At 37.0% G+C, this 288358-nt stretch overlaps 3 protein-coding genes and 3 long non-coding RNA genes across 16 annotated transcripts; 4 read left to right on the top strand and 2 right to left on the bottom strand.

The window, feature by feature from the left end:
- Positions 1-8404: 8404 nt before the first annotated feature.
- Positions 8405-18702, top strand: HNRNPA3 (heterogeneous nuclear ribonucleoprotein A3). 4 transcript variants are annotated; one of them, XM_045559445.1, is made up of 11 exons: positions 8405-8545; positions 10419-10541; positions 10633-10779; positions 10867-11077; positions 11389-11478; positions 11562-11657; positions 11742-11822; positions 12323-12463; positions 13447-13569; positions 13660-13727; positions 16516-18702. In XM_045559445.1, exons 1-10 carry the CDS (start codon positions 8474-8476, stop codon positions 13710-13712), a joined length of 1137 nt encoding a protein of 378 aa, XP_045415401.1. In that variant the 5' UTR covers positions 8405-8473; the 3' UTR covers positions 13713-13727; positions 16516-18702. The 4 variants fall into 4 exon arrangements, with proteins under 4 accessions (XP_045415401.1, XP_045415403.1, XP_045415402.1 ...); XM_045559447.1 differs by lacking the exon at positions 16516-18702 and adding an exon at positions 13820-14190 and having other exon boundaries at positions 8405-8479; XM_045559446.1 differs by lacking the exon at positions 16516-18702 and adding an exon at positions 13820-14190 and having other exon boundaries at positions 12323-12460.
- Positions 18703-24007: 5305 nt separating this feature from the next.
- Positions 24008-56169, bottom strand: NFE2L2 (NFE2 like bZIP transcription factor 2). 6 transcript variants are annotated; one of them, XM_045559437.1, is made up of 5 exons: positions 55583-56169; positions 27999-28265; positions 27262-27351; positions 26083-26271; positions 24008-25701 (listed from the first exon to the last, which is right to left on the bottom strand). In XM_045559437.1, exons 1-5 carry the CDS (start codon positions 55625-55627, stop codon positions 24487-24489), a joined length of 1806 nt encoding a protein of 601 aa, XP_045415393.1. In that variant the 5' UTR covers positions 55628-56169; the 3' UTR covers positions 24008-24486. The 6 variants fall into 6 exon arrangements, with proteins under 6 accessions (XP_045415393.1, XP_045415398.1, XP_045415396.1 ...); XM_045559442.1 differs by lacking the exon at positions 55583-56169 and adding an exon at positions 54460-54489; XM_045559440.1 differs by lacking the exon at positions 55583-56169 and adding an exon at positions 54275-54297.
- Positions 29817-34125, top strand: LOC123643744. Its single transcript, XR_006736914.1, has 2 exons — positions 29817-29846; positions 32262-34125. It is a non-coding gene; the product is annotated as an uncharacterized LOC123643744 (long non-coding RNA).
- Positions 56170-65630: 9461 nt separating the features above from the next.
- LOC123643745 lies at positions 65631-73219 on the top strand. The gene is made up of 2 exons (XR_006736915.1): positions 65631-65745; positions 72911-73219. It is a non-coding gene; the product is annotated as an uncharacterized LOC123643745 (long non-coding RNA).
- Positions 73220-121803: 48584 nt separating this feature from the next.
- On the bottom strand, positions 121804-166549 carry LOC123643696. Of its 2 annotated transcripts, none has more exons than XR_006736882.1 (4): positions 166469-166549; positions 147371-147476; positions 132898-133051; positions 121804-121916 (listed from the first exon to the last, which is right to left on the bottom strand). It is a non-coding gene; the product is annotated as an uncharacterized LOC123643696 (long non-coding RNA). The 2 variants fall into 2 exon arrangements; XR_006736881.1 differs by lacking the exon at positions 166469-166549 and adding an exon at positions 148125-148283.
- On the top strand, positions 166545-285465 carry AGPS (alkylglycerone phosphate synthase). Of its 2 annotated transcripts, XM_045559351.1 has the most exons (20): positions 166545-166932; positions 180531-180620; positions 183079-183169; positions 185505-185625; positions 185722-185796; positions 190473-190544; positions 192120-192199; positions 196742-196822; positions 206620-206745; positions 210696-210804; positions 225756-225883; positions 234895-234946; positions 239762-239838; positions 241694-241806; positions 247453-247522; positions 250471-250532; positions 254855-254944; positions 262733-262832; positions 264298-264355; positions 279776-285465. In XM_045559351.1, exons 1-20 carry the CDS (start codon positions 166607-166609, stop codon positions 279895-279897), a joined length of 2043 nt encoding a protein of 680 aa, XP_045415307.1. In that variant the 5' UTR covers positions 166545-166606; the 3' UTR covers positions 279898-285465. The 2 variants fall into 2 exon arrangements, with proteins under 2 accessions (XP_045415307.1, XP_045415309.1); XM_045559353.1 differs by lacking the exons at positions 210696-210804; positions 225756-225883.
- Positions 285466-288358: the final 2893 nt, after the last annotated feature.

Here is a 288358-nt window from a genome sequence, read left to right as displayed (position 1 = left end):
CATAATTAAAATAATAAAAATTGAAGAAAGCTGGGATAGAAACTGAAAAGAATCTGGTTTTACTTGTATACTTAATAAACAGTGTTTAAGATAATATAACTACATCTTTAGTAGACCATGGTAGTATTTGGACTGAACAGAGTTCACAGTTGATAATCGTAAGCTTGAAGTAAACACACAGCATATGCTAGTTAGTGTGTGCAAAAATAAGCTACAGGATGTAACAAGGCCAGAAATGTATTATCATTGTAAATTCAACATGGTTAATCCTACCAAATGGAGATTGTTGCCTGCCTCTTTCAAAAAGAAAAAAAAAAGATATTCAGAGTTCTATCTACTTTGTCTCTCTTACTACATAAGATTTCTTACTAGTGATCCAGTGATCCTGCTTTGGTCTCAGATGTTTGCTAGCAAGAACAATGTGAATTGTACTTTGTTTTTTACTTGCAGTTTTGTGACTGTCATAATTGCTGTAAGGGACTAACCAAAAGCATAGATCTGTCACATAAACAACAGAATAACACTGCTGGATTTAATATTGCTCAACGGTAAAAATAATTCATTAACTCAGTCTTTACCCCATTTGTGTCTGTCATTTCCTATAAATTTAAGGTTATTTTCATTGTATGAACTGATAACACAACTGAAAGCCAGGCATATTTATTCATCTATTACCTTTTGAAAGAATTATAGATAATCACCATCTACATCATGCTACACCTATATCTACAAAGAATTAATAAATTCCTATTTTCTGAGCCTAAGTAGAGTCCTTATAGTTCCATTTTTTTCAGCCACTTTCTCCACTTTGTTCTGAGTCATAATAATAATGTTCATACATAACAGCTAACTTTTTTGAGTTTTAAAGTTTTTAATTTTTAAGTTTTGAGTTTTTAATTAATATAATTAATTTAATCTTTATAAGAACCTTATAAAAACTTCATGAAAAACCAAATAGAACCACTAGTTAGAAATCTGACATAAGAGAGATACAATATACAAGTCTGTAGGGACAAAGTAGATAGAATGCCAAATGTCTTTTTTTTTTTAAGGTTGGGACAAACAATTTCATTTGGTAGGACCAACCATGTTGAGTTTTACAATGATCATATATTTCCAGTCTTGTTTATATCGTGCAGTCATATAGTATGATGGAGGTACTAGTAGTATCTCTTTTCATATATAGTGACTAAGTAACTTGTTCCAAGTTACAGAGGTATCAAGGGATAGTGCTAGGGTTCAAATCTGGGCAGTCTGGCTCCCAAATCCTTGCTGTAAACCACTGTTATGTAGCTCCTGTGCCCATGTGGCATAAATTAAAGGCCAGAGCAAAGTAGAGTCCTCTGTAAAACTGAGGGCATCAGAGTTGTGCATATCTACAAGTACACACCTTTACCTGCTGCTACTCACCGGAGCCACATCCTTCAGCAGGTGACAGGTCCAGGTCCCTTATTAGAGGATCTGGTTAAGGCCTTTTCTGACTCCCCTTAGCTCTACCTTCTGGGTCTTCAGGCAATGTGATGAAGAGAGATATCCATCACAGCTCCTTTCTCTTTTGGGACTCATTTTCTGAAGGAAAAAGCCCATTTCCTATGTAGTCTATGGTACAGATAGGACAGGACTAGTCTTAGCGACATTATAGGATGGAGAACATTTCTTTGTTACTTTCTCAGCCAGCAAAAGCCATTTCTCAGCCTCTTGATTGTACTCAGAAACTAACCTCCTATTGACACTCGATACCTCACATTGAGCTGCCTTTGGGCCGTCCAGACCCCCTCACTGTGACCTTCCACACAGTACTGCCCTCTATCTTCAGTCTCATTCTCCAAATTGCCTTTCTTTCTATGGAAGAAAGTGCTAGTTATTTTGTATGTCCCACCTTCCATAACAATAGAGCACCCATTTGCTGGCTACCTTGTAGTTAGTTATGGCCATGTGACTAAGTTTTGCCCAATGGGATACAAACACATTGATGGGGTTCAGGACACACTACCCCCAAATATAGCACCATGGCATTTGAGAAAAAAGCAGAAAGGTCTCTCTCACCATTTCCTGTCCTTCTTCCCTGAAGTAGGCCATAGGATCCTCTTTGAGAGGTGCCCTCCAATATTCAGAGAAAAGGAAACACGCTTATCGCTAAAGACACAGAGACACAGAGAAGAACCTGAATGAACAGGCCTAACTAAGTTCCCCCCAGATTCTCACCACTAGATCATACTTTGTCTAATCATAATTCTACAATTATTCACCTCTTTATCAAACCTAAGCATTAAAAAACCCACCAGTTTACCTGTTTCTTTTGTCTTCATTTCCTTCTGAGGTCTATGTCACATAACACTTACATTGAATAAATGTGTATGCTTTTCTCTTGTTGATCAATCTTTTGTTATAGAAGCCTCAGCCATGAACCTAACAACAGGTGAGGAAAGAAATATTTTCTCCCCTACAATATATTGTATGTATAATTTACTGGAAATGTCCTTAAAGGAAGATGATGTACCCTTCCTTCCCCCTTCCTCTTTCCTGCTGGCTGGAATGTTGATTTAATTTCTGGTATGAAACACAGCAGATAGCAAGATAGAAGGAGCCTAAGTCTCTAACACCATGGAATGCCACATCAGACTCAGACTGACAACCTCATAGACTAAAATGACTTCTGGAATATGACAAAGAAAAACTCCTACCTTGTTTAAGCTACTATTATCTGGATATTTTTGTTACTTGCAAGCAAACTTAACCTAACTATTCTCCCCTTTCTACTATGGATCAGCAAAACTTGTGAGTTTGCTAATATAAACAGAAGAATATACTCTCTTTACCACAAAACTTTATGAGCTGGTCCCTCCTGATTCAGACAGAGATATATTAAAGGGGGAGAAGGAATTTTGAAAAATCCTCTCTTACAATAAAAACTCAGCTTGCAAGGCTACTGACGTGCATAATCCTATTTTGCTTTCAGAAGCTGAATATCATGTAGGTGATTCTTTTCGTGCTATTTCCATACCCCAGTTCTGCTAGCCCAGACAGCACCTCTGCCAGCTAGAGCAAAGATTGTGTTTTGAGAAAAGCAAAAGAGTCACAAAAATGGTTTTCAAAATATTATCTCATTACAATTACCTGAAGGAAAAGAGTTAAGTCTCATTCCTTTGCATTCTTTTTTTTTTTTTTTTTTTCTTTTTTTGAGACAGAGTCTCACGCTGTTGCCTGGGCTAGAGTGCCATGGCATCAGCCTAGCTCAAAGCAACCTCAAACTCCTGGGCTCAAGCAATCCTTCTGCCTCAGCCTCCTGAGTAGCTGGGACTACAGGCATGCACCACAATGCCTGGCTAATTTTTTCTATATATATTTTTAGTTGGACAGCTAACTTCTTTCTATTTTTAGTAGAGATGGGGTCTCGCTCTTGCTCAGGCTGGTCTCGAACTCCTGACCTTGAGCGATTCTCCCGCCTTAGCCTCCCAGAGTGCCCGGATTACAGGCGTGAGCCACCATGCCCGCCCGGCCGAAATTCTTAATTATTTTTGAACAAGGAGCCCTGCTCTTCGTTTTGCAATAAGCCCCACAAATTATGCAGTAGGTCCTATAGGCACTGAAGGGGACACAAAATACTTCATTCAACAATAAATAAATGAATTGCCTACTACAGAGGCAGGCCCTGTTATAGTCCCTGGAAACACAATAAAAAATGTAGTGAACAAGATAGATACATGATAGGAAATCTCTTTACAAAAGATTGTTACCCTCAAGAATATTAAAATGTAAATACAGCTATGACATTCCACTTCAGCACCTTAGTCCTAGGGCCTATATAATATTGGTCAATTTATTCAACTTACCTAAGCTTTAGGCTATTTATTTAAAAAACAAGAATAATAGAACTTTCCTCCTACCTAAGGTACTTAGGGGAATTAAATGAGATCAGAGACATAAGGTAGTTAGCCCAGTACAAGGTACATGGTAAGTATTCAATAATGTGACTAGGATGAATTTCCAACACCTAGCATTTCCTGGCACATATTAAATAGTAACAGTTCAATAAATGCCTTTGTTAAGTAGGGGGAAAAGGAAATTTCAGATCAGTCTGGCTAGTTAGATATATGTTTGCAAAAGTTAAACAAATGTTTGTTTCATATATACTTAAAGGATTGATTAGGCCAAGAAGAAAATGTAAAAGGATATATGCTAAGTTGTTGACTCTGGTCAAATCTGTATAACAGGATTTGGGTGGGGGGAGCTTTTTATTTTGTCTTGTGTTTCACTTTACATACTTATTTAAAAACTAAGATCTTAGGAAATAAAGCTATTGGCATATTCTGAATATAGCAGCAGATAACAAAGCTTATAGTTTAATTCCTCCCTCCTAAGAATTATCTTCTTCCAGTCCAAAATATTTTCATTCAATCGCCATTCTCTTTCTTTCGGTTCTAACTCTGCCATAATTTGCTTAATCTTGGAAAAATCAACTCCTAACTCTGCAAAACAGCTTTGTTATTGATATAGAAACACACAATCCAGACAGTGCTTCCCAACTGGCCGACCTTGGAATGCCAGTGTGTGTCCTGAATAGCAGTGAGAAACTGACCTTTTCTGTATTGGGACAGTTAAGAGGGGTAGGGCAGCCAGAGCCCTTTGGGCCAGTACATCTTGTCACAAGCAGCCTTATTAGGGTTCCTCAGGCAGCCTGTGCAGAGTGGTCTGGAATGTATGCCAAACAAGCAGCAAGCATGTAACAGTTCTGCCTGCCGTCTGTGCAAAGCCAAATACAAGCCTGCCATGTGGGCAATTACATCCAAAGTACCCCACTACCTATCAAGAACCAGAGACCTTGGAGCCAATGCATGAGAGTCTGTGATCCAGGTGCCCAAGGCGTACAGCACACAGCTTCAGGGGTATTCTGTTAAAGGAGTGACAGAGGAACGTGGGCAGAATGGGGTTTCTGGTGGGCTTAGCTCCATGCAGTGCCCTTAATCTCTGTCTTAACATATAGTGGTTGTTACCATCCCTTTGCAGCCAGTGCCCTTTTAATGGCATCCAGGCTAGCTGTTGACAGTGCATGTTCCAAAACCTAGAGTTTCAATGTGGAAATCTTGATATAAAAATGTATTATTGGGTTTGAAATCCATTTGCATTATCACATGAAATTACAACATTACATTTGTCAATAAAAGAAAAGGAAGAATTGTTAGATTCTTTAAATATAATTACAATGTAAATTTTGAATGGTTGTATAAAATGGTTTTAAATATTTTATCACCCACTTATGTGAATCAAGTCCCTCAATGATAATGACTATTCAGAACATGAGGAGTTCACCATTAAAAAGTCTAGATCAGAAACTGCATAAAGCCATTTCAACCATAAAACCTAATATCAAAATATATTCACAGGAACAAGTTCAAGTCGATCATTAAAAAACATGGGAAATTTTTAAAGTTTTATGCAAATTTAATGTTTAACATCTTTCCTAATACTTTGTAGTTTTATTTTTATCAAAATTATGTACTTTAGAAAATGTTATGAATTTTTTAACCATCATTTAGATGCCTCCAAATCTTTTCTAGTTTACCCCAGTGGGCTGCACAAAAATTATCATTTTCTGTATGTTATGACATGAAAGAAGTTGAGATGCCGTGATATAGATTATGAAGTCTGTCTGCCACCCATCCCCTCACCCCGTTTCCCTCCTCCCAACCCCCCATATGTTCTCTTTCTCTCATTTCAAAGACAGTCAAGGATACAAGTGTAGACAGCAGCCCATGCTCAAGTCTATGTCCTACAAGGTCAAGGACTGGAGCAGGGATGTTATTAATAGTACGAGGTACCGCAAGGCCACAGAGCTAGAGGGTAAACTTAGATAAAAGCATAAAAAGTAGCTAATGTCTAAAAACCACATATAGTCAGGATGAACAACAAATATGAATGAATCCAAAGGGAGGAATCCACATTTTATTGAAAGACAAAAAGATCTGAATGAATAGACTGATGTATCATGTGCCTGGATGGAAGGACTTGGTACCCCATACCATGCTATTTCTCAAATTAACATAAAAATTTGGCTAGGGTGGTGCCTCATGCCTGTAATTCTAGCACTCCGGGAGGCCGAGGCGGGCGGATCGTTTGAGCTCAGGAGTTCGAGACCAGCCTGAGCAAGAGCGAGACCCCGTCTCTACTGAAAAAATAGAAAGAAATTAGCTGGACAACTAAAAATATATAGAAAAAATTAGCTAGGCATGGTGGCACATGCCTGTAGTCCCAGCTACTCGGGAGGCTGAGGCAGGAGGCTTGAGCCTGGGAGTTTGAGGTTGCTGTGAGCTAGGCTGATGCCACAGCATTCTAGCCCAGGCAACAGAGTGAGACTCTGTCTCAAAAATAAATAAATAGATACATAAAATAAATAAATACATTAAATAAATAAATTTAATACAATTCAAAGAAGAAAGAATAAGACCAAAGGTCATTGATTAGAATAACTTGTTTAGAAAACACTTAGACAAACATGCTCCAAAGTGAAGCCAGGTGCTCATTCTTCTTTATCATGCTTGCAAGGTTTCACAGGGTACCTTGGTGTGAATACCATTTTCCTAAAGCCTTTTCTCCCCCCCTAAAGTCTTTAACTTTGTGTTTTTGTATGTGCCCAGAATTGATCAAGTTTGTCAGGACTATTTCATAGTTATGAAATTCACAAAAAATCTTGATATTAACAAGACACTGAGGCTATAAATTTTTCCAATGTCTCAAGTCCGTTTTAGGCTATCAGGAGTACCTGATAAGCAGAATTCATAAATAAAAGTTTGCTTGTGATAATGGAATCAGAGCAACAAGAAGAGGCTAGTTTGAACATTATCTCAACCAAATTACCTTAAGGCCTGGTTAACTGGTTTCTGCCTCACAACAGTACCCTTTCTTCATGTTTCCAAAATTTCCTCCTTGGGCAATGGCAGATAAATATCAACAAATTCTTTATTTTTTTAAAGGCTTAATTCACCTTGTCTTGTATAAAAACCCTAACTAACAAATTCTTAATCTTTGTACTCCCCTTTTCAAACTCCAAGATGACTACTCCCCATTTGTTACCACAAACTTTTTTCAAACAATTTATTAGATAACTGACAAGATTTCTAATCTTTCCAAGAAAGGGCGAGTTCAATTCTAAACGAGTTGGTCGAATGGATTGCTAAATAAAATATAAAGCATTTCCTAGCAGTGAAGGGAGACCTGTCAATTGTGGTTATTTTTATAACTTTCTTTAAATATGGATCCACAGATTATTTATGGCTGTCATGGGTGTTGGACAATCACCCAATGCCATTCCTATTTTCATTTAAAAAACTAAAACTAAAGCTCTGCAAGGTCAAATGATTTTAAATCACTTGACTAGGCCGAGAAAGGATTAGATCTGTAGTTTTTAACTCTGATTCATCCCGTTCATTATACTTCACAACACTATTGGACACAGGTGATCACATTAAAGTAAAAGTCACTCGCGAACAGGCAGCAATTATCTGGCAACCCCGCTTTAAAAAAAAAAAAAATTCTTTTTAGACCAGTCAAGTGCAGTAGCGAGGGGGAAAGTAGTATAACAAGTTCAGTCTGTGAGATAACTCACTACCTTCAGAAAAAGCCGGCGGCCCCGCTTTTCAAAAACACTTATAAGTCACTCAATTCCTTAAATTCTGTCCGCCAAACAGATGTTGCAGCTCTTTCCACACTAACAAGAAAGAAAAGCATTAGAAAATAGTCCCACCGTGTAATATTTATTTCTGGAGATCAGCGAATACCTAATGAACGGACCTCCACCAGTCCTGCCTCAGGTCGTTAAGGGTAACAATTCAGTATGTCAGCCGCGTTTTGAGACCCGTCCAAGGTGCCCATGATTCACATGTGTCGGTGTCGCAGGGATTTCCAGTACGCGCCCTCTCGGGCGCCACAGTCAGACACCGGTCCCTGGCATTTGGAAACGGGAGGTGATCCGAGGGGCCCAGAGGACTTTTTGCAACCTTAAATTACGAGAAAGGAAAGTGTGGTTTTATTTTAAGCACCGGAATGGAATGAATTCGGAAATGGAGACCGAGAGGCCCGCGTGGGGGAGGGGAACAGGCGAGAGAAGAAAGGGAAAAGCCTTTCTCTACGGTGACGCGCGGTCACGAGGCGTTTTCCCGACGTGGGCGCTCACCATTGGTGGAGCCCGAGTTGGCGTCGCGTCAGCCACCCCAGCGCGAACGGCGGGAAGGGCGGCGCTACACTGGAAGTTGGCGAGACGCGCGCGCTCCCGCAGCCTGTCGCGCCTCCGCCCTCCGCCCGCCAACCTGCTCGTCCAGTCCCTGTTCGCGCCCGCTCGGCCCCGCCCCTTTCCCAGCTCGCCCCTCCCCCACCACGCCGGCGGCGCGCGGAAAGCGCGTCACGTGACGGCTGGCCCCGCCTCTTCCTCTCGGTCCCATATTGAACTCGAGTTGGAAGAGGCGAGTCCGGTCTCAAAATGGAGGTAAAACCGCCGCCCGGTCGCCCCCAGCCCGACTCCGGCCGCCGCCGCCGCCGCCGGGGGGAGGAGGTATTAGGGGGAGAGCGGGGGGTTGATGGGTAGTGGCCGGCGTGGGGGGCCTGGCTCGGTGGGAGCGGGGAGGCCGGGTGGACTGGGTTGGCCGTCCCGCGCTCGGCGTTCAGACGGGCGGTGTGGGGGAGGGGGGATCGGGCCTCGGAGGCCTCCTCAGGGGTTTCTCGCCCGTCTCGCCTTCACCTTCGGTTGCCCAGGCGGCCCCTCGGAGGCGCGGCCTGGCTGGCGAGGCCTCGAGAGGGGAGCTGGCCCGCCGGTTGCGCGGCCTCGGAAGCGAGGCCGAGGGCGGCATGGCGGGCCTCGGCGGGAGCGGTTGGGAGGAGGCGGTGGGGGAGGGGAGGGACGAGCAGGCACATCCGGGCGAGCGAGCAGGCGGGCGGCGGCCACATTGACATTGATCCGCTGCCGCGTTACGAAATGGCGCATTGGCCCGCAATGGCCGCCGCCGCGCTCCGCCGCCGGGAGAGAGCCTGGGATTGGAGGGAAGAGGGAGGAGGCGGCCCGGCAGAAAATGCTCCAAATGGCTTCGAAGCCCGGGGCGTTGAAGTTCTGCCGGCGAGTTTTTAGTCCTTTACAGATTTCTTCAGCGACGAGAATTTATTGATTCTCTGGCCTGTTCTTTTTTCCTCAGCATCCAGTTGGAAATACGAGATTTTTCAAAAGTTTGCTGGTTTAAAATGCTTGCTAATTTGTTCTTGCTAAAGTACTTAGAATTATACTTCTCAAATCGCCATGTGGGTGAGGTACTTAGTATTTCAGAATTTGGGTGTAGATGTTAAGTAGGAACTTAAATTTTTTTGATCTGTTTTCCACCTCTTTGGGTCGGCTCTGGTTGTAGTTTTCTGGATTTTTTCTTTAGAGGATTGCAACCACAGCTACTTTGTGGGTTGTCAATCAGATGCCTTTATCCGATACTTGAAAAGATGAGACTAAGTGAATTAATGCTTTAGGCTGTTAATCATTTAACATTTTTTTTCTAGCATGTGACAGTCTCTTCACTTTAAATGCTTTAACATCTCTACTTCTAGAAGACACAGGAAGACATTAGAATGTAAATGTGAGCCCCTTTATCTAAGGACTTTGGATCAGTCAAATCTTAATGCATGCATTAAATGACAATTCGTGTAATTTGTTAAAAAGTTTTTGACTAAAGTGTAAAAGAATTTCAAGGCCGCATCTTAATTTTTTTTTTAAAAAAGTCTCAATTTGTTTTATTGTGCTCCCTTTTCTGGTCAGGCAATATACGCTATACCTAATGTAGGTCCTACTTTCCAAATTGTTGTAACTCTAAAATTGTGTTGGTTTTGTAGCACATAACGAACATTAGTTACAGAAGGCTACTAAGTGGTGGACTTTTGGGGGTGGGGAAGGATGCTTTAACTTAGGACTATTTTAACATTAATTTGCTTGAAACTGGTAACTTTCTCTGAATTTGCGACTTGAAACTTTTCAGTTGTATTTCATCACAGTTTTGTGATTTTAAAATTAAACACTTGCTGGGATGTAGAATGAGAAGACTTGCAGTGGCATGGGTGGAACATTGCTTCTCCAGCACATTAGCAACTTCTGAAATAATCTACACTTTTAGTTGCAGCTTAAAAATGAAAGGATTTTTGATTATGGAGTTGTCTTATACTTCAGTTGTAGCTGAAGTGATGTTGGCATTTGAGAGGCTAGTTATAGGTTTCCTTGGCACCATTTAGTTCATTTAATGTAATATGCGTAGTCAAATTTTTAACTGGACAAAGTGTTACTGTTACAGGAATTTGATGCCGATTTTATTATTTGTAGTAGGTTAAGGCTTGTGGGTCTTTCTTACAGATTCATCCACTATAAGAAATAATTAAAATGTATTGGATCTTTTTCTCAGGGCCATGATCCAAAGGAACCAGAGCAGTTGAGAAAACTGTTTATTGGTGGTCTGAGCTTTGAAACTACAGATGATAGTTTAAGAGAACATTTTGAGAAATGGGGGACACTCACAGATTGTGTGGTAAGTTACTAAGGGAACAAAAAATTTCTTAGGAAGAGGCTGTAGAGGACCTGTGGAAGTGTTTCAGTGCTTTAAAATTTTTATCTTGTAGGTAATGAGAGACCCCCAAACAAAACGTTCTAGGGGCTTTGGTTTTGTGACTTACTCTTGTGTTGAAGAGGTGGATGCGGCAATGTGTGCTCGACCACACAAGGTTGATGGGCGTGTTGTGGAACCAAAGAGAGCTGTTTCTAGAGAGGTATTTTGATTATATGTTGTGTAATATGTGAAACTGTTGGGAAAGTTTGGGGGTATTTTTTTGACCCTTAATGTATTTTATTTGCAGGATTCTGTAAAGCCTGGTGCCCATCTAACAGTGAAGAAAATTTTTGTTGGTGGTATTAAAGAAGATACAGAAGAGTATAATTTGAGAGACTACTTTGAAAAGTATGGCAAGATTGAAACCATAGAAGTTATGGAAGACAGGCAGAGTGGAAAAAAGAGAGGATTTGCTTTTGTAACTTTTGATGATCATGATACTGTTGATAAAATTGTTGGTAAGTAGCAATTGTGAATGAGAAAGCACAGGTGGCTCTCTGTTTTCATCGAAATTTGCTTAATTGCTTGTAATTTTGTGTTGTGCCTAATAGACTATAAAGTGTATAGTCATTTTCATAAAGTGTCTACACCTGTGTAACAAGCATTCAGCTCAAGAAGTAAACATCCCAGAACACTCACTCATCCCCACTCACAGTCACTACCTTGATAACATTTTAAAGAGTTACGTAATGACAAAGGATTTCATTTATATGTGCTTTTCCAAACATAAAATAACTTTTTGTTTGTTTGTTTGATTAAAAAAATTTAGTTCAGAAATACCACACTATTAATGGGCATAATTGTGAAGTGAAAAAGGCCCTTTCTAAACAAGAGATGCAGTCTGCTGGATCGCAAAGAGGTGAGTAGGACCATACACATATACACAATAGATGTGAGTAGTGTTTGTAAAGTTCTTTAAAATCTTCCTTGCCTGTCTTAAAGGTCGGGGAGGTGGATCTGGCAACTTTATGGGTCGTGGAGGAAACTTTGGAGGTGGTGGAGGTAATTTTGGCCGTGGTGGAAACTTTGGTGGAAGAGGTAGGATATTTATCTTATTTCTAAGTACGTGAGTACCTAAAATTAAAGTTGAATATATAATTTTAATTGATATCTTCTTTTCAGGAGGCTATGGTGGTGGAGGTGGTGGCAGCAGAGGTAGTTATGGAGGAGGTGATGGTGGATACAATGGATTTGGAGGTGATGGTAGGTGGTTTTTATTTTCATTGATGTTTGATATTTTGACTGTTTCTTTGCCTTATTGAAAATTAAGTATTTGTTATATTTTTCTAATTTTAGTTAAAGCTTGCATGGCTTCATGGTTAAAGTGTACTTCCAAACTAGTACCATAGACAAGTAGGCCTTTTCTACCCTGAGGATTGAACATTAGCTACTCCTTTTGGGGCAGTAAAGTTTATTGGACTAGCAGTTGAGCTAGAATTAAGTCTGAGACTATTTAGTAAAGTTTTAGAAATGAAAACAATGATTTTTTTCCCCCTTTTGATATTAAGAGATGTTTAAGCGTGTATCTTAATTCTTACTAGCCCAGATTGTTGCTGTTCTATTAACCAGGTATTACCAGGTTCAGAGTATTAAAGTTAACTCATTGGCTTATTTGTCAGTGACTTACATGCTGTAAAAACCCAGAATTCAGTAATTTGATCCTCTGTATATCTATGATTTTGTGTGGTCTGTTTTTTTTTAAGGTGGCAACTATGGCGGCGGTCCTGGTTATAGTAGTAGAGGGGGCTATGGTGGTGGACCAGGATATGGAAACCAAGGTGGTGGATATGGCGGTGGTGGAGGAGGATATGATGGTTACAATGAAGGAGGAAATTTTGGAGGTGGTAAGCTTTCACTTGTTTTATTTAAATGTTAAATACTTCAGTGTTGCTAAGAGTTTCATTATAGATGTTTGAAGATGTTAAAAGTTAGCATTTGATCAAATTTTATCTTCTATAATACTCACGTGGTGGGTAATAAAATTGAATTTTCTTAGCTTTACTGGGTTTTTAGTAAATTGATAAAAATGTACTCATGTAGGTAAAATGGGCATTATCCAGTGTACACATAAAGGATCCGTAATGTATTTATTGCCAGGATTTTACTTAACTCTTAAGCACTACCCCCCCCCCCCCCCCCAGTTTTGTTTTTTGAGACAGTGTCTTGCTCTGTTGCCTGGGCTAGAGTGTGGTAGAGTGATCGTATCTAACTTGCAACCTCAAACTCTCGGGCTCAAGAGAGCCTTCTGTTGGGATTTTTCTGGTTTTGGGTTTGTGTGTGTTTTGAGACAGTGTCTCAACTCTGTCACCCAGGGTGCGGTGGTGTCATAGCTCACTGCAACCTTAAACTGCTTAGGCTCAAGTGGTCCTCCTGCATCAGCCTCCCAGAAAGTAGCTGGGACTACAGATATAAGCTATCACACCTGGCTAATTCTTTCAATGTTTTAAACGTTATACTGCATCAGAATCATAGTGAATGAGACACTGACAATTTTGATGCTGTTAGTGGTAGGAAGGAGGAGGGAACATGTGCATAGGGCATAGCATCTAAATAGACAATACTGATGTTTTAATATTCTGATGTGCTCTTTTGGTCATTGTCTTTTCCTTTTGTTTCTTCCTCTGCTACCTATGCCTTAGGTCTGCTGGGGGACATCTGGGTTAGTGGTGGGGAAGGAGTTTGGCAGCTATAAAATCTTTTTTGCAAAGGGTTGCATATGAGTGTGGTAGAGCATGCTATTATGATTGTGAAAAGATAATAGTTAACATACGTTAAAAGGGGAAAATGATTATTGTATAGGTAAACCACAAAACCTTTGTGATTTCAGGTAACTATGGTGGTGGTGGGAACTATAATGATTTTGGAAATTATAGTGGACAACAGCAATCAAATTATGGACCCATGAAAGGGGGCAGTTTTGGTGGAAGAAGCTCGGGCAGTCCATATGGTGGTAAATAAATTTTTTTTACCGAAATTCTTTAGAGCCTTTTAACTTAAAAACTTCTATATACTTCTTTAAAAATATTGTGTATATTTTTAGGTGGTTATGGATCTGGTGGTGGAAGTGGTGGATATGGTAGCAGAAGGTTCTAAAAACAGCAGAAAAGGGTAGGTATCTTTAAATTTTTATCATGATGATAAAAAATATGTGGAAATGTTCACTGAGTGTAATAATTTTTTTATCCTGTATTATTCAACAGGCTACAGTTCTTAGCAGGAGAGAGAGCGAGGAGTTGTCAGGAAAGCTGCAGGTTACTTTGAGACAGTCGTCCCAAATGCATTAGAGGAACTGTAAAAATCTGCCACAGAAGGAACGATGATCCATAGTCAGAAAAGTTACTGCAGCTTAAACAGGAAACCCTTCTTGTTCAGGACTGTCATAGCCACAGTTTGCAAAAAGTGCAGCTATTGATTAATGCAATGTAGTGTCAATTAGATGTACATTCCTGAGGTCTTTTATCTGTTGTAGCTTTGTCTTTTTCTTTTTCTTTTCATTACATCAGGTATATTGCCCTGTAAATTGTGGTAGTGGTACCAGGAATAAAAAATTAAGGAATTTTTAACTTTTCAATATTTGTGTAGTTCAGTTTTTCTACATTTTAGTACAGAAACTTTAACAAAATGCAGTTTTGAAGGTGTTTCCTTGTGAGTTAACAAGTAAAGAAGATCATTGTCAATTACTATTTTGTATGAATTTTGCTAACGTTAACTGTAAAGAAACACCTGCTGACTTGCAATTTAAGGGGAATCTATTCTCCCCATTTCCAAACCATGATATGAATGGGCGCTGACATGTGGAGAGAGTAGATATTTGTATGTTTGCAATGTGTGTTTTAGATAAATAGGATTGGGTATTTAAATTAGCATATTTGTGAATTTAATAGCATTAAGATTACCATCCAATGAAAATCTCAAAATTCCTATTTGGTTTTTGTGCATTTTCTTCCAAAATGTAATCATATGATTTTAGTGTGTTAGAGTTGCTGAGTCCTAGATGTGTTTAGAACATCTTCATTTTACATTTACCTTGGTCACATTTGAACTGCTGCCATAGTTTTTGGGTATAAAGAATATCTGCTGCCCACTATTTAAATTCTGGGAAGGGGTAGTGGATGTTTTCCCTCTTCCTCCTACTTTAAAGATGGTTCTTAAGAACTTTTCAAAATAGAGGACCACTAAGCCTACTATATCTGAGCAAATTAGTGGGTACTTTTTTTTTCCTTTTTAAAAGCACAAGAGGCCCCATGATATCTTACTTTCCTTGGTTTAATTTTTTTTTTCTATACACACTTTCAGAGCAAGAGAATAAAAATCATGCATTATTAAACCCCTAACTGGCTGGCATGCTTTCTGGTTTGTACCCTATACGTTATGCTGGAGGAAACCAAGAACAGTCTAGGTATAATTGTTCAAAATAACTTACTGCAGCAGAAATGTAGCATAGTTGCTTAGTACAAGCTTCTCACTTCATAAAGACCTGAATTCAAACTTGGGTGATCTGAGTTCCTAAATTCCCAAAGAACACATTGTTATTTCTTGTGTATATTTGAACCTAAATCATGTTGATGTGAGTTAACCAATTTGTTTGGAAGGCCCTGGTTGAGAAATTTTAGATAATGAGGTCATATATATATATATATATATATAAATATAAACCAATGTCTACTGTTTTGCGCCAGCTAGTGCTTACAATTTCATTCGAGCCCTAAGTATGTGCCCTGCTGTTATTCTTTCTTTGGCAGTTGAACGTTGAATTCAAGATTCTTATTTTTGTTTTAAGAAGTACTAAGCAAAACAAGCAATAAAAAGGGGAATGGGGCGTGCTAGTGTTTTGAATATGCTCTCTTGTTGCTCTAATTCTGTGCCTCTGTGCATTAATATTTGGATGCATGCAATGCCAGCATGGAAATTGGTCTTCACACATACTGCAGTTTTCCAGAAACACTCACAAACCAATAAATGTAACAGACATTCCATTTGTTAATGGGCATATATGTGAATAAGCAGTGTAGAAAATAGGCTAATATTAGAAAATGGTTAAGTACTTAAAACAACTTCAAGTGTGGTTATATAAATGGACACTGTCAATGTTCATAACTTAAACCTGGGTACCTGGTCAAAATAATGCTTGGGGAAACATTTTATTAAAATTAAGCTAAATTGTCTCAAGTTCTTTTATTCTTATAATAAAGGTTGAAAGAATGGGGGAGATTAACATTTCCTGTTTTTATGTTTGTGAAATTGTTTGACACAACCTTGACAGTATCCTTTAAGTGGCATATGAGGTTAATTGTACTGTTAACCAACTTTCTGTGTTCTGGAACTAGTTTAATAGTAAAAACATTTTCAGTAAGTTGATGTTTGCAACCTATAAGCAGGTGAAATCTGTGTATGTGACCTGTTTATAAGTTGTATTAGCTTAGCTCTTGTGAACAGTGTGGAAAAGTAAGCCATGAGGAGAGCGATATAACCAGCTTTAAAGGACCTAAGATGTGCTTTTTAAGCACAGTGTGGATCAAAGGAAACTCACTAAGACAGGACTTCAGCAGCCTTTTGAGTATGGACAAGTCAGCATAAATAAAGAATGACAAGGCAGCAGCAAGAGCTTCAACTACAGAGAAGTGAAGGCATAAGATACTATGATGATAGTGAGCAACTTTCCAAAAGCTAGTTAAATCTGCTTATTACAACTGAAATATCGAAGAAAGTCTAGCAGGAAGGAGCTCTTCGCCTTTTGGAACATCAATGAGAGATAGTTGCCACAGTCACTAGGTCTAGCATTTAGACCTGCAAGGAAGGGCAATAAGCATTAGGTAAGGCTTGAATTTGAATTTTTTCACTAATTAAAGAGTAATTTTTTGTAAAGCAAGGTAAGAGTAATCTTTTTGATTTGCAGGTTGAATGAGAACCCTACTTGCCTAAATGAGGAATGTCTTTCCTACCATCTTAAATACGAAGGTTTCTGGCTGGGTAAGGTTTGTAGTTCACAGTAAAACCTGATGACACCATTTATTTCCCTACAAGTCTATATTACATATTTTAAAACGTTGTCCTTCTCTAGTAGGTACATTGGCAAAAATATTCAGGTGAAAACTATCTTGGTACCATGTCCAACACATTTTAAACCTTAGTTTTAAGAATTCCCCTGCAATAGCCATGAGTGTACATCTTGAGTCAGATGTGGCCCCTTCATGTGTACAATTCATTGTTAGTATCTTCAGAGTAAAGTCAATTTTTGGTAAGAGAACGTAGCCTCAACTTTTTTGAAAACAGTTTTTGTAATAAGCATGACTTGTAACAGACTCATTAAGTTGCCAGTTCTAGCACTAGGAATGACACCTTCAAATGAATTTCAAAATTATCAAATGATAAAGATATAAAAATGGTCTTCATTCAAGTGGCCTCATATAAAAGCATACTTGCATATAAATTCAGGGAATTAGTAGGGCAAATAGGATAAATTTTGTTTTGGTTATTGACCAGGAGCACTGAAGGCCTGATTATGTTAGTGCTCGTTTTTAAAAAGATCTTTTCCCAAAGAATGCTCAACTATTCAGATTAGTTGCTGATTATTTTTAAGGGCTGTTTTTGCTGTCCCAAAAGGGCTTATTAAAGGTTGAGGTTAATGTTGATTTACCTTTTTTTTTTTTTAAATACACTTCAGGGGATAGATGCTCAAAATACAAGGTAGTTTCTAAGTTATAAGTAAATCAATTTCTGCATGAACAGGAGTAGTCAGTTTGTCAGACTTTATTCTCCGAAAATGATTGGTTGGCATTTTATCTAAATCAGGACTGAATTTCTATGCATCATCATAGAGTGAACTGTTGAATAAGGTGACAGCCTTTTAATGATAAATTTCCTTGGCAACATGGTTTTTAGTAGAACAAATTTCCTAAGATAGGAAACATTTTTCTTTTTCTAAAGGCATTGTTCTTTCCAGTCTTTCTAATTTTTTTATGAAATAAAATTATTTTACTTAAATGTAGTTTTATTGTCATTTCTGAAAAATACAATGTTCTCTTAAGTTTGTAGCACCAGTAAGGAAATTGTTATGTAAATGGTAAATGCTTGAGGTAGAGACTTTTTTAACTGATGTTAAAACAGTTTGTAGGTTATTGCTTCTAATAACTACATTTCTAAAACTAAATTTTCACACATGTCCTAAAGAATATTTATGTGGTAATAAAGTCCATTTGTTAAGGAAATAATTGAAATAGGCTTGGTTTCAAGAGTTCTGGTATATATTAGTCACAATTCCAAACATGTCTGATAATGACGATATCACTTGGAGTTCCAGTAATGTCACAAAGTAGTGAATAAGCATGCTAATGTGCAGGGGTAATATGAGGTTTGTTAGCCTACCTAAATATTTAAAATCACTTTTAAAACTTCCGTCTGTTTTATCTGGTTTTTAAGACTTCAGAGGTGGTCTGTAATGGGTTCAAATGTTTCATTTGTAGTATAATGAAATGTTTACAGAAAGATAACTTTTTCATTAAAATATTTTTAGAAATGTGTGTGTTGTTTTGTCACTTCACAATGTTCATGTGACTTACACTATCAGTGGATATTTCGGCCTACTTTACCTAGTAAGTAATAAAACATCAGGAAACTTTGAATGAGCCTTTATCAGTTATTTAAAAAGTTGTGGATTTTATTAAATAGAAAACAAAAAACAGCCATGGGAAGTAGGTGTGGAAGAAAATATTTAAGTTTATTGCCACATACTGTTTAAAAGGACTTAGGTCTTGAAGGGCAGAATACTGGGGTGTTTGTGTATGAGGAATCTATTGAGGAGGAAAAGAACAGGATAATTAGGCAAGTGAGTGAAGACAGCTGGGAGAAGTGAAGGGGAATTCCAGACTGAAGTATCTAGAGAGGCAGTGGACTAATTGAATACTGTGAGGAGGGTGAGTTGGGGAAGAGCTTACATGAAATTAAGTGGTCCTAAAACTACACTGTTGCACTTTGTCCCAAACAAAAAGGGTGTGATAAATGTCATGTCTAGCTTGATAAACTTGTGGTGTAGGTCTTTGATAATTTAAATGTATTTTCTTCAATAAAATTATTTTTTATGGTACGTTTGGATTTCTAGCTTTAATATTTCAAGTGAAATGCTTCAAGTTGAAGCAGGTGAGAATTGTTGGTTAGCTGTTACAGGATTGTAACAAATTTTTTGATTCAAACACTGGCTTTTGAACTGGCTTCACACTTCAGCCTCCCAAAGTGCTGGGATTACAGGTGTGAGCCACTACAACTGGCCCTCAAACACTGGTTTTCATAGTATTATCTGGTGGTTTCATATTCTGTGTAGTTAAGTAATCTTAAAGGATAGTCTTATAATTTAAATACTTGGGTCCTGAAATAATTCAGGATGAGTGGACTTTGTTTCTAACAAAATAAGTATATTTTCTAAATATACATTGAAAACACTTATAAACTAAAATATTCAGGAAATGACGCAAAATTTGAATTTTCATGTACCTATCATAGACATTAAGTTTTCTGATGATTATTTTTGTAAAAGTCGGATTCTGTTATATATTGGGTTGATTTAACTTTGAATTGAATATGCTATCAGGAGTAGGTTGGTTAATAAAAGAAAAATAAAATAGAAGGGAATTGAATATGAAATGCTAAGGTTTGGGGAAGTAGGCAAACTGTTTTTGCTCATTTTCAAAGACCTTAACGTCAGGAAATGGCAAGGGTGCACATTGAACTGTATATGCATGTGGTAGAGGTTAAATGGATGGTTGCAAAAGCTAGCTAGGAAGTTAAAATTTACCCATACTATTCAACTTCCAGAATTTATTAGTAAAGAAATAGTAAATGTGGGTGAATAATGTTATATACAAGGGTATTAACAGCTTTAACTTCAAATATATGAAACAGTTAAATATTTCATTACGTAATACTTAAAGGGCTTGTAATATTCACAGAAAAGAATTCTCATGTTAAGCTATGTCTGGAGAGTAAAGTACTAGACAATTTTTTTTGTTTTTTTGAGACAGTTTCACTCTTGCCTGGGCGAGAGTGCCCTGGCGTCAGCCTGGCCCACAGCAACCTCACACTCCTGGGCTCAAGCAATCCTACTGCCTCAGCCTCCCAAGTAGCTGGGACTACAAGTCATGTGCTACCATGCCCGGCTAACTTTTTCTATATATATTTTTAGTTGTCTAGCTAATCTCTATTTTTTTTTAGTAGAGACAGGGTCTCACTCTTGCTCAGGCTGGTCTCGAACTCCTGAGCTAAAAGGATCTGCCCGCCTCGGCCTCCCAGAGAGCTAGCATTACAGGCATGAGCCACTATGCCCAGCCTAGACAGTTTTTTAATGCATTGTATTACTGTATATTCTGTCAACAAATGCTGAGAAAACCTACATTCTTTAAAACATAGTAAAAGAATTCTGATGGGTTCTTTATTTTGAGTTAACCTCAGCTGTGTTCTCTTGGGTTCTCATTTAATAGGTACTAAAAGAAAATGTATTTAGGTTTTTGTTAGTCTGATTCTTATATACCAGGTTTTGCCTGTCAGAAACTTTGATACAGAACTTAGTTTTGTGAGCTCAGACAAGATACTTGTGGGTTAACTTTAATGTTGTCAATGGTAATGCCAGCAGACCCCTTAAAATGTTAGTGATTTCATATGCATGAAACACTACATGAAAAGAGTTTATCAGAGTAAGTTTGTGACTTAAAACATTATGCTTTAAACATTGAGATCTAGTGACTGACTTCTAACTTTGAAGTTGTGATGCATAAATAATAGTGTGACATTTGCAACAGTGGTCTAATTTGCTTTAAACTAGATCGTGAGTACTGTTGAATATAGTAGTTCATTGCTTAGAATATTGAAGGAAGTGTTAAATCTCATTAAATGTTAGTAACTGTCAGAATTCTCAGATCTAAATTTTACCTAAGAACTCCTGTTTATAACCTAATTTCTTTTTTGTAAAGTGGGTATAGCACCCCACCCTTAATCTAGAAATTAAATTCAAAAATGGGCTTAAAGAGTTTAACATAGTACCTGTGTCTCCTGGTCCCTAAAGATAATATTTTTGGTAGTGTGATGGATACTGTCTTAAGGATATACTGAATCATACCTAAAATTTTAATGGGTGATAAGAAAGGAAGTGATGTCGGAGTTGAATGGTTTTTTTCCCCCGAGTTGAGATATTATAGTCTTTAAATTTTTTTTAGTTTTCAAATAGTAATAGCTTCAACTGAAACTGGCCTGATAACTGTCTTCAAAATGGGAATGAGAATTATTGTGCATATGTTCTCAGGCTTCATCACAAATTTTGGAAAGGCAATTACATTTGAGCAGACCCCCTTCCTTCAAAAACAAGTTTGAGAAATCCTGGCAAGAAAATAGGTTTTTTTATGACAATCCATGCAATTAAGATTTCTAATACAGTGTTTGACGTTAATACTTCAATGTAAAAGGCATATGTACACAATTTTAAACTACAGAATTAAACTCAAACTGAGTTCAAATAAGGTTTAACAGGTAGCTAAATTTAATCTGAGGACAGTTATAAGGTTCTTAATTCAAATGCGTATTGAGAAATGAAAAGATGGTTTAATTTTTTGTCATGGATAAGTTAGGATTTGTTATATTTGAAATTGTAAATTTATAATTCTACATAATGCAATATGCTTAGTACTTCAGTGGAGTATTTTTAGGTACTGTAAGGTTCTATGATCAGTTATCTTGCATGAATTGGGCAAAATATTTTGAAGTTTGACTGACTCAAAAGAATGCAGGTAAAATCTGTTCTTGTCTGCCCAGCAGTGCTCTTCCCACTTCTAAGTACTAGCCAATTCCCGGTGTTCCATATGGGGATGCTGCTGAGCTTGGTGTGAACTCTTACTTTAAGACCTGGGAATGTTTTGAGATTGGAAAAGTGGTCTTCTGACAGGATCCTCCATCACTACCACCACCACTGGAGGAATTTCCTGGATAGCATGAGAAAAATACTTGGGACACAGAATCTTCACATTTGAATCCTTGAATCCATTAGACCTTGGAGTTATTTTCAACCCTGAGATTTCTAGTCACCTGAGTCAAAATCGCGTAAGCTAATATAACTGGTTTCTCCTCACTTGTAACTAAAAAGCATCCTAGTACAAGGCTAAAGAAAATTCACAAAACACCTAATCCTTTAGAGTGTTTACTATGAGCTAGGCAGTACTTTTTTTGTGGAGTGACCTGGGTACTAGTATGCTTTACAGATGAGGAAATATGCCTAAAAGTCCTTTGGTTAGTTGCTAGAGGCCATTCTAGGAATTGGCAGCTGCAAGCCCAGGCAGTCTAGATCTAGGGCCAGTGGACCACTATACTGTATTACTCCTAATGAATTGATGTGACTCTTCAGTGAATAATTCATATGTAGTGCTTATTCAAAACAAGGTGAATACCTATCATTTCCCCACTTTAAAAAAGCAAAGCAAAACATGAACAAATGACAAACAGCTGCTTAGATGAATATCATGAACTGATAATTGAATGGTTTATTGAGAAAAATGCAGATTTTCAAAAAATTTTGAGGGCCTTGTTTTTATACTCTCAATTTACGTATCTGATAGATCTAACAGTATGTCCAAAAGCGAACAGACTTTCCACCTGGACCTCCCTCCTGGATCCAGTCTTCACTGTCCCTGCCTGGGCAACTCAGTTCTTAAAGATGTTCGATGCCTTGATTCTCACATCTGTTCTAGTAAGTCCTTTTAGTTTTACCCTGGTGGATAAGCCGTCATAATGCATGAGCCTCCCAATTGGTCTCCCTGTTCCCATCCTTTCCCTCTAGTCTAGACTATTCTCAACACAAAAGTCAGAGGGAACTTTCTTAAGTTGTATCTCTGAGGCATTTTATTTTTATTTATTTATTTAGAGACAGCGTCTCACTCTGTTTCCCAGACTAGAGTGCCGTGGCGTCAGCCCAGCTCACAGCAACCTCAAACTCCTGGGTTCAAACGATCATCCTGCCTCAGCCTCCCGAGTAGCTGGGACTACAGGCATGTGCCACCATGCCTGGCTAATTTTTTCTATATAGATTTTTAGCTGTCCGTATAATTTCTTTTTAATAGAGACGGGGTCTTGTTCTTGCTCAGGCTGGTCTCGAACTCCTGAGCTCAAACAATCCTCCTGCCTCGGCCTCCCAGAGTGCTAGGATTACAGGGGTGAGCCACCGCGCCCGGCCTCTGAGGCATTTTATAACAAGGTGGTGCTCATACATATTTAAAGTTCATATGTATATTTTTTAGCTTGACCTAGTAAATCATTAACTTGTCTTTTTTTTTTTTTTTTACTGGTATATAGAGATCCTTTTGTCTGGGTGACTTAAGACTGTAATTTGTCAATGAACATCTCTTGTTTTTCCTTTATTGGCAGTAGGGCGGTATTAATGCTTCCAATTTTGTCATTTCGGGTTCAAACTCACCTCTGTAATAGCCACCACTGAAGGCAGATTTGAAAAACTTTTACTTAAGGCTCCATGTGCTTCATGGCTTGCAAAATGACAGCCTGCAAATCTTGCAACAGCAATGGCCAGTCCAACTGCTACCACTGTACTGGCCATGGCTCAGGTTCAGTCCCCCCTGCCTCAGATGGGAGGGCAGTTCAGTCACTGGCCTTTACCAGAAAGTGCCGCGGTAACTGCCAGCAGGCACAGACTCCAGAGGGAACTTTTAAAAACCAGTCAGGTGCTACTCTTACCACCACCAGTATCTTCCCACTTAATGTAGGCTCATAAGGCTCTGTGCCATGCCCCAAAGCCTATTCTTCCTGACTTACTCTCCCCCTCCCTTTCTTCAGCCACATTGTCTTTTTTCTTAAACACACCTTTGCCTTTGGATTTGCTGTGTTTTGTCTGCAATGCTCTTAATTATGAAGATGGCTTGCACACTTTCAAATGTTGCCACCTCAATAAGGCTCTTCCTATTTGTAACCTTATTTTAAGTTGTGATGCTTTTTACTGATCTGCCCAATCCTTTTCCTTGTAAGGATATATATAGTATGCTTGCTATCTCCTCTTCATTAGAATACAAGATCCAGGAGGATAGGCATACTGGGTTTTGTCCTTTGTACTTCAAACAATGCCTAGTGCATAGTAGGCAATGTATCTATTGACTTGAATAAACAAATCAATGTTTTCATATCAATATATAACATTTTCTTGGGTTAAGACGTACCTGCTGTTGAAGAAGACATTTCTTCTTGATATATACTTTATTTCTCTATGACCCTGGCCCAGAAATTTAATATAAAATGCTTTTCATATTTTTGAAGAAAACATTCTGAAAATGCAAAACATCTAAACATGTTAAATTTTCTTTGGAAAATACTACTGTGCGAATAAACTCAAAGGAATCCCAAAGAAATAATTTAACAGTCATAATATTCCTTTATTAGTACCAGCTCTTGAAATTGCTTTTTTTTGCCAGAGCTAAGCAATATAAAAGTCATTTTTTGTTCATACAGTATTTATAAAAAAGTACATAGTGGTTAGTTTTGCAACAATTTGCTTTTAGCCAGATGTCATACCATCATGTAAATTCTATGAATGTAACAAATGAGATAAGAACAGTATAAATAAAAAGTTTTTGTAGTATTTACACTTATACAGAAACTAGCCCAAATGGTGTCCTAAGAAATTAAGTTTACAGTTAAAATGAAACTACTGATTCAACATACTGATAGTTTAATGCTTTTTAAAGTTTCATATTATTTTCTATACTAGTTTTGGGTATAATTTTGCATAGAATTACTTATAAAGTATGATATTTCTGCATTTCACAGTAGGAGCTTTTAGTATAACAGCACAAAAGAACACTAGCTCAGAAAAGGTCAAATCCTCCCAAATCTAGTTTTTCTTAACATCTGGCTTCTTACTTTTGGGGACAAGGAATACATTGCCATCTCTTGTTTGCTGCAGGGAATATTCACTAGGAGAGTAAGGTTTTCCATCTTCATCGCGTAGCATGCTGAAGACTTCAAGATATAAGGTGGTGAGTTGTTTTTTCAGTAGATGAAGGCTTTTGTCATTTTCTCCTTTTTCTTTGAGCAGTTTTTCTTTCTCATCTTTTAAATGATCTAAATCTTGCTCTAGTTCTACTATATTTTCCAGTTTTCTTTTTCTGCAATTCTGAGCAGCCACTTTATTCTTACCCCTCCTACGTATATCTCGAATTAATGCTAGTTGAGCTTCATTGCAGTGCTCTTTGGACATCATTTCATTGAAGTCATCAACAGGGAGGTTAATGATTTTTTCTACAGGGAATGGGATATGAAGAGCTTTTGCTCGAAGCTCATCTCTTGTGAGATGAGCCTCCAAGCGGCTTGAATGTTTATCTTTTGTGAATGGAGTTTTCCGATGACCAGGGCTTACAGGCAATTCTTTCTTTCGTGTGTTTTCACACTGAGCATCATGCCCCCAAGATGGTGATAGGGGTTGCACTGTATCCCCAGACGAATGTACTGGCTGTGTTTTAGGACCATTCTGCTTGACACTTCCAGGGGTACTATCTAGCTCTTCCACTTCAGAATCACTGAAGCTAAGCGGTGTGTCTCCATAGATGGATGATTCCACTGAGTGTTCTGGTGATGCCATGCTGGGACTTTTGTTCAGTGAAATGCCAGAGTCAGAATCATTGAATTCTGCTGTGCCTTCAGGGTGGTTTTGGTTGAAAGCTTTACAAAGTGATAGATCAGAAACATCAATGGGCCCACTTAGAAGTTCAGAGAGTGAATGGCTTAAAGTAGCAGATGAGGGCATGCCGTTGCTGATACTGGGCTCTGCTATGAAAGCAGAATAAAATTCATTACCAAAATCTGTGTTTACTGTGGCATTTGAATTTAATGAGTTCACTGTCAACTGGCTGGGGTCTTCTGTGGAAAGGATACTGCTGAAGGAATCCTCAAAATCGTTAAGAAAATGTGGACTGCAATTACCTACTTCTTTTTCCAGTGAGGGGATAGATGAGTAAAAATGATAATTGTTGTCAATTTCTGTCAGTTTGGCTTCTGGACTTGGAACCATAGGAGTCTCAACCAGCTTGTCATTTTCAATATTAAGACACTGCATGGAAAAGAAGTTTATACTATATGAATCAAGTTTCTATTTTTAATAGCTGATAATCCATCTCTGATGGTAAATTCAGGTAAACTCTGCTTACCCCCATTCTCTCCATGCTTTTCTATAATTCAGAGATAATTCCCATTTCCAACAGATATTTATATATTTTCAGAGTTCCTAGATCAAACTTTAGGTTTATAAGTTCTATCCTCAAGATATCCAGCCCATTTAACTAGCATGGATGGCTCTCATGACTAATTTAAAAGCACTCTCAAATCCTTTCTATAAGCTAGTAGCATGTAAATAATAGATAATCAGAATGACTAATTCAGAAGACACTGAATATAAAATAGCATCTTCAGTATTACATTAGATCTTAGTTACCTGTAATTCTGGAATGGATAATAGCTCCTCCCAAACTTGCTCAATGTCCTGCTGCATATTGTCTAAATCAGTGGCTATCTGAGCAACAGACGTTTCAGATGACTGAGTCTGATTACAAGCAATGAAGACTGGGCTCTCAATGTGGCCAGGAATATCAGGAACAAGTGACTGAAATGTAGCAGAAGAAACCTGAAATTGACAAGGCATTTATCTATATGAGTCTGCTACCAACAGTGGATGAATGAGCTCTAGGGCACCATCACACACTTTAAAGTGCAATCACCTGCAGTTCTATATTTCTCTGCTTACTGACCATTATGGCCTCTATTTGTATATAATGAAACAAATCTTTTTTTTCCAACCAACTGACTCTAAATTTACTCTTTACTGACTTAACTGTTTTATCCTACGCATTTGAAGGTAAATAACTTCAAAACGACAACCTTTAGGATTTAATTTATCTATCTAGTATAGTGCTTCAAATTACAACAGATTTATTAAAATTGTTAATTGAACAGGTCTTGTTCATTACCCCCCAAAATTTTTAGATATCTATAATAAATTATTATTTTTTTTTATTTTTAAAAATTTTTGAGACAGAGTCTCACTTTGTTGCCCGGGCTAGAGTGCCGTGGTGTCAGCCTAGCTCACAGCAACCTCAGACTCCTAGGCTCAAGCGATCCTCCTGATTCTCCTGCCTCAGCCTCCCGAGCAGCTGGGACTACAGGCATGCACCACCATGCCCAGCTAATTTTTTCTATATATATTTTTAGTTGTCCATACAATTTCTGTTTTTAGTAGAGACAGGGGTCTCACTCTTACTCAGGCTGGTCTTGAACTCCTAACCTCAAGTGATCCTCCGGCCTCGGCCTCCCAGAGTGCTAAGATTACTGGCATGAGCCACCGTGCCCGGCCTATAATGAATTTTTTATTTCCATGGTTATGCTGATCCATGTTTCTGGCTATGCAATAGTAAAGGGGTTTGATTTTGTATTGTATGAGGGTCCTTTTTTTTTTAATTGTAAAGTTATCTATAGGCTAAGGTTTCCCTGACAAAATATTTCCTTGATAAAAAATTTCCTAAGTTTTTTTTTCCTTTTCTTTTAAATGGAGACACATTAAAGAGACTTATATAGGATATGTTTGATGTAGTTTTGCTGTTAATCAAATGTTTTATACCTCATTGTCATCTACAAATGGGAATGTCTCTGCCAAAAGCTGCATGCAGTCATCGAAGTACAAAGCGTCTGGTTTGGGAATGTGGGCAACCTGGATAAAAGGGAAAGACATAAAGGAAGAAAAAAATTGTTAAATGTTCCATTGCCAAGCTAAAGACTCATTATTTATGTTTGTAAATATTTAAAATCTAGTTAATATTTCTCTTATTTCAGAAATGAATTTGGTGCAGACTCAAACCAGACTACCTGGGTTCAAATCTTAGCTCCCCCAATTTTTTGAGTGATCTGGGAAAATTATTTAACCTTTGAGAGCTTCAACTGCTCATCTGTAGATAAAATGGGGATAATGGTACCTAATCCATAGAGTAGTTATATTGATTGAATCAGTCACTGTATGTTAAGTTAGTGCCTGCCACAGTACCATAGTAATCCCTAGTACTAGTACAAATTCCACTGCCACTACTTCTGTTGCTGCTGTTTGATCCTTACAGGATGTTTCCATAGTTTGCAAAGCTCTTTCATGTAATTTATGTCCTCCCAATCCCTATGATAACTCCAAGGTAAGTAGGTCAGGTATTGAACTCATCAGGAGGCTGAGGTTGGGAAGTAGACTTGACAAGGTAAGTAAAACACATAGTAAAAGCCAAAGCTGCAACTCAAATCTAGATATTTTAATTCCTGGGTCAACATTCCCTTAAACACAACCATACACTTTCCCAAGAACTGAGCACTCTGTACCTGGGAATAGTTGGCAGATCCACTGGTTTCTGACTGGATGTGCTGGGCTGGCTGAATTGGGAGGAATTCACCTGTCTCTTCGTCTAGTTGTAACTGAGCAAAAAAGGCTTTCTCTTGCTCCTTTTGGAGTTGTTCTTGTCTTTCTTTTTCAAGTTTTTTCTGTTTTTCCAGCTCATACTCCTTCCGTCGCTGACTGAAATCAAATACTTCTCGACTTACCCCAAGATCTATATCCTGCCTCCAAAGTATGTCAATCAAATCCATGTCCTGTGTTTAAAACAAAAAGGGAAAGAGAGAGACCACCGTTAAACTGGTTTTTAAATGTCAGATACAACATAAATTAATTCTCTTTATGCCACGGTTCATGGTGGAGAGTGGGGAGATGACAAAATCTGAATGAGAAAACAGATCTAATGTTCTAGAAGAGCACAGTTAATTCCATTCAATGAATCTATTCATTAAGAACAACAAACAACCTACAAACACAGCCATCCATTCTAATCACTTACAACTTGGATCATTAATGATCGGGTGATGGTAGAGGTCACTAAAGGGCAAAGTTACAAATGCTGCACATTAATGTGTTTGAATTAAAAGAAATTCCACAGTTGTTTAATGGAATATAGAAATTAGAGTAAGCACTTCAAGCCATTGGCTTCTTACTAGAAATGGGGTTTGGAAAACATTACTGAATACATGGAATTTTCTTTAAACTTGTTCAGCAAATATCTGGTTTTTAGAGGGACCCCCCCCCCCCAAGTTAAACTATCAATCTAGCAGTTGTGAAATATCACCATTCTTTTTTTCCTTTTTTAACAGACAGACTCTTGCTCTGTCTCCTAGAGTGGAGTACAGTGCAGCATGATCACAGCTTGCTGCAGCCTTGAACTCCTGGGCTCAAGTGATCCTCCTCACTCAGCATCCCAAGTAGTTGAGACTACAGGCACCCACCACCAGGCCTCGCTTATTTTTTAAAAAAACTTTTTGTAGAGATGGGTTCTCACTATATTGCCCAGGCTAGCCTTAAACTCCAGGCTTCCCAAAGTGTTGGGAGAACAGGTGTGAGGTACTGAGCCCAGCCTCACCATTCTTTTGATCTTTCCTACACTAGATTATCTGCTCACCATCATTTGTTGCTATTCTTGTCTCTGTGGCTCACCTATTAAAATAATTTTCTTTTGACCTGAGTTTTAGTTCTTGAGGCATGAACAAGTTGGGAAAGAGAAGGGTTGTCTATTGCCTACCAAAAAGTTAGGAAAGGGATAGAGTACCCACCAGGTTCCTTCCCAAGAAATCATCAATAACCCTCTTTAAAAAAACAAAACAAAAACATCACTCCAGGGAAGGATTGAAGGCATTATGTTTTAAGATATAGGAAGAATCTTACCAGGAGAGAATGGATTTGATTTAGTAAGAGACACATGGGGATAGAATTTATATGACCCAGCTAGGCTTAGGAACCACATCCAGATTTTCCTAACCAAAAATGTGTTGAAAATTATTTTTCTGACTTTTAACTTTAGTTTTTGGAAAAATCTGAACAGGAAATTTAAATCAGTTTTCATTTGACAAATTATCTATACTGAAAAGAAAATGAAATTGAGACTGTGAAAACCAAGACATGGGGGAATGCAAGCAGGGGCCTGAAGGCCAGTGAATACAGTGTGCACAAACATCACATTTGGTAGGGCTAGAGCTCCACTACTTTCAGCCTCCCAAGGACAAACATAACATGGTAGTTTCAGTGAGGAGTCCAGCTACTTTTTACCCAAAAAAGGAGGAGCAGGCCACCCAGCCTGGAGTCAGCACTGGCTGGATGACACAGGCCACCTCTACGCTTGACTAAAGGTTAGTGTTGGAATCTTAAATGTAAAGAAACCCTGCTGCTCATGGGCTCATCATTATTCTAGCCTTGAACAATATATAGTGTAAAACATACAAAGTAGGTATAGTAAAAGCACCTGCAGCTCTCTGAACTTGCTAGGGCATACCTAATTGTTTGAAAGCTAATATGTGTATTAATGGCTTTCTATATGCCAGGCACTGTTCCAAGTACTTTACACACACAAACTAATACTCAAACTTATAAAATGTCTCTATTTTAGAGGTAAGAATACTGATGTTTAGGGAGAAGATATTCTACTATCAAGTGGCTGAACAAGGATACATACTCAGCAGCTCTACTGGGGGTCTGTGCTTTTTTAATCACTAGTCTACACACAAAATCTAATCATTAGCTACTGGTTCCTAAATTGGGTAGGATATAAAAATCTATTGTACTACAGTTGTCCCTTGGTATTTGAGGGGGATTGGTTCCAGGACACCCCCCCCCCCCAAGATACCAACATCTGAGGATGCTCAAGTCCCTGATATAACATGCTAATATAGCTACACTTAGTTTATCTCATCTCTAATACCGTGTAAATGTCATGTAAATAGTTGTCATACTATATTGTTTTTGTTATTTTTCATATTTTTGATCCACCATTGGTTGAATCCACGGATGCAGAACCAGTGGCTTATAGGGTCGACTATGTATACACTTTGCCTTAACATCTTAGTGGTGTGAAGTGGCCAGTTTACATAAGCTGGTGCCACCTGGATCAGTTTCCTGGCCAAGAGCAACAAAATAGCAACCACAGAGCACTCAGTCATACGTAGTTATCTTCTCTGGGGGTTCCCCACTAACATAAGGAGGAGAATAATTTCCATTTTAAAAAGTGATTTGTTTCTATGTTAATGGACATGCTTACCCAAAGGTCATTACGTGAAAGAGAAAGGTCTCAGGTATAGAGAAACCTACCTTAAAATTCTGATTAAGTTGGGCCTTTCTCAGTGAATCTAGATATGGCAGCGTATCCTATCTAGACTTTCTGCAAACTAGAGCTATCTGACCAAGATATTAAGGAAATGTTCAAAATTAAAGGATGATCCTGCAATCTTAACTGAACTCTAGTTTCTCTCTGTAAAATAGGCAGTACTTGTTCCTACCCCCCTCAAGAACTGATGTGCAAAGTGTGTGGAGATCTTTAGAAGGTCAATAAAAGAAAACCAAACACATGTCCCTGCACCTGGGAACCAGTTAGACACATCCCTGCCTAAATTATCCCAGAATACCTGGGCCTGGGGCTTCTCTTGTTAAGAGATCCCAGAATAAAAACTAGTATCTGAGACAGGTGCAATGGCTTACGCCTGTACCTAGCACTCTGGGAGGCCAAGGCAGAAGGACTGCTTGAGGCCAGGAGTTCGAGAATAGCCTGAGCAAGAGCCCAGCTCTACAAAAAAAAAAAAAAGAAAGAAAAATCAACTGGGCATGGTGGTGCACAACCATAGTCCCAGCTACTCAGGAGACTGAGGCAGGAGGATCACTTGAGCCCAGGAGTTTGAGGTTGCAGTGAGCTATGACGACACCACTGCGCTGCTCTGCTCTGGTGAAAGAGTGAGACCCTGTCTTAAAAACAAACAAAAAACACAGTATCTGTTGTGACTTTTTCACACAAGAACGGAAGCAGCACCACAGCAATTTATTTTGCAAACACCTGCTCACAAATCTGACTTCCTAAGTATCCCTAGAACCACCCCCCCAACCATGAACTGGAGGATAATCTCTAATGTAATTCACTCTAAAATTATCAGTGGCAATCATGCCAAGAATTGATATAACTTACTGCTTTTTCCTCCTTTCCCTTCCCACCAATGATAATGTCTGAGAGGTTCTGATGGTTTTAGCTGTACAATGTTTAATTATCCCATCCTACCCAAACATATAGATGTTGGTGGATCAAATGAGACACATAAAAGATATCTCTCTATAAATGTAAAATATGCAATGCAGTGGGTACATACACTTTTACATATACATTTTTCTTTTGAGACAGGTTCTCGCTCTGTCACGTAGACTAGAGTGCAGTGGCACAATCATAGTCCACTGCAGCCTTAAACTCCCGGGCTCAAGCGATCCACCTGTCTCAACCTCCCAAGTAGCTAGGACTACAGGCACATGCCACTACACTTGAGTGATTTTCCTATTTTTTGCAAAGACAGGATCTAAGACCACTATGTTGCTCAGGCTGGTCTTGAAATCCTGGCCTCAAGTGATCCTCTCACCTCTCCTCCCACCTCAGGCCCCTAAAGTGCTAGAATTACAGGGGTGAGCTACCTCCCATTCAATTGCCATTCAGTTCCTGCTGTGACTATCCTTCAATGCACAGCTCTAAAACAATTCAGTATGTTTTTGTTTTTAATTTCTCATAACATGGTCAGAGAGGGACACTTCGATGGATCCTTATGAACAAACAAGAAAAACATGAAGCATTATTTGGATCAGCTCTTGAGCATCCTGTTCTTGTTATCTGATCTGAAACTGCTGGACCATGAGAGACTGGGCAGCTCCTACAGCCCTAGCTTACTGTCTCCAACAGGAATGCCACCAAATGGTGTTTTAAATGGCAATATCTAATAGTTCTTAATCAAGCTGAGGGGCATTTAATGCAATCATAATAGGATCAAAACAGGTTTCAAAGTGTTCTGAGAGGTTTTCCTATGTATTTTAAAGTTTATATTTATGTAGAGTTTATTCTTGCTATGACAGGTCTCTAAAAGAACTGTTTTTTAAAAATAAGAAAGCTTAGTTTTAAACAACTATTTTGGATTCACCAAAACACATTCCGATCAAGATTAGCATGCAGTAACAATGGGTTTCTTGTCATAGCCTTAATATGCCACACTCTGTTATTCAGATTTTCACGTTTCGGAAGGAAAAATCCTGCAGAGATTTGGTATCGTATGAAACATTCAAAGCTTTATGTTGAAAAAGAACAACAGTTCTCAGTCTGTTAACCTAAGACTCGCTGTTGGGGAGGCCTGCAGGCTCAGTGCTGTGTTCTGTGCTAACCTAACAGGCAGCGAGCATTTCCCGTCAGGAGCCGTGTGACCGGGCACATGACTGATTCCACAAACGACCCACTCTCAGCAAAGCTCACACATCATCGAAGAGGAAAAAATAGTCCGGGTGGAGCCCACAACAAACAAGAACATGATACTGGACAGTAGGGAAGGGAAGTACATTAAGGAAGAACTAAAACTGCTCTTCTGCACATAAATGCAAGGCTTTGAGGAAGTGCGCCTGCCTGACCCCTGCAAGTCCCCCTAGGAGGAAGGCCACAGTGCAAAATGTCAGATAAGTAGGGTTTGGGGAGGGAGATGAAAGAGGTGGAGGGTTTGTGTGGCACTTCAACAAGTATTTCCTTACAACTGGTGAAGTTTCCCAAGAGCAACGCAACACGGGCTGTGAGCCTTCACATGGCATGCGGAGCAAACGCTGTCTGCCATTTAGTGTCTGAATTGTTTTGCTGTTGTCCTTCAGTGATTCCTGAGTGTGTTCCAAATTATGTTGCTAGCTTGGCTTAGACAAAAGAAGACAATTTAATAAGAAACAAATGTTGGACACTTCATGTTATATCACCATCTGGCCTAACAGAAATATTCACGTTTAAAATGTATATTTCATCATTTGCCATCTGGGTAATCTGTTACACATTTTATGGGAAATCTGAAGTTGGACAATTAACTCATACCACTTTAAAACAAACATCTTTGTACCAGGATAAACAAAGAATAAAAGCCACCAGCATAGAATCCATGCTAAACATGTCTTTTGCAAGCCAATTTTTAGTGCCTTAAACAAACCAGCATTTATCATGCTCAGATGATCAAAAAAAAATCAGAAAAGGTAAAAGCAAAGATAACATGATCCCTGTCCTAAATTAAAATTATTCAATAAACTGAGACTCTGGAAAAGTATTTGAAATAAAAAATAAAATAATTTCTTTTACACACTCAAATGTATAGATGATACTTGCACTTCTCAACATTTACTCTTTCCCCCTTCCCTCTCCCACCCTCTATTTTGCCCAGAAAGTGACAGAAAGGCGGTGGGAGGTTTCCTTCTAAAGATAAATTTCACCAATAAACTGTTAAAAAGTAAATTGTACATATTATTAACTTTGTAAACAGAAAATGGAAACTGATCCTTGTTTCTAATTTTACAATAAGGTTAAGATGTCTTAAGTTATTTCTTTATAAAACCATGTATTTCCATTAATAATAAATCTTATTTTAAAGTTTACTCCCCTGAGATCTATTCTTCATCCAAATATTGGTTACTAGCATTCAGAATCTAAGTTACACCCGCTTATATTTTTCTTTCATACATTTCATTCTGTATATTATGTCCAGGTGATTGTATTAATTACCTAAAAGCTAAATCTGGTTTAATATATTTTTTTAATTTTTTTTTTTTTTTTTTTTTTTGAGACAGAGTCGCATTCTGTTGCCCGGGCTAGAGTGCCTAGAGTGCTGTGGTGTCAGCCTAGCTCACAGCAACCTCAAACTCCTGGGCTTAAGCGATCCTACTGCCTCAGCCTCCCGAGTAGCTGGGACTACAGGCATGTGCCACCATGCCCGGCTAATTTTTTCTATATATTTTTAGTTGTCCAGATAATGTCTTTCTATTTTTTAGTAGAGATGGTGTCACACTCTTGCTCAGGCTGGTCTCAAACTCCTGACCTTGAGCGATCCTCCCACCTCGGCCTCCCAGAGTGCTAGGATTACAGGCATGAGCCACCACGCCTGGCCTGGTTTAATATTTTTTTCCGTACAAGCTACCCAAATATTTTTGAACAAAACCGGATGGAATATGAATCATATCCTACCGTCTGTATGAATATAAACCAAATTAAGAGCTATAGGAAGCTACAAAAACAATTGAGAGCAGGCTTGAATTTTGAAGAATTGATAAAATTACAACAAAGATCTTCCTGATTTACAAGGTTCTACTTTGCAATCATAATTCCTTACTAAAGTAAATGACACCAAGCAGATGTTTTTTTAAAACATTAAATGCCATGTGAGTTGTATTTAACTCACATTGGCTTTGAGCCCAGAGCCTCGTGAAGCATACTCATACATCTCTTCACCTTGGGAGCCAAGAGAACTATATTTCAAGTTGCATATAACTCACGCACAGAAAACAATAAAAAAATACAAATTTTTCATTAAATTAGAAAGGATCATTTTGTTTTTGAAGTTTCTATTCTGTTTTCATAATTAAACACCATGGCCCTAAGGAAAAACATTTTTTCCAGTGTGGCAGTCAATGTGTTAAAATACATCTTGCTGATGCATTTCTACCTATTTCATAAATATCTATCTATTTACTTCTCTCCCATCTTGCATTACAAGAATACAGGTAATGCAACACCAGTTGTCTCATCAGTGAGAATTCTAAATAAGGCAGATGATAGGGCGTTCTTTACAGTTTTGCCCACATTCAAGTAGGTTTAGTTTTACTGGACTGATGTGCTAACTCTTAATTGTGTTGCTATAATAATTGTAAAGTAGGTGATTAAAAATACAGAATCACAGAATGCTGGCGATGAAAAAGGGGCCTTACAGCAATCTAGGCCAAGTATAAGTGTTGCCAGGTTTATTTCTGTTTAACTACAGCACCATTTAAAAAAATAACTGGCCTGGCGACATGGTGTATACATCAGCAGAGACTTAAAAGGTAGAAATAGTTACCACTACCGCAAGGGTTTCTTCTAGAGAAATCTTATTAAGGATTATTTCCCTACTTTTGAACAACTACAGATCTTTACAGCTTACAAATTCCCAAATACACACTAAGAGGTGAGTTATTCAACAAGTTAAAACGCTAGATCACAAATTTACCATTACCTGGACTATAGAACCATCTTTCTATCATTTTATCTTTCTACTAGAAAGCAGACCAGTTTCTTCAGTCTGTTAAGTTACTATGTACAGACATTTTCATGGCCTGCTTCCTGTTCACAAACAAGTTTCTCAGCAATGACTCAATCTGAGAAATATGATCCAGCCAGTTTACTGGAACTCTCACCCATTATAATTGTCTGTAAACTGCAAAGCATGATGCAAAGATAAAGCAACCTGGTAAGTGAAGAGAGCAAGAACTTGGATGATTTTCTCGAGAGGCACACATGTAGTTAGGTCAAAAAGGGATCAGAAAGGACAGTTAATTTCCAAAACAGGAGGTGATCCCACCTTCTACAAAAAGAACATGGTTCTGACTTTTCCATGAGAGGTTTCATACCTGCGTCCCAAGAGTTATTTTTCGGTTGATTATATTTGAGCAGGATACTGCTGCTAGGCGTGTCAGAGGATTTATGCAAGGATCTTACTACTTTGCTGACGGAATGGCTTGGTTTGACAAGCAAACTTTAGGATATATTTTTCTAATCTTTTCCTCATTTCTGAACAAGCCATGCATGTATTCAGTTCTAAACGCTGTCCTTCACACATGAAAGGACCTTTTCACCTTTTTGATTAGGACTTCTATTAGAATGATCCACCCCTCCCACCCCAATACTGACAACAGAACCTTCAGGAACATTGGATCCAACTCCCTAACCTACTTTACCTAACCTACATGGAATTAACTAGGTGTGAACTAACCAGATGGCTCAGATATCCACCTTGAGGTTAAACAGCTTTGCTGCCCATCCTGGTGCACCCTCTTCCTACAGGGGAGTCCTCCAGGAGGGTGGGCGCACATGCTCCAGCATGGCACACCACAAGGGCTCTCTACAGACACTTTTGCCACTTCTAAACTCGCCAAGATACCCTTTATCCTCTCTCTGGTCTGGCACTTATAAAAAGAAATCAGTTCAATCTTTGGAGTCCTTTTCAGATTTAACTACCTACAATTAGCTAAAAATAAGAATCAGGACAGTTAGTCACCTGGGTTTGGGGGCTGAGTACTAAATGCTGTTTTTTGCTACCAGCCGGAGACCTTGTATGCCCGTGGTGGTGGGTATGAATTTTAGATACATATATTTATACAATGTATTATATTATATAAAGACTATAAAACACTTAGCTTTTTTTTTAAACAACAGAACTTATTAAAACAGACCAAGGGGTCTGTTTTTATAGTGTGGACTTTCTTGAGTATGAAATATTTCTTGATATAGTAAGTTACTAATGGCTAAAACGTCATTCTACCAGAAGGATGGTAGTTTTAAAGGTGGTGGTCAAGACCAACAAGATTAGTATACATACTACCCTAAATGGATCATTAATCCATCTACTGATCTAATACTTATATATGAGACCACCTCTCAGGTGCCAGGAACTGTGCTAGGTGCCAGGGATACAGAGACGAGTAAGAGACAGTCTCTGATCTTAGTTATAAGACAGTGTGATGAGAAGCATGTAGAAACCCAGGCGACATGGAGGAGGTACCACTAAATATGCACAGAAAGATCTCACAGGAGGTGACAACTGCAAGTGTTAAACCTGCTTTCCAAAAGCCTTGCCCAAGTGAGCACTTGAAAGTGACGGAGGTCATGGAGGTGGTGAGAACACAAAAAATAAACACATCTTCACTCTTCTTTATGCATTCTTGGTCTTCCTTCTTGGTGGTGACAACAATTTCCCCCGAGCCCCCACCCCATCCCCCAGGCTCAGATTCTCCAGCTCAAGAGACTCCTCTCACGCAAATAAACTTCCTAGAGGTTTCCACCTCGCATTTCAACTTTTCGGTCAATATGAGTCATCTGTCTCAGCCAAGATGGGAATTACCCTTAATGCCACCTTGTTACGGCATGCTACAACTGCAAGGGACCACAAGAATCACCCAGACGACCCCTTTCATTTTGCAAATAGGGAAACAGGTCTAGAGGGTGAAATAATTTGTGAGAGGTCAGAGGTCAAAGGATTCTAAAACTACCTATGGTCTCCTTTTCTAATTTTACAACTCTTGCCAAGTTGTTTAGTAAAGGGGAAAAGATATATCCTTGCTTCCCTTTAATTTTTTAAATTTATATATATATTTTTTAACCAGGCAGGGAGTGTGGCTGAACTGTTGCTGCCCACCTGCTTAGTATTTTTAAATTAGCACCTCTTGCTCTAGCCTGCTGGCCTCACAGGTATCTAACAGCTTCTATTACAGCTAGTGTTTGAACACTTCATGGTTTAAACAATGCTAATGGGCAGGCTTTCATTTGAGCTTCACAACAGCAGCATGAGGGAGGTGAGCCAGGTATTGTGATCTTCACTTCTAGATCAACGCATTGAGGCTTTGGGGATCAAGCAACCTGCCCCAAATCACACATTCAGCAAGTAGTAGAGCCAGGACTTCCAAGTCTGCCCTCTGGACACTCAGGCCTGCCTGACCCAGATGACTCACAGGCAAATCAGGCCAATTTACTTGCATAGGAGAGTTTAGCATTGAAACCTATCTTCCCATAAAGCCAATATTTACCCCCTACTTTATGCCTTTATGTGTCTTATGGGGTTTTCTTACAATGGTCTAACTAGATTGTAAACTCCTTTAGGGCATGAGAATGGCTTTTAAAAAATACTAATAGATAACACATGTATATGGTATAAAATTTAAAAGTTGCCAAAGTAACCTCCCAGTTACCCTCCTCCAAGGGAACCACTGGTATCAGGGGTTTTTTTTTTTTTTGCGTTTTCTTATGAACATAAGTCAATACACACATATAGACACACAAAATAGCATATAATCATAGCGTTCCACAATTATTTACCTCCATTTAATACATTTTGGAGATGGTTCTGCATCAGGGCATAGAGATGTCTCATTATTTTTAAAGACTGGACAGTATTTCATTATACAGATATCACTTAATATATATTATCTGATAATATAATTATTTAATCAGTCCCCCATTTGACTTTTAAGTTGTTTCTAATCTTTTTGCTATTACAAATAATACTATAATGATATCCTTGGACAGAAATCATTTCATAAACGTGAGGATATCTGTGGGATAAATATTTAGAAGTGGAGTTGCTTGGTCAAAGAGTATGTGTATTTTTAATTATGACAGATACTGCCCAATAGCCCTAACAGAGGTTGTGCCTTTTACACTCCCACCAGCAATGCATGAGGAGTGCCCCACAGCTATGTCCTTCACATCTCGCATCATACTGGCATAGGGGACCCACTCAATAAATACACATTAACCATTTGTACAAGGTCTCCTATATTAATTCCAGAATCATTTCAAAATTGGGACTGTCCCACTATCTTTTAACAATAAAACTGGGGCTAAAGAAAGGAATAACTTCAGCCTCTCAGAAGTGTTGGCCAGCGAACAGCATTTCTTTAAAAAGACCACCAGTGTAAGCCCAGCCAGGCTCCAGCCAAGCTAACCCTGGTCTGTGCCTGGGAAGCTGGCAGCACATTCTACAGAGGCAAGAAAGGGGCAAGAAATGTGGAGGCCGGGGTACCCACAGTTAAGACAGAGATTGGGCAAAGTCTCAATGTAGGAACTCAAGCGTGACAGGCAAAATCAGCAACCTCAGCTTTTCTTATTGATAAGGTAGACTTTCAAAAGAAAAAGCAAATCGAGCCAGGCTGATCCACCTATGGCTCCTTAAAGATCAGGAAAAAGCAATCTTTCTAAACATGTGTCATTCAGGAACAGGTGTTTCTTGGCCATTAAAGTATTTAATACATTTAGAACACTCAGCTTAGGAGGGCTGATGGTGATCTTAAAGGCCACAATCCAATCCCCAGGTTTATAAATGAGGACCCTGAGGCCTGAGATGCTAAATGGGCAACTGGCCCTAGGTCTCATGTAACTGGGTAGAATCCAGAAGCTCATCTGGTCAACCTAACACAACTTAGATTTCAAGCTAGATTTTCCTATTATAATGTCTATTCCTTAAAAACTCATTATATATTAGAAATTACTTGGAAAACAGATCCTTACAAAACTGTTACGTGTTATTCACCCTGTTACAAAATTAAGGGCCCATGAAACTCTGTTATTAGAAAACCACCCAATGTCTGACCTGTACTCTTCTTTAGAGGACTTTCCTTCCCCTGCCAGCAAGCTCGGAATACTGTGTGATTTTCTAAGACTGCTCCCCTGCTGAACACATAGGAATAAGAGCCTCCCAGTTCATCTTCAGGCAGATCATCTCCACTGCCTAGCCCCCAGTGTTACACCTCCTAGAGCAAACGTGGCTCAAAATTAGTGTGGATGCCTGAGTACCCCCCAATCATGGAGCAAAGGTCATGTGCCCACTAAATGCACATTTCTGGCTGACTCATCCAAGGGCTCACCAAGACCTAAGTAGGACCCAAGAAATAGTGCTCTACTCTTTGGAAAGAGAAAGCCCTTGAAGATGCCAACCCTTACAGCTATCATGTTTTACAGGCACAAAACACTTTCACTTCCATCATTACGTCATTTAATTCTCACACTACTCTGTGTGAAGATCAGTGAGATGAAGAAATAAAGATGAAGGTTAAGTATCAAAGATCACACAGCTTATCGGCTGCATTAGTGGCAGACGCAGCACTCCTCCAAATCTGATGAATCATAAATCAAATTGCCGTTTAATAAATCACAATGCCTCCCTTTCCTGCCTCACACTTCTCAAAAAACAAAATAAAATTCTGGTTTGCTCTAACAGTGTTCATTGTAGTTGTTGGTGGGGTCTTCCGTTAAATCGGTTTCTCGCTACACTTGTAAGAAAACAATACCATAAAACAGGCCTAAACTTTTAAATGATCTCAGACAACCTCCACTAAATAATAAACACATGAAGTCAAGCTCTGAGGCTTTTCTTCAAAGACAAAAGCTGTGGGTCTGGTTTAAAATCTCTGGCTTTGGGGAAAACAATTCTTAAAATATGAAAACCAGCTGTATGGAATTTTCCAAAGAAATGCTCACACAAACCGTGGGAATTATTTTTACCTTATTACTATCCCCCATGAACATATTGTTTATACTGCCCAACAAAAATACATGTCAAACACCTAAATGATCACACGTCCACTGGTAGGCATAACACAAAAATTCTTTTTCATTACCACCTAAAATAATTGCTTTTTTTTTTTTTAGAGACAGGGTCTCGCTCTGTTGCAGGGGCTAGAATGCAGTGAGTGGTTTCATCATAGCTCACAGCAACCTCAAACTCCTGAGCTAAAGTGATCCTCCTGCCTCAGCCTCCCCAGTAGCTGGGACTACAGGTACATGCTACCATGTCCGGCTACGTTTTTTTTTTTTTTTCCTGTAGAGACGGGATCTTGCTATTGCCCAGGCTGGTCTCCTGGGCTCAACGGATCCTCCTGCCTCGACCTCCTAAAGTGCTAGGATTACAGGCGTTAGCCACTGCACCCAGCCCAATAATTGCTTTTTAAAGACATTTTCTTCAGCCTGGATCTGGTAGAAGTTTCAGTTCTTTGCAGTTCTGATGTCTACTATGTTTCCAATTCCAAGTAAACCCAGGATCTAAAGCAAAGGCTATAAAGAACACTGGGTCCAGTCACCATCTGGAAATAGGTCACATCATTTTATAGCAACCTTTGGCCTCAGTTTCATCTGCAAAAGGACAGGACTGGGTTAGGTGACCCCCAAGATCCTTTCCTCTAAATGCCTCTGATTCTATGAAGCCCAAAATATTAATGTATGTCTGAAAACTAATTTTGAATTTCAAAAAATGGGCTAATTTTAGCTACTTATAAGATGGTCTAAAGCTGCAGTCCCCAACCCCTGGGCCCCAGACCGGTACCCATCCATGGCCTGTTAGGAACCCAGCCGCACAGCAAGAGGTGAGCTAGCAAAGCTTCATTCATATTTACAGCTGCTCCCCATCACTCATATCACCGCCTGAGCTCCGCCTCCTGTCAGATCAGCGGGCATTAGATTCTCATAGGAGCACAAACCCTACCATAAACTGCGCGTGCAAGGGATCTAGGTTGTGTACTCCTTATGGGAATCTAATGCCTGATGATCTGAGGTGGTGACGCTGGTGCTGGGGAGCGGCTGCAAATACAGATTATTATTAGCAGACAGCTTTGACTACACAATAAATGTAATGCGCTTGAATCATCTGGAAACCACCTCCCCCAACCAATCCAGTAAAAAAATTGTCTTCCATGAAACTGGTCCCTGATGCCAAAAAGGTTTACCTCTGCTGTAAAGTATCCTTGCCTAATATAAATATAACACTAGGGCCGGGCGCAGTGGTTCAAGCCTGTAATCCTAGCACTCTGGGAGGCCGAGGTGGGAAGATCGCTTGAGGTCAGGAGTTTGAGACCAGCCTGAGCAAGAGCGAGACCCCATCTCTACTGAAAATAGGAAGAAATTAGCTGGACAACTAAAAGTATATATAGAAAAAATTAGCCAGGCATGGTGGTGCATGCCGATAGTCCCAGCCACTTGGGAGGCTGAGGCAGGAGGATCCCTTGAGCCCAGGAGTTTGAGGTTGCTGAGAGCTCGGCTGACGCCACAGCACTCTAGCCTGAGCAACAGAGCCAGACTCTCTCAAAAAAAAAAAAAGAAATATAACACTAGGCCGGGCGTGGTGGGTCAGGTCTGTAAATCCCAACACTTTGGGAGGCTGAGATGAAGGATCTTTTGAGACCAGAAGTTTGAGACCAGCCTGGGCAAGGTAGAAAGTCCCTGTCTCTACAAAAAATTAAAAAATTAGCTGGGCGTGGTGGTACGCACCTGTGAGGCTAAGGCAGGAAGATCACTTGAGCCCAAGAGCTCAAGGCTGCAGTGAGCTAGGATCACACCACTGCATTCCAGCCTGGGCAACAGAGCAAGACCCTGTATCTAAAAAAAAAAAAAAGGGGAGGGGAGGGGAGGGGAAGGGAGGGGAGGGGAGGGGAGGGAAGGGAAGGGAAGGGAAGGGAGGAAAGAAGGAAACGAAAAAGAAGAACATGCGAGCCACAAAGGAAATTTTAAATTTTTAGTAGCCTAGCCTCCCTAAAAAAAAAACAGGGGAGTTTAATTTTAACGATATATTTATTTAACCCAATATATCCAAATATATTTTAATCTGTAACCAAAATTTTAAAAATTAGATATTAGAAGTGACACTCTCAACACACCCTACAACAAATCTTTCTCAACATGATGACATCAAATATAATCCTACCAAAACAAGAAAGGTATATTTAACAGAAAACTATTTTATACTACTTCTATTTTTAAATTTAAACCAAAATTCAACAAAATTAGAAATTCAATCCCTCAGTTGCACTAACCACATCTCAAACACTCAGAAGTCAAGAGCTGAAATGTGACCATATTACTGGACAGTGCAGCTCTACAAGAGCCTGCATGAGTCCTCCATGCTCCTGAGGGAAGAATTCTATTGAACCAAACTCTTCTGTTTTACAAATTACTTCCTGAGGACACACTGAATATACTGTGAACATTAATCCTTTCAAACTACACTAGGTAGTATGTATACTATTAGCAATTATTTGTAAAAAGCTACCTGAAAGAACTGAAAGAGCTGATGTGAGTCTGAATTACTAAGAGGGCTCATGATGACTAAGTGGGCCATTTTGATTTTATTCAGCAATGTTATGGTCTAGCCTCCAATTACCATGTTTATTGCAAAGGTTATCTGAAGAATGGATAAAAACAAGGGGCCTTAGGAGATGGCACAATCTGTTTCAACTAAAACTATAAATTAACTTGGAGTTCAGAAATTATATTTCAACTGCTTTCAGGTGCATAACCTTGAAAATGCACAGTACCCACTCTTTTTGCATATTGCCAGACAGCAATCTGGACTTCTTAAAAAAGAAATTATCATTAGTGTATAGATCATACTTCATTCTCTTAAAATCAATACAGGAATCTTTTCCTTAAAGTAAATCTTTTCAACAAACCCACTAAATAATTGTACAGGGACAGTGGTTAGCTGGTAAGCCTTCACATTAAGATTTGAGAATGAAAGATCACAGTGTCAAGATTCTCAGTCCAGATAAAGCCAGGCATGCCACCATCTAAGTAATAACAATCATGGCCACCATCTATCATGCACTTTCTATTAATAATATTCATCCTTGGGTTGTCCTTTATATTTTTAAGGAGCATTCATGTGCTTTTTTTTTTCATATGAAAAACACTTCTTTAAGGGCAGGTATTGTCTTGGCTTCCCATTACGGGAGCAGCTCGGTGAGGCGAGGGGGCAAGGCCTCGGCTACCCTGCACAGCCAGTGCGCGGCAGAGGTCCCCGTTGGCACCACGTGCCTTCCCCAGCCCGCGTGCTCAACACTATTAGCTTTTGTATCCATTATCTTATTCAAATCCCAGTTCCCCGCGTGCGTAGTAGTGTTATCACTGCCATTTTGCAGTAAGGAAACAGAAGCAGAGAGGTGAAGTACTTTTGCCTGAACACCCCCATCTGATAAGTGGTGATAGGGAGAGCCAACTCCGCTTTATCTCACAGAACCAGAACTCTTACCACTCAAATGACACAGGCTCTCACTTCAGAATAACCTAGGCCTCCTCAAGGAGGCTGCACGGTGCAATGGAAAGCAGGCGGGCTGGGGAAGGCACGTGGTGCCAACGGGGACCTCTGCCGCGCACTGGCTGTGCAGGGTAGCCGAGGCCTTGCCCCCTCGCCTCACCGAGCTGCTCCCGTAATGGGAAGCCAAGACAATACCTGCCCTTAAAGAAGTGTTTTTCATATGAAAAAAAAAAGCACATGAATGCTCCTTAAAAATATAAAGGACAACCCAAAGATGAATATTATTAATACATTCAACTCCTGTTGTAGATGTCAAATGACCATGAGAAGCATTTACTTACTTATTAGGCTTCTAGGTCTATATAAAAAAATAGAAAGTGAGGTCTTAACTTGTTTATGTATCAGACATTTGTGTGGTGACAACAAAGGTTAGTAAATGTAAAAAATGTTCAGCATTGTCATCTCCCTCAAGAGTGTTAAAGGTTTTCTTTCCCTCCACCATGCTTTTTTTTTTCCAGCCAAAGTTAGTCAGGGGTAGTTACTACAAAAGAAATATTTTAAAACCACTAAAGAAGGGGTGAGGGGGGATAGGAAGAGGCCAAGGCCACACAGGCTGGCTCAGTTCACGTTTGGATTTAGCCTTCTTCCACTAATGCACTTCTATGCCCCAAACTCCTGTCCACATAACCTGCCTGTGGACACGGGGTTTCTAGGCCCAGAACCCCAGAGTAAGAACTTCTGCAGCAGGTGAGGGAGTGGGTCTGGAAGGGAGTCCTATGAGACGGTTTAACAATCCTCATAAGCACAAGGAACCCAGTGGACAGGCTGCTGGGTTCCCCAGAGGAGCCTGGGTAGCGTGTGGGGCCTCTGCCGTTACAGGGTGCACATAAGGCCCCTGCGCCATCCTGAGGAAGAAAAGAATCCATTCTTAAAGCGAAACAGCAATTTCTGGCTGGGTTTTCCTCTCCTTTCTTTCACCAATGGAATGAACACACTGGTGGATGAGTTTCTGTCAAAACACAGAACAGCAGAGCGTGTAAGCTTGAGGCACAGGCGGTTTCATGGTGGGGCCAACAGAAGAGGAAAATCTACTCCTCTCCCTTAAAAGGAAGGCTTTAAAAATTCTTTTTATTTTTTATTTATTTATTTTTTTTTGAGACAGAGTCTCGCTCTGTTGCCCGGGCTAGAGTGAGTGCCGTGGCGTCAGCCTAGCTCACAGCAACCTCAGACTCCTGGGCTTAAGCGATCCTACTGCCTCAGCCTCCCGAGTAGCTGGGAATACAGGCATGCGCCACCATGCCCGGCTAATTTTTTTGTATATATATTTTTAGTTGGCCAGATAATTTCTTTCTATTTTTAGTAGAGACGGGGTCTCACTCTTTGCTCAGGCTGGTCTTGAACTCCTGACCTCGAGCGATCCACCCGCCTCAGCCTCCCAGAGCTAGGATTACAGGCGTGAGCCACCGCGCCCAGCTAAAAATTCTTTTTAAATGTTTATAGCAAAGGAACAATTTAGAGTGACAATGACAGATCTTCAATATGTATGCTGATGCCAAACCGACAATGGTTACACCCACACCTCGGTAGGAGCCCGCCACCATTTCCCTGCCTCCGACCTGCCCATCTTCCAATTCACCTGCCAGATAACTTCCTGTCCACTCCCAGATCGTGTGCCTTGCCCTTTCCAAAACTTTCCACGGTTTCCAAATGCCCTGTATAAATTTTAGATACCACATATGAGCACCAAAGGCCTTCTGCAGCCACACTCAAGTTAACCTTTTCAGCCCTGTCAACCTAGTACTATGCCATAGTCCAGCTCATGCCTGCACCGTTCCTTGGGCTTCCAGCTGGAGCCTGAACCCCGTGAAATCTATTGGCTTAAAAAAAAAAAGGCCTAGTTATTAATAAAATGCCAGCTCCTCCAGGATGTCCCCTCTGAGCACCCCTGCTGGAAGTCACATTTTCTCATCTGCACTGCCATGGCCCTGTCTATATCACAGACTAGCTTGTATTAAATACCACATTCCTAGAGGGCAGTTAATGGACTCACTCGCACATTTACCGAGCCGCTATTAAGTAAGCACCAAGCATGGTGCTAGACATCAGAGCTACCAAGAAAAGAATAAAATACAGTACTTACCGTACCGGAACTCATACACTAAGGAGAGGAGACAGAGACACTAACGAATTTATACTAACCATGATATGAAACACACCCTCCAATTCAGGTGTACAAAGAGCAAAAGGAATCAACTAGGAGGGGCAATTTGAAAAGTAAATGTCCTCACTGGAGGACATTTGCTGCATTATCTTGGAAGATTAAAACAGCTTTATGCCCTGAAAGCTCTCGCTTTTATTATCTACCCCAGGGTGTGTAGATACCTAATAAATATTTGTGGAATGAATAAGTGTACATTATTTAGGCCAGAATTCAATATTTTCATTGTATATCTAAGGTATCTCGGATTAAAGAGTTCAAATTACATATGTACCAAAGGTATCATGTTTTATATCATTTATGACCCAACTACCAGTCACAGAAAAATTATTTAACTTCATTCCCAGTAACAACATTTCAAAATTATTCTTTGGGTATTCTACTAAAAGTAAAGTATTATATCTTACGAACTATTATTAACACACACCCCTTCAAGTTAATGATAAAACTGATTTTTTTTTAGAGAACAAACATGAAAATATCCATTAAAGAATTTTGCAATCTGGATAATATAATCAATATAATAAGTGTTGATTAAGTGTATTTTCTTAGAGGATACTAGTTATTTCCCTCAGGCTGATGGTTAGAAAAAGGACAAGTGGGCAAACTCACCTTGCCCCATATTCTAGACTTTTTTTTTAAGGCATTAAGCTATTACCATATGATCTCAACCTATTCAGCTATTCTACAGCTTCTTTTACTCTTACCTTAGTACCCAACTTCTTCAAAAAGGACCCAGTAGAAAAGCTAGTAAAGACCCAGAGAAATATGGCATGTGACTTAGTTTATCTTTTTAGGACCAATTCCTTGCAGCTGTGGGCCTGAGAATTGGCAAATACCAGGGGTAACCTTACCGTATCAAATAATACTGCTGAGTTAAGGGATCTGGACATGTTACTCTACCTGAGTAAATAAAAGGTACCTAGACTCTGCCCTTCCTAAAGCTTTCATTACTTTCTATGACCTTTCTCCCATTACCCTCTTGTTGAGAATAAAAGCTCTAAACAGGCTGCCATCTGGAGAGATGGTAGGCTTCCCTACAAGGACCAAGGCAGTAATATTCTGAGATTTCCTGAGAACGAACAGTAATAAATAAATAAATCCTGACCTCATGTTATCTCTGGAAGTCAGCGTACCACAGTTTTCCACTGGGGCTGGCACCCCCTGCTCAGAGCACTTGAAATTGTATGAAGGAGGGGTGGGGGGCTTTCTGGCAGGCACAAGGACGCTAAATATCCTGTAAAGTGGAACAGTCCTCCATTCCGAAAAGCAGTCCATCCCGTGTGCCGACAGCACCCCCTCTGGCAATCACTGGATGAGCTCCTTGAGTACGGACACTGTTTTATTAATCTTTGTAAAAGAGTCCTTCATTCTTTGGCAGCTAACAAAATGCCCGTAGTCATTAGACAAGGAAAAAAGAAAGAAGGGAGGGAAGGAGAAAAACAGGCAAGGGAAAATACAGATGATGGACATTCAGAATTCCTGTTCTGCCACCTGCGAGTGGTGCGGCCCTGGCCAAATGACTTAACCTCTTTGAATAGGTTTCCTCAGCCATAAAATGGAGAGAATACTCCCATCTCCATAGATTTATCGTCAAGATCAAGTAAGAGGTCTGGTATAGTACTAGCTGGTTTTCAGTGAATGTTAATTTCTTTTCCCTTTTCTTCTCCATGAAATTGCGAATTTTGTCTGTATTCAGATGTTGTGTTACACCAAAGGCTGGTTCTCTTTACAACATAGGAAGTGACTTGGTAACATGAACTGAAATGAAAGACTAATTGTTTCCTCAGTCTCCCTTATTATCTTCGCCAGCACACAATCACTGAAGCTTTATAGCACAATTGTACTGTTATCAGGTGCACTTTGGAAACCTGCAGCACAGGCCGAGTGGCCTATCCCTGGAGCCTTTCGAGAGGACATTACTGGAGCTGGTCCTTGCAAGCTCTGCCTGGCAACCCTGAGTGAGAAGGCCATTATGAGCACGGAAGTGTGCACTCTCCTCTGGGCCTGTTCCCACCCTGTGTGAAAGGTGGGTACAAAGGGCAGGGGCTAAGCCAGCTTTAGAAGGCCCCGCACCTCACCGTCAAATCTCTCAAGTGGGACAGCAGTGCCGCAGCACGTATACACACAGAGCATGCCAACGGTTTCCAAATATGTAAACCAGAAAGCCATTCAGGTAAGCACAGTAGCCACTGTGGTCAGGATATAAACTTGGACTTTTATCAGGCAGATACAGAGAACCAAAAAATGAAGTTGCTAAAAGTTGCCTTGAGATTTAAAACTTTTGTTTTTAATAGAGGAAGCCAAGGCCCGGGGATGCAGAGCTCGGAGCTTCCTCAGAGAGACAGGCAGTTTCTGTCCTGGCCTCCAGGCTCTCTCACACCCATCTGGGGTTCTGAGCATTCTATCCTCGCTGCCTTTTCTATGTGCTATTCCCAAATAATCTAGATTGCAGGTTATCATGGCCCAGATTCCTAAAAAAACATGGAACAATTCTACTCACCCACTTGGGGAAAGCCCTTTGATAACAAAGTTATCATGCAAATCTTCCCAAAGGATTCAAAAAGATCAAGTTATATTCACTGAAATTCGAACATTCACTGGGCATCTTGAAACACAGTTCCCAGATCTCAGTGTTAATCATAAGGCTGTGAAGGGCAGTGATCAAACATAAAAACATTTCCTTTCATGTTTTAAATAAGATGTCCTAACCAGATTTTCTAAATCACTATGTAGATACCAGTGGGTACCAAGCACTGAGGTAGGACCCCTAGGGCACTGGCTCTCAAACCTGACTGCACATTGGAGTCTCTTCAGACGCTTTAAAATATAGTGATGCTTGGGCCCTGCCCCCAGAGAGTTTGATTTCATGAGGGATGCAGCCTGGACATCAGCATTTTAAATGCTGATTGTGAGTCTAATATACAACAAAGTTTGAGAACCACTGCTGTAGGAAACAAAAAGAAATAGAAAAAGTAGGAACAACTCAAATGGTCATCAACTGATGAGTAGATAAATGTGGTATATCCACGCAATGGAATTGTATCCAGTCATAAAAAAGAATGAAGTACCCATACGTGTTACAACATGGTTGAACCTCAAAAACGTGCTAAGTGAAAGAAGCCAGTCACAAAAGGACATACACTGTGTAATTTCATTTATATTAAATGTCCAGAATAGGCAAATCCATAGATACAGAAAATAACTGAGTGGTTACCAAGGGCTAAGGGAGCTGGGGGGAACTGACTGCTAATGAGTATGGGGTCTCTTTTGGGGGTGATGAAAACTGATTGGGGGTGATGGCTGCATAACTCTATGAATACACTTAACCACTGAATTGGTTTAACTGGGTGAACTGCATCTCACTTAAAAATATACACATATCTATAAATTGAATGCCCAGCTCCTAAGGAGCTTACAATTTAGCTGTAGAGACAAAAACATAGATATACACAGGTAAGACAAGTATCAAAAAAGATTTTAAAAGGCCATTAAAGAGAATTGACTAAGTCATACAGAAAATAAAACTTATAAACTCAGAAGAAGGCATCAAAGCCAAAGTGATCAGTATTTTTCTTTTCTTATCCCATCATTTTTCTTTTCTGATCTGAAAAAGCTATAGAGTTTGGATCTTGTCAGTGAGCTGCATACTATAGGCCCCAAAGTCTCAATTCCAAGCTTAGGAAAAAGGAATGGCTATTTAGTATTGCTAAAGAATTTTTTAAAAATTCTTCAGAATACAGGCTGGTGATGAATTGTAATAACTCTCAAGAGTCATTTATCAACAGAGTCTTTGAAAAATGACTTGGTTCTTTAAATCCTACTTATGTCCTGGATTTGTCTTAAAGGTAACCACAGTTTGGGCCAAATAAACTTACATGCTCTCATACATGAAAAGACTGTCTTGTTTTGGTTTCTGGAAGAGGGGTTAGTGTAAGAATGTTAAGTTTGGGAACGTAAATATTACACATGTGAACGTATTTTTGCTTTCATTTACAAAAAACATACCATTATCAATTGATGAAGACTTGGCCTGTACCTTAGCCCTCTTAATAAATGTTCGTTGGCCTTATTTAAAAAGCATGTGGCTCCAGAATCAAGGACCAAAGGGGGGAGGGGAGAAATAAAAGTAATAAAAAGCAGGTGACAGTGAAATTTCAGTAACTCCTAGAAATCAAAACTCCTAGATTATCAAAATATAAACTCTAGTCTCCATTTATAGTAAACATTTTTATAGTCATAGATGAAAACAAGCAAGTTAAATGTTACATCTAGTAAACCTGTCCTTCGCTACTCTAGTGTGCAACAAATTTCAGTCAATTTTCAGAAGTGGCTGCCCCAGGCATTTAAAGACCCTGGGATTTACTCAGATCAACTTTTAGGCAAATCATCTGCAGTGTGAACTAAAATAAAATCTTAAGGCTTACCCCCCACTGGCTGACTGAATGGACCCCCTCCTGGCCAAAGGAATCTCCTAAAACTAAATTGCCTGCCAGAAGGAGGGAGATCAGACATGCCTCAACATGCCCTCCTCCCTTCTTGGGGACATCCTTCTTTTGTAACTCATTAACAGGCCTAAGGGTATGCAAGACAAACCTGCAGGTCCTCAATTTACACAACAAGTATGTATCTGGTGGCAACAAAGCTTCCTATCTTTAGCCAATTACAAGTCAGAGAATCTTTAAACCCACCTATAACCTGTAAGCCCCCACCCCCTTTGAGATGGCCCACCTTTTCGGGCCAAACCAATGTATGCCTCCCACATATTGATTTATGATTTTACCTGTAACCTCTGTCTCCCTGAAACGTATAAAACCAAATTGTAACCCAGCCACAGCAAGTCCACTTGCTCAAGGCTTCTTGGGCATGGCTCTGGGTCATGATCCTCAAATTTGGCTCGGAATAAATCTCTTCAAAATTATTTTACAGAGTTTGGCTTTTTTCCCTTTAATAACAGGATGCTGGCCGGGAGGGGTGGCTCACGCCTGTAATTCTAGCACTCTGGGAGGCCGAGGCGGGTGGATCGCTCAAGGTCAGGAGTTTGAGACCAGCCTGAGTAAGAGTGAGACCCCCGTCTCTACTAAAAATAGAAAGAAATTATCTGGCCAACTAAAATATATATAGAAAAAATTAGCTGGGCATGGTGGTGCATGCCTGTAGTCCCAGCTACTCGGGAGGCTGAGGCAGTAGGATCGCTTGAGCCCAGGAGTTTGAGGTTGCTGTGAGCTAGGCTGACTAGCCCCGGCAACAGAGCGAGACTCTGTCTCAAAAAAAAAAAAAAAAAAAAAAAAAACAGGATGCTAAAAGTCCTGCAGCGTACTTAATTCAGACAAATATAACAATAATTCTGAAAACAATTTGTTTAACAATAAGTACTAAGAAATAAAGTATTTAATTTTGAAATGTACTATTCTGAAAACCCCAACTAAGCTTCAACTAGATAGGCAAGCCCTTATGCTTGCTTCAATTCATAAGTGCCAAACCAGGGGATTAGTGTTTAATTTGGGCCAACAGGTTTCTTCTAGCTGTTTTCAACTCAAATTCTCCCCATTCTACCTACTTTCTTTCAACCTGGTTTAACCCTGTCTGCCACACTCTTCACCATATCCTCATCATTACCAAACATTTTTAATCACTACTTCAAAATATAAAAAGAGCCCATGGAACAGGAGAATGTACCAACTAACAAGGTAAGCAAAGGCAAAGACTCTATCTAGTAGCTATGAAATTTAATTAAGAAAAAAGGAAAACGGTCCCTGAAAAACGTGAGGCAGTATCCTGGGCACTGCTGAAATCCCTGGAGTTTTAAAAACTATTGTTATGTTAAGAAACAGTCCTGCCTCTCTAAACCCACTTAGGCTTCCGTGTCTTCCTTAAAAGGACCATAGGGGGTAATTCCATTGTTAGGTTGCATTTACCCTCCCCATATTTAACAAGGTCCACCTCTCCCCTCACATACAGTTATTATAATAAATATATTGCTAAGTAGAAATGGTACAGACACTAATCTTTTAAATTCCTGCCTCTTCTTCCTCTAATTTTCCCCAATTCATCCACTTTTAAATAAAAGTCTGAGCTTTTCTTCCTGTTTAAAGTTTAGTCTTGGTCCAGTTTGGAAGTGGTGATTAGGAGCCCCCAGGGGTCAGACTACCTAGGCTTGAATACAACCTCAGCCACTCAACAGTTGGGTCTCCTTAGCAGGACTCTTGGCTTCTTTCTATGCCTCTCTGCTAACCTGGAAAAGGGAGATGATAGCATTTCCTGTGAGGTTACTATGAACTAATGCACGTGAAGCAATTATATTGCCTGGTACTCAGAGAAGTGCCCAATAACCTATCTATTATATTATCATCTTAATGCCAAATTCTTCCCACATATTAAGAAGTTAACCCAGGTTCAAGGAAAAATTAAAGAAGAAATATTATTTATGCAAAACCCCTTTTAAATGTTGTCAGCCAGGACAGAGAAAATTCCCAGAAAAAAATGTGCTTATAGTCCATAGGGTTCCTTTCCTCATGCAGCTTTAAGTGTAAAAATAAATATCAAGAAAAATGACGTATTTGGCTTTCAACTCTTCCTTGTACTCCTAAAGACAGTGTTTTCAAAGCATCGTTTATAAGCACCCAAGTTAAAAAGATTTCAAAATGGCCCAGGTTATTTTTAATGCAGAAAGACTGATGTGAGTTGTGCATTTATCCTCTTACATGCTGCTTCCACAATCTCTCAAGAGATTTTTTTCACCTATCCAAAAAGTCAAGTTGTTCTTTGCTTACTGTTCATTCAGGAGATGAAGCCTGTCCTATTTTTCTTCGTGTTTGACTTTTAAAAATAATCTGTCTAGTCCAAGATCAACTTTATCCCTCATCTACAAAAATACTTTTATCTCTCCAACACACACCGGAAAAGAGTAATGGATAGTCCCTTCCATCTAACGGAGATACACACTCTAAGGCTCTCCTACCAGCCTGTTTATCAACACATCCTGTGCACAGATGATGAAAAACCGTATCCTCATACCACTTCACACCTGGAGAGTTTCTTTGACAAAAGGTCAAGAACACTTTTGATTCTGTTCAAATCTTTCTGGACTATAAACAATGATTTAATAGGAATCATAGACATGAAATTTATTCTAAATTTTACTTGTTTTTCTTTCATAGTTTTCAAATATGCAAACTGATGACTGATTAAAAGGTGGAAAAGCTGATATTTTTATCAATTGAAAAATTCACACGTAAAGCTGTATGTATGTTTTACATACTTTTGTATATGGAATGTTATGTTACACAGTAAAGAAAAAAAATCAAAAATAATAGAGGGCTCTAGACTACAATTCTTGAAATTAGGAAAACTAAAGTTCATTTGCATCATATATCCTTTGGTCAAACAAGCATTCTTATAGATAACTCCTGAACAGCAGCTAGATCAGAAAGTACAATTTACTTTTCTTCATAGTAGTGGGAACCAGGAGAATACAATCCCAATCATTAATGGGTAAAGTTCAAGACAAACGAATTTAAAGGAAAAAAAACAAAATTAATACACTGTCAATAACTTAAAACTGTACATCAGATCTTTGGTAGCCTAAAACTTTAAGCATAAACATATTTACTATACCTATAAAGTTACACATTTCCTTGAACCAAATATTCTTGTCCTAAAAACGCCATTACAGAAAAAATTACAAATATAAATATCTACTCCTCTAAACGTTCCTACAAAGCATGAAAAGAAACTTGTTTTCACTTTAATAACAACTTACAAGCAAAGTTATCATGAAACCTGTGTCCCACTCTCGGCTCTTGCAAAAGAGGCATGCTAAGAAACTGAGGCAAATTCTCAACACAGAAAAGTTAAGTACCCAAGGGAGAAATAATAGCTGAAAGCAAAAAATTTAGTAACAGACTAAAAGCGATAGAAATTCTAATCTACACTCCCAAGTCTTACCCTTGACAGCACAGAACAGAATATCCTGTCTTACACATTTTGGAAAGGCAACTCTGAAATGCTAAATCCAAAGACAAAGCCGCCCTGGGGAAAATAACAATTGCGCAACAGATCAACAGCTCCAACATGTCCCTTGGCCCCAGCGCGGCGAGGTTTGCACGCTATAAAGCAGGAAAGGGCCCACCGAGGGCCGCCGAGACAGCCAACCGGCCACTGTCGCGGAGGCCGAGGCCACGCACGCGGCGTGCGCCAGCAGGAAGCACCCCGCCCGGAACTAGAAGTCCGCTAGCCTCGCCCGCACTTCCCGCCGCGTTGCTAGGGGCCAATCCCGCTCCCCGAGCCCGAACCTCTAACCCGGCCCGAGGAAGCGCGCGGGACCCGGGCAGGCCGCCGCACGTCGGGGCATTCGAGGGCGCTGGGCACTTCATGACCTCCTCCCTCCGCCCCGGAGGCTGGGCTTTCTATAAAACCCATGGCTGCCAAAGAGTGTTCGGAGTGTCTGATGACTTCGCAAAGTAGCACCCACAGACGGCCCCCCACGGCCCGCGCCCACGGAAGTCTTGGGGCGGGGGTCGGGTGCAGCGGCAGAGAAGGGGTTGCGGGTCCCAGCCCAGAGGAGACCTCAGCTCCCCCAAGAACGGCCCCGTGACTAGGCACATTTTTGCCAGCTCCGAGGCGGGGGAGCAGCGCAATCCGGCAAGGGCTGGGCCGCGCCGGCTCAGACCCACAGCGTCCGCCCCCTCCTGCCCAGCCGCCTGTGGGGCGGCTCAAACTCCGGGGTTCCCGCCTCCCTGCTCTGGGAGCCGGGGACGCGCCTAAGAGACGTCCCTTCGCCCCACGCGCGCGGGCGAAGTCCCCAAACCCCGACCCAGCCGCCCTCGGGCTCGTGGTCGGTCTGACCAACTGGCCATGTCCCCACTCCCCTGGCTGCCCCTTGGGTCCCCGCCGCCCCTCCCCGCCCAACCCTAGCGCAAGCGCAGCGGCTCCAGCGCGCGGCCGCTGCGGTCCTGGCTCCGGCCAGACGGCAGAAGCGGGCTTCGGCTGTCCCTCCCGGGCGGCGGTTCCTTCGCTCCCCTGTCCCCGTCCTGACACCACCGCAGGACTCCGAAGGCCCGGGCAGCACCTGCTGGGACTGCAGTCCCGGCGGCGGCAGCTCCAAGTCCATCATGCTGAGGTGGGGACCGTGTGTTGGACTCCTCGACGGCAGTCCTGCCCTGGCTGCCGAGGCGCGGCGCGGACAGGGAGGCACTGGTGGCGGTGGCACCGGATCCTCCGGGCTCCCCGGCACTCGCTGCTCGGCAACCCAGCCGGAGTCGCCGCCGGGCTCTGGCCTGCTCCGCCTCCCGCCCCATAGGGCGGGGCAAGAGCCTGGGCCTTCCTTCCCCCGCCGGCCGCGCGGGCCGAGCTGCCGAAAATCCCCCACCCCCGCCGCGGCTGACGCAAGAAGCTTGCGGCCTGGGGGCGGGATGGGGCAGCTGGCTGGGGTCCCAGCGGGTGGGGCGCCGAGAGGTGGTCCCCTTTAGCTCCCCGGGCCCCGTGCTCAGTTTACCCTGTCCGGCAAGTAAGGGCAGCGCCTCTCGCCCGAGAGATTAAGAGTTACTGGGGAAGGTCGCTCGAGTTCGGGCGCTTTGTAACAGTTTGAACAGTTGGAGCAAACACACCCGGAGACCCGGCAAAGGCGTCGGTATCAGAGCTGCGCCTCCCAGGTTTGAAGTTGCAGAACTTTGCTCCGCTTTATCGCACCCGACCGCCCAAGAGTGGCGCCAACCTGGGGGTGGCGGGGGCGGGAGCTAAAGGTTTGGACCCAGGCCCTGCGCACCGCCAACGGCCCACTCTCCCTCGGTCCTTTCCGGGGCTGGGGCCAGTGGGCCTTGCCCAGGGGAGATGCGGCCCGTGCTGGGAGCTCGTGCGCGCTCTTCCCGAACGCCCTCCACTTACTCCCACGTGCTCGCACTCCCGCTTGGCTCAGATCGCCAAGGGCAAACGGAGAAGTCTGTTAGGGTCCGAGAGTGGTCAGTATTGCACACCAAGAGCTGAGTGAAAACGGGAACCCCGAGAGCTTTCTCTTCCTACCAAAGTACACAGACCACGCCACAGGTGGCGTCCTTCAGTGATGCAGTGTGTAATACTACAACAGGCTATAATCTTTACAGATTTCCTTTTCACGTACTCAAAATATAGTAAAAAAAAAAAGTTATAAAATGTTTTGTGTAGTATGGGCTCGTTTTGTAAAAATATGTGACTAGAAAAAAAATTGAATGGTCACTCATATTAATAGCTGTACAGTCATGAACGATTTTTATCTTTGTTACTTTAAGAATGCTTTAAATCTTCAATGAATGTGTACTATTTTATATTAAAAACAATTATTTAAAAATTAATCATTGCCCACAGAAAACTTCAAGTATTAATATTTGAAACCAGGAATATTGTGAATGCTTACAAGATTTAAAAGAGGAAAGATAAATGTGTTTGTTTTTTCTCTCACACATTTACAATCTAACTCTTTAACAAGACTGGTTTTCATTTTCTAGCTTCTCGGAATTATTCAAAACCAGGTGAAGTATTAATAGATAGTACCGGCAGTGGTTTGTTTCATTCAAAAACTTCTCACACACACAAAGCCTTACAGTAGCAGAGCAACGCCCAAAAAACTGCAAAGAACTTACTTTCTCTTGGTTGCGTAATTTGACACTCCCAAGATTTAAGTGTAAATTTATATGTTCAAATATTCTTTGAGATAAGTGAAGCCTAAATGAATTACTTGTAATTGAAGCAGGCTTCTTGGACTCTTCTTAAATCCTTTCAGCTGTTAAGTGAAAACCCTGCAACATTATCTGCACGATGAAAACAAGGTAGGGAGAAATTGTTTACAAATAACCTGGCATGAAAGATGCAGAGACATAATAAGGAAATGACATTTCTGCATGGAAGAAGACAAGAGTATATTGTTAACAAGTCAAGTTACTTATTAAAACTACTACATCAGAAAAAGTAGCCAAAGAACTCAGTAGGTAAGGAGATACCATAGTCATATATGACATGGTTATTGCTCTCCAGGAGTTTATAATGCATTTGGTATTTCCTTGTTAAGCAACAGAATTTCCATTGGGTTTAGACTGAATGTAATAACCTTTTCTTTTACAAAACTGCAATTTGCTGGGTGTATGTTATTTCAGGCACCTGCAGAGTACATATTTTCAAAGGGAGGGGAGCAATACGATAAGAGTCTGAACATGTATAACAAAAACAAACACTAAGGAAAAGCTGTCTGGCATTGAACAGTGATTATTCAGTACAAGGAAAGGAAACCTCATTCTCAGACTACCCATTTCAAGGAGATGCCCAGTCTGCAAAATGTGACTGTCTTCCTGTGAGAGCCGGAGCCCTTGCTTTGCCCTTTAAACTTGAACATCATGCTATGGAAGCACAGATACTGCATGTTGAGAAGCTCCAGAGGAGCAGGGAAGAGGAGGTGCTGGTTTTTCTCTCCTGTCCTAGTGTTATGGGAGCCCTTTTTACTGCCAGCCTTTCCTAGCTACTTTTTTATTTCCCCCTGCCCCGCCCCCATTGGTTTCACATTCTATTGACCCTTGTTCATTTTCCTTGATGTCCGAATTCTTTGCTGTCTTTGGAGACAACCCTCCATACATGCTTGAGATGTGTTAGAATTGTGATACCATGCTCTAGAGTTCTCATAAAAAATAAACATCATCAAGTAAGCCTTCCAAGTGCATAAAGTTTTGATAATGGTGATGCACTGACCCATTTGTTCCACCTTCTTTGTGCTCTAATATGCCAAGTTGCAAGGCCCAAGAAAGTACCGACTGTTTCAAAATCCTCCATCTCTTTGTGGCTTCTTCCTCTTATCATCACTTCCCCTCAACTTCACTCTGTGTTGGAGCCAGAAAATATTCAGACTGTTCAAGAATTATAGTTGAAATTCTACTTTGTCCAACATATCGGATAGCAAGTTTCCAAAGGGGGCACCCAGTGAACCACCCTCCTTGAGGCAGTTGAGTAGTCCCTCCACACTGAATCAAGGCTGGCCCTGCAACTTGCTTTAACTTATAGAAGGAGGCCAAAAGTGACACTACGCCAGGTCTCATCCTAGGTCTGAAAAAGGCCTGACAGCTTTTAATGTTATACCTTGGAAGTCAGCCATCATATAAGAACTCTGACTACCCAGATGGAAAGAGAGGCCGTGAGGAGCAGTCATGGAGGATAAAACTCATTGGAGAGAGAGGCTATGTGAACCAAAGCACCAGACATGTGAGTGAAGAAACCATCTTGGATCTTCCAGCCCATCTAGTAATTCCCCCAGAGAAATCCATCTCCAGCTACTATCTGATTGCAACCACATATAAGAGACTCCAAGCAAGACCAGCAGAAGTATGCCTGTCTGAGCCTAGTCAACCCAAAGAATGGTGAGAAATTATAATAAATAGTTTTCAGTCACTAAATTTTGGGGTGGATTTTTTTTCACAGCAATAGATAACCAAAACAGCACGTGATATATTTACTATCAAAGACAAGGTTTCTTCTGGCTGCTTTTTGTTTGTTAACCATCACTGGGGGGCACAGATAGCAATGATCTTTGTGATTTAATAGAGTCTCAGACCCTCAGAAGGGAACTGACTTCCCTGGGAATAAGGAAAAGTATCTTTCTCATGATATATATACTTATTGCTACATGCAAAGTAAAAGACCTCATCACACCATGCATCAGTTTCATATCATTAAATAGACGATGGTAAGATAGTCTCCTTATCAAAATGCACTTCAGGAACACAGACATTTCATCAATGAAGTAGAAGGAGGTCTAAATGCATACAGAGGTTCTGACCTTGACATGACCTCATTTATACAAGTTATATAAGATACTTATTGAGAATGTGCTGAGGGAATTAAAACTTGAGGAGCAACCTGCTCAGTGGATAAACTGAACTCCAGCAGTATTCAAAATAATTGGTGTATTAATTTCAAAACACACCCATACCCTTGGTTCCTTGGTGTGTACGCCTCACTACACAAACTGCTGGTACAAAGAGCTGTATATCAGCAAAGCCAGTTTTAGTTCATGTTGTTTCCTGCTCATAATAAAAACAGTGCCCTGCAGGAACAGCAATGCAGTGAGTAAAGAGAAAAAACAGACCTTTTAAAGAGTCCTTTTGAATTACATGTGTTGATACCTATATAAATAAATATGCATAGAAAAAAAGTGAATGCATATACTTAAAAATATTAATCATAAGTATTCTGATTAGTTGGAGACCAATGATTTTATTTTTATTATTTTCCCCTGTTTGTATTTTCCTAAATAAACACACATTACTTTTAAGATAAGAAAAAAGGTGAGGGTGAGGTATAGAAGTGAGAAAAGAACACTTGCTTTTCTCCCAAACCACTGGGTTTATTTTATTTTCAAATTGAATTTTAACCACAAGCTTTCCAAATCTTTCCATTCTTTATTCACTTGAGTGAATCCTGGAGAATTCGACCACATCTTTAAGTATGGTTGTAGTAAGGGTCTAAAGATCTTTTTCTCTTTCCATTTACTGCTATATTCCCAAAGTTTCACTCAGCAGGATAGGAGTTCCCACACAAAGATGAAATTTTAAGAGTAGAGACTAAAAACTACAGTTTCCAAGTGATATGCAAAGTTGTTCACATATAACATTGCTGAGTGGGGAAAATAAACAAAATACAGAAAAACACTATGCCTAGAGCTAGGTCTTCAAGGCTGGTTCCCAAATACAAATAATGGGGGTAGAATATCAGATACTTTCATTTTCATCTTTGTGTTTTTCTGTATTTTCAAATCTTTACAGAAAGCATTTTTGTAATTAGGGGATAAAAACAAACTGTTTTCATTTGGGCAAACAAAAAGCAGAGTGGAATGAATGGAAGAGCAGAGCATTCTCCTAAACAGGCCTTGCATACAAAATCTGTAACATTCTTGGAGACTAGAAAATAAAAAAAAGATTTGCCAAGATATTTGTCTTCTGACATTTTCTATTCCATGGACTCTCATTTTGCCCTTTGAGTAACATTAGAATTAAAAGAAACCTTAGATATCTTCTGGCCCAGAGATGGAAAGTAAGTTTCACTTTGATTGACAATTCTGATCAATTGATAGTAGCTGCCTACAATGCTTTGCTGAGAGGTATTCAGAAACAGCTTCCCAATTTGGTAGAAAAAGTTCAGTGATTGATTAACAATGTCTGCCATGGGCACGGAATTATGAGAATGGTGGCACATTTCAGGTATTTCTCCCTCCCTGATCTAGTACAACCTTCTACTTTTACATTTGAGGAAATGGAGGAGTGAAGTGGTTATCAATGATCACAGAGCTAATTATTGGCAGAAAAAGGAACAGAATAACATTTCCTGACTTCTGGTATTATGTTCTTCATGTACAACAAATTGACTTGGACTTTTTAAAGCAAATCTAGTACTAGGCCAGACCTAAAGGGTAAAGTATAAATTTTATTTACATTATTAACTAGCACATTATTTTTGAAGGGGGTTAATAATCCAGTTTATTAATGATAATAATTATTGCATATACCTTATAAGTATTCCCTACAAATCAGGGAGATGTGATTAGGCCCAATATTATAAATCAGAGGTGAAAAAACAATTAAGTGATTTGCTCAGAGCTCAAGAAAATTATCTGAAAATGGCTGGTTCCAAAGCCTAAGCTTAGTCCACTCTAGGTCAGGTCTCTGTAGAATCTCTTGGCTTGTGCTGTATTTACTGAGAGTACTCACAGCAAAACTCCCTTAAGATTACATTTTTCCACATTCTGGCTAATTAATTCCCCAAGGACAGAATGATAAAGTATTTTTCACTAGAGAGAAAACTTGCAAACAAATATGAGAACAGGATTTCCACATTTAAGAATTTCAATGTGAAGGGTAGGGAGAATGTTAATAGGCACTTTGCAACCCTAACCTCTCCACCTAATGGCAGGTTTTTCTATTTTTGTGTTTTAATGTAAAGATCTAAGAGCAATGTATAAAATATACTGATAAAACTATAAGCTATTGCAACCCTTGCAGTTCTTTCAATAAGTTAAAGTCCTCTAGTTGTATGCTTCTGAAAAGCCTAACATGTAGGTAACTGTAATGTCAGTTTAGAACTAGCCCTCCTGGTAAGATTCAGGTAAATGTTCATCACATTTTCTCTCTTCTGATGAAAGATGTAATATTTCAGTCTTTGGAGTTCATAAACCTTCAAAAGTTTGTGATGGTAAATGTATGAATTCACTTGCCTTTTTTCTCAGCTAACATTTAATATATACTTACTGTGTATCATAATGCTAATTTTTAGATTTATTTCTTGATAACATTAGTGATATGAATGGCAACAATAACAAAATAAAAACAACAAATATTTATTGAGTGCTCTCAGAAAACCAAAAACATAGGTACGTTATTACCCAGTTTAGAAATGAGGAAACTGACTGGAGAGGCTAGATAATTTTATCTATGGTCAAGCATTTAGTAAGTAGCTAAACAAGTCACTGACTTTAAAGTTTTGGTTTTTTTGGTATTTTTTTTTTTTTTTTTTGCTTTTTGTAGACACGAGGTCTTGCTATGTTGCTCAGGCTGGTCTCAAACTGCTGGCCTCAGCCATCCTCTGACCTCAGCCTCCCGAAGTGCTGCGATTATAATAAGCATGCGCCACCATGCCCAGCATGACTTTAAAGTTCTTTTTTTTTTGAGACAGAGTCTCGCTCTTCTGCCCCAGCTAGAGTGCCTTGGCGTCAGCCTAGCTCACAGCAACCTCAAACTCCTGGGCTTAAGCAATCCTCCTGCCTCAGCCTCCTGAGTAGCTGGGACTACAGGCATGCACCACCATGCCCGGCTAATTTTTTCTATATATGTTTTTAGTTGTCCAGATAATTTCCTTCTATTTTTTTAGTAGAGACGGGCTCAGGCTGGTCTCGAACTTCTGATCTCGAGAATCCTCCCACCTCAGCCTCCCAGAGTGCTAGGATTACAGGCGTGAGCCACCGCGCCCGGCCGACTTTAAAGTTCTTAAGCATGAAGATATGCTGCCTCCCATAGATGTTTCAAAAAATTGCAAGAGTTAATGAGGGAATTCATATAGAAATGTTTTCTGAAATGTTTTGCCGAAAAAAATCCCAAAAATTTAAAAAACAACAGTTGAATACTCAGTGAGGGGCACCACAGGGGAGTTTGAGGGAAGACTAAGTTGAGTTAAACATGGATTCTATCCTTAAGATCCTTATAGTCTTGTAATTAAATGTTGCAATTACCCATAGCACTGGAGTAACTAATGCTGCAGAAGAGGCAGGCTAATTGATCTGCCCAACCTAATGGCAGAGAGTCAGTGTTTTCTCCTTTTACTTTATGCAAAATTGATGTTTTTTTAAAAAAAACAGCTTTAATGGGATATAATTGAAATAGAATTAGTAACAGACACATAAAGTATACAATTTGGTAGGTACACATACACACACACACACACACACACACACACACTCCCCATGAAGCCATCACCACAATCGTGATAATGAACATATTCATCATTTCCAAAAGTTTGCTTGTGCCTCAAATTTTTTTTTGTTGAGATGGGGTCTCTGTCACCCAGACTGGAGTGCAGTGGCTCAATCATAGCTCACTGTAACCTCAAATTCTTGGTTGTACCTCAGTTTTAATCCTGCTTCTCCCTGCTCCACTTTCCATCCCCAGGCAACCACTGCTGTATTATTTCTACTGTAACTATGAATTAGTTTGAATATTCTATAATATCTATCATAAATGGAATCATATAATCTTTTTCACCTGACTTCTTTGACTCAGCATAATTGAAATTCATCTGTCTTGTATATATGAATAGTTAATTCCTTTTTATTATTTAGTAGTATTCCATTGTGTGGATATACTACATTTTGTTTATCCATTCACATGTTGATAGACATTGGGTTGTTTCTATTTTTTAGCTGTTACAAATAAAGCTGCTGAACACTCATGTACAAGTCTTTGTATAAACAAACATTTCATTTCTCTTGGGTAAATACCTGGAAATAGAATGGCTGGGTCATATGGCTGCAGTATGCTTAACTTTATAAGAATCTTCCAGCCCTTTACCTAAGTTAGTTGTACCATTTTACATTCCCACCAGCAATATATTACAGTTTAAGTTCCTCCCTGACTTTGCCAAGACTACCTGGTACACACACACACACACACACACACACACACAATTGTGGTTTTAATTTGCATTTCCCTAATGACTAAACATGTTGATTATCTTTTCATGGCACAATGGTTTTAATGTGTAATGTAATATTTTCCATATTGACTGAGAGAAGGGACATCTCTACAACATACTTTTACTGTTAGAAACTGTGTTGTTACATAATCAAAGAGGAGTTATAGTAAGACAATATCATTAACTATTGATAAAATGACATAAAAATCCAGAAAATATAAAATATGCACCTTAATGTGAATTTGAGTTCTTAAAAAAAGAAACTACAAAATACTAAGTTTTTACTTTCAACTGGTACCTCAGAATTTCTTCTGCTACCATGCACTGATGAACCTACTCATGTTTCCTGAAGCAACAATTATTACCTGTTTTTCTTCCTTGACTGTTCTCCCTTTAAAATCCTATTTGTGGCTGGGTGAGGTGGCTTACGCCTATAATCCTAGCACTCTGGGAGGCCGAGGCGGGTGGATCATTTGAGCTCAGGAGTTCGAGACCAGCCTGAGCAAGAGTGACATCCCGTCTCTACTAAAAATAGAAAGAAATTAACTGGACAACTAAAAATATATATAGAAAAAATTAGCCGGGCATGGTGGCACATGCCTGTAGTCCCAACTGCTCGGGAGACTGAGGATGAAGGATCACTTGAGCCCAGGAGTTTGAGGTTGCTGTGAGCTTGGCTGACGCCATGGCACTCTAGCCCAGGAAACAGAGTAAGACTCTATCTCAACAACAACAAAAAACAAATAAAATAAAATAAAATAAAAAATAAATAAAAATAAAATCCTATTTGTTACCATAAACAATTTTAATCAAATTCATTAAAATAATCTATTTACTACCTTGACAAGGTCACTGTAGTTTTTTGGTTTTTTGTTTTTTAAGGCCCTAAACACTGAGTAGACAGATGTCTTGTGACAATACTGATTCATAAGATACAGGAAGATTTTTTTGTACACTATAGACTTCTCCATAAAGGAACATTATGGAGACATTTCTTGCTAAAGCTTGCCCAATCTAGCTGCCTGGGGAGGTAAGTACTATATTAGCAGCGGGAGATATGTATTTTCAGTTGCCCACTCCAGTTGGAAGGTCTGATAATACCAACATTTGATCTCCTTATAATCAACTCAATTTAATTAAAATAGCATTGTGTGTACTGTGTGAAGAGCTCCATGTGAAACTTGAGTTTATTGAGCACTATATGTACAAAGCTCTACTTTCAGACACCTTGTGCATGTCTTTACTAATACTCACAATAACCATTTTACAGGTGATAAAGCTGAGTTCAGTCTAATTCAGTAATTTGGCCAAAGTCACATAGCTCCATGATTCAGTAACTTGGCCAAGGTTCCACAGCAAAGCTCATATGAAATCCTAGGTTTAGCTCTTTCCAAAACCTTTGCTCTTTTTACTGGGGCAGGCTAGGCCCCAAGATACTTTCCGGTACTTTGTGAATAATTAAACATTGTAGGGATCATGATCCATACTATAATTTTTGCCATGGACCTCAGTTAATTGTATGACATAATTTGAAGGCTGAAGCATAATTTTATGCTATTGGGATTATAATAAAGCTAAATAAACTATGCCATAATTTTCCTGTTGGAATTCAATTTAAGATTTCTACATATTTGTTGTTCTTTCTCAATTGCTGCTTACTAACCCTCTACTATCAATCCAAGTCTGTAAATACATTAAAAAAAACAACAATTCTGTGTCTGATTGCTAGGGGGTCATGGGTGAATTTGAAGAATATCACTCTAAGGAACACAATTCAAATTTTATAGTCCTGATTCCATGGTCCAAGGTTTTCAACCTAACTGCCAATCAGTGCCAGATTCAGTCATGTACTTTACCCAAATTATCTCTTTTACTCTTTTACTACAGATCACCTTTGTAATTTCAAACATTTGTACCCTGCTCTGAGCAAGCTCTGCATTGATCATTCACTATTAAGTGAATGTCTTGCTCCTCAGAAGGCTTAAATGGAAGAATGTATTAGGAGAGTCACACCAATGTGGTTAAAAGAAGGAAGATCAGGTACCTTTTTAAAAATATAATATAATATAAAGATATTATAGTATCTTTAAAGATATAATAGACTTGATATGGATAGTCAAAAGATGTAGAGCCAAGCAGTTTTTACAAAAGATAAGGCTATAGGAAGGTTTAAGGCTAAAAGATAAAGAAATATAATAGGAAAAAGCTGTAACTTCACTTACACATTGATCATTTCAATGTAGAGTATTGTATTGTAGTATTGATATCTATAGATATCAATATTGTATCTATGTATCAATATTGTACCCAGTATTGTATCTATAGAAATATATTGTGTTTACAGATATAGTTTTCTTTCTTCTAAGAAATTCTTTGTGAAGCAGCTGAGATTTTAACAAATGTCAAGCATGTATTTTTAAAGTAATAATGCGAATTACAATTTCTGTAGCTCATATTTTGATAAATCCTGCTGGGTACTATGGTGCAGAGAGTATAAGTGCTAGAGACTGACAAATCTGGGTTTAATTACTCACTGTGTGATTCTGGTAAAGTTGTTTAATTTCATTGACAATAGTTTTCTAGTCCGTAAAATGAGGGTTGTTTTGAGGCTAACTGGCATAATGTATTTAAAGTTACTTTTGAAGATGAAGAACAGTTAAATCCTCTGAAATGATCACCTGAAAACAAACAATGACGACGTGGAAAAACATTGACATAACAATAGACCACTGCTAATCCATAAATATAAAAGATTTAGTTCTTTTTAGAAATGCATGATATTTGGCAAAATGAAAGGAAGTATTGGTCTGAATTTGAGAGACCTAAAGATTCTTCAACATAAAAATAAAGGAATTGGCTTAGACTTAAGTTTCTCAAGAGCCAGACACTGTTATTCATCTTCATAGACTTACTACTTTTTATTTTACCTGGTATGCAGAGATATTTGGTAAATATTTGTTAATTGAATGAATGATTGCGTGAGTAAATTTGTTGATTTCTAAGGTTTCTTCCAACATCAACACACTGTTTTTATAATAAAGTGAAGGGAAAGAAAGTGTGTTGTATAAACACTGTTTTGTGGTGCTGTATTAGGGCACATGTATTAAAATATCAACTGCTAGTTTAGCAAGAGTCCATTCTTAGTGTTCTTTGAAATTCTTTATGCTTGTAACTTAGGAGCTCATACTGGCTGAATTCTGTGGTCTACTAACTACTGCCAAGAATTTGTAGTTTTCGTAAGCACTGTAATTTGCCAAAATGTTAAGCTCTTAATGTCAAATCTATGTAATACTTAATCCATTAGAGTTAATGGCCTCTACTGTTCACTTTTTTTTTTTTTTTTTTAGACAGGGTCTTGCTCTGTTGCCCAGGCTAGAGTTCAGTGGCATGGTCATAGCTCACTCCTGGGCTCAAGCCATCCTCCTGCCTCAGCCTCCCAAGTAGCTAGGACTACAGGCAAGTGCTACCGTTACCAGCTAATTTTTCCATTTTTGTAGAAACAGGGTTTTGCTCTTGCTGAGGCTGGTCTTGAACTCCTGAGCTCAGTCAATCCTTCTGCCTCGGCCTCCCCAAGTGCTAGGATAAAAGGCATGAGCCAGGCCGGGCGTAGTGGCTCACGCCTGTAATCCTAGCACTCTGGGAGACCGAGGTGGGAGGATCGTTCGATGTCAGGAGTTCGAGACCAGCCTGAGCAAGAGCGAGACCCTGTCTCTACTAAAAATAGAAAGAAATTATATGGATAGCTAAAAATATATATAGAAAAAATTAGCCGGGCGTGGTGGCACATGCCTGTAGTCCCAGCTACTCGGGAGGCTGAGGCAGAAGGATCTCTTGAGCCCAGGAGTTTGAGGTTGCTGTGAGCTAGGCTGATGTCACGGCACTCATTCTAGCCCAGGCAACAGAGTGAGACTCTGTCTAAAAAAAAAAAAAAGGCATGAACCACCATGCTCGGCCCTCTACTGTTCACTTTTAAATTGCTACCTAATTCAGATTTATTTTCTAACTTCCAATTTTCATTACAACTGAACTCAGGTGTGATTGGCTGTGCTATGTAAGCCCAGCGGCTCACTGTGAGCCCACAGATAGAGGTCAACATTTATCTCAACTGCTTATCTTTGGCCTAAGTGGATGTGGCAGTGCCAGAACAACATAATTACAGGGACCCAGAAAACAGTGCTTTCTTTGCCTAATAATTTTTTTTAAAAAGGTTTCCTATCTGCTTCTTAATGAATGACTAAATCCCTTAAAATATATAGCAGTCTGTTTGCACTGGTTTTCTCTGAGTGGTAGGCTTAGGGGTAAGATAACATTACTTCCTACCTTATATATTTCTATATTGTTTTATTTCTTAACAAGCACTTTATTTAATATTTGAATAAGTAATACATAATCATGATACGAACATTTTAAAAATATAAAAGGTAAAAAGTCAATCTCCCTACCCTATTTTCTATTCACTACATCTTACTTTTTTACCCCCTAATCCATTGTCACTAGGTTCTTGGAACTGTTTCAGAGTTGGTTTATGTATTTACAAGCAAATATTAACATATATTTTACTTTTTCATTTTTCACACAAAAGGTGGTAAACAGTGCATACTGCTCTACACCTTGTATTTTTGATTAAAAATATCTTGGAGATTTTTCCATATCAATATAGTACACAGTACATCCTGATTCTCTTTTTATGCATTTCTTTCTTTTTTGTGGCCACATAATATTCCATTACATGGATGTGTCAGGGTTTATTTGACTTGTTTCATATTGATGAACACTGGGTTATTCCCAATCTTGCTATTGCAAGTTATGATGCAATGAATAACCTTGACCTAGGTCATTTTAAAAATGATTTTCAATAATTTTATTTATTTATTTATTTATTTATTTATGAGACAGAGTCTTGCTCTGTCACCAGGGCTAGAGTGCTGTGGTGTCAGCCTAGCTCACAGCAACCTCCAACTTCTGGGCTCAAGTGATCCTCCTGCCTCAGCCTCCTGAGTAGCTGGGACTACGGGGGAGCACCACCATGCCCAGCTAATTTTTTCTATTTTTAGTAGAGACAGCGTCTCGCTATTGCTCAGGCTGGTTTTGAATTCCTGAGCTCAAGCAATCCTCCTGCCTTGGCCTCCCAGAGTGCTAGGATTACAAGCATGAGCCACCGCACCAATAATTTTCTTTTTCTATTTTCTTTTTTTTTTTTTGAAACAGAGTCTCACTTTGTTGCCCGGGCTAGAGTGCTGTGGCGTCAGCCTACCTCACAGCAACCTCAAACTCCTGGGCTCAAGCAATCCTCCTGCCTCAGCCCCCCGAGTAGCTGGGACTACAGGCATGCACCACCATGCCCAGCTAATTTTTTCTACATATATTTTTAGTTGTCCATATAATTTCTTTCTATTATTTTAGTAGAGACGGGGTATCGCTTTTGCTCAGGCTGGTCTCAAGCTCCTGACCTTAAGCGATCCTCCCGCCTTGGCCTCCCAGAGTGCTAGGATTACAGGTGTGAGCCACTGCACCCAGCTAAATAATTTTCTTTTTAATCAACAATTAATTATACATGTTTGTAGGGTACAATGTTATGATTATGTTATGATATATGTATACATTGTAGAATGATTAAATCAATCCATTAGGTCATTTTATGTGTCAAGCGTATTCACAGGATAAATTCACTTAAAAGGGATTGTTGGGTCAAGGATATTTTACTGAATTGTCTTATTGTTTATAATAATTTTTCAGTTGAGTCTCTTGGGTTTAAATTCATACAGTCATATTACCTGCAAATAGTGAAAGTATTTTCCTTACTTTACCATTTTTATACTTAAAGTTTTTGTAATGTCAAATTGTGATTGCTAGTATCTTCAGTAAAATTTTAAATAGTAGTGAGCACCCCTGTCTTATTCCTAACTTTAGTGTGACTGCCTCTAGCATTTCCCCCCCCCAAGCAGAATGCTGGCTGGATATACTTTACTATGTTAAAGAAGTTTTCATCTGTTTCTATTTCATTAAGTGTATTTTATCAGGTTGTTGAAACCATAAACATTTTAATAAACACCACCAACAATAAAGCCACTCTTCTGACCTTTCTGTCTTCCCACCTTCCAATTTCTTGCTGATGTCTGCCAAAGGCTGCTCCTAACCAGAATCTAGAGGGGAAGGGTGTCGCTAATGGTTCAGGTCATTTTCCTAGAGCACAGAGGAGGGTAGAGAAGAAGGCAAGAGGGTAGATCTGGAAGAGCAGACAAGGTATATCCAGTATAGAAGCTAATAGCAGATAACAAAACAGCCTCTTTTTTATTAGACAAAAACAAAAAGATTATTACAGGTGGCAAAAGCAATTTTCCTGAAGCTAGTAACATTACCTTTGTTTATAAAAAAAGTGAAAGAAAAGTGTGGGGTTTTAGTCTTAGGCATTTTGACATGGAAAGCTGCTGGTACTAATCTTTCTAGATCTAATGTTAGCAGGCCCATGAATTGCATTTCCTGTTCTTAAACACACACTCAGCATTGAGCCCCTTGAATGTAATTTCCCCTACATCTATGACCTTATTTTAAAAATCTTGCCACCTCTTCCTGAAACCTAAAAATAATGTTCTAGTGTGGTGGGTATCAGATGGGTCAACTGTCAGCACCAGAACCAGACATCGTATCTTCTGGGAAGGATCTAGCAGGACATGCCCATTTTACTGGCCCCTTGGCCTGTTCTGTTCAGGCTTGCCTCAGATGCCCCCAGGCATTAGCAGGCCTGGCTCTGAGGGCAGTAGTTTCACCTGACTCTATCCTACGATGCCCTCTCTGATGGGCTGGTTGCCTTCTGCCAGACATTTGGAAACTGTTCCAAACTCCAAAGCAGTTCTGCTCCTCTACTGCACAGACTGCAGATTTGGAAGACATCACGGGTCACAGACAGAGTTGCCAGATAAAATACAGGACCACCAGTTAAATCTGAATTTCAGATAAGGAATACTTTTTGGCATAAGTATATCCCAAATACTGCATGGGACATACTTAGTATAAGTAAAAATTATTTGGTGTTTATGTGAAATTCAAATCCAACTGGGCATCCTGTATTTTCCTTTGCTAAATTTGGCAACCCTCGTCACAGAGCTCTTCCCAAAATAATCCTCCACTATGCTTCCTGCCACTACCCGTCCTCCCAACTCCATAGTTCCTCTATAAGAATTATGAAAGTGTTAAGGTAGCCTACAAGGGGTATTAACTATATAGGTCATGGTTAAGATTCTCTTCTGAGGCCTTCACCTCTGACGTTAACCCCCATTAGCAAAGATTAGTTTACTAGATCAGTAAATTTGTCATTTGGGCATTAAGGACATTTTCAGTGGTATTGAAAACAAGGGTGGATCATGAAAAATTTAGATTCTAGCAGATGTGTGTAGGGGTAGGGATGGAGGTGGAGGTGTTTGGAGGTATCTTAAAGCAATGCATGCAGGAAAGAGAATATTGAAGAGAAGGTATACTATCTGACAGTTTTGCCTGACTGAGATCCTTGCATCTTTCCTTCCTTGCCTCCTCCTTTCCTTCCCTTTTTTATTCGACACATATCCACCCCCAGGAGGGGGCATGAGCAAGAGGCTGGATTGCAGCTGAACAGAAAGCAGGAGGCACTGTGGAGAAAACAACTGACAAGCAACCAAGGGCTGGGGGCAAAATAGCCTGGGAGGAGAAGTAAAACCAAAAAAAAATTTAAAAATTAGGTGCTTGACATTTAAGGAAAAAAGTCCAAAGTTAACCAAGGATGACTGCTTATTGCAAGATTCAAAACCCCTGAATGACAAAACTTCTGAAAAAGGAAATGATGGTAGCACGGGACACCCTGCTGATCTGTCTCCCCGCCGGAGTACTTCTCCATTCCCAACCTTCATGCAGCCCCACATAGCAGAGGCAAACACACCCTCCCTGAAGGCTTTGTGAACCACAGGTCTGTGCCTGACACCATGACCCTGTCTCTATGAAGTGCATGAACCAGACCACAGCCTTATTTTCTTAGACTGAAGACTCAATGTAACCAGTTTTCCTAAATTCTGTGGCCCAAGAGGCTAAGAGTTCTGTCAGTCATGAGGCAGACACAGTCTGGCTGCTGTCACGTGGTATCCAAGACCATGCCTAGATACAGACCATTCAGAGGAGCTAGACTTGGTAACCCATGTTTGTGTTCATTTCCCCACCTGGCATTTTTGAGCTGTACCAAGCAGCCTTGGGTCCTCGCTGCAAGGGCCTGCTCAAGCCTGAGAAGCAAAAGAGTTTTGGGGTCCCAGTGGAGCAGGGTGGTCAATTCATTCCAGTTTGTCTGTGACCTTCCAGGTTTGAATACTGAAAGTCCCACACCCCAGGGAATCCCACAGTCCCAGGCAAACCGGGATGATTTGTCATCCTAAAATCAAGACACCTAGGCTTTGGCTCCTAAATATCAGTTTCCTCATCTGTAAAATGCTGGGATTGGTCAATGCAGCTTCTAATGTCACTGCCGCATCTAATAGTCTATGATTCACCCTCACGCTCCTGACCTTACCCATCTGCAACCCAAGTCCCAAAGAAAATTCACTTGATCCAAGGCCCAAGTTTGAGTAATCTGATAAATCAGTGTGTTAACAGGTGAGGATGAGAGGGTTCACAGTTGAATCTTAATGATGGCTGTGAGAGGAAGGCATGAAGCTGTAGCTGAGTACCTCTAATGAAGGCAATTTCAGCTGGGCAGAGAAACATGTGACCCTCTGCCATCCAAGAGGAAGATATTTTTAGGCAGGCAGGTTTTAAGGCAGCCAGCCTGAGAGAGTTGGTTTGATGAGCTGGGTTCAGCTGCACAGCAGGAACAAGCCACAGGCAGGGGAGTCTTGTCTGACTTGAGCCAACTTTCACACTACGACCTGAATAAAATCAGCAGTTGAAACTAGAGACTAGAGAAGAAAGGAAGTAGTCTACTGATAGCACTATTTTTTAAAAAATGCATTTGCTTTGAGCCTGAGTCTGTCATTTGAAATAGAGATACCCAGTTATCATTCTGGGTAGCTGAGAGTTCACACTCTGGAGTCACCACCTACTAACTCTGTGATATGGGGTAAGTAGCGTGTTGAGTTATATGCATTGGCTGATATTTGACCTTTTTTGATCTACAAAAATAGGAATTCCACATGGTTCACCAAATAACTTACTCTCTCTTTTCCTTGTTTTCCTCGTGTGTGAAATGCAGATAGCCACCAACCTTTCAAGGACAGCGAGGACCAAATGAAAGAAGACACAGAAGGAGGTTAGAACAGTGCCTGGCTCGCAGTTCGTGCTCAGTGATGTCGGCTATGCTGCCACTACCGTCGGGACTGATGAAGAAGCATGCAGGGCCATTAGACTCCCTCTGCTGGACCTAGAGGTCCCAGACTCTTCCAGGGACTTGGGACATGGACAAACCAAGGTGAATCAGTCCCCTTAGCTGAACTGCAGAATTTCATTCTAATCCCAGGATGAGAAAAGGAAAATAGGTTCGTATCATGGATTTTTCAAGTCATTTTGAGACTGAATGTTTGTTTTTCCTCCCAACCCAATCAATTCCAAAACAGCGCAAAGGGCTTTTATGATGGGGTTTTGCTCTGACAACATAGAGCCCTAGCTTTAGTCTTACATCTGTTTGTAGCAACCACACGAGGTGACCATCTTAGTCAATTTAATTTATATTTATATACACATACACATACATTGTGAAGCACATATGAAACAAATGAGATAGCGTCATTATTTTCAGAATACAAAAAAGTTACACTGAATTTTTTCTCTCAATAACCGGAAGCAATAAAAAGGAGACATAAAACATTTGCTGCAGTATTATCGTAATTAACTAAAATTTATTAAATTAAGTAAACTCACTTGAGCTTTTTATAGCTCAAGGATTTTAGGAAATAGCTTCCTTACACATAATGAGGAAGTGCATCTTTAGGTCTCTTTATATTTTTCTTCCCTATAACACTCCTATGTTTTGTCTTTTCTCTTCAGGTTTCTTCCCTTGAGCTAAATCAATCTGTTCATGAAAAAACAGAACACTACAATCCTTAAGTAAAATGATAGCTGGGGGAACCGCTGGACTCCAAGGCCAGCACTTCCCCACTGTGCAGATCCCACAGATATGATGTCAGAAATCTGAAGAAGAAAAGAAAATAACACTGAACCTGGTTTGGTTTAAACTCTCTTAAGCAGGCCTCTTTCAAATGTGAGAAAGTTCAGCTCTCAACATGTATTAACAAAAGGTGTTTACAACAGAATGCCTGGTTGTGCCTAATAATGGCTTTGCTCTTTGAATTAATTCCTTCCCGGTGACAAAGGCTGAGCTTTTGAACTTCTGGGTATGGTTAGGCAGGGCATTTTTGCTTGGCTTGGCTCTCTTAAATGAGTAGAAAAGGCTTGGTTGGGCACCTGGCATTTTGTGGCCAGTAATTATACTACGATTGTTACTGTGCATTACCGAAACTTCATTTTTTGACCAAAAGCCAACTGTACTCTTTAAAACAAACATCTTTTGAAAGTCTAGTGTGCTTTGAAATGATTTTAAAATCCATCTGTAAATAGGATTTGGCACAAGTCAATTTGTTAAAGATAATGTTTTACTTTAACGTAGTAGCCCTCTGCCTGCCACTTGGTCTGAGTCTCTTCGGCTCTTACAAGCAGTGTATGTATAATCTTTCCACTTAAGCCGTCTTAATGCTTCCTTTCCCGTCATGGTGTGGCTGTACTGTACATGACATCCCTCCCCCTCCAGGGGACAGATTTACTCTAGGGTATGTGCTCATAACTGAGTCAGGGTGAGTGATAAACACTTAAATAGCCAGAGGAAAAAATCTTTTTTTCCACATTTAGAAGACTAGTAAATTATCTATGGGCAGGCTTTCCCAGCTGTGGGTCTTCTGAGACAACCAGGTCCTCAATTCTTAACTGAAAACTTGATCAAGCCATCAGGGGTGGAGCCATAGGGTTGAAGTGGGTGGGCGGGGATAGTACATTTAAAGACCCGTCAGCCTAACCTGCTAGTTCTCAAATACAAGAACTCCCACCAAGGCCTCCTCCCCTCACTGTTAGTTTCAGAACAATAACACAGATACTCACCTCACAAGGACCTGGTGAAGTTAAATGTGATACACATGTGATTGAGGAATGGGTTTTTTTTCTTGGTATTTCCCTACCCACTCCTCCCTGCCTCAAGCAGGGAGGCCCTGAAGGGCAGGATCTGTTGCAATGCCTGAAGGTGGGAAAATGATGTGACAGGATAAACAGCAAGACAAGAACAACAAAACTTCTGTGAGTTGTGTTTTGTGTTACACAAACTCTTAGAGGACCAGGCACAGTGGCTCACTCAGCTTTCTGGGAGGCTGAGGTGGGAGGATCACTTGAGGTCAGGAGTTCAAGACCAGCCTGAGCAAGAGTGAGACCCCATCTCTACTAAAAATAGAAAAAATTAGCCGGGCGTGGTGGTGGTCGCCTGTAGTCCCAGCTACTCGGGAGGCTGAGACAGGAGGATTGCTTGAGCCCAGGAATTTGAGGTTGCAGTGAGCTGGGCTGACACCATGGCACTCTATCCAGGGCAACAAAGCTGTCACAAAAAAAAAAAAAAGGAAACTGAAACCCCCCTCTTCATTCCCCGTCTTAAAAAAAATACTCTCAGAAGACTTAAGAGGATTTGAAGCACAGCCCAAGTATTTGGAAGAAAAAGGTTTGAGGAGAGTGGGGCTTATTTGGAAGAAAAAGGTTTGAGGAGAGTGGGGCTTCTTTGGAAGACTAGAAATACTCCCCTCTGCTAGGTGGGAGGAAAAGTAAATGAAAAGTAAGAGGGCAAAGGCATGGGTAGGTCCTTCCCTACCACCCTATCCCTCTACCTCAGGGAGGCAGCAAGCCTGGGGAGAAGAATGGCTGTGTGGTGTGGGCCTACAGAACTTCCCAAACCCTGGAGTGGCCCCAAAGTAGCAGGGAGCTGCTGGATATGATGGGCTATATAAACAGGAAGGAGGTACCGATGTGTATCAGTAAAAGAAGATCAGAAGGAACTGTGGACATCTTGGTTGGTATCCCCTCGAAGAGCTGACTCAAGGAACAAATGGATTTCCCAATACCTTGGCACTAACTAACCACCCTCATCTTACCTCAAACGTAGACACATCTTTATAGGCGGAGAAATACCAAAATGATGGAAGTCATTGCTGACACTTTTCAACACAGAGTGGGGGCTTGAAATATAAATTAGGTTGATTACTAGAGGAATAAAGATGGATTTCTAGCATACCTGAGGTTGTACACTGAGATATGTGCATCCAGTTTGAGCTTTTGGGGAAGACAGTATGGTGTAGTGGAGAGACCACTAATCTGAGAGTGAGAGAAGAAAAGCTCTGTCATTTACTATTCTGGGTTTCAGGGTCTTCATCCATCAAATGTGGGTAATAAAATCTCTCCTGACAACTCCTAGTCCTGCTGTGAAGAATGGGATGCTGTATGTGGATGTCACAAAATATAGTGCGAGGCAATAAGGCAGCCTACATAGTATCAAATGCAAAGCGTAATCAGAAGAAGAATAATAGATAATAATTCCAATATGTAGGAACCTGTAGGAAAACTGACTAGGTACTCGCCAATTTCATTTTCTCTTCTTGGCACACCAAAATACATTTCCCAGCCTCCCTTGCAGTTAAAATAGGGCCATGCAATTGAACTCTGGCTAATGGGATTTGGTAGAAGTAATGAACAGTGCTTGCAGACCTAGCCATAAATCCTGCTGTGTGGTCTTATACACACTCCCTTCTCCCTCTGTGGCAACTGTTGAGGCCAAATGTTGAAGATGATGGCATTTTAAGATGAAAGGAGCCTGAATCCTTAAGTTACCACTTAGAGGAGTTGCCCAGGAGAGCCCCTTACCTATGCTGGATTGTGATGCACGATATAAACTTTTATTTGGGGGGTTTTATGTTAATGCAGCCTATGTAGCCTATGCTAACTAACACCATGCTATAATAATAAGTTAATAATAGAATATATATTAATGCACATCAGGTACACATACGTATATATGAGATGTCCAAGGAATGGTTCAATCAATTCCTTTTATATTACAAAGAACATAAAAGTTTAATTTGTGCTTTTCTTGGGCAAAGATGTCACAAGTGCAAGTTTGTGTCTGGCTTGCTCAGTGGAAGCACGTTCACTTAAAAAGCTGGGGGAAATTTCTCACCTGGAGTGGACAGACATCCAGGCCCTCTGCACTAGTTCACCTCAGTGGCTGAGGTTTTACTTCATGTGATCTGCTGCATCAGTCTCAGCTGGGAGACAGCTGCATCCCTCCTCATCTCAAACTCTCCATGGACACTCAACATTCTTAACAGGGAGGACCCATGAGATGCTCTCGGATCCAGGCAATGCGGGAAACCTGTTCTGTAGGGAGCACAGCTGTTACAGAACATCTCAAAGCAGTAGGTTTTGCATGTTTGCTTATTGCTATGTCCATTCCCCAAACAGTTCAAACATGCACATATTTGCTGCTTAACTTCTGCTAAAGCCATCAGAGAAATTGATTCTATTGACTGCTCAGAGACCAAACCCTCCCTGCAGCCCTAGAGGCTGTCCAATCGCAGACGGCAGGACAGTGCTTTCCCTAGAAACCACACTCTCTTCGTCTAGGGCTGGTAAGAGAGCCTAGTTATCTTCGAGGTCTTGGGCTTCAAATTACCTCTGTTGCATGCACGGTCACCACCCCTCTCTGGATAAGGCTTTATTCTAACACCTTTAGACCAGTGAGAAGGATCCCAGGGAAGTGCTGGGTACTTTATTCCTCCACTTAACAAAGACTACCCTCCTTTGGACTAGTCAGTTGGCTTTGATCCACCACAGAGAATCCTGCCCAGTGGGCAGGCAGACTCTGGCCAATGGTCATACAGGCCAAGGGAGGAACCATGAATACAGTGGGAAATCTGTCAGCACAACTGAGCGAAATCTGAAAGCTCCCTTCCTACTGAAGGCTGCTAAGTGCCGCTGTAGCGTTAGCTTCAAATAAGTGGTACTGACCTTCAGAAAAAGAAAGCATTAATATACTTTCCAGCCAGAGATAGTAGCTCATGCCTGTAATCCTAGCACTTTGGGAGGCCAAGGCAGGAGGATTGCTTGAGCCCAGGAGTTTGAGGTTGCAGTGAGCTATGATTGCATAACTGCATTCCAGCCTGGGCAACAGAGTAAGAACTTGTCTTAAAAATAAATAAATAAATATATATGTATAAATACACACATAAACTTTCTATAGGTGTTGTTGCACTGAAAATTGGTAACCTGAAGAATAAAGATACTTTAAACTGTTTTTAGTTGTTGCTTCCTAAAATAAAGGCTTTTAAAATCATAAAACTAATATGTGCTTATTATAGTAAATTTGCAAAGTACAGGAAGGTGTATACAATGGTTTAAAAACACTTAGCTTCTGCCTTGTGACAGAGTTACCTAAGTACATGTTTATCTACCCTTTATATTATATGTTTCTTGAGGGAAGAAATCATAGCATTTCTTCACTTTTATGCCTCACAATGCCCAGCACAAACATTATTTGAGAATGAATGTAATGACATTCAGTGAATTTAGGAAAGTTGTTCTTACTACCTTTGTGGACCAGACTCTCTAAGGTTGAAGCAAAATAAAAAAATATACCTTCATCTTGTACCATCCTGGAATAAATAATAGTGCCAAAAAAAAAAAAAATCCAAAAAAAAAAAAAAAAAACCCCTAAAAACCTCACACTCAGGTAGAGTGAAGCATAAGACTTATGGACTCTGAAGTCACACAGACGTGGTCTGGAATCCATCTTTGATCATCACTAGCAGCGTGTCCACAGGCAAGTTGTTTAAACATTCCGAGTCTCTGGTTTGACAGGGGCTCTGTTCTGAATTACCCTACTCCTGGACCTATGCTGATGGAGTGATTGCTACCTGACGAGTTGATAATTGCCCTAATAGGGCGACCAACCATCCAGTCTGCCTGGAACTGTACCAATTTTAGCATTGAAATTCCCATGCCTCAGGAAACTCCTCTATCTCAGGCTAACTTGGTCACCCTTCAGAAAAGTTGGACACATCACGTACTGGCTTTTAACACTTCTGTGTAGAAGCAAAACACAACATTTCTGCTTGTTTCAGTGACCCAAACAAGTCACATGGCTACAGAGAACTCCAAGGAGTGGGGAAGTGCCATCCTACAATGTCCTAGGGAGGGCACCTGGAAATATTTGGTCACCAGCTCTAAGGACCACTGCACCTGCTCTCCCCTTCCTGCCTCCATCTGGCTTTATAGTCTAGTCTCCCTCAGGTGACATTCAGCTCTAGCACCTGATCCTAGCACATTTCTTATCAATAGACTTTCATTCCCCATGCGCTACTTAACAGCATTGGCAGTAAGTTGGGCAGTGGGCACCAAAGACAGAATCAGCTTCTCTCTCAGTGATATCCATTCATTTACTGATTGATTAGTAGATTCATTTATTAGACAAATTCTGATTGAACCTCTATTATGCCGGAGATGTACTATGTGACATGATGTGACCTTCAGTACAAAATATATAAATCCAGGAAAGAGTGAGCTGATAATATTAAGGTTTTACTACATCATTTATAGATCTCATTTCCTCTATTAAATTTTTTGTGGACAACTTGGTATTTTCTCTCCTGCCTCTTTACAACACTCACCAAAGACTGAATTTATAGGCTTAAAGTAGGTAATATTATTATGCTAAAGTGATCAAACTAATAAGCTCATATGTGCTTAGCCAAAGAGCATTGCCCACCTATGCTTCCTGGTTTAGGTGCTGGTTTTGGAAAATGGCACAGGACTTAAATGGGAAGTTGTGATGTCCTCACATACTTGCTAGTACCTGCAGCTTGACTTTATGCCGTAAGTGTGGGGAGGAAATGGGGAAATGTAGGCCAAGGGATACAAAGTAGTAAATGTGCAGGATGAACAAGTCTAGAGATCTAATGTACCTCCTGAGGACTATAGTTAATAAATTTATATTGTATTAGGGATTTTTATTAACTAAGTAGATTTTAGCTGCTCTCCTTGCAACACATGAAAATAGTAGTTATGTGAGATGATAGATACATTAATTTGCTTCACTATTTTACTATCCATATGTATCCCATAACATCATGTAAATCTCAAATATACACAATTTACTTATTTTAAAAATAAAGATAAAAATATTTTTTGAAAAGATAATAAACATTTATGATTTAAAATAGAGAGAGATGAGAAATAATTTTACTTCCCCTGGATGATCTCCAGTCCTGCAGCTCTGCTCATGAGACCACCACTAGTTCCAGTTTCTTGTGTATACCGCCAGGGATATTTGTTGTGGATAGCAGCTGCAAGTGATGTGTGTGTGTGTGTTTGTGTCTGTCTGTCTGTCTCCATCTCTTTTAAAAAAAGTATTAATAATAGCATGCTATATACAACATTTTGCAATGTTTAAAAAATATATACGTAGTTTTGCAATCTATTTTTTTTTCACTTTAAGAATATATCTTGGTTAGGCACAGTGGCTCATGTAATCCTAGCACTTTGGGAGCCCAAGGCAGGAGGATTACTTGAGATCAGGAGTTTGAGACCAGCCTGGGCAACATAGTGAGACCCTGTCTCTACAAAAAATAGGAAAATTATCCAGATGTGGTAGCACATGCCCCCAAGCTACTCAGGAGGCTGAGGCAGGAAGATTACTTGAACCCAGAAGTTTGAGGTTGCAGTAAGCTATGATTGAGCCACTGCACTCTAGCCCGGGCAATAGAGCAAGACCCTCTCCCCCAGGCCCCCAAAACCCCCAAAACCCCAACTGTAAGAATATATCTTGAGGATAGTTTTATATGAATATATTTAAATCTGCATTATTCTTTTTTATGAGTCTGCATTACCCTATTGCAATGATATAGCATAAACTATTTAACCAGTCTCCTACAGATAGATGATTATCATTTGTTTCTTTTGTCATTATAACCAATTCAAACAGCAAAGTCAAACAGAACTATCAGAAAAATTCATTAAGGTGAAATTGCTGGATGAAAGATTATATCCAATTTTCATTTTGACCCAAACTGCCAAACTCCCTGGTAATTTCCAAGAGGCCATATATATAACATAGCAAGGGTTCTCCTGCCAGACTGCTTGGGTTTGACTATTGGCTTAGCCACTTACTAGTTGTATAACCTGGGGTAAATTACTCAACAATGCTGTGCCTCAGTTTCCTCATCCATAAAATAGGGGAGAATAGCAGTTGTTTCTTCATAGGGTTATTATGAGGTTTAAATGAGAGAATACATGTGAAACAGTATAACACCTGAAACAACACAATTCCTGGGTAACTCTCACACAAAACAGAACACCAAAAGTCAAAACAAGACAAGTAGAATCCCTGAGACAATGGTGGGTGACTCAGATTATCCCATCTTGGTTTGGGCCTCTGTTTCCACATAGTACTTCTGCATGTTGTTTCCAACTGAGGCTACATATGTAGGATGCACGGATGGGGCCTGTGTATGTGCAGGGCATGGTATGTCTAAGGGGTCTGGCCATTTCACTAGGATCAGTGTGACTTCCCTGAGGGTCAGGCCCTTGCCTTTGCTTGCTTGTCATAATAACTAACACAGAGTTAAGTATGGGGCTCCAACACTAGAGCCTCCAAAGGAGTCACGTTCTAGGAGTGAAATTTAATTGGTCTACTTGTGGAGATCAGTGCTGAAAGGAGTTAAGTGACTTGCCTAAGATTACACAAAAGGAAATGATGGAAGTGGAATTAGAATAGGAGAAAGCATTGTCTTTCCATTGTGCAAAACTGTCTCCAGCTATCTCTCTGTAAGTGACTAAAGAAATGGGGTTGGCCATGTAAAGAAATGACAGCAATGACAATGATGATGCCTATGACAACAGCCAGCTAAATAGCATCTATTGAACACGATGGACCAGGCACTGTGTTAATCTACACTGGAGCTTTAGTAAAGCACCTAACTCACACATCTAAGTCAAGTCTTGATTTGTAAAATGGTGTTTTAAAGCTAGAGGTATAATTAAATCTGTATAAACCAATATAGTCACCCCAAACTCAGACCCATTTGAGGCCAAAGGCACCTCCACCTAGTATTTAGAAATTCCATTTTATATGGATTTACTTAATTCTCACAACAACCCTATGGTTGAGTTTACTACTGGTAGTACCAGGTGCTCTTCTAAGCACTTTATAGTTCTCATTTCATTGTCACAACAGTCAGTCCCTTGAGGTAGGTACTAATATTATCTCCATTTTACGGGTAATGAACTGAGGGACAGAGAGGTTAGCTAATTTATGAAAACCTAGCAAGTAGCAGATTTACAGTTTTAACCTGGATGTTCTGGTCATTTTTCCTTTGTTTATTTTTTAGATTTCAGGATCAAGAGGTTGAATTAATTTTGAATTAATCATACTCCTCAGTCTATGGTACCCTCTCCTCATCATTCTCTTCAAGGCCCCTTTCTTGATCAATTGAGATCTATCTATCTCATTTTATTTGTCTCTCTTCCCATTCTCCTCCTTCTCCCCAGAAGCAACCATTCTATTGTACTTAATTTAACAGGCCGGGTGCGGTGGCTCACCCCTGTATTCCTAGCATTCTGGGAGGCCGAGGCGGGAGGATCACTCGAGGTCAGGAGTTCGAGACCAGCCTGAGCAAGAGCGAGACCCCGTCTCTATTAAAAATAGAAAGAAATTACATGGACAACTAAAAATATATATAGAAAAAATTAGCCGGGCATGGTGGCACATGCCTGTAGTCCCAGCGACTTGAGAGGCTGAGGCAGAAGGATTGCTTAAGTCCAGGAGTTTGAGGTTGCTGTGAGTTAGGCTGATACCACGGCACTCTAGCCTGGGCAAAAAGAGTGAGACTCTGTCTCCAAAAAAAAGAAAATTTAATGTGTGTCTTTTTGTTTGTGTGAGTTACACAACCTGTATTGCAGCACGGGTTGTGTTGCTAGTTGTGTGTAGTTTCTTATCCACTTTTCCAAGGACAGCAAATGTATGTGACCTTCACCATTATGCAAGACTGCTGCTGCTATAGCCTTCCCTAAAATGCTTGAATTATTATACTACTCTCTCTGTTGATGAGCACGGAGCCAGCAAGTGAGTCTGAGAACATGGAGATCATGGAGTCTTGGTTCAATTTCTAACTAACAGGTTGATTAATATGGTTACAACAGGTCTTGAAAGGGCAGCAGGATAAAAGGATAAGCTAGAGACCAATGGAAGTCTAAGGGTTGGTTGCTGATCTGACGCCCCCTCCCCAACCTCCTTCAGCTCCCTAATCCCAGGTCACCCCAAATAGTAATAATAACAAGCTACATAAACATGATGAGCTTGCCATAAATCATAGCTTTAGGACAAGTCCCCTAGCCTCTTCCAACCAGATCAGCACCCCAAGCCTTTTCAGAGGACTGAGTTAATCTGCACTGGAGCTTTAGTAAAGGACCTAACTCACACATCTATGTCAATTCCTGATGGTTAAAACAGTGTTCTAAAGCCAGAGGCATAATTAAATCTGTATAAGCCAATATGGTCACCCCAAACTTAGACCCATTTGAGGCCAAAGGCACCTCCACCTAGTATTTAGAAATTCCACACCATACCCACTGCCACTCTGACCAGCCCCATTCCTCCCCCTCTTCCCCATCTCACTCAACTCTCTTTCCTGCCATCAGGCCTATTATAGGTTAAATTGTGTCCCGCCCCACGCACCCCACTCCCTACCAAAGAGATACGTTGAGGTCCTAACTCTCAGTATCTCAGAATGTCCCTTTATTGGGAAATAGTGTCATTGCAGATGTAATTAGTAAAGATAAGGTCATATTGGAATAGGATGGCCCTTATCCAGCATGACTGGTGTTTATTTAAGAAGAGGGCCGTGTGAAGATACAGAGACAGAGGGAGAACATCACCTGAAGATAGAGACACAGACTGGAGTGATGTTTCTCTAAACCAAGAAACACCAATGATTGCCAGCCATTGCCAGAAGCTAGGAAAGAGGCATGGAACAGTTTTTCCCTTAGAGACCTCAGAAGGAACCAACCCTGGCAATACCTTGACTTTGGACTTCAAGCTTCTAGAACTGTGAGAGCACAAATTTCTGTTATTTTAAGCCACCTTATTTGTGATACTTTGTTATGGCAGCTTGGGAAACAAACAGAAGGCTTGACAGCCCTTTCTGAGCCTGGGTTCCATGGAGAGATATGTAGCAAAGGCTTTGATCAGCATCCTGGTTCCATCACCCTTGTCCCATGCAGCCAGTCTTACCGATCCCAACCCTGGGTAGGACACACCATCTAACTTCTCTGTTCCTGTCCCCAGGCTATCAAAGTGATAGTAAAAATAGATGAATTGGTTATGCTGCAAAGTCATTGTCTCCAACCACAACTTGACCTTCTCTGAGCCTAAGTATCATAGAGATTCTCACCTGGTGGGATGAGAAGAGCTCATGGTTTGAAATAAAAACTTTCTTTTTACTTCATTTGAAATTTATTTAATTTCTAAAAACATTAGAGGATGATAGGGACTTTTTATGTTTTGCATAGGAGTGTAAAGGTGGACCACATTTTCCTTTGTGCAGTGTCACTTGACTGAGGTTAATAAGTAGGAAAACTTGAATTTGAATCCAGGTCTGCCTGACTCCAGAAACTGGTCTCCATGCTGTTCCACACCAGCTTCTTGGCTCCTCACTCCAAGGGCCATTTAGTTGCCAAATATGTTTTTTTCCTCATTTTTTGTTTTCACATCCTCTGTAGCACTGGTAACTAGGGACTTCCTCCTCTTTCTTGAAATTGTTTCTTTCTTCTGCATTGCTGCTTTTCTGGGCCTGTCCTCTCTTTGACTGTTTCCCCTCTTGCTCTACTTCCTTCTCTCTTTCCCTAGTATGGGTGTACCCCCAGGTCATCCTAGGCCATCTTTTGACCCTATCTTTGCTCTCTCTTGGTCATTTAATCCAATCTCCTGTCATCTATTGATATAATCTTGCAGGGCATCTGAAAATCTTTCTGGCCCTGAGCTTTTCTCTGAACGTCTGCATTTCTAGCTGCCTCCTAGACATCACTGCCTGATTGTCTCACTACTTTAAACTCAATGTGATGTCAAATAAACTCATCAGCTTCCTCCTGCTAGACCTGCTGGCTCCTTACTTTTATCTTCTCATCCACTGAAGTGAGAGATTCCTCCCTTTGTCTTGTTTTCCACCTGCAATCCATGTCAAGTTCAGTCAGTTCTAACCACCCCAATGTCTCCTGTCTCTTCTCTCCATTCCCACCACCACCTTTACCTTCATCACTCTCACCATCTAAATGGATCCGTACAGTGCTAGGCATCTGATGGAAACTCAGCAAATAGCATCTATTGTTATTACACCCATCTCTCCTCCTTCTAATGTATGTCATACCTTGTTGCCAACCCAGTTCTAAAAGCATGGTTGTGAGCATACCACTTTCCCGCTTAGAAACCTTCAGTGGCTTCCTACTGCCCAAAGTATAAAGTCCAAACTCATTGCCTGATATAAATCCTGTACATAACCCCCACCTATCTTTACAGTTTAATTTTTCACCATTCACTTCCCTTCATGTGCCCTTCACACAAGCTAAGTTGAACTACTATTTCTGTTAGAAACACTCCAGACTCTCTCACCTCCTTTCCCACTACCTTTGTTTATAGTTCATCTTCGTGGAGTATCCTCCTTTCTCCCTTCTTGGCACATCCAAATCCTACTTATTCTTTAAAGCTAGTTCCAATGACACTTTTTTTTTTTTATTATTTCTTTTTTTCTTTCTTTCTTTTTTATTACAGAAGCATGCACACAACTGATCAATGACACTTTCATAAAGCCATGAATGAATGCTCTGTCCTGCCTGCCTAACTAGGAGTTATTGCTCCAGCCTCTGAGTTCTCACAGCCTCTCTTAAGACGCCTAACATTTCTTTTGTGTATTAAAGTTATTTGTATTAATAATAGACACCCTTTGTTAAAATCTTAACGTATTATCTTATTTAATCCTCCTAACGATTCTATGAAGTATACTATTTTCCCCATTTTGCAGGTTAGGAAACTGAGGCATGAGAGGTTAAGTAACTTCCCCAAGGGCGCATAAGTGGTGGAGTCAGGATTCAAATGAAGGAGCAGTCTGCTCCCTGAGCCCACACTTCTAACCACCACTATCGGAGAGCACTATTGTGATTTACTAGATTGGAAGTTCCTGGATGGCAAAGACCCTTGTATGTTCCCTCTTTGCATTTCTCCAAATCCCAAATGCAATTTATGGCACTTTAAAGACATTCAGTGAAAAGAGGCACAGACGTGGTCAAAGGTTCCCTTTCTCTGATCAGTAGATAGGTAAATTAATGACTATTATATGGTATTTGATGCAAATACTGCAGTTCCATTTCCCCACTGCTTCTTTTCCCTTTTTCTTTCTTTTTTGCCCCTTTTCAGCCCTCAGCCTGTGGAGCAGAAAGGGTGGAGGGGCCTCTTTCTACTCTAAGGAGACTTCAGAGGAGTCCCCCGGGCCATAGACTCCTGGGCTGTGCACAAGCTGTGGCCCTCTCCAGCTGGCAACTGCTCTACAGTTTGCAACCTCAGGTTTAGCCAAAGAATGAACCTCCTGAAACAAACCCAGAGGGATGGGACCTTTCATTATCTCCAGATGGGATTGTGCAGCCTTGGAAGCTGTTGAAATAATTCTGTTGTGCCTGGATCACACTTCTGTTATCTTCCAAAAAGAAAGAAAGTTCCTTTTACTGAGAAGTGAACTCTTCTCCCCAAATTGAAAGACAGACAACTTACAAATAGACAACTTAATGAATAGACTCAAAGAGCTGGAGAAAGAAGAACAGACTGACCCCAAACCCAGCAGAAGGAGAGAAATTATTAAGATCAAATCAGAATTAAATGAAAAGGACAACAAAAATACTATAAGGGAAATTAATAAAACAAAAAGTTGGTTCTTTGAAAAGATAAATAAAATAGACACACCACTGGCTAGACTAACCAAGAGCAGAAAAGAAAAATCTTTAATAACTTCCATCAGGAACATGAAAGGAGAAATCACAACCGAAGCCACAGAGATACATGACATTGTCTATGAATATTACAAAAATCTTTATGCACACAAATTGGAAAATGAGGAGGAAATGGACAAATTTTTAGAAACACACAGCCTTCCCAAGCTCAATCAGGAAGAAATAGAATTCCTGAATAGACCAATATCAAGAACTGAAATTGAAACAGCAATAAAAAACCTTCCCAAAAAGAAAAGCCCTGGTCCAGATGGGTTCACACCTGAATTTTACCATACATACAAAGATGAACTGGTGCCCATCCTACATAAACTATTCTTCAATATTGAGAAGGATGGAATTCTCCCCAACACATTCTACCAAGCCAATATAACATTGATACCAAAACCAGGAAAGGATGCAACAAAAAAAGAAAACTACAGACCAATTTCTCTCATGAACGTAGATGCAAAAATTCTCAATAAAATCCTAGCAAATCGTATCCAAGTGCTTATTAAAAAAATAATTCATCACGACCAAGTAGGCTTCATCCCAGAGATGCAGGGGTGGTTCAACATACGAAAATCTATAAATGTAATTAACCACATAAATAGAAGCAAAAATAAAGACCATATGATCCTCTCAATAAATGCAGAAAAAGCATTTGACAAAATTCAACACCCTTTTATGATAAAAACACTTAACAACATAGGCATAAATGGGACCTACCTAAAAATGATACTAGCCATATATGACAAACCCACAGCCAACATCATACTGAACGGGGAAAAATTGAAACCATTCCCATTCAGAACTGGAACCAGACAAGGCTGCCCACTGTCCCCATTACTTTTCAACATAGTATTGGAAGTCCTTGCGAGAGCTATCAGACAAGAGAGCAGAATCAAGGGTGTCCAAATGGGGACAGAAGAGATCAAACTCTCACTCTTCGCTGATGACATGATGTTGTATCTGGAAAACCCCAAGGACTCAACCAAGAGACTCCTGGAATTAACGAATTCAGTAAAGTCTCAGGTTACAAAGTCAATACACACAAATCAGAGGCATTCATATATGCCAATACCATTCAATCAGAGAACCAAATTAAGGACTCAATACCTTTCAAAATAGCAACAAAGAAAATAAAATATCTAGCAATATATTTAACTAAAGAGGTAAAGGACCTCTATAAAGAGAACTACGAAACACTAAGGAAGGAAATTGCAGAACACGTAAATAAGTGGAAATCCATACCATGCTCATGGATTGGAAGAATTAACATCGTTAAAATGTCTATACTACCCAAAGTAATCTATAGATTCAATGCAATTCCTATTAAATTACCAACATCATTTTTCACAGATTTAGAAAAAATAATTATACACTTTGTATGGAATCAGAGAAGACCCCGTATAGCAAAAGCAATCTTAAGCAATAAAACAAAATGGGAGGTATTGATTTGCCAGACTTCAAACTATACTACAAAGCTGTGGTTCTTAAAACTGCTTGGTATTGGCACAAGGGCAGGGACACAGACCAGTGGAACAGAACAGAAAACCCAAATATAAAACCATCCTCATATAACCATCTAATCTTTGACAAAATCGACAAAAACATACTCTGGGGACAAGAGTCCCTATTCAATAAATGGTGCTGGGAAAACTGGATAGTCACATGTAGAAGACTGAAACAGGACCCACAGATTTCACCTCTCACAAAAATCAAATCACAGTGGATAACAGATTTAAACCTTAAATGGGAAACGATTAGAATTCTAGAAGAAAATGTAGGAAAGACTCTTACAGACATTGGTCTAGGCAAAGAATTTATGAAGAAAACCCCTAAGGCAATTGCAGCAACAACAAAAATAAACGAATGGGACCTGATTAAATTAAAAAGCTTCTGCACAGCCAAAGAAACAGTCATGAAAATAAACAGACAGCCTACAGAATGGGAAAAAATTTTCACATACTACACATCAGATAAAAGACTGATAACAAGAATCTATTTAGAACTCAGGAAAATCAGCAAGAAAAAATCAAACAATCCTATCAAAAAATGGGCAAATGACATGAATAGAAATTTTTCAAAAGAAGACATAAGAATGGCTAAAAAACGTATGAAAAAATGCTCAACATCCCTAATCATCAGGGAAATGCAAATCAAAACCACAATGAGATACCACTTAACTCCGGTGAGAATGCCCTTTATCAAAAAATCCCAAAACAACACATGTTGGCGTGGATGCGGAGAGACAGGAACACTCATACACTGCTGGTGGGAATGCAAACTAGTGCAACCCCTATGGAAAGCAATATGGAGATACCTTAAACAGATTCAAGTAGACCTACCATTTGATCCAGCAATCCCATTATTGGGCATATACCCAGAAGAACAAAAGTCATTCTTTAACAAAGACACCTGTACCCGAATGTTTATAGCAGCACAATTCACAATTGCAAAGATGTGGAAACAACCCAAGTGCCCCTCAATCCACGAATGGATTAGTAAACTGTGGTATATGTATACCATGGAGTACTACTCAGCTATAAGAAATAACGATGATACGACATCTCTTTGGTTCTCCTGGAGAGAGCTGGAACCCATTATATTAAGTTAAGTATCCAAAGAATGGAAAAACAAGCATCACATGTACTCACCAGAAAACTGGTTTCCCTGATCATCACCTAAATGTACATCGGGGAAGGATACCAATTGGATATCAGACTGGGATGGGGGGTGGGAGGAGGGGACGGGTGTATGCCTACATGATGAGTGCGTTGCACACCCTCTGGGGAATGGCCATGCTTGAAGGTGCAGACCCGGGGAGGTGAGGGGGGGAGGGGATGGAGGTATGACTACATGATGAGTGCCAGGCGCACTGTCTGGAGAATGAGAATGGATGCGCTTGGGACTCTGACTCGGGGGGATGGGCGGGACATGGACAATGTATATGACCTGAACTTATGTACCCCCATGATGAGCTGAAATTAAAAAAAATAATAATAATAATTTGCTTTTTATTTAATTTTGTACTGCTCTTCCTATTTTAAAATAAGATTTTAGACTGGTTTGGAATACACATACACACTCCCCCACACAAACACTCATACACACAGACAAAACTGTAAAACTGTTGTTATTTTTGAGTTGTTACCCAATATCTAGATTATTTTTTAAAAACGGGGATGAAATCTGAAAGTGGAAATATATGTCCTTCAGGGTATTATTGGAAAAGGAAGTATGATATATGTAGTACTTTCACTTTTACTGTTAGTGGTGGCCAGCTAAGCAGTTTCCACATCCAAGGAGCCCAATAAACATCTATTGAACTAACACCATAAATACTTACAATTTGGGCTACAACAATATAAAATATAATTTTAAAATTGATAGTGCCACCTATTGGCAATGATATAAAGTATAAAATGATCACTTACGTAATAAGTTATTTCGTGTTTCCCAATCATTTGTTACTTATTCCCACAGAGATTCTCTGAGTAACTGAGGAGCTGGGAGGAAAGCTTGGTTCATGCAGACATAAGGTGCTAAAGTTTTCAATTGTGCTGCTCTCCATTGGTTGCCTAAATAAATGCTCAGCACTTTGGAGGATACCAGAGAAGTAAAGACATGGCCCCTTCCTTCAAGGAGCATCTTATCTAGTTGGGAAGAGGTCTACCTACCAATACAGCAAAAGTAATAAATAGCCTCAGGAGGCTGAAGTGAGAGGATTACTTGAGGCCAAGAGTTCAAGGCTGCCGTGTACTATGAGTATGCCTGTGAATAGCCACTGCATTCCAGCCTGGGCAACATAGCAAGACCCCATATTTAAAGGAGCAAATAAAATAAAATAAAATAAAAGATAGCCTGACATTAAAATATGTGATGTTCATTCCATATATGTAGTTATATTTCATACTTTCTGAACCCCCAAGACAGTGTCAGGACTCAGAACATGATACTTCAAAGTATGGCACCTTGGCATGCTGATACTTTGAACTAAACATTGGAAAGGCCCCAGAATTAAGTTCTCTCTGACCTTCTCCTGCCCTCCTCTCTCCCACCTCTCTTTCTCCTCTAAAGCAAATCACAGAAACCAGAATTCCTCTTCCCCAAGGTGTGTCATAGGAACTAGAACTCCTTACCCTCAAAGCAAGCCATAAAACCTAGAAAATCACTCTCCCTTCTCTCTTTGTCCCTTGAAGACCTTCATTCCAGAGGGGTCCTGCCCCATACCCAGGAGGAGAGAATGTTACACAGACAGGCCCAGAAGAATCTGAACAGAAAGGCAGGCCTTGCTGGGCCCCGCCCTGCCCTTGCTCCCTTCCAATTTATTACCATTAGAGCATACCCTTTTGGGTATTACATTTCTACATAGCTGTTCATACTTCATTGAACCTAAGCATAAAAATAGATAGTTTTTCCCGGGTCTTTGGGTCTTCATTTCTGAAGGCTCCTGTGTCATTTAAAACTCTGATTAAATACATTTGTTATGCTTTTCTCTTGTTAATCTGTCCTTTGTTATAGGACTATCAGCTGTAACCCTTGTGATGGGTGAGGAAAGGTATTAATATTATACCTTTCCACCCCTACCACAGGAACAAGTCTGTTTTTCTCCTCACTTACCCTAGGCCTAGTACACCATAGTGCCCAGCACTTACTAGGCAATTGATACATACTATATAATAATTGAATAAGTCAGGTCTCATGGTTAGACACATGTGGCTTATAGAATATTTTAAATAAAGACTGGCAAAACAGATTTGAAAATATGTGTAAACACAGGAAGTGGGGCTTAAGTTGGGTCCCAGAAAATTCCTCAAGGGATTTATAACCTAATACAGATGAAGCCATCAGTGCAGGGAGATCTCTGGTAGCCATGAATTTGGTTTGAATTTGAGATTTTTGTGGTTTGCTGTGCTAACCCATGCTTTTTCCTCAGGCAAGGACTGGGTTTTTGTTCAAAGTACAAAAGCAAAGGAAGAGAAGAAAGCAGACGGTGGGTAGTTGCAAACTGTAAAAATATATTGTACTCCTGGAAGGCTTACGGGCAGCAGTAATTCCTGGATTATGCAAGTAGCCTAGAAAGATTTTTCCTTTCTCTTGCTCTCCAGCCCTCCAACTATGTAGTGGAAAGTATTCCTACAGTATTTGGCAATATGTATCAAGAGTCTTAAAAATGGTCACATCTTTTGATCTAGTACTTTTCCTTCTAAGAAAATATGCTAAGGAAATAACCAGAAATGTGAACAGAGGCTTTCTGGAACTAAGGGAAAAAAAAAACCAAAAAACAAAAAAGTGTGTACTCAATATGAAAAGTTAAATGAAAAAAATTTTTTTAATTAAGTTTTGCTATTGACATAAGACAATTCTTACATAATATTAAAAAAATGGCACAAAATTGTATATATATAAGTTATTCCTGAATAGGATTTTACTCTATTGTAAGAAAAATTTTAGAAGTCTTTGAAATTTAGTTGGTGTTCTGACTAGCTCATCCATTTATTTCTGCTTTCATTGTCTTTGATTAGTGACTAGTCTTTGATGAGATTATTTTACAACTGTAGAGAATGAGGTAGAAAATTGATAGTAATGTTGTCAAAACACAAGGGGTTTCGGTCCAGGTCAAGTTGCTTATCGCACAAAAATCCAATTATTGAGACAATGAGGATTGCCAAGGAAGAAAGGAATCTTTAATACCACAGAGATCTTGTTGGAAGAATGGGAGAAGCTGCCTCAAATCCGTCTCTCAAACTAAGGGATATTACAGTTTTTAAAGGAGGGGCCACATGCCTTGGGGCAGGTTGTGGTGTATGTCACAAGGGGCTAGGTGCGTTGAGGGCAGATTGTGGGGGATGGTGAATCTTGGGGTCAGGAAGTCTACCCTGGGCCTTCAGAATCTCAACTCCTTTATCTTGTAGAAAATCCATCATTTCAGGCTGTGTTTGGTGGCTCATGCCCATAATCCCAGCACTTTGGGAGGCTGAGGCAGGAAGATCACTTGAGGCCAGGAGTTTGAGTCTATCATTTCTGGGAAAAAATTCAAAGGGTCAAGTAGCTAGTTAAGGGAGAGGATTATAAAAAACATATAGGGGCAGGTTACAGTAATGCAACTATTTCCTGCCTATAAATATGTAAATGACTCCTGTTCAAGTCAATGCAAATTAATTTTGTCTGGTAGATAATATAAATCTCTGTCAAATCCATTTGAACTAGCTGTAACATCTTACTGGTACTCTCATTAATTAGTTAGTTAAATTTTTGATGTGGGCCGGGCACGATGGCTCACGCTTGTAATCCTAGCACTCTGGGAGGCCGAGGCGGGTGGATCGCTCGAGGTCAGGAGTTCGAGACCAGCCTGAGCAAGAGCGAGACCCCTGTCTCTACTAAAAAAAAATGGAAAGAAATTATCTGGCCAACTAAAATATATATAGAAAAAATTAGCCAGGCATGCTGGCGCATGCCTGTATTCCCAGCTGCTCGGGAGGCTGAGGCAGTAGGATCACTTAAGCCCAGGAGTTTGAGGTTGCTGTGAGCTAGGCTGACGCCACGGCACTCACTCTAGCCAGGGCAACAAAGCGACACTCTGTCTCAAAAAAAAAAAAAAAAAAACTTTGATGTGTTCATTTTATATTTATATAAGTCACAATTTTATTTTGAAAACTTCTTTAACACTATATGGTTCCTATTTTCTAGATTTTCTACAATAAACATGTTTCTAATTTAGTAAACTTTTAAAGTATAACATGTATGTATAAAGGTACATAAGTTTACAGCTCAATGAATTTTCACAAAATCAACACACCTATGTAACCAGATCAGGGAACAAAACATCTTTACCACCCCAAAGTTGCTCTTGTGCCTCCCTCTTAGTCATTACTATCCGCCTCTCTCTTGATTCATTTTGTCTGATTCTGAACTTTATATAAATGGAATCATATAATGTGTCCTTATTTGTGCCTGGCTTCCTTTTATCACCATCATGTTTATGAGACTTTACTATATTGCTGCATAAAGTTTCAGTTCCTTCATTCTCCTTGCTGTGTAGTGTTCCATTATGTGAACAGATCACAACTTATTTATTCTAGTGCTGAGGGGCATTCAGATTGTTTCTAGTTTGGGGCTACTATGAATAGTAAGCTTACAAACATTTTTGTACATATTTTTTGGTGCAAATATGAATATATTTCTGTGGACTATAGCATGTATTAATTTAAAATCTGAAAAATAAACCCAAAATACATAAAAATCAGTTTCCTCTTGCTCTCTACAGATCATTCTGTCAATATAAAATACTTTTAACAAACTCTTTAAAATGTAAATATATTCCAGAAGAATTAGTCCTTATTCATGCCTAATTGTGAATTTCGATAATCTTATAATGAGATCAACAGCTAATTGAGAAGTTTCTACTGGTGCTGGTGTGTGCGCGTGTGCATGTGTGTGTGTGCGCATGCACGTGCGTGTGTTTCTGTGTGTGTGTGTGTGTGTGAGGGAACCTGGGGTGAGGAATTGGGAGTGGGAGATTTGAATCTGGTAGAAGGCAGTGAGTGTTGGGCTTTGCGGGTGGGGCCTGGGAGAAGGAGGCAGGTGGTGGGAGACTACTGACTTTTCCATTCACTCAAGGTCTTGGCTGTTTCCCTTCGAAAGAATCACTACAGTCACTGTTAATATGATTTATTTGTTTTAAGTCATTTACAGTTGGCAAAACACTTTCATATCCATTACCTACTGTGATCTTGCTCTCACAACTGCGCTTGTTTTAGCTGTTTAGAGTTTAAAATTGGATATCATGGTTGGACTGGTCAGGTAGGATTCCAATTCCTTCTCACTGAGGTAAGGCTCGATAATCTAAATGCATCTAGTTCACCCTCTCCAGATCACTTTGGTACCTCCCTATTCCGTCCTCATCTCAGAAGTAGGGAAAGAAGGAGGAATCAAAAAGCAGAAAGAGTAGAAAATATATCTTTATCATCTCCTTTACTATCAAATATCATAGACGCTCAGGGACACATCAAAGGTCTATCATATGCGTTTGAAGGCCAAAAAGAGTGGTTCAGACTAGGAGGGTTTACACTTTGGCCTTCTCAAGTGAGCAATGATCAAGTGGGGTCGGGTGGAGTGGTGAGGGTGGTGTGGAGATTAGCACAGGCCCAACCCAGCATGCTTGGTGGGGGTGGGTCACGGGAACAGTGAGGATAGCACTGGAGTTGCTGAGCACAATCCAAGCTGGAAGGAGATTTTGGTTTACCTGAGAATTTTGGGTAAAATTGTAAAGTGGACAGAATGTCCTAGAGAAGTTGTGTTGAGTTCAGGGGTGTGAGTGGGATATCAGGTAAGGAGGCTGCTGCAGTGGCTTAGCTGCAAACCTGAGGCCTTGGAGGTGATGAAGAGGCCCAAGTTAGGGTATTGTCAGACATCTCAGTGGATCTGGGGAGGGAGACTTTTTTTCTCAGGAAGGATTTTCAGAACTCATGTCTGGATTTGTGCTATATGAGATCTCCTGAGTTTGGTTCATCTCCTGAGCTTGCCATAAAGTACCCTTAGTAGTCCTAATGTCAGATGACAGGGGAGGTGGCTGTAAACTTCTTTGGATGGCCAGGCTGAATGGGATTCATCTGAGAACCTCTGACAGGTACCCTCCTCTGTCCTTTGCTTCAGTGCCCTGAGGAAGGATTAGGGCTGATCCATGCCAACTTTGTCAATGGGCTCGCTCTGATTTGGCAAGTTATTATTGTTGACAGCTTCCAGGTGTGTGTTTTCTTACAGATAGATTCCATGCAAGAAAAATGCTATTCTTGTTGCCAAGGTATTAATTTAATAAGTAAACAAGTTGCAAAATGCTGAAGGAGAACATGAAGATGTTTCTAGGCTTCCCACAAGGCTTATCAGGAACTGCTAGTCTGCTACTTCCCACAGTAAAAGGTCTGACAACTGTGCTATAGATAGGATGTGTTTTAGCCTCTTTTTCTTAATAAATGTTTTAAAGTTTGTTCTTATACTTTAGGACCCCAGCACTATATATCCATAGGGAATCTCTCATTTAATTTGAAAATAACGGTATTATATCCATTTCAAATCTATAAAAATAAGAGCTCCTAGGATTAAAGAAATTGTTGGGCATCCCATAATATGGTATTAAAACTGGATCCCTAACTTGTAATTAAGTATCTATCCAAGTTTCTATCTTCCATAGAGACCATACAGTCTTTGAGTATCTATCCAAGTTTCTATCCTCCATAGAGACCATATAGTCTTCGAGTCTCACTCTCCACTGATGAGGACCATTAACCCTGAAACCTGGTCAGGCTACCAGGTTGGGCAGATTTCCACAGGAGTAGGCCCCCTGAAGAGTAGAAAGCCCTCAGCTGCTTCTTATCCTTTAATTTCAAAAAGGATCCAGAGGATTTGGTTAATCTACAAGCCTCTGAGATAAAAGCTTAATTGTCCTTTCAGAATTTCAAAGTTGTTCTTCAGGAACGGCTCAACCCTGATTGCTCAATTTTGCAGGCAAAAGCACAGATTAATCATCAGTATGTGAGTTCCTCTTCTACACTATCTAAAGTTTCTTGGATGACTTTTTAAATTTATATAATAAAGTAGCAGACTATTTAATATTTTTGCTACAATAGCACTTTCTAAGCATATTTCAAATTCTGAAAAAGAAGTCTTACTGATGAATATAAATTTGAATTTCTTATGATTTCATGAAAAACTTTACACAAGGAAAAAGAAAAACAATTGAGGAACTAGTTACAAACACTATTTGACACAGATTGAGGTTGAGTGAGTTTTGTATCTGGGTGGATAGTAGGTGCAAAATTGTGATGCTGTGGTGTTTTATAACCAAAAAGTGCTCCACTTGGGGCAGCGGGAGAAAATGAAATGGCTATAGGAATAGATTTGAGTCATGAAATATTGTTGCCTTTGGAAAAGAGAAGAGAGTCGTTGGGTGCCCATCAGCTAGATGAAAATAAAATGACAGCTGCAGCTACTGTTTCAAATTTTTTTTTAATATGTAGTTTTCTTATTACAAAAGGAATACTTCCTCATTATCCAAATAGAAAATATGACTAGAGAGAGAGAGAGAGAGAAAACAAAAAACACCTTAATAACATCACTGATTACTAATTTCTGTACTGGCTTTTTATCTTATTGGGAGTTAACTTCAAAATTAAGAGGGGAATGGGAATTACTCTTGGAAATAGCTTAAATCATTCAGTCTTGTAATAGAGTGTTGCTTTATCAGTTGAGCAACTAATGATGTAGTTGTATTTATAAGGCAAGATATTTAAATGCAAACAAATAAAAATAAAAGGATCTGTTAATGCTAGAATCACACTCAGCATGACCAGATATTCAAAGTATGAAAAGCACATGGGACCAGAAATGGATCAAATTTACATTATCTCTTTCAGATATATTTTGGGTTAAGTTCAAGCTTTTTGAAAGGATGGGCAAGCAGAAATCACACTATTTAAAATGTTCTCTCTTGCTCTCCTCTTCCTCTCTTTCTCCCCTTTTTCTCTTTCCTTTATTCTTTCTCATTTGCTCTCCACCCTTCACAAATTTAGGTGAATCCTAGTTCAGCTAAATGCAAAATGGTGTAATGCTACCATATTACTACTCTTACATCTAGCTTTCAATAACTTTTAAAGTTAAAAAAACAGTACCAATGAAAAAATTCAAAAGCTACAGAAAGTATAAAATAAAAAGTAAAAATCTCCTTTTTACATCCTCTTGTTTTACTCTTCAGCATTCTTCTCATTTCCAGAGATGAAGGCAAGACCCAGAGTTGGGGGAGGTAACATAAGGGGAAGTTTCCTTTTACACTTTTATAAACTGTGTTCTTTGTGACTGTGTGTGTGTTTAAGAGTTTTTCTTTTTCTTTTTCTTTTTCTTTTTAGACAGGGACAGGGTCTCACTCTGTTGCCCAGGCTAGAGTACAGTGGTATCCTCATAGCTCACAGCAACCGCAAACTCCTAGGCTCAAGTGATCCTCCTGCCTCAGCCTCCTGAGTAGTTGGGACTACAGGCTCATGCCACCATGTCTTGCTATGTTGCTCAGGCTGGTCTCAAACTCCTGGCCTTAAGCAATCCTCCCATCTTGGCCTCCCAAAGTGCTAGAATTAAAGGAATGAGCCATCATGCCCAACCTCTTTAAGAGTTTTTAAAACCATACACATACATTCACACATTTATTTATTTTACCAAAGTGAAATCACTGTATACATACTGGTTGGTTACTTGTGTTTGTCCTTAATAAATTTTAGACATCTTATCACATTAATATTTATCTATAACATTAAATATAAATAACATATCATTATATGGATATATTTATTATATTAAACTCTTACTGTTAGATGTATAGGTTGCTTTTACTGTTTCTGTATGATGAAAATAACTTGGATGACCGTCCTAATAGCTCTATCTTTGCATACTTGCTTAATTACTTCCTAAGTATAAAGCTATAAGTTTGAAATTACTCAACAAATGATATATGTATTTTTAAGGCCTTTGAGTATAATGGGCACTTGCAGTTCTTACATTTTAACTGTGCAGTCTAGAAGCTATTATAACAATGAATTAAGCTTCTTCTCTAGGGTGGGACACTACTTCAAACCGCCTGCATGTCAAGATCTGCCTCATCTTCCAAAGTGGGAGTTCCCAGCATCAGGCTTGTGGGGGTGGAAGCTTAATCCTCCTCCTTCTAAAAACTGAAGTGAGTCATTATCAGCTTTCTTTCTCCACCCTGACTAAGTCCATACACAGTCCTGATTTTTTTTTTAAAGAGGTGGGATCCAGGCTGGGCATGGTGGCTCACGCCTGTAATCCTAGCCCTCTGGGAGGCCGAGGCGGGTGGATCGCTCGAGGTCAGGAGTTCGAGACCAGCCTGAGTGAGACCCCGGCTCTACTAAAAGTAGAAATAAAAATTATCTGGACAACTAAAAATATATATAGAAAAAATTAGCCGGGCATGGTGGTGCATGCCTGTAGTCCCAGCTACTCCGGAGGCTGAGGCAGTAGGATCACTTAAGCCTAGGAGTTTGAGGTTGCTGTGAGCTAGGCTGACGCCACAGGCAACAAAGTGAGACTCTGTCTCAAAAAAAAAAAAAAAAAAAAGAGGTGGGATCCAGACTAAAGTTTGCATTGGAGTGGAATTGGAAAGGGCATCTGTTCTAGGACACTCTTACTTCCAGATAAGAATTTATCTCATTTCTTAAGACAGAGCTATTTTAAGATAAATTCTTATATTAAGAGTTAGCTTAAGAAATATTAACCAGTTTCACAGAAATGAGTTAAATCTCTACAAGTCTTTGAAAAATATTAGCAATGAAAATGTTTGTTTTTTTAAAAAAATGAAATGAACTTGGGATAGACAGTCATGTTGGCAGCAAGATTAACATGGATTCTCTGACACATGGGTAGATTCTCCATCTGATCTGTGCTCCTTCCCATTTGTACTCTGAACAGCTTTCACAAACCTTCTTGGAGCATGTAGAAAACCCAGCACATGGACATAGACACGTACATACCCACCCCCACACTCCTCTTTTTGTTTTTCTTGCTATTGCTACTATCATACCACCACCACTGAAGTCTAGCAATGGTTTTAAAATGTATGTGGTCATTACTGCTGGTTAAGGTGCTTTCTAGGAAAAAAAGCAAAGGAGCTGGGTGCGATGGCTCATACCTGTAATCCCAGTGATTTGGGAGGCTGAGTGGGAAGGATCACTTGAGGCCAGGAGTTGGAGACCAGCCTGGGCAACATAGCAAGATCCTGTTTCTAAAAAAAAATAGAAAAATTAGCCAGGCATGGTGGCACACTCCTGTAGTCCCAGCTATTCAGGAGGCTGAGGCAGGAGGATTGCTTGAGCCCAGGAGTTCAAGGCTGCAGTGAGCTATGATTGTGCCACTGCACTCTAGCCCAGGGCAGGGCAACAGAGTGAGACCCTGTGTCTTAAAAAAAAAAAAGTAAAGGAAATAAATATAAAAACAAATTTTCAAAAATCTGCAATGGTATATATATGTGTGTGTGTGTGTGTGTGTGTGTGTGTGTGTGTGTGTGTGTGTGTGTGTGTATATTTGTTTATATATATACTTCTTTCAAGTTTATGAAGCACCTTCACATATCTTACCTCATGATCTTACAATAGCCCTGTTAAATAGGTATCATGACCTCATTTTACAAATAACAAAACTGTGATGGATGGGGGTTTAAAAATACCTTAAGACAAAGCTTAGGGTTATCTTCCATTTCAGTACTCTCCCTTTCCCGCAGGCCCTGTGCCCAGGGAATTCATTCTACTGAAATTTCTATTAATCTGATGGGGAAACAACAAGATGAACTGATCAGTCTCTGGGATTAGGGATCGTGTGTTTCTTATTATGAAGCCCTAACGTTCTGCTTTCTGTCGGGATCATGGTCTGTTTGATCAGACCTACCTGATGGAGTGGAGAAAATGGTCCTGATTTTTCCTTCATTAGGATTAAACTCATGGTCACAAAATCTAAGATGAAATGTTTCAGTAAAACTAGCTCCTACAGTAGGTTATCTTACATTTGGCTAATTAGGGATTAACTTTCAAGAGATTCCAGATAAACAAGGGTAATCAGAACTTTGTAAAACATTGTGGTAAAAGTCTTAAGTGATCCCTACTATTGAGAGCTCTGTCAGCTCTGGGGTGGCGAGAGGCACAGATTTGCTCAAGTTGAGATCTGATCTTACAAAAGAACCATCTACTTCAGTCTAAACAAGTAAAGAATAGAGAAAACACCAGAAGTTCTATTTTAAAGTGGCCAGGTTTACAATGGTTAGGGTAACCAAGAAATGCAAGAATGTAACATGGTTCTTAATCAAAGAACATAACCACACTGGGTTCCAAAACTTTATTTTAGGGATATGAACATACATTCCAATAAAAACCTTATATTTAGTTGTTAGGTAACAGGTTCATCCCTAAAACCAATTAAAACTACATTGACTCTGAAATAAATGGCACTTTTAATTTCCCGAAGATTCCATCCTCATCTTAGTCCTAGTGAAAGCCTTCAGTGTATTGGAGAATAGGGAAATTGAGACTCGAGACCTACTGAACTGTCAGGGATTAAGGAGTAAGAGGAAAGTGGGCTCTTCTGGGTTCACTAGTTGTCAAACGAGCATAAGCAGAAACTTATGCGACTTCTGGGAGATGACCCAGAAGAAAGGGCCATCAAAAAAAATAATGTTCATATGTTTGAGTCCCAAGTGTCAAATCAATGGGTTCATGACTGAAGGACTTAGATTTCTTTCTAGTTAAGTTAAATTCTATTAGAACAAGATTGATAACTTGGAGAAAATTTACTTTTATGTTTCTTATGTAAGGGATTCTGGTACTTCTTTTTGCTCCTTATCCCGTGCAGTCATCAGAACTTGTGTTGGACATCTAGCCAGTGCCTGGAAATACTTGTTTCATGAATTGAATAAGGTTAACTAACATGACTGGCATGTCTTGGTGTGATGACTCTTTGCAAAGACGAATTCTTTGAAATGATAACAAGAGGTTTGTCTAAGATCTGAGAGTAAGGGTGGGCCAATGGATTATTAATGAGCATTCACACAAAATAACAAAGAGTCAATCCATAGCAAAAGCTTCACCATTAATGAGATACAAGGGCTCTGGGCATATTACCTAACCTCAGTGTCTTTATTTATAAAATGTGGATAATAATAGCAATTATCATATGGGGTTATAATGAGGATTAAATAAGATAATGCATATAGAGTAATTAAAAGAATATCTGGCAAACAGGCACTGGCAAGTCCCTGTGGGCAATGGCTGTGCCAGTGCATCTATGTACATTATCAGATCTCTGGGGTAAACTAGAAACAATAGAAAGTCCTAGACATAAAGGGGCCATGGGATCTTTATAAAACATATCAATCTTGGCCGTATCATTGTGAACAAATAAAGGACCAGCTAAGATACCTGCCCCATCCCAGAAACCTTGGCATTATATAAGATCCTGAAACAGTGTAGCATGACTTTTTTCCCCCAGGGTTGCACTGAAGGATTACGTGAGGTATGACTTGAAAATATACCCTGAAATGACTTCCTAACAGCCCAGAGATATGGGGACACAAAATAGAAATTGAGTTGAATAAGAAAAAAGTTGTCCTTTACAACCCATTTCAGCTATTATTATTATTATTATTATTAGGGAACCAAAGGATATATCCAAATGTGAAAGGAAAGAGCAGGGATTTAGGCACAAGGTGGTGGGAAGAATTTTACTCAATACATTGTCCTAGGAGCCACGCATAATTTCTAGAGGACCCTATGGGAAAAAATATGGTTGTAGGGAAGCTAGTGAACTTGATTCAAAATCTCCTTTGTATAAACCTTATTTAAGATTGAGAAAACATCAATTGTTCTATACCAAAAAGAAATTGTAGTTGTGCCTGCAAGTGGTGAGAGGTAGAGTGATGAACTTGTTTAAGCCACTTAGGAAAGAACTGACTTTCCCTCAAGCCTTTTAGAACAATGCTTTGTAAGTGATCATACTTTCTTAGATTAGGTAGTAAAACTGCATTTCTTTAAAAAAACTCTAACATTCATATTTTCCCACCAAGTCTAACCCTGGTCTTCTTTTCATTTATTCGAAATCAGGTCAATTCTTGCTGTAACTTCTGAGAAAGTTACAGCAACTTTTGGGCAACAATGCTGAGCAACAATGCTCTGGGCAACAATGATAACATTCCAAGAGGCAGGGTAGGAAAGAGGCAAAGCAGTTTGCGGAGGGGGACTGTTTCCATTAGGGAAGTGTGGAATATGGAAAATCGTTACCACAAAAGATCAGATTTGAAAAGGAGTTCACAAAAATTCACAATTTGGAGCTCCCTCACTATGTAAATACTCACCTAAGTTAACTGTGTTAGATATGTTCTCTTGTGTTCCTTTTCACCACTTTCTAGAGCTACCCATCTCTATGCCACTATATTGCAGAAATTATGATAGAAGGCTCAAAACTATTTTTCCTGCTTTTCACCATAAAAGTCAATACCAGATTAATTGTAAATGTGAACAGTGAATAACAGTTTCGCAAGAAAACACAGAATACCTTTATGACTTTGGAGTTGGCAAATATTTCTTAAACTGGCATGCAAAAAATAAACGAACCATAAAGGAAAACATCTGATAAACTAAACTATACCAAAATGATGAACATCTTCTTCAAAAGACACTATTAAGAGTGAAAAAAACAAGCTACAGAGTGGCAAAAGACATTCTCAAGACACATACCCAACAAAGGACTCTCACAGCCAGAATAAAGAACTACAAAGAACAAACAAGAAAATAAACAAGAAAAACTCAGACAAGGCCATCGAAAATCAGGTGAAAGACCTGAACAGGCATTTCATAGAAGAGGGTACCCAAATGACCAGTTAGTATATGAAAAGGTGCTTCAGCCACACAGCAGGAGGCGAGCAGCCCAGAGCTAATGAAGCTTCATCTATATTTACAGACGCTCCCCATAGCAGACATCACCGCATAAGCTCTGCCTCTAGTCAGATCCACGGAGGTATTAGATTCTCATAGGAGCCCGAGCCCTACTGTAAACTGGGTATGTGAGGGATCTAGGTTGCGTCTCCTAATGAGACTCTAATGCCTGATGATCTGAGGTGGAGCTGAGGTGGTGATGCTAGCCCTGGGGAGCGGCTGCAAATACAGATTATCATTATCAGAGAGGTGTGACTGCACAATAAATGCAATGTGCTTGAATCATGCCAAAACCATCCCTCCCCACTCTCCGTCCATGGAAAAATTGTCTTCTATGAAACCAGTCCCTGGTGCCAAAAATGTTGGGGACTGCTGCTGTAACTTATCAGACATCAGGAAAATGAAAACTATTAATAAAACCACAATGTGATTTCAACAAATTGTATTAGCCTTTCAGAAGGATGGGTAAAATTAAAAAAATGAAAAATAGCAAGTTTTGGTGAGGCTGTGAAACATCCATAACTACTTTGGAAGACTGGCAGCATCTATTCCAGCTGAACCTATGTATCACAGAAATTTCACTCTTACATATCCAACTAAAATGCACACATATGTTCACCAATGTTCACAGCAGCACTATTTGCAATAATTTTAAACTGGAAACAACCCAAATGTCCATCTGCAGTAGAATGTATAAATTGTGTTATATTCATACAATAGAATACTATATAGCAATGAAAATGAAGATACTATTACTACACACAACATGGATGAATCTCACAAATAAAATACTAAGAAAAGCCAGTCACTAAAGAGTACACTCTGTATCATTCCATTTTGTCTAAAGTTCAAAAATAGGCAAAATTGGTCTACAGTGTTAGAAGCCACCATTGCAGTCGAACTGAGGAAGGATACTAGAAAAGAGCAAGAGGGGAGCTTCTACTATGCTAGTAATTTCTGTCTTCCTATGTGGGTACTGGCTACATGTATGTGTTCACTTTATGAAAATTCATCAGTCTCTCTGATTATGATTTGTGCATTTTTCTGCATGCATGTTATACTTTCATAAAAATTGATTCATAGTTTAAAAAATAAAACCAACAACTATAAATCTTAGGATGCCTTGCTAATAGGATTCTGTATACTATTTGTATTTTGCCAATCAGATAACTGTTAGTTTTCACTGTGTGTACTACATTGTGTGATTATTTTGTGGCTAGACTTTCTGTGTCTCTGTATTGCCACCAACTCTGTTGGTGAGAAGTGGCTGTGATGTTGGCAGTGGTTTTGTAAGCATATAATTCCTAGAGAGGTGTGTGCACCTAACCCCAACTGATCTATCAACTACTAATACAACTAATAGGCAATGTAGTAGGGTTACAGTTGGTTTTATGAATCTTTGGAAAAGGAAATTACCATTGACAATCCTACCACCTAGGATTATCATTATCATGAGAAAGTTCTGCTTTAGAGCTAACCTAAATCTATTCTGATGCACTGTAAAGCCATTTACTTCAGAGGATATGCTGGTTTCTGCTGACATTCAAAAATGATTCTTAAAGCATCCTTTGTCCTCTTCATGAACTAAATAATGCCAGTGCTTTGAACTTTTCTTTACATGTTCTGCAGCTCTTCCCAGTTGTGGATATTTGAAAACAGTATTCGTGTAAGGACTGCCTATTCTGGTAGGATTAGCTGTCCCTTTCTTTTGGTTACGCTACCAGGTTCACACTTGCATATCTAGCCAAAGCTCTACACTGCTGACTAAAGTGTAGCTTATGGTCCAAGCCCAGTATCATGTTATTATTAGTCAAGATTTCCCAGGGATTGAGGTAGCTTTGTAGAAGATTGAAAAATAAAACTTGTCAGCCATAAGTAAGAATTTTTACCTGGACTTTCAATACAGAACATCTAGTATGACACTCTAAAAACAATGAAAATCAGAAGCCCAAAGAAAAATTAGTTAATAGCCAAAAAGAGATAATTGAATTATGGAATTGTGCAGTTAGAACGGATCTTAGAAATAGTTTATTCATACCAGGACACTGGGCTCAGATATGTATCCATGCTTCTAGTCAGTGCTGAATACGCTTCCAGTATGAATATTCTTCTTGCTCCTCAAAGTGTGGCCCCTACACCAGCAGCATCAGCACCATCTGGGAACCTGTTAGAAATGCAAACTCTCAGGCCCCAACACCCACCAAATCAGAATCTTCCCTTTAACAACAGCCCAACGGTGATTTGTATGTATCTTAAAATTTGTGGCACTATAGGCAAAAGCACCGCACAGGTGCTTGCTTTATTATTTAAAGTCTTGTTTAAAGACATTACATAGAAAACCTGATTCCTTTTGGGTAAGGCCTTTATTACTACAGGTCCTGGTCTATAGAGTATTTGAATAGCTGGATTAAAGACAAAGAAAAACTCTCTCTAATGATCTCTAGAAAAAGAGGTCATCTATCTAAGTTGTACTAGTTGTTAATGTACTCATTCAGATTTTAATCCACTAGAAAAATTAATAGCCTATTCGGTAGTAGCATGTCCTGCAAAAATAAGTGCAATATATTGAAAGTATTTAAATGGATATTTAAACTATGCAGCCATCAGTGATTTAGTTTTCAATTACACAAAGGTAATTATACTAGAATCTACCTCATTCACCCTTCCGTGAGAAAATGCTGGAGTGTTGTAATAAGCTGATGCTTTCTGGCAATGACCGATCTCCACTCCTTTTTGACTGTGACCTGAATTCATTTGCTTTAGGCAGTTCAGGGTGTATGCTAAGAATATAAATGATAGAAACACCCTTTGTGACCCTGCTTACAAATGAAGTCACATCACTATTAAGGGTGCATGTCAGGATACAGGCCCAGCCTCTCAGATTGGGCAGGGTTCATGCAGCACGCAATTTTGGCCTGCGAGGGAAGGGAGGGAACATGGTAAAGAGTGCCACAGCTGGGCCTTTCCTAGAATTCTTTAAGTTTGCGTGCAGAGGAGGCTTCTGGGGTGCTGCCAATGTTCTGTTTCTTGATCTGGGTGCTGGTTACATGGTTGTGTTCAGTTTAGGAAAATTCACTGAGTTGTTCACTTACAATGCAAACACTTTTCTACATGTATATCATATTGACATAAAAGTTTAAAAGTGGAGAAAGAGTGTATAAGAGCAGATTTCTGTCCTATCTCCCTCCTACTCAGATGCAGGTGTTCTGTGTCCCCTATTTTGAGAAACACTGCCCAGAGCAATCTAGGGAATTACAATCAGGGAAAACTGATGAACAAACTCCATTAACACAACATGTTCATAGAGGTGGACAATAATAATGCCCAATGCAGGGTGCACTTGATCTATATCCTTTTGATCTTCATACCATCCTTGAGAGGACAATATTATCTCCATTTACAAATTGGACAAATGGCACCCATAGAAGAGGCTGAGCTGAGAGTCCATGTCAGGTCTATCAGGACCAAAGTCTATTTTATATTCACCAGCACCACTCCTGGGCACCCTGAAGGGGCAAATAAGTCACAAGGACAGCCTGAAGGAATGAGAATGGACAGAAGAGGAACCTAGGCCTCATTGCCAATGTAGTAGTCTTTAAGGGAAGAGTACAAATAGGTACCTCTGGTCTTTTCAGAATCTTTTGGCAAGCAGTTGGCAGTTTCTCAGAGGCAATGCTCTAAGGCCAAACCCATGGGACTGCCAAGCACCTGGAAACAGTCCTGGAATCCAGGTAGTCATAGGCTGCATAATGACATTTCTGCAGTTCAACCAGACCACATATTCAACAGTGGTCCCATAAAATTATAATACTGTAATTTTATTGTACCTTTTCTATGTTTATAACATAAATACTCACCACTGTGTTACAAGAGCCTACAATATTCAGTACAGTAACATGCTGTACAAGTTTGTAGCCTAGGAGCAATAGGCTATACTATATAGCCTAGGTGTGTAGTAGGCTATACCATCTAGGTTTGTGTGAGTACACTATGATGTTCACAGGACCAAATTGCCTAACAATGATACATTTATCAGAACACATCCCTGCCGTTAAGTGACTCATGATTATACTCTGGACTATGTCTCAAACATGGCTGGACATCAGAATCACCTAGGCAAGGTTTCAAACATACAGATTCACTGGCTTCATATCAGAGATCCAGATTTAGTAGGTTTGGAGCAAGGCCTGAAAAGCTCTTTAAACCACCCCAGGTAATTCTGATGACAAGCTTGGCTTTGTAAACACTACTCCAGCCACACTGACCACTTGAAACAGTCAGACCTGGACTGACCTTGGTAGCAATTCATCACAAGCCAACCAAGGGAAAGCAAAAGGCCCATTACGGGGCACCCTCAAACTAAATAAATGTAATCAGACGGCAGGCCAATTAACAGAAGAATAAAAGAGAACTTCACTCTTATGAGATAAAAACTTGCTACTGGTTTAGGCCTGCAAATAAAAGGCCTGCACCTGTTATGTTCCGAGCATTACACTTGAGTTTTCTTCCCTCCAGCCTGTTCACAAGAGCAGCATCTAAAGTTTATTTTTTAAAAAAGTATGATAGGCCAGGCGCAGTGGTTCACGCCTGTAAACCTAGCACTCTGGGAGGCTGAGGCTGGAGGATCGCTCAAGGGCAGGAGTTCAAGACTAGCCCGAGCAAGAGCGAGACCCCATCTCTACTAAAAATAGAAAGAAATTAACTGGACAACTAAAAATATATATAGAAAAAATTAGCCGGGCAAGCGGGCGCATACCTGTAGTCCCAGCTACTTGGGAGGCTGAGGCAGAAGGATTGCTTGAGCCCAGGAGTTTGAGGTTGCTGTGAGCTAGGCTGACGCCATGGCACTCTAGCCCAGGCAACAGAGTGAGACTCTGTCTCAAAAACAAACAAACAAACTATTATAAAAATAATCCATACAGTAAAGCAATTTTATCTCTCAGATCTCAAACTGAAATCCTTAGTCTAGGGTGTTTTTAGTTTAGAAGTTTGAGAATTTTGAACAGAGGAAAAATGAATTCTATAAAATTTAAGGAGATGATATTGCAAAGGTAACAAGGTCCAAAGGCACTCTCTCCCCACCCCAACCAACCTGAACTGGTTTATTCTAGATTTAAACTGTAACCTTGAACAATCTAGACTTCCATTTCACCGCACTGTTTAGTGGTGAAAGTACAGAAGTGATTATGTACAGTCAATAACTTCTCTATCTCATCTGTTAAATAGAATAGATAGCTAAAACTGATGTCGATAAAGTGATTTTTTTATTGGAGAGTTAATAACTTACTCTGAAGTAGATTTTAATTTCTGGAACTTGCTAACAACTGACATATGAATTCTACCTTAAATCACTGCCAAGTTCAATTCTGGGACAAATTTAAGGGAGAACTTCACAGCACTCAAACCTAAAGGAAATATTAATGACATAAATGATAGAACACAATTAAGTCTATTTTTCATCAGTATAAAAGGGAATAAAATACAGTGAGCAATAAAATAAGCCTAGAATTGGAATCAATCTGGTTTACAAAAACCGTCTCAACCCAAAACATGTTCTCATCCTAAGCCCTTGTCTCGTTTGAGGAAATAACCCTTGTGCCTCATTTATGAGATTAGAGTTCCATGTTTTATTTCTTTCCACATGTGGAAGTGTGGTCAAGAGATCTGTTAGCCAAGAAATACGTTCTAGGCCCAAACACTAGAGAGATGATCAATCTCCATGAATTTTATAGAAAGTTAATGCTACTCTTCTGGATAAAAGGAAAAAAATGAGCACAAAAAGGGGAAATTAGAACACATACCCAGAGATTAAGAAGGCCCTCTATATATCCTCAGTTTCCAAGTTTATTTAGATGTGTGTTTCCTATCTGAGTGAAACACCTCTAAAGGGAAAGAATGCTTTTAGCTGGCTGTGGGAGAACAAGCAATTGTGAAAGTAGTTTCTATTCTGAACTTTTTTATTTAAAAGAGTCATAATAACCTGAGATGTGAGCCATAACTTAGCCTTTTAGAAGATAAATTATAGATATCACAGGAGAGGTATTTTAACAATTCATACACCTTCACATTTATGGTCAATTGATTTTTGACAAGGGTACCAAGATAATCTGATAGGGAAAGAATAGTCTTTTCAACAAATGGTTCTGGGACAACTGGATATCACATGTAAAAGAATGAAGTGGGATCTTTATGTCATACCAAATACAAAAATTAACACAAAAGAGATCAAAGATCTAAATGTAAGAGCTAAAATGATAAAAATCTAGAAGAAAACATAGGCATAAATCTTTGTGAACTTGCCATTGGTCCTCATCCTTTTTGGTACCAGGGACTGTTTTCATGGAAGACAATTTTTCCATGAACCAGGGAAGTAGGGGATGGTTTGGGGATGATTCAAGCACATTATATTCATTGTGTAATTTATTTCTATTATTATTACATTGTAATATATAATGAAATAATTATACAACTCACCATAGGCTGGGGACCCTTGGATCAGGCCATGATTTTTTACACATGACTCCAAAACATAAGCAACAAAAGGAAACATAGATAAATTTGACTTCATCAGAATTAAATACTTTTATGCTGCAAAGGCTACCAGCAAGAAACCTATAGAATGGGAGAAAATATTTGCAAATAATATATTTAATATGGAATTTGTATCTAGAATACATATATAACTCTTACAACTCAATAATAAAAAGACAAATGGCCTAATTTTAAAATGGGCAAAGGATCTGAACAGACATTTATATAAAGAAGATATCCGAATGGCTAATAAGCACATGAAAAGAAGATGTTCCCCAACATCAGCTTTCAGGAAGATGCAAATCAAAACCACTAGGAGATACCACTTCACACACACTAGGATGGCTAGAATCAAAAAGACAGAGAATAACAAGTGTTGGTGAGGGTGTGGAGAAATTGGAAGCTTCATATATTTTTGGCTGGAATGTAAAATAGCACAATCATTTTGGAAAATACTCTGGCAGTTTCTCTAAAGGCTAAACATAAAGTTACCATATGATCCAGCAATTGCATTCTTAGATATATAACCCAAGAGAAATGAAAGTATATGTCCACATAAAAAAACTTGCATATAAATGTTCATAGAAACATTATTCATAACATCTAAAAAGTAGAAATACCCCAAATGTCTATCAACTGATGAATAAATAAATATGCTATATTCATACAATGGAATATTACTCAGCAATAACAGGGAAATATTGATGCATGCTACAACATGGATGAACCTTGAAAATATGCTAAGTGAAAGAAGCCAGTTACAAAGGACCACATATTACATGATTTCATTTATTTGTAATATCCAGAATAGGCAAATCTATAGAGACAGAAAATACATTACCAGTTGCCTAGGGCTGGGGTGGGAATAGTGGAGGAAAAATGGGAATGGCTGCTAATGGGTGTGGGTTTCTTTTGGGGGTGATGAAAATGTTCTAAAATTGACAGTGGTGATGATTGCACACATCTGTGGATATACTAAAGCCCACTGAATTTTACACTTTAAATGGGTGACTTATATGGTACATGAATTATATCTTAGTAAAGCTGCTTAGTAAGAAGAAAAGAAAAAAAGCACAGGAGACATTTGTCACATCCAGGTAGAGCATTTAAGATCCAGCACATGATTCTCTATGCTTTTTCTTTCTCTGCCAAGGAAGTCATAGAAGCATATATTGAGAGGAAGGTGTTATAAGATCAAAGCAGCTGAAATATGGAGCTAACACATAGAAGAAAACTGTTCTGGAGACTCACTCAGACCGACAGCTGATTCTGAGTAAAAGAGAAATAAAATTTTGTGTGTTTAACAAATAAGAAACACCTCATTCAAATTTTAGTGTTGAAAGAGGATTTAAAGATAGTTCCCCTAATGCAGAGTTTTTCAACCCCTTAGTATTATTGACACTGGGGTTGGATAATTCTTTGTGGTGGAGGGCTGTCCTATGCATATTAGTATGCTTAGTAGCATCCCTGGCCTCCCCAATTGGGACAACCAAAAATGTCTCTAGACATTGCTAAATGTGTCCCTCACCAGGCCTGTGGAAAACCACTGATCTAGTCTAAACTTTCCCAAAGACTCTTCCTTAGAACATTAGTTTTGCCCAATGCTGCAAAAGAAAAGGGTGCTAAAGTTTAGTAAGTTTGGAAAACAGCAAGCTAAATGAATTCTCTTTCCCATTCCTACCCACTTTCTACAGCAGTAAAAGCTCAGAACAGAAAAGTGAGATGACGTGCCTTTTGTCACTCAATCAGTAACCTAATCAGAGCTCTGAGTCTGATTAGGTTGGGTCTTCTCAAGCCTAGATCATAGATCTTTTTTGATTTTTTAGAAACTGAGCCTCCCACCTCTCAATGTGACATCAGCCAAATAAGGCTTTGAGATTTGTTGACAGACTGTAAACTACTACTGGAAGGGTTCTAGCATAGACTCAACCCAGAGATCATCTCCCATTTGGACATTTAGATGCAGTAGAGGGCTTGTCAAGGTGCATATGGCATGAGGACTGTGGGTAATGACAGATGATCCAACAGCTGTCTCCCCTCCCTTCACTGTAGTTTAATACTGAACATTTTCAGCCTCACCTGAGTCTACTCCTTTAATTAAGTTCTAATAATGAAGGAATGAAGATATAGTGTGTGAATTTGCAGACAGGTCGCAAATCTAGCTCTGGTCAGATTGAACATATCAGTAAGCATCTGGAACTTATGAAAAAGTGTGTTAAATAATCCTCAAGATCAAAAAGGATGTACTGAAGATATGTTCTGATGTTTATTTAGCTGATGGGGCTTATACTCAAGGCTCAGCTGCATACCTTGAATGTCACAGTGGGATAAAACATTCACAGATTCTTTTAGAAAATTCAGGTTAAATATGAACATTAATGAAACAGAGAAATTACTTTATCAAATAACATAAGTGATATCAAAAATTGGGGAAAGGGTTTAGGCTAAGAAAACTTTTTAGAAATCCAAACAGGACTTTTAATGCATTTTTGTTTTTTACCATCTTGTAATACAATTTGGACCTATTATGTCAAATAAACTTAGAATAATAATTTTGAAAGGTTACTCTTCACAACAGGTAAATAATACATTGCAGGGGCCAGGCTTCTCAAGGGCAAGAGTACGCATGGAGTTCTGTATTCCATATGTTTAACTATGTAAAAGTTATAAATCAAACTGTTAAATAAAATATGTTCTATTTTCCTACCTTGATAACTCTATCTTCCCAAAGACTGGAAGGCCATGTTTGAATGTGCAATTCTTGGACTTTTTGGAGTTCTGCACCAGGACATGGAGTCATGGGGAGAGCTGGACTCCAACCTGAAGATTCCCTCTTCTTTCCCTATCCCTGACTCTGAATGAGAGGATCCTCTCGTGCATTTTGTGGATGCCCCAGCTCACATATCCATGCTCTGGGCACACCTCTGCAAATAGGCTTCTCTTGGCTACCCCTCACGCTGACTACATGCACTAGTGGTATGGTTTGCCCTCAGGATGGGTCCGGGGAAGAAGTCTAGGCAGCCTTGGAAGTGGGCTTGGGGCATTTGAGCTAGGAATTCTGAGGTAGTCCAAGGTATCCAGAGTGTGGTCTGGAAAGGAGCAATGTGGGTTCTGAGTGGGCACATTCCCTTGGCCCCACAGTCTCCTCACCCTGCGAAGAGGGGCACAGCCAGGGAGGGTCAGAGCAGGGCCTTCTAAAAGCCTAAAGGCAGTACCAGCAGGAACCTACATTCTGGAATGTGGTAATTAGCATAAGCCACAGAATCCTGGCCCATACCTCAGGCCTGCTTCAGCAGGAGGAAGGAGGCCAGCTCAAGCTTGTCCAGACAGGGAAGATAGATCATGTCTCACTTGCCCTGGAGGGTTCACAGAAGTTTATCAATTCGTGGCAAAGCAGAACAGCTCAGCCTGGGAGAGCCTGCCCAGATCTGAGTTCTAGTTTAGTTAATGATTTAAAGGGGCATTTACCTTTTTACTTTATGGAGAAAATTCTGGAAAATTCTGTTGTTATTTTTATCAGGGCCACTGAAATTTCTTTTTGCCCTTCTCATTATGACCCCTGCTCCCTCACCCTCCACTCTTCTCACAGTGCCAGGGACCCCTCAGCCCTTGCTTGCTTTCTTTTCAGCCTGTTGTCCACGTTGACAACTTCAGCAATAATCCAGATAGGTACCCTCATCCCCTTGGTTCTTCATTTCCATTCCTGTCTTCCTAACCTCCATCCCTGAATGAAGTCCACCACATCCTTTCTGTTTGTGCTCCCAAGCAGAAGGTATTGCTGGAGAAAATTGAAAAATCTGATTCAAGCCAAGATCAGCTAAGTGGTCCCAGCTGAGCACTCCCTACTCCCAGGCAATTCTCTGAATTTTTCAAAATTGCCTTCCTACTACAATCCCCACTGCTCCTTTTCTAAATCTTCCCTATTTCCCTGAGGTCTCAATCCCACCTCTGCAGAAGACTTTCCCCTCTTGCTTACTGGAAGAAATCAAGATTCTCCAATGTAGGCTTCCTCTTCCTGCTTTTTCTCTACTGAGAAATACTTAAAGATGACATCTCCTCTTCTCCTTCCGTCTCATTTCAGAGGAAGAAGGTAACCTTATCCTTTCCAGTGTTTGTTTTCCTCTTAGGTCCTGCATCCCGTGGACTCCTATTCCTTGTAAACATTGCTTCATGCATGGTTCCTGCTCTGTTCTGCATCTTCAGTTTCTTATAATGCTGGTTTTCGTACTTATTCTTTACTACATCAATACAGCCAGTTTCTTGGCCCCTCTCCTACACCCCCACCCCTCTTGTCTGTCAGCACCATCCTGGTTTCACTTCTGTCCCTATTGAGCCTAGATGCCATTGTTCATCACTCTGAGTATTTTTTCCTAGAATCATCAATCCCCTGCCCCTTGGTCCTTCTGTCCCATATTCGCAGCAAATCTCAAGTCTTGGGTCAATCTACCACCCATTTTTTCAGCTCTTAACATTGGCAGCCCAAGTTATTAAAGAAAATCACACAGTTATGTAGACTAGTGCCCATACCAATTTCTTTAATCTCAATTAGACTCTCAGGGGGTAATAAACTTTATACTTCTCTTTCCTTGCTTAATCCTCTCCCCTACTTCCCTTGGTAATAATTCTAATCCTGGGACCCTCTCAATCTTTCTCCTCCCCTTCCCTGCATTCACCAAACCTTGTGACAGGCACTATATTCCTCTCTTTCCTTTCTCTTCTACCCCAATCCAATCAGCAATCACATCCTGTTGATCTTCCCTCCCCAACATCTCCTAAACCCATCCTCTCTCCTCTTCATTTGTCATTTTCTTTCTTTTTTTTTTCCTCTTACCAAGTTGTGATTTGAATTTTGTCATTTTCTTGACTCAGGCCTTCATTGTCTCTGACTGGCCTCATTCAATTGTCTCCTAAATGGTACTCCTTAATACTAGCCACATCTGTCTCCAATTCATCCTCCATAGTCCTCTCAGAGTGATATTTGCTTAGGGAAGCGAAGTAGAGGCTGAGCTGGGGATGCGGGAGCGGGACCGGGAGGAAGGAAGAGACAAAAGAGAGGAAGACTCAACATTTGAAAGCCAAAGAGGGACACTGAAGGGAGAATAGAAGTGTCAATCATTTAAACCCCCCTTCTCTCTCTTCATAAAATTGTCAGTCAAATCTACATTGTTTATCTCTGTTTTGTGGAGTTGATTTACTTTTGAGGAAACACAATAAAGTACTGAGTCCTGCTGTAGGGTAAAAGAAAATTCACATGAAGCCAGCTAATATCTGGCTTGCATGTTCAATTTATTCTTCATTCATTCATTTTTTTTATTTAACAAATACTTATTGTGTAGCTATCAGCCATGTGCTAGGTGCTAGAGAATGAACACTCATCAAGACAGGCAGAGTCTTGCCTTAAAAGCATTTAGAGTCCAGTGGGAGAGCAAACAACAACAACAAAAATAAAGTACGTGCTATGGCATGAGAAGGTTATGGGAGTGCATATGAGGGCCACATCAAAGTCGGAGGTAGGAGTGAGGTCAAGAAGGACTTGGTAGGAAGGTGGTGTTTAACTGGAGATCAGAGGACTGTGCAGGAATCAGCCAGGTGTAGAGAAAAGTTGAAGAGAATCTTCTAGGAATGTGAGAAAGTCCAGAGGCAAGAGAGAGCAGAGTGAACTCATGGAACTGCAAGAAGAGAGGAAATTGTAGGAAATGAGGTGGGAGAGGTCATCTGCAGACAGATCTTAACTTGCAAGTCAAGTTTACAAGTTTAGACTTTATTCTAAAGGCAGTGGGAAGCTACAGATGGCTTTAAGCAGGTGAATGACCTGTTCGGATTTAAGAAAGAACATGTGACAGGATGACAACATCAAGTATTAATGGAATGTACTCCCTCCATTCATTTTTCTACCTACGCTCTGGCAGGCCAACCTGCACCCTGCCTCCCACCAACACACAAGCACATCCATACACACTCACACCCCTCAGTAGAGTGTAAAACAACTTAATTACTGTGGAGATAGTCCGCTGCTGAGAGAGACCTAGACTCTGCTTTATGAAATTTAAATACAAAGAGCTCTTCACTTTAACTCAGAGATGTAACTAAGGGGATAAAACCAATTCACACAAATGTGTAAATGTGAATTGATTTACTCCTTCTGCTGTGAGAGGAAAAGAAATGGTCTGATGTGGAAGGGGATGTCCCAGGCAAACAGAAAGGATGTTCCTGGGGTGGTGGACATATGGCTGCCCCATAGTCCCATATCCCCCACATATAGCAACATGAAGCTACACGGGGCCTGCACATGCACTTAGACAACCCATCACCACCCATCAGAGCCAGCAGGACCCAATATCCTCAAGGGCGCACCCCTGCTTGTGCTGGGAGAATAGACAACAATGGCATCAGTAGCTCAAGCCAGCATTAGGACCACCTCAATTAGATCAAGATTAGATGGACAGCACCCTCACGGTCACCCCCCAATTAACAACATGTACCCAATCACACAAGAACCTCCATCTTTTCTTCCCCACTTCCCTTGGGTAGCCAGTCCCAGAAGCCCCAAGAGTAAGAGGGAAGAACAGGGGAAGGAAGGTCTGAAATTGAATTCTGAACTGAAATACTTGTGTATTCTCAGTTGACAGAATAATCATTGAATTCACTTGAGAGAATCTGGATTAAGTTGTCTGTTAGGAAGAAGCCTGGACGTTCAGATTCAGAAGTCAAATTTACTCCAGGAAAAATGTTCCATTATTGCATACCTGAGTGTTTGTGGACTCCTGGATCTGTGAGAATCCTTGCTCATAACAATCACATGCCTACTGCATGGGGAATGGTCTCAGGGGACGACGGGAAACAGGGGTTTAGGTGAGATGTGATGGTGGCAGAGGGGAAGGAGATAAGCAAAAAGGTAGGAAGAGGTATCTAGGTGACAGGATCAAGAGTTTTGGTGATGCAGTTGATATAGAGATGATGAAGAGATGATAACACAAGTCACCAGCTGCAGCAATGAGTCCATGGTAGTGCTCACCACTTACCGGAGGAATTCAGAAAGAGGTACAGGTTTGAGAGAAAATGAGTTCAGTTTGAGCCTGTGGAAGCTGTAGGGTCTCAAGCTCAAGAGAAGGATTGGGGCTAGAGAGAGATATCTGGGAGCACGTAGATGGTGTCACAGATGCCTGGGAAAGAGAAAGGCGAGGTGGTTCACACCTATAATCTCAGCAATTTGGGAGGTTCAGGAGGAAGGATCACTTAAGCCAAGGAGTTTGAGACCAGTCTGGACAACAGGGAGAGACCCTGTCTCTAAGAGGGAAAGAAAAGGGGGGGACATATCAAAATGTCAAATGTGTCTCCAAAGCTCAAATAAGGAGAGAACTGAAAAGTGCCCCATGAATTTAGCTACACAGACATCACGGGTTATTTTAGAGAGAGCAATTTTGGAGAGTGAGTGGGAGGTGAGGAAGTTGATACAGTGAGTGGAGACTTTTCCAAGAAGTTTAGCTGGTAAGGGGATAGAGAATGGTAGATGGAAGAGAATGTGGCTTTTTATAGTCTGAGAAGGAAGGAGCCAGTAGAGAGGAAGAGGTTGAATATACAGATAGAAGTGAAAAAAAATAACTGAGAGAGTATGGTCAATAAGTCAGGAGGAGGCTGGGCATGGTGGCTCATGCCTGTAATCCTAGTACTTTCGGAGGCCAAGGTGGGAGGACTGCTTGAGGCCAGGTGTTCAAGACCAGCCTGAGCAACATAGTGAGACCTCATCTCTACAGAAAATAAAAATAAAAAAATTATCCAGGTGTGGTGGTGCACACCTGTAGTCCTAGCTACTTGGGAGGCTGAGGCAGGAGGATTACCTAAGCCCAAGAGCTGGAGGCTGCAGTGAGCTATGGTCACACCGCTGCACTCCAGCCTGGGCGACAGAGTGAGAGCCTGTCTCTAAAAATAAATAAATAAATAAATAAAAGTTAGGAGGAGATGGGATCCAGAGCACCTGGCCTTAAATGAGGAGAAGCTCTCCTATCATAAGAGGCAAGGTTGAAAAGGTAGATAAAAACACAAGTAAGTTTATAGGTTGTTGTGAAAAACAAACTGCTCACATCAAATCTCATAACATCTATTTACCCCCCTTGCTATGTGGGGGGAAAAAATCACCTACAGAGAATGAGAAGGGCAGAGAGGCCAAGACCATGGAGGTTTGGAAAGAAAGGAGAATTCCTGAAATAGCTCCTCTGGAGACAGAAATAGACCAAGCCAGGAGAATATGGTACAACGGCAGGCAGCACTGAGATCCCATTTGAGGTTGTTGAGCATGAATTTAAGGTAGCCCCAATCTGTGTGACTGTGTGATTTTTTTCAGGCAGTGTCTAACGACCCAGGTAAAGAAATGGTCAAGGCAGACAATTGGATTCAAGGTACACACTCCAAGTTCTGTCGGGCGGATAACACAGAAGAATAATGGAGTTGTGGATGCTGGTCAGAAGCAAATGTTAAGAGCCATGGAATCCTTCCTGAGTAGAGAAGGAAGAGGGGACAGCAAGTGGATGATAGATAAGGAGAAAGAAGAAAGCAGAAAGACTGGAGATCTTAATAAGTTTGTAAAATAGATACAATGAATGTAACCAAATGAGAAGAACCAGAGGAATAGAAAGTCACAGGTTCAGAGGTGCTGTGGTTTCTTGATGACAAGTCTGGGAGTGTCCACGGGATTGAGTGATTGAAGCAGAATGGAGAAGGTCATTGGAGATGGAATCAAGAAACTGAGAGTGGCTCACGCCTGTAATCCTAGCACTCTGGGAGGCAGAGGCGGGAGGATCGCTCGAGGTCAGGAGTTCGAGACCAGCCCAAACAAGAGCAAGACCCCGTCTCTACTAAAACTAGAAAGAAATTATCTGGCCAACTAAAAATATATATAGAAAAAATTAGCCGGGCATGGTGGCACATGCCTGTAGTCCCAGCTACTCGGGAGGCTGAGGGAGGAGGATCGTTTGAGCCCAGGAGTTTGAGGTTGCTGTGAGCTAGGCTGAAGCCACGGCACTCACTCTAGCCCGGGCAACAGAGCGAGACTCTGTCTCATAAAAAAAAGAAACTGAGAGGTCAAGTATGCCTCAGGGACACATCTAATGTGCCAGATTGGTGGCAGAACTTAGAATGAAAAGGAATACTGTGGACCCAATGCCAACGTCTTCAAAAAGCAAAGGGCATGACCAGGCAGACAGTAGATGACAGCTGAAGCAGGGAGTGTGGCATAATGGCTGTATAGCCTGGGTCTCAGAGAGTGGAGAACTGAGACTCATGGAAAGGACAGTGTGTGACAGAAAGAACCTGACCCAGCAGCCTCCACTTGCGAGGGCTGCAGAGGAAGCAGCGTGCTTGGGAAAAGCTAGGTTTCTTAGGGCTAGAAAGCTAAAGAATGTTTAGTGAAGAGGCTGAGTATATCAGGAGTTCGTTGATGATTGAATGGGATTCCTGAGATCATGGAGGAAAAGTTAGGGAGGAAAGGGAACGTAAAAGATATAGGAAAAAACCAAACTGTTTTTCCTGTTCTCACACACTCAACCAATAGAACACTGCTGGTCACCAAAAAATGTGGAGGTTTCCTCCCACGAACAACCAGTTCTCCAGTGCACACCAACTGGGTGTCCTATAATTTAATTCAGTTCTGACATTATCTACCTAGAGAGGGCATCCGATACTTCAGGTTGAGGGCTCAATCCCACAAAATTGCCTCCACTTCAGATGTCAATCCCAAGTATTAGGTCATTAAATATGAAATGTCCAATTTTGAATCAAAAGTGTAGTTTATTATCTCTCAAACAAGAAGCAGTACAATTAATCAAAGTATGCACCCAAGTATTGACCCAGTTTTGCCATCTTAACGGGGGCTTGTTTATGGAAGCAGTGAAGAAGCCTGGAGAGCAGGGGGCAATGAAATCGTGAAAGGCGCTTTCCACAGCTTGTTGAGAACTGAATATTTTTCCTTGCAAGAAGTGGTCCATACCACTTCCTTGGAAGAAGTGGTAGTCAGTTGGTGCAAGTCTGGTAAATATGGTGGATGACAAAGAGTTTCCAAGTCCAGCCTCTGTAGTTTCAGCAGCGTTGTTTGTGTGACATGTGGTTGAGCCTTGCCTTGCAAGAGGATTGGCCTGTCTCTACTGACCAATCTCAGCTATAGGTTGTCACCTGTACTTCTAGCTGACTGGCTATAAATTGCAGGTTCCCATGAGGATTCTGATCCTCAGGTTCCATTAATTTGCCAGAGCAGCTCACAGAACTCAGGGAAGCACTTTACTTACCTTTACCCATTTATTATAAAGGATGTCACAAAGGATACAGATGAACTGCCAGATGGAAGAGATGCTGGCCTGCAGCTCTGGATGGTGTGGTCCCTGAGATCAACTGTCCCCAACATTTTTTGCACCAGGGATGGGTTTCATGGAAGACGATTTTTCCACGGACCAGGGATGGGGGTGGGGGTGGAGGTGGGGACATGGTGAAACTCTGTGGCCTGGTCCACAGCCTGGGGCTTGGGGACCACAGCCTGAGATGGATGCAGGCTGGTGGCTGGGTGATACTCAATATCCCAGCTTCCTTCACTCCCTCATATGTCATACTATCTCAATGCCTCTCTGCCTGTTCATTTTGGGCTTGATTTTGTCTCTAAACTTGGAGCCCAGGAAAAAGCATCCTGTAGCCTTAGAGCACTAGGAGTTGCTTTGGGAAAGGCAGATAGCCTACCACAAGATTAACTAATTTCAACCCACACTAATTATCAAAGGTACTCATTCAAGGAAAGATGTGGTATTGAGAGTAATTTCATGGAATGACTACTTTTGTTTAAAAAAAAGGAGACAGGGAATTAAAAAATTCTTGTTGTGGGCACGGTGGCTCATACTTGTAATCCCAGCACTTTGGGAGGCTGATGTGGAAGTATTTCTCGAGGCCAGGAGTTTAAGACCAGGCTGGGCAACATAGCAAAACCCTATCTCTACAAAAAATAAAAATAAAAAAATTAGCTGTGTGTGGTGGCATGCACCTGTAGTCCCAGCTACCCAGGAGGCTGAGGTGGGAGGATCGCTTGAGGCCCAGAGTTCAAGGCTTCAGTGAGTAATGACTGAGCCACTACACTACAGCCTGGGCAAGAGTGAGACCTTGTCTCTAAAAAAAAATTCTCTGATACATTGAAAATTGATTTTTTCTTCAATGTGAACCAAGATCTGCTTAGTTTTTTATTTTAGCCTCAGGTTGGTTTATTTATGGGCTACATTTATTTTTACTCCCCATGGTGATTTTTTTTGTTATTGCTGTTTAAAAGACATAGGTCACCTTTTAGCTTCTGTCCAGTTCATTACACATGAAGAATTTAGTGTTCTTTGGAGCATTCTTGAGCCCTTGAAATGCCATACATTGTAGAGGCCAGCTTTCTTATGCTCTCTCTGTCAGCAGATTTTGTTGAGAGCATCTTGCTGGTAGACCCCATTTTATTGTTTAATGAAGAGATTCAAGGAACCCCTGAAGGCTAAGGTTTTAAAAAAAATCCCTATTGGGGCTTTGATGTAAAGTATAAAGGTCTTCTCTCTAAGTCTGTTCTATTCCTCTTCTGTTACATTACTGATTCAACCATAAATTGCACATTTTTAATGAAGTGTTACCTTCATGCCACTTCCTAGGCTTCAGTGCAGCATCTGGTGACACAGGGATCACTTTACAGCAGCTTCACGGTATCAGTTGGCAAGAAGGTCAGTAAATATCATTGTTAGAGATCTTAAATGAATCCAATACTTATAGCAAACCAGGTGGCTTGGAGTTCAGCTGTATCACATGTCCAGTATAATGATGCAAATGACCATGCTTACATGGCAGTCTGCATGACTTAGGAACATTGCTGACATTGTCTTTAAGATACAGAAAACACAACTAGCATGTGAGAGATGCTACTAAAGCATTAATTCCTTCATTCACTAATACCAGTTTGTCATATATATAACTGATCAAATCTATTTGGGAAAAAATAAGTGTCAGACATCATACCTTAGGTTCTGTTTCTTAAATAAAACAGGAAGGGTGAGCTGGGGGAGGGCTGCTGTTGATGGCAGTTTCATGCTGCTGGAGTCTGCTTGCTCCTAGTTTTTTCTGGCATTTTTTCATCTGTGCTGCCATCTAAAGAGGAGAATTAGAAACACACAAAAATAAACCGGAAGTCTTAAAATGGAGTTAGAGGAAAATGGATATTGTATATTTATTTGTATAAAACTGGAAGAAACATCAGAGATTTGGTGGTTATAATTTTATGCTTTTTTCTTCTCTCTCTCCATTCCTCCCAGATTCAAAACAGGACTTGGATATCTGTTTATCAGTTTTTATGACAACATTCCAGGCATTGCTGGGAAGCCATTTCCTGGATTCTAACTTACCTCTTCTTACATATTAAAATTCAATTGCATAAACTTTCTGGGACCTCAAAATTGTCAGGATGTAGCCTCATTTTTCTATTATTAAAACATTATTGGTAATGCTCACATTCCCAGGCCTGCAGGATCTGGAGATGAAATGGTAGCTTTTTATGTGAATTAACAAGAGAAAAAAGTCCTTTCAACACAGCGGGGCAGTTTTCTGAAGTCTGTGTGTTCCATGGAACTTACTAGTTCTGTAGGATGTTCATAGGTGAAATGATGGTCAAATAAATTTGGGGGCTGCAATAGGTAAAATAATGTTAAACAGTTTTCTTTATAGCATTTAATTTACCAATGTGCACTGTGAACTTGCAAGAGAGGAAAATGCTGGGCAAGCTTTCCCAAACCAATTTGACCTTGAAACCCTGGGCTTTTCATAGAACTGGTGTTGTGTGGAGTATACTTTAGGAAATGTTACAACAGGGAAAGGAAGTTGGCCTGATGCATGCACATGATGCACAAACATACCAGTCCTCTCCTGTCCGTCCCTGTTCCTTCTGTCTGTCTAAATATTTTTGAAGCTTTGTTTTGGTTTGAGTAGAGCTTGAGGAATTTAACTACTTTTTTTTTCTAGCAAGAATGTAATAGAGGTGGGATTTGTTTGACAGTTGCCACTTCCAAGTAAAACAAAATAAATTTACCTATAGCTTAGGTCAGATTTTCTCTCTTAGCTTAGTGTCAAGTAGCACTTAGTAAGATGGGCTTTTTACTTAGCATGTATTTAGTGTAGTGTGTTCTAACTCTGTATAAGGTACTGCTGAAAGGGGAGAAAAGAGCTGAGTAAAACACAATCCTTGCCTTTATCAAATCATTAAGTGGGTAGAGTGATAAGTTTATATACAAATTACCAAAAGATCCCTTATATAGATAAATAATGGTCCTACTAGATGTATTCATCATAACTGAAATAATAGGGTTTAGTTTCTGTGGAGTAAGGCAATGTTCATCCATGGAACAAGAAAATAATATCCTTATGAAATTCTTGTAGTAGTATCCATCGTTACAACATTTCACTATCTATCTACCTATCTGTTGATTGAGATGGGGTCCCACTATGTTGCCCAGGCTGGTCTGAACTCCTGCCTTCAAGCAATCCTCCTGCCTCAGCTTCCCAAAGTGCTAGGATTATAGGCGTGAGCCACTGAGCCCAGCCCACCTTATTTAAAAAAAATTAAAATGTCAACGGCCATGAATATTCGTCTGTATTAATTCTGGAACTGATATTCTTTTTTTTCTTTTTTTGAGACAGAGTGTCACTTTGTTGCCCTGGCTAGAGTGAGTGCTGTGGCGTCAGCCTTGTTCACAGCAACCTCAAACTCCTGGGCTTAAGCCATCCTACTGCCTCAGCCTCCCCAGCAGCTGGGACTACAGGCATGCGCCACCATGCCCAGCTAATTTTTTCTATATATATATTTTAGTTGGCCAGACAATTTTTCTATTTCTATTTTTTAGTAGAGACGGGGTCTCGCTCAGGCTGGTCTCGAACTCCCGACCTCGAGCGATCCACCCGCCTCGGCCTCCCAGAGGGCTAGGATTACAGGCGTGAGCCACGGCGCCTGGCCTGGAACTGATATTCTTGATGAAACTAAGTGAACAATATTAATGCTTCTTTTTTAATAATTTTTCTGCATTTTAGGAAAAGGAATATATCATGCCTTTGACTCAACAAGTAATGTTTCTGTTTAGGTTTTAATAAGGATAATGATAAAACATCATCCCTTACAAGGGATACATATTATTTTCATATTACGGAAGCAACTGGGAGAGAAGTTAGTTTGTCTAATATCTTGTTAGTTAGTCTAACATCTTGTAAAGGGCAGGCTTGGGATTCAAATTCAGTCCTGTCTGGCCCCAAATCCTTATTATTTGTTTCTCTTATGGTGGGGCAGAGTAATTTTAGAAAATGTCTGCATATGCTCTGATTCCTAAAACCTAAAAATATGACTTGCCAAAGTGAAGTGGAAAAACAGTTTTCTTGGGATTTAGAGAATTACACACACATATATGTAAAGGAAACTGTAAGTTTTATGAGAGTAGAAACCTCAGGACCGTATCCATTCTCTTTAACATACTAAACCCAGTGCTTAGCACATGCTTGACATATAGATTTGCCTCAATTAAGATTTGATCAATGAAGTACAGATGAATGATAATGTTTGGGATTAGGTGATAGGCACACATGAACTTTCAATATCTTACTGTTATTTTTGCAAGATAATTCAGTTTTGAATCTGTAAAGGGGAAATAAGATAAAGGTTAATGTAAGCCTCTTGAAAGTAAGTCTTTCTCTTTATGACATGATCGGAACCTGGTCAAGGGCAGTTTCTACATTTGCAAATGTATTTTCTAAATAAATCTGAATAATTAAATAACCACATTGTGAGTTAATTTGTGAACGATTGCAAGCCTTCCCTGCATAGTTGTTTGGTCATTCCCCTACAAATTCATTCCCTAAAAATGGCTAAAAAAATTAGGCTTGAAATAAAACTAGACTTGAAGGAAAAAACTAAATATTTTTTATATTTGTGTTCCTAGCACCCAGCTTTATAGTAGCTACACAACACATGTTGAAAAAGAAGGAAGAAGAAATAAAGGGTGGAAAAAAGGAAGAAAAATGAGTGTTAGGAAACTTGGATTTTAGTCTTGGGTTGGCTATGTGAACTTGGGCCAATCATTTCTCCATTTCGTTCTTCAGTTTCCTTATTCGCAAGCCAGAGGTGTGGACCTAGTTGACCATCAAGGTGCCTTCAGATTCTAATTGCTTGTGGATGAGACTGGAGCCATTCTTGGTATAAACAAGTCTATGCTACCTTATGTCCACTAGGGGGTACTGTAGTACTTACTAGTGCACTGGCCTCCGTCTTCCAATTTATCCCATTCTGTTGACAGTGTTTTCCTGAATTTATTCCCCTGAAAAATATTCCTTATCTTTAACTTTCAAACTCAAATTTATACTGCAAAGTATAAGATTTAATTTGGTAATGGAAATTGGATAAACCTAGGAAGAATCTAGCTCAATGATTCGTATGACTGAATAGGCAAATCAGAATCACAGCTGGGCGCGGTGGCTCAGGCCTATGCACTCTGGGAGGCTGAGGTGGGAAGATTGCTTGAGGCCAGGAATTTGAGACCAGCCTCAGCAAGAGCAAGACCCTGTCTCAACTAAAAATAGAAAAATTAGCCCGCCGTAGTGGCGCAGGAGGCTGAGGCAGGAGTTCAAGGTTGCAATGAGTTATGATGACACACTGCACTCTATCTACCCAGGGCAACAGAGTGAGACTCTGTCTCAAAAAGGAAAAAAAAAAAAAAAATCATAGCGCTAATTGCATAGTAAAGTTACGAGATGTTAACATTTTGTTTAGGCCAAATGGAGAGCCCTGAAACTCTTTTAAAGGAAAATAAAGAGGAATAAATTCTAATTACCATAACAACAAAAGCATAAACTTATGAAGTATGCCAAATCTTTGTAAAGACAACTATACAACTACCTAAGAGTATAAAAGAAGGCTTAAATAAATATAGATATACCATGTTCTTGGATAAGAAGACTCAGCATTGTAAAAATTTAAAATTATTCTCCAAATATATTCATAAATATAACATGATTCCAATCAAAATCCCAATGGGAAACTTTACAAAAGAAGTTCATTGGCCGGGCGCGGTGGCTCACGCCTGTAATCCTAGCTCTGGGAGGCCGAGGCGGGTGGATCGCTCGAGGTCAGGAGTTCGAGACCAGCCTGAGCAAGAGCGAGACCCCGTCTCTACTAAAAATAGAAAGAAATTATCTGGCCAACTAAAAATATATATACAAAAAAATTAGCCGGGCATGGTGGCTCATGCCTGTAGTCCCAGCTACTCGGGAGGCTGAGGCAGTAGGATCCCTTAAGCCCAGGAGTCTGAGGTTGCTGTGAGCTAGGCTGACGCCACGGCACTCACTCTAGCCCGGGCAAAAAAGTGAGACTCTGTCTCAAAAAAAAAAAAAAAAAAAAGAAGTTCATTGAGAAAAATTAAGCTGAAAAGAGTCAAGAAAAAAGGAGTTAACTTTTTGATAGGGAAGAGGTAGTTCAAATGAACTACCATATCTTAAAAGAAACGATAAAACAGCTGAAATTGAAACAGTGTCACTGTGGCAACAAAATAAACAAACAGACCAATAAAATAGAAGAGCAAATCCAGAAACAAACCCAAGCATGGTGCTCTGGATGTGTGCACGGGGGAAGGGTTGTGTATTTTGGTTACTCAGCGTCTCAACACTTTTTCCAGTATGGAAACTAAAAGGGCAGATCTCTCCTCTTCTAGACAGTAACACAGGACATAACTGAGGTTTGTCCTATGGGATGCTGACATTGAATCCAGAATGGGTGATGCAAAGGTCTAAGGACCATCACGTGATTTACAGAGACAGTGATGAGGTCAATCATCTGGGAGAAGAGAATGCCTGGTGGTGGCGGTGTCACTGGACTCCACTTAGATTCTAGTTAGACTCTTCCCTTAACAGCTCTTCTCCAAGTTCTGGCAACATTCTAACCAGTCTGTTGCTACAGTGGTCCTTGGCTGAGTTTTCTGGTGCCAGACTCCTTTGGCTCCTGTTTCCTGAGCCTGGTTTTTAACTTTCCCATAGATTTTGTGAGCTACTTGGTATCCTTCCAATAAATTCCATTCTGTTCAATCTACCCAGAATTTGTTACTAATGCTTGCAACTAGGAATCCTGACTTGTACAGAAGCTGGTAATGAGGAATCAGTTACAAACAACAGACATTTTGGGAAATGAGGAGAATCTGGTTATCCAGACTCATTATGTTTGAAGAGAATAAAAACCAATTAATATCCAGAGATGGGCCTCTGGAAGTCCCTGGTGTGTAACAGTGAAACAGCTAATGGAATTAATACCTGTGAACATGAGGACTGAGGTGGGCAATGAAGATAAGATTGTGGGTGACATGACTGCTGTTGTCAGAGAACTGTACGGAGGGCATGAGGAATTCAAGAGCAGTATGCTGAGGTCAGATGCTTTAGTTGAAAAGATTAACAAATGAAAATTTCTAGATTCTCATTTTAAAACATGAAGTGAAACCCAAACTGTGAATTTGTTCAGAGAAACTTAGAAGCCCCAAGATGGAGATAGCTACAAACCAATATTTGTTTCTATTAATTGATGACTTGCAAATCAGTTGAATTTACCTCCTTACCTGGGGTCTTAGATAAGCTTATGTTAAGGTGCTGATTCTGAAAGAAGAGGATTTATATTTATCATTATAGTATTATTTTAGAGACAGAGTCTCACTATGTTGCCCAGGCTGGACTTGAACTCCTGGGTTCAAGCAATCCTCCCTCCTCAGCCTCCTGTGGGGCTTGGACTACAGGCATGCACCACTGCACCTGGCACAGAAAGAGTAGGATCTTCAAAATTAGAATGCTATACAGGGGAGAATTTGCAGAGAATCCCTGTCCCCAAATTCCTAGTCTTCTTGACAGCCGAAGCTTTTACTTGTAAAACTATTTATCCTTTGTGTGAAGGTACTGAAACTCCCTAGTTTGAGGGATTTATCTAAGAGGAGACTGGTTCTCTTATACTCTACTCTTACCTTGCATTATCTTAAGATCTAATTAGACTCTAATTAGAGTCAAATTCTAGTATGTTTCAAGAGACTATTACAAAGTGAAGTTCAGAAAGATATGGCTCAAGCACCATAGGATTTGAAGAACTTTGCTAATTAATCTGTAGAATGTGGGTTAGAAATGATTTTATGAATGTTGAATGATGAAGAGGAGGATGCAATTTGAGACTGGGTTGAACCTATCAATAGGGCTTACAAGGGATTCTGCATTAACTATTCTAGCTTGAGGAGTTGGGAATAATTCTGTTTGCTCTGCTAAATGTTGGTTGAAATCTAGACTCAGTGGTGACTCATGCAAAGTGAAGCTGAGAAGCAAATCTTTTTGGTAAAACGTAAAGGAATAAATTTTTAAATTTCAGGAGACAGGAGTACTGGAGTAGATTTATCATATCTGACCCAACCACCCACCTCAACTGTATCTTCCAAAAGAGGTCCAGAAGACACTCTTCACAAAGGCCTTGAGCACCTCTAAATCTATAAGGAACTGGACAGCATATTTGACAAATGATTTGGAGAATGTTTTCTATAGACCAGGGATGATGGTCAAAGAGGCTACAGGTGAATTGGGCTTACTAAGTTTCATGGGGACGGTAGGATCCCAGAGTGGTGTGGTCTAAGTAGCAGCATTTAACACTTGCATGTGGCTAACTTCAAAGGCAGTAGGATCAGTGTGAACATCAGAATGCTCTGACCCATACGTTCTAGGGAAGTGACTGCTGATCATGCAGTCCCTAGGACTGAAATAGATGGACAGCTCACTAAGGTTCTACTTGGTTTATACAGCAAACAAGTGAACAAAAAACTTTGAGGTCTAGAGAAGAGAGAGAGTATCCAATTTCCAGATTTGAATCAGTTCTCAGGCACCATTTAAGGAAATCTGGGTACCTTTGCAGAAGTGCCTATTTGACATTTCTTCCTGGCATGCAAAGGGACATGTGGCCATTTATTAGGATAATCATGAATGATGAAGTGGAAATAGTTTGCTTTTATCTGGTACAGACAATAGTATAGCTTCACCTTCTTGCCACAGGATTATATCACCTTTTGGGCTTTGAGTCACAGTTAAGTCTGCAGAAATCTTCTTATTTCCTCACTTCACATGATATCACATTGACTCACTAGATTGTTCATACTATGCAGGTGAGGACCAAAGAGTAGAAAATAGTAAATATCTTTGAAACTTAGAGACAAAGATGTGAGTGCTACAGTGGGAAGTTTTTCAAGGGCCCAGTGATATTTAGAACATGTCTGATGATGATTACAAAGTGAGAGATAGACTGTTGTACCCGAGCTCTTTACCAATGTGAAGAAGCACTATTTTGGTAGACCTCTTTGGATTTTAGAGGCTTGCTACTAGGTCCAAGTGGAACATGATCCAGGTGTTAACTCAGACTCCTAACTCACCAGGCTTGGATAGGTCCTGAAGGCAAGTAAGCTTAATGAGCACATTACTCACATTCTCCTGTTGCCTGCTCCTGTCATACTGCTGTCCCTCCCCAACTTACATGTAACTTCAATTAATGACAGTTGTAGACTGGCACCCACCATCACAAATCATTTATCCAAAAGTATTCTTTCAAACTGCTGAAGCAGAAAACTTAAAGGAAGATGTGGAAAGATCACTAGAAAACAGAATTCAAGCATCCAAATTAAGAAAATAGCAAGGCCATCATCCCCAAGGAAAAACATCAGGTATTTGTATTACAGCTATAATTAATTTTCAAATTATTGCATAAAAATACAAACATAACCATCCTGACTAATTTAGCAATATGAAAACTATTGTGTAAGATGGAGAGTAAACTGAAACGGTGCTGCAGTCCTATTATCTTCATTGCAAGCCTGTTTGGTGATTCTAAAGGACATCTCTAGTGCCCTAAAGACCAGGAAGCCAGTATGATAACTCTGCTCAGAAAGCCAAGTGTGCATCTTTGTGTCTGTAACACCATCTATGCTACAGGAACATTTGGAAGTGACAGCTATAGGGGGATCACATTCTCTTTGATGCATTGAGAAAAATGAGTAAAATACTTAAGGGGACAGTGGAACATTCAAAGAAAACTTAGTGCTTTAATGGGAAAAGTGACATGCTGGGAATATAATTCTCTGAAAAGCTGTCCTGATATCTTCAAACAGCAACAATTACAGAGAAATTCATTTCAACAAAGCCACACCGAAGAGGCAGCATTTTGATATTTCAGGAACAACTCCAAGCAATTAAGCTCATTTAAAGTGAAAATCTGATATTTTCCTTCATATTCAGATTTTTACTTGTTAAAATACTTAGTAAGTTCCTTATTATCTATATAAATACAATGAACAGTAGTCTATATGCCTGAAAATATTGCACAAATGAAAATTGAGACTCTAAAAGAAAAATGCTAGATGGTCTCAGTTATTAGAAACATTCTAAATGACATAACTCTGTAATCCTTTAATGCCTTTAAATCATCTGCACCTGTATGGATAAACTCCTTAGGCTAAGCTTTCTTTTAAAAATTTGATATGCATCCCATTAACAGCCAAATATCTAATTCTGCATACTCTAATTTCCTCTTTCACAATTGTGAAACTTAACCAATTCCATAAAACTTCTTCCTCAGGACTTAGAATTTACATACCGCAACTATCTTCACTGACGTCTGGTTTGGTGCCTTGACCAGTGACTTGGAAGGGATAACATCAGTGACAAGGAAGTTCGAGAAAAAGATATGTGAAAGGACCTCTAGAAATGTGCCAGATGATATTAAGGAATTATTGTTAATTTTTTAGGTGTGCTAATGGTATTGTGGTTATACGGTTATGTTTTTAAGATTTCTTTCCCTTTCATGATAAATACTAAAATATATACAGATCAAATAATATATCTGGACTGCTTCACAAGAATCTAGTAGGGGCTGGGGTGGGGAGGAAATGGGTAGGTATAGGTGAAACAAGAGTGGCTATGAAGTGATGATTATTGTGGCTGAAGGATGGGTCAATATACTAGTGTCTCTACTGTGTTTAAAATTTTTCATAATAAGAAATCAACAAATAGGCCGGGCGCGGTGGCTCATGCCTGTAATCCTAGCACTCTGGGAGGCCGAGGCGGGTGGATCGCTCGAGGTCAGGAGTTCGAGACCAGCCTGAGCAAGAGTGAGACCCCGTCTCTACCAAAAATAGAAAGAAATGATTTGGACAGCTAAAAATCTATATAGAAAAAATTAGCCGGGCATGGTGGCACATGCCTGTAGTCCCAGCTACTCGGGAGGCTGAGGCAGTAGGATCACTTAAACCCAGGAGTTTGAGGTTGCTGTGAGCTAGGCTGATGCCACGGCACTCACTCTAGCCTGGGCAACAAAGCGAGACTCTGTCTCAAAAAAAAAAAAAAAAAAAAACAAATAAATTACATTTATTCAATATTGTCTCTAAAGGTCAAATAATTAAATTCCCCAATTTTATAGTTGCAAAAAAATTGAGGTCTGAGAATTCAGTCAGTGGAAAAAGCAAGGGCTTTAGAATCTCACTTACTATACTAGCTATGTGACCTGGGGAAATTACTTAACCTATCCCAGCCTCATTTTAGTCATCTGTATAATGAGGCCAATAGCATTTATCATGAAGTGTTTTGTGAGAATCAAAAGGAATGGTACCTGTAAAGTGCCTATCACAGTGAGCAGAGAGTAGATGCTCAGTAAGTGCCAACTGTCACTATTATTAAAGTGTCTGGCCAGGCATGGTGGCTCACACCTATAATTCCAGCAATTTGAGAGGCTGAGGTGGAAAGATCGCTTGAGGCCAGGAGTTGGAGGCTGCAGTGAGCTATGATCACGTCACTGCTCTCTAGCCTAGGCAACACAGTGAGACCCTGTCTCAAAAAAAAACAACAACAACAAAAAACATAAATGCCAGTTGAAATGAGGAAAAAAAGAAACACCTGAATGGAAATTAATTGACAATTGGCAAGAAGTGGTTTTATCTGAAAAAGATTTGTCTGTAGATATGATATCAAAACTTCAATCTAGATTGATCCAATGGTATCAATCTAGTTTCTCACCTAGCAGACATGGCCTGACTGTATCCTTCCCCACATCCACATGTGGTTCTATGAGGGCTGGTTTAAATAAAAGAAAGTTGCCTTAGGAGGCTTTCTATTTTTAATCTGTAACAAGAGGCCCCATATGCAACACAACTAACTATAGATGGTAATCTGATTTTACCAAGGTCACTCTGCTAGATAGAGGCAGAACTGGGATTAGAAACTATATTTCCAGGTCTGTATGTTTGGTTTCAGTGAATATATTTTTAGAAGTTTATGCATCAGGGAAGATGATTTCCACTACAAAGCATACAATGCACAATATTGTCCTTCTAAGAATCAACAATAAGGCATGTTCAATTTATCATCACATGGACTATTGCTTTTCCTTCTTTTTTCTTTCTTTCTTTCTTTCTTTTTTTTTTTTTTTTGAGACATCAGTTGTAGCAGACACCTTTTGCCAGATGCTCCTGGCATTTTAAAGTTCTTATCATCTGATTTGAGGAAGATCTGTGGGGCTTTAACCATACACCATACCCAATGTATGTATTTATTGGCATTATTCGACTTGTTCTCTACTTTTATAAGCCTCTCTACTTTTATTTTCTTCCTCAGTAATTTTGGAAACCTTTCATAGGAAGGGCAAAAAAGATAGGAAGTCTTTATTCTCTGTACTTCTCCGGTAGAAGTGAGGGAGAATATATGAGGGAACTGATGAATGGAAATGATAAGACTGAAAGACTTTACCCCAGTCACTCTGCTACTACACCAATGAAAAAAATCAATTTCTTTTAATAAACACCTAACACTGTGCTAGATGCTGAAGATACAAAGATGATTCAGACATTATATCAGTTCGGTGTATCTGCCCTTAGAGAGCACAGAGTTTAGTAGGTTAGGTAGATGGGTATCAAAACGATTATAATAAAAAGCCAGAACATAACTGCTAAATGGGTAAAAATGAAATGCTTTGGCAAACAGAAGCTCTGACAAGAAGAGACAGGCTTTCAGAGAGAAAGTGGAAAGTGACTGGGGCCCTGGGGGATCTTACTTCAGCAGACTGAGAATCAGAGTTCAAGATCCGTCACTCCAAGACTGCTGGTGGTTCCAGTACATAAAGGAAACGAGAAAGGGCAGGTGTGTCCTGAGAACACTAGTATGGCTGCAGCTGCCAGCTGAAATTCCACTTGAGAGCTCTTTCTTGCCTTTTGGAAATAAAATGTAAAAAGAGAGGACAAAAATAATCAAACCAAACCACAGTTAAAAGAATAACAACACAGAGGATACAACACAGAACAGGAGAAGTTCTTACTGTTCCAGAACCCACGTGTCAAGGAAGGGGCTGTATGTATCTCTACCTGAATGTGGCCATTTGTTCAACAAATATTTAGTGACCACCACCTTGTGCTGGGCACTGGGATAGATGCTGGGGATAAAGCAGTGAACAAGACAGCCATGGATCCTGAGTTTTATATTCTGACAAAGGGAGACAGTCTTTAAACAACGACTTACTGTATAATCATCACAGCTGTAATAAACAGTACAAAGAAGTGAAGATGCTAGGGGGACATCTAATAGTTCAGGGGATTTGGGAAGGCTTCCTTGAAGAAAAGACAGTGCTGAAGGAAGGGTAGGGGTGCAGGGGCTAGGGTTAGGGTTGAGGGCAGGGGAAAAGTATTCAGGGCAGGGGGAAACAAGACTGGTGGTAGCACCAATGTGGGTGCCCCATGAAGAGTGAGAAAGCTAATGAGCTGAGTGAAAGCTTCTTTGTGCATGGCCTTGTAGGTCCCGTTCATGATTTGGGTCATTACTCTCGCATACCAGGAAGCAACACATTTTTGAAAGGTCACTTTGAGTGCAAAATGGAGAAAAGATCAAAGCGAGATGAGAATAGATGTGGAAGAGCAGTCCGAAGGCTATTAAGACCTGCCAAGAGTCCAGGCTAAGAAATGAGGGTGATTTGTACTAGGGTGGGGAGAGAGGGGATGTAGAGAATCAGGAAGAGAGGTCTGGAGGAGGAGGGTAAGATCTGAAGAGAAAGCATGGCTTGACAATGTCAGCTGGTGTGTGTGTGTGTGTGTGTGTGTGTGTGTGTGTGTGTGTGTGTGTGTGTGTGTGTGTGTGTTTGCTATAGCAGTGAGTGGAATCGGCAGAACCAGATTTTAGATGAACAATTCCGCACCACTTTTAGTTATACTCTCTTTTCTTTCATGGAAGAATCCCCACACTCTCAAATCAAGCCAAAAATCAGACCAGAACTTCAACAATCAGTCATCTTTTCCTAATCCCCACATACTGAAACTGGGCAAGATTTGGCTTGTGGGGTCCCACCCTAAGCATTCTTAATCCTTTCCTAGAACTTGTGCTCAACTTTAAAGAAAGACAGTAGGCAAGGATATCAGGAATACAAAAAAGAAAAGAGGAAACCGATAATCACTTAGAAAGAAAAGGAAAATGAGTAAATATGGGTTAACTGTACTGAGTTAAGGAAATACATTGGTACAAGTTCTCCAGGCCTTCTTGTTTTGGGTGGAGATAAAATAACATTTAAAGAGAATCTTAGCTGCAACTATGTTTGAGGCTGTTATCTGCTGGAGCAATACCTAGTAGTACCAAGGCTTGGGCAAGCAAGTCACTTCCTAAATACTGGTTGAATTGAAGCATAACAAAAGTCCTGAGGGCTACACACACTCAGTGCAAATTATTTAGTCTCCAACTGCTAAAATTTCATTACAAAATAGAGAAGGAAACAGACAGTAGATAGGGGCTTGGCTGCTGCTGTGGAAACAGGAAATTTGTGCCATATGAAGTAAGCTCTGGGCCAGGAGTTCTAGTAATAACTGGGTGACCCTTGACAAGTCTGTCTTTGTATTCTCACGTTTAAAGTAAGATGGGCTCTAAATGCAACTTTTGGTCTAATATACTAAATAAAGCAAGGTCCAAAAGCTTATACTGTATAGATTTGAACAAAGAAAAGAAAGCAAGCCAATTATTGAAGGTAACAGGGAGCTTCCTCTGCTACATTTCAAATAATCTTAAACTGAGACAGGATCCAAATGTGGATTCCTTTCTGTAGGCTCCTGACTAGGATGTAATTGCCACCACCTGTTTTTATTCATACCAGCATCTGTTATTGTGTGAAATAAGTATACTCCCTTCACTTACAATCCTCAGTTTCCCAACTACTTTCTTAATAACTCAGGAGAAACCAAGCACTCTTGCCAAGGACGTGGGTTCATCTAAATTTCTTCAATCCCAGGCCCCTAGGTTTCTTCCCAAGGTCAGCCAAGTCTCAGGCTTCTTTTTCAGGCCTCTCAATCTTCTATAAAAATGGGGAAATATTTTTATTATAATTTAAAAATAAATATAATTTTATAACTTTTACTGATTCTATCCTCTCTACACAGCAATGGAAGTAGGCACGGGGAGGTGGCCACTGATCTGTGTGCACATCTGCTCTTGTAAAAAGTGTCCTCTACAGCTAGTGGAGCTCACTGGGCTTTGGGCTAGAAGTAACAGGGTACTGAGGCCCGGGCAATCACAACTGTTCCAAAAGGGGTAGGGGCAACGGTTAGACCCCCTTAATGTTTCAATCAGGGTAGAAATTAAGGGTCAACGGTAACATCTCATCATGATCTTCTTATCTTATATGAAGCACTGATGGAAAAGCTTTTCCTTCATATTTTCTTTTTTTTTTAATAGAAACATATCAGAAGAGTTAGCAAGCATAATCTCAAGGAGGGATTTTTGACAAAGAGCCTTTAGATAAAAACACATTTATCAAAAAGATTTTTAACAAAGGGCCTTTAGACACTGTATAATTCTCTTTCCTTATAACAGATATTCAGGCTACTTCTTGGAAGGGTCCCAAATGTTCTTGCTTAAGAACAATGGACAATAGTCACAGTCTCCTAATTCCATTAGAAAAAATTGTGGTTTCAGGTCATAGGGGATTTTTTGGAGGTATCCTGAACAGGAGTTGACATAGAAACCTGTGTTTCTCCGAGAAGGTTTCCATAGTAATTCTATAGAGTTTCTGGTTAGTTAATAGCAACAGGCTTTGTTTTGGTAACTAATATAATTACAATAGACCTGGGATTCTAAAGGCAAAGTCACTCTATGTGGATGAGGTTCCCTTGTCAGAGTCAAAACCCAGATAGCCTCCACACCATATTAGAACTGTGCTAATATGGTATCAATTACCCACATGTAGCTATTTAGATTTAATAGAAGTAATAAAAATTTAAAATTCAGTTTCTGAATTTCAAGTACCATATTTCAAGTGCTCAGTAGCCACATGGGGCTAGTGGTTACCCACCGGATAGCAGTTATAGAACATTTCCATCATCATAGAAGTTCTGTAGGATAGCACTGATCCAGAAGAATCATTTATCTATAAATGTATTAATTACTAATTCAATTTGTAATTCATTTAAATTGAGATAACCTTCCTAAATTCTTTTAGCCCCACTAAAAAACAGAAACAAAGCAAATAATCCCCTCACTCAATTCTTAAAACGATTCTTTGATATTATATTTCATTCAGGGATTATAGTAATTCGGGTAGTTTTTCTGTAAGTTGTCCAAAAGTTAAAACTATGTTCAAATGTAGCTCCAAGGAGTGGGAGGAAGCGGTCCTTAGTGAAGTTTGGAGAATGACCCAAATTAGACACATAATCCTCATTGTTCCAGAATTTAAAAAGACTCTTAAAGGCTCCCCATATCTAGTATGAACTTAGGGAACCTAAGAAAGTCCTTTTGTCTTACTCCCTAAATATATCTTCTCTACCGACTCACTGTGACACATAAAATTACTTCAATGGGGAGAAAAAACATTTATTAACTAATTAGATATAAAACTTTAGTACAGATATCCTTGACAGAAACACACTAAGCTGTAAATTACTCATATTTACCCCTTTCCAATTTTTCACAGGAGATGGAAGAGAAAGTTCAAAGTTTGCTGAATTTCTGGATTAAGGTGGAACTGGTTGGGGAAAGAAGGATCAGAAGGAGAAAAGTTTTGAGTAATAGATTTTACTGCTCAACTTTGCCAAAACTTGGCCTTTGGTATTCAGGACTATAATGTGACAATTGAATCAACAGAACATCCACCTCTGGTTTCCATTCACTTTGAAAGTGGGGTTCTCCTGGATCCTGAACAAATTTACTGGTTACTTTCAGCATAAGAATGATCAACACTGGTTTAGGGTGGTATCTTAAAGACACACTTGACTTTTGGTGACATTAAATTACAGAATTTCAGAGTCTGAGGAACTTTGGCAGTATTTTGTTCACTCCACTAAGCCAAGAATCTGCAAATTACCTTCTAAACTTCAGAGGAAGGCCGGGTGCGGTGGCTCATGCCTGTAATCCTAGCACTCTGGGAGGCCAAGGTGGGTGGATTGCTTGAGGTCAGGAGTTCAAGACCAACCTCAGCAAGAGCGAGACCCCGTCTCTACTAAAAATAGAAAGAAATTATCTGGCCAACTAAAAAATATATATAGAAAAAATTAGCTGGGCATGGTGGCGCATGCCTGTAGTCCCAGCTACTGGGGAGGCTGAGGCAGTAGGATTGCTTAAGCCCAGGAGTTTGAGGTTGCTGTGAGCTAGGCTGACGCCACGGCACTCACTCTAGCCCGGGCAACACAGCAAGACTCTGTCTCAAAAAAAAAAAAAAAAACTTCAGAGGACATTTCAGGGATATTACAAAATTTTACCTAGATTTTTATTTCTAACTTGCAAAACCCACGAGATTAGATGGGAAGCTTCTGCCTGTTATCTCTGGTCTCTAGCACAGGGCAAAATACCTTACAACATTGTGGAGCTGCTGAACTGCAGTCCCCTATTTTGGAGATGAAATGAAGCCTAGAAAAGGAAAATGATTTTCCCAAGGTCATGGAAAAGTAACAATACAACAGCAGCAGGACAGAGTCTTCGTGTATTCTTTCCACAGCACTCTGCTGATTTCTCACAACTGCTTTCTTTCTTTGAATACTTAGTTGTGGAGCCTGGTACAGCTTCCCACAGTTCAACTGGATGAAATTCTTGTTTCTTTCTTTTATTTTTGTGTTTTTTATTCATTTCCTGTCTAGCAGTGCAGAAAGCATCAAATGAGAGTATTTTTCTTATACTAAGCAAAGATAGTCTAGCATTAAAGTAAACATAGTAGAGAGAAATACAACAAATCAGCATATCTCTCTGGGTGGCAGAATTATAAACTACTTTTATTTTATTCTTTATTTTTTTTTGTATTTTACAAATTTTTCTACAATGACCATTCCTTTTAATAATTTTATTAATTTTTTTCTCATGAATTACTTTATAATCAGAAAAGGACATTATATGTGTATAATAAAACATATACTATATATATACTGTATAAAACTACATAAAACATACTGTGTGTGTATGTGTGTGTGTATATATATATATATATATATATATATATAAAATCTTCTCTTATTTCTACTGTTTGAAAGAATCTTGTCTTCATTTACATCAAATGAAGCAGTAGGCTCCCATTAAACAGGGTGAAAGTCACGTTAATGATCCTACAGATATTTGGGACAGTCAAGGAGGATACACATTTGTGCCACTCCACTTCCCATATTTTCAGCTGAAAGAGCTGACTGAAATGATTGCTGGTCTTGCAGCTAACACCACCAATTTAGCCCCCTTTTCATTTCTAGTCTGGTGTCCTTTGGCTCTCTGTTAATGTGCAGCCTTGTTTCATTCTCACCAACCTATGGATTTTCATACACACACATATATATATTTTAAATCCTCCTCATTTACCTCATTTAATTCAAGACAATGGAGAAGTATAAACTATTAATCACTGAAGTAGACTTTTTACTTCACTTGGCAGGTAAAAGGTTATTAAGTTAATTTTCTTAAGATTGCAACTAAATTACCTTCTAAAACACATAACAAGGAGAATAATCCTAGGCTTTTGTATATGAGATATAAAAATAAATCTCAGAAACTATTAATGATGTGTGTGTGTGTGTGTGTGTGTGTGTGAGAAAGAGAGAGAAAAGAAAGGAATGGGTTTCACTCTTCTATAAGTCAGCTTGAGTATGTTTTGATGTGTTTTTCTCTATCCACTAAGAAAAAACATTCTAATGAAATCCCATGAAATTTAAATCCTGTGTCTCTTTCTAAACAGAGGAAATATAGAAAACTCGAATCTCTTAATTATTATCTGATGTATTTGTTTTCCCCCCTTTCAGCTTCCTTTTCATTTTCTGAACCCCAACCACTCTCACCATGTCAGTTCCCTATGTTGCTAATCAAAATTTAAAAACCCCAAAACTGCATCTTTTTTTGCTACTTTTCAGCTATGCCCAGATAGTAACCATTAAGCACCTAGAAGCTATGCCAATTTGCTCATTGACATTTTCTATTTAATAGTGTAGGTCACATATATTGTAAAGACACACACACATTTCCCCCAAGGGACCTAATAAAACAAAGCTATTATTTTTAGAGTTTTAGAAAAATGCAGGCATAAATATTTTTTCCTGAAGCTGGTTCTCATGTAAAATAGTGGCTCAGTACTGAGCCAGATATTTCCTTGCTCATTTAAATTTTTTTTATTTTTTGCCATCAAAACTGCTTTCCTTGGTATCTCACTCTCCAGGGCCATGTGTGAATATCAGAACCTATCCAAAACACGATGGAATAGGTTAGTTCAGTTAATGATTTCGATGGTTTCTTGTGGAAAATCCCTTCTGGAACCCCATCTTAGTAACTCAAGGAAGGCGGGTTTCAGGACAAAGGCAGCCCATGAAGGAGGTTTTTCCTTCCTCATCCTCCCTACTTTTCTTGCTTCCCTTTGCCCCTTGCTTTTTTTTTTTTTTATATATATATAAACCGTCCTCTCCTTCTCTCTCCCTGCCTATTGTTGAACATAGTGATGTATCAGATGAGTGGCTTTTTATTTTTTTGAGACAGAGTCTCACTCTTTTGCCCTGGCTAGAGTGCCGTGGTGTCAGCCTAGCTCACAGCAACCTCAAACTCCTGGGCTCAAGCAATCCTTCTGCCTCAGCCTCCCGAGTAGCTGGAACTACAGGCATGTGCCACCATGCCCAGCTAATTTTTTCTATATATTTTTAGTTGTCCAGCTAATTTCTTTCTAATTTTAGTAGAGACAGGGTCTGGTTCTTGCTCAGGCTGGTCTCGAACTACTGAGCTCAAACAATCCACCCACCTCAGCCTCCCAGAGTGCTAGGATTACAGGTGTGAGCCACCGTGCCCAGCCTGAATGGCTTTTTAATGCTCACTAAAATCCTGGTATGTAGACTTTGGGGATTATGCCGTGAGACTGTGTGACAAACTACTGATATTTACTGCTGTTATTAGTAACAACACATTATTACTACACTAAATTATAACAATATCTTATTTTTGCACCATGATATTCATCTTATGAAAGAATGTTCCCATCTAATATCTATCTGGTTTGCTTCCCAATGTCACTATGTGAAGTAAGGGGGTAGGTGTTACTTTTCCTATTTTTCAAATGAAGAAATAAGGATCAAGAGATTGCTCTGCCTCTCATAGCACAAGTAGCTAATAATAAGTTTGGAATTGGAACCTAGGAGTTCTGGTAGCTAAGTTCTTTTAGATAGTGTTGAAATTGGATCACTGTACCTCATTTTGTTATAAGTGGTATCTAATAAAAAAGTCCACATTCATGGGTAAATACAAATGTAGATAAAGGGGTGGTACTTTAACCAGTAATTCTTTATATACTTGGCAGATGTGGTTGAGGTGGCTTTTGCTTATTTTTACATCCAGGGCCTAAAGTACTCTTCGGTTACTTCCTCATTTGAGTTTTAGAAGCAAGACCAGGATTTAACTATGATAAGGAAAACCCCCATCAGCCTCCTGAGACTCCCACCCCTCATGGAAGACCCACATCAGCATAATACTAACCTATTACCAGGCCCATCAACTAATCTATTACCTGGTGCATCAACATAATACTAACCTATTACCTGACACATCAACTAACCTATTACCTTAGCCACCTGAGACCCCACCCCTCAGGGAAGACCCACATCAGCCTAATACTAACCTATTACCTGGCTCATCAACCTAATCTATTACCTGGAGCATCAACATAATACTAACCTATTACCTGACACATCAAGTAACCTATTACCTTAGTCTCCTGAGACCCCACCCCTCGGACCACCCCAACTTAATAAAAGTGGGAAAAATCGGGTAGACGGGGCTCAGAATTTGGTGGCGAGACCCCTCTGAGCCCACCGGTGAATAAACCTTGATTCTCCTACTCTCTGTGTGCCGCTCAGTTTGTCCTTGGGACCACCCGCTGTAACATTTGCTGTAACAACTAGACATAAACATACACAGGATTTGGAACTTACTACAAAACAGTAATTTTTTAATACATTTGTAACTTTTGGGTTTCTTTACATTTAAGCTAGATTTCTGGAGGAAAGAGGGATTTATGAGGCAATGTCTGTGGAGGAACACTGCACAATAAAGTACAATGAAGAGAACAGAGAGGTTACGAAAAAAAGCGAGAGGTTAATATTGGTTCCTCAGTAGCTTGCCCTGTCATCTTGATCTTGCTATTGAACCTGGAATATTTTTGCTATAATCTCCTGCAAGGCTGGATCCAGGCAACCTTGCGAAAGGAAGATTAAAGATGAACTTTGTTTTTGCAATTCCTCCAAGAGCCACCTCCCTTGCTTAATCTTAAATCCTACATAGGTCCCTTATGCAATCTCCTAATCACCCCAAAGGGCTACCTATGTCAGTAACTCTCTACCCCTTCCATGTCCTAAAAGTATCCCAGGCTTTTCTTCCTCTTCTGTCTTGGTTTCATTGCCAGGGAACTCTGCTCTGGTGCCAAGTGGTACCAGTGTTACGCTGATCTTATGTCAGGTGGCCATATTATCTTTTCCCCTTATCTGTGATGAGCTTATGAAGAAGCTTCCTGATGTCTTTTACTCTCTCTGTATGCCAGCAACTTGGTGTATAAAGGTTGAACTATTACCTGTAGGTGATAACTTCCAAATCTGAACATTTCTAAGTGGTATAACTGTAGGTACCTCAAAATCAACATGTTTGAAAACTGAACTTACAGTTTCCTCGCCAAATGTGTTCTTCCTTTTGTGCTCTGCTAATTCATTTCTCAGTAGATTAGACTTGAAAACTTCTCAAATTTTATAATGCAAGCCCCTAGTGTAAATTTCCCTCATACCTTCAGATCTCTCCAATTCCCTCAATCAGGAATCTCTGTCCTCTGTACCCTGGCAGCCCTTTGTTTATATCTATAGTAGAGCACCTGGGATCCATCACCTTGTATATACTGGTGGTCACTTCTGAAGATGTGTGAGCCTCTGTTCAAAGAGCCTGCAAGTCTCATCCTATCTTTTCTCTGCTTTCCTATCTACAGCCTAGCAGAGCAGATGGGCATGGGGGGTAGGGTATCACAAACTATAGGAATTGAATTCTCTGCTAAAGTATGCACTACAGTTTTAGCTAGGCTCTCAAATGTGCTTTACTTAGCGTGTTTTCTCATGCTCCTCTGCAGCTATTCCAATCGTGAGTGCTCCGTTCCTCAGACACCCTGCGTTGCCACCTCACTTCTCACTCTCAGGAAATAGTCTTGCCTTCTACTTCAATCAGAAAAATTGAGAATACCAAGAAAGAACTCCCTTTCAAGAGAGATCTTTCTTTACTTGGCCTGCATCCTGACTCCATTAGACCTGTTTCTCTTTCTTCATCTGTAGAACTGGAATAATATTAGTGCCTACCCTAAAGGGTTACTGTAAGGTTCAACCTATGTGTTGAGTAGAACACTGTGCACCAGTCACTAATCCAGGGGAGGACTCCACTTCTTCCCATTGCATCTTGACATAGGAGTTACCAGGGAAAACACAATGCAGCCAGCACTGGATGGAAAACACTTTACTTAAATAGACAAGAGACAGAGCAAGATCATCTTCCATACAGTGTGCCTCAGTCCCTGATGGCTAGTGCATTTCTCTCAGCAGCCCACGCAGAGCAATTTGCCTATGTGTATCCCTCTCATGTCACAGAGGAAGGACCCCTCTCTCTCACCCATGGAGTATGAAATACTGATAGCTGGGGTCATGTCTGAGGGCCACTGATACACATGCTTCAGCAGCAAACAGGAATACTCATGGAGTCTGCAACATGGAGTCTGCAACAAGGTATTCCCACACAAGGTGGTAAGCCCGACACAGGCTGTGTGCGTGCTTCCTCTCTTGGTAAGGATGTATCCTAGGCTCAAGGCCCAACCTTATGTGGCTGAGTGGGGGTCCAGAGACTGTGCACATGAGACTGCCTTTCCCAACACTATGCAAACCACTTAGCATGATGCCTGGCACAGAGTAGGTCCTCAATGAATATTAATTACTGTTATTACTAATAACTTTCTCTCTCACCAGCTACAGCTTTCTCTCTCTCTTTCTTCTTTTTTTTCTTTCCCAGTAGAAAAGGTCACCCTTTTTCACCCTTTTTAGTCTGTGGCTAATTCTACCTCATTTTGATTTATCTGACCTTCTCCCTTCTTCTCAGTTATCTAGTCTTTTCAAGCACTTTTCCCCTGAATTCCTCTTTATCTTAACCTTTCCTCTGTTTGGCTCTTTTCCCTCAGCATATAAAGAATTTCAAATCTCCTCACTGTAAAATAACCTTCCCTCAAAACCACATCTCTGTCCCTTCCAGTACTACTCCCATCCTTTCATAGCCAAATTCCTCAAAAGGCCAGTCTATACTTTCTGTCTTCACTTCCTCACAGCCTCAATCCACTGCAATCCCTGTCCCTCCCAACACTCCCCTGATAACACTCTCAACCATCTCCCTCATATCCTCTTGATTGCTAATTCCAGAGGACACACCAATGTCTTCATCTGGGGCTCTAATGTCTCTGGCCAACCGCTCCTTAAAATTCTCTCCTCTCCCTCCACCCCTGTTTTTCTGCTTTGTTTTGGATTTCTTTCTATATCCCTGGCCAGTTCATTTCAGTCTCCCTCATGGGCCACTTTTTCCATTTTATCCTTAAGTGTTGATATTCTCCTTGTCTTTGGCTCTGGTCATCCATTCTTCTCCTATAGTCTCCCAGTGATCTTGCCCATCCAGAAGGTTGCAACCACCACTTTCCTCCTGATAACTTGGAAATTTATTTTTCATACCCCAGGTTTCCCACAGGTTTCTTTACTGCAGGACTCCTCTTTGGTGTCAGTGTGCTAATGGGCTTTGTGCCTCTTTGGGAGAGAAAGTGACAGTGGAGGGTTTCCCACATTTATTTGACCATAGAACCCTTATTTTCATGGAGAATCTTACAGGACTAGTGCTCTGGGAAACACACTTTGGACAGTGATGTTTTCTATTTGTTATTATTTCCAGTCTGATTTCAAGTGTCTCCTCTGGGTGCCCCTAAGCATCTGAGTATACTTCTATCTAGTCCTTACCATATTGTACTTGTCTGTCTCTTCCACAAGAAGGACAGGCATGTATCTCTTTGTATCCATTGCCTGGAAGTGTCTGGCATACAGAAGTTTCTTGAAAATGTCTGATGAGTGAATGAATAAAGGAGTGAATGGTAACTTACCTCTTCTTGGCATAGCACAGAATATTCTGTTGCACATTTAAAGTAGTCCTAATTGGGTAGGACTTGAACCTGAGGGTTGGTCTTGAACAAGTCTTGTGTTAGGTGCTATAGTAGTTGCAAAGAAATAAAAGACAAACTCTTTTTCCTCAAGGAAGACAAAATGAACTTAAATGAAACTATCTGAGAATACCTAAGTATTAAGCTACACGGATTTAACTGTAAGTACTATGGGTACTCTCAGTTTGTAGAGATCACTGAGGTCTGGAGTAGTTATATTTTCTAGACGACCTTATAAATGGTGCATTAGTGAGATTATTCTAGCAGGAATATATGTAAGAGTAATTCAAAAGGGGATACCTGGAGAAGGTTCGATTGGCCAGGAGTGAGGAGATGTGGCCTGGCACGGGCTATGGTAGTGGAATAGTGAGGAAAAGGCTATCCCATTTCTGTTGAAACTTGGTGATGGTTGGAATAGAAGTGGAAGGACAGGAGACAGGTCAAAGAAAGCTTTCAGGTTTCTATCTGAGGCTGGAAGAACAGTGATAGCATTAGCAGATTTTGGGAAATTAGTTTTTATAGATGCAGCCAGTCTAAGCTCTTGGAAGTCACAATTCTAGAATATACTCAAAAGAACATATAATTAATTATTGTGCAAGACTATACAGAAACTTTGTAAATTTAAAAAATATATCCAATAAGTGAGCTAACATCATTGACTTGAGAAGGCTTATAGATAATAATAACTAATAACCTGCATAAATTTCAGGCCAGGCTTGCTAAAAATGTTATGCATGATAAAACATGAAAACTGTAACAGGAAGTTCATGATTTCACGTGAGTGAACAATAATTCATGTTGTGATCCACTAGTCTTGCTATTTGTAGCAAGATTTCTTTTTTCCCCAGACATTGGAGAGCAAATAGAGAAAACATGTCCTTAACTGTACCTGTATTCAAAATATTTGGTATTTCCATGATAATTCTGGACAATGAAACTTGTTGACATTGCAAGCCAATGCTTGAGTACGTAACTTTAAGGAAACAAAACCAATATATTTAAAAACTCAGACACAGTTTAAAAGTAATACAAGTAAGATCTGGTTTTGTTGGAAACTCATGCATTAAGAATCCTGAATTGGACCTTATTAATTTTTTTTCTGACTGTCCTTTTCATCTAAGCTTCTTTATCATCATTTACTGAATACTCCCAGGATGTTTACATCTATCCAGAACATGTTAAAGATGCAAACCTAGAAGGTCACTTTATAAAAATATGGACAAATGCACAAGATGATTCTTTTCTTTTTCTGGTTAAAAGAATTGAAAAGGGATAATGAGGTCTACTCATGAAATTTAGGGCAGGAAATAATCTGTCCATTTTATATATACATGACACAATTTTATCTGTCTACTTCTGAACTTCATTTTGTCTATAATATTGTTGCCAATTCAAGTTAAATGTCAAAGACAGATCTATTAATCTTCTCATCCTCCACTATGTACAACTTGCCCAGCACAGCAAGTATCATCCTCTTAAATAAGAAATGCAGGAGTACATTTGGAAGCATCATAATTCTTTCTGTGTAATGAGATATTGTTAAATTAATTCCTCTCCTTTTTACAATATTCTTCTAAATCTGCTCATGTTCTTTAATTCTAACCAAGAAGTGCTAGTCTCCTTGCTTCTACTCTACTATTTGTTGAATGTTTCAGTATCATTTTGAATTCTTATTCTTTCACCCAGGTAACTAGCAAGCACTTGTGTCAATTATGGCTTCTATGTAAAGAAATACTGAATTTACATGTGTACATATGAGTGTTTGTGTAATTAGCTTTCTGGGTTTGTTAAAAAGGCTCAATTCTGCTCAACTGGCTGAAGTTACCTTATAGCTAATACAAAAAGTTTTTATTACATAGATTTAGCTTAGTATTGTCTTCAAATATTAAGAACATGCTCCCATGACCTTCAGCAGGGACATTAAAAAAGATAGTTCATAACTTAGCTTCAGACTGACCACTTTAGGTCACCATTCACAAAATGATTCATCAATCATTGTTGACTTTTGAGTGCTGGCCTTGGTCATTGCTATCTTAAGCACTTGCTCTGTAGGACCTTATAATTTAAGCCAATTTACCCCCAAAGGTATAGAAATAGGTGTTAGGGGAAAATCATTCTGTGGGTGAGCACACTATATTATACAAGGTTACGTAGAATCTTCAGAACATTTAATAAGCTACTGGGCAATGTGACTTTTCAAGGGGGCAGGGTTAGAGTGGGAAGTGGTTCCTAAATATATTTGACAGCAGAACCACAGAAACATGCCCTGTGCCCAGAAGTACTAGCATCTTATGGAATTTACATTGGGAAACCTCAATCTAGCCAAATTTCCAAAGTGGCAGATTCTTGAAATCAATATTCTTCTTTTCCATCTCCCCAAGGGAAAAGTACAGAAAGTTCAGGATATTCCACAGGCCTCTGGGAAATGTTCACTTGCTGTTTGGGGTTGGACCAATTTTCAGTAGAGTACCAGAACTAGATGTACAACTACTAAACATAAGTCTGGTCATTTAACTAGTTCTAGGGTAGAATAGGAATTCTGATTCTTAGTGTAAAGAGTTCTTCCTGTTATATTACACTTGGTTTGTTGGGGTGTGTGTGTATATATGATACTTTACAATTGTATCTTCAACTTTAAACACATTTTATTTTAAATTTCCCATTTATCAATTTAAACACCCTAACACTCTAGCTTAAGGCTAAAGCCAAAAGCTTTGCCTAAACCAATAAACAATTATTAGTCGTGGACTGAGAAGGGAAATGTGAAATAGAGTGTAAAGATTTATTAGTTTTCTCTAATCTTATTAAATATTTGTGAATATTTAAACTGCCATTGAAGCAAACTTACCTGTGAGTAGCCTGTTATCATGTTATGAAACAAACATCTTTGGTGTCATTCATTTCTCTTCAAGAAGTTATATCAATTGCTATCTGAGCCAGGAGTTGGTACTTTCCTAGAGGATTAACAATACATTATTTTATTGATTTATTTTAGTATTTTTATGAATATCAAAATCAAGTTAATTTGGGGTTGTCCTTTCCATTCTTTCTCCTATTAGGTAGTAGACTTACTCTTTTGCTATTTGTAGGAGGTTTTGTTTATTTTCAAAGGTGTAAAACAGAATGATAAATGACATATTCTTATGAATACTGATATTTTTTACAGTACTCTTAATTTTGAACAGCACTTTTATATGCATTATTCCATTTGACCCTAACAACATCCCAAAAGGTGAACAAGGGTTAAGATCTCCACCCAAAAGGTACACAAGGTAAAAGAAATGAACAAGGTGAGAGTAAAAGTTTTGCCTGAGGTTATAAGTGGGACAATCAGAATTATTATGCAACCGGAGTCTTCTGACTCATAGCTTTGAGTTATTTCTATAAGAGCAGGAGGTTTTTTGTGAGGTGACCATCAGGCCCTTGCTAAATATATTCAGTAATTAGAGATACACAGCAGCCATTTCCATCCCTGACCCAATATGTCTAGCTTTCTACTCTACTTCATCAAGACCAACTGTTGTACCTAACTAAATTATTTCATACAATTTGGGAATAAAACAATCACCGTCCAGAACCCATTAAAATAAAAAACCAATTACCTTTACATGATCAACTGTGATCATTTTTCTTCCCTGTTTAGGAGTGTGTATGAGATTTTCCTCTCTTCTCCATAAGTGTATATAATTGAAAAATGTTTTTCTGTTAAACTTTATATCCATTTAAGATTGCATCTCTTTCTTATTTATCTTTTTCTCATCTTGTCCCTATAAAATAAAGACATCCTTCTTGTTAGTCTTTGGTAATTCAGCCTGATTACCAATTTCTCTTTTGAAGATCTTTCTTATTTTATTAAAGGGTCTCTGTACAGTTTTTATTTTTCTATCCTGTCTTTGCAATGGTTCTGTTACCTGCCATCACAAAAACATCAAATTCATTATGTTCCTTTTTCTTATGGACACACTGGTTCCTGTTCTACTTTTACTAACATTATAGAGCAGTAGTTCTCAACCTTTAATGTCCATCAAAATCATGTGAAGGGTTTCTTCAAACATGGATTGCTGGATCTCATCCCCAGATTCCTGGCTTAGTAGATCTGGGGTAGGGTCTGAGTATTTACAGAAATTGCCAGTGATGCTGATGCTGCTGGTCTGGGAATTACACTTTGAACCAATGTTTTTTAGGATCACCCGGGAAACTTTTAAAACATTTAGGTCATTAAATATGAAATGTCCAATTTTGAATCAAAAGTTTAGTTTATTATATCTCAAACAAGAAGCAGTACAATTAATCAAAGTCTGTGCCTAAACTATCGACACAGTTTTGCCATCTTAACGGTAGCTTACTTATGCCAGCAGTGAAGAAGCCTAGAGAGTGAGTGCCAAGGAAATCGTGAAAAGCATTTTCCACAGCTTGTTGAGAATTGAATATTTTTCCTTGCAAGAAGTAGTCCAAAGCCTGGAAGAAGTGGTAAGTTGGTGCAAGGTCTAGTGAATATGGTGGATGACAGAGAGTTTCCAAGTGCAGCCTCTGTAGTTTGAGCAACATTGTTTTTTGTGACATGTAGTCTTGCAAAAGCAGCAATCTCGGCTGCTTAATCACAAACATCCTCATCATTTTGTCCAGTTGGTTGCAGTAGACATCCGCTGTAATTGATTGACCAGGTTTCATGAAGCTGTAGTGGAGAATACCAGCGCTGGACCACCAAACAGACACCATTAGCTTTTTTTTGATGAATATTCAGTTTTGAACTGTGTTTCAGCACTTCATTTTTATCCAACCATGGTGCCAAATGCTTGTGTTTGTCAAAAAGAATCCATTTTTCATGACATATAACAATATGGTGTAGCAATGGTTTGTCTTTATGTCATGACAGCAAAGAAAGGCAAGGTTTGAGACAATTTGCTTCCACTATAGCTTTCAGCTCATCATTATCCACCTTGGTCTCAGGTTGCCCATGTGGCTCATTTTCCAGATTAAAATCACCAGAATGGAACTTCTCAAACCATCAACATACTTTACATTCTTTAGTCACATCCTTCCCAAACACTTTGTTGATATTTCAAGCTGTCTGAGCTGCATTCCATGACAGAACTCATATTAAAAAATAACATGAATTTTTGACTTATGCATAGTTCCACAAAAATTGGTCTAAAAAAATCTGAAAGATAATCACAAACCAAAATGTGCATTTGAAAGAATGAGGATGTACTTTCACAATAAAAAAACTAAACAAAACTAGAAGTGTCAAAGCGAAATGTCAGAGATACCAACTGTCAAACTTAGTACTTAAGGATATCGGATATTCCATACTTAATAACCTAATATATTGATGCTAGAGCCCTACACACCCACCCTAGAGATTTGAATATATTTGGTGTTAGGTATGGCATTGCTATTTTAAAATAATAATCCCTAGTGATTCAAGTAGACAACCAGAATTGGGAACCACTACTCTAGAAGTTGATCAAAATTAGATTTTAAAAAGCCAGCACGCCTACCGGCCTGTTTCCTTTTATAATTCCTTCCTTCTACAGACACATGCTAAGTACCTGTAATGGGAAAGGTATCCTGTGGAGATTATGCAAGTAACACAGTTGCCTAAAATATGATTCTTGTCCTCTAGGAGCTTACCATAGTTTAGGGGATATATATATATATATCTACAATATAAGAAAATATATGTGAGCCATATGGGTTTGAACCAAACGTATGAACAAAAGTATTACAGAAGAGTACAGAAGGGATGATTGACTTTTGGATAAATGAGGAGGCATTATGAATTAAAGGGGGAGGAGATTTCCTACATAATAGAATGGTTGAAAAGAAATCCTTTTTCTTAGGGAAGTAAGTAGTACATGGAAATTCTTGAAAGGTAATTTCGGGGCAAATTGTGAATGGCCATAAATGCCAGAAGACAAATAATGGAAGTATTGAATGTTTTCAACGGAGCAATGATGTGTTCAGAGAAGTAGTATGGGGCTGTCACCACGGCAGGACTTTGCAGGATGAACTAGAAAGTAAAAATCACATAGGATCCTTGTCTAGGTATAAGAGAGAGTTCCCTGATTATAGGAGTAATTTTGAAATTAGGGGTTTTTAATAGAAAATCAAGCAAAAGTTTTACTGAGTTGATAATAATTTTGAAGTCATAAGATGAAAAACTATTTGCAAATATTCACTTTAAACTCCTTTGGACGTCAAGGTATGCCCTTAGGCAGGACTTGGATAGAGGAACAGATGACTGAACCTAGATGTAGGTATGTTCTAGCCGACCTCTTCTAACCCCGTTTTAGGTGCTTGGTGTTCTCATGCCATTCCTGGCCTGCCAAAACTTGCTCTTAGGAAAGAATCAGATATCAATCATTTATTCTTTGGTGAGACATGGCCTGGAGTATTTGAGGTTTCTCCTATATGTTTGTATAAAACAAGATTTATTTTCTACCCTCCCATCACTGCCCCCTACCTTGCATACACACACACAAATCATACAGAACAAACTTCTATCTGTGGTTAAGGCCAAGCCAGTCTGTGGGAGTTCCTCAAAAATAAACATACGAGAAAGGAACTAGACCTACTGCTATGATCAACAACAATGTCTTTCCCTGGGAAAAGTATCTGCTAAAGTGAACCTAAAAAGAAAATCCATATAATCTGGCTATGTAAACATGATAATTCATAAAGAATGAGCCAGAGGGGAGAATCTCCTGATCTGAAACTGTTTAATTCTCTGCTAAAGGATAAACAAATTTTCATTTTCATTTTTTGGGAGATGTTACGTAGGTGTTTTATCCTTTAGAGCAGTACCAAAAACATTTCCTTTTAAGATATACTGATGAATTATCTTGACAAGAAAACACCTAACAATACTATAATTCTACATGTTAAGATAACATCAATGACTCCAAAAGGAATATGCACCTCAGAATTGTAGGATATTGAAAATACTATTGGCTTGGGAGGAGATAATGATTGATAGTGACTATTAGACTCAGAATGAATGGTCATATGCATCAAACTCTTTCCACTAAAGAGAGTTAATTTATTACCCTACAAACTACAAAAATGATTAAATTTATCTTTTACCAATGAGTAAAATTATTAGAAAGACTTTCTTTCACAATAGTTATTATGAAAGTGAAAAGATATCACTCATCTTTCCCTTTCTCTTCTTCTCTACTGAATCATTCTTTAGTTTGCATAGTTTACCATTTTTAGAGCTACTTCTGAGTACATTATCAGTTACTATTTTTGATGAGACAATATCTACTTTCCAATATTTATAATAACAAAGATTACATCTTTTATTATTATAATTGATCAACATCATAGTTGCGTAAATATGATTCTCCTGTTGGACTATGAAATTTATCTACTACTTCAATGGTTTACCCTCGTCAATTGCTATTAAGTTATTGGGTTGAGGTTGTAAGCAAAGTCAGATTTTGTTCTACATTGATGACTTGCATTCTGAAAGTATGGTAGGAAACCCAAAAATATTTTTCAAAAGCACTGGTGCTAGAAATCACTACCTAGGTGTGGTTTTAGAGATGAATACAGAGAAAAAGACTGTAGCATAACTTTTCATTTGTTCTGTATAAACCGATCCCTAGGGGAAGCTAGGGTCTGTCAGTGTATAAAGTATCTCATGTTTTTTCCCCAGGCCTCTAGTTGTGGGTATAGGAGATTATTTTCTTCTTGAATTGAGATTTTAAGGTTATTGAAGGCAGAAACCATATATTGTATTTCTTTTCTCTTCTACCATTATTCGTTTGTTGAGATGGTCAAGGTTAAGAATCAAGACAAAGACAGGCTAGAGCATTTGTGCCAAGTCAGATTGAAGTCTACCAGGAACAGGACTAGGAGCTAGGAGCTGAGGTTTGGCAGTGGCACACATAACCCCATTTGGGAACAGTAGGGATAATACAGAATTTAGCAGCCATTGTTATTGTTATGAATATAGATAAGCCCAGCAAGCCCACAACTTGATGATACTCTGCTCTTACATAGAGATTTATAGCATTAAAGCATTCTGAAAGTTTTAAATGACTACAAGTAGTTGTTTGGTTCCCTTTTCTTTGACTTTAGCAGCAAAACCATCCCAGATGCAATGAAGTCCAACTACACTTATCTTAAAGACAATCTTTATGGCCAGGCATGGTTGCGCATGCCTGTAATCCCAGCACATTGGGAGGTCCTGGTGGAAGGATTGCTTGAGACCAGGAGTTCAAGACTAGCCTGGATAACCTAGCGAGACCCTATCTCTACAAAAAATAAAAAATGAAAAAATTATCTGGGCATGGTGGCATGCACCTGTGTTCTTAGCTACTCAGGAGGCTAAAATCTATTTCATCTATTTTATCTCTAATATTTAGGAGTTATTTCTTTTCTTTTACTCTGCATGTAGTAGCCAGCCTCCAAAATGGTTCCCAATGATTCCTGCCTCCTAGTATTCACATCCTTGTGTTGTCTCTTCTCACAATGTACTAGAGGTGGTCTATATGACCAACAGGATAGGACAGAAATGATGGTATCTCACTTCCAAGACTAGATCATAAATGACTGCAGCTTCTATTGTGGGCACTCTCTCATTTACTCTTTCTCTTAATTCTCTTTTCTCTCTCACTTCTGTCTGATCACCTACTTTTTGGAAGACTAACTGCATGTCATGAGGACACTAGGGCAGTTTATGTAGAGACCCTTGTGGTAAGGAATTGAGGCTGGCTAACAACCTTGTGAGTGAACTTGGAAGCAGACTCTCCAGCCTCAGTTAAGCCTCAAGATGACAGGAGCCCTGGTGAACAGCTTGATTTCAACTTCTTAAGAGAGTGTGAGCCAGAAGCACCCACCTAAGTTGCTCATGGGTACTTGATCCTCAGAAATGATGCAAGACAATACATGTTTGTTGTTTTAAGCTGCTAAGTTTTGGGGTGATTTATTACCTAGCAATAGTTAACCACTATATCACAACTGTACTGAAATGTGAACTACTGACTTTATGGTTAGGTTGCAGAAATGACATTGCTTACTTTTTCTACAGGTGGCAGTTAATTGTTCATCAGTGCTTTGTCAAGGTGTTTTGCAAAATACTGCAGAGAACATTTGACTGGATGATATCTTGCTTCCCAGACTTCATTCAATTCATAGAGGGTGAACACATTACTCTAAGGTATTTATTTATTCACACTGGTTCACCACTGCATCTGTCCTTGCAATTATCACCACTAGCTAGGTGGTTAAATAGCACAATGTGTTTTATAGTTGTTTTTCTCATCTCTCACTTTCACAAATGTGGGGTAGTATCAGTATTAGTCAACACTGAAGAAATAATGGATTAAAGTTGACTAGTTGAAGCTACTAGGATCACTGATCAATTTACATTTATGGAGTGGCATTATTAAGATATTCGATATCTGAGTGTTGGGAAAAGTAATGCATTGCTAAAAATTTGACTCCCTCTTTACACTCTATTATCCCTCCTAAATTATAAAATTTTATAATCTGTATTGATTGTTTTAAAAATAATAATAAAAAACACAGGCTAGGTCAAAATCTTAAATATAATTTTTAAACTTTTTAGTATGGAAAACTTGAAATATATACCAAAGTAGAGAGCATATGAACCCCTGTGTACCCATTTTTAACATGGCTAATCTTGTTTTATCTATTCTCTAATCCCCTTGCTGTATCCCCTGCTAACCACCTGCATTGGATTAACTGGATACAAATCCAAGACATCATAAGACAAGGTAATCTTAATAATTTTACTACAAAGCTGGGGAGCAGGAGCTCACCTGTTGTTCTCATTGATGGATTCTAAGGAAAATGTGATTAGCTGAAATACGTTTGTATTTTAGGCAAGTGACATAACTGGTTATCAACATATATTTTATGACTTCTTCTAAGGTAAAACTGAATTTTCATACGCTTTTATGGTGATATTATGAATTCACATTTTGAATTCTCAGTTTGAAGGTAAATGTGACTTTTTCCCTCACTTTTTAGGTTCTGCCAGGGAGCTAGAAGTTCCATAGATTGATCATAATAGACAAATTCCCTCAGTGATGGAGTGGTCTTTAGAAAATCATGGTTAGAACTTGGGATTGTGCTTCCTATGACTACATGTGTATTTGTAGCTTAGGTGCAAAAGGGCAGGTCAGTAGGTAGCCACTGAAGGCTGATTTTCGTGACCCCTAGTGTTTTATAAGTGCCACCCAGCACACAAAGAGCACACAAAGTAGCTCATTCACTCAAATATCTTTTCTACCCTTTTATAAAACCCCTGATTGCTGTGGGGCCTAGATCTCTTCATGATTATTATTGCATCTGGTGTCATGTTTTTCCAGCTGGTGCACTGCTTCCCTTTAGGAGGCTTCTTGATGTTCACTCCTCTACCAGCCTCCCACCTGCTCTCAGGGGGTTCATCCCATGACCTCACTCTGCACAGGCAACCTTTTTTAACCTAAGCTGTGATTAAATGGATAGGTTTAAAAGCTGTTTATGGATCATATGGCTCATCATAAAAATAGAGTGTTAGAACTGATTATAATTAAAATTTCAGTTATGCGAATTTCACCTCTCCTCCCCCTCCAACACCACATACAAGAAAATCAGGATATTATTAATAATTTTGATCTAGTAGTTTTGGCATTTTTTTAAGAAAGAAGAAATAAATGTGATAATAATTCCTGACATTTGAATGCTTTCAATGCAGAAATAAAAAATTAATATCCAACACTTTCAAACACACCATTATTTTGCATAAAAACTTAAAACAAGCTGGATCAAGGACATATTTTGAGGACTATATTCAAAGGGTCAGACAATGTCCATAAAGAGCATATTTAAAAAAAGGATACCTGTTGGCAGAATGTTTTGGCCTCCTAGTGACCATGCTCATATTCTTCCCCTATAGTCTGGCTATCAGTGGTTCTATGAAGGGCTCTATTTAGAGGCGTGCTCCCTGCTTTGGCTTCTCCTAGGAGAACCTTCTGGAATTAGCCTTTTCTGTCTTCCCATAACTTTGTGTCTTGACTCATGAACTGAGTTTATTGCTCATTTTACTGACCCTCATTTTTCTTTTCTCACTTCTCTTTAGCTCTGCGTCACATAGACCCAAGTAGAAAAAAAACAGAAAGAAAAAAGATAGGTCTAAAAGAAAGGAAAAATAGAAAAACAGGGGTGTTTTAAAGATGATAAAAGAAATTAAGCACATGAAACAGCTACCATGTATCTTTGCTTAAAAATCCAGTCATCAAATATGTCAACATTTTAAAAAGTAGGAATCAAAAAGAGATATTGCTCCTTTCAGTCGCAGATTTAGGGAGGCAGCGGGAACATTGCATGGGTGGTTAACAGGTCACTTTAAACATTTGACTCAAAGGAGCTTTCATGCCTCTCCAGGCTTCAAGGAGATATGACTGCTTGTGGTGGGAGGTGGTGCCATGGTTTAGCTAGACTAGAGAGAAAACTTCTTTGACTGTTAAAAAATAAAAAAAGGATGGGATGACCATTAGAATTGTGTGTGCCCCTAATACACTCATAGTAGCTCTTACAGCATAACCTGAGCAGTGGGGAGCAAGATCAGTTTCCCCTTTAAGAAAAGAAAATAATGGGAAATGGTAAGTAGAGAGAGTGAGCCGAGGGCCACTTGGGAAGATTAAGCAGGCAGATTACTTTCTCTGTAAGTTCTCCTGAATACAGAAAAGGGATTCCTAAAAGAGTCTATAGTCCTGAAGCAGCCAAAGGTAGAGTTAGTCAGAGACGATTATAGGCCTCTGGAGACCACTGACTTTTGCCACATCCTCAAACCCATCTTTCTCTGGGGCTCTGGAGGAATCTTAGTATATGCAGAGACTTAACTTACCTCTTTGCCCCAGAATACTTTTAATCCACGGGAAAAAACAATTCCTGCTACATATGAATCAAGACAAAAAAGACTTGATTTTGAGAATGTCACTTGCCCCTGAATGCTTTATTGCTACTGGCCGGATGAAGAGGACCAGGAAACCTGGAGGTATGAAAAGGCCAAAAGCTATGATTTGTGAATAACAATTTCCAAGCCATGCTCTCCATAGCATTAAGAAAAATCATCTTGGGAACAACTGGCTTAGAACATCTTTTAACTATTTACCATTGATTTAAATGCAATGATAAAAATAACTTTGTGAGCCTAAAATGGGAGTGAGTCTGATCCTACAAAGTAACTTAAATCATGCAGTATCACCAAAGTCACATTAAATTCAGCTACTCCATTTATAGGAATTACATGTCTGTTCATACATTGGATTGGATTTGAAAATTCGATTTTAAAGTATAGGAATGACTTTCAAAATGTGATTGTATGAAATTGAAAAAATATATATGTTATATAGAATATATCTAAATATGAAATTATACGTTAAATATTTTTGACAACTTTGTTGTCTTAAGTTATGGCAATATCATTAACTGCTTTCGACATCCAGTCGTCTAGTGCTTCCTCAGTCTGCCTGTTTTAGCAGACATATACAGGAATATTTTAGAGCTGCAGTTCTCAAGATGTGGTCTGAAATCCCCTGTGGGTCCTTGAGACTTTTTTAGGGGGTTTAGCAGAGTTAAAACTATTTTCATAATAAGACTAAGATGGTATTTGTCATTTTCACTCTTATTCTCTCATGAGTGTAAAGTGGAGTTTTCCAGAGGTTACATGGTCCGTAAGATCTCAAACAACAGAATTTAGGAGCAGATATGAGAACTAGCTCTCTTCTACCAAGCCAGACATTAGAAAGACTTATAAAAATATAAAGAAATGCCATTCTCATGATTTGTTTCTGGAAAATATAGTTATTTTTAATAAAAATGTTATTTATTATAATATGTATTTGTCATTTCTAAATAAATTGATAAACACCTTAAATATTTTTTAATTTTAACTTCTAATATGGTATAGATAGGTAGATATAAATATAAATGGAAGCTCTTTGGGGTCCAAATTTTTAATATTATAAAGGAATCCTAGAGACCAAAATGTTTAAGAATTGCTACCTTAGAGTATTAATTGATAAATATTAAAAGTTGATTTATATATATGAAAATATATCTGTATAATTATTTTAAAGTGATTTTTAACTTTGGTTCCCCAAATACTTCCATAACTATCATTTTCCAATAAATGTGAGAGGTAGGCAGGCTAGAAATTATTCCTATGTAAAATAGGAAATAATCAAGAAATCAAGAATTTTAGACTATATACTAAGTTAGCAGTAGAGGAAAAATAGAAATAAAAGTACTTCCAACTCTACTCCAATTATTTGGCTACTTAGGTCAATTTTCTTTTATCCTATATACATTGTGTGACTATGACATCTTGAAGCAGAAGGGCGTTGCAACACAACATGGAACCACTTGCAGCCACTTTCACATTAAACATCTTCACCTCCTGAGCTAACTCACTGCCCTTTATCAGAGCAGACAGCAGCTAACCACAGTTCAACGCTTTCCTGTCATTAAAACATTGTTATATTCTTTTGTAGTTCTTTAGGTCTTCATGATTTTTCTGGTACAGCTTCTTTTTACAATGGCCAACAGGTTTCTCAGGTATACTGGACAGGCTAACACCCACCCGAGAATGAATTTCAAAGTAGTGGTCTTTTCAGTCCTGTCATGCTAATCCCCTGCTCAAGAACTTATAATAACTCCTACCAGGTCAAGTTTTTACTCTTCTGCTAAGTTTTCAATGCTTCCATGATTTGGTCTCACCTTACCCATTTAACCTGATTTCTCTTCCTTCTGACAATAATTTACCTTTTCAAGGAAGACTGTCTTTTCCTTACACCAGCTTCACTCTCCTTCCATAATAGCACTTAGAATTTATTACATTTTTGCTCATTAATCCTTTAATACCCCTGGGTATTAAAGCCCAGAGTTGTTAATGTGACAAGCTCAAGTCAACATCTGGTCAATGGTAGAGCCAATATTAAAACCCAGATCTGTCTGGCACTGAAGCCAGTGCTCCTAGCCATTATACCAAATATATTAGTAATTTAATTAAAATGAACTAAATGACCCAAGATTGTATGCTCGGACTGCTTAAAAAAAAAAAAAACAATTAAATGCCGTTCACAAGAGACACATCTAAAATATATGGATACAGAAAGAAAAAAAGTTATAGGATGGAATCACACACACATACACACACACCCACCCACCCCTGGTATTGTTAAACTTTAAAACTAAAATCAGTATTAGAAACAAAGAGGGAATAATTGTAATAATTTGCCAGGAAAATATAATAATTTTGGCATATCTAACATACAGCTTCAAAATATTGAAAGTAAAAGTTAATAGAACTACAAGGAAAAATAGATAAATTCATAATTATAGTGGAATATTTAAACATACTTCAATAGCTGATAAATAGACAAAATGCCAGTGGAATATTTAAACATACTTCAATAACTTATAAATAGACAAAATGTCAGGAATAAAAGATTTGAACAACACAATCGGTAAATTTGAACCAACAGGCATTGTATGGAACACTGTACCCCAAAATAAGAGAGAATACTTATTATTTTAAAATATAAAACAGAACTATTTAGAACTAAATAATAGTGAAAATACTGTTATCAAAACTTGAAGGAATAAAGTTAATTGCTTAGAGAGAAATCTATACACTTAATCACATAAATGAGAAAGCAAACACACAAAAAGTCTGAGAAATCAATGAGCTAAGAAAGCATTCACTTCAAGAAATCAGAAAAAAAGCAAAAAAAAGTAGAAGATAGGAAATGATAAGCAATATGAACAGAAATTAATGAAATAGAAAGCATACATATAATAGTATCAACAAAATCAAAAGGTGGTTCTTTAAAACTTGATAAATGCCTAACAACTGATTTTAAAAAGAGAAAGAGAGCAAAATAACAATGTAAGGAATGTAAAATGGAACATTACCATAGACCCTATAGACATTAAAATGATAATAGAAGACACTATGAAAAATTTTATGCCCATAGGTTTGAAAATATAAACAAGTAGACAACTTGCTCAAAAAACACTGTCAAAAACTGAAACAAGTATAAATAGAAAATCTGAAATTAACATTACACTTTTTAATCCATAAATAAAAATCTTCCCATAAAGAAAACTCTAGATTCAGATTGTTTCTTCAGTGAATTCTGCAAAACATTTAAGGAAGAAATAATAATCAATTTTATACAAACTCTTCTTGAGACTAGAAAACAAAGTGCTCACTAGCTCATTTCATGAGGTCAGCAAAACCTGACATGAATATTACAGAAAGGAAAATTACAGACCTATCTTACTTATAAGCATAGACACAGAATCCTAAATAAAATTTTAATATACTATATTCAATAATATATAAAATGGCCAATACATCATGACCAGGCTGGGTTTATGGCAGCATTGCAAGGTTGGTTTAACAGTAGAAAACCAATCCATATATACTAATAGAATAAAAAAGAAAAATCAAATGATTATCTCAATAGATGCAGAAAAACACTCATGATAAAAACTCTCAGCAAACTAGGATCAGAAGGGGAGCTCCTTAATCTCCTAAAAGGTTTATTAAAACAACAGCAACACCACCACCACCACCATCACCAGGACCCTTCTTTAAACAAGAGTGAACTGTTGAGAGATTTCCCTTTGAGATCAGGAATAAGATAAGGATGTTATTACCCCAACTTCTATTCAACACTGTACTGGAGGTCCTAGCCAGTTGGATGAGTTAAGAAAAAGAAGTACAAGCCATAAGGATTAAAATGGAAGACTGTCATAATCAACTGTCATTATTCAAAATGATATAATTTTATGTTGAAGATCTAAAAGAACATACAATAGTTAAGACAGTGTGATATTGGCATAAGGTAGATAGATATGATATTAATAGAACAGAATAGAGAGCCCAGCAATAAATTACTCTTATATGGACACTTGATTTACGACAAAAGTGGCAATGTAGAACCAGATCTTTTCAACAAGTGATGCTGAGACAATTAGATATCTATGTGGGGAAAAAAAAAAGAAACCTGATCTCTACTTTACAACATATATAAAAATCAATTCCAGGTGAACTGTAGATATAAATGTGAGAGGCAAAACAAGGTTTCTAGAAGGTAATACAGGAGAATTACCTCATTATCTTAAAGCACGTAAAGATGTCTTAAACAGAACACAAAAAGTATTGAATAAAGGGAAAGATTGATAAATTTGACCACATTGAAATTTAGACCTATTGCTCATCAAACAACACTACTAGATGAATACAAAGGCGAACCACATAATGAGATTAGAAATCTGCAATACATCCATCTGATAAAGGTTCATATCCAAGATATATAAACCTTATAAATCAATAAGAAAATGACAGATAACAAAATGAAAAATGAGTAAAAGCCTTGAACAATAATTTCACAAATGATGATATCCAAATGGTCAGCAGACACACAAAAAGGCACTTGACCACATTAGTATTCAGGGAACTGCAAATTAAAACCAAAATAAGATAATAGTACACATCCATCAGAGTAGCTAAAACTAACCAGACTGACAAAAATACATATTAGAGCAAATACGAACTTTCATATACTGCTGGGGTAGTAGATTTTATAAAATTCCTTTGGAAAACAGATGGGCATTTCATTATCTATTAAAGTTAAACATATGCATACTTTATGACCTAGCAATTCCACTCTTAGATGGGCACTCAGCAGAAATTTATATGCATGTCCACCTAGAGACATACACAAGAATGGTCATAGTAACCTCACCCATACTAGTATCAAACTGGAAATACTTCAAATGTCCATTAATTGTAGAATAGTTAAAGTCCAGTATATGCATTCAATAGAATACTATACGGCAAAGAAAATAAATGCACAACTACATGAAACAATATAATTGAATTTCATAAAGATAATGTTAAGTGAAAGAAACCAGAGCATACCATAGCTTCCATTTATATAAATGCAAAACAAACAAATAGGTAAAGGATGCGTGCTTAGTTGGTAAAACCATAAAGAAAACCAAGAAATGCTAATCATAAAACTCAGGTCAGTGGTCACCTTTGGTGGGTAGGGAGGGTGAAGTGGCTGAGAGAGGGCATAAGGGGGACTTCTGGGGTTCTGGCAATGTTCTATTTCTTGACTTACATGGTAGTTACACGGGTGCTTGATTTGCAATAATTTATGCTTTGGATCACTTTTCTCTCTGTTATATTTCACCAAAAAAGGCATAAAAATGAAAGAATTCCTATATTTAGGGATCACTCAGCAGCTCTGAAGCTGAGTAATGACAATCAGTGCAGTAAAGAAATTTGGTGCCTGTTTCCAGGAGTTAATCTATCCTATTTAGATGTTTTTGTGCGTCAAGTTAGTAGAGACACCATAAATGGAAATAAAGGCACTCCACTTAAAATTCTACACGTTACGGGATCACTGCTTCTGTGCATGTGGTCTGCTCTCCACTGAGATCCAGGTTACCAAAAGCCATGTCCCCAGACTCAGAATAGGTTTGTTGAGATGGCCTCCTGAAAGTGATATTCACTGAGGTTTTGATTTTTATGGGAATCATAAGAATCTCAACAGACTCAACCTTCATGTGAAACATCTGTTCCTCCTAGGCAGCATAAAATCAATTTCAAAGTATTGTGCTTGGGTTCTTCTTTTTTACAGAGGTAATAGGAAACCCTTTAACAAGGTCATCCTCACACTTATTCCAACCAATAGCATCACAGTTTTTTCCCCACTTATGTCCTTACTCCTAACTAACCTGATTATACCATGTAGATGAGGCATTTGCTTAAATACTTTTGCATTTCATAGCACCTGGTAGTGAATTAGGTATATAATAGGCTCTCAACAAATGTTTTTATTGCCTATATGTTTTCATTACTGTACACATATTTGAAATATATATAATCAGTAGTTTTTTTACTGGTACATAATTTATAAATTTGCCTTCTGTGACTTGGCAAGAAGCATATTCATACCTCAATTTGGACAAGAAGTTGACCATATTTACATTTTAAGTATGCTGGTAGTGTTAAATTGAGCTCAGGCAAAAATTAACAGACCCAACTCATTCCAAAACTAATCTGAGGACATTGTGTCTTATATAGTATTTTGGCAAGAAATCTATGAATTTTACATGATTGTAAGCAAATGTGCGAGTTGGTGTTTCAATGCTTTCCTAATAACATCTAGAAAGGGTGTGAGAAGCTTGAAGACTACAGCTGCTGAACTGTCAGACATGAAGGGCTTTTTTCCTTAGAGAACTCAGTTATTTGCTCCTCCTGTCCCTTTTCTTCACTTCATGAGAAACAGCCCATGGCTTCCCCTAGGAAGAGTACTGTACAACAGTTAGAAGCAGTAGCTAAACAGCAGTTGGGCTCAGGGATTCTAGAGAGGGACTGGATATCTAATGCTGAACAATCTCTTAAGATCTAGAGATCTAGCATACAAATCAAGTCCTTCTCATTGTCTGAATTCTCTCAGAACCATTAAATAGCTCTTTTGCATTAGTCAAATATTAATGACCCTTAGAATGTCTTAACTTTTTCACAGAGCCTGTGCTAGAAAGGAGGTGGGTCATCAGAAAGGAGGTAACTTCATTGGGCTTCAAGCCTTTCTCTTACCAAGACTTATCTTTGAATAGCACATTATGTCATAAGGAACTTTTCTTCTGATGGTCAGATCTGCAAGGTGGTTTGTAAAATCTTATTGAATCCATAATGCACTGGAAGTTGTATTATTTTTACCACACCTAATCATTTACAGCATTTTTTGGTAAAATACATTTACAGTCCTACGTCAGTATGTAAGAGACAAATATTTCTCCTTGCATATTTTTCTTCTCCATACCCCAGCATGGGTTATACCAGTAGTGAGGGAAAGGAAAAAGGTAGGGTTGAATCGCCAGGCACCAATAACTTATGAACTCCATAACTGTGCTATTGAATACAGTCACCATGAGTCACATGTGGCCATTTAAGTTTAAAAAATATAATTAAAAAATTTACTTTCTCAGCCATCCTAGCTACATTTCAAGTGCTCATAGTCACATGGGGCTAGCAGTGACTGTATTGGACAGTACAGATGTAGAACATTTCCATCATCATGGAAAGTACTGTTCTATGAAATAACTCTGTATATTAATTATTAGCTAGGCATTTTCAATTGGAGGAAGAAGGGGAAGTAGTTCCTATGGGGACTGTGGCTACATTCTCTCCCCTCAAATTCAAATTTATAAGTCACTTATAAATTACGTATAAGTCTCAGATTCTTGTGTAGGATATGAACTCTGCCTTCATGGAGTTTATGTCTGTTGGGAGAAACAGATATATGCAAATGAAAAGCTAATTAGCAAATTAAGGTCATACATGGTAAGTGAGAGAATAAACTCTCAGGGAAACAACAGAGACAGAGAGGATAGTGTACCATTGATGTAGTATATGTAAGAGACAAAAAAGAAAGAGGCTAAAAATACTACTGAAGTTGATAGAACAAGGTGATGGTGGTACCACTGGAGGACAATAGGGAAGCATAAAAGGGAGGGGTAAAATGAACTCAGTTTCTGCTCCATTCAAGGAAGCACAGGGAGAATCAAGGAATTATATCCTTGCAAAATCAGAAAATGATCTACTGTGTCAAAGGTTATAGGAATCTCAACTCAATAACTGATAGGTCTAAACCACTGTTATTATTTTTCTCTGTAACAATTTCACCAGTGACATCTGATATTGGATCCTAAAGATAAAGCAGGAGATAAAACATGAGAAAATGGAGACAATACCCAGATGACCTGAGGGACAGCATGGAGGAATATTCTTGGCTCATTAATTCTTGGATTGAGCCACTTCCATCTGTTCTAGAGATCATTTTATCAGGTCAGAGGATATGTGTGTGGCTTTCTTCAGATTGTGCAAGACAAAAAGATCAGTAGGATTATTTGCGTGACACTGGGAGGCACAGTGGGTTTTACAATTTTAAAATAAGAGATAACCCTTCTAATAGACAATGAAGTCAAGTAAAGGAAAGGGAGCTAGGATCTCTCTCTTCTGTTATCAAATGTGCAAGAGCATATAGCCACTTTTCTGGTCATCAGCTGAATCCTGAAAATGCCAATCAGGAACAGGTTCTGCTGTGTTATGAGGGTGTACCACAAAACAGGGCCAATGTATGCAAAAGTCAGAAACTATTAATAGTAGCTTGCAGGCTTTGATATTTAATTATACGAGAGCAACTAAAGACTCTCTTTCCTAGTTACAAATACCTAGGAAAGTGCTATATGTGTCTCAAGTTCTTAACGTTCTTGTACCCCATGAATGAAGTCCTGATAGCTGTGATAGCAATTTCTGAAATTCTTCCTAGAATTCAATCTGTAAGAATTAGGACTGTAGTTTATACCTAAAGTGAAATTTGTTTTAGGAAGCTCAACTTTAGAATTTGAAACCCCAAGCCTATATAAGTTTTAACATGCAATGTTAATGTCCTCAAAACTCTAACCGTGGAATAAAGACAATAACATGAAGTATATAGTATTTGAGATAACATATAGCTATTTCAGAAAAGCCTCTTGCTCTCCTTAAGCATTTATCTGCAAAATAAGGATAATAAAATCTGTGTCATTGTGTTTTTGCAAAGATTGAGTAAAGAAATATGTATAAAATGCTTAGATTATGGCCATTTTATATCTGACAAATTCATAAGCATTTCCTGTTTCCAAAGTTGTACTAAATTATTTTAATAGCTGCAAAAATACTTTATCATATTGATATAATTTATTTAACCACTTCTCTACTGCTAGACATTTGGACTGCTTTCAGTGTGGCTTGGCATTTCTTTGTATATGAATTTCAGAGAACATAAGACCTGTAAAGGCCATATAATACATATTCTATGGATTGTAGGACCACATAAGGTCCCTGTTGCACATTTTTTTCTGTCTTCTTTTTTAAACAACACTTTTAAAATATAAAAACTATCAGCTTGAGGGCTGTACAAAAACAGGCTGCAGCCTAGAGTTGACCCTCCAACAGTAATTTGCCCAGCCCTTAACTGATAGTTTTAAACTAGTTTGAGCCTCTTTGGAAGTTCACTGCAAAGGCATAATCTCAGTCTTAGAAACTGGCAAGACCCCAGATGTCAGCTGTCAATCTCTAGCTGTTCCTCAGATTCCTTTACCAACATTTTTCTTTTTGTTAGGAAGGCATAATGTGAAGGTAGTAACAAGATGGGGAATGACAATGGCCAGTGTACGTGCGAGTTTTTGTTTAAGCTAATTCTTAAGCGAGACACTGGCTGAAAACGGTTGTGGAGCGCTGTCCTATGAGATCCCTTAATTTCACCAAGTGCCATCCTCCAGAAATGAAGCCAATTTGTAAATAATTGACAAGTCTTAAGAACACTTGTTGGGTAATTTCTATCTGTAGCAGTAAAAAACTGCCTCCGTTAGGCAGGGCGTAGAATCCAGTAATGACTGGAAAGAGAACTAAGTTGCAACTTAGCTTTAGCATTTATTAGCTGCATGCTCTTGGGCAGGTTAAATAACCTCCTATTTTTCATCTGTAAAATGGAGAATACTTACTTGAGATTTAGCATTAAGCACAGTGCCAGGCACGAAGATGAGAAAATGACAGAGCCGTTTGCTCTAATGGTTAGAGACAATGAGAGCCAGTTTTGAGTTACTCTGGTGACTCTGCAGGGAGGGCAGAGGTGGAACACTAGAGTCTCTTTCAGGAAAAGGACGGTGCTGGGTCGGTTTTCGGGTCCAGTAGAACCGCTCACTCCTGCTCCAAGGTATCTGCCCCCGAAAGCGCCTCCAGAGGCCACACCCAAGGACACCGCCCAGGATTCTAGGACACCTCAGGGGCGCTTGTGGTTTGGCTCCTGGTCCAGCCGGCCCGGGCTGGACAAACCCGCGGTCCGCTCCAACTCACCTGCTAGGCAGGTGCGCACAGCCCGAGGCTCGACCCGGGAGGGCGGGCGCGGTGGGCGGGGGCGGAGAATGTGAAGCTCCCGGCGCATGGCACCCGCCGCCCAGTCGCCGCGGTGGCTGCCGGGATGCGCCGCAGCGAATGGTCGCGCCGGGCGCAGCTCTGAGCGACCTTTCACCCGCGCCCAGCGGTCCCGGGCGGTGGCACAAGGCGGAAGCCATGGCGGAGGCGGTGGCTGCAGCGGACGGGACGGGCGCGGGCTTCGGTTCTGCAGCGGACCGGGACCGGGAGCCGGACCCGGACCGCGCCGGGCGGAGGCTGCGGGTTCTTTCGGGCCATCTGCTGGGCCGGCCCCAGGAGGCTCTGAGTACCAATGAGTGCAAAGCGCGGAGAACCGCGTCGGCGGCCACGGCGGCGCCCACGGCCACACCCGCCGCGCAGGAGTCGGGTACCATCCCCAAGAAGCGGTGAGTAGCGGTCTGTGGAAGGAGCTGGTGGCAAGGGAGCTTGCAAGGCCTGTGCTGCGAGAGGGCACAGGCGAGGTGGGAAAGGAGGTGACACGGGTGGGCAGAAGGCATCTCGGTCCCTGAAAGTAGGGACCCCACCTCTCTTTCAAGAGGGAGTGTACGAGACCCTGAACACTCTTAGGAAGGGGGCAGGATGAGATGGTGGATTTTGGTCACTATTTGAGGGTAACAGATCTGAAGAACTCTCATTGGGAAAGGTTTTAAAGGGATTCTTTTTCCTGGGTTCTTAGTGCCAGGCATTCATTCTCTATCTTGAACGAATACTTCGGGGGCTGAGAGCTTGGATGGGTAGCAGAGGTTCTGTTGTGCTCCTCCAATGAGATTTAAGTTTGTACTAGTTGATCACAGGGATCTCTCTTAATTCGTGAAAGCCTGATGTGGGGGGAACTGGTGGTGCCATGCAAATAGGTGCTGATTGGTTTCTGTGGGGTAGTTTCCGTTTGCTTACTGGCACGGTCTTTGACTTGAGGGAGGAAACTGAGTAAGTAAGACGCAATAAACTACAAACATTAGTTAGTGATATAGGGTATGGGTAGTATAGCTACTGAGCTCTGTGTAACGAGAAGCTAAAAGTCTGTGGGTGAGGGATGTAAGAGATCTTGACTTACAACTTTTTGAGGACATCTTAATCTCTGATGAAAGCCACTGGGAGAAGCTATTTTCATAGATGTGGCTTTGTCAGCGTGGATAAACAGAGAATGAAAAAAGATGTTGCTACTGTTTAATGTGTACTTACAGTGTGCCAGAGATTGTGCTAAATCCTTTATTTTTTACTGCTTCCCAAGCTATGGGGTAGGTGTCTTTTTCTGCCATTTACAGGTGAAGAAATTTTCAAAAAGGCGTCTGCTGCAGGCTTAGCAGGTATGCTGTGTTCAGCAGGTTAGAATTTGAAAGCACACCAAACTGACTTCAGGGCCAAGTTCTTAGGCTATACTGCTTCTGATGAAGTAAGTCGTTAATTCAACATACATGAGTTTGTACTCTACAACGTACACACTGTACTAGCAATACAGAGATTTAAAAATGCAGTATTTACTGCAACGGAACTAATAGCCTATAGGTGAAGTTATTATATAGTGTGATAAGAAATTTAGCTGGTAACTGTAGCACATGGTAACTTCCCAGTTTGGGGTATGTGTTTGTTAGGGCAAAGGCTTCCCAGAGTAAGGATTATTTGAGTAAATATTGAAGTTTGTGTTGGTAATAGTCTGCCAAAACGGTTCTTGGCAGACAGGCAGTATGTTCACAGGTGAGGAAGTGAGAGACAGATTAGGAAACTACTGGGAGTTAAATGTGGCAGAATAAGGTGAGAATGACTGGGGATCAAGGCTAGAGAGGTGAGTCTTGTTTGCAGGACTTTATGTGGGGCAAAACATAATTAGATTTACCTTTTAGAAATGTCACACTGAGACCAAATTGAAGAAGGTTGAGCAGTTTAGCAACATAATGATTAGGAATATAAACATGGGTTTGAATTTCTACTACACAATTTCAGCTGTATGATCTTGGGCAAGTCATTTCTCTCAGAGCTTCAGCTCTCTCATTTATAAAAATGGGGACAATAATTTCTAATTTGCAGTGTTGCTGTAAAAATTGAAAAATATAAAGTTAAATGGTCAGTTGCTTAGTGCAATACCTGTTACATAAACTCTCAACAAATGGTAGCTGCAATTTTCATTGTGTCTAAAGACAGACCAATTCGGAGACTGCTATCCCAATGAGAAATGCTGGGATTCTGAACTAAAGCATAATATTGGTAGTAGACAACCTATTTGAAAAAATATCAGGAGGCAAATTTTTCAGAACTTGGTTACTGAGTGGTTGGGGGCACAAGAAGGAATCAAGGATCACATCTTGTCCTGTGGCTTCACTTAATGTTATATTAGCTGTTGTTGGTTTCAGAACTTTTAACTTTTCTAAATGGCTTCATGTACATTTATGTCTACTCACTTGTAAGCATTTGTATGTGATTGTACATTTACACGCAGGTTCATCATACTCTTAGAACTAAGTAGGGAGGGCAGGTTTTCCTTACGGTTAGATTTAGTGGTCTTGGTCTACTGAATTCATAGAAAAAATAGTATGTTTGTAAGGCACACTGAGGTGATGGATGAGGCTTCCCATGGCTGAAAGTGCCCTGTGTGGCTGTTGCAAGGACTGAAGACATCAATAGTTCAGGCATGACTGCATACAGCTGGTGGGAAGCTCTGGTCTTTGGTTCTGGCTTAGATAGATGGCTAGTGGTAAAATCTGGTCCTGTATGAGTACGTTGAAGTTTAATCAAAGTACGAGGGAATACAAAAACTTTATTAGATGACATATCAAAAGTTTCTTCAGAGAGTGATTTACTTGATAGATTATTCATGGAGAACCCAGGTCTCTTTTCTACTTCCTGCTGCTTAGCTGGGCTTCAGGTTGCCAGCAACAGAACTAAGCCTAAAGGAAAGGCAAATGATGGAGCAAGAAAGAACCAGAGTGGATGTCCAATAAAGTGTGAATATGACTGTATGTCAATTATTTTGGAATCATTTGGTGATTTGTGTATTACTCTTTTCCTTTTCTTACATTGGATGATGGCATTGGTTGTAATTATTTTATCTCATGGCTGGTTATACTTAAATTCATCATGGGCTTAGGGTAGTGACTTCTTGAAACTCCATGTTTCATTCCTCTTGCAGATTATTCATGCATATGTTAATTTACTTAACATTTATAGGGTAGTTGATTCATGATAAGTACTGTCCTAGGTAGTGGAGGTAGGGATGAATAAATAGTCCTTGGCCCCAAAGAATTCACAATCTAGGAAAGGAGAGACACATTCCAGTACAGTTTGATTAGAGCCATTGTAGTTATGGGTACACATGTAGCACAGAGGAAAGAAAGAGTGATATGCTCTACCTAGGGAGTTAGGGGTGGCTTTCTGGAGAAGGTTTTAAAATGTGGATGATAGTTTGGTAGGTTGATTGGATGGTGAGAAGAGTTTATATTCCAGGCAAAAGGAATGGCAATATGGCAAAGCAAGGAGGCATGAAAGTGCTCATTGTATTTAGGTAATTAGACAATTCAGTTATTGGTAGAGGTGGGAGTAAAGTGAAAAGAGGAGAGTAGTGGCAGGTCATGGAGGCCTTTGGCCTATGAATCATCAGTTCATTCATTTAGTTACTCATTCTTGAATGCAACATATAGCCATGAACAACAACTCTGTTCTTATGGAACTTATATTCTAGTTGGAGCAGAGATACTGAACAAACAATAATATTAGTATGTCAGGTGGTGATAAATGCAATAAAAAATGAAGCAGGTGTTAGAGAACCCTTGAAGGAATTAAACTGGGAAGAGACACAGTCGGATTGGGTTTCAGTTTGAGGGAAGTCACTTCAGCTGCAGTGTTAAGAATGTATTGCAAAAGGGTAAGGATGCACATAGGAAGATAAGTTAGGGAAAGGCTGTTGTGGCATGTGAGAAATGATTAAGGATTAAACTAAGATGATGGCAGTAAGAATAGGGAGGAAAGGATGGGTTTGAGAGTTTTGGAAGGTAGTGCATTAGGTGATAATTCAAAATTATATGACTAAATTAATGCCATGGGAGTTTGGAGACTGAATGAAAATAGAAAAGGAATGACAGAATTCTGAGGAATGACATTTAAGAGTGCTGACCTGAGGCAGAAGGATTGCTTGAGCTCAGGAGTTTGAGACCAGCCTGAGCAAGAGCGAGACCCTGTCTCTACTAAAAATAGAAAAATCAGGTGGCCATTGTGGCACAGCCCCATAGCCTCAGCTATTTGGGAGGCTGAGGCAGGGCAGGAGGATCACTTGAGCTGAGAGTTTGAGGTTGTGATGATGCCCCTGCACTCTATCTGGGGTGACTGAGCGAGACTCTGTCTCAGAAAAAAGAAAATAAATAAAAGTGCTGACCATCCGAAACATGTTGCTTAGTTGTCACATGGTCTTCTATGAGTTGGTTCCAATTATTTCTATATAAGAACATATATTCTCATTATTTGAAGTTTCTGAGCAGAGTTTTGAGGGTGTTGGTTTACTTTTGGACTCGTTTTTTCTTTAAGTGCATGATATTCCATGTATGATTTCTTCTTACCCTTGCTTCTGAATGCAATTTTAAGTTCTTAAAAATCATAGTAAATGGCAATTATGTATGTGACATTTTTATGCCTTGGTTTTGGATTTTTTTTTTTCACTTTTTAAAAACTATTGTAATGTTATGAAAAAGACAAGGAAAAAAATCCCTAGTGGACTTTTGGTCCTTCACACTGCTAACCACTTTCCTAATTGTAACTTTGGCTCCAACCTCCTTGTGGCTTGCATTAGTTAGAACTGCTGTATGGCAATTTTTACAGAGATTATAAACTCTTCTGGTTCAGGTCAAAAGAATATCTGGTTAAGAATGTCACTAATTAATTTACTTGCTTAGAATGTCATTTATGTATGCCATTAAAAAAATAATGTATTATTTAACATCTACCAGAAGTTTTAGTAGATATTTTGCAGAAGGAAAAAAGCTGAGTTAAACCTCTTCTAAATGTTTTCCAGGAGGGCATCCTGAATCCTGCAGGAGCTGATGCATTTCCGTAGCAAAGATTATTTGCACAAGTGACCTGACTTAGGACTTCCCATCTGTGGGCAAAATTAGAACTTATTTTGGTAGTTATGTTGAATGAAATATTTAGCCTGCTTTGAGTTCCTAGTTAGGAATTCTAGTGATAGTAGTAATAGGAGTTTAAATTTGAGTAAGTCCTAACGTGCCAGGTACCGTACTATACTAAAGCTTATGTACGTCATCTCATTTAATTCTCATAACAGCTCTGAAAACTAGGTGGTATTTTATAGTATATATGTTACAGGTGAGGAAATAGAGGCTCAGAGAAGTTAATTTGTCTAAGGCCGTATAACTATGAAATGAAGGAGATGACATTTCAACCCTATTCTTCCTTCAGAGCCCATATTCCTTCCTCTCTGCTGGATTACCATACTTGATGTTGTTCCCTGGGGAAAAATTATCTACTTACTATTCATCAAGTTGCTGTCTTTTTCATGCCAAGTTCCAAACCTTTGTGATTAAATAGATCATGATCAAATGTCATACAGTTAAGGCATTAGTTTATGTTGTACTTATTGAATAAATTATAAAACATATGATCCTGTCAAAATGAAATTCATAATTTAAGAAAATGTAATGGGTGGTTTAAAAAGTTAGACTAGCCTGGTTCCTTTTGTGAGTGAACTTTGCTATTTAACTTGTGAGAGAAGACAGTGTTGGGAATAAAGGGGAATGAAGAGGAGGAATGTGAAAGACCCAAGATCAGAGGAGAAAGAAGAGGTCATGGAGGGTTTACTCCCTGGCTGTAAGCTAACTCTGTTTTTGGATAGTGAATGAATAAGAAACCCTGAAGACTTAATATCTATGGTTAATTGGTATCATACTTTGATGAATGCATTTTAAGATGGACCAGACTTTCTCCAAATAGACTTCTTTATGTCAGAAAGTTACTGTACAGTCATCTACCCTGTGGTCACTTAATAAAAATATCTGGACATAAACTAAGTGATCTGTTTTTAGGCTGCAGAGAAATGGAGTGCTGTTGTGGTCAGATGAGATACTTTATGGAACACTTTAAAAGCAAGTGCTAAGCAAATATTACTCCTTTTGATTTTATTTCCTTGTTGTTGAGAAGATAACTTATGCTGGTAATCAGGTTAGTATGTTAATTTCAACCTTAAACTAAATCAGAGGATCCTGAGTAGATCTATCCTTTTGGCATAAGGTAATTGTCCTCCCCCAATTAGTGCTCTCTGTATTTGTTGAGTTTTAGGGGTAATATTTCATCATATCCCTGTCCCAACATCTGATTTCAGAGACCGGATACAGACAGATGGAGGTAAAAATGTCAGCTGGTTGGAGATCATGGTGTAGATCTAGATTATATAATATTTACCCTAAATTAGATAAACTTTGTCACAGGCAGTACCACAGAAGGCCACCTCTGCAGAGCCACCTCTCAGTTAGCCTAACACATGCCACCAAAATACTAAAGAATAGCCACTATGGAGGGTAGATTCTAAAGAGAGAAAGGGATGACTCCAGGTGCTTGGTGCCTTCTCTCAGAATTCTCTCACCAGCTAAATCACTCCTCCCCTGAGAAAGAGAACATGTGTGAGGATTAGGGAGAGGCCAGAAGCCTGACTCTGATGAAGTTTTTCCATATTGGAAACTGGAGTGCAGAGAACGGAAGTATTGCTGGAATGCTTTTGGAGCAACTAGGGGAAAGGACTGAAACTTGATGTAGGTGGACAGTCTTCCACCTGCCTCATTAGCATGTGTTATCTATCCCCATTGCCTACTGAATACATTACACAATTTCCTTGGTAGGGCGGTTAAGGTCCTTCAGTAGGATATGTCCTAATCAACCTTTTAAGGCCTATTTCTTATTTCCTTGATACCTACTATGTATTCTAGCTACACATTGGAATAGTTGCTATTTCCGGATCATTCCCTTCCCTTCTATTTATTTGATATGTTAGTATTTCCCAAAGTGTAATGCATATATTTAATAGCCTGATGGTTTTGAGATAATTTGGGGGTGGTACATGGATTAAAACCTTATTTGAGGCTGGGCACAGTGGCTCACACCTGTAATCCTAGCACTCTGGGAGGCCAAGGTGGGGGGATCGTTTGAGCTCAGGAGTTCGAGACCAGCTTGAGCGAGAGCGAGACCCTGTTTCTAGTAAAAATAGAAAGAAATGATCTGGACAGCTAAAATTATATATATAGAAAAAAATTAGCCGAGCATGGTGGCGCATGCCTGTAGTCCCAGCTACTCCGGAGGCTGAGGCAGAAGGATTGCTTAAGCCCAGGAGTTTGAGGTTGCTGTGAGCTAGGCTGACGCTACGGCATACTAGCCCAGGCAACAGAGTGAGACTCTGTCTCCAAAAAAAAAAAAAAACCTTCTTTGAGTAGTTATAAAATATTTATATATATACTTTCTGGTTAAATTTTATTGAACTATTACATAATTTATTTCAAAAACAAATGAACAAATCATAAATTTACAATTTAATTTTTGCAGAGTGAACACATCATTTTATTGTATTTAGATTAAGAAATTGCATTACCAGTAGTGCACTAGAAGACCCCTTTCATGCTCATCCCAGTGGCTTCTCCCACCAGGTTAACAGCTACCTTGACTTCTAACACCATAGTTTAGATTTGCCTGTTTGAACTTTATATAAATGGAATCATACAGTGTGTACTTTTTTGTGTTTGGCTTCTTTCTGTCAGTATTATGTTTGTGATACTTATCGATGTTGTGTCTAGTTGTATTTCATTCATCATCATTGCTGAATAGTATTCTATTGGGTGGATATATACCACAGTTTACCTGTTCTGTTATTGATGAACATTTAGGTGATAGCTTCCTTTTGGTTTGTGTTGTTATTTGTTTTAATATGAAATGCATATCAAACTATTGTTTTTTATAGATATTACTGCATAGGAAGAGGATCAAGTAATTAAAACAGTGTTTAGTATTATATTAATTTTTCTTAAGTATATTAATTATCTGAAGTAATAAAATGTTCCCAGGTACTAAATCATTCTTATAAATATATTAGATTTTTAAAAATAGTGACCTTAAAATCATTGAAATGTTAAAATATTATTATGAATTTATAAGACTTCAGCTTAAAAATCACTAAATCCGTTAGTCAATTATACATTTTATTTTATTTATTTTATTTTTTTGATATAGAGTCTCACTCTGTTGTTGCCCAGGCTAGAGTGCTATGGCATCAGCCTAGCTCATAGCAACTTCAAACTAAGTGTCAGTTACACTTAGTCTGACTTATAATAACTACCCTCACCAGTGAACAAAGTTAAATTAGCAAGCCAATGGACTAATTCATGATGAAAAAATGTTGAGCCTTGTGGCTATTTTAGTTGTCTTGTTTTTCTCTGTAGGAAATCAAAGTATAATCAGATGAAGGTAGCTTGATGAGGGCAAGAGGAAATATTCTGTGATTCAGATATTTCTTAGTGTCATGCTACCAAAGCTTGATAGCATTCGTTTATTTTAAGTCATATGTTTAGCAATCTTGGAAACATGAAATGTGTAGCAGTGTGAATTTTTCTATTTTTTTGGTAAGGGGTTTAAATTATTACACTTACACTAAGCTATTTAAATCACTTTACTTATTTGAAAAGGAATTGTTAAATAGTTGTACTGTCAGATTGAGGCACTCTGCAATTATAAAGTTTTCCTGTTGACATTTTTAGAAATAATTTTGTAGGACCTGTAGCTAGATATGAACATGATTTTTAATTTTTTTAAAAGCATATACATTTTAAAATTAAGCATAAAAAATTACAAAATTCCCCCCTTCATTGGACTTTTTTGTTTCTAATGGGAGCTCAGCTTCAAAAAAAATTTTTTTACATAAAAAGCCAGTAGTAATAGTATTTCATGTGTAGAATATTTTTTTGGTAACATATCTTTTCAGGAGTATATCTGTTTTATTGACCAAATCTTGATATCTTTCTCATCACTTTTATTTTTTACTTTACTTTCATGATTTCCTTTAGGTTATCTTGATCTAGAAGTAATTAAACATACAACCAGACAATAAGGATTTTAATTAACACAAAAAAGTCTTCAAGGATTTTTTTAAAACTTCCATGTATTGTACTACATATGAAATTGGTTTGAATTTAGCTGATATTGAGGTTGGTTAGCTAGAAATCTAGCACTAGGGCTTAAGTTTCCTACTTTTCATTTCTCAGAAGTTCTGCGATCATATCTTTTTCTCATTGTTTAAATTGGAAAATATAGGAAAAAGTTTGGTTATCATCTGAACTGAATAGCAAAATATCTTTTATTAGAATTTTGATTATTGGAATTTTATCAGAAAAACTTTTTTTTTTAAAGTTATTAGATAGCTAAACTTTTAAATTGTTAACGCAGAATGAAAGTGGGCTAAATCATTTTTTCCTTTTTCTTATTTTCTAGTGAAAAATATCATGACTAGAAATAGTAATGGTAGAAACCATGCTTATATCAGGGTGCTTGCAATTTATTACTAGTTAGAGAAATAGTAATCTGACAATTAACCTGTATGTGAATGGAGACTTAAAAGTGAAAATTTTCCATTTTAAGAATAAAGGAAGGAACTCTTTATGGTCTTAATAAGGCTAAATCTAAATATTTCACTTAAAGATTGTACAGTCCAGGGAAATGTAAAAATAGCGAATGTGTACATCATGTATATCATGGGAGAATACTGCCACCTTGTGTATATGTGATGCTATTTTATGTCTCCATTTTCTTTTGTTACACCAACTAATACTTTGCTTTTTCACTGTTTGATACTGTGGTCAGATGTGTAAATGTGTAAAACATTTGTTTTATTTTTTATGCAGTAAAATCAAGCCAACTTTTGTTTGGGGAGGGGATGGAGGAGGGGCCTTATATTTTGAAAACGTTAAGTTTGTTGTAGTTAGTTTTAAGAATTGATATGTCTGAGAGGTTGTACTGGTTAATTGACCTCTGGAGTTAGCTGAGAATTGCATCCTTTTACTTGAATCTTATGGGAAGCTGGTGATCTTTAATCATTCCTCATTTCAGTGTTTGCAGTGCTTTGGGGTTATTCTGAATGGCAGAATTCATTACACTGTAGGAGGCAGAGGGCATTTGGCTTCTGACACAACCATATTCCTTGATTTTTAAATGTTTTCCCTCAGGTCAAGTGCAGAAGAATGACTGCAATCCAGGTTGAGCATCCCTAGTTTGAAAATCCGAAATCTAAAATGCTCCAAAATCTGAAACTTTTTGAGAACTGACATGAGATAGTGACACCTTAATTTCTGATGGTTCAATGCACACAAACTTTTTCATGCACAAAATTATTAAAAATATTGCATAAAATTACCTTCAGGCTATGTGATAAAGTGTATATGAAACATAAATGAATTTCATGTTTAGACTTGAGTCCTATCCCCAAGGTATCTCATTATGTATATACAAATATTACAAAATCTGAAAAAATTCAAAATCCAGACAATTTTGGTTCCAAGCATTTTGGATAAGAGATAGTCAACCTATAGTAACATGTAATAGTGCTTTGAAAAATATTGATGTGGAAAAAAAATGGGTTCCTTTAAATCATTTTGGCTACCTGAAGGTATGACATAGAAGGTTTCAAATATTACCATTCTGAAGAGAAAGAATCGTAAGACTGGGAATCAGCCTTTGGAAGCTCATGTCTAGCTTAACGGCAAGACCAGGAGTTCTTCTCTGGGCACAGTTTTTTTATTTGAAAAATGAGCAGCTAACCTAGGTGGTTCCTACAGATCCTTTTAGCTTTTGAATTCTGTGACCATGTAGAGTTTTACTCTAATTTTAAAATGTTAATGATAATGTAATGCCCTTCAATGTCCTTATACTCTTATCTTCCCTATAAGAAATTATTTTATTTAATACAATTTAATGTAATCATAGTTGGTGTTTAACTATCATAGTATATATTAGTAATTTGAGGGGATGCATGTGTATAAAAGTTTAAAACCAGAAGCCTACAAAATTTACCTACTTTTTATTTAACACATGGCATACTTGGAGATGTCAGAAGATTGGTTTGTGGTTAATCTAGATTTTAATTATATACTATTTAAGCAACATAACACTGTTTTGGGCACAGATGCATTCCAAATGCCTACATTTCACCTTCTAAGAGGACTCCAGAAGTTGGTATAAATATGATAGAGCACTTAATATTAGCGTAGGTAGGGAAATAAGACATGAGCAGAGGAACTACGGAATGGGTAGTGTAAACAAAGAGGGTGCTAAGTAAGAAAACATACTGTAACAATAACAAGGTAAGGGTAATTGCAAGTGTCACAGAATGTTAGCTTAGGTAGGAAAGTGAGACATAAGTAGAGGAAATACAAAAATAGGCAGCATGAACAAAGGAGATGCTGAGTAGCAATAACAAGATAAAGGTAACTGCAAATGTCACAAGAAACATAACAGAAGCAATGCAGGACACATTATAGATGTTTTGGTCCCTGCCCCCCAGTGTGGACTTTGGGTGCCAGGCCTAACCATGTAAGGTGGAAGACACCCCTGCCCCATGGCAGGGAAGAGACATCATCCCCATTGGTCAAGAAAAAAGGGAAAGAGACATCATGAAAGGAGGCGAGGCCAAATGAGAGAAAAAGGGTTGACACATATTCCCCAGGGCCACTGTTTGTTTAAAAGTGTGCCCACTCCTACCCTTTTGGGAATGTACTATTGCTTACTAATAAACTTCTTTGCTCACTGATTTAAACTTCTGTGTCCCTTGCTTGCTTTCTTCTATCATGAGGAGACAAGAACTGAGGTGTTCACATCAACTGCTGGTAACAATATTAACCAGTTTCCTGACTGGGATGAAAAGAGAGAAACAAGTTTGTTTTGGTAGTTGGAAACTTGGGAGTTCTTTAGGGTATTACCCAATTTGAAAATTTAAGGTCAAAGATTGTTCAGTATGTAAATGTCTTCATTTTGTAGTATGTAGCAGCAGATCTTTCCTGTTCACCTTCATTTTTTTCCTTGTAAAGTGCTAAGAGTGAGCCTTTATAACCAGGTTTAGGTTTTTACTTTGAGGCAATCTGGGTATAATTTTTTTAAATTCTAGGAATAATTTTAAGGAAAATGATTCTTACTGTTAAGCTTCATAAACATGCCAAATTCATCATGTGTGCTAGAAGTGATTTCTCAGGCAAAATGACTTTGTTGGTATTTTGCATTTATTTTGTGTAATACCAAATTACCATTTTGTAGAGTACAGAATTCATGATAAATGTGTAAATTCACTAATAAAATACATTCACATATAAAAATCTATGTGTATATTATAAAACATTAAGTAAAGATGTTACTTTTTAAAAATATACATATTCCTTTAATGTAAATTTTTATGGAAATAAAATACTAAGTAAATTACATGTAATAAAAGTAGAGAGAGTTTACTCATGAACAAAAGCAAAGTAGTAAATAACTGAATCTGTTTGTTTGTTTGTTTGTTTTAAGAGACAGAGTCTCGTTTGTTGCCCAGGCTGGAGTGCAGTGGCTATTCACAGGCAAAATCACAGCGTACTGCCTCAGCCTCCTGAGTAGCATAATCTGTTCTTGACACACAAAAAAGGAAGTAAAATCTTAAGTGTATCAAAGGCAACATTAGTCATGAGGTTTTTCTGTACAGATTTTTCGAAAAATTCTCTTCCAAAACCTCCCCTTACAGTGAAGTAGGAATGTTATGGGATTAGAAGAAAATATTTGGTGTTAGTTTATAACTGACTTATCTACAAATCCAGTTTCTTGATTGTTAGTCTTCAGATATTTGAACAGTTTTGTATAGGGACTGTAGTTTTTATTGATAGTAAACCATAATTTTAAAGAGCATTCCTGGTTCTTTGTCACAATTTTGTGTATAGATAGAGGTTTCAATTCATAATTAATTCCCTGTATCTGGTTCAGTTGTGTTATGTTCATGTTCCACTTGTTTGAAAAGCCTCTGAACTAGAGCAGTAATTATGATTTTAATAAAAATTTAGTTGTCAATTGTCATTTTCTTCTTTCTTGAAAATTACGGAGAATTAGAGGAACACTTTCTAAGTGTATCTTCATTTCAAAATTTTAATGCAGCAAATAACTTTTAAGATAGAGAAAGGTTTTCGTCAGGTTATTTGCATCATAAACTGCACAGTTGAATTTATAATAAGATTCACCACCAGTTTATTTCAGTAGCCAAGATCACAGTAGGGTACCATGCTATAACATGTAATAAAAACTGACACCATACATCAGTGTGGTTGCTTATTGTCTTCTGCACGGGCCAAGACCTATCTATTCTTATGTGATTTGCAGAATTGAATGATTAAGTCATTGGTTTTGATGAAAATGATTTTTAAAACTATGAAATACTGATATTTAGAAATTAAAAAAACATATTGTTTTGGAATACTAAAAACTGGTGTAGTCATCAACTATTATGATATGTAACTCAAGGTAGAGATTGGTGGTTACATGGAAGTTGAAGGATTTAGAATGTTGGTAAACCCAGCACTGAGATTTTTAATCTACTTTCTAATATATACAGAACTTTGTTTCTTGTTCAAGTGAATTCTTAGTTTTAATTGTAAAACTTTTTAGGCTGTCCAACAATGTAAACTCAATAACATGTACAAAATATAACATATTTGCACTTAAAGCATATCATATTCCTTTTTTCATCTTTTTCTTTCTTCCTCCTTTGAATGGATTAAATTTATTGGTTGTAGCCTTCTATAAAGTAGGTGCTGCTCATCAGAGTGATTCTGTATTGAGAAATATTAATATGTAGACATTTTAATAAGTGCTCATTTTATTTAAACTAATACAATATCAGTGGGCATAAGGTCTTTTAAATGATTGTAAAAGTTAATAATCAATGATACACTGTTTTGAGATGTTTAGCATAAGTCTCATTTATCTATTTTTTTCTTATTAGGCAAGAAGTTATGAAATGGAATGGATGGGGATATAATGATTCCAAATTCTTCTTCAATAAGAAGGGCCAAATTGAGTTGACTGGGAAAAGGTAACCTGGATTTGTTTACTCCTTCTTTTGTTCCATCTTTTCCTCTTTCTTTCTATAAATAATTTTAAACATGCATAAAAATATAATTATCCCTCTTCCAATTTAAAAATTGTCAACATTTTGCCATAATTGTTTCTTTTGTTTTCCTGTAATATTTCAAATTCTGACATTGTCAAGTCACCTCTAAATATTTATATATATACTCCTTAAAAAATAAGGACCTAATATAATCAATCATATGATACCATCGTATCTTCAAAATAACATTTTATATCTAATTATCCAGTCCATATTCACACTTCCCTAATTGTCTCACAAATGCCTTTTATAGGTAGTTTATTTAAATCAAGATCCAAATAATGTCTACAACCACCTTACCACCCAATCCCCACGCCATTGATTTTTGAAAACAACTTTATTTTTATAAAGGTCTGGTAATTTCCATCTGAGTGTGAGTTACTATGAAAGGTGAACAGTTTTAGGTCTGTGTGAATGTAAATAGTATTTTAAAAATTAGTTTCTGAGTTATATTAGAGAAGAAGTGATGAAGAAAGATCAGTTATTTGTAAGATAGTGTTCACATTTCTGAAATGTTTTGGGTAGATACTGGTTTGTCTATTGAATTTTGATATAACTTTTGAAAGGGCAGCAAGTACAAATATGTAATACTTGTATGCTGGCTCTAAAAATTGAGACCAAGTAAAAATTGGATTAGATGTATTATAAGTCTATTTTAGTATTGCACTTTGAATTAATATCTATTGGGCATTAGGTTAATGTTTTTTTAAACTTATATGCTATATCAACATATTGAATTGTCAGCAAAGAAATAAGTTTTATTCCTTTGGAAAAGTTATTTATTTCCTTTTTGTTGCAACATAATCAAGCCATCTTTCTGACTTATATGTATTTTGACCTAAAATAAAACCTCAGGAGTAGTGATTAGGAACTCATCTTAATGAACGAATGAAGATGTATATTAAATTTTTTTAATAGGAAAAATAAATATTATCTGTGTTCTTATTCCCATCCCTAAGTGTGACTGGGTAGCATGCAGATGGCAGCTTAGTTGAGAAGTTGTGTAATTCAGGTAGAAGGAATTACTGGTGTTCTAAATGTGAGTCTTTTATTTTTTAAATAGAGCAGTAATGTCTAGTACAGTAGAAACTTATCCATGTGGAGACTGGCATTTAAAATCTTCTGAGGAAAAAAATAAGTCTTCTGAATTTAAAACTTCTTTTCATCTGTAGACTCTCTTAAGAGAGTGAAAAGGTACATCACAAAGAGAAAATGTTTAATACATATATTCTTGATTCTATAATATATAAAGACTTCTTATATATTAATGAGAAAACAATAAACCCTAGGAAAATGAGCAAAAGCCGTGAACTGACATTCAAAATACAGGATATCCAAGTGGACAATAGATATACACATAGATGCTAAATCTCATAAGTAATCAACAAAATTCAAATTAAAACTCTAATGAGATAAAATAGAATGTCTCAGAGTTTCAGTTGTAGAATTTTTATTGTGTTCTTCTTTATTTCTCTACTGAGATTTTTTTCTGTTACTCACTGGGAGAATATTTTCTGTTTTGTCCTTTAGCATAGTTATAATAGCTGCTTTAAAATCCTTGCGTGCTATTTCTAGTATGTTGGGGCATTTTGGTGTCAGTCATTAATTGCCCTGTCTCTTGATTATGGATCACATTTTCTTATTTGTTTATGTCTAGTAATTTTGGAGTGTATCTTTGGAGTGTTTTGCATTATGTCTTGTAGGTACTCTGGATTCTGTTACATTCCTCTGAACAGACCTTTTTTTTTTTAAATCAAGCAATTAACTTAATTAATCTCAGATTCCAAATCTGTCCCTCTGTGGTGGCAAGCAGCTAGATTGTTAAATTCTTTTAAGCTTAACTGGGCTGCTTGGAAGACTTTAATACATACTCCATACATGTGTAATTCTGGGTCAGCCAAACATTTGGAGAGAGTTAATACATAGGTCCCTCTCTGACTTTCTTCTTTCTGTGATTTCCCTGTATACTTTCCAAATCTAGTATTCACTCCAAACATTCTCTTCTGGTTCTTCAAGCCAGGAAAACTATGGGTTTTCAGCAGTTTTGTTACCTTTTTATGGCACCAGCTAGGGCCTGTCCTTAAGGCTAAAAACCTATTTAAAAAAAACAAAGCAAAACTGGAAAGTCATGTAGTGCTTTTTTCCTTCTTCCAAGTGTAGGACACTCCTCTGTCCTATTTTTGCCTGCTTTTGGTCTGTCTATACTGCCTTCAGATAGCTGGGTTTTGTTCGTTTTATTTTGTTTTTGTCCAGAGTTTATAGTTGCTTGTGGGATAGTTTGCTTGATAGGAGCTGCTTGACCATTACTGGAAGGAGAATCTAAGCTTTAAATTTAAATGAAGATACCTTGCTCTAATACTTTACCTTCATTGTACCTTAGGTACCCTCTTAGTGGCATGATTTTACCAGCTTTTAAAGAATGGATCCAAAATACCCTTGGAGTAAATCTGGAGCATAAAACTACCTCTAAAGTAAGTAAATAAGAATGATTACTAACACGCTTAACAGTGTTTTTTATATTGGTCTTGTTAAGTTGTTAGGGGCATTTTTTTAGTGTCACAGATCTAGTTTCTAATCTCAGAATTTATCTGAGATATATTTGACAAACTTTTCATCTTCTCTGAGACTTGGTTATTTTAATTTGAGAAGTGGGAATAATAACTGTACTGCCTCTCACAGGGCAGTAATGAAGTGCAAATTATTTACTTTCCTGAGAGCACTTTCTTACAAAAACATAAGTTACTATTATTTTTAGATTGTTTAATAGATTGACAGTAATCTAGGATTAATATAGAATAATTTAAAATAAGAATATAATTTTACATTCAGTATTAGAACATTTAAAATATTTGAAGAATTACAAAATGAAAATTTGATTAAGATATGAGTGATAGAGAATTTTAGTTTATATAATTTCGCTTTTCTGAAAGTGAGATTAGAAAATTTTAAACTATACATATGAAACTTATGAAATATTTAGCACTTCTTTATTATTATTTTTTTATTATTTTTCTATAGCATGCTATTCTACATGTCTCTTACTGGATATAAGTTCCATAAGTATATAGGGGCTATATCTTTAAATATATTCTTCACTGTATCCAACATGTTATTAAGAAGTATAGGTATTTAGTGAGTATTTATTAGGTTTATTTATAAATCCACAATGATTTAATGCTAGTTATTAAATTAGGCTGAACAATTAATTCAGTTTCTCCTCTCAAACCAAAGGCTTTTAACTTTTTTTAAACGTCTCTTTTTCATCTCTTAAATTCTCTCTGTGTCTCTCATTTGTAATTACTCGTTTTTGACATTGATACAATCTGCATACTATATTTAGAAATTTCAGTAGGTTTAGATGCACTCTTTTTTTCTGCTTTTGAGCCCTTTTCAATTTTTAATGACTTAAAAATTAATTAATCAGTATATTTTGTTGAGGTTTTTTGGTCATTTGCTTCTACAACAGGATAAATTTCATGAGGTCAAGATTTTTTTTTTCTATTGAACTCACGCTTGTATCCCCAGGGCCTAGAAGAGTGCCTGGCTTATAGCAGGCACTCAGTAAATATTTATTATATGAATGAATACGGTACCTTAATGACAGACTGAGATAATATAGAAGTAACATATATTTTTATTTATTATTCTTATATAATACTTCCTTTTTTCCCAAATACTATATTATAGCTTTTTTTTCCCAATAGCAGATTTGATTTGGCCGGCCATTTATAGACCTCTTCCTATCTACTAGGCATGCTATTAGGTGCTTTTCACAAAAATTATCACATTTTACCTTCCTTCCTTATAGTAATCGTATACATTTGGTGGTGATAATCTCATTTAACAGAGGAAGAAGCTAAGTAAGGCTCACAGAAGTTGGGTGACATGCCCAGTGTCGTATAGGTTTAATTTTAAAGTTGAGGATTAGATTTCAAGTTACCTGTTACTTGAAGTTGAGTATCAAGTTTATAATTATGCTGTGAGCTTTAAACTTTAAGCAGCTCATAAAAATGGGTTTATTACTTGTTATGAGGCTTTTTGTTAATCATTTTTAAATGGTAATTGAAGAATAAGAAATGCTAAATTTTATCTACAGGTAAAAATGTAGATAATGCAAGTCAAGTAGCATTCTTCTGTCTCCTTAATCTAAAACTGAAGATTTGAGACTTTGCTATCTTTCCTGTTCTTGATTGCAGTCTTTAGAAATAATGAAAAGGTGGGCCATAGAAGCAAAGAGGAAACATAGGGCCTTTATAACTTATATTGTAGAATATGATTAACCAGACCATTTGTTATTTGTTTTTTATTTTTATTTTTTTTGAGACAGAGTCTCACTCTGTTGCCCGGGCTAGAGTGCCGTGGCATCAGCTCACAGCAACCTCAAACTCCTGGGCTCAAGCGATCATACTGCCTCAGCCTCCCAAGTAGCTGGGACTACAGGCATGCGCCACCATGCCTGGCCAATTGTTTCTATATATTTTTAGTTGTCCAGCTAATTTCTTTCTATTTTTTTTTAGTAGAGCTGGGGTCTCACTCTTGCTCAGGCTGGTCTCGAACTCCTGAGCTCAAACGATCCGCCCGCCTTGACCTTCCAGAGTGCTAGGATTACAGGCGTGAGCCACCGCACCTGGCCTAACCGTTTGTTATTTGTTACTGTCACAAAGTTGGTTTCTGTATGCATTACTTGATATTTTCCTCTGCTTCTGTCTTATTTTAGATGAAAAAAAAAGTTGTTATTCTCCCTAAGAGAGGTATTCAAAATTTATTGTTTAAAAATAAGTCAAAGAAGCCCATTTTATTTTCTAGGCATCCTTAAATCCTAGTGATACACCTCCTTCTATTATAAATGAAGATTTTCTTCATGACCTTAAAGAAACTAATATTTCATATTCACAAGAAGCAGACGATCGAGTATTTAGAGCTCATGGTAAGCTACTTTATATTAACACTATTTATTTTTAATTTAAAAATTTTCTATAATTTAAGATGTTTTTGCATTTTTCTTTTTTAAACCACAAAACAGGTCATTGTCTTCATGAGATATTTTTGCTCAGGGAAGGAATGTTTGAGCGAATTCCTGATATAGTTGTATGGCCAAGTAAGTTTTTCTCTCTTTGCATTATTAATTTAGTATTATTAAATCTTAAGTGAATTCACTACTGGAAATATGTACTTTTTAACCCATGAGTTGTAAAAAATATAAATATTTGTATTTTTAAGAGAGTTTACTGAAGGCCAGGAAGTTCTTTCTTTACCTGACTGTCATGAACTATTGTATTTAATGGTTCATTTTGTTGTTGATGATAGTCTTCATTTTAAATGTAAATAATCATATTGGAGGTCAATGGGAAAATATTTTTCTGGTTAATTTGGAAGGTTAGTGAAATTAGTATTAATCAATGATATATTTAGGTATGTAGAAACTATTAACATAATTGATTAACATAAGCTAACAACAGTAATATGTTGACATCAGCTTGTGGGCTAAAAAGCATGGTCTAATGGTGAAACAAGTTGATTAAAACTTATATATTCTGCAGTCAAATGCTCTACCCCTGAGCTACACTCCCTAAAACTTATATATTCTGTATATGCATACTGTCTTTGAAATGAGTAATTAAATTTTGAGAAATTAATTATTTAGGTTTGGCTTGGGATGGAGGATGGATGAACTTCCTGTTATTTTGCTCTTGGTGAGGATTAGGCACTATATTTATATATATGGTTTCTTTTTTAACTCATCTCTTTTAGAAGACACTTTCAAGCAGGATACGTATATTATTTCTTGCTGTCCACTGTTGTGTTTTTAAAAACTTCCATTGATTTTCTGATTTTTTTTCTTGTCAGATCATCTTCAGAGTATATGGAGTATTTTATTTTTCAAAAAATTGGCTCATTCATGGACCCTCAGTTCTTAGATGAGCTCCTTCTACTTTACAGGGACTATCTGAGGGAAAAATTATACTTTAATATGGAGCAGGAGGGAGGTGAGATACACAGAAGGAAAATCGAAGAGCATATGTGGCAGAGATGAAATTATGTTTCTGATACTTGTGATGTATATTCTTCTGTGCATTTGGAATAGTTATGAAATAAGTCTTCTGTCTCTGTTAGTTTACTGTAGAAATTTGGCTGTTCCTGAGGAAAGGAAAAAGATATCCTCAAATAAAAGAAATATTTTTGTTTTGCCTGCCTGCATTTTTGTAGCTTTAGACTACTTCTCTAGTAAGGTTTTGGGGAAGGTTCATTCCATTTTTTATTGAAAAACACAAAAGCAAAATTTAACAATTTTCATTTTCTACAAGGTATATCTTGAGAAAAACTTTCAAGTGTACCTCCTAGATATTTTCTTCGTGTGTTTGAATATTAAAATACTGAGAGCTGGGCATGGTGGCGTTTACCTGTAGTCTCAGCTACTCCAGAGGCTGAGGTGGGGGGATCGCTTGAACCCAGGGGATTTTGAGTTCAGCCTGGGTAACATAAACCAGTCTTTAAAAACAAAACAAAACAAAACTGAAAGAATACCATAGTGGGAGTATGTGTCTTGCTTTAAGAAGTCCAAGTATTGTTTTTTTTTTGGACAAGGTCTCAGTCTGTTGCTCAGGCTAGACTGTGGTGGCATCATGATAGCTCACTGTAAAACCTTAAACTCCTGGGCTCAAGCAATCCTCCTGCCTCAGCCTCCCAAGTAACTGGAACTAAAGGCACATGCTACTACACTTCGCTAATTTTTCTATTTTTTTTAGAGACAGAATCTTCACTATGTTACTCAGGCTCGTCTTGAATTCTTGGCCTCAAACCATCCTCCCATCTCAGCCTCCCAACGTGCTGGGATTATAGGCATGAGCTACCATGCCTGGCCCCCAAATATTCTTAAAAACCCAGATTTAGGAAACGGAGTTAGTCAGTTATTGAACAGGAATTTCTTTGTTTTGTGGAATCCTTCCTATTTGGTTGGTTCCCTTATACCTTTCCTCTTCGATTTTTTTTTCCATCCCAGTTTCCAATTCAGTCCCTTATCAGTACATACTGAGGTTTTGCAGTAGCCTTAAAGGTTTTCATGCCTCAATTTTCTTGTTTTTTCAAGCCTCTCATATACTTTTGAGAGGTTAATTTTTCTAAAATGATCTCTTTGCCATCTTGTTCCATACTTCAAGAATCTGTATGAATGGTATATTCCTGGTTGAATCATGTTTATAATTTAATTCTATTGAACCTTCTAGTTTAAGGATTTCTTGGAAATAGTTTGTTTACCAACAAGTTATTGGTTCACTGAGGCCTTTTTTCAAACTTTAATGGAAATTTCCTATTGGTGATAAAGTTCAGGTTTTTCTTTGCATGAGGGCAAGTTTTGAGACAATGTGGAAATTTGAGGCAATGTGATATTCCATAAATACTGTAGTTGTCTTTAAGTATGACTTTAATCTGACTCTGAATTCTATATGTTGCGTTAATGGGATTTTTAGAACTTGTCTAAGAGTAAGGACTTATAATATATACAACTTACCTGATTTGGAGAAACAGAATTTGTTACCATTGTGCCTTTACACAGTATGGATAGATCTACCTTTCATTTAGTTTGGGCAAATAGTCACTCATATAACGCTTATTGTCAGTGGTAAGTATGCTTGTAAAACTTAGAATTTCCATTAGCAATAAGATATTTAAGAAATTTACTTATTAAATTTAGTATTAAATTCTTTTTTTTTTTTTGAGATGGAGTCTTGCTCTGTCACCTGGACTAGAGTGCCGTGGCATTAACCTCACTCACAGCAAACTTAGGCTCGTGGGCTCTTCTCCTGCATCAGCCTCCTGAGTAGCTGGGATTACAGGCGTGTGTCACCATGCCCAGCCAATTTTTCTATTTTTAGTAGAGACGGGATCTCACTCTTGCTCTGGCTGGTCTCGAACTCCTGACCTCAAGTGATCGATCCTCCTGCCTTGGCCTCCTAGAGTGCTAGGATTACAGGTGTGAGCCACCATGCCTGGCCTCAGTATTAAATATTTATACATTATTTTCAGCAGCCTAAATACCACAACTTCAGGCCTGAGAAAATACAGGCTAGATACTGTTCTAGATGCTTGAGGATAAGCAGTGAGTAAAACAAAAATCCTTGTTCTCAGGTCCCATACAATTAATTGGGGGTCAGGGAAACTAATGATAAACAAAATATATAACATAATGGGTAGTGATAAGTGGTATAAAGAAAAATAAAGCATATAAGAAGGTAGAGTGGAAAAGGGTAGATAGGAGATTGCTGTTTCAGATAACGTGGTCAAGTAAGCCTTTTGAGTAGGTAACATTCCTAGAAGGTAGTTTTGCCTTGTTAAAAGTTCCTAATTAGATATCTTTGGGCATTTTATTAATTATTAATTAACTAGTATTCCATTTAGTAAAAAATTTTACCACAGATACTAAGCTTTATAAACTTAATCTGAAAATTTGGAAATGGATTTTCATTAAAAATGGAAGAACACGGACATTTATTCTTAGCTTTAAGCAAACCAGAGAAATGATAATTACAACTTTTATAGAACAGCATTTTTGCTTTCATAAGTGGATATTCATTTGTCTATTTTCCTTATCATCCTTATTTTCCTTTCAGACTCTTAGCAACTAATACTGGCTTTTTGCATAGTTCCTTGCCTCAACTCTCTCTCCTTTATGTCCTTCCATATTCTATCAGGAGATTGATTTTTCTAAAATAATCTCTTTGCCATTTTGTTCCCCTCCTTAACAACCTCCACTAATGTTCTATTGCCAGTCAAGTTCTGTCTTAGCACTTCTTTCTTGGCATTTAAAATCTTCCAAAGGCAGGTTTTTGTTACTTATGTAACTTTTATGCTGATAAATAGAACCTTTTAATTCTGTACAATAGAAAGGAATTTATGTGCAGTATACTTTGTGTATTATTTTAAACATTTGTTAAAAAAAAAAGAATAAAGAATCATCAGTGGTGCTAAAATTAGTGGGTGAAAGTATGATGAGAAACATGATATTTATGTAGTCTAAGTATCTCCCTGCAGTACACTTAATAATTTCAACAGGAAATATACTATTCTTATGGTGGGAAACCTAGCAGGCACTACCTAACCAAATGATGAAAGTTAACATTACCAGAAATGAGATGTCTGCATCAGTGTGCCTTCAGGTATAATGCACTGGGAAAGGCATGATATCACTTCTGTGGAATTCCTTCCAAAATGTGGAGTCTGAATTTAATCATGGGGAAACATATACAAACCCAAACTGAAGGACATTTTATGAGATAACTGACCAGTGTTGTTCAAAAGTATCATGGTCATGAAAGTCAAAGATAGATTAAGGACATGCCTGTCTTTAAAGAAGACTAAGGAGACATGACAATGAAATGCAGTGTGTCATCCTGGATTTGATTCTAGTCTGACACAGAGGACCTTAGTGTGATAATTGGCAAAATTTGAATAAGATCTGATCATTAGTTACTTGTATTGTAGCAATGTTAATTGCTTGGTTTTGATAATTGGACTATAGTTTTATAAGATGTTAATATTCAGAAATACGGGCTGAAGGAAAATTTTTGGACTATTTTTGCAACTTTTTTAAAGTCTGAAATTATTTCAAAATGAAAGTTAAAAAAATAAAGTCTTTTAATACAGCTATTTAATGGGTCAATGAGTGAGTAACTAAAGAAAAAGTTGAGATGCTAAAGAACTTCATAATTCATACTTTGCAGGGATAACCAGATTTTATTCATGCTGCTGTGATTAATTTATTTTCCCTTTTTTCAACAGCATGTCATGATGATGTAGTTAAGATTGTGAATCTAGCGTGCAAATATAACCTTTGTATCATACCAATTGGTGGTAGGTATTATGCCTTTTGAATTTTAGTATGATATGAATTTGTTCTGTTTAAAATATTTGTATTTTAAAAATTTGTGTCATCCCACTGAAAGCAAACATTATTCTAATTATGATGTGGTCATTCTCAAATTGGTTTATGGTGCTCATTTGTGTTCTAAGAAGGTCTATATATACTGAGATGTGGTGTACCCTTAGTTTATGGCTTTTTCCTATTGGATCCAAGGTGAAATTGTGATTTAATGCCCAAATAAGAAAATGTTCCTGCTTTAGTAATTACTTTCTAACCTGAATGTTTATGGAAAGAATTTTATTTTTCAAAAGGTAAATATAAATGCACTTAATATAAACCTTTAAGAAGCAGAGTAAACATAGAACACTATGCAGATTAAAAGATCAACCAGTACAATGATGACCAAGTCAATAATATCTTTTAATATAGAAAACTAACATTGTTTTCTATTTTAAGATGAATTTGATATCTTTTGATCTTTACTAACTGCATTGTTTTTAACAACTTACACAAGCCAAAGGAAATTATCTTCACCAACCAAATTGGTATTAATGGAATCAATTTATTAATGAAACACACACCAACAATTTTTTAGAAGCTCCAGATTCCCTCTTCAGCTGATGCTTTTTGTTGAATTCATGCAAATAAAGTATACAATGCCACTTATTTGAAATATTTTTCTGATTTCAAAGGACTGTGGCAAGGAAATAGTGGTTACTGATCACAGGCATCATGTTCTTAACTGACAGTTTATGATCTCACATTGTAAAATTAAGCCGAACCTTTATAGATTAACACCCCTTATGCTTCTTGTGGAAGGTGACTGCCACATGTTTCCTTCTATGCAAAATGTATGGAAGTACCAATTGAGAATTTATTCTGATATATGGTGATTTTGATCTGGTTAATAACTGAGAACATCATATTATTCTTTAATGGTATCAAGAAAGCATTTTTTTCTTTAACAGTAAATGTTAAGAGAAAACAGCAGTATATTGTTTAAATATTTGTATGTATTTTTTATTCTATATAAAAACACTTTTTCACCAAAGAACACATAAATTTGTTTTTAAATATTTTATAATCTAGACATTTTAAACTTGTTTCTATTCTATTAAAGCCTTTTTGTACAAGAATATAAGATACTATTTTAAATGATAAATGAATCTCATAATTATGGTAGAAAGGAGGTAATGGTTGTGTAGGATGGGTCTTTTTTCTTTTAAGCTACCTCTCCACATTAATCATTAGCTTAGAACTTTTCTAATCATGTTTTTGGAGTTCCACAAATTGCTAGGGCCTTCACTTGAGTGTGCCATGTCCAGGGGATGGAGCCGTATCTCATTGCTTTCAGTTCCATAATATTGCTTCATTTTGGCATGCAGCATAAAATAAAGGTGAGTTTGCTTTTAGTGTGGTAGTATTTGCAAATTGTATTTTGCAAAGTAGTAATAGGTATCACTTTCCTACTGGGCCTATCTGTGTACTCTATATTAGGGTTTTTGCCCTAGAAATGTAGCTTAAAAAATATTTAAACATAAAATTGTTTTTTCCTATTTTGGCAGGAGGAACAAGTGTTTCGTATGGCCTGATGTGTCCTGCAGATGAGACAAGAACAATTATTTCTTTGGACACCTCACAAATGGTATGTGATAATTTAAGATGTATTTGAAAATAGCTTCTGTTTAAAACATTGTTTTTGTGGCTCCACCTTAGTTATCATTAAAAAGATCTGTTGTCCGTTTTGTTTTAAATGTTTTTTTTTTTTTTTTTTTTTGAGACAAAGTCTCGCTGTTGCCATGTGTAGAATGCAGTGACATCATCATAGCTCACTGCAACATCAAACTCCTGGACTCAAGTGATCCTCCTTGCTTCAGCCTCCCGAGTAGCTGGGACTATAGGCATGGACCATGACGCCTGACTAATTTTTCTGTTTTTAGTAGGGATGGGGGTCTTGCTTTTGCTCAGGCTAGTCTCAAATTAAATGTATCTCATCATATCTTACTCCTGTCCTCAGGTCTCCAAAAGCTGAGTTCACTTTTACTCTTAGGCATGTATCTTGATCCTATTTTACTAAATTGGCATATGAAATTGATACTTTGAGGAGCATGGATTAGAATATTGACCCACCAGATGACCTGCTTTGTGTTATTAAAAAACAGAATGGATAATATTAGTTAAGGTTAATTTGAATCACCAAAACTTAACCTGTCTCTCAAATTTACACTAATGCTGTTACATTTTTGATTGGGGATGAATAGAAGAGCTAACTAATTTTGATGATAGTATTACATTCTGAAGTTTTGGCTCATTGTGGTCTAAGGGTTGGATGTTCTGTCATGCTAAGGTTTTAATTTGGGTATGAACTTTATCTTCACATAGTCAGCAATATTCGTGGTTACATATTCTTTCATTAAAATAAAAAATTTTTAACTTTTTAATTTAAAAGTTTTCCAAACACCAAAGTAAAAGAGTATGCCCATTCTCTAGATTAAATATTAATATTTTGTCATACCTGCTTTATCTTTGTTTTTTTTCTCTAGTATTTTTAAAGCAAATATTGATATGCTACTTTGTACCTAAATATTTCTCTCTCTTTAACAAAGGACATTTTCTTTCTTTCTTTTTTTTTTTTTTTGAGACAAAGTCTCGCTCTGTTGCTCGGGCTAGAGTGAGTGCCGTGGCATCAGCCTAGCTCACAGCAACCTCAAACTCCTGAGCTTAAGCAATCCTCCTACCTCAGCCTCCTGAGTAGCTGGGACTACAGGCATGCGCCACCATCCCTGGCTAATTTTTTCTATATATATTTTTAGTTGGCCAGATAATTTCTATCTATTTTTAGTAGAGACGGGGGTCTCACTCTTGCTCAGGCTGGTCTCGAACTCCTGACCTTGAGCGATCCACCCTCCTCGGCCTCCCAGAGTGCTAGGATTACAGGCATGAGCCACCGTGCCCGGCCTAACAAAGGACATTTTCTCACATAACTACTATAATATTATCATTCCTGGCAAAATCAAAAGTAATTCCTTATGTTACTTTAATATTCAGTACACATCAAATTTTCATTCTCAAAACTGTCTTTATTTTACAGTGCATTTGTTCAAATGGGGATCCAGACAAGGCTCATACTAGCTTTTTGTTATTTCTGTTACATCTCACTTTATCTTAAAGCCTCCTGTTTCTCCTTTTTTTTTTTGTCAATGTTACTGATCTACTGATCTTTGAAGAAACTAGGTTATTTGTAGTATAGAATGTCATGTTTTGAATTTGTTTGTTGCTTCTTCTTGGTGTCATTTAACTCTTCCTCTAAGCACTGTATGTCCTCTAAACTGAAGTTAGATATATAGCCTAGTTAGATTCAGGCATACAGATGTGGCTTTTTTTTTTAAAAAAAGAAGAACACTTTAAAAAAAGTGGATGGTGATGGGCTTTTTTTTTTTTATGCCACATTAACATGAAGAGGGGAGATGCATAATAGCTGATCATCCCACTTTTAGTGATGCTAAAATTGATTAGCAAATTCAGATGGTAACTGCCTGGTTACTTTACTTTAGGGTTCCCCATCAACCTTTTTCTTTATCCTAGAGTTCAAGAAAAGGTAATTTCCTTAGAAGACAGTTTAGGAATAGCCTATTCTGGAATATGTTTGGATTTCTGGCTCTTTACCTTACTATGTGCAAATTTACCACTAAATCTGTTACTGAATATATAAAATACGGACAGTAATACTTACTGCAGAAGGTTATTGTGCAGATTAAATGAGATAATATAAGAAAAAGTCTTGACACTGAGCAGATGCTTAAAATTCTGTGGCAGAATTTTAAATGTCAGGCTTCCAACCATTTGTTTTGCAGAGAAACCTTGTATATTTACTGCCTTTAACCGTGAACTATCTGAAATATTATGATGGTTGAGGGATACTTATAACTGTAATTTGCATTGAAGTCATGTCTGCATAATTTTGTACAGTATACTTCTGATATAATGTGTAGAAAATATGATGGGAATTAGATTCTCAGTTTTCTACCTAAATATATATGGTAATACGAAGGCCTGTTGGCCTTAAAATTTTTGTTTTTGTCTTATTGTTAACTTGGGTTGGTTTGTATGTACTAGATGTAAAAGGTCAGCCTATACATTTTCTTTAGGTTTTTCTGTGAGTGCTCATAAAGATGGTTTTGTTGGCCGGGCACGGTGGCTCACGCCTATAATCCTAGCCCTCTGGGAGGCCGAGACGGGTGGATCGCTCGAGGTCAAGAGTTCGAGACCAGCCTGAGCGAGACCCCGTCTCTACTAAAAAAATAGAAATAAATTATCTGGACAACTAAAAATATATATATAGCAAAAATTAGCCAGGCATGGTGGCACATGCCTGTAGTCCCAGCTACTCGGGAGGCTGAGGCAGTAGGATTGCTTAAGCCCAGGAGTTTGAGGTTGCTGTGAGCTAGGCTGACACCACGGCGCTCACTCTAGCCCGGGCAACAAAGTGAGACTCTGTCTCAAAAAAAAAAAAAAAAAAAAGATAGTTTTGTTCCTTGCTTCCTTTAATTTCTTTTTTCTACCAACAAATATGTTTGAACCCTTGATAGGTACAAAGTATATGTGTAACATGAGTACATAATTGCCTTAAGAGTCAGTCTGTTGGGGGGGAAGATATATATAAATTATTATAATATGAGATATCAGATTAATACATTTTTTGTCTTTACACTCTATAGTTTAATAATGCATTCTTTTGTTTACCTACCATAGTACCAAAAGTCTGATTATACCATAATTATATTGAAATTACTATTGTCTTATAGTGAGAGTATGAGTTTTATATAACGAAATAAAAAAATACATTCACATACATCATCTCGTTTCATATTTATCATAATCCTATGAATTAAAGAGTGCGGTTATTTATATGTGTTTAAATTTGGAATTTAGGCAATGAATGCTATTTTTGTATTGTCTGTTGTGTTCTTTCCTTTTTATTAGCTAGACTTATCTGCATTAGTTATTGCCATGAAATTGAACATATCAAAGTACGAAGAAAGCTTCCCTGGGATCCAGAAGAAGATTCTGTATATTATCTGATTGCTCAGTCAAGTAGAAGGGGAAAGAAGTCCGCTTTTAACAGTAGAAGTAATTCATGGAGATTCATGTATACATAAAAGTTAGGTCAAATAAGAATATTAAAAAACAGTTTTTTATTGGCAGTCATATATATGGTAAATTGAGCCAGATGATATTCAGTTTCTTCTTTTGAGCATGAGGCAGGGATGTGCTTTATTTTCTACATGAGGTCCCTGGTCTTATTCTGGATTGAAAATAAAGCAGGGATGGCATTTGCTATTTTCAAATGTCTTTGCACGTGTTTTTTTTCTAATTTCATGGTCGTTTTCTGATATTGTTAAATTAGATGTGATTGCTATCTTAACAATAGTGCAGACAGTATATACAGAATTTCAGGACCTCTGTATGCTAAGTTTCTTACATGCAGTATCTCATTTAATCCTTATAGTAACCCTGTGAGTATGTATTATTTCTATTCACATTTTACAAATGAGGAAACAATAAGCTTAGATAGTTAAATAATTTGCCTAAGGTAAGAGATGAAGTTTAATTCAAATTATTAATAATATCTGAATAAAGACAGAGTCTGTGTTTTATTTTTTTATTTATGAGACATGATCTCACTCTGTTGCCTGCGATACAGTGCAGTGGCATCATCATAGCTCAGTGCTACCTCAAACTCCTAGGCTTACACGATCCTCCTCTCTCAGCCTTCCAAGTAGCTGGGACTACAGGTACACACCACCACACCCACCTAATCTTTAAAATTTTTTGTAGAGATAGGGTGTCACTATGTTTCCCAGGCTAGTCTCCAACTCCTGGGCTCAAGCAGTCCTCCCACCTCAACCTCCCAAAGTGCTAGGATTACAGGTGTGAGCCACCATGCCATGCCCTACAATGTCTATGTTTTAAACCAACCCCTGCATAATATACTGCCTTTCTTACTTTGTCTGTCATGTTGTATAGTCAGGAATAAGTGGAGCTGGTTTCCAATGTGAGTGGTTAGGGGAAACCCTACTTGCTTAATTACTAACTTGTCACTTGTTGCTTTGAATTAGTAAGTTATATTTCCTGAGAAAATATCAGTAGTTCATGAAGCTCAGACTTCTTTCTTCCTTTGTAACAGAATCGAATCCTCTGGGTTGATGAGAATAATCTGACAGCTCATGTAGAGGCTGGCATAACAGGACAAGAGTTGGAAAGACAGGTATGTTATTTCTTTAATTAAGGTTTTTAAAACTGCTGTGTCCCCTCTCTGAATGAAATGCTTTTCACAATACATTCATTCACTCAATGAATTTGTTCAGTTTCCATTGTGGGTTAGGCATTGAGCAAGTTGCTAAGCCCATGGTAGTGAATAAGACACCATCCTCTACCCCTGGGTGGCTTATGTTAGGACAGAAAGTTAGATAACTAGACGGTGATTTAGAGTGAGAATTGCTATGTGGAGGCTAAATGCAGGGTATAATGAATGGGTCATCAAATGGGGTAGGCAAGGAGTTGGACAAAGAAGGTATCACAGAGGACATGGCATTTAAAATGAGACTTCAGGATGAGTCTGAGTTAGCAACAAAGGAGATGGGTTGGGGAGAACAATCCCATCTCCTTAGAGGAAGGAGCATGTGCAGAGGCTTTCAAGGTAGTTGTTGCTTTTGGGGCACGGTAGATAGGTGAATATGGCTGAAGTGAATACACATTCTTGGTGTTTGTATATTGGGTAGGAGTGTTTATAGTAGTGGTAAAGGATCGAGCCAGGAAAATATGAAGAGGTCAGATCATAAAGGGCCCTGTAAAGTCCCTAATAGAAGTTTGAACTTAACCTTTGTACTTAGATTGTTATGGCTACTGTGTGGAGAATGGATGGGCCTTGTAAGGGTAGGTTAAGAGACTACAACAATAATTTAGGTAAGAGCTGAAAGTGACCTGGAAATAAGGTAATAGGAATGGAGCAAAATGGAACAAATTGAACATAGAATTCTGGGATCTTGATGACAAATTGCATCAGCTGGGTAGATGTTGGTATCTGCTATTCATTGAACTTTTCAATGCATAATTTCATTGACAACTGTTCATCTGTGAGTTAGTGAAATCCTTGGAGTCCTTATGGTACTTTTTTGGGGATCCTAATGAATTTTTGGAAAATTTTAGGTTTCCTTCATGGATTGTAAGCTAGTAATTGTGAAAATAAATTGGTTCCTTCAACTTAGTCAAACATGATCAAGATGACTGTAACTCAGCTTTTGTAAACAAAAATTAGAAAGTCCAATTTGTTGGTGATATACTGACCACTTTGTTCAGCTTGGGTTAGGAAGACTCCTCTTAGCAAGAAATAGAGATGTGACATAATTGTTGATCTTATTTTCATTGTCTTTTTCCTTCTTTCTTAAAACGTTGATTGAAGTTGGTCTACTTGTGACCAATTTTGGATGGCAGGCTTCGAAAAAATTATTAAACTGTAATATTATCTTTATTTTTTATTTAATACAGTAAGATGCAGAGAACTGGAATAAAATTGAACCTGTTTGTTGAGGCAGTATTAAAGATCTTCAATAAGTCAAAGTTTTATGTAAGTCAAGATAAGCAGATTTGTTAATTATTATAGTTTATAATGAACTTCAGTGGGTAGAATAATAGTATTTAATGAAAAACCACTAAAAAATCTTGTATTCCATTTTACCTAAATGAGGCATTAATTACACAGCAATTATTTTTATAACAAAGAATGGCCTTTTATGTCACCAATTTTATATCTTTATTATAGCATTTGATATAGTATTTTAACCTTCCCAAGTTTTCTTTTTTTTAAAGGTTAGAATTAAAATTCAAGGAATATATTTCCTTGAAACTTAAATGACATTTTCCTAGACTAGGAACTTCTGATATTGTATCTACTGGTCATTTCCCTAAATGCCAATATAGAACTTTCTTTTTTGCCTCCAGCAAGCTATACTATATTAATGTTTTCTACAGCTGTTTTGATTCTATTAATAGTTCAAGTTCTTTCTCATTAAACTTCTGTGTCCTTCAGTTTCTACTTCAGCTGAGATAACCAGCTTAAAACATTCTGCTTTTTCCTTCTAGAAGTTTTAAAATGACACAAATACAGTAGTTGGGTGGCACAGATTTTAATCTCTTTAACCTATAAATTGCATTGATATTAATATGTGTAAAATTTACGGGGAGTCACTAATATGTCAATTATGGATTTGGAGAATTTCTTTAGGTTTATTATATCTTTGGCTACTTTATTATGTGTGACTCTAATGTTGTTTTCTGCCTAGGGACAACATCACTAATAACTTCATATTATCTTTCTTTGTTTCTAATAGCTATCAGCTCTTGTTGTAAACCTCAAATATAGGTGCTGGCTGTGTGACCTCGGGCAAGTTATTAACCTTTATGCCTCTGTTTCTTTATCTATAAAATGGGGATAAAAATTCCTACTTCATAAGGCTTTTGTTAGGATGAAATGAGTTAGTAATGTAAAGTACTTAGAACTTTGATTCATTCCACTTTTGCTGAGCCCTATCTGCTTCATTCAGGCACAGCTAACTTTAAATATTCCTTTTATATGCTGAAGACTCCCAAATTTATATCATCATCTCAGACTTCTTTTCTGAACTATAGAATTATATATTCACTGGCCTGGTTGGTATCTCCACTTGGATATCTAGTAGACATTTCAAACTTAACATTTTAAAAACTGAATTTTTGGAAGGAATATTTGCAGTCTTGCCTCCAAAATTTGCATATTTTATAGGCTTCTCATTCTCAGTTGATGGAAATTCAATTCTTTGGGCAGCTTGAGCCAAAATCTTTGGACTTATATATTTTTGGTTTTTTTGCTTTATAATAGTTTCATTGAGGTTTAATCGTCATCTAATAAATTGTACTCATTTAATGTGTACAATTTGATAAGTTTTTACATATGAATATAATCATAAACCTTCATCATAATCAAGATAATGAACATGTCCGCCAACCCCAAAAGTTTCCTCTTGTGTCTTTATAATCCATGCCCACTCCCAGGCACAACCTCTTACCTAACCCCCGCTAATTACTGATCTGCTTTTTGTCGCTGTAGATTTGTTTAAATTTCCTACAGTTTTATTGAAGTGGAATCACACAGTATGTACCCTTTTTTTTTTAATGAGGAGGGGTCTGGCTTTGTTCACTAAGCATAATTATTTTTATATTCATCCATATTGTTGCATTTGTCAATAGTTCATTTCTTTTTATTGCTCAGTAGTATTCCATTGTGTAGATGTACCACTGTTTGTCCTTCTATTCACCTGTTGATGAACACTTGGATTATTTCCAGTTTGGGGCAATTACAAATAAAGCTGCTGTGTACATTCATATGTAAGTCCTTGTATAGACATATACTTTCATTTCCCTTGGGTGAGTATCTAGAAATGGAATAAATAGATCAAAGTGGTTTATCTCTTATTTTACTTTTTACCTAATATGTTCACCTATTTTGAAAAACTACCAAAGTTTTTCCTATAGTGATTATATCATTTTATATTCCCACTAGTACCATATATGAGTTCCAGTTTCTCCATAATCTTACCAATTAGTCTTTTTAATTTTTAATATTAGGCATTCCAGTAGGTACACAGTAATACCGCATTATAGTTTTAATTTGCATTTCTCTAATGACTACTGATGCTTAACATCTTTTCACATGCTTATTTACCATCCATATATCTTCACTGGTGAAGTTCTGTTTAAATTGTTTGCCCAATTTTAAAATTAGGTTGTTTTCTTTTTAAGTTTGAAAGTTCTTCATATATTCTGGACGTAAGTCCTTTCTCAGATACATGCTTTGCAAATATTTTCTTTCTGTCTGTGGCTTTGCATTCTTTTCAGTGTTATTTATTTATTTATTTATTTATTTTTTGAGACAGAGTCTTGCTCCGTTGCCGGGCTAGAGTGCCGTGGCATCAGCCTAGCTCGCAGCAACCTCAAACTCCTGGGCTCAAGCAATCCTTCTGCCTCAGCCTCCTGAGTAGCTGGGACCACAGGCATGCGCTATCATGCCTGGCTAATTTTTTTCTATGTATATTTTTAGCTGTCCAGATCATTTCTTTGTATTTTTTTTTTTTTTTTAGTAGAGAAGGAGTCTCCGCTCTTGCTCAGGCTGGTTTTTCAGTGTCTTAAAGAGCAGATGTTTTTAATTTTTATGAAGTCCAGTGTATTAATATTTAACCCCCCAAAATGCCTTTTGGGATTTTGATTGAGATTGCATTGACTCTGTTTATTAATTTGGAAAAACTCACATCTTAATGATATTGATTTTTCTGACTTGACCTATTAACATGGTATATCTTTAGGTTTTTTAGGTCTCTAGCAGTGTCTTGGTTATCTGTGTACAGGTCTGTCTTTTTTTTTAAATGAGATTGGTCTGTAAATATTACATACTTTTTGATGCTTTTGTAAGTGGTATTTAAAAAGTTTTCTTTATTAGTATATAGAAATACAATTGAGTTTTGTATATTGATCTTATATCCTGCAACCTTGCTAGATTCACTATTAGTTCTACATGCTTTTTTGTAGATCCCATTGGATTTTTTCCATAGATGGTCATGTTGTTTGTGAATAAAAAGTTTTCTTTCTTTCTTTTCTTTCCTTTTCTTTTCTTTTCCTTCTTCATTTCCTTTCCTTTCCTTTCCTTTCCTTTCCTTTCCTTTCCTTTCCTTTCCTTTCCTTTCCTTTCCTTTCCTTTCCTTTCCTTTCCTTTCCTTTCCTTTCCTTTCCTTTCCTTTCCTTTCCTTTCCTTTCCTTTCCTCCCTGTCTTTCCTTCCTTCCCTTCCTTCCCTTTCTTTCTTTCCTTCTTTTTTTCTTTTCTTTGTTTTCTTTCTTTTCTTTTCTTCCTTTTCTTTATCTGCATGCCTTTTCTTTTCTTCACCTGACTCTGCTGGCCAGAACCTTTAACATAATGTTGAAAATAAATGGGAGTGGACATCCTTGTCTTGCTCCTCATTTAGGAGAAATGTGTACAGTCCTTTACTGTTAAGTATATGTTAAATATAGATGTTTTTTGTAGATGCCCATTATCAAGATGAAGAAGTCCCTTTCATATGTTAGTTTATAGAGAGTTTTTATTAGGAATGGATGTTGGATTTGTGAAAAAATATGCCTTTTGGTGGAAGTTGAGGTGGTAATGTACTTGAGGTCTGTTTTATTTTCTAATATAGGCTTCTAGTGCTATAAATTTCTCCCTAACTACTACTTTGGTGACATCCTATAAATTTTGATATATCAATTCATTTTCATTAGTTTCAAATATTTTCTACTTTTGATTTTCTTTCTTTGATCCAGGAGTTACTTATAGGTATGTTATTTAGTTTCCAATTATTTGGTGATTTTTCCAGACTCTTTTTTATTATTGATTTCTACATTCCATTGTATTCAGAAAATGTACTTTATATGATTTGAATTCTTTCAAATTTGATACTTGTTTTATGGCCCATAGTATGATCTGTTTTTTAAATGTTTTATCTGCATTTGCAAAGAATGTGTCTTCTGCTGCTGTTTGGTGGAGTAGTCTGTAAATGTCTATTAGGTCAAATTGATTTATAGTGATTTAAATTGATTCAAGTCTTCTATATTTTTTCTTATTTTCTGTCTACTTGTTCCATCAGTTATTGAGAGAGGGATATTAAAACCTCCAACAACAACTGCAGATCTATTTCTTCTCGCAGTTCTATTAGTTTTTGCCTTGTGTATTTTAAAGTTCTGTTATTAGGGGAATAAATGTTCAGGATTGGTACGTTGTCTTGATTAGTTGACACTTTTGTCATTATGAAATGACCTCCTTTATTCCTGATAACATTCTTTGGTCTGAAATCTCCTTTGTCTGATATTAAAATAGCCATTGCAGTTTTCTTTTGATTATTATTAGCATGGTACGTCTTTTTCCTTTTTGCATTCTGTTACTTTTTTTTTTTAAAGAGACATGGTCTCTCTCTGTCAATCAGGCTGGAGCGCAGTGGCACAATGTTTACTGCAGCCTTGAACTCCTGGGCTTATGTGATCTTCCTGCTTCAACCTTCTGAGTATCTGGGACTTCAAGCGTGAGCCACCATGCCCAGTCTGTTCTTTTACTTTTAACTAGTTTGTATCTTTATATTTAAAATGCCGTTCTTATAAGCAGCCTATCATTTGTTCTTTCTTTTATTTTATTTACTTATTTTTTTTATTTTTTGAGACAGAGTCTCGCTCTGTGCCGCAGCCAGAGTGCAATGGTGTCATCATAGCTCACTGCAACGTCAAACTCCTGGGCTTAAGCGACTCTCCTGTCTCAGCCTCCTGAGTAGCTGGGACTACAGGCATGCCACCAGTCTTGCTTTTTTTGCTCAAGCTTGTCTCGAACTCCTGAGCTCCAGCAATCCTCCCATCTCGGCCTACCAGAGTGCCAATGAGCCACTGTTCCCGGCCGTATTTTGTTTTTTTAATTTTTTTTTAATTTTTAAGAGCAAGGGTCTCACTCTGTTGCCCAAGCTAGAGTGCAGTGGTGCAATCATAGCTCACTGCAGCCTCAAACTCCTGAGCTCAAGGGATCCTCCTGCCTCAGTCTCCCCAGTAGCTAGGACTACAGACATGTGCCATTGCCCCCAGCTAATTTATTTTATTTTTTGCTGGTTTGGGGTCTCTCTATGTTGCCAAGGCTAGTCTCAAACTCCCAGCTTCAAGTGATCCTCTTACCTCAGCCTCCCAAAGTGCTGGGAAAGTTTTTTTTTAATCTCAGACATTATATTTTTCATCTCCAAATGTTTGATTTGGGTCTTTTTATATCTTCTGTGTCTCTACTTAACTTTTTGAACATATGGAATATAGTTGTAATGACTGTTTAATGTTCTTGTGAGATAATTCTAACATCTGTGTTAGTTCTGGGTTGGTTTTGATTATTCACCTCATAATAATTATTTTCTTCATTATGGGTTGTGTTTTCCTTCTTCCTTGTATGCTTGGTAATTTTTGATTAGATGCCAGCCATTATGAATTTTGTCTTGTGTCTTGAATGTTTTTTAATTCTAAAAATATTCTTGAGCTTTTTTCTGGGATGCACTTATTTGGAAACAGTTTGATCCTTTAGTTCTTGCTTTTATGATCCTTCGCTTTTTTTCAGTCTGCGGCTAATTATTGCTCATTATTGATATATGACCTTCTTGGGTATTCTACCTAATTCTCTGAATTAAGAGTTTTACCCGTCGGGTTGGTGGGCATAGGTGCTGTTTCTGGCCCTGTGTGAGTGATGTCACTCTTCTCTAATTCTTTTGAATTATTTCCTTCTCTGGTCTTGGGTATTTTACTCACTTGCATGGGCTTTTCCGTACTCAACTGAAGACCTGAGAGGGACCCTCTGCAGATATTCAGGCATCTCTCTCTGTGCTCCTCTCTCCTCTTCCTTATTTTGTCCTGTGAACTCTAGATGTCTTTTTTGGCGACAGCTTGTAGCTGAAGCTCAACTCAGTGTTTGCCAAGTTCTGCCTGGATTCTCTTTTCCTGCAGTGCTAAGCTAGGGTCAAATATAATGCTCACCTCCTTTGTTTGCTTCCTTTTAGGGATTATTGTCTTTTGTTACTGCATGTTCAGTGTTTGAAAACTTTTGTTTCTATTTTCCGATTTTTTGGTCTTTTTAGGTGGGAAGCAAATGTAGTTCTTTTTACTCAAGTTTGTGTAGAGGTGGAAGTTTCTGCTCTACTTTTTGTTCTTTCCATTGCACTTCTAATTATTCTGTATAATTTAATTTCTTGTTAATTTCAGTTCCCTTTGCTGTCTCTCTATAATACAAGTGCCACAATTTAGAATGTGTTTTTCTTAGTGATGTATCTGAAACTCAGCACATAGTCAGTGAATATTTGTTGTTTCAGTATTGAATGGGGACACAAGTCAGTAAGATAAAGTTCCTATTCCCACAGAGCTTCATGGCACGTGGTAAGTGATTAATGAACATAGTTGTTATTTTTATCTAGTGTAGCATGGAGCAGAGAGCTTATTTTATTAAAAAAGAATATTTGGTTAAGTACATGAGTAAATCTTTGGACTTTTCTTCAGCATATTTTTCTTAGCACCTAATGGCAGTAACAGAGACATAGACTTTGAAAGGAAGAAGTAATTGAATGTGTATGGTCTCAGATACCATTTATTAAGTACTTACTGTGTGTCAACAATTGTTTCTTACTAAATTGGCATACTATGGTATGTATATTTTCTAGCTAGGGTAAATGACAAGTTTCAAACCCAGGTTTTAACCATTACACTTACTTCACTTATTTAGTAGGAAGTTAGTAAGATTTTTGACAAAGAAAGAGATTTAAATTGGTGTGCTAAGTAGAGCTCCCTCAGCATAGGGACTATCTTTTTTTTTGTATCTTTATCTTCATTGCTTTGCACAATTACTGGCACACAGTAACTACTTGTAATTGGAGAAGTAATGACGTAGCCTATTAGATAGACATAAGAGACATATTAATAGCATACCTAACATTGGATATGCTGATAGAAATAGTTTAAACGTGTACTGAATGATCTACTTCTGTGGAGGTAAGGTGGAGGTAATGTGAACGTTTGTTTTGTCATTTAAACATGTAAGAATTCCCTGTTCAGTGCCTACTACATTTTAGAGCTCCATGAATGCCTTTTCTTAATTTTATAAAATTGAGTAATGGTAGTGTTTTGAGAGAAAATAATAATTCATATAATTTTGTTTGGGGATGGAGTAAAGGAATGAATATAATGTAACAGCCTGATAATCATTTTAGCCTGCGCAGCCATGTATTTAAGCTGCTTATTTGTGGGTGGTTATTAACATCTTAAATAAATACATTGAATACAAGGTGTCCCAAAAGTTGCCATGCATAGGTAAAATGGGAAATTGTAGCTAAATGTACCTTTATTTACAAAATATTCATTACAAAATTTTACAAAATTTTTCCTTTGCATGGAGGCTTTGGGGGCACCCTGTATTTAGTGAAAAATATCTCATTATATAACAACTGATGTCTTTTCAAATATTGTTTTCCTAGCAGCAGAATTAAAAAAGATAAATAATTTGCAAGCAAATTAACATTTCAAATTTTGGATTACAACTTTTATACCATATTTAAATACACGGTACAAACATAGCTGACATATTCTACACTTCTGCATAGCTTACTTGAAAAGTAGAACAGTTGCTTAACTGGATGACTATCAAAATGGTCAACACAGATTGATGGGCTTGAGTGCAGTAGACAGTGGGTATGCAGATGGTGTTGTCTGTACCATTTGACAGGAGATGGCTGAGTCTTTAAAATGATTTCAGTGGAATGGCTTTGGTGTTGTTACAGTAAAGAGTATCCATTCAACCTCAGGTGCTGTGCAGATGGCAAAGCCAAGCTAATCTAGAAAAATGAGAAACAAGTGACTATTTAATGTACAGGAATGCATGATCTGCATCACAAATAAATGACGGTATTACATGTAGGAAACCTAGCCAGATGGCTGTGTATTAAAACACATGACTCCCTGAGAGAATTAAGTACAGGCAATTTACTCAGATTTTCTGCAGGCCTGCTGCATATTATATTAGGGTAGAGAGGACAAGAGATTAAGTGCTTTATTTATTGAATGTGTTTAGATGAAGTTGGCAGTTATTTAAGCATAATCTGATCTCCATGAGTATTTAAATTGTCTCTTTGTAGAAAAAAAAGTGATGAGGGACAGCTTGCTTTAAAACGAAAGGATATAAGGAGTAAGATTGTCTAGTGAACCTGTGGAAAATGCAACTGTCTTTTGGCTCACATTTTTCAGTTTTGTAAAGTTTTCCGCTAGGCAAAAGCTTAAACAAATTTTTTTAGGACTAGTATGATAAAGTATATCTTTTGCTATAAAGGTTTTAATAAATTCAAGTATCAATGACATATGGAAATTTTAAAGTGGGAGGAATTAATGTGTTGAGTGCTGTGTGAAATGGGACCATTTTCACTGGTAACATGTTACATTTTTGTTTTTCAGCTTAAAGAAAGTGGTTATTGTACAGGTCATGAACCAGATTCCCTGGAATTTAGCACTGTGGGAGGATGGGTATCTACTCGGGCATCAGGCATGAAGAAGAATATCTATGGCAATATCGAGGACCTGGTAAATTTTTTCTAGTTATTATATAATAATTGATTAGTATGTAGAGATTATAATAAAGTGACTAAAAGCCTTTAAAAATTAAGAGTTGGATGGTAGACATCATCATAAGTATACTTTTTTAAAAGATTATAATAATGTGGAATATGTATAGTAGAAGTAATTAAAAGACACAACTGTGGTCATTATTTAAGGACACCCTTTCCAAGTGACTATTTAAGCATTATAGATGTTTCATCTAACTTATAAAATATAGTCAGCCCTCCATATCTGCTGGTTCTGCATCTGCGGATTGAACCAACTGTGGCTCAAAAATATTTGAATTAAAAAAAAACAATAAACAACAATAAAAAAATACGAAAAATAAAGTATAACAACTATTTATATAGCATTTACATTGTATTAGGTATTATAAGTAATCTAGAAAGGATTTAAAGTATATGAAAGGATATGCATAGGTTATATACAAATACTATGTTATTTTATATAAGGAACTTGAGTATCCATGGATTTTGGTATCCTTGGGGTCCCTGGAACAAGCCCGTGCAATACCGAGGATGACAGTATACAAATATTATTTTACAAGCCTTATGGAAACTCAGTCTTCAACTCTACCCAGATTTTAGTCCATTTATTTAGGTGATTTCATTATTGCCACTGTGTTGCCTTAGGAGATTTTATATTGTCCTTAAAGTATTTTTTTCTATATAGAATTAAGGAGCCTGATTCAAATCGTTCTAATAAGTAGTGGTATGACCTGCAGTGTTTTGTGCACACCATTCTGTTTTAACTAATCTGGTACCACTTTGCTGGGAGTTAGTGTGACAATATTGTAAGTATGAGCACCCTAGTTAGGAATTAGGTATCATTTGTTCCATTTGTTGCTTTTCCAATAATTAGTTGTGTGACTTTGTACAAATTGGATCACCTTTCTAAATTTTGGTTTCCTCTTAGATAATGATATTCACTCCATAGAATTATTATAAGGAGTAAAGGACATAAAATGGTGTGTAGTAGGTGCTTCATAAATGTTGGTCCTCTGATCTTCAATACTTTGATAACAGTTTAAAAGAACTTTAATTTATGAGACTGTTAAACAGATGTTCCTAACATTATTCTTAGAGCTGTTTAGCTTTGCTTTTCAAACCTAAAGTTTCAACATTTTCATCAATTTCTTTGTTGATAGGAATATCATATCTTTAATGAAGTATTTGTTATAGTTAACACCCAGTAATTTAAAACTTTTGTATATATTGTGAACACTTTTAAAATGTTTACATTATCCTGTTTATTTTCTTTTATTGAGGACATTTAGAAAAACACATTTTTCTTTTTGCATTTAAAATAACCTAAATTCCATTTTAGGGTAGAAAATTTGATCTTTTTGCTATTGTATTATTAAGAACTTTAACAGAGTTAGGCAAATAACTAATAAACTGTTACATTTAGTCCTGCTGAAGTATATGATTTAATCATTTTAAAGATATTTAACACATTGACTGCCATGTGAGTTGTGTTTAACTTAGGCTAGTTTTGAGCCCTGGCCTCGTGAAGTAAAACCCTGCAGTTGGTTTGTGAAAATCTTACTTGTTGATGTTCTTATTGTTAAAATTAATATTGACAATTTAATTTTAAAAACGTGGATTGTGTTGCATATAAGTCACGAACAGAAGACAATAAAAAATAACAAATTAGAAAGTATTGTTTTGTTTTAATAAAACACTGTGGCCCCAGGGAAAAAATTTTTTTTTCTAGTGTGGCCATCAGTGTGTTAAGGGACGCAAATTATAAGTGTGTACCCTAGTGTACTTATTTTCATTAATAATTACTTGGCATATTTTATTCTTAACTTAAATTTCTCTGCAGTATATGTCCTCTGAAACTGTCTTAATTTACATTGTTTTTATGAAAACTACTAAAATTGTTATTCTTTTATATATGTTAGAACTCATGAAGAAAGTAAACTAAGAACGTGTTAATATATTTAATATTAGTGCATATTTGATACTAAGTAATTATGCTCATCTTTTTTCACTGTTAGAAAAATGTTGAAGATAGTTTAAATTTTTAATGTCTAAAGGTCTGAAGATTTAGAAATCTTGAGCGCTTTCTATATACAATGGGATTAACTTTTCATCTTAAATTCTAGTCCCCATTTATTTTCAAGTTTATTTTAAGGGAATCCCAACTATAGTCCAGCTCAAATATTTCTTAATTTATCAAATATCTCTTCACTACAGGATTTCCTGAGCATTTCTGTTTATACTTTCTTATGCTGGCGTTATAGAGCTGAAGCTCATCACTATTAGCAGTAATCCACTGCTACTATGAAAAGTACCTTGCTATATTTTTCAGTTATGAAGCACTTAGAAGGAAAAAAATTGAAATCTGTAGTGACAAAATCAAACTAAAAATTCTGAATCTTCACAAAAGGAAATAAAATATGATCTAATGGACATTTAACTTTTAAAGATTTCCTGAAAAAAATGCTGCTTTTAAAATTATAACTGTGATACAGATAATTTAAACAATTAGCAACTTATTATTTTAAAAATAATACATTCTCATTACAGAAGTATAAAAAATGTATGCTATATATATTAAATACATATAATCATTTCTAACACTTTTAATGTCCTCATATTTATCTTTCTAGACCCCTTTTCCGGGCATACTGTAAACATATCTAGTTTTAAAATGTGTTTAATCTGCTCTTTAAAATCGGTAATCAGCATATTAAAATGTAAATGAATATGGGTTTGCAGAGTTTATATAATTCTTTTATTGGTAATTCATGGTTTATTAAACTGATTCCCTCTTAATGAACATTTAAATTATTCTGGAATTCAAAATTACAAAAACAAAGAGAAAAAACCCTCTTTTGTAATTTTTTTTTGGCATACATCTTTAATCATTGTCTTTGGATAAGCTACTAGTGGTTGGATCAAGAAATTTATACATTTTAAGTCTTTGGATTCTTACAGCCAAATTACCCTATAAAAATTTTGTACCAGTTGACATTCCCACAAGCACTATGAGAATCTTTGTGTATTACTGGACCTTTATATTTTTCTTTTAATTTTGTATTTCTTTAATTGGTAGTGAATGTAAACTTTTTTAATATCCTCATTGGCAATTTTTATTTCTTATTTTGTGAATTGCTTATTGATGTCCTTTGCTCATTTCCCTCAATAACAAATGTACTTGTTATTTATCTGTCAAAAGTCCATTCTAAAAGTATGTTGGATTTTTACCTAACCATTTATGATTCAGATTCCAGGATCTGTTTTTTAAAGTGATCCTCCTCCCGCAATATATACTTAATTTCTCACTTATATGATGTATCATACATCACTCTCCTCTTTAACTCAATCATTGCTTCTTCCTCTTCATCCCAGCATTTGACCTGATCATAATTAATATTTAATTCTTTTTACTCTTTTATACTAAATGGGGCTGAAAGTAGAGATAAGGCAAGAATAAAATTCTTCTTAGAATTCTGAGCATCTAGAGCAGTGCTTGACATGAATAATAGTGCTTTGTAAATATTGTTAAATAAATGAAAGAATGAACCTGTTAAGGTATGATCATTGCTTATTTTTTGAGTCCTTTAGTTCTTTGCCACATGGATAACCCGAGACTAAATTTGGTTTAGAGAAATATGTTTTTCCATTCTTAAGATGATGAATATGCCTAAACCAGTTTAAATCAAGAGGTATACAATCTTAGAATGGTTTTTCCCTCTTTTAGGGTTATATATACATTTGCCTTTAGCCTAAGAATTACTTAAAAATGTTAGAATTCTGAAGAGCATCACAATTTATCACTTAACCCAATACTTAAAATTAGTGTTTTTTATATAAATATATATGAATGTGTGTACGTACACACACATATACACACATACTTACTGACAGATGTCTAGAATTTACATCGTGTATTGTATTAAACAGGTGGTTCATATAAAAATGGTAACACCTAGAGGTATAATAGAAAAAAGCTGTCAAGGACCTCGTATGTCAACAGGCCCTGATATCCATCACTTCATCATGGGATCTGAAGGTAAATATAACTCCAAATTTATTAAGAAAAAATATAGGGTAGTGACTCAGTTTTGTGAAAAGCTGTGATATTGTGATATCAGATCTTTGAAAGACATGTTTTGTATATTTAAGGAATGGTGATTTAAAAACAAGTTTCATTATTTTAATTTAATACTTTATAAAGTTTTTATTATGAAAACATCTGATTAAACTTCCTCTTACATTTTGCTGTTTTATATTTCTAGAGACAGCTTGATCTTTTGTTTTTACTTTTCTTTTAGAATTTTTAATGAATTTTGGGAAAAGAGGTTTAAAATGGTTTAACATATTATAGTATTCTTTAATCTTGTGAGAATTATCAGGGGAAAGGACTGATAAAATATCTTATCGTCTTGTCTTTCTATAATTATATCTTTTATAAAGTTAGTTACTATTTGATTTTTAGAAGAACTGGAATCTAAAATTCTGCTAATTCACATTATCTTTTAAACCTCTGTCTGTCTGTTAATTTTTCACTATGCAAGTAGTATCTTTTGCTTGGTTACTTAATCTTGGGTAGATTAGAATGTAGTTCTTCATCTCATCTAAAATATTTAATTCCTGTACAGGTAGAAAAAAAATAACTTTTTTCCTTATATTTTACAAAATAATCATTATGTAGGCATGGTGAATTGTATGGATAAGGTGATGATCATGGGCTTATGTTTCAATCCTTAGAATGGGAGAGGGACATCCCTTAAATTCAGAGAAATAAGATAAGTTAAAACAAGAAAGTATTAATATTTCTAGATTAGCAGAGGAACTCATTACTCACTTCAGAAGGTGGTCCAAACTGCAAAAGATAGATTTTTGGTAACATTTAGCTATATTCATGAGTAAAAGAGCAGTTATAATAAACTTAAGATGGTAGGGAATAAATTCTGGTCTTTGACAATAACATCCAAGAGGGAAAAAAGTAACAATCTATGTTTCTTAGTGATTTGATAGAGCTCAACTGTTGGGCTGATGACCAGTGGTATGACTTAGATCTTTTACTTTTACATCTAATTACAAACCTTTGTCAAGATATCTCGTTAGTTCACTCATTATTATTCCTCTTCTGATCAGCATACTCGTCTGTGAAAAAACAGAACTGGTTTTTTAATAAGAAAAATAAAATGTTGAATTGCTTTAAAATAATATGATTATCTAATAAGTCTTATTCTGGAACTTCCTGTACTAATGTGTCATCTAAAAATGAAGAGAGTATAATTTACTGTCATCAGATGTCAAGTTGAATAACAAACATGTATTAAAACTCATAATTTTCAGGCCGGGCGCAGTGGCTCACGCCTGTAATCCTAGCACTCTGAGAGGCCGAGGCGGGTGGATCATTTGAGCTCAGGAGTTCGAGACCAGCCTGAGCAAGAGCGAGACCCCGTCTCTACTAAAAATAGAAAGAAATTATCTGGCCAACTAAAAATATATATAGAAAAAATTAGCCAGGCATGGTGGCACATGCCTGTAGTCCCAGCTACTGGGAGGCTGAGGCAGGAGGATGGCTTGAGCCCAGGAGTTTGAGGTTGCTGTGAGCTAGGCTGATGCCACGGCACTCTAACCCAGGCAACAGAGTGGGACTCTGTCTCAAAAAAAAAAAAACAAAAAAACCACATAATTTTTAATTACACTATTGATGTATATGTAATTGGAATCAGCTCTATAAATATAAACAGTTTTTTCAAGTAATCATATCAAACTTTTTTTTTCCTTCTATCAATTAGCCTTTTAAAAATTCTGGTTGCTAGGTATTTTGCTGGTACACTTAAGGGCACAGATAATAAACCATTATACTACAGTATGATAGATTCTATGATCAAAGTAAATGCAGAAGAAATATAGACAAGGTCAGGTTGATGGGTGCTTAAGAAGGCTTCCCAAGAAAAGCCACTTTGAAGGTTGATAAGGATTAAATAATTACACTTCAAGTTGAGGGAAGAAGGGGAGGGAGTTGCCCTGCAGAATGAAAGGCATGTGAGGGTGGGAGGGTGTTCAGAAGTGAGAAAGGGCCATGTTTGCCTCATCATGAAGCTACCAGTTTTTCAATATGACTGGAACCTACAGTTTAATTATGGGGTGGAACAGGCAGTAGTTCTAGGGGCAAAATGATAAGGGTTATAGGCTGGCTGGAGAGATAATTTGGTCTTTTCATTCCTTTTAAAATAGTTTGAACTTTTATCTGAAAGACTGGGATACCTCCTTCAATAGGCAATTATTTCCTGAATTTAAGGAAGGCAAACTTGTAAAGTATACAAAGAAATATAAGAAATATGTTTTATTAAAAATATATATGGCTAAATTACTGTAGTTAAATGAGATTTTTATTATAAATATGCATGCAACATAGCATACTGATTTAAAAGCATGGTCTGTGAAGTTTTTCAGATCTGAATTTCAATCATCATTCCACTACTTATATTTCTGTGACTTTGTGTAAGTTAGGGTAAAGCCCAATGTCCTCAGCTATAAATGGGAATAATAAAAGTATTCATCTTCATAAATTTGTTGCAAGGATTAAATGAGATTATGCTAAACAGTTTATAAGCATGTACTAACTACTCACCAAATGTTAAATTTATTACTATTGGGCCAGGTGGGGTGGCTCACACTTGTAATCCCATCACCTTGGGAGGCCGAGGCAGGAGGATTGCTTGAGCCCAGGAGTTGGAGACCAGCCTGGGTAATAGGATGAGACCCCATCTCTACAAAAAATTAGCCAGGCATGGTGGCACATACCTGTAGTCCCAGCTACTTGGGAAGCTGAGGCAGAAGGATCCCTTGAGCCCATGAGTTCAAGGCTGTAATGAGTTATATCATGCTACTGCACCCCAGCCTGGGCAACAGAGTGAGACTCTGTCTCTTAAAAAAAAAAAAAACAATAACAAAAAACAACCTATTTTCGCTATCTAGCTAAGTTCCATGTGTGACTAACCACATTAAGTTTTAATGTGTTTTGTTCGTTTTCATGAATTTTTCATAAAAATTTTTTCAGCAAGAAGCTTCTTCCCATTTTAGTTGTTATAACATCAATATAATGAAAATTTTAGTAAATATTCAAAGCATTTAAAATGTTTTGTATTCTTTTCCTGTATTTGGAATTTACTAGTAACTTGTAATGATTTGCTCTTTGATTTAAAGAACAAAAGTACATTTTTATTTTTTAACCCATAAACCACCCTGTTTTAGTCTTTGCTCCATAATTAAAGACTTGAAAAGCTCAGTATCAATGCTTTTGTAAAGTTTTACCAGTCATCTTTGGGGCAAATAAAAAATCATCCTTTGGTAAGTTCTTCAGGAAAGACACATTTGTATATCCTCCGAGTTTTAGAAAGTTCTAAACTGGTTTTCTGTCTCTGATACTTGAAGGAAAGCTTGAGTTTGTTTCCTTATGTTCTTGAAAATGCTGCTCCACTGTTACTTTGGTTTTGTATATTGTTTTAAAGAAATATGATACCAGTCGAATTCTCTTGCCTTAGTAGGTGGTTTTCTGGTTTTGCCTGGAGGCCTTGAGGATTTTTTTTTTTAATCAATAAAGTATAACATTTTTACAATTTAGAGTTGATTGTCCTGGGTCATTTTGCTCTGGTACTTACTGGACCTTTTCTATTGTAGATTCAGGTCTTCTTTTATTTCTGGAAAGTTTTTTTGGATTGTAGAGTTAAGTATTAGGGTTTTTTTTCCTCATTGTTTTGATTTTTCTTCTTCAAGAATATTGATTATACATATATTTGACTTTCTTTGCTTGTTTTCCATTTCAGCCACTTTTTCTCTTACCTTTCTTCTCTGACTTCTTTAGTTCATTTTTATTCTCTTGGTTATTTTCCTGATTTTTTTCAATGCCCTTTATTAAGTTTTCATTTACATCTATTTTGTATTCTCCTTTGGGTAGATTATAACTTAGCCTTCGTTTATATATATATATATACACACATACATATATATATATATTCTATTTCTTTCTGTCTGTTGTTTCATTTTTTTGTTCATTTATGCTTTTAATTTTTGTATTTCTGATTCAAGGTATTTTTTCATATCCCAGTTGCCTGATTGATGGTATTTAGTTCAGTTTGAAATGTGTTGCAGTTTTTTCAGGATTATAATTGGTTGGGGGGGGAGACTTTTTATTTGCAGAAATACTTTTATTTGCATTTTTTCTGACATTTTTGCAGGTTTTTTTTTTATGGACTTAGTCTGCCTTTTTCTAGTCCTAGTTATTACTTGGAAAGACCTCCTAATTTGAGTGTTCTTTTCTGACACTTCTACCCTCTTTCTGTGCTATTTGTTTTATAAATGGTGGTGTTTTTGGTGAAGGAAGGGATGGCATGACTTCATTTCTATAGGATCTTTAATTTCTATCTCTTATTCTTTATCTTTACTGCCTTGTCTCTTAGGTGTACCACCCATACATATATATGTGTGTATATATATCTATATGTATATCCCCAAGACTGCCATTTCTCATTCCTCCCATTTTCAAACTCCTTCCCATAGTCAGGACTATGGATTACCAAGTCCTTTATAGTATTTTGGCATTATTGTTGCACTTTGTTTTCTGGGAATAATTTTGGCTCTTCTTCCTCTTAGTTCTTTATGACCTCTACTCTTTCTTGTGTAGTCTTTCAAGCCTCCTCTTACTCATTTTTCTACCCTTCCAAGCTTGTGGCAGCTGGAATGCTGTAGGAAGTCTGTTGGAATTTTTTCTTTTTATCTCTACTTAGACAGAATTTGAAGGTTGCAGTATTTTTTGTTTCCTAGTAATACTGAAGATGTAGGTCTTGTGGGGCTTTGTTTTTCTTGTTGATTTTTATATTTGGGGGGCAGAGTAGAGAAAGTAGAGGGAGAGGGAAGATTCAAAATGAAATGCCTATCATTCTTCTTAATCCTGAAGTCACCTGAGAGTCAATTTTCAAATTGTGAAAGATTTTATTTGCTTCAAGCAAATACTTGCATTTTATATCGAATAACTTTTGAAGCCTTCAGCTCTTCTTGGGAACAAATATTATATTTGAAAATTGCAAAATAGAAAATTCTTAAATTTATTACAACTTTTTTTTTTTTTTTTTTGAGACAGAGTCTCACTCTGTTGCGTGGGCTAGAGTGATGTGGTGTCAGCCTAGCTCAAAGCAACCTCAAACTCCTGGGCTCAAGCGATCCTCCTGCCTCAGCCTCCTGGATAGCTGGGACTACAGGCACACGCTACCATGCCCGGCTAATTTTTTCTATATATTTTTAGTTGTTCAGCTAATTTCTTTCTATTTTTAATAGAGACGGGGTTGCGCTCTTGCTCAGGCTGGTCTCAAACTCTGAGCTCAAATGATCCACCCACCTCGGCCTCCTAGAGTGTTAGGATTACAGGCTTGAGCCACCGCACCCAGCCCATAACTTATTTTTTAAAAATAGAAAATAAATAACATATAAGCCTCTCTGATATCACATTGCCATGGAGTTATTTGTAAACAGTTATATAAAGTGGAAATAAAATATTGGCATTGTATATAATCAAGTGATAAATAAAATCAAATGATAAATAATCTAAGTAGTTTTATATCACTTTATTGACATATTCCCAGAGCAAAAGAATCAATAAATACATTAAACTTCCACAGAAATGGGCCATTTGATAAAGTGAATTTGGGATATGTTTATGATTGACTTAATTTAAAGATAAGTCAGAATGGAAGCTTCCCCTGTCAAATTGCACTGGGGACCTTGATGGATTTTGATTTCACCTTGGGGTCATGCAGAATCCCTAGCTGGCTAGTTGCACAGACTCACCTTGTTCATTTCATTAACCTTATGATAATGCAGTATCTCATTTTATACTACTAATTTTTAAAAATCTCATTTATAGGATTTTGCTCCTTTAGAGTGATTACACTATTTATATGAGGCAATATGGGTATACAGAAATTTAAGACATGGTCCCTTCTTACCAGTACCTTTGAAGTTTGGTGTAGAAAGAGAATTTTAAGGAAAGTTTGTTAATGTAAGGATATGTATATTTTAAAATAAACTTTTTGAATAAGTAATAACGTACATTTACAAAATTCAGATATGTAGAAACGTACAAAATTCAACAGTTGCTCAAGAATGTATAGGGAAAAATCTGCCTTCTATCCCTGTCTTACAGGCATCCTCTCTGGCCAGAGTCAACATTTTTGCTATGTAAAACCATATATATATATTTAAAAACACAAATAGTAGTTTATTACTCTTTGCTTACCACATTTAGAGCTTGTCTGTTCTTTTTTTTTTTCTTTTTGAGACAGAGTCTTACTCTGTTGCCTGGGGTAGAGTGTCATGGCATCAGCCTAGCTCACAGCAACCCCAAACTCCTGGGCTCAAGCGATCCTCCTGCCTCAGCCTCCGGAGTAGCAGGGACTACAGGCATATGCCACCATGCCTGGCTAATTTTTTCTACATATATTTTTAGTTGTCCAGCTAATTTCTTTCTTTTTTTAGTAGAGACGGAGTCTTGCTGTTGCTCAAGCTGGTCTCGAACTCTTTAGCTCAAACGATCCTCCTGCCTCAGCCTCCTGGAGTGCTTAGAGCTTGTCGATTCCTTTTCACAGCTACATGATATCCCATTCATTGAATATATCTTGATGTATTTAACAAAATCCCTATTGGTTGGCATTTAAGTGGGTTTCAATTTTTTCTTTGGATTAGATTATAATACTGTGAGTCAAAGAAATATTTTCAAATGGCTTAGAAGTTAGGAAATATTTCACAAAGAGATTGGAACTTAGAGTTTAGTTTTTTGGTTTTTTTGATGAGTTGTTCTACAATAAGGTGTTTAGTTTTAAATAGAAAGGCTTTCCTGTTTGAAGTCAGGGTTTATACTGACCTTTTTAAATGAGTTTCAATCTGGTGACTTTTGAGTCTGAGCAAGTATTTATTAAGTATTTCTGTAGTCTGTGGACAGATCAGAGTAAATAGAGGTGATTCATGCATTTAAGAACTTATACCTGACAAATTTCGAACTTATTTGTAGAACCAACTTTGAATATGAGATGTTAATTCCAAGACTATGAGGAACTTCTAAAAATGTTGAAAAGAGCAGAGAGAATTACAACTAATCTTAGTAATGGTGTCAGTATAGTGGAAGGAAATTAGCAACTTTAAAAACTAAAGTGATATTACTTGTCTTGCTAAGAAAGAATAGGTGTGAAAGATAATACTGTGCTAGTGGATGAGAAGACAGCATAATCCTAATAAATCAGCTGTCATCTTTTTGCTTCTTCTCTGACAGATGTTTAGAAGTTCACCTAAAAAAAAACCCCTATATCTTTTAGGTATCACCAGCCTCTCCCGACTCTTCCAGCCCCCTAAGCCCTAAGCAACCACTGATCTGTCTGTCTGTCTCTGTAGCTTTTCCTATTCTGGAAATTAACAGAAATGGAATGATATACCATGTAGTCTTTTGTGACTGGCTTCTTCACTTACTATGTTTTGAAGAGTCAGCTGTTATAGCGTTTAGTCCTTTTTGTGACTGAGTAATCTTCTCCTGCAAGGATATAGACTACATTTTGTTTTTCCATTCATCAGTTGATAGACATTTGGGTTGTTTCCACCTTTGGCTATTATGAATTATGCTGCAGTAAACATTCCTGAACAACTTTTTGTGTGGACATATGTTCTCATTTTTGGGAGGTTTATACCTAAGTGGAATTGCTGGTCACATGGGTAATAATCCTATGTTTCATTGTTTGAGGAACAGCCAGACTTTTCCAGCATGACTGTACTATCTTACATTCCCATAAGCAATGTATGAGGAGTCCATTTTCTCCACATCCTTGCCAACATTTACTTCCTGGTTTTTGGTTTTTTTGTTGTTGTTTGTTTGTTTGTTTGTTAATAATAGCCATCATTAATAGAGATGAAATGGGATCTCATTGTGATTTTGTTTTGCCTTTTCTTAATGAATAGTCATGGTGATAAGAAATGATTAATCTTTTCATGTGTTTATTGGCCATTTTTATATTTTCTTGGAAGAATGCCTACTCAGATTCTTTACCCATTTTAAAAATTAGGTTATTTGTCTATTATGAGAGTGAATTATAAGAGTTCTTTATTCTAGATATAGGATTCAGATAAATGATTTGCAAATATTTTCTTCCATTCTGTAGGTTTCTTGCTCATGTTCTTTGAAGCATAAAAGTTTTTTGGTGAAGTCAAATTTATCTATTTTTTTCTTTACTCAAGCTTTTGTTGTCATGTCTAATGCCAGATCCAAGGTCATGAAGATTTACTCCTATGGCTTCTTCTCAGAGTTTTATATAATGGTTTTAGGTCTTATATTTAAGTCTTTGATCCATTTTTAGTTAATATTTGTATATGGTGTGAGGTAAGGGCCCAAATTCATTCTTTTGTATGTAGATATCCATTTGTCTCAGTACCATTTTTGAAATATTTTCCCCCATTCGCTGATCTTGGCACCCTTGTCAAAAGTCAGTATGGGTTTATTTCCAGATTCTCAATTCTTTTCCATTGATCTATATGTCTATCCTTATGCCAGTACCATATTGACTTGATTACTGTTGTTTTTTAGCAGATTTTGAAATAAAAAGTACGAGTCCTTCTTCTTTGTTGTTGTTGTTTTAAGAGACTGGGTCTCTCTCTATTGCCCAGGCTGGAGTGCAATGAGTGGTATAATCATAGCTCACTGCATCCTCAAACTCCTGGTCTCAAGCAGTCCTCCTGCCTCAGCCTCCCAAGTAGCTGGGAATACAGGTGCATGCCACCACGCCCGGCTGATTTTTTTTTTTTTTTTTAGTTATTTGTAGAAACAAAGTCTTGCTGTGTTGCCAAGGCTGGTCTCAAACTCCTGAGCTCAAGGTATCCTCCTACTTCATCCTCCCAAAGTGCTGGAATTACAGACCTGAGCCACTGTGCCTGGCCTGTTGTTCTTTTTGATATTGTTTTGGCCATTCTTGGTGCTTTACAATTTCATATGAATTATGAAATTAGCTCGTAAGTTTCTACAGTGAAGCCAGCTTGGATTCTAATAGAGATTGTGTTGAATCTATAGGTCAGTTAGATCAATTTGGTTAGCACTGCCATCTTAACAATGTTGAGTCTTCTGATCCGTGAGTATGGGATGTATTTCCAATTATTTAGAGCTTTAATTTTTTTCAACAATGTTTTGTAGTTTTCAGGGTATAAATTTAGTACTTTTTGGTCAGAGTTACTCCTATTTCATTCTTTTTGATACTATTGTAAATGGAATTGTTTTCTTAATTTTCTTTTTGATTGTTCATTGAAAGTATATACAAATACAATTGATTTTTGTACATGAATCCTGTATTCTATATCCTTACTACTTTTTAAATTCTAATTTGTTAGTGGATGCATTAGCATTTTCTATATGCAAAATCACATCATCTATAGAGATAGTTTTACTTCTCTGTACTCTCCGTGTAATGTTGAATAGAAGTGTGATAAGAGCAGAAATCTGTCTTGTTCCTCATCTTAGGGGGAAAGCATCCAGTCTTTCCCCATTAAGTATGTTAAATGGGGTTTTTCCATAGATGGCCTTTTTAGTTTGAGGAAGTTCCCTTCTGTTTCTAATATATTGAGTGTTTTGATCATAATGGATGTTGGATTTGTCAAATGCTTTTTCTACATCTATTATTGAGTTGTTCAAGTCATTTTTGTTTTTCATTCTACTGATATGTTGTATTACATTTAATTGAATTTTGGATGTTATACTGCTCTTTCATTCCTGTGATGAATCCTGCTTGGTTGTGGTGTATAATTATTTTTATGTATTGCTGGATTTAGTTTAATAGTATTTTGTTTAGGATTTTTGTGTCCATATTCATAAGAGATACTAATCTGTCATTTTCTTGTGATCTCTTTGGTGGTATTAGGATAATGTAATACTAGCCTCATAGAGTGAATTGGGAAGTGTTTCCTCCTCTTCTACTTTTTGAAAGAGTTTGTGAAGAATTGATATTAATTCTTTAAGTGCTTGGTAGGATTCAGCTTTGAAATCCTTTGGGCCTGGGCTTTTCTTTGTGAACAGTTTTTAGATTACTAGTTACTAATTTGAATTAGTAATTTAGATTGTCTTCTTGAGTCAGTTTCAGTAGTTTGTATGTTTCTAGGAATTTGTCTATTTTATCTAAGTTATGTAACACATTACTATACGTTTATTCGTAGCATTTCATTATAATTCTTTTTATTTTTGTAAGATCAGTAGTAATATTCGCTATTTCATTTCTGATTCTAATAATTTGAATCTTCTCTCTCCTTTTCTCAGTCACTTTAGCTAAAGGTTTGTTAATTTTCTTGATCTTTTTAGAGAACCGCCTTTTGGTTTCATTGGTTTTTCTCTATTTTTCTATCCTTTATCTTAGAAATTTCACCTATACTCTCTATTAATTCCTTCCTTCTGCTCACTTTATGTTTAGCTTGCCCTTTTTTACCCCCAGTAGTTTAAGGTGGAAAGTTAGGTTATTTGAGATTTAAAAAAAAACAGATATTTAGTGCCATAAATTTCCCTCTAGGCATTGCTTTAGCTGCATCTTGTAAGTATAGATATATTGTGTTCTCCTTTCCACCTCAAACTATTACCTAATTTCCCCATTGTTTTCTTCTTTGACCCTTTGGTTATTTAGGAGTGTGTTGTTTAATTTCCATATATTTATAAGCTTTCGAAATTTCTTTCCTACTGGTTTCTTATTTCATTCCATTGTGATTGGACAGCATACTTTGTATTATTTCAGTCTTTCATAATCTGTTCATGCTCGTTTTAAGACCTAGCTAGTATGAAGGCTATTCTGGAGATTGCACTGGAAATACATATTCTGTTGTTCAGTGGAGTGTTCTAGTCTTTTAAGTCTAATTGGTTTATAGCGTTGTACAAGTCTTCTCTTTCCTTGTCTTACGCCTAGTTTTTGTGTCTGTGACTGAAAGTGAGGTATTGATGTCTCCAACTATTACTGTTGAATTATCTATTTCTCCTGTCATTTCTGTCAGTGTTTACTGCTTACATTTTCGTGTCCTGTATTAGGTGCATATTTGTTTATGATTGTTGTTATGTCTTCCTAATGGTTTTCAATTTAAAATGTCCCTCCTTATATCTAGTAACAGTTTTTGTTTAAAGTCTGTTTTGTCTGATGTCACTATATAGTCACTCCAGCTTTATTGTGGTTGTTGTTTGTATGATGTATCCTTTTCTAACTTTCAGTCTAGTTGTATCTCTGAATTTAAAGTGTGTCTCCTGTAGACAGCATATAGTTGGATCTTTTTTAAAAAATCCAGTCTCACTATCTCTGTTTTTTCATTTGATTGTTTAGTCCATTCATATTTAATGTTATTATTGCTATGGTTGGATTTATATCTGCCATTTCTGCTCCCTCCATTGGTCTTACTTCTTTTTGTTCCTCCATTACTGCTTTCTTTTGCATTACATGAATATTTTTTAATGTAGCATTTTAATTTTCTTAATGATCTTTTCAGTATATGTTTTTGAGGGTCTTTTTAGTGGTTTCTCTAGGACTTAACATGAACATCTTACCTAATTAGAATCAGCTTCAGATTTTTACTAATATAATTCCTGTGAGAATGTAGAAATGTTACTCCTATATAGTTCTGTTCCTTTTCCCCCTTTTAATGTGGTATTGTTATACACATTACCTCTACGAATGATACAAACACAATAATATGTTACTACAATTATTACTTTATATAATTGTATGACTTTTAAAGAAGCTAAGAGAAGAAAAGAGAGCAAGTACAGGTTCAGCATCCCAAATTTGAAAATCCAAAATACTCCAAAATTCAAAACTTTTTGAGCACTGACAAGATACTCAAAGGAAATGCTCATTGGAAGCATTTCATATTTTGGATTTTTTGATTTGGGATGCTCAATCAGTAAGTATAATGCAGATGTGCCAAAATTTGAAAAAATCTGAAATGTGAAACACTCTGGTTCCAAGCATTTCAGATAAGGGTTACTCAACTTGTCTGGACTTAGAGCTTTTGTTATATTAACCATCTTATTTATCCCTTCTGGTTCTCCCATCCAAGTACTAACCAGGCCCCTTCTGGTTCTCTTTATTTGTTCCTGTGGGTTCAAATTACCATCTGGAATCATATCATTAGCCCAACAGACCTTTGCTTTTACTCACCTCGTTTGTGCTGTTACTGGTGAATGTATCACATTTGTATATGTTATTGGTCCAAAAATACATTATATACTTATTGTTTTATGCCATTGGTTTTTTAAATCAGGCATGAGAAAAAAGAAGATGAAATATACATTTATACTATCTTTTGTAATTACATAAAAGAAGACACAAAAATGCTCTTTATTTGTGTGTGTGAATTTGAATTTCTGTCTGAGGTCACCTGCTTTTGGTATGAAGAACTTCCTTTAGCATTGTAAACCTGGTCGTCTAGCCACAAAGTCCTCCCAGCTTTTGTTTATTTGGGAATATCTTTATTTTTGTCTGTTGGGTGTAAGATTCTTGGTTGACAGTTTGTTTTTTTTTTCTTGAGCACTTTAAATATTAATATATTATTTCACCACTTTCTGGTTTCCATTGTTTTTGCTAATAAGTCAGCTGTTAACTTTATAAGTTTTCCCTTGTAATTGGCAAGTCAATTTTCTCTTGCTTGACTTTTAGCATTTTTACTGTGATGTGCCTATTTATGGATATCTTTGTGTTGATACTACTTGGAATTTGTTGAGGTCTCATGATGTAGAGGTTAGTGTTTTTTAATAAATTTAGAAAGTTTTCAGCCAGGCTTTCTTTGAAAAAATTTTTCTACTTCATTCTCTCTCTCCTCTCATTTTGGCACTCCCATTATAAATAAATTGGTGTGCTTAATGGTTTCCTATATTTCTATGAGGTGCCATTCATTTTTCTCTCTGTTCTTCATATTGCATAATTTCTATCAGTCTATCTTCAAGTTTGCTATTTTTTCTTCTGCCAGATCACATGTGTTGTTGAGCCCCTCTAGTGAATTTTTCATTTCAGTTATTGTACTTTTCAACTCCAGGATTTCCATTTGGTTCTTTTTAATAATTTCTCTTTATTTATTGATAATTAATGACATGCATTTGTCCCACAACTTGAGGCGGGGAGCAAGAAGTGAGCCCCACCTCACTTCAGCTGCACTTGCCTGAAACTTAGCCTTGTGAAGAGGTAGCTGGAGACCTAGTGTTATTTAGAATAGGATTGAGCACTTTTCTGAAACTAAGAAAGTCTTTAGGTATTTATCCAAGAGAAAGGAAAACATGTTCACATAAAAACTTGTTCATGTATATTCATAGCAGCAGCATTCATAGTAGCCAAAAAGTGGAATGCCAAATGTCCATCAGCTGATGAACAGATAAACAAAATAAGTTATACTTTACAATGGAATATTTAGCAATTAAAGAGGAATGAAATATTAATACATGCTACAACATGGATGAACCTTGAAAACATTAAGTGAAAGAACCCAGTCACAGTCTACATATTGTGACATTCATTTTATACTAAATGTCCAGAATAGGCAAATCTGTATAGACAGAACATAGGTTTGTGGTTGTCAGGGATAGGGTGTGGGGTTGGAAATGGATAATGACTTTTATGATTATGGGTTTCTTTTTGGGGGGTGATAAAAATGTTCTAAGCTTAGAGTGTAATGATGGTTTCACATATCTGTAAACAACACTAAAAACCATTGTATTTTGTACTTTAAATGGGTGAATTTTATTGTCTGTAAATATGTCTCAGTAAAGATGCTAAAAGAGAAAGTTTAGTCACTTTTGTCATCTTTTAAATTTTATAAGACTTATCTATTTTTATATTAAAATATTTATTAGGCCAAACTTGCAGAGCTTTTGTGACCATACAAGTTATAAGAGGGTCATATTTTGTAATCTCAGTAGGAAATCATATGTATATATATGGAATATGTTGTGATCTAATGTAATATAACTTACTTTTCATGGACTCATAGAAGTTTTTAATCCCATCCTATATACTGACAAGTTAATTATATTATAAACTTATTGGAAGCTTTACATTTTGTGATACCTTTTATTTCTTGTGTTGTAATTAAGTTCTCTAGTTTCAAAGATTTCCCTCTTTACTCTTTTTTAATGATTCTCAGAAAATTCACTAATAGTGTTATTAATGTCTACCATTTGTACATCAGAAACCACTAATTTGAAGTTTGGCTTTGTGAATATAATCGTTTTTAACCATGTCCCTTCAGATATTTTAGCATAGATATTTAGGCCATGTGGTTATATTTTACTTATTTTTTTCCTCCTTTATTAAAGTCTCCTACTGCCCATTATAATAAAGAAAAAAAAGTTTGTTTTATTGGTCATCCTCTTGTGCTAGATATTTATGATAACCATTTTATCTCTATTTGTTTATTTGTTACAAGGGCATCTCAGTAATGCCTTTGTCTTTTCTTTGTATTAATTCTTAGGAAAAAAGGGAAGGTATTATTTCCTCACATTTCTTCAGTCATCTTAAGTTCTCATTGAAGGTTAGGTTCTTTTTGCCCAATAAATTGTTTTGAAAGTAAAAGTAGGCACAAATATCAAAATAAGCTTCTGTCTGAATGTATATGAGATATAAAAACCTATTGTTTTTCAAATTCTTCCTCTTTTAATAAGTTGTAATACTTTAAAAATCATTTAAAAGTAACCTTCTTGGAGAAAATTTACTTAAAAATAGTTTAAAATATTTATACATAACTAAGAAAAATATATTCCAAAAACTTTTCTTTGGCAATTATAAAATTTGCTTAATCATTTTCCTAAAAAGACTTGAGTAGCCATCATTTCTCAGATAGAATAGATTAAATAAATTTAAATATGAATAGTAGAATGAATTAATAGAATAAATAGATTAAATAGATTTAAATATGATTTAGAAAATTGTCATGTGATATATTGGATTATTCCCCCTTCTCTTTCAGGAACTCTTGGTGTAATAACAGAAGCTACAATAAAAATCAGACCAGTCCCTGAATACCAAAAGTATGGCTCGGTAGCTTTCCCTAATTTTGAACAAGGAGTAGCCTGTTTAAGAGAAATTGCAAAACAGGTAAAAAAAATAAAAATACATAGAAGATACATATTTTTATATTTTTAAAATTCTGCATAATTGATTGTGATATGTTACAAATAATCTTCATATTTAGTTGTGTTACATTTGTGGTTTTTACCCAGTTCTATATGAGAAGGTAGTGTTGTAAAGTCATCCCTTTAAGTGCAGTTGCTATTTCTTTTAATAATTATATTGCTGTCACACCTATTTCTTGGTCTAAAGAGGGCTGTATGATTTTAAGCCAAGGTAAGATAACCTTCTTCAATTGATATGACTCTGCCTTTTATCAAATGTTATGTTTCTTTTTTTTGGGTAAGATATTTTATGATTAATTGAAGTGATACATAATGTATCTTAAATTAAGGCATTTATTGAAATGAAAAGTAATGACTGTATATCAGTTACAATCTTGATTGTCTATCTACTCCTGAGTAGGGGAAGATTTAAAAAGAAGTATGGTCCTGAAATGAACATTCTTGGACTTGTGGCAAGTTACTTTGATAGTGTTAAAGCAGAAATGAATATTAGCAGTTGAAGTCCTTACATAAGAGCTCCTAATTCACTAGAACTTTAGGAATATTATGTTAAGGTTAGGGAGCTAAAGTATACAGTATTATGCCATGTTTGCTAAAATGATGAGATGGCGATAATATTTAAAGCAGGAGGATTAGAGATAAGTTTTTGGAGTAAATAATATTTGTTAAACTAAAATAATGTCTGAACACTGAGCAGTAAAGTTCAAGTGTATTCTGATACTTGTTTCTAAAAGCTATCACTCAAAGGCAGAGGAAGGTACCTTCAAAGTAAAATAACCCAGGTATTAAAAAGTAATAGGCCAGGCGCGGTGGCTCATGCCTGTAAATCCTAGCACTCTGGGAGGCCGAGGCGGGTGGATCACTTGAGGTCAGGAGTTTGAGACGAGCCTGAGCAAGAGCGAGACCCCGTCTCTACTAAAAATAGAAATAAATTATCTGGCCAACTAAAAAAATATATATAGAAAAAATTAGCCGGGCATGGTGGTGCATGTCTGTAGTCCCAGCTACTGGGAGGCTGAGGCAGTAGGCTTGCTTGAGCCCAGGAGTTTGAGGTTGCTGTGAGCTAGGCTGATGCCATGGCACTCACTCTAGCCCGGGCAACAGAGCGAGACTCTGTCTCAAAAAAAAAAAAAAAAAAGAAGTAATAGAACTATTTGCAGAGCCTATGGTTTTGCATGTGAGTTAACACCTAGAAGAATGGGAAACTAGGCTTTTTTTTTTTTTTTAATAAAACAACCAAAAGGTCACCAATTTAAAAATAAAATAAAAACAAATGTTTCCATAAATAGATTATATTTTCTTGTTAATTTCAGATCTTTCTTAATGAGTTTTTTAAGTCAAGTGTTTTCACTTGAATTGTAATTTATACTTTGTGCTAAATATTTTTATTTTTCTTCTATCTTTGTCAAGCTTAACTATCCCCCTCAAGAAAACTTTATTAAAGATATATAGTTCATATCATCTCTCATTAGCGTTTTGAATGACATATTTCTAATTAACCATTTATTGCCTCCAATTTTATGGCAAAATAAACGTGAATACTAAATTAAATTTTTAGAAAAATTATGGAAGTTAGAAAACTAGTTTGGATTTATTTTTTTCAACAAAAGATCTTAATGAGGTCATATTCAGTCTATGTTGGCCAACTTTACCCCTTCATAATATCTCTTCTCTGTAGAACACAGATTTAGTAGACTCATTAAGAAGTGTTGTTTTCTTATCTTTAGAGTAGAGGTGTACATAGTTTATGTTTTCCTGAGTGCTCTGTCTACTTTTCCACATCTCAAATACTCACATGTAAATCTATTTTCGGTTTCATTAATGAGAAATAATATACAACTATCAAAATTCTAATATTATAATTTCATTAGAATGTAAATGTTGGATTTAAACATAAATAGTTGGTACAATCTAACACAGTTTTTGTTATAATTTGATATGCCCCTGAGGGAAAGTGACAGAGAAAAGTTTCCTGTGCTATTGAAAAGCAGGGGATGGAATTTCCCTTCATGCTTGCATAAATCAGTAAAATTGCCCTTGTAGTCATTTAAAAAGTTTCTAAGAATGTTTACTCAATGACCATAATCTAAATTCACTATGCAGAGCTATATTGGATACATATCTTGGAATAAATAAACGTAGTGATTAATAGAAAGTGCAACTGTGTGACTAAAAAGAAGGTCAAAAAGAAAGCTCCTTTCTAGTCTATAGTTCTGACAATTTGGTTCTGTGTACTTACTAGTGGACAATTTTTAGAGACATAAATACTATGGACCAGAAAGCTTGCCTTACTCAAAACTAATTAAAAGTACAGTTAGATAACATATTATTCTAAACTATTGATCTTATAAGTGAAACAATTGCTAAGAATAGTTACTGGGATTTGAAGATATTACATTGTTTTGGGAACCTCCATATTTTACTTCTTTGATAATGTACAGGTAGAGAGACTTCATGTTTACCCTACCTGGAAATGTGTAAAAGGATTTATAATGGTTTAGGAACATTTGCATATTAGTTTACAGCATGTACAAATCTCATATGTCAAGAGTGGTAAAGTATTTGCTGCCCTCCTTTGTAACAGTATTTCTCAGGCTAAAATAAAAATGAAAAAACTTATCTGGTTTTGGCACTAGTCACTGTTCAATTTGGGATTTGGAATTTCAGCTGATAGCAAGAGAATTAAGATCCATTAAAATAGATGGTATGTGGTTTATGATTGTGCCAAATTCTTGATTGAATAATGAGTTGGCTGCTTGTAATTCTTCACTGTCATTTCATAGCACTTCCTTCTTTTTTTTTTTTTGGCAATATTTTCAGACTTAAGTTGATTTTGAAGTGAGAGACAATATTTTGGATGAGTATCTTTTGGAAAGGAGCATACTTGACTGTTCACAAATAGCAAAGTGGGCTCTGTGTCTACTTTCGTTGCTATTCTTACTGAAGGAAATAAATTAAGCTAACTTATACTGGCAGCAGAAGGATTCTACTAGGGTCTTTCATCTGATCTTTGTCCATGTGAGGAATTGTCCCCTATCAATACTTCATTGCCTGTGAGGAGCTAGAAAAGAAGATTTAGTGGAAGATTAATGTGATTCTTTCTCATAAGTGGCAGTCCAGAGTAATCTCCAACTTTACTCAGTAGATGGGTAAGTGATTTTAAGACTTTCTCAGAAAATAAATTTCCTACTGTTAGCCTGGCAAGAGAGGGAAAAATAATATCTTAAAATCAGAATATCAGTGTCAAATATAACATTTTATTCTCTTTTATGTGTTTGGAAATAACAGTGGTGTTTTTACAAGATTTAAAAGGAAAACTTAGTGTTGAAACAGGCTCAAAAACAATTTACAAAGTTTGGATTTTTTCTGTTTTCAATAAAAACTTGGGAGTTTTGCTTTATAATATTATTAGAGGAGCATTTATTACAATAAGAGGAAAAATTGACTATGGGATGTATTATACTCATTTCTCTGAAAACTCTTCTCAGTAAGTAAAACCTAGCTTCTCAGAACTAGGTTTTTAGAATTACAGATTAAAAGGCAGCCTTTTCTCTCACTACTTTTTGACAAAGAATGGCTTTTTCTACCTTCCATTGCTTTTATTTTAAACAACTTTAAGGTGATAAGGAGTGTGTGTGTGTGTGTGTGTGTGTGTGTGTGTGTGTGTGTGTGTGATTTTAGATCATAATTTGGGAAGAAATAGTTCAGGAATTGTTCTGTTTAAAACTTAATTTCTCCTGGAAGGGTTCAAATAAATTGAAAGGAGTTAGGGTTAGCACTTACCTTATAAAACACTTAAAACTTCTTTATATTCAACAGTAATTCTTGGGAATATTTGTCACATGTAGAAAATGGAATTGTCATTTTAAGTCACTTTTTTTGTCTCATAATTTCTCCTCTCTGAAACAAAGAAAATAAACCTAGTCAACTGTTTGGTTAATTGTGATCCAGAAAAATGAGGACAGTTAAGACATGCTTTGTACCAGAAGCTATTCAGAAAAAGTTATTTTACCTTTACTAAACTGAAGAAAATGTAAAATTAGGAGATTGCATAAACTTTTGGCCTAACCGTTAATATAAGTGGAGGGAAATACTCAGTCTGTAATATGTACTATTTTATTCTTTAAAACAAAGCAATACTTGTCTTGTTAAAATAAAGAAGTTATTGTTATTTGCCATATAAACTCCTAGCTGTAAGCCAGTATTTTATTGTGTGCCTTTTATGTAAGGAAATGTGCACTTAACTTTATAGCTAAAATAATGCAATGGATAGTAGGCAAGTTCGATGTGGTTCCTAACTTCTGACTTCTAGTAATTACTAAGGATATTGCATATTATGATAAATTCTCTGTGCTTAAATTTTTGTATTTGCTTCTGATACAATGAGAAGATTAGTAGACTGCCTCCAATATAGTTTGTAAGGCTCAGGAATTTGGGCTGCTCTGGAGTCTACACAGAAAGTTTGATTTACCCCTTGAAGAAACAGCCCTTTTCAATTCAAAGATGATTCATTCCTTAGCAATGGTATCAGAGATACAGGACTACTATTTAGTGCTTACACTTTTATAGTTTATCCTTAAGAAGTTAGGCAGTAGAAATCCTGCAGACATTTGAAATATATGTTAATTTGAATTTCTTTTGCTAGTAACTAGTCAGTTAAAAGACACCTCAAATAATGTCTCATCTGAAGTATAATTTCTGATTTTCTCTGTGACAGTGACTTAGCTCTAAAAAACCAATTTTGTAGAAAGCTTTTGATGTGTTTCTTATTGGGGCTATTTGTGTGTGTGTGTGTAAAATAGTTGGATTGAGAAATCTCTTTTTAAGTTAGTGCAGAGAATACTAATAAGACTAATGAGAGGGGTTAGTTTTTACTTTTCAGGTTATATAGTCAAGTAAATTCCTGGTTATAACAGCCCTAAAGGGAAGAAATTACCAGCAATTTGACTTAGTCAATCTTATACCCATGTTGTGAGATCCTTTTGGTTATTTATTTCTTCATTGTTCAAGTAAAAAAAAAAAAGGTATTGATACTTCTTTATTAGTCCATAATAAGTTTCTCATAATTTTTCAGATTGTTAAGTATAAAATATATTTAGGTACAAATCAAATGACATGAGAAAAGTCTAATAAAGGTACGTTTATCATAAAAGGAAAGAAATCAACGATTTCATTAACTCCAGTTGTAGTAAGCAATTTCTTTGAGTGTTCTCAAATTCCCTTAAAACTAAAACTGGTAAAGAATATTCCCTCAGGTTAATTCTGATCATCTACCAGCAGGGGTCACTTTAACTTAAGGACCTCTCCCCCCACCCCCTTTTAAGTCTGTGGAATACTCTCAGCCCAGCATAATTGAATAACATGGGAATGAATTTAGAGCTCAAATTCTCAGAATTTGTGCTGTCTCTAACTTTTAAAGACAATCTTTTGAGTTTTTTTAAACATACCAAATTAGCTTTAAAGCAATGGAAAAAAACCTAATCTTAGCTGTATGTATAGTAACTCAGATTGAATGTTGTTTTTATGAATAGTAACATTATTTTGATCTTTTGCTTATATAAGGACCTTCTATTTAATTAGTTATAGTGGTAACTTTTAATTATTTCAAACTCTTAGAAACCTTTTTTGCTTTCTATGTTTAGAGTGATGTACGATGACTTACAAATTATCACTTGTCATGAGCTGATAAACCAATCTAGATGCTATTTTTGAGTGCTTTATTTATGATAATAACGAAAAACTCTATTTACTGACTTTTTAAAAATCTGACACTACTGAAATATGAAACTTTAAAGCTGTTGGTTTGAATTTGATAATTTCAAAACTTAAAAACTAATATCTAAAATACAGTAAACTTTCTTTAACTTCTTATTGTTTTTGAATAGTATTTGTTTGTTACCATTTACTGTGCCTCCTTAATGTAAATAGGAATAGTGGATTAACTAGTTTATGTGACTCAGCTGTCAAGTTAAAAATCACATTCAATGTAACTGAATATTAGTTGCTATATGATGTAGCAATTGCTGTGAAGCTTTCTTACCTATTTGCCCAGCTTTTCAGTTTGAAAATTTTAAGCTTAAATTCCCTTTTAAGCAAAAGAGAATTTGAAAGACTAGTACAGTGAACACCTGTATATCCACTTTTTATGTTCAACAGTTGTTAACTTTTTGCTCTATTTGTTTTATGTGTATATATTTTCTGTACCATTTGAAATTAGGTTGTAGACATCATGACACCTGACCTCTACATACTTCAGCAACATCTCCTAAAAATAGGTGAAGAATGGTGTTCTTCTTTATGACCACAATACCATTATCATGTCTAAGAAAATCAGCAGTAATTTCTTAATGCTGTCTAATATTCGTTCTGTAATCAGATTATCCCAGTTGTCCCCAAAATATATTTTATGGGTAGTGTTTGCAAACCAAGATTTAATCAAGGCTTGCAGAGTTTATTTTAATTGTTTTAGAGATTAAACACCAATAGAAACTTACTATTCTAAATTTACTATTTCTTCCCATTTTCTGATATATGTGTACTTATATTGATTGTTTTCATTAAAAACACCTGCCATTGGCCGGGCACGGTAGCTCACGCCTGTAATCCTAGCACTCTGGGAGGCCGAGGTGGGTGGATCGCTCGAGGTCAGGAGTTCGAGACCAGCCTCAGCAACAGCAAGACCCCGTCTCTACTAAAAATAGAAAGAAATTATCTGGCCAACTAAAATATATATAGAAAAAATTAGTCGGGCATGGTGGCGCATGCTTGTAGTCCCAGCTAAGCTACTCAGGAGGCTGAGGCAGTAGGATCGCTTAAGCCCAGGAGTTTGAGGTTGCTGTGAGTTTGACGCCACAGCACTCACTCTAGCCAGGGCAACAAAGGGACACTCTGTCTCAAAAAAAAAAGCAAAAAAACAACAACAAAAAAACACCTGCCATTGATAAAGATGAAGTAGAATCTGGTTGGCAGTAGGAGGTGAAATTTAGAAGTTGTTGGTAAGAACTTAAATTTTTTTTTTTTTTAATGATAGAATGGCTCTGAATTCTTTCATATTTTACTGGTATGCTTAAGCCAAAACATATAAATATATATGTTGTATGGATATTCTGTTTATTTTATGAAGAAAAGAAATTTGGTCTAATCAGGCTTTGTATTTTATTAGAAGTCAATGTGTTCATTTTATTAAAAACATTCCAGATTTGTAAATGTGAAGAAAAGTGATTTTCCTTCAGTATTTTGGAAACTGGTAATGTTTTTAGAAGTATTAACCCACCTACAAAGATACCTTTATACCAAGATTTGAAATTACTCAGGTTGTAAATTTTTTATTTTATTTTTAGCTACTAAACATTTAATAATACCAGAAGTAGCAAATAAAATAGTTTTAATGTAATTTTTGTTTCCAATATGACTTTAAAGCTATATGTGTATATGTTTTAATGATTTGAGGGGGGGCTGTGTGGTGTACTTGGAATAGCGCTCATCTAACAATCAGGATATGGTCTTCTACCTTTACTTCTAAAGTTACCTGACGTTGGTCAAGTCTTTTAACCTCTGATTCTTGTGTCCTCATCTGTAAAATGGGGATAATACCAGTTCTGCTACCCTGGTAGAGTTTTTTTTTTTTTTTTTTTATGTTAAAGACCTATGAAAGCAACTTGGAAACCACAGGATTCTTTAAAATGTAAGGTGATAGGTTATTGTTATAACTTGTATAACAATATCTAATTATCTAATACTGTTTCTTTAGACTTGGCAGTGACTTTTTAAATTTAGATTGTCTCATCTTTAGTATCAAAGGTGAATAAATTATCTTCAAAGTAGAATCTGTCTAGTTATTTTATTGGGTGAAATAAAATATATACTGTGTTTTTATAAAAATTATTTGTTCACTTAAAAAGCAAATAATAGCCAAAATGTTATAATGCATAGTTAAGGTGTGTATTAAATTTTATTCTTTTGAGTGAGTCTCAGAAATTTGTTGTAATACAAATTTGATTGATAAATGTTATTACTCAGAAGATAAATGTTTAAAAAGTTTATGGCATTTGTCAAAATTTTGTCATTTGAAAGCAACTTCTTCGTAGAAGTTTAGCCATGTTAAAACTTTGTATAGAAAATAAAAATCCTATGTGGGGTTCAGCTCAACTCACTTTAATTCTATGGAGAAATTATAGCTAACTCAAACCTTGTTAGCGTTTGCAGTATTTTGTCATCACAAAGTGAATATGAATATCTGCTTCTCTCAGTTTTCTTTCCTTGCAGCTTTTACTGTGAGCCTAGATAAATAAAACATTGGTGGAGTTTTAGACATTTGAGATATATAATCTCATATTTCAGAATTTGATTGCTATTTTCACATAAGTAACCTGGAAAGATCTTAGAAATCTGCACACTGTCTGGATAGTTTTTCTGTTTAAAATAGACAATGAAAAGGGTATAAAGGAACAATTCCTAAAATTGTCTATGAAGACATTGCAGCCAATTTTTTAAAGTGCTTTGGCACATAAAAATTTCCACCACCATCTTCCTCATTTTAAAACTGTACAAGAACCTGATGGCACAAAGTAGTTTATAAGTGGCATAATATTTGAGGGACTGATTTTAGTTTTAAAAATTCTACTTTGTTCTAAAATAATCCACTTTAGGGCATGGTATTTCTTTTAGAATATTCCCATAAGTCTTTGCTATGCATTAAGCAGATTTTATTGCCAATAAATTAAAGATCTGGTAACTTATGTAACGTATGTATTTAAATATTGTATGTATAGATTTCTCCTCTCTGAGTTTTTATAGAAGACTAATGTTTTGTCTTCATAAAATTATATAAAAAGTTAAGATTCTTCTCCTCTGTATATCCTTAGGAATCTAAGCTCTTGATCTCTTAAATACAGAAAGATAATATTCATATTCTACTTGTCTGGCTTCTTACTGTATTAAATTTGTATCACATCTTTTTCTATTTTTAAACAGAGATGTGCTCCTGCATCTATTCGCCTCATGGACAACAAACAGTTTCAGTTTGGTAAGTAAGGAGTGGTAATTTTAAAATCTGTTCAGTTAGCCACAAAAATTTACAAAGCATCAGTAGGAAGAATACTGAGCGCAAAGCTAGAAAGAATGTCATAGTTCTTGCACTGGATACGATGGGCTGCAGGAGAAGGAGTGATTGATTACACTTCATTTTGCTTGAGGTGGGGGTGAAGAGTCAGTAAAGGCTTTAATGGAGAGTGATGCTTGAGCTAAATCTTCAAAAGTGAATCAAGGTTTGCTTGAGATTGTCTCTTCTTCTCCCCTACCAAATTTGTTCACTTGTCAGCAAAAATATGAAGTCGTGAAACCTCAGTGTTGTGTTTTAGGAGACTTCAAATAGTTCTGTGTGGTTCAAATAGAGGGTATGGTGAAGGTTATTACACGAGATTAAGTTGGATTGGGTGGACTAGGGCATTGCAGGATAGATTTGGATTTTATCTTGTCAGTGGTGGGATTTCTGTGTAGAAGGAATAAAATCAGTCAGCTTCACATCTTAAAAAGCTCATTCCGGCAGCATTATGCAGGGTAGATTATGAGGGTACAGGCACAAAGGAGAGACAGTAGTCAGTGAAACAGTAAGAGGCAAATTTTGGAGGCCTTGAGCAAGGCAACAACAATGGAGATAAAGAATAGAGGATAGATTTTCAAAAAATTAGTTTGCCAACTGGATATGGAAGTTTAAATTAAGGGAAGAGTTAAGGACATCTCCCAGATTTTGATTTGATTGATTGGGTGAATTAAATAACAGGATAGAAGAAGAGGTGGAGGTTTTGGGGAAAAGATATTACAACAGATTGTTAAATACAGGTGCCTTTGGGATATTCAGGTGGAGAATTAAGGAGGCAGCATCTGAAATCATTTTTTTTCTCCCTATTTTGTTTAAAGTATTAAACTTTCTGACACAACTTACTTATCATCTTTTCAATTCATTTTATTCTTTCTATATCTTTTTCAAATTCTGAAATTTACTTTGGGATTTAAGTTTATAGAATTTAGTAAATATCCTCAATACAGTTCCTGAAATTATAGGAGCAATTGCTCAGTAGTAACTAATAAAGGGTAAGATAGGCAGGCTTTTGTTTGTCATGTCTAAAAGTAGCTTAGATTTTAATATAGGGAAATGTAATTATAGATATATTGAAACTTGATATGTTCATGACATATCAAGACAGTTTATAAATTAGATTCTTCTAAGTCAGTCACAATTATTTATTTCTTTAAGTAAACTGCTTTCAAAACTCTGTACTACTGATGAACAAAAGTTTAAGATAAATATGTCCTATAAATAATGAAATAGTTAAATGAAATGAAAATCAAACCCCCTGTGTGTTTGGCCTGTATTTGGAGATCTAGGTCTTAAGGAGAGCTATGTATCTAATTAATAAGACCATGTTATCTATTTATATGTTCTTATTGTAGCAAATTATGTTAGACATTGGCACCTTTGTAAAATTAACAGTGTTTTGGCCAGATTTTATTTATAATTGGGATCTATAACAATTTAAAATGAAGGTTTAAAGAAAATATCTTCCTGGCTGTCATTCCTGTTCCACATTCTCTTTACTATACCTAGAAACATGCTTACATACTCCCTTCTAGCTCAATGGTAGGTTCTACCTTCTGTAGTCTTGACTGTCTCTCCTCCCTCTGTCCTTTACTTAGCCACCAAAGTGATCCTTTTGAAATACTGGTCTGATCATGCTTGTTGGCTGTCTATAGGCTTTTTTGATTCCTCAGTTTTCACTGAAGCCTTTCCATCTATATATCCTACCATGGCTTCATGATCAAGCAACTAAAGAAATAATGCTTAGCACAGCAAGAGGTGTCCAGGACCCTGCACCCATCTATCTGCCTGATTGGTCAGTGTTTGTGTCATATTGGTTGTTAACAAAGCACAAGCCATATGATTAGTTATAAATATTTTTATTATCACCTCTACCTCTGATACAGCCCTTAATACATTATAATATTGAAATTATTTATTTTCAGAATATTGAAATGATATATGTCATTGAGTATATTGAAATGATCTATAGATTTCCTCTGTAAAGTTTCACAAATTTAAAGGATGTTTCTTAGTCATTTTTATATTTCCTGCACTTATCACATAATAAACACATGTTGAATTAATTGTCGAACTGGCAAAAGCAGGTGAACAAATCCTGGATATAGGTCATAGCATAGTGCTGAACACATTATCAGTAGCACACTTTATCAAATTCTCCTCACAGATGTTCTTCAAAGTCATATTCCCATTTTATAAATGCCTCAAAGGCTAAATATTTTGTCATGTGATACAGCTGGGGTTGAACCCAAATTTGTCTGATTGCAAAGCCCAAGACTTTCTGCACTATCTCAAACCACTTCTTTGAAACATAAATATTTACCAAATTTTAAATTAATATTGAACTAACACAAGATTCACTAATCAAACTGTCTAGCTAGTAAATTTGGAAACTAGTTTACTGTAAAGATAAAACACAATAGCCAGAATACATTTAGAATATAATTAATTTGACAGACAACATTAATCTAAGAAAAAGTAAAAGATAATATTCTTTAGTTAATACGAATGTTTGACCCACTTAAAAGTCAGTATCACTTTCACACTAATGTATTCTTCAAAGCTGTCATGTCAACCAAGTATTAGGGATGTATGTGACTAACTTCCACTATTGTTAATGGAAATTGTGCATAAAAATCTCAATGGGTGGTAAACATTTACCCTTAAGGATTATTTCGTATCAGAGTAGTATCATTTGGACTCCTCATGCATTATATAAAGATATGTAGATCAGAAGACTTTCATATGAACAGTAGATAATTTCAGTTCCTTGCCAAGAATACAACATACCCATTCAACACATAAATGTTTATATATTTATTTCCAATTGTTAATGTAGGGTGAGTTCCATTTGGGACCAGAAGTGAATGTTTTGATGATACATTGTTTCTAACTTTATACATGTTAGAAATTGTGTCTGGTTTTTTTTTCCTTATTTTTGGAAATTGTGTCTTTTAAAGCAGTGGCCCCCAACCATTTGGCACCAGGGACTGGTTTCATGGAAGACAATTTTTCCACTGATGGGGTGGGGAGTTAGGGGGTGGGGGGAGTGTGGGGGGCTGGTGGAGTGGGGAGTAGGGGGAGGGTGTAGGCAACTTTGTACCTGGTCCCTAACAGGCCCTGGAGGGTAGTAGGCCCTTGCCAGGCTTGGGGACGGCACTGTTAAAAGCACTAGTTATACTAGAGAAGCATCTCTGATAGGTTACAATAAGAGAAAAAAAAAATCCCAAACAGATCTTTTACTTGTGATCCAGGGGCTCAAAAAGATTTCTAGGTTGATTTGTCTGATCTGAAGTTCATTTTGTTTGTTTGCTTTTTTTTTTTTTTTTTTTTTGAGACAGTCTCACTCTGTTGCCCGGGCTAGAGTGAGTGCCGTGGCGTCAGCCTAGCTCACAGCAACCTCAAACTCCTGGGCTTAAGGGATCCTCCTGCCTCAGCTTCCGGAGTAGCTAGGATTACAGGCATGTGCCACCATGCCCAGCTAATTTTTTCTATATATATTTTTAGCTGTCCATATAATTTCTTTCTATTTTTAGTAGAGACGGGATCTCGCTCTTGCTCAGGCTGGTCTTGAACCCTGACCTCGAGCAATCCACCCGCCTCGGCCTCCCAGAGTGCTAGGATTACAGGCGTGAGCCACCGTGCCCGGCCTTTTTGTTTTGTTTTAATGCCTGTTATCACATGAATGTCTAATTCATGGCCTCTGGTTAAGACTTAATACTTGGTCTTTTATGTAATACAGTTTCCTATTATAATCAGCAAAAATGTAGTAAATAAGCAGTATTACAGACTCAGATTCTCACTTAAAAAATAGATGGATAGGAAAAAACTACTGGTGATAGTTGTTTTAGAAACAGATGTTTGCTGTTTGCACCTATTTTGAAGGAAAGGAACAAACTACACTTGAAAAACAAGATCCCATAACCTTAAAGCCTTTTTTAAAAAATAAACTTTTTATTTAGAGATAACTTTAGATTTACTAAATACTAAAATTCTTTATAAAAACTATGTATAAATGGTATGCCACATTTTTCTAAATTTGGCTCAAAGCACTGAGGCCAGATGCATGACTCTTAAATTGTAACAGTGTGGGAGTTGAGAAGTTGCTACTCTCTGAAAACAATGAGAAAACACTAAAAGGTTTTCAGTCAATTAAGCTTAATCCGCAAGCAAAGATGTTAATTTAACAGATTCTGAGACACCATTTATGTTATTTTGGCAATTTTGACTCTCCGGGTGTGATTAAGGAAGCAATTGCTAATTTTATGCCAAGAATTCTGGATGAATTAAGAATTAATTAAGAAACAACCTTAAACTTGGCATTAACTCCATATTTGGTTATAGTTCTGAATGGTTTCTGTATAATTAAAAAAAATAAAAGTAAAACCAGCCACCATGGGTGTTCTTAATGAAATAAAAATTAATGAAGTAGTTTTACTAGGTATTAGCCATACCATTGAAAGATAACCTATGTGTAGTATTAATTACATGTAGTAATTTGACTTAAAAAAACAAACTGAGAATGGGTTTTCTAAATAGAAAGTTGTGACTTTTCAAAGAAGATAAAGGTAAAAGATGAAGATCTTAATATAAGTCTATATAGATACGCAAATAACATAGGGAGATTTAAAAAATTACAGTCATGAAAATTTTTACTTTTCTTTTTAGAATACTAAGTTGAAGTAACCTCTGGGTTTTCAGAATTTGCTATTAATTTAAATATAAACCTTTTTCTCTTCTTAGGTCATGCTCTTAAACCTCAGGTTTCGTCTATTTTTACATCATTTTTGGATGGATTAAAAAAGTTTTATATTACAAAGGTAAGAATTTTTATAAAATGCTATCATTTTAAATGCTTAGAATGTGAGTTAATCCTACTTCCTGCCTTCTTGCTCTCACACACACCTTTTGTAAGGATGTTTTTCCATGATGCTGTGTACATTTCATAGTTATTATTTTTCATGTTGGAATAAATATTTAACAAGTAAATCAATCATGCAGTCAATTTTAGACATTTTTAATTCTTTTTCAGTTTTTTGAAGTTTCTAAAAATAACACTGCACTGAACTGTTTCATGCTTATAACTTTTTTCTGTAGATTGACGTTTTTCTTTTGCCATAGATATCTAGAAGTAAATTGAGTGTGTTTTTTTTTTTAAATTTTGATTGTAGAATTGCTTCCCTAGAGTATTATGCCAGCTTACACTACCACTTAGGAATACATGTGTGCCTTTTCTTGTTGCATCCTTGTTATTGCATGTGGAATTTTTTGTTTTGTTATGTTTAACATTTACTAGGGAGGGAAATAGTACTTTATTTTAGTTGATGTTTCTTGAAACTCCAATGAGAGTGAACATTTCCCTGTGTTTTCTAGATGTAATCTTTATGTGAATTAGTTGGATATGATTATTTTACCAGGGGTGGTTGTTTCATGTTTTTTTCTTGATGGTTGGATGTGTATCCTTTGAGTAATGGAATCATTGGATGCCCTTTGTCACTAAGGTTGTAAATAGTTTTTTTCTAGTCAGGTGCTTCCCTTTTTAATAGGGGTTTTACTTTTTGGTATAAAAGTTTCAAATTTTTATATCTTGTGATTATTTAATAACTTAGAACCTTTTCTAAAGCCTTCCTTCCTCCAAAAGTATGAACAGGGCCATTTTCTTCTCTCTCTTTTATGTTAAATGGGATTTTTAAAAAAAATTACTTTTATTACTGTTTGAATTTATTTCAATTTTATGATGTAAGATAAAGACCTAAATCTTCACTTCCTGCTCCCCCAGTTGCTAACCAGCTGTGGGAGCACCATTTACTAACTAATCCCGGCTTCTCTGACATTGATTTGCCATGCCTAAGACATCTTATATTCTTATTCAAGAAATAGACATCATTATAATTAATCTAATTCTTTTTAATGAGCTTTTTGTTCTTGAAAAATTAAATGGATTTAATTGTTGTAGGGCTGGTTTTTTCTCTTGTTATTCAGGATCTTCCTTGTTATCACTGTCACCTACTTGTTATTCTAGAAAAATTTTAGAAACTTTTGATTGTTTTAGAAAGTCCATTGGGGTTTTTATTAGAATTGGAATAAATAAGTACGCTAATTTGGGCAAGTATTGACAGGTTTGCAGTAATTAGTTTATGCATTCAAGAGCATATATCTTTCTTGCCTTTTTTAAAGTTATTTTTTCCTAATGTAGTTATTTGTTTCCTTTTAAGATTATTCTTAGATAAACTATTTTAATTTTCTGTATAAGGTTTCCTTTGAAAATACTATTTAGTAAGAAGTTATTGTTGCTATGTTAGGGATGCTGTTTTTACTTTTTGCCCCTCCCCATACAGCTATTTTATTCTATTATTTTGTAGTTTTTATTTGATTCTTTACTAGTTACAATTTTGGTAAGTTATTTGTTGTATTACATACGAATATGTCATTTTGATTAACACCATGGCATACTTTGAAATAAAGTGTTTTTCCTATGCTATGTAGTTTTGTTATATTGTAGTGACCTAAGTGGTTTCATTAAACATTCTTGTTGGTTGACATGTAAAGTTCCAAAGCTCAAGTTTTAAGAAGTTAGTGTCTTTGAACCCAGATCCTAAGGAAAGGAGCAAACTATTTTAATTTATTATTTTGTAGGATAAGATTTCTCTGTAATAATATCTTATTTTTTTGTAGTTTAAAGGATTTGATCCAAATCAACTAAGTGTAGCCACGTTACTGTTTGAGGGGGACCGTGAGAAGGTTCTTCAACATGAAAAACAAGTGTATGACATTGCTGCAAAATTTGGGTATGGCTTCAAGTTCATAATACCAAGAGAAGATTAAGCTAAAATTCTATTATCTCCAAACAGTTATTAATGTACCAGGCATTAATGTCTCCTAGCAAACTGCATGTCTTCAAGCAGTTATTAATTTAAATTTAGTATTAAATTCATGGTAATTTATGATAGTAAATTTAAAGTATTGCTTTGGTTTACTTCCAAAATTTGTAGGAAGTTAGATTGATATGTTGCTCTTCCTTCTCAAATCATATATATTACTAAATCTTGTATTTTTCCTAGACTTTTAAATTAATGCCAATTTTGTGATACTTGTTATTTTTTGTGCTAGAGTGAAATAGAAAATTCATTGTCATATTACATTAGTGGTAATAGTGTATGTATAAAGAATACTATTAGCATGTTTTTAAAAGGAAATTGTGTTTAATCAAAGGTATTTGATAAATAATCTATGTATTCCACCTCCTGTCACTTATTATTTTGTGCTGGTATAGAGAAACAGAAAGCATTTCACATCTATAACCAACTGAATAATGGTAGGGTGGTTTCTGTCTGTCTGCTTGATGGATTATAAGATTGATTAATGAGAACTGTAGTGAAAATGCCATTTATCAGGACTACGTTTTTTCCTTTCCTTTTTAAGTGCATAAACTAACAATTTTCTGGATACTAATCTTTTTTTTTATTTCAGGGATTAATATATATCATACACATTATGCTGTGGGCAGGGCACAGGGGTGGGAAACCTGCAGCCTTCTGATTTCAAGATTGTTCTTTTTTAAGCACCAAAGGAGGCAGGAAAAGCTTCATCTTTCTCTGCTGTACCCCTTTTAATAAAATGATTTGTTCTGTAAAATTTAAATTCAGTCAAAAGGCCACAGTTTCCCCACTCCTTAGCCCTTTATTTCTAGGATTGTCTGAATTTAGTGTTAAAGTGAAGTATTTTTAGAGGGGGAAAAAGGTCTAATCTTGAACTTAGAAACAGTACAAAAATAAATTAAAAATTGAGTACTGAAAATCTCTGTTTTATTTTTGCCCCATTCTGAATTGGCAAATACAATTTTAATTTCTTTAGTAAAAGATAAAGTTCATTCATCTTTTACCTTCCTCCTCCCACAATACCTTTTTTGGGAATTACTGATGTTTTAACTAAATTCATTAAAAGTAATTGTGCTATAAAAATTCATTTAATGACCAAATGGCTTGGATATCAGGTCATCTAGTGTTTGTTTAAATTTGAAATGTACATGTTCCCCTTCCCAGGAGGAATTTAACCCTGTGTGTACCTATTTTTTAGTGTCTAAGTTGTATGAAGTACATATATAATTTGATCAAGAGACTTTGTTTTCTTAAAACACATATTAGTCAGAAACAAACAATTAAGGAGATGTAAATTGAAATGTTTTTATATCTGCTTTAACCTTAAATATTAGAGACTGAAACTTTTAGCTGAGATTTCAAAATTTCCCAGAAAGACTTGTAGGAAAATGGAAGAGGACACTTTGCTGTAATATTTGAACCACTGAACATATGGTTAAATTTGCTTAGTTTCACTTTAATCTTCTCCCTCCCCCCAACACACACACACACACACACACACACACACACACAGGAATTCCACTTTGTAGGATCTATAAGTAATTATAGTTCAGAGTATCTAGCAAATCATTACAAGTTAGTAATGTGCCACATTTCCTGTTAGACTGGGGTAGGATGATGACAAACTGCCTGTTTGTCCTACTTCATGTATAATTTTTATTGGACATGACTTGTCTCCTGAGCACCACCATTGATGCCTAGTACATACTAGATGCTTGATTAAATATTTGTTGAATGAATTAATGATAATGAGACTGAATACTGTGTTTTTCCTTGATATCTTTTATTCTACTTCATTTATGCCACCTGTAAAACAGTGCATTTTCATCTTTAGGTATTTGTCAGAATCATTTTGTCAGTTTTGTTTAATTTGAGCCACCAACTGATATGAATGTCAGTAATGCCAGTTTTGTTTTCTCACAGAACATCATCCATTTACAACTTAAAAATAAGAGTGAATCTTCTTCGTCTTTTTTTTTTTAAGAGTGAATCTTCTTTAAGATATGGGATCCAGCTGTCTTAAGATACTGATACTTGAGGCCCCAGAGCCATTGGTTAAATTCCAGCAATTTTGACTACATTAAATAAAACTTGTATCAAATGTATAGGTTATAATAAATGAGAGTCCAATTTAAAGCAGGAGTAAAGTGGTAAAAACTTTGGCCCAATTTAGGGTTTCATTTTTTTGCTATTATTATTTCTTCTGTCTTAGTTATGTTATGATTAATTTCTTAATGTGCTTTCATCCTGGCTTCTTTTATTGAGATGAGGACATCTGTTTTAAACAACTCGAATTATAATTAAGCAGATGATTTAGGGCTGTTTTGTTTTTTAATACTTAGAAATATCTTCTTTTGGTTTTCTAGCATAAAGTTTTAATTTTCCCTCAGTTTTTCTGTAGGCACTAATTTTTTGTTCTAATTAGTAAAGATTTAGGGATATTTTGCTTATTTAAGATGCCACTCTGCCAACTCTCAATCTTTAGTCATTTCCACTTCTGTATAACAAGACGGAGGAAAGCACCACTACGTTTCTTTCTGCTAAAGTTTTCATATGTTAGTTTTTAGTTCATTTGTTTTATTTTTAATTAGGGCATTATTAAGCTGTCGTTTAAAAAAAATTCTTTTGTTTTATCCTCTATTCCCATTGTCTCATTGGCTTTAAATGGATTGTTTTAAATAAAGTACTCCTAACAGTTCAGAGCATTTTTATGTGTTGTCTTAGCCATTTTTCCTCCTTGCCTTTTCTCTCTGACCCCAACATTGGTAAGAACATATATGGCCCAACAAAACATAGTAGCCAAGTATTGTTTGTACTAACTTGTAATGATTTGGTTGTTTATCCATGTTTGCTAGTAATGTACTTCAACTTCTCTAAGAGCTTAACAGAATAAACATTACCTGTCAGCACTTATGACTGGTGTTTTGACATTCACCATAGAACCTAAGGTAATATGTTATCGTTATTTTTAAAGTGTGCTTAAGTTGTTTTAATATAATTTAACACAAGAATGATTAGGTTCACCAGATGGCCCTTTTATATAAAAAGATTGTCTCTCATTCCTCTTTCATTAGTCTTTTCAGTCCTTCCTCGTGAAACAGCTTTAAATTTGTTTAAGAACCTTGTGAATTGAAAATTGTTTGACATTTGTAGGGAGAACAGAAAGTAGGGAGTAGATATTGCTACTTTAATATACAGCAGTGTGAGTCTATGTGTAGCTTTTTCAGTGATTGCAAAAGCGACAATTTAGAAACTTAATTTCTAATCCTACTGTGGTTTACATATGGTATTTTAAGATAATTCTAGCTAGAAGATTGACAGTTCTGAAAGCTAAAAAAAGAGAATTTTCAGAAAGCTAAATTTGCAGGGAAACCTATGATTCAGAAAAGCAAGCCCGGATTGACTTTTCTTCTCTTTTGGGGTTTATGAATTTAGAATAAACATCCAATTTCTTCCTGCTTTAAATTAGAAAATGCTTGTTGCTATGTGGTTTGTTCCACTGTATCCCATGTGGAACAGATCACCTCTTTATCCGCAGCTCCACCCCCAGCTGCCAGATATTAGAAGAGGGCCTAAAGAAAAATGACTTAAACTGGGACTGGAAAGTAGAACTTTGTTGCATCCTGACATAATGGAGACAGGCTTACTAAATGTTCATACCTGTTACTTCTCACCAGGTACATACTGAGCATGTTCCTTTCTCAAAGATTCTCAACAAAGGTGTCTTGCACCTTTTCCTAATCTTCACTCTCCTTTCCTTTCCTTCTACCACTAGGTCTAGGATGAACTGTTTCTGTTTCCTAGATCTGTACTATTTTTTCTGTCTTGGACTCAGAATCTGACTCTGTTTTTTTAAATCTACCTAAGCCATGGGCTCAGCTATTTTCTTCCAAGCACTTGCTACAGCAGGTTTGACTTGTTTTCCTTTTGTTTTGGAACTTTATTTGGCTTTCTGCCTCCAGCCTCACATCTAACCCAGAATTGTCTTCCGTCATTTCTTACTTTTCACTTTCAGCTGAATTGACCTAAAGTCTATCTTCGTTGCTCATTAACATTCTATTAATACAGGCTGGGCATGGTGGCTCACACCTGTAATCTCAGCACTTTGAGAGGCCAAGGTGGGAGGATTGCTTGAGCCCAGGAGTTTGAGACCAGCCTGGGAAACTTAGTGAGACCTCTTCTCTACAAAAAAATAAGAAAAATTAACTGGGCATGGTGACTTGCACTTGTCGTCCTAGGTGGGAAGATTCCCTTGAGTCCAGGAGTTTGAGGTTGCAGTCAGCTATGATTATGCTACTGTACTCCAGTATGGGTGACAGAGCGAGACCCTGTCTCTAAAAAAACAAACAAACATCCTATTAATGCAAACATTCCGTTTCATTTTATTATACTTTGTCCTCAAGTTGTTCCAAACTAGAGCTGCTTCTATCAAGTCTTTGCTACTCCTTTTGAATGATAATAATTTATATATATCCACTGGTAATATTGTGTCAGGAAATTCTGATTTAGCCTATATATTCTAGCTTGAAATTATCTTACAACATTTGTATGAAACAAGAATACATCTACATTGTATTATTTACTTACCACCAATCAAACAAAACTTTAAGATTTAATTATGAGGTGTTAATTGACGCTGTAATAGTAATAATTCTTCCTTTAGTTGACTAAAACAAGTGAAAGTTTAATTTCTATTTGATAATGGGAAAAGCATAATTAAAAACTCTTTACTCAAAGTAGTGGACAACAATACTTACTCATCATTTTTTAAAATAAGAATAACTTCTACAAGCTGGAGTCCTTGAACTGAATTATATGGGATTAATTCTAACTAGATGGTCAAATACAATTTCTATGGATAAAACTACTTTCAAATTGAAAGGGACAGTTTATATGTTCACAGTAATAAGACTTTACCTGTTGGTGTGATACTTTCTTGTATATTGCTTTATAAACTTTAATATTTCTGAGTATGTTTTGTCTCTCATTTAAATCATAAATTCCATAAGATACATACCACATCTAACACTCCAAATACTATATGCTCAAATATTCAAGAAACTTCTTGGTATTTGGGAGTTCCTAGTCAATCATCACATTTCTTTATATATGAATAAGACTATAACAATGTATGAGTGTATGAATAAGAACATAATATGAATAAAAGAATATTTTAAGTATCTTATGCTTATGAAGATTATTTCAGCTTATTTAAGTTTGTTTCTCATGATTAATTCTTTTTCTGTTCTTTTGAGAATATGGGTAGAAATAGTTGAGTTCATAAGAGTCAGTTTTAGTAGTCTAGTGGATAAAAGTTTGAAATTAATGACTAATCTGAAATATTAAAAGTGTTTCCAGTTTTAATTTGTTATCCAAGCTTATTCTCTTAATGGTGTCATTTGATATATTTATGATAAATGAGATTAAGAAAAAATAAGATGTAATATATGTTAATCTATTAAGCAATTGTCTTGAGGTATCATATCAGTTTGGTTAATTTTATATATTTGCAGTAGTTTATTTGAAATGTATTAACAGTTTGTTCTTTAATTACAGTGGGTTGGCAGCTGGAGAAGATAATGGACAGAGAGGTTATTTACTGACCTATGTCATTGCATATATTCGAGTAAGTTATTTCATATATTTCCCTTGTCACTTAATTTATGTTATAAACAATACTTTTTCTTGACTTTGAATAAAATTGTCTTTTTTATTTTCTTAAATTTTAAGCTACTGTAATTTAGCACATCATTTTACATGAACCCTGGATTAGCTATGAATCTTTATAAGCTCATTTAAACATTCTATTTATGTTTCTGAGGAACTTGAAGATGATTTAATACAGCGGTTCCCAACCTTTTTGGCACCAGGGACCAGTTTCATGGAAGACAGTTTTTCCACGGACTGCATTGAAGGGGATGGTTTTGGGATGATTCAAGCGCATGACATGTATTGTGCAGTCAAATCTCTCTGCTAATGATAATCTGTGTTTGCAGCTGCTAGCATCTCCGCCTCAGCTGCACCTCACTCAGATCATCAGGCATTGGATTCCCCATAAGGAGATACAAACTAGATCCCTCACATAGGCAGTTACGGTAGGGTTTGGGCTGCTATAAGAATCTAATGCCGCTGCCAGTGATCTGACAGGAGGTGGAGCTTATGTTGTGACGAGCATGGGGAGCAGCTGTAAATATAGATAAAGCTTTGCTTGCTTGCCCGCCTCCTACCTTCTGCTGGGTGGCCCAACAGGCCATGGACTGGCACCGGTCCTTGGCCTGGGGGTTGGGGACAGCAGATTTAATGTGTCTTTGTGCTCTTAAAAGAATGGAGCCCTTCTCTATCTAAAATTTGAGCATGCTATTCCTAACATTACGTGGTTAGAATCAAGCTGTTTTATTAATAACATTCCTCACTTGATTCATAATCTGTTTTAAAGATATATAAATCTTTAACTGTGTCTTTTAAAGTTGATATTTAACATGATTCCAAGTAGTTATTAGTTCATTGGTGATGATTACTGTATAGAATTAAAGAAATTATGTGTACTTAAGCACTAAAGTTTTTCTAAGTCTAGATTTTCTACTCTGAGAAATTCATTATTCTTATTAATCTCAACTCTGCTGTACTTACATGAAATTGTTCTTTTGAAATTTTATTTTTTCATTTAGTTTTGTTTTTCTACTTTGGTTGTAACAAACTCAAGTTTCTTAATTGTTTGCTGTTGGTAGGGTTACTTTTTTTTAATTTCGCCTTTTATATAATTTGAATGATCTTATTCTGAAAGGTCATTTTTCAGATATCCTGAGGATGTGGCTTCCCCAAATACTACATTTTCCTTTTTTTATCATTAAAAATTTTTTTTAATTGAAACAAATAGATGTACATATTTTTGGAGTATATGTGATATTTGGATACATTCATATAATGTGTAAAGATAAAATCAGGGTAATTGGGATAGCCATCACCTCCAAATACTAATTTTTTTAGTTTTTCACTTGGAAATTGTTTTGAAGAAAATTCTTATATAAATTTATATACAGCTTTTTATTTCTCTAAGTAAGCTTTCTTAATGTGTTCTCATTTTAGAAATAATTTAATCCAAGCTAAGATCTAAATTTTAAATTAGTGAATTTGAAGCATATAGTCCTTTCTTCCTGTCCCCCTCATGATGCTGATAAGGAAAAGTGTATTTATTGCCTGTTTACTGTGTTAGCAATTCTGATGAGACGTAGTGATCATGAAAAGTAATAGGTGATTTTATTATAGATATTATAAATAACGTCTGCCTCTACAGACTGTCAGTGCTCCAGGTTCTCCCCTTAGTAACCATTTTGAATATACATAAAATGTTGTTAGGCATTTTCTTGGATGATGTTGACCATTTTGCCATAATACTGAATTCAGAATTCCAGAAAGTGAAATATAACTGTAACAAGTATAGCATAGATACAATTTGGAATAAGTATCTTAATTTTTTTTTTTTTTTTTTGAGACAGTCTCACTCTGTTGCCTGAGTTAGAGTGCTGTGGCGTCAGCCTAGCTCATAGCAACCTCAAATTCCTGGGCTCAAGCAATCCTACTGCCCCAGCCTCCCAAGTAGCTGGGACTACAGGCATGCATCACCGTGCCTGGCTAATTTTTTTCTATATATTTTTAGTTATCCAGCTAATTTCTTTCTATTTTTTTAGTAGAGACAGGGTCTTGCTCTTGCTCAGGCTGGTCTGAACTCCTGAGCTCAAAGGCTCTGCCCGCCTCGGTGTCCGAGAGTGCTACCGCGCCCAGCCAAATATCTTAATTTTTAAGATTCCAGTTAATGTTAAAGCTAAGTCAAAAGCACATTAGGGAGCCCCCCCCCCCCGATTGTTTGTTTTCTCTTTTAGAAAATTTTCCGGTGGTTAATACCATTGTCACCAATTATATTCCAGTTTAGGTAATAAAACAATTGTGTTCTGGGTAAAGAAGTTATAAATTACTTGTAATATAAGTATTATATCTGTACAATAGAAAATATTTTCCTAGCAGAGGTGCCTCCAGATATAACCTCCATGAGGACAGGAATGTATTCTCTTACTTCGAAGAGAGGAACTATATTTTCTAAATTTATTTTTAAAGAAAAGTTGATTTTAAGAAAAAAAACTTCTCTTCCTTCTATACTTCACCTCCCAAACCCTCTTGCTCCTTCAATCTTGATGACCAGTTTTTGATACTGGTTAAGTTGCTATTTAGGCCCAAAAAGAAAAAAATCTATCCTTCTAGTATTCTCCTCATATACATAGACTGTTCCTGGATAGAAACATCATTCACTAGAGAAACAGAATTTCTACCCTGTGTCAGACACTCTACCTGGTGCCAAGGATACAGAGGAATATAAGACAGGCAAGATTCCTGTCCTCATGGAGGTTATATCTCACTCTCAGGGCAACTTCCCAGCGCTCTTATGAGGTGAATAGTAAAGAGCAGTCAAAGTTAAATTAGGAACATACAATACTGACAGTGAACATGAAATAGTAACAGTATTATTGATTCTTCAGCATCTGTTGCAATTGCTTGATTTTTCTGTATGTGTCTTAACAGGACTTGGGTTTGGAATACTACATAGTAGGAGAATCTTTTGAGACTTCTGCTCCTTGGGACAGGTAAAATATAATAAAATGCGTGATATTATTCAAATATGCTTTATGAATTGCTTGAAGTAATGGTTCTTGGTGTGTTGACATAGAAACTTTAAAAACTTTATAAAGAAACATTGAAACAAGGTAGCTACTTTTACTTATCCAAAGTGCAGAGATATTTTTGAAGTTTATGTCTTGAAGAATCTTATTGAACATTAAATGTTACTATGTGGTTTTACTTAGCTTTTACTTAAGTTCTTAAGTGATTAATATGTTTGAAGGTTCTCTAAAAAGTACCCCCAAATTATTAAACCAGTTAACCTTCATTTGTAATACATCATTTATTTTTTGATAATTGTGTGTTATTAAGTAAGATCTTAACTTGCAGTTAAGTGATTTCTGAAAGAAATCCAATATAAAAAATTAAGGATAATTTCTATTTTTAAATTTAAGCAAAATTTCTAATACTGGAACATATTATAAGAACGGCCCAAATAAGATTAATGGAAATAAATCTTAGAAGGGTTTCTTTATTTGAAATATATACCACATACACACACACACAAATATTGGTTAGAGAATTAATAATAAAACCTGATTAGGAAATGTTAAATGGTTTATTAAAAATATGCTTGTGACTTTTTAATCATTCAGTAATAAAAACATTCTCAAGGAGATTGTCAATACACGTTGAGTACCCCTTATCTGAAATGCCTGGGGCCAAAACTGTTTTGGAGTCCCAAATCCAAAAATCCAAAATCTAAAAATGCTCCAGTGAGCATATCCTTTGAGCATTGTGTTGGCGCTCAAAAACTTCCGTATTTTTTATTTTTTCATTAGGGATACTCAACCTGTATATTTTTATTTTCTTCTAGTATGCCTACATTTTGCTTTTTCTTTATAAAATTTATAAAATATTTGAAATGTACAAAAAAGAATATAGTATATAACAAACCCCGCAAATCCACCTCTTAGATATTATGTATCTTAACATTTTGTTTTCCTCCAACCTCTTTTTCCCCCCAGAAAAGTTTTTACTTTTCTACATGAAGTCTTCATCTACTATGAGTTATGACTTTTGGCACATGGGTGCTCATATCTCATGCATTGTGTTAGATAGTAACCCAATTTATAGTTTCACTCTGTTAGTCACAGTTTTTTTTCTGTTTTCATTTTTAAATCAACTTTCTCAGTTTGAAATGTTATTCATAATTTTTGATGCTAAATTTTTTAACAAGGGGAAAAAATCTTGTAAATGAAAAGAATGACCAACTCATGGACATCTGATAGTTTTGAATAGCAGAAATAGTTTGGCAGCTGTTCATAGTGGCCTCAAAGACCGTTTTAGTCTTTAATACCTTTCCTTGGGTATATTAGTCAATTTGGCCTGCTATACAGAAGATCATAGACTGGGTGGTTTAAATGTTCTTAAACAAGAAACATTTATTTCTCAGTTCTGGAGACTTGAAGTCTGAGATTATGGTCGGGTTTTTGGTGAAGGCCCTCTTCTTGCTTTATAGTTCACCATCTTATCGTTATATCCTCACATGGTGGCAAACAGAGACACAAAGCGAGCCCTCTCGTGTCTTTTTATGAAAATGGGCACTAATCCCATTCATAAGGCTCCACCTTCATGACCTGATTACCCCTTAAAAAGCCCCGCCTTCTAATACCGTCACATTGGGGCTTAGGGTTTTAGTATATGAATTTTGAGAGGGACACAAACATTCAGCTCATATCACTGGGGAAAGTGGGTTCTGTTACCTTTTCAGCATTAGGAATTTCCTTGTCATCAGTTGACATCTTGTCTCCTTATTCTTCCAACTGTGGAAGCTAATCATGTGTTGCCTTTTTATTTTTCTTCTTCCATTTTTTATATTATACTTACGTATTTATTTAATTGATTCACTGGTAGCTTCTGTTTTATGTAGGGTTACATTTTTGTTTTCATTAAACAATTTCTTCAGCTGAAGTTTTAATAAATATTATTTACGGGAAACAGCTACATTTTTGACAGAAAATTTACTTGTTACCCATTTAGTAACTTGCTTTTTATTTTAACCCTTTAGCTAGATAGAGACCACGTTTAGCAGTAGCCCATGGGATCAGGGTGTTCAACCTTCATACATTATTAGGTCGTTGGCCTTTTCATGTATAAGCCACTTAAGAGGTTATTGGTTTTACTAGTCTTTGTGTGTTGTTAAGTGACACATTCCATAGTTGCCTAGCACAGTGAATATTCTGCATAGAGTCCTTTGAATGAACTCTGGAATAATGTGAGATTATAGCTATCTTAAAAACTAGAGATTTTTTAAGATTTTGGAGATACCAGCGAGATTCTTGTGATTAAAATCAAGAAAGTGTGTACAAACACTTACAGATAGTATGGAGTGAAGGGGAAAAAAGATTACCTAGGAAAGAGGTCCCAGAGAACCTCGTAAGGGGTAGTTATACAAACAAAAACTGGCAAAGGATACTGAGGAATAATATCTGGAAGAAATCCAGTGATATGACAAAAGCCCGTGAAAGTTTGTTTTGAGGAGGATATGGTCAACAGTGTTAAATTTGCTAATAGATCAAGAAGGAATTTAAAAGTCTACATAGTTATGTTTATGTCCTATAAAATGATTGGTCCAAGTGGGCCATATTAACCTTTGCTTAAGTTCTATGAGAAAATACTTTTCAGAACCCCTCCTTAAAAATCATTTATTGAAAGTATCCCATTGGGGATTATAAGCATTCAGTCCTGTTCTTTTTCCCATCTCCTTTTCATTATTCAACTCCAGTGAGGGTTTAGATATAAGCAGTTCTTAACATGTTCCTGTTTTCTATTGCATTTGTGATGATTAGGTACATTTAAGTGCATTTAAGTGAAAATACAGTCTATCCAGTAGTTTAACTTGCAAAGTACCATAAAAGCTGATGAATTTTATTCTTAATTTTTTAGACTACTTAACTGTAGCATTTCAATTCCATTTTCTAGAGCCAAGTTAAAGAACTTGTTACTTTTATAAATTTGTAGTATTCATTAACATCTGTAGATATTAAAGCTTAGTAGATTTTATTTATGTTTAAAGATTCCTTTTATTAGTTGGAATTTCAAAATAAAGACATGAAATATCAATAAATGTTTCGAGATATCTTTTAAAACATGCATCATTATCATTCTATAAATGATGCAGAGATAATATTGATAAATCATGTTTACCTGCAGCTCTCATAAATTAAAGCATATTTTAACTTGAGTACTGTTTTGTAGAATTAGAATTTATAAGATTTTCAGATACTATATTCATAAAAATAAATTTGATATGCTAATAAAATACTACAACTCCATTTGTATTTATATTTTAATCATACATTCTTTATTCTTAATGGACATGTAGGTAACTTTAATGTGTTTCATTAAGCATGATCTGCTCAAAAGTTATTGTTTTTATCGAGTTAATTCTCACACGGTCAAATCAATCTTGAGACTAAAGATAGGCCTTTTAAGTTTCTTTGGTATCATTTCAATTCTCATGATGCTAAACAGACCAAGGTTTAAAAAGGTACAGAATCAGTGTTAGTATGTGGCCAAGATGTTTATTGGACAATGAAATGGTTTTTACATACTTTAAGAATTTCATATTCCAGATTAAACAAAATACATAGTTATAACAATATGGTATAGCTTACATTAAAAAAACAGATTAAAAATAGATTAATATTATTAAGTATTGCCAATCCCTTTTCTCCTTTAAGGATTACTACTATCCCTCACCTGTCTGTTGTCTTTGACTTTTAATGTCAAACAGTCTAACATAGCACATTAACAGTTTACACATAGTTTTTGTTCAATAACAATAAGTCTTTGTCAAATTGGATTTCAGCTTGAGAATAGGCTATTGAAAATTTTATATAACATCATGATTATTAATTGAATTATTTTTAAATTAAAAAAACTACTTAGACATAGATAAAGATTGGAATTCATGTAACCTAGAATTGAATTTTCATTAACTTGTTTTTTATAGCTTTTTTTAAAGCTCTTAAAATCTTGTAATTAAATTTATTTTGAAATCAAGTTTTCTCAGGTATATGAAACTACATTCAGGAGACTTGAGTATGGTCTTCTAAATTCTGTTTTCCTTATGGCAAAAAAAAGAACTTTGTTGCCTTTGACATTAGGAATGGAGGGCTCAATTTGAATGATCCAGGCTCTTGTCAGTTTTTGAAGGAATAACTATGAAAGCTTTAGTTAAAAGAATTTTGGACTTGATGGACGTCAGATTAAGCAGCATTTATTGAATTTTTGTGGTGCTCATTTGAAAACTTAATATTGTATTCATTTATCTTTTTTTTAGGGTTGTAGATCTCTGTAGAAATGTAAAAGAAAGAATAACTAGGGAATGCAAAGAAAGGGGTGTTCAGTTTGCTCCTCTTTCTACATGCAGGTGAGTTTTTTTTTTAAATTGCTCTTATACTCCATATTCTGAAAAACTTTTTTTTTTTTTAATCAATGGGGGAAGTATAATTTGCCAGCTCAGGAAAAGCTTCGTTCTATTCCATTTGGGAAGCTTTCTTAACCTTCACTTAACCACCTTGTTTGGACTGTGCCACTAGCATTTTACAATAGTCCTGAGCCCTGTAGGAGTGGGACACCCTTCTGTGTATAGGCCTTCTACCCTATCTGGACAGACTGCAATGAGGAGCCAAGTGTCCGAGCTCCTAGAAAAAGAGGAGGACTCCTTCATTTACTGAAACTATCAATTATATAGTAAAGAAACTATAAATTATATACATAGTCAACATAGCTCTTTCTTCATCAGAGAAGAAACCCATTTAACCGTTTTAGTTTTTATTAAATAAATAGGACTGGAATAAAAGAATGTGAGGAACAAAAGATCCAAATGACGACTAATTCAGTGCTTTCCAATAGATCTTTCTTCAATAATGGAAATATTCTGTATCTGGACTGTCCAATATGGTAGTCACATGGGGCTGTCAAGCAATTGAATGTGGCTAGTGTGACTGTGAAACTGAATTTTAAATTTTATTTCTTAATTAATTTAAATTTATAGACACCATATGTCATGTATTCCATATTGGATATGTTCCGTATGAGATAGTGAGTGCATGGTTAACTGATGATCTTGCCCTTTTTGTTAAATAGCAGCAGCCCAAAAGGTTTTCTTGAGAAGGGGCACTTTGTATTCAATCTTTTGATATTAATTTTCTGTGTAAACACATTGAGTTGAACATTTAACTTCTCGAAAAAGTTATAGAATTAATTTGAGTGGAAAATAAATGGAAATCAGAATACATCATGAAATGAGGAGCCTTAAAATAAGTGATACAGTAGTAATCTGGCACTTTATTGGACATTTTGCTGTTCTTTGAACTTGTTGATGTTCTTGTTACAATTAATATTGACAATTTAATTGCATATAACTCACGTACAGAAAACAATAAAAAATAACAAATTTTTCATTAAATCAGGAAGGATTATTTTGTTCTTGAAGTTTTTATTCCATTTTCATAATAAAACATCATGGCCCCACGGAAGAATTTTTTTTTTTCCTAGTATGGCAGTCAATGTGTTAATCTCAGCTCAAGAAGCAGACCTGGGCCTAGCCAGCCTTTGCCCCTCAACCTTGTCACCATAGCAACTTTCTGCCCACTTTTTAAGTTTTGTCTTGTAAGACTGCATGTGTCTGAAGACTGAATGTGCTGTTTTGCTGTTTATTAGTAATTTAATTTCTTCAAGTTCTAATTTTATCATCAGTAAAGTGGTAATACCATTTTTTGATGGGATTGTTGTAAGAATGAAATGAAAGCATATGAAAAAACTTTTAAGCTCTGAAGGGCTATATAAATGTTGCAGTATTACTACATTAAGCTTGAGGCAACAGTCCATATTAATATTAGTAAGTAAAATTTGGATATTTTTCCTCCCCAGTGACAAGTCCTCATGAAGGCATCCAGCTGTTTAGCCTACTTGTTCCTTATACATGATAATTTACATATATTTGTTTTATAATACTAGAAATATTTCTGTACTCTTTAAACTGCTATTTCTTCTGTGTGTGTTTTTTTTTCCTGTCTTTCTCATGGTCTCATCTCGTGCTTCCCTACTAGTATATTGTGTTTCTTAGTTCTACTTACGGCTGCCATTGGAAAGAGATGTCTTTTAGAATTTGCTAAATTGTGCTTTTACAGGGTAAGAAAGTAGAATTCTAACATGAGGTCTGAGAAAAGCATCTTTCTTACACTTGAACTGTTCATTTCAATCAGAAGGGTCTCCTTGAAATAGTCTTTTCTGCTTCTGTATGGGAGAGACCGTCAGGGTTTGAGGAGTACTGCAGAAAGTACAAAGTCAAGTCTGTGTATTAACATGTTTTAGAACAAATACATTGGGGATAGAATCAGAGATTATAAAAGCTGATAAAGTGGATTTTAGATATTATTGAATTATAGAAACCTTGAAGGAAGGGAAAATAGAGACCTTGCTCTGTGTAATGAAAAGCTTATAACTTGATAAAGCTAATGGTAGCTTACTGAATGACCTCAGAGAAAACCTTTACAAATGAAGGTTGTAAGCATGTACATGTTATTTTTTTTTTAATTTGGGTGTATCTTTAAAAAGTGGATCTTTTAATGAATCTTAAAATCATTAAAATCTAAGAAAAAAATTTGTGCTTATTTACATTATCAGCCCAGATTGATACCTTATTCTTCTCTTGATATTCTGATCTTTTAGATGAACAGATAGGCCTCTTTTATTACAATCCTGAAAACAAATCAGACCTAATATTCCAAAAGCCATTTGTTACCATTAAAGTTTGAAACATTTTAAATACTAAAGCCTATTCTTGTGTAGTTGAAATGTTTATTTCTTTGTTTTGTCAAGTGGCAATTTAACAGATTTTACCCTCCCCACTTCCTGGGGGATGGGGTCCAACTTTCTATTCACCATCCCTTGAGAACCCCCCTCTATTATGAAAATATTCATTGTAATAATAAAACACTACTTATTGAAAATGATTGGAAAGTAAAATATTCTGCCTTAGGGCACATTCTGTAATAATAGTTAAATCTAGGTTCTTCAGAATGTATTCATGAGACCTAAAAATCTTCATTTTTGTCTTGTAGATAGATAGAATTAGTATATTTAGACTGAACTGGTCATATGTCATATTGATTAAGTAGGCTATTTTTTTAAGAATGATTTTTTTCTCTTTTTTTATTTCAGCATATTATGGGGGTACAGAAGTTTAGGTTATGTATATTGCCCTTGCTCCCCTCTCCCCACCCCCCATCAGAGCTTCAAGTGTGTCCATCCCCTAGATGGTGCGCATCGCACTCCTTATGTATGTATACACCCATCCCCTCCCCTCCAGAATGATTTTCTTATAAAAGCGTATATGCATAGTTTCTGTGATCATCTTGCAAAACCAGTTAGAATTTGCAAAATCTAGTTACCTGAATGGCTTTGATAAATAAGTTTTAAATATAGTTCTGATAGCTTATATGTGATTAAACTAACATTTAATTAGGATTTGATTTTAGTATGAGTTGCTTAATAGTAACCAAGGAGATTATTCTGTGTTAATTATGTGAGATACAATTTTTAAACCAGATTTTAAAAAATTATTTTAAAATAATTATAGTTCTAATTAAAAATCAAAGATCCTAAGAAAAATAATTCAGATGTAGTTATTGAGTTCATTTTTGTCAAATAAAAGGTACTTTGTACATTGGAATGGAAATTCCGATCCTAAATTTTCTGTAGAAGTTATATGAGAAGGAATGAAAGAATTGCTAGTCAGTGAATCTAACCCAAGCAAAGTACTACATAAAGTATAGAGCACAAAAGCTTTTTTAGAAATGAAAGAATAACTTCAACTACTATTAATACATTACTTGTTCAGATTATTTTGGAAGAGGTTATTATTTAAATGTCTTAAATGATAGAATTTATCTATTTTAAAAAGTGTTAGACCTGAGTCACTTTCTGAAATGGACCCAAATTGAGGTATTTCAAATGGTGTTTTTCATCATTTGGACTTTGTCTGAGATACTGATCACTCAGGCCCACCAGGCTTTGTTGTGACTTTAGTAGTCTGCTTATTTACTAAAAACTAAACTGTGTAATATATAGATCCTGGTCTCGTTGGAAAATGGTAGTGGTCTATTAATATTTAGTTATATTTTCTATTTATTAATATTGATTCTCTTATGAGCGATGTATATTTTACTAATTGCTATAAACTAATTTCATTCATTTGTCCAAACTTTATTTGAATTTGGTTACTACTAATGATAGTGCCCTCATAGTTAAAATGGTTTTCCAATTTTTCTTAAACTTTGTAAATCTGGTGCTTAAAATGTAAACATTCAAGAGACCTTTTTTATGAGGGTGAATTAACACTATAAGAAAAAAACAGCTGGCAAATTGACAGTAGCATTGTTAAACAGTTCATTTCTTCTGTTCTGAGGCACCTAACATTTGGCCTAAAAGGCTATTAAAATTTTAGATTAGATTCTATTTGTATTGTGTAGTAAAAAGAGTATTTTCTCTGTATTTGCTCCTTCTGTTAAATTAAATTCCTTGTGGGAAACTGTGTAAATTGCATATGGAGATTTGACTATGATTACCTTAGCTCCCTTTTAAGTGCTTTCCTAATTGCATTGTGAAAGATCAGATATATATTATATATATATGTTTAATAATCAAACATTCTTGATATCTTTTGTATACACACACGTAATATATACACATACAGAGTCTAGACAGTATTTTAAGGCCATATTGCTGCATTTGATATGATCATTCAATTTGTGTTCCAAATTCTTACTAATTATTAATGTGCACTTAGTGAACATATTTCACCCAGTCTGATCATATTTGGTATTTGAACATTTATCCTGTTTCTGAGTTTTAAGTTCTCATACTTATTTCTGTTAACTTTGAGAAAGTTTGGAAAACTTATAATTAACTACCAACTTCCATCTAGTCTATTTGGAGGCTGTCTTTAATAGCAGTATACTTAGTTTAAAAAAAAAAAAGCCCTCCTGAGAGAGGTGGGGTTTTTGTTTATTTCAGGCCAGGTGGGGAAGTATTCGCATTGTTTTCAAATTCTTAATTTTTTGGGGGGGTTAATAATCTATACTTCCAAAAAGAGTTCCAAAAATAGTACAAATAGTTTCTGTATACCCTTCAGTCATCTTCCCCAAATGTTAAAATCCTACACAATTATAGTATGAATATCAAAACCAAAAAATTAGTGTTGTTACAGCACTATTAACTAATCTACAAACCTTTATTTTTTTATTTTATTTTTATTTTTATTTTTTGGAGACAAAGTGTCACTCTGTTGCCACAGCTAGAGTGCAGTAGTGTCATCATAGCTCACTGCAACCTCTAACTCTTGGGCTCAAGTGATCCTCCTGCCTGAGCCTCCTGAGTAGCTGGGAGTATAGGTGCCACCACGCTGGCTAATTTTTTCTATTTTTTGTAGAGACAGTGTCTCATTTTTGCTCAGGCTGATCTCAAACTCGTGAGCTCGAGCCATCCTCCTGCCTCCACTTCCCAGAGTGGTAGGATTATAGGCGTAAGCCACTGCTTCTGGCCTAAGCCTTCTTTTCTTTATTATTTGTCCCACTGGTATCTTTTTTCTGGTTCAGGATCCAATCCAGGATTACTTAATGTGTTTAGTTATCATGTCTCTTTAATCTTCTCCAATCTGGAACAATTCCTGTCTTTCTTTATCTTTCATGACCTTCATACTTTTAAAGAATATTGGCCAGTTATCTTTTAAAATGTCTCTCAATTTGGGTTTGTCTGTTGTTTCCTCGTGATAGAATTCAAATTATATATTTCGGTAAGAATACCACAGAAGTGATGTGCTCTTCTTGGTGTATCATAGTAGGAGAAACATAATATTGGTATATTTTTTGGTGATGTTAACTTTGATTAGTTGGTTAAAGTGTTGACTGCCAGGTTTCTCCATTATAAAATTACTATTTTTAGAAAAATATTAGCCAGGCGTCATGACATGCGCCTGTAGTCCCAGGTATGATGACACCACTGTACTCTAGCCGGGGCAACAAAGCAAGACTCTGTCTGTAAATATTAATAAATAGGTAGATAGATAAATAAATAAATGCATACATATTTTTTTCTGTTGTACTTAATAAATGTCTTATGGGGAGAAACTTTGAAAGAAAGTTTGCAAGATATGCAAATATCCTATTTCTTATACTGTCTTCTAATTGTCAATCTTCCATTGTTGGTCATAACAGTTTTTATTGTGATGTTTGCAAATGGTGATTTTCTATTTTTATCATTCCTTCTCTATTTATTGATTAGAGTTCGCTGTAAGGAAGAGCTCTCCCTGTCCCTTATAACCCCATCTATCTATCAGTGGGACTTATAGGTATTTTATTTTCTGGGATATATCCATTATTACCATTATTCACTTTGTTGCTCATATTTTCCCAGATTTGGCCACTGGGAACACCTTTAAGCTGGCTTTTGTGTCCTTTTGACATGGCAAGGTAGTTTTTGAAGAGGAAGAAAAAGGTTGCTCATTATGTAGGAAGGGTAATTGAGACAGAGTGAGTAGCATATAAGAAGGTATGAGGCCTAGGGAGGGAGACAAGCAAGTCTGTGTGCTGCAGAGGGTACGTGTGCTGGAGAGTTGGTGCATATCTGCACATGCTGTCAGGGGAGTGATAGCCATTACTCACCACTGGTCCTTTGATCCTGGCTTCTTCCTCAAATTCTTTAGTTTTTCTTATTTCTGATGTCAGAATTGTGCTATTTTCAGGTCATTCTTCCCTACTTTGTTCCTTAAATCTGTTTGTCCATCTTCCTCTACTCCTGGATGTCTGGCTTTTTTTATTCTCTTCTTTTATCTCCTGGTTGATTTCTCCAGTGCCTTGATAATACGGCTTTTTCTTTCCTAGAACAATATCTTACATTTTCTGTCAATCTTCATTTAGGTATGCCTTTCTAGGACACCTTTCCCAATCTGACCTACCCAAATTTTCTTATTCTTCGTATAATCGTTCATTGTGATTTGATTACCTTAGCATTTCCGACCTGTATAATCCAGAGTCTAGATTACTTTTTAAGCTGCATTAAAGCTATGAATGTTGTCTGTCTTTATGTTCTCTCCCTCAAGGTATCTAGTGCATTATCAGATAGCTTATTAAACTGAGGTGAGAATTATAAGCATTCTTCAATCCTGTTTGTCATGCTATATCATGTTTTTATAAAGAGAGCTTAGAAGAGCATCTTCTAGTGCATTTAAATTATCTGTGTAGGAAAAAAATGTTACTGATACTTATTTCATTGTCATTTATTTTTAAAATTATAGCCAGGATTGAACAAGGTCTTTGGCCTCAACTTCAGTGATTTACTCTTTTCTGCCCCAAATCTTTAAGTCTATTGAGCCAGGACAATCCAAGCAAATGACAAGTTCCTAGTATTATTGTCGGAGCACTTAATGCACTTCTAAAAGATTATAATTTGCCCACATATTATCAATGTAGATTTTTTAAATAATGAAAATTTATTTTAGTCAGTGTTAGAAAGTTCATATGTATTCCATGTGTTTCATGTCCCTGTTCTGAGTCGTGATGTTGCCAATGAATGGAACCAAGTCTTTTGTTTCTAGTCTAATGTTGCCTTTCTCAAGGGGCAGTTGTTTTGTATCATTTCCATTTACTGTGTCAGTACAAACTATAGTCATCACCTCCATGTATGAACCTCATGGTGTGGTCCTTTGGCAGGAAAAAATGCTTTTGAAAAAGAATAGAGCCATACTATTTGCAACATGGATTTGCCTTAAATACTGTGTTATATCAGCCACATGAAGAACTAATTGTGCATAAAATTTGGTGAATAGAGGAAAGCGGGGAAAAAAGTTAGTATTATTTTATTGTCACGATATATATATCTTCAGGTGTTAACGTTTTTGTTGAATTTTAATTTGATTATGCAGTTTAAAACAGCTAATACCAATACTTATCTGACTATATATTAAGTGTGTGTTCACACATGCAGCTGTTAGTTCCCATTACTGCTACATAACAAAACAACTTCAATAAGATCAGTGAAAATGGCATTTCATCAATAAGGTAATCATTTCAGTAATCTTGCCTTTAAGTTTCTAGGTGTTAAATCTGATTTCATTTAACTTAAAGCCCCTGTGGGGATTTTGTCTGTTTTTTAGGGTGACGCAGACTTATGATGCAGGTGCATGTATCTACTTCTATTTTGCCTTTAACTACCGGGGAATTAGTGACCCACTGACCGTGTTTGAACAAACTGAGGTAATTTTCCATACATGTATATAGCTTTTATATTTGTAATTAATTTCCATAAATTTTACTATGAATTTTAGTTTGATTCTCTTTAATTGCACATGGTTTGCCTGGCTGCTAGCCCATAGTAATGAAAAGCATATTTGCTGTACTGCCTTATGTACTGAATTATGAGTCTAAAGTTAATATACTAAATATCTAGTTTTTGATTCTTTGGTTGTTACTTGGAGTATACAATAGCTGATTAAATTAAATAACAATAAGAATTCCTATGGCTTATAGGAATCCTTGATGTCACTTTGGCAGCCCACCCATCTCCAGGTAGTTGCTGCTCTTGAGATCAGCAGTCCTAATACTCTTGGTCTGTGTGGTTGTAATATCATTCTAAGTGTGTCTTTTTTTGTTTTTTTGTATGCGAAAGCTATGTGTAAGTGATTTAGGTTCATTAGCTAGCAGTTTTTATTACATTTTTTAAGGGGTCTTAAGCTGCTAATTTTTATAAAGCCTTCTATTGATGGCCAATGTTTCTCATTACAAGTATGCCCAGCGTTAACAGACAGTGGAGGATCCTGTGGGAAGCCGAGGTTTCTTAAAAACTCAGGTGCCCTAGTGTTTTAACTCCATTGCATGCCTGCCAAAGATAGTGCTACAACATAATTTCAGTGGCACACTTTTAGACCCAAACCACAGACAGGGTTTGGTTGGTACCCTCCTATCCCTTCTCTCTCTCTTTTTTTTTTTTTAAGTTTTCTTGAGGTATAATTGAAATACAGTAAACTGTATATATTTAAAGTGTACAATATGGTGAGTTTTGATATATGTGGACACTTGTGAAACCATCACCCCAATCAAAATAATGAATATATTCATCACCCTCAAAATTTTCTCCATAAGGGCAATTATGGTTGGTCTGTCATAGCTTTGTAAGTAATTTTGACTCTATGCCCACTGTGTGCTATTAGGCAAATAATTTATCCTATCTAAACCTCATTTTCTTTATCTGTAAAGTGGGAGTAATCATAGTTATTCTGTAAGGCTATAGTGAAAATAAATGAGATACTGCAGGCAGACTACTTGGTACTTTTCTGGATGTACAGAAAGCAGTCAGTTAAGTATCAGTCACTAATGCTTATTGGTATAATGAGATGTTCTGCAAGGTAGAACCTGACTTTGGATTTATAACTTTTTATTTATTATTATTATTAACAATTTAGTGGTGCTGAATCGATCATTTTGCCTTTTTTCTTCTAGAATCTCAAAGTGGTCTTTGTAGACATTGTGACTATTCACTAGAAAAAAACTAAAAGCTAAGCTGCATACTTTAATTGGTTTTTAAACATTTAAGAGAGGAAAATTAGGCTTCTGGTTTATTATTTAACACAGGAAGTATGTGCTTCCTTTGGGAGTTGGGTCTTACTCTACTCCGAAGTGAAATCTAAGTAGCAATGATTTGCTGTGTTGTTTCCAAATACAGGCAGCTGCTAGAGAAGAAATCCTCGCAAACGGAGGGAGCCTGTCACATCACCATGGAGGTATTCTTTTTCGTCAGTAGAATTCTAATATTCTTACTTTGAAAAATGTTTGGTTCAATAAAATGCTGAGGGAGAGTCATGATGTGAGTAATTGAGAGCACTTAAGATTTCTTGAAAGTTTTTGTATCTTAGAATAGCTGTCACTCAGGTAGACAGATAGGTTGTGGTGGTAACCAACAGAAGCTTACTTTGACAGGCCTTCCTAGATACAGAACCTAGCTAGCTTTCTGGGTTCTCAGGGACCTCATGTTACCAGAGAAAGGCTCAGCTTGCCTGGGAGGTATTTGACCATTACAGCAAAAGTTTTTAAAGGGGAAAAAAAACCCTACATAAATGTTTTTCAGCCACTGTTGGAAAGTAGCTGGACATCAGTTATACCATATATTGAAGAGCGGTTTGTTCTGCCCACCCAAAGCTCAGCAAATTAATCAAGACAGGATATGAAAAAATCTTTTTTCAAGATTTTAATGCTGTTTTGTTATTACTTGATGGTCACTTTGGTGAGTATCAAGTTTTATCTAAGAATTTATCACATCACCAATAAAAATTATTCTGATATATCTACGTTTTTTTATCAGCAGGCTTATGAAAGTAATATGAAAGAGTCTTTTAAAAACTTAAACAGTGGCTCTTCTGTCATTAAAATTTTTTAATGTAATTTTAGTGGTTATCCACTTATTCTCTGTAACAGAAATTTCTTCTTAATGTATGCCTCAATATAGTTTGATGCTTAGGAAAATAAAATAGTGTAGACTTTTTTTTTAGAAGAAGTAGGAGAATAAATGATCACCCGATTTAAAAATTCAGCTCCTATCCCTGCCCTGGACTCTTCATATCCTTCTTTTCCTCTTTTATTTTCCTTCATAGTACTTATCTAATATGCTATACATTTGTACTTTTAAAAATTATCTATCTCTTCCTTGGAAAATGAGAATCCATAAAGACAGGGATTTTTGTTTTGTTTGTGGCTGTCCACTAATACCTAGAATAATGCTTCATCCCATTAGTCCTCCATACATTTGTGCAGAATGAATCGAAGAATTTTGGTGGAAAAAGGAATGGATTATAGAGAGTCTGTGTCTGTGTAACTTTCTTGTAGCAAGACCTGGAAAAGATTGCTAATGTGGGTGAATGAAATAGAAAGATAATACCCAACACCATTGCATCAATTTAATCTTTTGCTATCTCCTTACTTTTTCCGTAATCCCCACAAATACATTTTTAACTCAGTTGGCTGATAAGCATTAAAGTGAATGAATATGCTCTTTCTCTCCTTTTTCTATTTATTATCCTTTGATGGACATTCTAATGAATGTTAGAATGACAGAAATGAAGAAGGGAGGAAAATGGATATTTAGAAACCTCATAAGTAGAATTAAAAGCTTCTGATTACTCTAAAAGACTAAACCTAATTTTGGAAACTTATACAAGAAGTATTTTATAAAGATACTTAGATTTTAGCACCTTCCTTTAAAATGTTCAGAAAGCCAATATACATTATTTTAAATCTTTTTTTATTCTATTTCAGGATGACAATGTATTAATATGTAAGGAACTTTCAAAAATACATAATATCATGAAGTATTTATATGCTCCTTATTCTAAATTGATTGCATGGTGAGGGAGGAGGCAAAATAATTTAGCCATAATTACTTGTTTGAAGAAAAATTAAAATTTCCCCTTTGTAACCAACAATTTTGGCCTTTGGTACATGTCAGAAGTTAACAGAGCACCTTCTCTAAAATCAGGAAATGTAGGTTCCATGTTTATAATGGTAAATAGGGGAGAGAGATGATTCTGCAAGAGGGTGACAACAGCAGGATTGTGTGTTTAAGGAGGAAATAGAAGTCATTTAGGTAATTAGTTAATAGATGAGCTGTTTCCTTAATTTGGGGATGATGTTCTCAGTTTACGCAAGCCAAATGTTAGAAATCCTGTAGAAACTAGAAATGACCAAATGATCTCCAACATTGCAGAGGAAAACCAAACCAACAGTTTTTCCCTTGGTCAATGACTCAACTTTTTTAGGATCTATGAGGATATTCAGGTCCCTCCAGTCTTGTCTATATGTGAGGTGTGGAAAGTGTAATATGGCAGAACTCCTGATGTTACTTTTTCAGATATGCCCCAAACACTGAGAGCTCCTTGGTAGGCTCTAATAGAGTGTAAAGAAACATACTTGAAATAATGTAAAGCTGTCATTATAGAAAAAAGGAAATATGCACAGATTTAAAATAAGAGAATTAAACAACTCTAATACAAATTTATTTGAAACTTGGATTTTATTTGTGAAAGTTAAGGTTATAGTCTGTCATATTAATCAATACACAGAAATATAAGTTTAAAGAAAGTTGGAAAAATGTAAACCTTAATCTATAAGATCATGATTATTCAATTCTTGATCACAGAGCAAATAATGTAAATAGCTCCTCCAGGTATTTTTGATGCAAAGTATGCTTAATGCCTTTTAATGTTGCATAATCTGTTTTCCATATTATAAATGTTACTGGCCTGCTAGACAATAGAGTTTCAAAGAATGGCAGTCCTTCCCCTAAAGGGCCTTATAGTCCAGAAGAATAAAATATAGCATTTCAAAAGCCACTGATCAAAAACTCCTAGGATTATGATATCATCACCACTTCAGTTAAGGTAAAAGTCTACCCTTTGAAAAACACTCAGAAGGTGATTTTAATAAACGTATAAATACTATAGATGCTGAAACAGTGAAGAGAAGTGAGATAGAACAAAAGAAAAGAATTAACATTTATTTATAAAGCTATAAATGTTTGCCAGGTTCTCTCATAACTTAATCTCCTATAATCCTGCTCAAAATGGAGTGGAGTAGATATTATTTCTGTCTTTCATATGAAGACACAGGTTCTGAGTGCAAAGCAGTAACTGGCCAAAAAAAATCAACAATAATTGTTAGTGCCAGAATTTTGATTTGCACTCATGTCTTCCTGCCTCAATATCCCTGTCCTCTTAATTAAAAGCCTAAAATATCTCAATTGAATAAAATCTAAAAAGATTGAAATTGACAGGCTTTGAAAAGAGACACATAATTAATTTTAAAAAATGGATATGAAAAGAAATGTTACATGTTACTGTTTTTATTTTAAAATATAAAACCTGTTGTTTTAATTTTGACATTGTATAAGTTAATTACTTTCCCTGCTTTAGATGAAACAGATGAACAGAAAGAATCAAAATTTTAATTTCTTCATCATAGATATTTTCTTTTTTTCCTCAGTTCTTGCCCATAAGTCAGTTCTACTTTCTGGTTGTTTTTACACTTCCTGATTGTAGGTTCCTAACATGTCAGCAATATCAGGTAATAAAACAAATACAGGTCAGATTATGTTACGGTGAAACTACTTGTATAATTTATGGGCATTTCAGGTTCTAGGCCTAGAGGCTTTTATTTGTTGAAGACCTGAAGTTTGGTGAAATAATTTATTTTTAGTAATTACTGGCTTAAAGTTGAATCAGGTTTGAGGGCATATTAACTTACCAACAGTTTCTTCATTTAAATAGAAATCTTTTATTTCTATCCTATTTCTCATATTTTTATTTTCTATGTGGTCAAATATATAACTGCATGGAAACAAACTCTAGACTGCCTGGTGTCCTCTAATGCTTAGAAAAAGAAACCAAGTAAAGTGTGAATACAAAATACACTTTAGGTGTGCTGATAAAATGACAATATTTTCCCTTTTCTAGTTTTTCCTTTCCTACACTGCTAAATATTGAAGTGCTCCAGGGCTCAGCCCACAGCTCTTCATTCCTCTATATTCACTCACTTCCTTGATGATTATCTCAGTTCTAGACTTAAAATACCATCTATATGCTAATGATTCCCAGATGCCAAAAGAAATCACCTCTACCACCATTGCCCTAGTTCAAATCACTATATCTCCTCCTGCGGTAGCCTCCTAACTGGTCTGTCTGCTTCCATTCTGCTCCCCTACTCTCATTTCTTTTGCTGCCAGAGTAATCTTTTAAAAAAATCAATGGTTTCTCCTTACATTCAGAATAAAATTCAGACTCCTTATCAGAGCCTTCAAGGATATACATGGTGTATCCATCTCTATGTCCTCATCTCTGGTTACCTTTTCTCTCTGGTAGCATTGGCCTTTTTGCTGTTCCTCAAACATACCAGTTCCTTTTCCCAGTCAAGGCCTTTGCTATGTGTTCTCTCTTTTTCTGATGTTCTTCCTCTTGTTTTTCCCCCCAGATATTTGTATGGCTCACTTTCCTCCATCACGTCTGATACAGACGTTACCTTCTTAGAGGTATCTTTCCTGTTCTCTTGTGTGGTTTCTGTTTTCCCCATTGTTCATTGAGGTTACAGACTTTATCTTGTTTGTCACTGTATTTCCCAGTCCCTAGAACTGGCTGCTCTACATGGTTCTAAGAGTTGATGCTCAGTGAATGTGTTGAGTGATTGAGGAAGTGTATGCCCAAGTGCTCACAGAATTTGGGGCAGTTTTGCAAATTCTCAAACAGCTCTGAATCTTTATATTAGAATGGCAGTAGTCTAATTGCTAATTTAGCTTCAAATATTTAAGAACCAGGCCTTGTTTGAATATAGGGTCATATTTAATCATAGAAAGGCTTAGTTTATTCCATAATATTTCTGGGAAAGTATATTAACAGAGTCAGTTATTTAGTGGAAAAGTAAGGTGAAACAATGTGCATTTCTCTGCAACTCCATATCACTAGCCATGTTAGTATTCTTTCACAGATGCCTTAAGTATGTAAAGTTCCATTCAAACTTTGTCTTAAATATAAGTTTGAGGAGCTTATATACAGAAGGGAAAAAATATAGGATTTGGAATCAAATCTATATTCAACTCTTGGGTCTGTACTTAACTAACTGTGTGACCTTAGGGAAATCATTTCTCTGACCTGCACTGTCCTCACCTGCAAAATGGGAATAATAGCACCTACCTCATAGATACGTTGTAAGACTTAACTGTGATAATGTGTGTAAAACATCTAAATGCCTTGCATATAGTAGGTGCTTAAAAAACGGTAGTGTTTTTTTTTTTAATTTTAATAATAGCAGTAGCACCAGGTGGAACTCAGATTTGTATTCTTAAACTCTGAAGAATGGGTTATGATTTATTTGGGAAAGGTCCATATATCAAGGGATATGATTGAACAATGGTCATAACACTTTTTCATCTGTAACCTGCAGTTGGTCTCACTCTACAGGAAGGTCCCTTATAATTTTTATGAGAGAAAAATAAATTTCACATTGTTGGCTGTGAAATTTGCTATAGAAAAGTGTCTATATTCATAATACCGTCTCTGTTTAAAATAAATCATCTAATTTATAAATTTCAAATGTCCACTGCTATTTAGTATTATTTCATAAAGCAGAAGCCATTTCAATACAAATTTTAAATAATGTGTTTAATTGCCTGACTAAACTTATTCAATAGTAGAGCTTTTGAGAGATCACTTATGGAGAAAAGATTTTCCTTGATTTGTACCCTGAACTTAAAAGTTGACCTCATAGTAGCATCTTTACTTACTGACCTTCAGGCAGTATTGTGAAACTCTCTTAATACCATTTTTGAGTTCCAGAGTAGAAGGGCTGAGGGTTGGGAGAATATTGATGCAATTTCTCTTGGAGGGTTTGGCCTGTAATTGTGATTAATAACAGTTGCTTTCACTATCTGGAAACAGACAGGCTGGTTTGTCTGCCTACAATCATGCTGTGATAAATGGAGCTATTTTAACTCGGTTTTGTGTATCAAAGAAAACAGATGTAGTCTGGAACTGGAGGCTATAGGAAATAAAAAGCCTACTTAACTTAATCTTCATGGTGCTTGTTTTTGTAACTGACGAACTGGTCAGTTTAAACAACAGAGTTTATGTCAGCCATGTTTTTAATTTCAATTTATGACTTAAGTTTTTAAGTTGTTCATTTACTAAAATTATACCTAAGTTCTTGTCAGGAAGTAAAAAACGTTGATTAAATATAACCAGTCTTAGTTTAAATATTGGTATCTTTACCTAACCAAAATTATTTCCTATTATAATCATGAGGCAGCTGCTCTTAGCTTTTTTTGTGGTCTTAACAGAACCCAATAGTATCAGACACATTAAAAGTAAAAGACTTGAGCTAGGCTGATGCCACGGCACTCAACTCTAGCCGGGCAACAGAGCAAGACTCTGTCTCAAAAAAAAAAAAAAAAAGTAAAAGACTACCTGAAAGAAGCTGAGCAAAAGATCAAGTGTGGGGCTCTTTGTTAACCTGTAGTGTGAAATAAAAGGCATACACGTTGGAAAGGAAGAAATAAAACTGTCCTTCTTTGTAGATGACATGATTGACTATATAGAAAATCCCAAAGAATCTATAAAAACAGCAAGATTGCAGGATACAATCACACGCAAAACAATTGCATTTCTGTATATTAACAGTAAACATATAGAAACCAAAATTTAAAATATAATACCACTTGCAGTTGCTTCAAGGAAAATGAAATAAGCATAAATCTAATAAAATATATATAGGATCTGTATTCTGAAAATTACTGAATGCTGATGAAAGAAATCAAAGAAGACCTAAGTAAATGAAGACATTCAGTATTCATGGGTTGGTGGAGAACTCAACATAGTAAAGATGTCAGTTCTTTCCAAATTTATCTATGTGTTTAATGCATTCCCTATCAAAATTTCAGCAAGATTTTTTTGTAGATACAGAAAACATTATTCTAAAATATATATGTTAAGGCAAAGGAACTAGATAGCTAAAACAATTTTGAAGAAAAGAAGAATAAACTGAGAGCAATCAATCTACTTGATTTCAAGACTTACACTATTGTTACAGTAGTCAAGACTGTGTGGTATTGCAGGAAGACACATAGATCGATGGAACAGAAAAGAGAACTCAGAAATAGACCCACACAAATATGTCCAGTTGATTTTGACTAAAGTACAAAAGCAATCCAATTGAGGAAGCATAGCTTTTTCAACAAATGGTGCTAGAGAAATTAGATGTCCATAGGCAATAAATAAATAAATAAATCTTGCCCTAAACCTCACACTTACACAAAACTATGAAACTTTTAGAAAAAAGAATAGGAGAAAATCTTCAGGGTCTAGAGTTAGGCAAAGGCAAAAAGTTCTTAGATTGGGCACTAAAAACATAATTCTTAAAAGAAAAAATTGATAAGCAGCATTTCATCAAAATTAAAAACTTTTACTTTGTGAAAGAGGATGAAAAGATAGGTTACAGAGTGGGAGAAAATATGTGCAAACCACATATCCAATAAAAGACATATCTATTATATATAAAGGACACTCAAAGCTCAATAGTAAAAAGCAAGCTGTTTAATTAGAAAATGGGCAAAAGACAGGAAGAAAAATTTGACAGAAGAAAATATAGATAGCAAATAATCACATGCAAAGATATGATCATTAGCCATTTGGGAAATGCAAAGTAAAACCACAAGAGATACCACTACACATGTATCAGAATGGCTAAAATAAAAATAGTGACAATATCAAATTCTGGGAAGGACGTGGAGAAACTGAATTACTCTTACATTGCTAGCAGCAGTGTAAAGTGGTACAGCCATTCTAGAAAACACTTTGGCACTTTCTTAAAAAATCAAACATGAAACTACCACTCAACCTAGCAAATGCACTCTTGAGCATTTGTACCACAGAAATGAAAACTCACATTCACATAAAAACCTGTATGTGAATATTCATAGCTGCTTTATTCATAATAGCTCAAAACTAGAAACAGTGCAGATGTCCTTCAGCTGGTGGATGGCTAAACAAACTGTGGTATATCCATTCCATGGAATACTACGCAACAATAAAAAGGAACAAACTATGGATACGTATAACAACTGCATGACTCTCCGAGGAACTATGTTGAGTGAATAAAAGCCAATCCCCAAAAGTTACATACTGTATGATTCTATTTCTGTAACATTTTAAAATGACGGAATTATAAAAATAAAGAACAGATTAGTGGTTTTGAGGAGTTGGGGCTGGAGAGGGCATGACTATAAACAGGCAACACAGGGATCCTTGTGGTGATGGAATTGTTCTAGATCTTGATTATATCAATGTCAATTTCCTGTACTTTTTGATAGCCATCAGATTGAATATAGTCTTTCCAACATTGAAACATTATCAGATTACCATAAGATAACAGAAAATTTGTTTTGCCCCTTTAATTTTTTTCAGTTTCTTTTTTGTGACTGGTCTTTTCTCACAAAACTTATAAGGTGATTATAATATTTTTCAATGGAAGCAATGTTGCAAATTGTTAGATTCTAAGAACAGACTGTAAAAGCCAATTTAACCTATAATTTAGCTGGACATTAAACTATTTCAGCTATATCATAGGTTTAAACAGATTTAAGAGCTGACAGAAAGTCTACAGCAAGAAAGTACTGATCCCTTCCCACCCATGCAACTACAGATGCCAAGTCCAAGACAAAAGGTTCAAGGACAACATTGTGTTTACTATCTCTTACCATGTGTTATAGCCGTGTAACTTCTAGCCTCAGGTGTATCATCAGGAGAGTGTAGGTGGCTTGGACACTGCTTCTCTGTGGACGTGTAGAGTACTTTTTCTTCCCAGTAATTTTATGTCTAAGACTCTTACAAGTAAGATGTTTGTTAGTCTGAGAATGCTCGTACTACATTATTATATTGCTATAAAATACTTAACTTTTTATAGTAAGATTCATGTAATTAGCAAACAGTCAATCCCAATAGATGTTTCCTAGTGTAAAATCTTTTAAAGGTGAATTGAAGTAAAATTTATTCTAATTTTCTTTAGCTGTGCTGTCTAATACAGAAGCTGCTAGGCTACATGTGACTATTTAAGTTTAAATTAATTAAAAATAAATAAAATTTAAAATTCACTTTCATAGTTGCACTAACCACATTTCAAGTGGTCTATATCCATATGTGGCTAGTGGCTACTTTATTAAACAGTGCAGATATAGAATATTTCCACCATCATAGAACGTTCTATTGGTCAGTGCTGTGAAGCATTATTTTGTACAAGTTAAGCTTCCCTAATCCAAAACTCAAAGTTCTTCAAAATGTGAAACTTTTTGAGCACCAACATGATGCCGCAAGTGGACAATTCCACATATGACCTCGAGTAACAGGTCACAGTCAAAACACAGCCAAAACTTTGTTTCATGCATACAGTTATTAAAAATACTGTATAAAATTACCTTCAGGCTATGTGTATAAGGTATATATGAAACATAAATGAATTTCATGTTTAGATTTGGATCCCATCCCCAAGATATCTTATTATGTATTTGCAAATATTCCAAAATAAAAAAAAATCCTGTATATGAAACACTTCTGGTCCTGAGCATTTCAGATAAGAGATACTCAACCTGTATATATTTTCACCCATTGAGTAGAAAAATGATCCCCAAAATATGACATACAAGTTTTCTTCAGTGGATATTAGATTCAAATTGTTAGGTATTAACTATTAAAATAAAGTATTAATAGCATTTGTTATTAATGGTTGATGTTCTCACAGTGTAACTTCTGTCTACTACTTTTCCCAGAATTTGTCTCAATTTAGTTGGTAACCTGAAATTTAGAGCAAAGTCACTTCTTGCAAATGGCAATGAGCCATTTGCTGTTAATCTAGTTGGTTGTAGCAATGAATGTATGTCACCTTTATGGAAATGTTTGGGCTCCTAAGAGATAGACACTTGGAAGCACAGACAACGGGATTTCTCATTCTTAGCACTGTTAATCCTTTTGGCTGGGTAATTCTTTGTTGTGGGTGGCTGTCCTGTGTGTTACAAAATGTTTAGCTGCATCCCTCCCTGGCTTCTACCCAGTAGATGCTGGTAACATTGCCCCAGTATGACAATGAAAAATGTCTCTAGATATTGCTAAATGTCCTCTGGCCAGGGTGGGGAGCGCAAAATCACCCCAGTTTAAAACCACTGTTACAGTCCAAAGAGTCTTAGAGATTTTGAAGGAAATGAACGTTTGAGATTCTCTGACGTACCTTTTCCTGTCTTACCTACTGTAGAATAGCCTGAAATATGTGCAAGAAATAATATCAGAATATAGGGAATGCAGGGCAGGTACAACCAATGGAAATTAAGAAAACTCAAATTGCTTTCCCTAGATATTTGAATCCCTGCCTCTTATCTAAAATGGCTTATGGATAATGATAGTTCAATACTTACTTTTTATTTCGATTAACGTTTTTTGAATTCTTACCGTGTGGCATGTACTATTATGCAACAGGACTGCAAAGAGGAATAAAACGTGGGCCCTAGTCCTCAAGGAATGTATGATGATTTCTATCCTTTTCTCCCCTTATCTATCTCATGTTATTTGATGTGTTCACTTGCTTTGGTCACTGTTGTGTGAGTATTGATTGCTACTGTAGTTTAAGTTTCAAGTATGTCAAGACATAGACATTTTTTGTGAGTGTAACTGTAGAATTAGCACTTGATTGTGGTTCTGAAGACAGGTTGAATCCAGGTCTTGTGATCTATTATCCTAATAATTCAAACTTTTTTTCTGTTTCATGATCTCTAAAGACCTATTCAAGGGTCTGTAAGCACTTAGAGCTATTATATAAGCTGTACAGATGAAATCTTAACATGAGGAAAACTGATATTTTAAATACTGACAATAAGAAAAATCTTATGATAATAGCATATTTAAATTGCTTTATTAAAGTGTATGGTATCCATGGATTTATCATCATAATATCAGAATTTTCATTAGTAGAAAATAAGCCAGATGACTTCACAAATAAAATGATTTTTAGTATCCACTGAGCATTAAATTTATCCTTTATGGCATCTTGGTTAGTCCCCATCTCATACTTCCCTTAGCACATTAACTTCCATGTGAGTTGTATATAACTCACACTAGTTTTGAGCCCAGAGCCTCATGAAGCATATGTAACTCACACGTCGTCTCTTTACCTTTGGAGGCGTGAGTATTGTTTTTCAAATTGCATATAACTCACACACAGAAAATAATAAAAACTAACAAATTTTTCATTAAATTAGAAAGGATCATTTTGTTCTCAAAGTTTTTATTCTGTTTTCCTAATAAAACACCATGGCCCCAAGGAAAAAAATTTTTTTTCTAGTGTGGCAGTCAATGTGTTAAAGGCTGGATGTTAGCATCCCTAAGTTGGAGGTCTGTTGGCTAACATTCAGCATATACCTCCACCAAAACCAACTAAACATATACAAATGTGTTTGTAGACAAGCAAATAGACAACTAAATCCTTTTTGCAGGTTGAAACCCTCCTCTGAAGAAACATTATCATAGTCAGATCACCATGTAACTCAAAGAGTAGAAATTTTCCATTGTTCTTCTCTGTTCTCATCAGTACCTAACAAGTTCCAGGGTGCCAGAACCTCATCTGGGAAGAGATTGGGTGCCTCTCTAGCACTAGTTGCTTCCATAACCCACCCCTTGTTTGATTAGATTAAGTAAACATTGAAGTATGCGGTCAGTCCTCAGGTTACTCATATAAGCAGCTAAATCTAGATTTTCTTTTTTAAATCTGACCTATAAAATAGTGCTAAAGAGGTATCCAGGGTGCTCAAACTAGAACTTTCAAAATATAGTTGTTATAATAATGGTTAGGTGCTTTTTGCTCTGGCTAATTTCTACTTAGGAGCTTTAGCTTCAATGATCTAAGTGTATGGCCCATTTCATAATTTTTTCGTATTCATAAGTCTATAATCTTTTTGACCTTATAATCCATGATTTATAAAGTTAAAATTTATCTAGCCAAAGAGACCTCTGTGACTAGCAGACCCCAGATTTATCCCTTTGGAATTGGGACTATTTAGTAGTTTCTGCTAAGTCTTCAGTCCCTTAAACCACTAAGAGTAGTTCCAGATAATTTTTGGTGGCTAAGCCTGCCACTACATTTTCTACACACAATATCACCCCACGCTCTACTCCTTGCATATATGTATGTTTATTCTTTTATGCTTTTGATCATACCACAAAATGCATTCTTTCTTGAATCTGTTAAGATCCAAAGGAAGAATGTCGAGCCTATGATTTCAAAGAGTATCCCTGAGGGCTTCCATTTTCTTTGTTTCAAAAGTAAATTTTTAAAAATATGCTGTACATTATGGAAGAACACAAAAAACTTGTTTTTTCCAATCTTGTGTATCCATTATTAGAAATTAAATTGTAGAAAAGGTGAACTACATTTTTAATTTAAACAGAACAAGAATCCCCCCTTCCTCAATAACTTTTCTATAATGTTCAGTATTTGGCCTATCTTTTTTGTATCTTGTAAAATACATCTATACTCTTAAATACCTGGCTTAAGTATTTAAGGCATCATATATTTAGGATAATAGTGAATTGTGGAATATAGGATCCCTGTCTTGTTTTCAGAGATGGTGAACTTGGCTTTTTGTATCTGTAGTGTTAACTCTCAAAGAGAATCAGAAGTTAAAAGGATGTAGTTGGGTTAGTAGCTGTGAATACCCTACATCAGATTATTCAGGTATAGAAAGAAGAATAAGCTTCATGTGGTATGAATGTGCACATATGCCTTTTCAGTGGATAACTGTCATATATAAGGTAAATTGAAATAGTCTTAGGCCAAAAAATAGTCTTATTTGCTATCTTTATTCATTGTCCACTTCTTTAATATGGCTTGCTACATAAAGGACAGGGTATCCTTTCTTCGCTTTCTGAAAATGAGCTCTACAGATGTTTAAAGAGCTACTATATAGTTGTGTACTCATGTGCGTTACAAGTGTACAGATCAGTATAGTTAGCTAATTTTTGAATGCCTAGTAGTACAAATAAGGATTGTACACAAGGCATTATTGTTGTTGTTTAGCTCTGGAATGCAAGTCTTCTAATTTGAAGTGTGTTCCTTCTCCAGGATTAAGGCCTGTGGTGTTTTGTCATTTTAATTTATTGATGCGTCAAGTAGCCACAGAAGCTTCTCCCAAACCTCAAGAAGACTATTTCCAATAATTGTCTTGCTGTTAAGGCACATTGAACATTTTAACTTAAAGTGTTTTCTATTTGTACATTTATCCTGCAATGTAATTGACTTAAATTGTTAAGGAAAACCAAAAATTTCTAGTCACTTTAATCACATAAGCCAAGATTTCTAACTGCAGTTCAAATTCTGTTATCAATGGCAGAAGCTCACAGACCTCTTCCACCAAGGGGTTAAATTCTTTCATCAAATATGTTTATGAGAGGCCACAGCTTTGTTGGTTGTACTGCCTTTTTTTTTACTTTCTAGTTCACTAATCAAATGTATGTTAGATTGATTATTGTAAAAGTATAAACCATAGAAAATTTGACAAGATAGATGTGTAAATTATCCTTCTGACAGAACTAATGATGCACTCCAAGCACCTTCTGTTTTCTAGCCTTGGTGAGCAACTTCATTAAATATGCAATGGCTGTTGGGTGGCTTCTCAGATGATGGTTCAGTTCCTTGTGGAATTGCATTATTACTAGAGGTGTAAAACCAGGCAGACAAGCTAGCTGTTGGGCATCCTGCTGAGGTTCTAATGTGCTCCATCTTGTTGGAGCAGTTGTTTGCAGTCTTTTCAGGACAATTACATCCATAACCACAGGACACATTCAGTGAAACTATATTACAGATAACAGTGGAGACTGGCATTGACTGCTCTTCACCCTTTGAGCTGCCTAAGTGTGAGTAGCTTATAGTAATATAGTAATGCCACTTTTACCACTCACAGAATAGTTGCTTTTTTTTTTTAGTCTTGTGTAGCAATCTGGAAATAACTGATTTTTAACTTTTTTTAGATGCTTAAAATGACAGAGTATTAGAGGTGAAGAGACTTTACAGATGCTGATCTGTTTGCAGTTGAGAAAACTGAGGCTGAAGCATAGTTGTGTGTTATTCCTTAGGGAGATAGTAGAAAGTCCTGGTAGAACATCTTTTATAGGTAGTAGAGATTATATGAATGGGAATTTTTACTGTGTAGCTTTTGGTTTTTAGAGCTGTCTTTAACAAAATTTTTCATTTTAAGATTTTTTTTTCCTGCTGAACCTCATTCCCCCTCCCACCTTAATACCAGCAATGTTTTTTTATTTCAAAAAGCCAAGCAAAAATATCTTGTTTCCTGAGGATATTTTGCAATTTATTATTTTAATGACAATTTGATGGTTTCCTGGAGACCTGGACACAAAAGATGGTTTGAGTTGAGTTTAAAATGGTATTTAAGATTTCTGAAAGGCAGATGCTATGATGTATCACTATAGCCTGATAAATGGGAGTGCATTTTGGAATGACAGGCTGAATACTTTTAATGAAAGAAGGTTTCTCATTTCAGTTGGCCAATTAAATCACTGTTGATGACTTTGGATCATTAATGAACATTTGTGGAAAATGACCATTTGAATTCAATTATTATAATAATGTGTTTTTTGGAGAAGTACTAACCACAAATAACCCTAACTATAAATTGAAAGATTTATCCATTTTGCCACAGATAAGTCAGTATACTGCTTTGCTTTTTAGTGCCAAAACAAATTGACATTTCACAGTTCTTTTACAGGTTAAGTACATATTCTTTCTTACAAAAGTTCTACTTAGAAAAAGTTATATTTTTCATTGAGTTCCTTTTAAAACATAATTTATACTGTTAACCATTATGTTACTACATTATTCTCAGACAAATTAGCAAGACCTAGAAACAAAGAAGGGGAACTTTATACAGTATTTAAAAGCAAAAGATTAAGTTTAACATGGATTAGGTATTTGATTTATTTGGTGCCTAAAAAAGAAAACCCTCAAATCTTGAAAAACAATAGGAAGAAAGTGGCCATTATTTGAGAACATGCAAGTTTATTTAAAACTGTGAAAAGAAAATGTAAATGGAAAACGTTTTAACCAGATTTTTTTCTTAAGCCTATTAAAGGTTCAGATTTTATTTTTTTAAAAACTTTTGTGCTTCTTAAAATATTTTAAAGATATATATCCTGTCATTTTCATTAAGAATACACAACAAATTCATCTTGATATGTTTTTCTTTAGTTAAACTTCATTTTCTCTGAAACTTTGGTGTATTTTGATAGTTAAGACAGGGGTGGGTTCTTTTGAAATGCATGTTTTTCTCATCTTGTTATTTGTAAAATGGGCTGTAATCTCACTCCAAGCTTCCTTCAATCTCCATTTCATAGTTTACAGAGAAAGGAGACACAGTGGAGCACAGACTTCCCCTGGGAATACATTGGGCTTAATGAGCTTGATAGTCTGGTGGGCTCAATAAATCAAATAAAGCAAAACATTTCTCATTTTTGAATAAAAGCATTTATCACACAGTGTTTGTTCACTCGTGGTCACAAGATTGATTGGTTCCCAGCATCATAGTGTATATTGAAGCATTTTTGATTTTGTTTTTCCAGTGGGCAAGTTACGGAAGCAATGGCTAAAGGAAAGTATCTCTGATGTCGGCTTTGGGATGCTGAAGTCTGTCAAGGAATATGTGGACCCCAATAACATCTTTGGAAACAGAAACCTTTTATAAATCCATTAGTATCATTTAAAAAAATGTCAGTTTTTTTTAAAAGTCTTCAACTGTGGTTATACCAGTAATCAAATATATCATGGACTATATTTCGGCTACATTTGTTTGTTGATTTAAAATAAGTTTGTTTTCGTTCTGTAGTTTGTTTTGTTTCTACATCTATGGATTGACAGATGGTATTCCTAAATCTCTCTCATTGTAGGTGCATCCGTTTACAGCCAACTGGTTGTCATTTCAAATTTTAGTCAAGCAGCTCCAGGCTGCCAGTTATTTCATAGGAAGATGCTGCCAGCTGTTTTGTATTGATGCTTCCTCCTGGGGAACAAAGGCAGATTTTGGTGTCATCTATTGCTCATCTAGCTTCTTTTTAAAAGAACGTTTCTGGGAAGCAGGTATCTAGGGAAGGAGATTCCACCGAGAAGTGATACATGTGTATGTTTATTAAGAGCATATTCTAGTGTGAGTAGGCCATTAAGGAGATATATTCATGAAAGAGTATAGGCAACCTGTTATTTAGAATGGTTTCAGTTCTGTAAGGTGCTTGGCCTACATTTTTCTTTGAAATTACTATACAAGTATAAAACCTTAAATCATCAGTATACAAATTATTCTGTTAGGGGACATGTTTTTCTCTATGTTTCTATTTCTTCTGAGATATGAGTTGTATTTTTATCACTGAGATAACCTATTGCTATAACCTAGTTCATTTATAATATGTTTTGTAAGAAAAGCTGACTTATCACTCATTGTAAGTGAAGAACAGGTTTACCATGAAATGAATGCCTTTATTCAACTTAGAGTCCTAATGTCTCTGATTTCACATTCTTGTTGCTGAGATGCAGAAGAAGCTACAACAGGAGCAGAAGGAAGACTTCTTACACATAATGTCTCCAGTTGAAAGAAATGTTTGGCTAAGAAAACAGTCATTGTTTAGCTACTGAATCTGAAAGCCTCAACAGTTTCAATGACAAAAATCTTTTTTTAAAAAAATTAACTCAAACAGCATGTAAATTTTCATATAAAAGTAAAATGTCAATTTAGTTTTTAAATAATAGTTTAATGCCTTTTTTAAATTACTGGTTTAACCTAAATTTTAAAAAAATTTAATGTATTATTGCATATACCATAATCGAAAGTTTAAAATATTCTATTTCTTAAATAATGAGAACATTAATCACATTTAGCAAGCATTTTTACATTCAGACCTGGATATTAAAATAAGTGAAATGATTACTTTGAATCACTGTCAAGGTTCATGATTCACATTTTGAGATGGATTCTTTTCTTAATACCTAACTTTTGATAATTTTTTAAAATTAATATTTGATCAGATAATATAAGTCAAAATGCAGACGATCCTTTAAAAGGACACACTGTTTGTCTATGTAGCAACAGCTTCAAAGTATTTTTGGGCAGTTTGATACCTTTTATATCTGAAGTAGCCTTAACCAGAAAAATGAAAATTTAAAATTGACAAAATGATATTTTTAAGACTTCAAAATGGTAAATAATTTTTAACTATTAAAATTGGCCTCAAACTAATAAACTTAAATCTATAAGCAAATCAAAATTAAATATTAGTTTAACAACAAAAACTAAATGTTTATTTTTTAGAAGCTGCCTCTTCATTGGTGATTTATTTTTAATTATAAAATTTTCAACAGATCTTTGCTTGAAGCCCTCTATGTTTGAAATAGTTGGACACTTGAGAAGATTGCCTCTAGAATTATAAAAAATCTCAGCTTTATAAAATGCATCTATTCATCAAGGTAATTTCTCTAATTGATGATGAATATATAAAATTTAATAAGGTACTAACATCTCACTGGAAGTATACACATTTCTGAGTAATTTCTTTTTTTTAAATAAAACAGATTCATAAGCAGATTCATTCCTCTGCATGTGATTGTTATACCATTCTCTCCCAGGGAGTTCAGATTTCAGCCACCTTGGAAATCTGTATTTGATATTAGGAAACTATAAATGTATCACCTGAAATTACTGTGTTACTATTCTACGTGAACCTTAAGGAAATTAGTTATTTATGTCTTTGTTTTTCTTTTTCAATGTATGCAGAACTTCCCCAACCTTGATTTTATAATGGTGACTACATTTTGTAGTTGGAATCATTTTGAAACACAAGAACATTCATCAGTAGTGTTTTGCTCTGGTACAGTAAATCAGAAAGCTTTCCCCCGACTTTCACACACCCACTTCTGGGAGGTGCCTCAGTATAGACTTAGTGTCTGTGGAGGACTGAGTTCATGAATATGCACAGAAGCACTTAAACCATGCCTCTTATTTTTGAAATATCTGAAAATGGCCTCGTTAAAGTTAAAGCCAGGAGAGCATTATGTGAGGCTTCTTAACTCATTTTCAATAAGTTTATTTTAAATTTTAAAAGCCCACATGTAGTCTATTTGGTTTTCAGTAATGTGTAACACTGACTTCTTTTTCTTAAATTGGTCATATTTGTCATATTTTACTTACATTTGATGATGTCGCATTTGGAATGGGGTTTCAATGAGAATGGAAACTTGCTGCTAGTGAGAAATGGCATTGAATACTAAAGACTCAATATGAACAGGCTTTATTGACCTTTAGGGAAACTGTTGCCTTAATGTTTGGTGCAATTTATAGTAGTGCATACGTGAATTTAGTCTTAGGATAAAGTGACTTGAGCTTTTTTTAGTTTCGTAAGAATCATGGAAACCACATGTTTATTGTGCCCATTATTTTACACAAAGAGAGAAGATTAGATTCTTTCCTCTTCTGAAGAATTAGGAGTTTTCTTCCTAAAAGTGCTTACATATTATAATACTATTACTTAACAGTTATTTATGAAGCTAGAAGCCTTCTAGTTTGCATAGTTGTGTATTTTGACAACAAAAGCTCAATAAAGGATGAGCTTCCATCAGTGTGTATATTATATCACATACAGATGGTTGCAAGGAAGCCTTTTTTCCCCAGAATATTCTGTTAGTAACTGCTAAGTCCTAGTTGCATTTTTGAAAATGCCTTTCTGCATGTTGGCTCCCAGCCATCTCCCTTTGTCATATTCTTTCATAGCTATAACTTCTTAACCGTAGCTTATCAGAGATACTCTGTAGTCCCAAGCTGAATTGTGTTCCCATGGCTGTTCAAAATGGGGCTGGGTTTGGTTGAGCTTCTATTCCATGTAAATGTCAGAAAACAGTTATTTACTACAGATTGATTTGCAAACTGCATGTGCTGGTGCTTGAGGCAGCCAAAATGGAATGCTGTAGAAAGCATATCTAGATTTTAAGAAACACTGAGGCAGGAATTAAGGACAGCTTCAATAACTCTTTGTTTACCACTTAATCTTTAGCAACTTTGATTTTAATTAGGACTTAGCTCATGGTGGGAGAAAAGTAGAAAATAACAAATGCCAGTTTAGGATTGAAGAACCCAGAGTGTTTCACCTTTGGCTTTATGAGTTATGGAAGCTTGACATTGCTCTAGGCTTCACGTTCCCAAATGAGCCATATGTCAATATATTCCCTCAATTCTTACTAATTTCAGTTTCCTGAAAAGGAAACAATTTATACATTGATGCTAAAATCCAGAAAGTGTAAAAGGTTTTCTTAAACTGTTGAAATATAGTGTCTAATGTAAAGGATGTAAGTTACTCAGCTTTCTGCTCCCTAAGCCAAACAGTATTTGTCTTCAGTGTGAAATTTAACTGTAAAAACTACTTGTAATGTTAAGAGATTATAGAAACATATTGTTAATAAAATGGACCTGGGTCTAAGATTTATTTTTTTCTTCAAAGGGAGTGTGAAGCTGTTCATTCTTCTGCATTTGCATATGGGTTTTTCTTTCAACTTTAGTTTTTCATCTTCATATTTCCACTGATTTGAAAACAAATTTTTTCATAATTTTATGGATGTAGCATAATCAAGTGTAACCTAGCTATGACTAAATCTCTTTGGATTTATAGCTGAGGTTATTGTTAGCTAGGGTTTATCAATCTCTAATTATTTTTAAAATCTATGTTATATTCCTAGGAGGTGTTTAGTCTCCTGTGAATCTGAAGCATTCACTTTTGAACCTTGGAAGGTCCTCAAAGAAGGAACACTCTTGTGCTCTTCTAACCACAGTTAATTCCTTAACAAACAAGAGTAAGGACCACCGTTGTATAGAACACTCAAGCCAAAGAACCATCACAGAATTTAATAACTTTAGTTCTGTGAATATGAAAAAAAAGTTTTTTTTTGGTTCCCAAAGGAGATTGTATGTTTTTCCACAAGAAAGAAAAATCATACATTAAGTATCATTAAGAACATTTTTTCAGAGACTCTGAATTCCAAATCTGAGAGTGAGAAAAGGAAAAAAAATGTTTTAGGGTGGATTTCTAAGCAACATATATGTTTTTAAGGTGTCTTATTTTTGGCAGTGTTTTTCATGAAAACCACATGCACCCTATAAAACATGTTTTTAACCCTTAAAGTAATCTTGTTCACATATCCAAAAAGGACATGAAATGCTTGTACTGGTATACAGTTTCTATAAGTAGTTATTTTTTGAGCTACTTATACAGTATCCCCAAAAGCTCACAGTGCCTTGTTGGGATTTTTTTTTCCATGAAAAAGCCATTATTTAAAATGAGTGGGAGAGGATACATCTTTAAAGAGAGAGGTTGTTCAGCAGTTCAAGGCTATTCCTCTTCAAGAACATGTCAGGATTTAAGTAGTTGTATGTAGAAACACTGATAATCCTTTCCACACTGTTGGTTTGAATTATCTATTCTAGCATATTTTACTAATTTTGTGGTGGACCTGTACTCTGATACACATCTAATCAGTCAATGGGATTTGTACGTACTTTTCATTCCTACATTTTCCTTCCTGCTGTCCCAACCTAGTAGCCCTAAGATGTGGCTTGGTGAATGTGACACTGAGTCTTGAGACACTCACTACGTGCTTTTGGATGTTTGCTCACACCACTCCCTGAGGAGCAGAGCCTGTGAGGGAGGTTTCTATTTCTAATGTTGTGTGTCAGTCCTTTTTTGTGTGATGGTGCCTTCAGAATAATGAATATTTTTGTTCCTGGACAGTGATAAATCTTATGAGAAATATGTGTAGGTTATATAATTTCTGTCCTTTTTAGCTAAGCCTGTGAAATACTTTGGCTCTGATACAACTTGACTTGAATAATATCTTATCCTGAGTCTTCCTCCAAGGCAGTACATATTCCTGCCAGTACTGTAGTAATCTTTTGGGAACTACATGTGGGTAAGCACTCGTATGTAAGCCATTATACTGCTGTAACTAATGCATACAAACAGTTCTTCTCTTTACATTTATAGTCTAAAAGTGGATATGTAGTGGAAAGGAAAATTCCTGAGAGATTCCAGCATAGCTTTGTCAATTCAGACTGAGCCATACTGTTTCCCACAAGGGCTCAACACATAGCCTATCTACCGTGCTTTCAGTGTATGTTCAGATTCTCCTTTATTGGTTTTCCTAGACTGTATTGTTCTATAAGCAAATGCCCATGTGTGATTTTTATGATGTGCTGGGGAAAAATAAAACAATACCACAACCACTAATTGTTACAGAAATTGTTTATTTCATGTTGATTTCATTTAACTTTTGTTGACAGCATCATGCTGTACTTAGAGAAAACAAATAGGATACACTTTGTACACCAGTAGCCTCTCTAGTAGTGAAGGACATGTGCACAGATACTGATTCTGTCCCTGCCCATGGCTCCTACGCTGGAGGGAAGGTTGTAGCTATCTGGGCTCTGAAATGACTGAAGATCAGACCGGTTGAACTCTGTCCTACATGATACACTTCGGTAATCACTGGCTACACTAGGATTTTAGCTCTTCCATTATTTAAAGAAAGCAATTTCCTACTTAGCTTATATAAATTCAGACTGAATGAACCTTAGAAATCATCCTATTCTTATTTCTACCCTATATGTAATTGCTCCCTAACCTTCCACATCTCCCACACCACAAACGAATAACCAGTCTTCCTGAACATTTGTTGTGACCAAATGGGAATTTACAGCTTTTCTAGGAAGCCCTTTCCTGCCTCTGAAATTGTTAGGTATTAAGAAGTTTTTTTCTTATTAGACTGAAATCTGTGTCCCTCTTACAATTAAGATACCTTCTATCCAAACTTCTGCCTTCTGTAGTCAAAGAATTGTCCAGTTTCTCTGTTGAAGGGGTACTCATTAGGCATTTAAAGATCCATCTCATATTCCCCCAGATTTTCTCCAGTCAACCTTTGTGCCTATCATTTCTAGACCTTTCACCATCCTAATCCTATTCATATGTGCTCGTCTGATATTTTTGAAGTGAGGTGTCTAGCCCTGAATACAAATGTTCCAGAGTAGCACCAATGCTTCCCCTATTGTAGTTAATAGTAAATACATTTTTGGTGGGCATTGCACTGTCAGCTCATACTGAAATTGAATTCAACAAAGCTTGTCTGTTCTGCATGTGACATTTTGACCACATCTCCCTGGAGGCTGATTTTTTTTTTAAAGCACCATTACTTATATTTATCCTTACTAAAAATTTGTATCTTACTGGATTTGTTTTCAGATTTTGAAATGTTAGGGTCTTGACTCTTGCCCAGAATATTTTCTGTCCCATATGACTTCAGGTCACCAGTAAAATTGAGACAAATACTGTCTGGATTCTTATCCAAGTAATGATGGATAACCAGTGCACATGTATATAACAAGGGCCTGCCTGATCCGTAGTTCTGATCTTTCATCCATGAAAGAGCATTTAGGATTCAGGCAGCTACACTTTCACTTTACATACGCTACTGTCTACCTCATATTGTTACATTTTTGTCTACAAATAGGATTGTTATTCAATGAATCAACATTTATGCCAGATAAACATTAAACAAGCAGGTATGTTTACTTTTTTAACTTTGCTGTCAGACTGAAATCCTGGCAAAGCTACTGCCCCAATTTCCTGTGCTGCCCTATCAGAAAAAGAAATGTGGCCTTTACATCACATTTCCTTTTGCCTGTGTTTGGCCTCGGGGGAATGTCTTCCTTTTCAAAAGACTCATAAACTCATTTTCTGCTGCATTTTCTGATGTGCATGTTGATTGGGCCTAGTATTGGATGGACAAGCTCTGAAATCCATCCTTGCTTAGTTCTGCCATATCCTTTATACCTCACTGTGCTAACATCAGAGCTGCAAAGCTACTCTTTTTTTTTAACGACAAAATTTTGCCACTTGCAAAGCTATAAAATAAATTAGGAGAAGGTGGGGTTCTAAATCTAAGAACACAGTGAATAGAGTTCTATTCTGGACATTTTAGGTGTACTTTACTTTTCTCTACCAACTGCAAGTCACTTTCCCTATTTGGGCTTAATTTCTTTTGTAAAATGAAAATCTCTGAGGTCCCTTTCAACACAGTCTCGGTGATTCTGATTGAGTCTATGTTCTTCTGCTGAACACTACCCTAGAATTGATTATTGTGTTAATAATTTTTAATTCACCCTTATTTGCCAGGCACCAGAAAAGAGGTAGTATTATTATCACAACAACACTGTGAAGTGGCGTTATCCCCTGTTTACTGGTGAAAAAACTGAAGTGTAGTTAGGTTAAGAAGCACCTACTGTTAGTATCTGGGAAGTGGCATTGCTGGAATATGGAGCCAGGTCTGACTGTGTACTGGCTGTTTCACTGCTCTGGGCTACTTGTGCTGGCTGACCATGATGTATACAGAATTTCTGCATCTGCTTTTTGCTGGGAGTGGTGGCTCAAACCTGTAAATGCTTTGGGAGGCTGAGGCAGGAGGATCGCTTGAGGCCAGGAATTCAAGACCAGCCTGGGCAGCATAGTGAGACCCCATCTCTACAAAAAATTTGAAAATTAGCTGGGCATGGTTACACACGTCTATAGTCCTAGCTAATCAGGAGGCTGAGGCAGGAGGATCCCTTGAGCCCAGGAGTTTGAGGTTGCAATGAGCTATGAATGCGTCACTGCACTCCAGTGTGGGCAACAGAGCGAGACCCTGTCTCTCAAAAAAAAAAAAAAAAAAATTATGCTCTTTAAAGTAAATTGTTATTGTCCTCTACAGAAAGACACAAGTAAGGAAATGGAGTCTCCTCCTACTACAGAGTGGAAACTGCTATCTTCATGATCATATGCCATAGAAATGCTAGAAAGGCTAGTCTTGCTCTGTAAATGTTTAATCCACGATATCCTGCACTGATGAGTTTATTGGTTTAATATGATACTCATAAAAGGAAGTGCTCTATCTGATGGACTTAATCAGCGTTTTTATAACTTTAATATGGTACTCGTTGAGCTGCACTTAAAAATATAAGACAATCTGTTTCTATAAATTACACATCTTCCATAGAGAGACTGGAGATTGGCAGAACTGTTTAAGATTAAAGAAATGTTTTATTATAACCTAGTGACAATCTACATTCTTTGGAAAGTCGTAATTCC

Source organism: Lemur catta, chromosome 8 (assembly GCF_020740605.2).
Source record: "Lemur catta isolate mLemCat1 chromosome 8, mLemCat1.pri, whole genome shotgun sequence".
NCBI classification, from domain to species: Eukaryota; Metazoa; Chordata; class Mammalia; order Primates; family Lemuridae; genus Lemur; species Lemur catta.
The sequence above is the reverse complement of the archived record's forward strand: the minus strand, read 5'-3'. Positions and strand labels throughout refer to the sequence as shown.

Excerpts from the sequence above, each read along its gene's own strand:
- HNRNPA3 (XM_045559445.1), top strand. The coding sequence starts at position 8,474 with ATGGAGGTAAAACCGCCGCCCGGTCGCCCCCAGCCCGACTCCGGCCGC. Across the intron at positions 8,546-10,418 it reads GCCGCCGCCGGGGGGAGGAG|GGCCATGATCCAAAGGAACC; the intron begins GTATTAGGGGGA and ends TCTTTTTCTCAG. Across the intron at positions 11,479-11,561 it reads GTCTGCTGGATCGCAAAGAG|GTCGGGGAGGTGGATCTGGC; the intron begins GTGAGTAGGACC and ends CCTGTCTTAAAG.
- NFE2L2 (XM_045559436.1), bottom strand. The coding sequence starts at position 33,306 with ATGCCATGTGAAGGCTCACAGCCCGTGTTGCGTTGCTCTTGGGAAACT. Across the intron at positions 28,266-33,249 it reads CTTGGGAAACTTCACCAGTT|GACATGGATTTGATTGACAT; the intron begins GTAAGGAAATAC and ends TTTTAAACACAG. Across the intron at positions 26,272-27,261 it reads CATTTGTAGATGACAATGAG|GTTTCTTCTGCTACATTTCA; the intron begins GTATAAAACATT and ends TGTCAATTTCAG.
- AGPS (XM_045559351.1), top strand. The coding sequence starts at position 166,607 with ATGGTCGCGCCGGGCGCAGCTCTGAGCGACCTTTCACCCGCGCCCAGC. Across the intron at positions 183,170-185,504 it reads AGCATAAAACTACCTCTAAA|GCATCCTTAAATCCTAGTGA; the intron begins GTAAGTAAATAA and ends TTTATTTTCTAG. Across the intron at positions 234,947-239,761 it reads CAACAAACAGTTTCAGTTTG|GTCATGCTCTTAAACCTCAG; the intron begins GTAAGTAAGGAG and ends TTCTCTTCTTAG.